The sequence below is a fragment of the Lucilia sericata genome, unplaced genomic scaffold, assembly GCF_015586225.1.
Source record: "Lucilia sericata isolate MDLA Ls3-8-SP2 unplaced genomic scaffold, ASM1558622v1 Contig000095F_arrow, whole genome shotgun sequence".
Classification (NCBI taxonomy): domain Eukaryota; kingdom Metazoa; phylum Arthropoda; class Insecta; order Diptera; family Calliphoridae; genus Lucilia; species Lucilia sericata.
In genome coordinates, this window is record NW_023994127.1 from 2601 (window position 1) to 290958 (window position 288358).

The window sequence follows — 288358 nt, forward strand, 5'->3', positions numbered from 1 at the left end:
AAATTCTAAGGCAATTTGGGATTCAGCGCAGCTCAATTCTTTAATACATTATATATTGGTCTATGGGTTTTGACTTTTATCAAATTTTGTCGGCCTGTTAAATAATTTGCAAATTTTAACTTTCTTTCAGTTATAAGTAAATAAGATTGACATTTCAAACTGTAAACGAATTGCGAAACGAATATCAAAAACGAAATGCATCCCTCTACTTTAGGCGTAACTATAGCTTACCGGTATCAGACCTCAGAAGAAAAATATAATTTTTGCAAAAAACCGCAAATACTCAAAATAGTTTAGATGGGTTTAAACATCTTCAATTTGTAAGATCACATTCTGGCAGTTAATTTTAAGATAAAATTAATTTTAACAGTTCATTACAGTTCTCTATTGCTCTTTCCAGTGCTGTATTGAAGCTTGTAATCAACATAATCATAATAATTTCATATCTGTAAGACTTTAGTTAGCATTAAAGTGGTTTTAAAGGAAACATAAGCAAATGTGGCTTGGGTTTTCCCAAGTTTTTGGTTATTCCCAGGTATAAACGCAGTAAAATAAAACTATTATAAATTTACCAGGTATTTAAAGATTTTAATATTGTAATTTTATGATGGCGTTAGAAGATTTTGACAATAACTGTTTTTGAAGACAATCTATTGACAGACAGAAATCCTTTTAGTATATAATTGACAACATTTTAAGTATTTTATTTATTTTCACTTTAACAGCCAAGCTGTACAGATCTAAGTAATTGAAATTAAATTAGAAATAAGTTTGCTAATGGGCAATTATATAGACAAAGGTTCACATACATTCGATGATAATCATGATGACAATGTACGCGTAGATCCCACAGAAGTCGCCGATTTTGCAGATCGTCTTTCATTGTCCACCAGTACAGCGAGTATAGAAGTAGCACAGGAGGCGGGGGAAAGTTTAAATTTTCATATATTCTCCTACAAACAATATATGCCCTGTAAAAAACGTCAAATCTACAAATGGGCCTCGGCTAAATTGGCCCTTACCGAGGAATTGATTAGAACGAATCAATTGCGTACCATACAACTGCAACAGTGTTCATACTTAGAACCAGATACCGACTATCTGACCGACGACGAAATGGAGGAGGTGTCCATAGATAAGCAGTTATGTTCATTGGAAAAATATCGCACTGAATTGGTTGAACTAATTGGTCGTTTGTCCATAAGCAATCGATCAAAATCACAGAAACGTAAAAAGGGTAAACGTTTCAAGCGACGAAAATTGCTATCGAAATGTAATAGTAGCAGTAGTCATACTATGAATACCGATGATTCAGAAATGTCGGATTCCTCAAAAATGGGAGTAAATCGGGATAAGATTGTAAAGAGAACGCCTTTAAAAGTTAAGAACTATTGATATTGAATAAATTAAATTTATTGCAAAAAAATCCACTAATGTAAGTCTATATTAAATATGGAAATAAATAAAAATATTTTTTAAATTTTGAATAATGTTATTTCTGAAATTATTTGCATCGTTAGTATTAGATCTGTATATTAATTTAAGAATTATTTGAATTAAATATTGAAAGAAAATCTGCTTAAAGTACAAATTTTATGTAGAAATTCCCCCAAAAAAATCAAAATCTTGGAAGAGAAATTTTTTCGATCTAGTTAATTTATAAAAAGAGACAATTTCTTAAATGGCAAATTTAGAAATTCTCAATTTAATGGAAACAATTTTGTTTTAAATTCTTTATTCAAAGAAAATATATTGATAAATTCTGAATTTGAAGAAGGTTACAGTTAGGTTGTTATGAGGATGTATACTATATCAAATCCGAAGAAATACACCTATGCCACTATACGGCTTGTTGTGAGCTCCTTTTCATGGAAAATTTTTATTAGTAAAAACATTATGTAGTGATCAATGAATTATCCGATCAGTGTTCGTAAGAGATGTTGTATGAGGAATAATATAACTCCCAAGATATTTGGATCTAATTTCGACCAAAGCAACAATGGCAGAGAAAGTGCTCTAGAGTTTTACTATTCTCTCTACACGCTCTAATTTTGTATAGCTTTACCCGTAAGCCTGCTCATTTTGGGGAGTGTTATAGAAAACCCATCTTTGTGGTTCATTATTCCAAGAGCCCTATCTTCCATATTTTTAATTCGTCCCTCGTCAGGTTAAATAGCTCGAGCTGTCATCCCTTTAAAGCCAGTACATTCGCTCTTTCGTTGTCGACTACTCCCGAGTGACCTGGTACCCATATGATGAATGTCGAGTGCTTTACGTGAACACCTGCCGTGTTTGCCTATTTCACGGTGGTCTTTTTCAACCACTGGGTGAGCTTCTGTGATGACTCACCACCGCCCCATTGTGTATCTTACACGCAGCTGGCAATTATTGTATATGGAATGTCCGGTCCAGTTTACGTCCACTTTGCTCAAGTACTTGAGCTATCTAATCTCTGACCATTGCTGAACCGTTGCTTAACTTCCGAGATGCAAAAACATCACTTTCGTTTACAAACACTCAGATAGGATGTCCTCTTTTGAGTCGGCAACAGCACCTAGTGACGTAACCGTAGATGAAGTACGAATCCATCAAATAAGCCGAAGACTTTGTTCTTTCTCAGAGAGAACATACTGTGGTAAATCTGGTAGGAATGAAGGAAAATTTAATGATATCACTTGTATAAGATACCTTTCATCCATCACCATTCAACTCTGTACACTTTCCACATTCCCACATTCATCCTGTATCATATACATACATTTAACGCCTAATTTCCAACGCTTAGTCCCACAGATACTCCTCTGTGGGTATCTGTTGTCATTCGACAACAGCACCGAACTTATTCCGAATTATAGATTTCACTGTGCATCAGTCTTTTAACCGCCACTTTCATGCAATTTTGGGTTTAAACCACAGCCACTGCGTGGAAATCGAAGGTATCTTAACCAACTGACCAGCCAGGACATGTCCTGGTTTTCTGGTTCGATCGCATGTCAAATCATTCCAAGGAAAGTCCGAGGAGTGAATTGACATTACCAGTTTATAGTCCCGGCAGACTATAGGTACTGATAGCACCTCTTTACCCTGGGTTTTCAATACACCAAGATGAGGCTTTGATATCAAGAAAACATGCCCCGGGGGCAGATACTCATATGATGTAAAGTTTAAGTTTTGAAATTTAACACTTTAATTTTTAGCAAATTTCGATCTGTAATTAAAACATTTGTGATTTATTTTGTTCCTCTTAAACACCATTTAATTGACAAAATCCTTTTTATTTTGGCAGCAAAGAAAATGTAAACGTTTGTTATTTACTCTCTTTTACCATACATTCAATATCAGCCACTGGGTCAATTCAATTTGTATCGGTCAATGACATTTCTTTCTATAGATGGATACACTTCCAAACAGGTGTATAAAAAGACGCGCACAAAAACGACTAATTAATTGAATCGTGGATGTCAACGTTTGATGGAAATTCATTAAACTTTACCAATTGATGGGGTCTTTAATTATTGATATCCCTGTAGTGTTGTTCTGTAACAAAGCAAAAGGATGTTGTTTTTCTTGTATTTTTCAATCAGGTGAAAAATGGCAAACCAATAAAGGACAGTAATAAAAAAACACAGTCACTGACACAATTGACTCATTTACAATCTGTGGGAACAATGAACTGTTTAGTAAACAATGACGATGTAACACAAATGTGTTACAAGAAAAAATCGCTGGAAAAAAGAAAACACAACTTTAGCGATGAAATCGAATCAAATGTGGGGTTATCAAAGTATGTAAAGTTAAATAGTGTTTTGTTTTGAAAAAGGAATTTAACGTCGAATATCGGATTGTATAAAAGATTGATTATTTATTGAGGAAGCAGGTAAAATTAATAAAAATTTTCGCTATTCCTAATGTTTATAGTAGATTTTGACTATTTAATTGTTCATTATGTAAATATTATACCAAAATAAATAAAATTTATAGATCCACAACTATTCTATATTAGATCTACAACATATTTTTTTGCTGACTTTCAAGTTACATCCATATCTCCTTTGTTATAAAAGATTTGATTTATAAACATTTCGGGGAGTGTACACTGCAAACGCACTCTACATAATCCACATCAAAACCAATGTTCGAATTTTTAAAAGGTTCGTGACTTTGCTAAATGAATTTGTAGTAAATCATTCACAATAGCCATAATTTAACAGAACTCTTTACGATCCACTCGAAACATTAGTAAATACATAAACCACAACTTAATCGTTGCCGGATTAAACATTTTGTGGACTTTTTTAATTTTGGTTGAAATTTGTCCATTATTTTACCTAACGTCGTATAAAGCTCTTAAATATGTTAAATATACGACTAGTATATACTAATATCTCGGCACAACTAAGTCTTAAATAAACCTTAATAATATTGTCATTTTGTGAAGATCGTATTGGATTATAAGAAAGCTTTAACCGTATACTCTCCCAGAAGAAAGGTTTACATCATATGGGTACCAGGCCACTCGGGGGTAGTCGTTAACGAAAGAGCAAATGTACTAGCTTTAAAGAGAAGGAAGCTCGAGTTAGTTAACCTGACGGACGCAAAATCATTCGACCCAACGAGGTCTGAATTAAAAAAAATGGGTGAGAGCATCTCATAAGGACTCTTAGAATAATGAAAAGGTGGGTAGAACTACAAAGATCCTATGGGGTGACCATAACGAGTACAGGACGTAAAAGATGAGCAAGTCTGAGGTTAGTATGATGATACGTATTCTGAGTGGACAAATAGAATTACGGGCACAACTATACAAAATTTGACGTGCAGATTCAGATGAATGTAGAGCATGTAGAGAGGACTGTGAAACTCTGGATAACTTTCATTGTCATTGTCAGGCTTTCGCTGAAATTAAATTCAAATACATATCTTGGGAGTGATGTTATTTCGGATATAACATCCCACAACTACGATATACGATAATACATTTAGTAAATTCTATATAAGGTTGTTTTTAATAACAAACACTTTACATTAAAAGGAGCGCGCAATAGGCCTGATAGTGACCTAGGTGTATTTCTTCGGATTTGATGTAGTATACATCCTCCTATCAACCTAACCTAAAGTGTACTTAATGTACATTTATAGTAAAAAACTTAATTATATTATTACATACTTCATTTTGATAATGAGTGTAATAAAATAATTTTCTCTTTGAATAATTAAACCAATTATGATTCTTAATTTCCTTGAATTGCATTTTTCAAACTTTTATTCTTTAATATAAATATCTGTATAAAATTTATTTTTATGCTTGCTGGTGTCCTTTTAGCAATGACGTTCCTTTTCTTTAAGCCACTGATGTTTAAGGGTTCCTGTTGATAAGAAGCAGCTTTAATTTGGAGTGTAATTTGTTAAAATATTTGAAGGCAGACTTTAAAGGGATGTGTTCATAATATAATTAAAGGGCCCTTTACACGATCACACTTTAAAAACTAAAAAACTATACAAATCCAAATTTTAAAAGACCGTAGAAAATGAAAAGGGGCTATAAGAGGTTGGGTGAACATTGTATCTACTACTGTTATATATCAGGAGTAAGTATTATAAATTTCATCTGCAACTTCCTGCAACTCTAGTAACTAGAGCATTTTTAATGACTTCGTCTATTACAAATGCTGAACTTTTCCATATATTTCAACTTCATAAAAATGCAGAACGGGACGACATATTATCAATAGTACAAAATCAAATGGAGGGGGGAAGGGTCAATTATGGACTGAACTAAATTAAATTTGACAGAAGAATTTTACCGCCTATAAAACTTGTTTATGTTGATATTTATGTTTATGCTGATATTTATCACTCAGTTAAATCCTTTTTCTTAAGTATCCTTATATAAGGGATAGGGTCAATTATGGACCAATTGTCATAAGCTTTGATACACATATTTATGTTCATATAAAACATGTTTGTGTCGAATTCCATTGCTAGACAGATATTTGAAAGCCAGTAATGAGTGTTAGAGTATTTTTTTGAAAGGAACCTAATATGGGAGGTAGGGTTAATTATGGACCAATTCTCATAAAATTTTACAGTGAAAAATCGGTTCCTATAAAAATATTTTGTGTCAAATTTCGTTGCTTTACTAGTATTTTTAACCCAATTATCAGCATTTAAGAACCATATACGGGACTAGGGTCAAATATGACCCGATGTCCGAAATACTGTACCGTAAAATTTATGGGTGCATAAAACTGACTTGTGCTAAATTTCATGGAAATTGCTTCATATTTAACGTATTTATGAGTATTTAAGGAGTTTTCTGGGGGGTCACTTGTATGTGGGCTAGGCGAAATTTTCAACCGATATTGCCCTTATTCAACCTTACCTATAAGAAACATTTGTAGAAAATTTCAGCTATTTATTTAAAGAAATAAAGGAGTTATAGATTTTTGGCCGAAATTTACCTCCGTGGATTTATAGATTTTTGGCCGAAATTTACCTCCGTGGATTGGTATAAAACAATAATAAAGTAAACAGCTGTTTCGCTTTTTTTGTATGTGTTTACATAAAAATACAACCTTGATCTAATGCGACTTGCTTGTTTTTTGAATAATTTCAAAAAATTAAGAGAGATACATATACGACTGTCAAATTTTCCATCCGTATTTTTTCTCAATGTGTAATGGTTTCATTACATATTGCGTTTAGACACTCCCATCCGAACACTTCTACACAAAATTTTGACAGATCACGATACACCGGAAGTGGTGGGTTCGATTGCCACTTGAGGCACTGGTTAAGGAACGCACAAGAGGCCCGATAGAGGCCTAGGTGTATTTCTTCGTATTTCATGTATGTATATACATCTTCCTTTCAAACTAACTAACTAAATAGTTAGTTATTATTATTATGTTGGCTGTATTTATATAAAAGTAAAAAGTCTCCAAAAAAATGGAAAAAATAATTTAAGTTAAATAAACATGATCATATCGAAAAATTGTATATATTGAAGGCGATATATAGTAATCATTGGAAACAATTGGACATCAAGTAATAGACATGTTCTTGTTGAGCTGTGTAACTTGCTTATTTAAGAAAAACTTTTGTTTTAAATAAAAATTAAGTATGATTTCATATTCCAAATCAAATTCTTTGCTTGTTCTGTAAACAAACATATTCCACTTTTATTTGTACATACATTCATATGTATAAATTATTTAAAAAAGGAATGAAATTTACAATTATGACACTCGAGTCAAATGCCACCAACATTCCTTTTATTTACAAAAATTTATGTACTTATTACAAATACAATTATCCAGCCGCACATACTCTTATTCCTATTTTCCCCATTTTTCTTGTTGTTGTTGTTTTATAAGGACACTGCTACAAACATGTGTAGTATGTGCGTAAGCGTGTTATTATGGTGATGGTGACACAAATTCTCTTTCATGTGAATACCAGTTAAAGTGGTTATCATACCATTGTAATCCATGCCATTCCTCTTAACCATCTATGTATTCAAGTATATATATTTTTCATATTTTTAAACATTACATCCACAAACACTTGGTGGATCTAATATCGAAAAGCTTCAACAGAAATGTCCTTTAAACTCATACTCATGCTCTTAAATGGAGATGTACACATGGTGGTAAATGGTACTTGTACGCGTTTATGAGTAAATTGTAAAATGTTCCAACCAAATGAATCATAATTGTCTTTTTCTATTTTTGTGTGCAAAAGATGGTACATGTGGAATTTTTTCTGTGTGATGCACTGTGGAGCTTTTAAACAATTTGTATTTAATTTTTGTAAATATAAAATAACAACTAATAGTTCATAACAATTAATAGTCCAGCATCATTATAGGCAACATAGAAAGGATCAGACACTCGACAGAAGACAGTGTAGCTGTTTCCTTCAAAATTGGGAATATGCCCATTGTGTATCACTAGAACTGCATCATTAGTCACTACATACTACCTGGGGGTCCAATCATAAGATCATGGAAGTGATCACCAAATTGCATCGTAGGCGCGAGAGGTGAGAAAATATAAATAGGTTGCGGTAGAACAAACACCTATCGCGGAGGCGGGCTTCTTTCGTCTATAGAATTATTGAAGAAGTATTATATGTTCAGAAGATCTTAATAACTATATTCATTAACCGAATCGGGAAGAAGGGGAGAGAGCTAAAAAGAGAGAGAGAGAGATTGTAGGAAAGACCGAGGAGGCCTTAAATATTAACCCGATGAAGACTGAAATCTGTTTTTACGCAAGAAAAACAAAACTTCCAGAGTATATTGAATCCTGTTCCTGGAAAAGATGATACCGATGACCTATAGAGCACTTTGGTGTAATACCTTACCGGAAATTTAAATTTAGACATCACATAGAGATAGAATCAATAAGGCACATTGGTACTGGGCGCTATGTAAGAGAACCATAGGCCCAACTCCTTCTATGGCTTTATAAAAGCGTGATCTTATATCTTATAGTTCAATAATCTGTTGAACTTCTTTGGACATTACAGGGAGTTCAGCATACATGTTGCTTGGGTATGCGTGGGGCCATGAGCACTACCTTACCGGAAATTTAAATTTAGACATCACATAGAGATAGAATCAATAAGGCACATTGGTACTGGGCGCTATGTAAGAGAACCATAGGCCCAACTCCTTCTATGGCTTTATAAAAGCGTGATCTTATATCTTATAGTTCAATAATCTGTTGAACTTCTTTGGACATTACAGGGAGTTCAGCATACATGTTGCTTGGGTATGCGTGGGGCCACGAGCACTACGTAAATCAAGGGTCTGAAAACTAATATTCCCCATTGAAACTTTAGGCGAATTGAATAGAGCGGTTACAGGACACGTTGTCATTACATACTGAACGTATTGGAAAGTTATACACAAACATAGGACGTGACCGATCGCATACCGGACACAGAATTTGTTCGGAGACATTGATTCCGAATATAATATTAAGCGGAATATTATTCCGTTCAATAACGAAATATGTAAACTGGTTTTTAATAAAATTGGTATTACAAGTAAACAAAGTCATTGTTTTTAAAATTTCCTAATATATTAGTAATATAAAAGCCCACGGTGCATTGTTGTACTAAATGCGATGGAGGTTAAATAAAATAAAAAAATAAATTAAAGGGATGTTAAATTGTTGGTCTATAGTTAAAAGAATTTGAACTGATTTCAATACATGAAAAATAAACGTTCGAATTAAAATATTTTAAAAATTTGTAATTTTTAGTGCAGTTAAAGTTTTTTTTAGGAACTGTACTGAAGTTTGAAAAAAATTGCAAAACATGCAATTTAACAAAAAACATTAAAAAACAGAGTTTAAATTACTGAAAATAAAATCGGACTGAATTTTTTTATAAATCAAATTTCCCGTAGGGAAATGAAATGTATTAAAATTAATAAATGTCTTCGAAAGTAACTAATGAACTTTTTTCGTCTAATAAAAATATCAATACCTAATTTATAATATTTACTTTTGCATAAATGGGGTTAAATCTTACTAAATTTATATATAATATGAAAATTAACCATAATTCTAAGGAAAAAATTCTAACTACGCTAATAAAATCAACCCTTTCAAATAAATTTCTGTGCACGTAGTCCAAAAGTCAATGCTACTTAAAAACATGTTTTACCCCTTTTTTATTGACTTTTATCGAAATATGTGTGATGACTTTCATAATTGTTTTCTTCTTGTTATTATAAATGTACTTAATAAATGGAAGAAAGGTGTGTTTATAAACCCACCCATTCTATACCCAAATATTCAAATTTATTATTTTTATAAAAAATATTTAAACAATCAAAATTGTTTAGTTAGCATTCTCCGGTTAGTTATTACTGCATATTTTGCTTAAGAATTTTATTCTTAGAGTGCAATGAATTTTAAAGATAAAAATTCATAATTTTTGTATTATGTGTTCCGAAATACATATGTTAGCAATTTGTTGAGAAACAAAGCGAATTTCTAAAAGAGGGGTTATATGGGGACAATGGCAACTATGGGACTATCCCTACAAATTTTGCAAGTGGGTTTTACGTTTACATTAAAGTTATTTATTTACTTATTTGTCCATTACAATACAATTACAAATTATATTCTAACCTAATTTACGGAGCAGGGTCACGATGACCATACGCCAGTTGTAGTGTAACAGACCAAATTCTCTGGTGGGAATCGAACCCACAACCCCGAGACTGACCGACTAGCACACTACCAACTAGCCTACCGGGGCACCCTTTAGGTTTAGGTAAGAAGGGTAGCCACTCAAACAAGTTAAAATGGCTGATTTCGGTGCCGTTGTGATGCCATATTGGTCATGGAGTCTTTTCCTACAAAAAACCACTCACTACTTCCAGAGTTAAACCAACCGGTTCGATTCACGAATTTTAAGATATTCTTTAGATTTATCCCGGATATATCCTCCATACAAGAAAGAACAGCAGACCCAAATAGAGTTCTCTGTTCCTGTTAAATGTCGGACAGTAACAGAGGAGATGAGATATAGTATCCTTCTCCTCATTGTGACAACTTCTACAGTAGTCATTGTACTGGAGACCCATTCTTCTGGCATGATTGCCAATAACACAGTGTCGCGTTATTATCGATAGCAGCGTTCTAATTTTCTCCCTGCTAAAGCTTAACAATAAGCTAGTCTTAGGTGCATCATATGGAGGTCAGGTTGACTTCGAAGTTAGATGGTTTCACTAAACCATCTGATCTGAGCCATTTCATATAGTATATTTTGAACAAGTGCCTTACAGTTATTAAGGGAAATACCGGTGAAGGCTTCGATTTTATTCTCTTCTACACTGAAAAAAATCCATTCCTAATATATACAAAAAATATCGTACATTGTACGAATCGTTCGTTGTTTCGCACCACGAAATTCTTTCGTAATATATACGAAATTGTACGAAATATTTTAGTATAATGCAAAACAATCTTGGAAAAATTAATTTACATAAATTGAAAAAAGTGAATTTTGAATAAATATGGTTAAATTTACGAAATATTAATATATGCAAACATTTTTGTTCATTTTAAAATAATTTTTCTAATTTTAGTTCAAAATTATTCTCCATACGAATTTTCAATTTTTTTATGAAAATAATTCGTGAATAAAATTATACTTTTTCTTAAATATTATAAAAATGTTGTAGTTTTATTTAATGATAATATAATTAATATCATTATGTTTAATTTCGCTAAAATTTAAGAAAAAAATATTACGAAAGGTTTTCGTACTTTCGTAAAAATAGAAAAGGGTTTTATTAAATAATATTTCGTATTATACACAAATAGAAGTTACGAAATTTTTTTTCGTAAAGTTGAGCATGGATTATTTTCAGTGTAGAATGTCTCGCTATCTCATTAAGAGATACCCGTTTTTTGATTGCAGCTTTGCTGTCCGTATATATACGTATATCCCCGATATTCGATAATACCTCATTCAATTTACCGCTCGTTTTATAGCAGATATCTCTGCCTGCAGAATTCTACAATAGTTAGCTAGCCTAAAGGAAGATTTGATTCCAAACCTTTCAATGTAGAAGCCTCCAACCACTCTCGGGAATCAGAATGGTGAAGCGTTTATCAAAGTGAGGTTTCGTAACGCCAACATTTAAATGCAAGGATTCGAAATGGTTTATTATTCGAGAATGCCCAATATTCCTACCACCAGACCAATATCCACATGCGCTAAGTCTAATTGCGGAATTCGGGGCTAGTTGAATCGCCATCAGGTCGGCTGGTGACCAATTCAATATACATATTTAACAGAGCCTTCGTTGACGTCGCGCTCATTGCTCCCGTTATAAGGATTGCAATGTTTCTAAGAGTGTTTGAATGTTTATACTCTAGTATAGTTTTCTGTGAAGGATTACTCCTGGCCACCCTTATATTAAAGTTATTTAAGCAGAATTTCACCGTGATACTAGTGTTTATAAGTGAATTACTGACCTTCAAGTCATTTTCTGTAGGGGACTTTGTAGGCGGGCTAAGGTCCGATCATTAGGAAAATTGGCAGTATCATTTAGATTTATTTTAAACCTAATTTTTTTTCTATTAAAGAAAACTTAAGAAGTAGCAGTTGATGAACGGAAAAGTAGAAAAAATCCTGTTCTACAAATTTCCATTTACTTTTATATAAAGGGTCAATATCTCAATCTCCGGTTATCGTTCAACCGGTAGAATTACTGCCGTAATGGGAGTCAGTTCAAGTAATCATATAGATCTGCACTTATTTGTAAAATGTTTAAAGAACATATATAAATACTGTTTGGATCAGCCATAGTTATATTTTTTTTTATTTGATTGACATTCTTTCATTAGTCACTATAATAACAAGGTCAATGGTAAAAATATTTTCTTTTATAAAAATGTGAAAAACATGATAAAACTATGATATACTAATCTCATCAATAATAAAATCTTAATTAAATGTTGAAAACACAGAAAAAATCACAAACAAAAAAACATGTGAAGATAAGGGAAAAGGGATGTTTTTAAAATTAATACTCGTACACCCACACACAACGAAAACACTGTATTTATTAAAATATGAAAAGTGGAAAAAAGAAAAACAAAATTAAAGGTTATAAATAATTATTTTTTATTGAAAGGACATAGTGACGCACGGATAAACACAACCTCACATTTTTGCTATGAAATCATCTATAGAAGGAAATTCAAACCAAATCAAAACAAAAAACATGACAAAAGCCGGCAAAAGCAAATCAATGGATAAACTACAGGTTCAAAATCAAAACAAAGCCATAAAACAACAACAAATATTACAATAAGTAAACACACGACAACAATAACTAACACAGTTATGAGTAAAAATAACAAACAAATAAATAACGAAGATGTGATAATCGAGCCGGTAACAGCAACAATCACAGAAGCAGAGAGAACAACAGAGACGAGCAACTGGTAGGATGTGACAGATTATTTTGCTAGTGATGCCGTATTATTTGTTTTTGTGTGGGAAAATCATTAAAATATTTTATATATAAGGAACTAAAGAAATATTTTTAGTAGAACTCTACGCGAATAATAAATTATCAATAACAAATAATAGAGATATAAACAATTTATTGTCAACTAATCATGCTTATTATAAAGCAATTTGTTTAAATTTGATATTCATAAACATGTATTTGATAAAAACCAATTAAATTCAAATCATTTCACGTAATTATTATTCATAACATGAATTTATATTAAAAAGGCATTTGTTTACGTATGAGCATTTAATTGAGTGTTCATTTTGAATATAAACTGAAGATTAGATTATATGTTTTTAGGTTGTGTCTCAAAACCATTTCATAGAGTATGGATTTACAAAATACATATTTGACAACTTTATTTATAAAGTGACATCTGAAAGTCCATTCTGTCAACTTTAAAATAAAGGCTTAATATCTGACATATCTTCTTTCTTCTTTGAGATATCTTCACCTAAAGCTTGAAAACCCATGGTTTTTATACCCTGTAATGTGGAGGATATTCTGCATTGTAAATCAAATTGCGTTTTTTCAAACTGAGACCAGATTCGGATTCAGCGTGACTCAATCCTTTAGAAAACTATACTTTTGTTTCTGGGTTAAAAATTTGTCGGCCTGTATAATTTATAAAAGGAAATATCCCGGGGAAAAAAGGTGCTACCAATACTTCTAGTCTGCCGGGACTATAAACTGGTGATGATCAAATGTACCCTCGGCATTTCCTCGGAATGATTTGACATGGCGTCGAACCAGTTCGTTGAGCTTTTGTGTTTTATATCCAAATTCGCGGGAAGAGAATGTTGGTTTAAGGACTGATATATCATATGTATCTGGATTCTCTCTCCGGTGCTGTTGCCATCTCAACAGATGTCACTGGGTGATGTTACAGAGCAACTTATGCTGGATTTCTATACCCGTTTGAAAATTCCTACATTCCTACATGCATTTCAAATAATGAATCTTTCATGACATCTAAGGGTGGTTACCTTCCGGCGTAAAATAGCGCAAGATTGATTTCATCTGATGTTGGGGTTCGCCCCTACTTTAGATTTTAGGCCAGTAATTGCTTTTTCCTTGTCGGGGTATCCATTGGGATTGATCTCATGTTGCCTGTCATTCCCCAACGAGGCTGCTATGGCAAGAGATTAGATAGCTCGAGTACTTCAGTGCTTGTACATTGACCGCCATAGCCATGTACAAAAATTACCACCTGATTTCTTCATAGAAGGTTTCAGGGACGCGTGGTAGAACGATCTCAAGTCTTCCCAGTGGATGAAAAAGACCACCTTGAAATAAGGTGTTTTTTTTTTGTACTTCATCGTACCAAAAATATGCAGAATTTTTGAAACCCATGATTTATTTAAATGATTCCTACATAGAGAAACAAATAATTAAAGGATGGACCATTTAGAAGGTAACAAATTTGATTTAACTTGAATTTATTCTAAATCAAAACCGAAGATGATCTACTTAAGGTAACTCCTGACTATGATCCCTGTATATTTTATGGAGTGCTTACCCAAAAGTAAACTCAACACCATCTGCCCTCTAGGCATACAAAGCTTTTTTTAACAAGTCTAACCATTTATTAAAATTTCAATTTAAATCTATCCCACAATTTTCAAAACTTTCTAAATTTAAAATTTCCTTTTTAAATAACTCGAATAAGTAGATTTACAAAATAATTAATTATTTCATTAATTCTAATCTGACATATTAGTCTTGTTAATGACAAGAATAATTTATAAAAAAACATTTCAATTTAAAGAAAAAAAAGTAACATAAGGTAAGTAATACATTTTCTTTTTAATTTGCAATTAATTTAAAGTGAAAATAGAATTTATCAATTTGATAAATAATAGTCATAAAAAATCATCAAAATAATGATAAAACAAAACTAATGGCAGCATTTTTTCTTGAACATTTCTTTGTTATACGAGGGTGGTTTAACATAGCATGCATATGTATATTCAAACATATAAAGATAACCATATGTATGTAAGTATGTAAATTTAAATGTGTATAAACAAATATATGTATGTACGTGCCTATGAGCGTGCATATCAATATATTTTAAGTGACAAGTTAGTTAATGACAGGCACAAGCCTCTCGCCAACAGTGTTGTCAGTTGGGTTAATATTGCAGCAACAACAGCAAAGACCATAACATTACTATTTGGTACTCATTACTCTTATCATATGAAATAGTTTTTGCCATCATCGTAAGAATTGTCTTACAATTTCTCTCTTTTGCCAAAATAATAAACAAATGAGCGAGAAGTAAGTGAACTTAACACATTTGTGATTTCTTTATCTAACATTTACTGCACTTAACATCAGTTAGATTCTACTTTTATTAACGGTTGAGAACAGACGTGTTTTGAACGTGGAAACGTTTAACGGTTATTAAGTTGCAAAAAAATACCAAATGTAACGGTATAAACAAATAATTAATTAAATTTTACTTATGTAAATAAATTCGGTGAAGTGATAAATTAATAAATAAAAACATAAATGTTATAAATAAAAAGCAAAAACAATTAAAATGACCTTCGACTTTTTTTATCAATAACAAAAATAGATATAAAAATAAATAATAATAGAAAAAGTTATCGATTCTATTTAAATCGTAAATAATAATGATAAAAGTGACACAGTCTGCTATAAATATTTACATACAAATACAAACACACATGAATACAATTTGTTACAAAATAATTAAAAAACAAGGTTTTTGGAAAACCCAGAAAAGTTTTTGTTATAAATTCATTAAATATAAAAATCTGAATTAAATATTTTGGAATTTTTTTACATATTATAAACCGTATTAATTTCTTCGAAATGGCATCCTTTAATCATTTTCTTCTATTCGAAATTATTGATAAAATTTGAATTATGGAAAGTTTTGATTGATTTTATTTAAATAGATTTTTATAAGATGATTCATTGTTTAGTGTCACAGGATGGCAGCTTCTTCTCCTAAATACGTTATGTGTTTACTTTTGAGATTATTTTCCAATTTTTCAAACACGTCTCGACTCGTCTGAGATAAGTATAAGTAGGTTTATACAGTGTCAATAGCAAAGGTGGAAAAGGTTAATTCTTTGGACATGGACAAATCATAGGTGTTCAATAGGTAAAGTGTTAATCCTAGAATTCTTCCCTGAGGAGCTTTGATCGCATAATAATTTGTCGCCTCATTTCATCCCATATGATATGTGTACTAGAAGGCAACATCTAAAAATATTGTAGAACATGAGTTTTTTTATTCAAACTATTTTCGTATTTCTCCAGTCGAGCGTTTTGCTTGTTCTATTGTTCCGTGAAGTCCCCCCACCGGGGCATGTTAGAGGTGTTACCAGTACCTCTATTCTGCTGGGACTATAAACTGGTGATGTCGTTTCACTCCTCGGCTAGTCCTTGGAATTATTTGACATGAGGGTCTAACCAGAGAACCAGTCAATTCAGTTGGTTGAGTTTCCTTCGGGATCTACGTAGTGGCTGTGGTTTAAACCCAAATTTGCGGGAAGGGTAAGTTGCGTTTAAAAGACTGATGCCCCACAGAGGAGTGACTGTGGGACTAAGAGTTGGAAATGAGTTAGTGTTAATTGTATATGACACAGGATGAATGTAGAATGAGTGTGTCGGATAAAGAAGAAGTGTGCAAGGTTGAATGGTGATGTCCAGCTATGTTCAGAGTAAACTCTGTTCATACCAGATTTACTACAGTGTGCAATGTGAGTAAGAACAGTCTCGGCTTATTTGATGGATTCGTACTTGGGTCTACGGGTTACGTCTCTAGGAGCTGTTGCCAACTAAACAGAGGCCATACCAACTGCGTGATTGTAAACGGAAGTGATGTTTTTGCATCTCGGAAGTTAAGCAACGGGGCAGCAATGGTCAGAGATTAGATAGCTCAAGTACTTGAGCAAAGGGCACGTTTACGGACCGGAAATTCCATATACTATGTAAATTGCCAACTGCGTGTAAGAAGCACAATGGGGCGGTGGTGAGTCGTTACAAAAGCTCATCCAGTGGTTGAAAAAGACCACCGTAAAATAGGCCAACACGGCAGGTGTTTACGTAAAACACTCGACATTAACTTGTCCCGTGATGTTTATGGAAATCTGATCATCATTGATGATATGGGATAATGTTTTGACTATTTAAGAATTTTAGAATATATGTGAATAATTTTTACAGGCAAGGCATTAAGCTGATCGGTCTATAGGACCGACTATAGGTTAAATGCTTTCCTGGCTTCGGTATCATATTTACATATGTAGGAGATTTTTCATACGTTAGGAAAAACTTTTAGAGACAAAATCGCGTTATATAATTCTATGAGCACAACAATTGACACAATGGTTTCTAATCAAGTTGTAATTGAATCATAGCTTGGAGATTTTCTTAGGTTAAGATTATATTTTATGTGTTTTTGAACTTCTTTTAAACTAATATCGATTAGTTCAGACTCTGAACAGATAACACCTCTAATATAAAGTTTTCTGTGGGACGATTCGGTTGGAATATATTATTTATATATTCAGCAAACAATATGGCCTTATCCTTTGAACTTCGTGCCAAGTGTCATCTGGTTTTCTTAATTAGCTGCCTTCTAAAGGGATTCCTCCTTGGAAGGCAGCATTAGTAAAACTTTTAATACAGTTTAAATATCTGCCTCTGCTTGCAGTTGGAGATCTGTTAAGTTGCCAATTTCTTCTACAACTAATCTTTTCGAGTAAAAATATATCATTCTGTATTCGAATTGTACGTTTTAGTTTTAAGAGCAACTTAACACTTCGAGTGATCCAAGACCGAAAAGTTTAGAGATGTAGAACGTATTTTATTTGATGAATTTACGGAAAATCTTGCCCGCAAATAATCTTCGGAAAATTTTTTCTAAGTTATAGTGTTCTATTCTATTCCTAATTAAAATGCCAGTAACACCAATTTAATCACTATACTGCTACGCTTAAACTTGCTTTAAACGTTAAATACATTTTCAGAAGGAGAACTCATATGAGGGTTTGTATCTAACCAAACCTTATAGTGTAATTTCTGGAAGATATTTAACTAACTTGTATAGAAGTGTATCACGATTACACGTACGTACGTAAAGTTTAATGAAAAAGTAAAATTAAATTCCATCTGTATGACAAAAAATAGAATAAAAGTCGTATGATTTATATTTTTTGTGTTTACACGATTCGTATAAAACAATAACAAAGTAAAATGGAAACAGCTGTTTTGAATCATTTCAAGAAATGAAGAGAGCTAAATGTCAAATTTTGCATTCGTATTTTCTCTCAATTACATATGGCGTTTAGACGATCCCATCCGTACTTCTCTTAACAAAATTTTGACAAATCATATTACTTGTGTGCTAGTGTAAAGAAGGCTTAAACAAAATTTAAAATTTGTTAAAATTAGAGATTATGAACTCACGACATTTACAAGGAGAAAAAAACCAAGAATAGGTGCTGCAGTTTATCCCTCTTCCAAATTTAATGCCCAAATATTATTATACTATTAAAAATTCATGTAAATTTGTTTGTGAATGGAAAATCGAGAAGAAGGTTACAGTTATATATGTAAGGAGACATAGCCTCTCCTACCCATCTGTCAACCTCTCCTGCACGCGGAACACCCTGCCGCTAACCAACAGGGAAATGGCGACCAATTATTAGCGGTATAACCCCAACATCTGCACAGAATAAATGCTCGCAAAATCAAGTGGTCCTCGAACTTTACTAGGAGTTGCCCGCTGGCCCGATAAGCTAGGATGGAGAAACATACCCATCAATGAAACTGGCTACCACATAGTGGATCGATATTGCCCATTTTTAATACCAAACAAACCTCATGAATAGAGCCATCAAGCTCCATCCGTATGCATTCTATGATCATCTTAATATCTAATAGGGATACAGAATATATATAGATGTATACATTTGTTAATTAAGTAAATTAAAGATTTTAATTTTGTAAGAAAAATACTGCAAAATTTTGTTGACAAAACTCTTTATAACCTTGAAAATCTCAAATAATATTTCCAAATAAAACATGACAAATCAGTTTCAAATGTATGTACTTATTATAAACAATTCTTTGGAATAGTTCCTCTTAATTGTCTGGTAATAACTAAGTAAAATAGATGTTACATTATACCAAATTTAAATGAATGCGTCATATTTGAAAATCCCATATAAAAATAAATGTATAAAAAAATATTGCTTATACGCACTATCATACCATTTGATAAAAAGCATAATAAAATCATGCGTACAAACATGGTGGCCAAACAGTCTCAATATAACGGTAAAAGCACACAGGCACACTCACACACAAACACATTTTCACACGAAATACACTCTCTAATACATCTGAATTTATTAATTGACTCTCTCGTACGCACCCAAAGATAACTTCGTAACGATAACGAACGAAATCATCCTTTTTAGTGGGTTTTGTTTGTGTGTAAGCATAAATGTGTGTGACGACTACTTGTGTATATAAAACGTAGAACTAGAAAACAGCAACAACGTCCGTCTGACTAGTAAACGTAGTTAAAGCATGTTTATCTCAATTTTTCCTCAAACAGTTTAACTTTGACTTTCGCGTATAACAGACGTTTAACTTCAGTGGAAATGAAATTAACGGTTAAATGCTGGCAATGTTTACGTTTAACAAAACATGCCTAGAAAAATAATAATTTATTGCATTAATAAAGAAATATAAAGTGTAAAAAAATGTGTAATAATTAATTACAAATACTCTCGCAAAAGCAAAAAATAAAATGCTGAAAAACTGTAAAACGGATATTAAAATTTAAACTTGTTTTAATTGTTAAGCAAAGAAGAAAAATAACGCTACTGTATAATTTTCAAAATTATAAAAGTGAATTTATAATTGTGAATGTAAATTTTGAAACAAATTGAAAAAATAATAAACACCTTTATGATTAATGTTGCCAATTACAGGTGAAAAGCTAAAAATACAAAACAACATTATTTGTATGACAAACAAACAAACAAACAAAAAAAGTATGTTATTTCCGTGTTTTTCTTTTTATTTAACTATAACAAGTGTTGTTATTTGTTAATATATTTGTGTTTAATTTATAAGAAGTCGAGAGTGCAAAAAAAAATTATTAAAAAAAAAACTTTAAATAAAACTAAATGCATGGGGATAAATCCTCTTGTTGTAAATTGGTTTGAATTAACTAAAATCTTGTTTGTGTAAAGTGCCTTTACAAGAGTGACTTTTTCTTTTTTTATTTATGATGTACCTCTCTCTTTCTGCCTGTTTTTTGTGACTGCATCTCTATGGGAACTTTATGAATGCCAGCATGCATGTACATGATTCAATACCTAGTAGTTACAGTGACTATTGTAAAGATTTTTTTTCTGGCGAATAAAGTTTTTACATTACAGTAGTACACTACATGTTTGTAGCTTTTTATATGTTGTGTCAAAGTAGTTTTGCTGTTATTTTTGTTGTTTTGTTTAGAGTTTTGTCACCTTTTTATGTTGCTGCTGTTTTGAGTGCTGAGTTGGTTTGGTTGTTGATGTTGTTGTTATTATTGTTCAGAAATGTGTGAACGAAAATTTCAAGTATGCAGTTTTTTTTTTCGTTGTTGTCTATGCGTACTTACTTATTATTCAGTATTTTTAAAAACTTGGGGGTATATTGATTCAGTCACTTCGTTTGTAACGTTCGTTTAGATCCCATAAAGCCATGGTTTCTAAATGTAGGTCCGTAGCAACATTTCATACTCCACTACCGCGAGGTAGTGGAGTATGTTAGGAGGAGTATCATAATTTCTAGATATTGACCAAAACATAGAACCAATAGGAATATAAATATATATGTATGGGGTCCGGGAGTTTCAACAAATTTCTCAGGAAGTTCGTAAAACAAAAAACGGTGAAAACCCCTGGTATAAAGTCTTTATTATATTAAGAATCCTTGTTCGTTTATCTGTTTAAGTCAGTATAGAATCTAGAGAAAAGATTTTAGGTCCATAAATATAGCGTTCATCGGTCATATTCGCTTTTTAACTGAGTGCTACAATATATCCACCTTACTAAAGCCTTTGGAATAGTTTAATCGTTTTTCCGGATTTTATGAACAGACTTCAAAAAGGACGAACGGACGGACTTTTGATACCCTGCAAAACTTATTGGATAAAATGATCCATTTAGGTATTTTTAAAACTACTCCTCTGTAAACATTATAGGAGTACATGATCCATTAAGTAGTCCTATGTAATGCAGTCGTGGATTATTACATAGAATCATGTTGCGGATCAAGTACTCCTATAATTTTAGCAAGAGGGTCGTTTTGGGATTACTCTGATGTAATGCATGGATGGATTATGTGGTCCGCACCTAGGACATCACAATGTTAAATGGAGTATGTTTTTACCATATATTTGGATCAGTTTTGAGGTGTACTATTTACACTCGTGTGAGGAGTTTGCTCAATTTACTTTATCTTTTGATTGCAAGACTATTGTGGTCTGATTTTGCAGATTTTTTATAGGAAACATCTCGATAGCCTGCCTATCTCAGAGAATTGTTGAAGATTTCGATCTCAGAGATATCTGGGGCCTTCAGAAATTTGATTTCAACAAACAGACAGACAAAAAAATATGGCTTAAACGGCTGCGATATAAATAAGGATCCTGAATATATACTATATGCAGACGAAATTTCACTTATGTATGTATTATAGTAAGGATAATATAAAACTAATAGGAGTAGTAAAAGCCAGTTTTAAACTTAAAAACCAAAAGCCAAACATTAATCAAAATAGTTACAGCCAAGTATTATTTTAAGGCTTAAATTCATTTTCAAAACATTGTTTGTGTTTTGATGTTAAGCATCTAAGATTCGTTACAGCCGATTATAAAACACTTTTACTTGTTTGCAATATGATTTCTACTATATTTTAGTATTCCATACATGTTTTGGTGTGTAACTTTTTTTTGTTGTGATACAATCTGTTTCTGTTACTAATGAATATCCATAGATTTTGTTGCATTTTCAAATGTCTACTTTGCACGAGACAAATTGCGTTTGATGTCAAAAGTTAAGTGCAAATATCTGACGAAAAAAACGTGTATAAATGTTGTACGTTTTTGCGTTAAAGTTTTTTTTTTTAAACGTTTAGCATTATCTTAAGTGGTCTGCGTATCGAAAGGAATACGCATAGTGAGGAAATATGAATATCAATGAGTTGGGGCATAGTTTGTTTGTCAAAGCCTGGGTTTTATTTGAAAAGGGTGTGTAAAATAGTTAAAATTGGAATGAAAATTTGCAAAATACTTTTATGACAGGACAGAATAGATTTTTCATTGTAAATACAATTAAAATTTATTTTATTTATATTAGTGATTAAGATGCCGAAAGCTCAGAAATAATATCAATTTTTAATTTAAACCATATTTGGGACGTTCAATTTCGGGGTCAGATTAGTTCAATCATTTAGAACAGTGTACTGAGTTGAAATCCTGTTGGCCTGATTTCTCAGATTTTCTATGGATTCTATAATATTAGCCAAAATATGTTTTATCAAAATTAAAACTTTATGTATATTATATTATTCAGAACATTTTAAATCGCGGGTACAGCTAAACGGCTCTATCTCTTAGATAATAGGCTATCGTTTCCTCTACTGACTGGACTATTGTAGAGTCTAAAGACTAGACTATATTCGAATCTTAAAACCGGACTATTGTCGAAACTAGACAATATGGTCCACTCTATAGACTGCACTGTATAGTCTACTATATAGACTAAACTATTATCTACTATACAAACTGGACTATTGGTTAGTCTACAGACAGAATTATTGTGTTGTAAACTCTTGATCCTTTTCCCTAAATCACTTAAATATGATAGTAACGATAAATCACTCATTCAGAGTCTAAATTTGTACTATTGTCGAGTCTATTGTGTAATCTATTGTCTAGTCAATTGACTGGTAAAGTCTACTCTATAGACTGGACTACAAAGTCTAGTCTATAGACTGGACTATAAAGTCTGCCTATAAACTGGACTATATGGTAAACTCTATAGACTGCACTGTACAGTCTACTCTGTAGGCTAAACTATTATATAGTGAACAGACTGGACTATTGGTTAGTCTACAGATCAGATTATTGTGTTGTAAACTCTCGAAACCTTTTCCTAAACCACTTAAAAGTGGTAGTAAAGATAAATCACTCATTTAGAGTCTAAACTTTTACTATTGTCGAGTCTATTGTGTAATCTATTGTCGAGTCAATTGACTGCTAAAGTCTACTCTATAGACTGGACTGTAAGTCTAGTACGGGTACAGCTAAACGGCTCTATCTCTTAGATAATAGGCTATCGTTTCCTCTAATGACTGGACTATTGGAGAGTCTAAAGACTAGACTATATTCGAGTCTTAAAACCGGACTATTGTCGAGTCTATTGTGTAATCTATTATAAATCACTCATTTAGAGTCTAAACTTCGTTTGATACGATTAAAATAAGAAAAATTTCCACAGATTCAGATGCAACTTAATAGTGCAAGATAATGTCGTCCTATGCAAATTTATAGTAGCTTTCCATATGTCAAACATTATAAACTTTTCAAGAAGGCCAATCCAATTTATAACGTATTGCAGTCACGAACTTAACGTTAACTATTGCTAAATCCATATTTTGAAAAATAAAAACAACTTATAAATAACCTCTTTTTACATAAAATATTAAAATAAGTTATAATAACTAACTGCTAAGTGTTATGAATTATTTAAATATTAATTCGTTTAAAGTTTTCTCATGTCGATTTAAAGGAGATAAAAATGTTAAACAGCATGTGGCCCATGAGTATGATGTTCTAAGATCTGCTGTGTTCAAATGATTCTTGTTACTTATGTTTCTCAGACACCACCAATTCATTAAATAAAATAATCACGTGCTGAAATTAAAACTTTTTTTACTTATTTAACCATGACACAAACAATTGAAAGAGGGTATAGAAGCAAAGGCTGCAATGTCCATTTTAATAATTTTTAAAATAAATAAAAATACTCCAATTATTAAAGAATTGGAAGAAGTTTGAAAGTAAATGTGTTGTAAAATATGAAGATTTATGTGTTAGCTTTAATCTATGTTTTAATGAAAATAAAGCCAAAGATGAAAACTCCATAGGAGAGCAAAGCAGCTTTAAGTAATTAACATAGATTTTGATCATATGGAATACTGTCTCAACTCAAACATACAACAAATGTCATTACTTTTTAAGTACTTGAAAAAAATAGAGATTCCTGTTTTTGCTTCTATAGCGCACAAATATTTTTTTGTGCCAAAACAATTCTATTAATTGTAAAAATTACAAAAATACATATTTGTTATTTTTCTAATTTTTGTACATTTTTTATTGATTCTAATAGATCTTTCGTACATAACAGCAAACCTCAAAAAGAACAGAAAAATGTGAACGATAAAAAACATTAAAGTGAGGAGGCGTCTAAAAATAATAAAAAAACAATTAAACAAAAATATTTATTTGAAAAGAAAAACCTCAAAGAACCTAATGATGAACCAAAAACTAGACATTTATGTTTATGACATGTGTACTTACGAGTTTTGTACTTAAACATCAGTGTTTGACACAACATACTAGAACTAGAATATTTAAAAGATAATAATAACAATAACAACAAAGATATGATTAACAACATGATGTGCGACAACAATAAAAACTATAAACCAACTAATAAATAAATGAGAAAAGTAAATACAAACAAATTAAAATAATTGACAAATAATAATTATAAACAAATAACTACAAACAAATAACATAAACGTAAACAAACAACTAATAATAATAAACAAACAGCAAAGTGACACTCACCAACAACTAGAACATTTATTCAACCGTCATTCAATTCATTCAACTTTTAGTGATTGTTCTTCTTGTTGCTTGTTGGTGTTAAAGTACAGTGAACAATAAACAGTGTAAACAACAATAACAACATTTTATGTTGAAAACAACTAAAACAAAGTACCTAAAAGAGTGAAAAAAAAAAACAATCAACAACTAACAAACCAATAAATAAATAAACAAACAAATAAATAAACAACATATTGTTGTCTAAAGACAGCAACAGCATCATTTACCTTCCAGCAACATCGACAGCAATAACATAAAACAACAACAGTCAAGATGTCAACCACATGTTGCGGATTAAAACTGTTAATTGCCATCATTGTGTTTGTCACCTATGAAAGTGGCAACAACAACTACAAACACACCTGTAATGGTAAGTTACATTAACAACAACAACATCAAGAAAACCAAAACATGTTTCTCTTTCAAATGTTTGTTACTTCTTAATATTAACTTGTTCTCAAGTAGGGAAGCTTAGTACTTTTTGTAGTACATTTCCACATAATATGGACTAGAAAAATATTTCACATGAAGTCGGAAAGTATAGTTGGACATATACAGTTATTTGATACCCTACATTAGGTACATTTTGAAGTAATTTTGCAAAGTTGGTCCTATAAAGGGGATATAGAATATATTAAAAATTCTATAAAACTAGAAGGGTATAAAAAATATATGTAAGTCGGTTACAATATAGTATTTTCTATATTAAGCTCAATATAGACAAATATGAACCGATCCTTTTAGAATTTGTGTGGCACGGTTCAGGTTTACATAGTTCTGGTCGCTAGGGTCATATGTGGTCAGATTTTCACATTTTTTATTGCATGATCTGTTAGTACCTTAAAGTTACTTTTTGCAAAGTTTGTTTACAATTTGAAGGGGCCAAAGGGGGCTATGTTAAATAATGGGCCGACTTTGAACAATTTTAATTAGAATCGTTCTTGGTTCAGTTTATTCAAATTCTGAGTCGATTATATATGGGTATTACAAACATCAGCAAAAACGCATATACTCCTCCTACTTTAGTGGGGCTGGGTATATGTACATTAGAGTGCTCCAAGCTTGTATGAAGGAAAAAAAATTTTATCCGACAGGCCGTCCCCCCCTCTGGAATTGTTCTATGGGTTGTAAAACTATGTCATGCAAAAAATTAGGCTGATAGGATAACGTTAACAGGTGCCGCAACGGCTCAGAAGTTTCCAAGTGCATTTACAAGGGGAAAAAATCGATTTTTTTCAGTTTTTGCTCAAATTTTGCAACTTAATAATAAACTTTGCACTTTATTGTAAAGGAATCGTAATGTGCACAGAATAAGCATTTCAGAAAGATATAAAACACAAAAATTGGTTGAAAATTTTTAAAGTTATTGCAAATTCCCCAGGCCATTAACGTGTCTCACAGCACATGAATTCGAAATGTGACAAAAAAATTAAAATTTTTTAGGACATATTGTAAAAAAAACATTTTGTTACTTAAAATATACTAAAAATTACTTGAATACTAGCTTTTGTCCTTATACGATAACGCAAACTTGTTCTCAGCTATGGTCAAAAAAGTTTGATTTTTTCAACGGCCGTTTCAAATCTCCAATTTCAGTATTTTTGAAACTTTGTTAAACAAATTTTAAAATTTTTAGAAGATCTCATGGGAATTTATGGACAATAGATAAGGGAATAAAACGGTAAAAAATTAGATCAATAATTCTTACAGTTTAGCTGTACCTGCGATTTGAACTCGGCGGATTTCGGGAAAATCGCATTTTTTTGTAATATATTAGAGAATACGTATTAATTTTTTACTGTTGTACATTTTAAACAAAGTATTTTCAGAGTATTATAGACCAGATAATATAAAATATATATTCCAAGTTTTATTCAAATCGGACATTCTTAACCCATAAAATGTGGAGTTCAAAGGTTAAATTTTGCTATATTTGGGAATTCTCAGTGCACCATATTAAAATATTATTTATTTGTTGGCCATATTTACCAAAAATTACTGGAATTTATCGTATAAAGTCCGATATTTAAAATAGAGTGAAAAAAAGGTAAATTAACACTTTAAGGCACTTGGGAACAATTTAACACCAAAGTTCAAAAATTTGAAAAAGCACTATCCATTTGAATAAAGCTCTATATAATTAGAGAAATAGCAGAAATATAACAAAAACGTATATATTAAGTATAAAAAATTATACTTTAACCCTTTTCGACTATGGAGTAAACTATAGGTGTACATTTTTAAAAGAAAAATTTTGTTTTTAAAACTGATAATTTATGTAGTCCATTTTTTCGGACCATTTTCGACATAATATGTCTAAAAATACAAACTTTATAGGTTCAAAAAGGGTTAATTCAGAAGTTTTTATACCTAATATATATTTTTTTGTTTTATTTATGTTATTCCTCTAATTATATAGAGCATTATTCAAATGGATAGTGTTTTTACGATTTTTTGATCTTCGGGGTTAAATTTTTCCCATGTGTTTTAAAGGGTTAATTTTACTTTTTTTCGCTGCTATTTTAAACATAAGACTTTATACTAAAAATTCAAGTCATCTTTATTAAATATGACCGACAAATACATAATATTTCGATATGGTACACTGAGAATTCCCAAATATAGCAAAATTTGACCTTTGAACTCCACATTTTATGGGTTAAGAATGTCCGAATTGAATAAAACTTGGAATATATATTTTATATTATCTGGTCTATAATACTCTGAAAATACTTTGTTTAAAATGTACAACAGTAAAAAATTAATACGTATTCTCTAATATATTACAAAAAAATGCGATTTTCCCGAAATCCGCCGAGTTCAAATCGCAGGTACAGCTAAACTGTAAGAATTATTGATCTAATTTTTTTACCGTTTTATTCCCTTATCTATTGTCCATAAATCCCCATGAGATCTTCTAAAAATTTTAAAATTTGTTTAACAAAGTTTCAAAAAAACTGAAATTGGAGATTTGAAACGGCCGTTGAAAAATTCAAACTTTTTTAACCATAGCTGAGAACAAGTTTGCGTTATCGTATAAAGACAAAAGCTAACATTCTAGTTATTATAGATATATTTTAAGTAACAAAATGTTTTTTTACAATATTTCCTAAAAAATGTTAATTTTTTTGTCACATTTCGAATTCATGTGCTGTGAGACACGTTAATGGTCTGGGGAATTTGCAATAACTCTGAAAGTTTTCAACCAATATTTATGTTTTATATCTTTCCGAAAAGCTTATTATGTGTACATTGCGATTCCATCACAATACATTGTAAAGTTTATTATTAAGTGGCAAAATTTTAGCAAAAACTGAAAAAAATCGATTTTTTCCCCTTGTAAATGCACTTGGAAACTTTAGTGCCGTTGCGGCACCTGTTAACGTTATCCTATCAGCCTAATTTTTTGTATGGCATAGTTTTACAACCCATAGAACAATTCTAGAGGGGGGGACGGGCAAAATTCGCAACTTCGTTTTTTTGGAGCACTCTAATGTACATACATATATATTTGTTTATATGAAAATATAGTAGGACTTGATCGATGATGGAAATTTAAGATTTCTGAAATATCTTTTAGGTGAAGAATTGTTCATCGGTTAGGCTTCTGTTATATGTAAACTTTTATTTTTAAAAATGTTTACTTTAAATGATTTTAAGACTTCAGAGTCGGTGAAACAGGGATTAACGTTATCCGGTTTTAGCCAAATTTGTTAAAATCAAGTGCCAAAATAACCGGACCAGCAATGAATAAACAGCAATATTAACCCTCGAATTATGGATTTTGAGTCTTAAAAATGTTTTACAGATACAATAATCTTGGTTTTTGCAAAAAAAAATCTCCTAACCACATTATGAATCTCAAACAGGGTTGGATAAGAATATTCTAATACAAATCCTTATTTATATTTAGTTGTTTATTACCATAACAATTTTTAAAAAATGCACACTGATCAATAGAAGTATACATACATATCTAAAGGATTAAGCTTTATGTTAAGATACTATCTCGAAGAAGAAAGAAGATATAAGATTTCAGTTTTCCATCTTTGAGTTTTCTTAAGTACTTGCATAGCTGCAAGTAAACAGTTGTTTCTTCGAAAGGTACAGATGCAATTGTTCATTAAAGTTTAAGAAAATGACAAAGTAACAAGCAAAGACATTTACTTATAAATTATGTTGGGTGGGAGAGTTTTTTTTCTCGATTCATAAAATGATTTAAGATAGAGTTTTAAAATAACAGACATGCAGACTGATAGACAGACAGTGCAATACAAATGTTAGTTAATGTTTAAGTACTTAAAAAAAGTTTTATGAAAGGGGTCATTAATAAATAGCATAAAATAAATACTATATGAACAAAAAATTTACAAAAAAAAAGAATAATTTTATGATTTTATCTTTGTCAGAGATAAGTACGTAGTTTTTTTTTTCTTTTCAAAATTACAAATATAGTATTTGAGTTCATCATAGTTGTTTACAGTGTCTAATAAAATGTAAATATATTTAAATGTGTTTGCATAATATTTATAAAATGAGTTAATTACAGGTGGTGTTAACGAAAAGCTTAAGGCATTTAGATTTTATAAATATACAACTTCATTCGAGTATAAAGCAACAGTGTAACCCAGCAAAATATTACATCGCATTAAGAATATCAAACTGTATAATTTGAAATAAAATGGGCACTTTCTAGATGTTAAAGAGAATTAATTTCCCTTTAATATCTTCTAACAAAAGCTTTCTTTTATACTGCTTAGGGTTATCAAATCTAGCCTAGCGATTTTTAGCTAAAATTTATGACAATCATTTCTTTCATCTTTGTATGAATTTAGCTTCGAAGTATTATTTCCCTGCCAGCAATTTTGTAGTCGACTACGAGAAAAATTCACTTCTAGTTTACTTTTACAGACTGACTATAAGCTAACTACAATGTAATGCAGAGCTGTCCCGAAATTTTGTATTTGGCAACGTAAAGAACCGACTTTTAAATACTAACTACAAGCTAACTATAATGTAATGCAGAAGTGCCTCAAAATTATCTGGAGAGAATTAATTGTATTTCAACATGTTTTCTCTTGTTTCTCTATTATTATGATTTTATTTGTTAACTTTAGTAGACTGACTATAAACGAACAACAATGTAATGCAGAAATGTTCCAAAATTTGGTATTTATTAACGTAAACAACCGACTTTTAAAGACTAGCTACAAGCTAACTATCATATAATGCGGGAGTATCCCAAAATTATCTGGAGAGCATTTTGTTTCGACATGTTTTCTCATGTTTCTTTATTATTTGGAATTTGTTTTACATTTTTGTCATTTTCTTATATACGTTGTGAAATTTGAGTCAGTAAATTGGAAAAATTAATCATAAAAGGTTAAATATTTTAAAACTCGGTCCCTAAATTCTAAATTCTGCTGATTAATACTGTAAATATAATACATTAACAGTTAACATTATACAAAACATTTTCAAATTTATTTTAGATTTGGATCAATGGGAATCATGGAAATAATGAACAAATCATTCATAATTTTATGGAAACCGGTGTTATTATTAGTTCCCCTGCAGAAAACTGATGTCTATTAATTTTAACGAACTAATATCATAACTTGTATTAAACCGAAATGTAATTTAGATAACTAGTAGTTAAATTTTAAATATATTTAATTAAAATATAATTAATTAATACAGTAGGGAATTCAAAAGAAAACTATTGCTTGACTTTTCTGCAACTAACTTTAAGTTAGTTAATAAAGAGTTACCTTTAAGCTAATTTTTTAGTAACTAACTTTAAGCTAGTTGAAAAGTCATGCAGAGTCGGACAATTGACTACTGCGTATGACATCACCATGTTAAAATAGTCAGTTGGTTCCATTAAAAATAATCCAAGAATCAACCATAACTAGTTGATGAAAAAGTCGGCTTTTAATGCATTTAAAGTTAGTTGAGTTGCTGGCAGGGTTATTATCTATATGTATATATAAAAATGAATGTGTGTTTGTTTGTATGTTTAAACGTTATAGACTACAAAACTGCTGAACCGATTTTCTTGAAATTTTCACAGCGTATTCCTGTATGTCTGGAATAGGTAATAGGCTAAATTTTAAGTGGGCGAGGTGCCACGCCCATATTAGAAAATATTAAATCCGTATATTTGAGATAATATAACAGTTAGAGTCCTCAAATTTTGTCGGAGCCACTTTAGTGTCAATATGATTATTTAGGACAAAAAGTAGGCGGACTAGCATTAGGGGGCGTGGCACCTCCCATATAAATTAAAAATAAAAATTCGTTTATCTTAGAAACAATTACAGTTAGAATCTTAAAATTTTGCACAAATAACTTTAACATCCATGTTAACATTTTGGGAAATAAATTGGCGGACTACCCATGAGGGGAGCGGCACCTCCCATATTAATTAAATGCAAAAATTCGTTTATCTGGGAAACTAATAGAACTAAATTCTTCAACTTTTGCACTAAGAACACATGAATTTAATAGAAAAATTCTTATATCTGAGAAATTATTAGATGTAGAATCTTTAAATATTACATGAAGTACTTTGACATTAATGTGAACATTTAGGGAATAATTGGCGGACTTTAAATGGGGGAATTGGCACTTCCCATATTAATTAAATACAAAAATTCATTTATCTGGGAAACTGATAGAACTATATTCTTCAAATTTTGCATAAATTACTTTAATATTCAACTGAACATTTTGGGGGAAAACGAGCGGATTTTAATATGGGGCATGGAGCCCACATATGAATTAATTAGAAAAAATCGTATATCTTAGAAACTATTAGAGCTAGAATCTTCAAATTTTACTTGAAAAACTTTGACATTCATCTGAACAATTAGAGTATAACGAGCGGACTTTCAATGGGGAACTTGACAACTCCCATATGACTTAAATATAAAATTTCGTTTATCTGGGAAACTAATAGAACTAGATTCTTCAAATTTTGCAGAAATTACTTCAATAATCATCTGACTATTTTGGAGGAAAAAGATCGGACTTTCATCTGGGGAGCTTGAAGCCCCCACATGAATGAAATAGAAAAATTGTATATCTGGAAACTACTAGAGCTAGAATCTTAAAATTTTACATAAAAAACTCTGACATTCATGTGAACATTTAGAGAATAACGGGTGAGCTTTCAATTGGGGGCTTGGCACTACATAAATTAAATACAAAATTTCGTATATCTTGGAAACTATTATATTATTCAAATTTTTCATAGATAGATAGAAATTGGCGAACTTTCAGTAATTTGCTTGGCATCTCTAATATGTAACATATTGTAAATCTTGAGAACTATTGCAGATAGAATCTTCAAAATCGTTAAGTGGGTTTTTTATTTATACTGCTTTTAGGGCAGCAAAGCAAACTGGGTATAGCTAGTTTTAATATAAAAAGTAAGACTTTGATTCAGAATAATTAATTTTAAAACTGCAAATTTATGTTTTTAATGCATACATTTACAACACTATATTTACATGTTAAAATGTCATTGCAAATTTTCTTGTAATAATTTGAAATCTTAGCCACAAAGAAATACATAGAGTGGAAACTCGAGTGTCAAAGATCTGTTGTCAGAAACCTAAACAGCAGTTACTGGTTATTTAACCCACCACTTAGGTAACTAATTATTTAAACACTAGTATAAACTAGGACCTAGGAGGAAGTCAATTGACTCTGTATTGAATTCCCAGCAGTACGGAGGACAGTCCCGAACTAGCTATTTAACCTATCGCTTAGTGTTACCCCTAGCTCCCCGACTACCCAGGTGACTATATATTTTAACATGCGCTTGTCCTAGATCGTCACTCCTGAAATTACCAAGACGCAGTCAGTGTCTACTCTCTAGATTACTTGGTGACTGTTTCCGCTTTTGCTTAAAAGAGGGACACTAAAGTGACTTTCTAACTGATGCAAAAATACATATTAATGTGTAAATTAAAACAAAATTTTGAGTTTCCATTCTATGTGGTTTTCTCTATGTTTTTAGCAAACTAGTTGTTCCATATATTCTTACTAATGTCACAGTTGCAACAATTATCTTTGACAAGAGACATTATTTTAATAAATTTAATTACAATATTTTGTTGTTAATTAATCATATGGTAAATTTATTATTCTGCTTTTTCAAAAATATTCATATTAATGTGCTTTGAACAATTTTGCTTAGTGTTTTATAGACAAAATCAAATATTAGATAGTTCATTTGTATGAAAAGAAATACATATGTATGTAATTATTTAGCCCAGTTTGAAATTACCCTATTTGCATAGAATAACTTCGGAAGTAGGCCAATTATGGATCAGACATAAAAAATCCTATAAGTTTTTAGAATTTCTTATCACTGTACCATTTCCGACTTCTTTTCGCTCTCCATTTTTCAATCACCCACGAAATGGTCAACTTTCGATATACGAAAAGGCTCGTTTTGCTGAGCTTAACGATTTCTTCCGGTATTTTAAGTAATTGAAAACATTGTTTCCTAGATAATAATGTCAATAACTTGGCGAAAATGGCCAAAGACAAAATCATGCTTCCCGAGGCAGTTATGCCTTCAGGTCATTCGTTAAAATAGTGAAAGTATGGCTTTCATAGAGGTAGCTCTACGTAAGACCAACATATTTCAAGTGTCGAAAGAAGTATTCAAGTTTTTTGTTTAAGTCTGTGACATAATTTCACTCCATTTGATCTTCATATTATTTACACCACTTATATCCGACAGAAAATAGAATACAACTCTCATATATGTATAGTCCGAATCTTCTAAGTATATTTTAGACCTAATCGACCGCTGAAAAGGAAAGGCCGAAGGTACTTATCGGTGACAGCAGGGTAGTCAACTTTATTGATTCCCTGGAGCACCATCGTAATGTTGGGTTAATCCACTATTCTAACGAAATTAAAAAAACTGTGTTCCTTAGTTCCCAAAATGTATATCCTCAAGAACATATTCATATGTAGTCGATTGTCATTCCCGTCATACGCAATGCTAGTAGATTTAGATCGAATGTTCACAATCACTACTCCTTCTATCCTCACTCATATGTAGGCGTCATCCCCTGAGTGTTGATCCGAAAAATAAATTTACCAATTATTTTCCAACTTTAACTTTTGAAGTTATCTACCAATACCATTCTGAGTGTAGATGAGAAATATTCATTTGCGACCCATCAAAATATGCACTTACACTTATGTATGTATCATCTTGGATCTAATTAAAAATTCTGAGTCGATAACCGATATTCACCTACATTTTTCCATCACATCTGGGATTCAAGATATCGTGTCCTGAAGTTTGAAAAAAAAAACAACTTTTTGCCCTTTTTGAGACGTTATAACAGCGCCAGGGCAACTTTATTTATAAAATGTTGTGTTGAAAGTCCTTTCTGTCAACTGTAAAATAAAGGCTCTCAGGGTTTCGACGTTTTGCATTTTTTTTCGGCCTGTGTAATTGGCTTAAAATTGCATACACTTCCTATATAAGTAAAAATATTACGTAAAAATGTATCTGTCGTTAATAACTCGCTTTAGATTGTCAGTAAATTTAGGAAATGCATGTTTCATATTATGACGTTTTCTGTACTGGTCTATACTTGAGTCTGAAAGATCTGAACTTTCGCCTTTATGTTTCAAGTTTGAAGCTTTATGAAGATTTAAATGTATGATAGTGGGATAGTTTTCCAAAAGTAAACATACAAATTATGAGCAACACTGTATAGAAAATTATGTTGTATGTAGATTTTTGTTGTAATATTTGAATGTCGTTCCGTCCTCGTTCCATACGTCTGTATATTTACAGACATGTGTTGACATGTTAAGGTGCAGGCGAATAAACACTGAAAATATACCGGCAAACCACCTTTTTACACATACCAAATACATCCATTCATACATAAATATACTACACTCACACAATCAATAATATTGACATTTGTTTGTGTGTGTGTGTGTTTGACCAAAAACGGAAGGAGGCGCGTTTTTAACAATTTTAGGCATTTTCTCATAAACATCGAAATGATGAGCCACAAAAACAACTACACATAGTTCTTTTGATTTTTTGTTGTTGTTTATTTTTTATTTATCTAACAAAAAAAAAAACACACTAAAAACACACCTTAAAATTGTATTTTGTTTGTTTGCCTTTTTGAGTAGGTTATACTTAGTTTTAGTTTTTAATACGGGTATGAGTTTGAAATTTGCTTTTTTTCGTTTTTTGCTTATTATTGTAACCGAAAAAAATTCATTTTTAGAAGTCATACTAACATAAATGGCTATTATGGAGATGGATATCTATATATACATTAGACCTGTACTTAAAGCATAGAATTGTCTTGCAACAACAACTGATTTCTGCAACGTTTCTTTGGCTTAGAGCATCAGTAAACTCTAAATATCTCGAAGAAGGAACAAGATACATATAAAAGTGGTTGAAGATATATTTTAAAGTTGAAAGTTTGGACCTTTAGATGACATAAAATATTTTATAAATAAAGTTGTCTTCGCGCTGTTATTATGCCCCAAAAATTGCTAAGAACTGGATTTTTTTTTAAATTTTGTACAAGATATCTCGAAAACCTGATGTTTAGGAGAATTTCTGAATCCAGATTTTCAGGGTTTTCTATAATATCAATGAGTTCAATGCTTTTTTGATCGGGCCTAATGTACATAAAAATCTACTCACACACTTGAATATGCAATCGTGCATATTATATTTTTTGGTTTTTATTTATCTACCAGGGGGTTGACCATTTGGCATGAATGACCTTCCATTAAAAGAATACATATCGACTATCCAAAAAACATTTGTGTTTACTTACTTTTATTATTTTCAATATTCTTTCACTTAATATTTTGCATTAATATAAATACACTAAACTCTAATTTTACGAGATTTAAAGTTAAATGTATATTGAAAAAGTTCCTGGTAATATTGTTTCTATTGCACTTGTAATCTTAATTTGTCTAGCTCTTTATATTCTATATTCAATATCATACACTCAAGATAGAATTGTGTAATCAGTACTCAAATCAATCCAGAGCGATGTCAAAAATACGTTTGCCCGACTATTCGACTTTTTACTACGTTTCGACTATTTATTTACAAAGTCGACTTTTCGACTTTTTTCATAGACGATAGTCGAGTTATTGACTTTTTTCGACAAAAAGTCGATGGTTTCCATTATTCGAAAGTCGATTTATAGAACCCTAGTTTTACTTAAACCAAGTACGAAATATAATAATCATTCCCGATGTGTTCTTATTTTAAGTACACAGGGCGTCAAAATTAAAAAAAGTAGAATCCAGTGACTTTTCTAATGGACTGAGCCGAGCTGAATACGATTCTGACCACAGCGCGAAGACAACTCTGACAAATCGTCTGAAAGTCCAATCTGTCCTTCAATAAAGCTTTAACCTCAGATATATGTATATTCTTCCTACTTCAATATACAACATATAATTACCACCCGTCTGGGATTTGAGATATCGTGTCCAGAAGTTTGAAAAACGCCATTTTTGGCCCTTTTTGAGATGTTATAACAGCGCCAAGACAGCTTTATTTGTAAAATAATATTTGACATATCATCTTTCTACTTCGAGATAGATATCTTCACATAAATCTTGAAAAGTCATGGTTTTGTAAAAGTATTGTTTATAACGAACAAAAACATTGGTTCCAGACCTAGCTAAGGATGTTCCAATCGACTTAAAATCACTTTCTGTTTTGATTTAACGATGTCTTTCTGTCAGTCAACTTCGACGGATAATATATCAACAACTAAAGTAGATTTTTAAACAATTAAAAAAGCATTTTTTAGGAAAAAATTTCACAATTTGACGAAATTTACGCAAAAATTCAGTTATTAATGGCGATAAAAGAGTATGAAATGTATATTGATAATTGTTTGTTCCGAATAAATATTGCTGATTTTTGTACCCTTTGTGAAAAGGGTATATGTATATAAGTTTGTCATTCCGTTTGCAATTTTCATCAATATATAATGAAGTCGATTTAGCGAAGTCCGTATTTTCTGAAGGCTCCAGATATTTACAGGATCATTATATTATGCTAAATATATTTCTATTAAAAGCTAACAAGTTGTTCTCATATAATCCAAAATGAGTTTTGAATTGAACATTCCGAAGTCAGAAGGCAATAAAATGTTTTTACAAACTCATTTTTAAAATGTACTACTGTTGAAGTGTACTTAAGAGTCGTCGCAACCGAATATAGCACACTTACTTCATTGTTTTTAGACTGCTCCCAAATATCAATTTAAAATCGTAATATTTAACGTTCATACATATTTTTGGCCGACAAATTTAATTGAATTTATTAGCATTCATCAACCAATTATGTTTTCCAAATTCATATGAGTGTGCAAACATTTAGAATTAAATAAATGTGTGCCATGAGTATTTAGACTATTTCGTAGTAAATTTTACCCCGGCTGTTGATCAAACCAGGTGTTATAGTGTCAACATACATAATTTCATTCTTAATTGTGGAGATATACATACACACGTACGCATAGATATTAATTTATTACCCCCAAAAATTTTTCAAAAAAGAAAAAAAAACATTAAGTGGCAAAACATATGCTAATCATTGACCGAATTCAGCACATTTACACTTGATAATAAAACTAAAATAAATAAATGGTATTTGAGTGTTTTATGATTCCTTCACGTCTACAATTATCTCTTGGTAAAATTCATTTATTAAAGAAATGTCATTCATTAGCATTTTCAGACATAGTTTGAAGATTAGAATAAATGGAAAATTTATGCAATCGATTAGGTAAAGTTTCAAATGCTGTCTATTTATTATGTACGTACATATGTTTTTATATTAAGGGTAATAAAGTTGTAAAAATTCTTACGCAATTTTCTTTTAATCTAATCATACATATAAATAGACAATGAAAAATGCATTGTCTTTAGTAACAGCTTAGAAAATTATTCAGTTCATACGTTTAATTACTTCCTCAACTCAATATTATACTACCCAATGATCAGCTGTTCCATTTCATCTTAATAGTAAATTGATTACTTTTCTAATGCCATATTAACATCATTGTCTGATAACTTGATATGCTGACCATTTATCAGTTTTAAATTCTATATTGTTATACATAAACGCAGATAACAGGTTTATAATCTGCAGAGATAATAAAACATGTTGTGAAAATTAATGATTAATTCTTGAGAAAATAGTAATTAAACTTTTTTCATATTCTAAACTTTTAACTAGATTAGATCTACCATCCGATTTCAAAGCGTCAGAATTAGTTGGTCAGAACATTTTGGATATTCTACAAGTAGATTTCCCTACTTTTATATTCACCATTGAAAAAAGTCGACATCGAAATATTGGTCGTAAACCCAAAAGATTACATATTCTGGCTGATCTAGCTAATACGATGAATTATAAGAGGAAATCTAGGTGTTTGAAATATTATATGTTTATGCAAGTTGTTTGTTATTGAAAATAGTCAATATAGTTTTACGATTTCACCCAGTACCCATACAAATGTTTGCCCAGAATACTGTTAGAACTGATATAAACTTAGGACTACAGAACTAAGTTCTAAGTATCCAAAAATTAGTCTGCAAAGATTGACGAAAATCAAGTTCGTAGTGCAATAAAATTCTCATAAGGCTAGTTCCATAATTGACCCTCACCCCGATAGAAAATCGTCTTTATTACCGACAAATCATATAAAACTTATGTCGTTAAGATAAAATTCGATAAAAATGATCAATTCTAAAAAATTAATCGCTTTCTCTAGTGACCCAATCCACCAAAAATCTCTTCCGAATATCATCCTGATGCTCATATTATTATCAATATACGTATGATAATGCAAGGTTAGGTTGATAGGAGGATGTATACTACATCAAATCGGAAGAAATACACCTAGGCCATTATCGGCCTTTTCATGGAAATTGTTTGTAGGTAAAAACAAAAATCTTATATAGTGATCTGAGTATTTCGGACGTATTTACTACGTGTGTGCCGTGTGTCCACTCAAAATACGTACCATCATATTAACTTCAGACTTGCTCGTTTTGTTTCGTTGAATAGTTTTGCTTTCGGTAGGTTAAATAACTACCTCGCGCTCTCTTAAGTACATTAATTCTCTGCCAAAGTATTTGGTAAAAAAAGTAAATCTCTAAAATTTCGCTCCAAAATTATATAAGGCCACCTTCCGAAATGATCTTTATATTTAGATTAGGTTGATAGGAGGATGTATACTACATTAAATCCAAAGAAATACACCTAGGCCACTATCGGGCCTGTTGGGCGCTCCTTTTCATGGAAGAATAATTTTTGTTTATAAAAAACATAGTGTTCTGGGCCTAATTCCTGAAGGAAAATTCTTATAAGAATTTTTCATATCAGTGTTCGTATGGAATGTTATTTCCGAAATAACATCATTTCCAAGATACTTGGATCTAACTTCGATTCGCCCTCGGGAGTAGTCGGCAATCCCGATGGCCTGGTACCCATGTGATGTAAACCTTACCTCTGGAAGAGTATTCAGTTAAAGCTTTCTTTCAATCCAATACGGTCTTAGATTTAACTTTATCACCTGATATGTCGATATGTGTTAAGCCCTTATGGGTAAAATATTTATTCCAATCCAATTTACTCATTCCGTTATTGCTCGGACTTCTGCCTGTAAGCTAGTGTTGTGATTAGGTAAACGGTGGTATATTTCTGTTTCTGGGTCTTCAAATATAGAACCCCAGGACAAGTTTTCCCCCAATTTAGAGCCATCCGTGTAACAACGGATTCCTACGGGTATTTGCTCTAATTCCGCTTGATTGAAACATTCTATCTGGGATCAGATAGACATACTCTGTCTATGCGATCAGGCACATCTGATGATTGTGTAGTCTTCCAATCTGTCCAGTATACATTGATGATGTGTCCTATAATCACTTATGGCCAGTTCGCCTAAAGTTATGAGCCGTTCGGCTATAAGTGCCGCCTCATATCTTAATTAGGTTTCAATGGGTGGAATATCTAGCAAGATTTCCAAAGCCTTGGTCATGACACCACTTATACCCAAGCAGCATGTACGCTGAACTCCCTGTAGTAGTTTGATATTGTACTTTTTGCTTTAAAAAAAGTTTAATTACTTGCGATATTAATTATTTTATAATGTGTTCTTTTCTGGTGCGCGGGTTTTATGAGCTTTTTTTCCAGAGCATAATTAGACGACATAAAGGTGCTTCAAAATTAGTGAAAAACAAATAAAAGATAAAGAATTTAAAATTGGTATTTTAACGTTTGCTATTTACTAATATTTTATTAGACTGCTCATACTTATTTAGTGTTCATTCACATTAACATACATTTGTCTGCACAATATCTATCTGTCTGTCTGTCTGTCGGTCTGGCCCGGTCCGTGTGTTTCTTTATTATGTATCTATTTATCTATTCGTTGTGCATTGTTTGGTGAATTCATTAAAACCAAAAAAAAGATTAACAGGATTCACTGTTCAAACATCAGGGGAAACAAAACAAAAAATGTCAATTATATAGAAATCACTCATTAAATGACATTAAACGAGTTGAAATGATAAGCTATGGGAATGGAAGGGTTGAGTAATAATAAATATTGTTTAAATGACACAAACAAAGTTATGAGTACGAGGGTCGTTGGGATATAAGTTCAGAAATTGATGATTATTTTGAATACTGATTTCGTCCTTCTATTGGTAATACATCGAAATATCGGCCGAAGACCCCAACATTGTTCTGTGTGTTTCACAAAATGTCAAAATGCTTTAACTATGCCGTTCCAGGTACAATAAGATCTAGAAGGAGGGATAAAGTGGAATGAAATTCAGTTCAGCCCAAATAAGTACTATGTATAGAAATGTCCATCCGTCCAAAAAAGAATTAAAACTCGATAGAGCCTATGAAGAGAATTTTGGAACTATATAGATGATGCACAAAATATTTTTAATAAATATAAAACTTCCCAGACAACCCGTGGAAGTATGCAAAAAACACTACGTGCTACCATGATGTCCTTTCTTTTTCCACTAACTTGCCATTAAAAACCAGCTATCAAGATATTTAATGTTGGACATAAACTGACAGACAGACAATTAGAGAGACGGACAGACAAACTGTAACTGAAACGAAAACCACACATTATCAAGCAACATTTGATGTTGTATAGCAAAATTATTGTTTGTTTAGAAGAACAATGTCATTATAGAATAATATTGAATTTTATTTAAATGAAACTTAAGTGAATATTTTCTAAATGAGCAGAATGAGTGAAATGTTTCTTTTTTCTATTTCACATAAAATACATTAGAAATGCAAAAAACTAAAAATTGTCTACAAACAATACCTAACATCATTAAGGAAAGGGTTTGGGTGTAAACAAAACAAGTTTGATGACATAAGGAAGAACTACAGAGAAAATGTTCATATTACACAGCGAGACATTAGGGAGATGTTCAGAATGTTTAATAAGGTGTTGTAAGTTGGGGTTTGGAATGATTTGTTTTGAAACGGAGGTCAACATTAAAATTGAAAATTTAACTTTTAGTTCAGTATCAAATTAATATTTATATATTATATTGAAACAGAGACAGTTGAAAATGTGCCCTTCATAATGAAGACTACTGTCCAATAATATAGTTAGCAAATATCCTTATCCCAATAGTCCAATCACTACAAAGCTCATAAAACTCGTATTAACTTGGTTAAATAACTTGTCACTTTACAATGAGAATCCTTTGATGATATATAATTACTTGACTTTAGGGTATTGCCCATAACTGATCAAAGCTATAGGTGCTTTTCCGAAAATCATTCTAACGATTATAAAGATTGTGAAAATGTTCTCTTATTGGACCTTTTTCTGAATTTTCATTTATGTTGCCAAAATCTATAATTTTTGTACATACATGGTTCTAACGGTCCATTTACAAGTACTTTGCTCAAGTACTCTAGCTATCCAATCTCTTGCCATAGAAGCCCCGTTGAGGAATGGCAGGTATCAAGAGTCAAGCTCAATCAAACCCCGGCAAGGAAAATTCAATCATTAGTTTAGAGTCAATAGACAACGTAACATCGAACCCGATTAATGTTATGACAAATACTCATATCCCTAGAGCATTCTCTCCTTCTCATCTACTAAGAAAGAGCATTAACAGAAACTTATTCCGAAAAATTTATATTTCACCGTGTATCAATCTTTTAATCAAGCACTCCTTCCCGCAAATTTGGGTTTAAACCACAGCCACTACGTGGATCCCGAAGGAACCTCAACCAACTGAACAGCCATGACAAAATCCTGTAGGCAACTTGACACCTGTAGTACCAGATTATGTGGTGTTCTGGTTCGATCCAATGTTAAATCATTCCAAGGAAAGGCGGAGGGTACATTTAATAATCACCAGTTTATAGTCCTGGCAGACTAGAGGTAGCACCTCTATTTACCGAGATTGCAATAGACCAAGATGGGGTGAATATAGACTTCTTACTTGTTTTAAATTGTATGTATGTATATTATTTTCTACAAGTTAATACATAATTACCGATTTACCCTTTGAATGTTGGTTGAAAATGCACTTTCTTAATAAATACTTGAGTAATAGGGTGTTCCGTGGACCACTTTTTTGTATAAATACCTCTTATACGATGAGTATTAATGTACTCAAAGATTGAAAATCTTCATCTCAGTACAGGATCGCATCGATTGAAAGGTATTCTTGAGATTCTTAAAAAAAAGTTGTTCCTCGGGACACTCTATTGAGTAAGCTTAAAAATCTCAGTCAGCATTTGTAATATTGTTGGGTGACTAATCATCAAACTGAGTCCTCTTCGACTACTTTCGATGGCGAAAAACTAATTAATTAGACCCGATTATCCCATTTTGTTCCTTTTCTTTCTTGTTTCTAGAAAGATCTCAGCCAGCATTTGTAAGATTGTTGGATCTTCTTCGATTACTTTTGAAGGCTAAAAATTGTTTAATAAGTTGCGCGCTTAAAAGATTAGAAAATTATCCTCACAATTGAAAAACTTAGATGAAATTCAAATTGGGGGCGTGCCACCTCCCATATAAAGTAAATAAAACAATTCAAAAACGATCAGAAGTGCCCAAAAAAGACTATTTTGGTAGAGCCGCGTCAATTTTTTCGGACAAGATTATTATTTATGATCCGAATATGAGTGTACATCGAATTTGATACAAAAAATATTGATAATGTTGACAGAGATTATAGCCTATTAACGATTCCCATATACTAATTAAGTTTGTATATTTATTTATGATTAAGCACCAACCTATTGTTTTTTTTTTTTTTTTTTTCATAGACAAAATAAAAATGTTTTATATCATATTTATAGTTTTGTTCCTGAACTTGATGTACAAGAATCAGGAGGAAAAAAGTTCATTACGGCCGCTGGACTGGTTTGATGTTTGGCATTAAAGGCTTTTATCGTTATCGTTAGATACAATAGAAATAAAAAAGAAAAATGTTAAATTTATGTATCGTTTGTGTTTATATGTAGGTTTCTTTCTAAGCAAACAGGTTGATTATAGTTCTACTTCATCATACAGGTGTGGTAAAAAAGAACTTATATTCAAATATACACATACATACATACATACATACATACATACTTACAAACATAAATAAATATTGTGGACATAGATACACATGTAAACAGTTATTAGGATACTAATTAACGGCGGCTTTTAATTAATCTTCATTAGTTTATGTTTTTTTTTTTACTTCGAGATTTTCACCATGACAAGGAAACAAATACAGAAATGGTGGTGACCTGTTGTTGTAATACGAGTATGAGAATAAGAAATTGCCACTAATTACAAGTTTTTACAAACTATTGCATCATTAAATTGTTGTTAAAGTTTTCATTTAGCAAAAGAAAACTTCAAATGACTGTTGCTTTTTGTGCGATTTGTGGAAAACCATAGAAAATTGTTAGATTTATTGCTTTTAATCTGCATGGTTTTTTTGCCATTTAATATTCGTTTTAAATTCTAACAGCCAGTCAGCATCCACATGAGTCATTTATTTAACTGTGTTGTCATGTTGTGTTTTTTACGTTTAGTTTTTCCCCAATATAGATTCTTTTTTGTTGTATCTATAAGAACAACTTTCAGCAAAAAAAGTACAAATACTCTACATTACGTTGTTATTAAATTGTCAAAAAGGAAAAGAAAAATATTTCCTATATTGCAGTGGTTTCTTTGAACAATATTTTATATTAAGGGGGCTTTTAAATGAAATCTTTATATTCAAACCCAGATATTTTAAGAGACAGCTTGATGACATATTGTCATTTGAAATATTCATGTTTTCAACATTATAGTATTCTTTTTAAGTTTACTTATACCCACATTTACTACATATTTCAATTATTTTATTATTATATTTTTTTGGGGGGAAATTCCTTTTAGTCGTCTTTTTCAATTGAATTTATCAGAATGTTTGTCTACAACTTTTACTTCTACTTTCCAAAGAGCCAAAAAGAAAAACAAAAAAAAAATTATACATCTTGACCTTTGTCAGCCAACTTGTATGCGAAAGTTCCAATAAAAAATATCGTAATACAAAAAAACCAAAAACACTTTAATGCAAATTGAACATGGAACAAGTACTAGGAGTGTTTGACTGTTTTATAGCACAAAGTAGGAGTAAGAGTAGGATGTCTTGTCCACATTGCTGTTTCTGCATTGTTAACAAATCACATATAAACTTGTCGTAATCTTATTAAAAATAAAACTAAAAGTTGTTTTGTTTTTTAGTTTACGGAAATCCTTGACTAGGGAACAATTAACTTTATGTCTCGGATTAGGTAGATATGCATATGGATAGGAAATTAGTATGTATGAATATTAATAACAAGTTAGAGTTTTATATTTTTAGATATGTTGTCGATTATAATATGAAGATCAATATGATTTTCATTAGAAGACATTTTATGAAGAATTGGCTCAATTTTGGACCAATCGAAGATTTCAAGAGAGTGTCAATTACACAGGCCAAAAAAAGTTTTCCAGATATCGTGTCATATTTCTGTAATTCAACAAGCTTTTACCAATTAAAATGTTGAAGAGTATATCAGCAACTGGTTAGTAACTATGTTGAAATCTAGAATTGTTACGACAAGTCTTGGTAACAGCGTCAAGTACAAGTAAGTGGAACGAGGCACACCACAGGGCGATGTGGTTCTTCGTTTGTAAACTCGATTCTTATTGATAAAAGTCGTTGCTTACACGGAGGATGTTATGATACTGGTACCAGGTATGTTCCCAGACGCGATTGGTGATATTATGTCAAAAGCTCTGCTGTTACTCAATAACTGGGGCACAGATAATGGTCTAGGAGTGAACCCTGGTACTATTCCCGACAAAGACCAAGATTCCAAGCTTCAACTTGCCGCGGTTAAAGGTCTGCGAAAGGTCCTTTTATCAAACAATGCTAAATTGGAATTACGCTAGACTTCAAATTATCATGGAGACTTAACATCCATCAAAGAGTCAAGAAGACAACGTTTGTCTACTACACCTGTCGTAAGATGTTTGGGATAAAATGAGGACGCAGTCCCAACATAGATGTATAAAGCTATAGTATGTCATATTCTTATATACGGATGTCTTGTATGGTGGACTTCAACGTCAGCTATACCAAATTCAAAGATCAGTATGCCTTTGAGATAACAGGTGCTCTAAGAGCTAGGTCTTCAGAAGCTCTGAATGCTATATTGCACATTCTACCTATAGATCTGCATAAAATGACCTTATCTGCTTGCAGTGCAGCGATGTTTAACGCATCCAGAATCTTTACAGATGGCTCTACAATGAACTGAGGTATTGGTTCAGGTGTCTTTTATTAAGAAGCTTCCCTTCAATGAGTACTGTCGCAGTTGCAAAGACTGGGGAAAAGAAGAAACGGTCTTCCATCTTTTCTGTGAATGTCCTGCTCTAGCCGCTAAGAGAAACAGTTTTCTTGGCAGTTACTACATACATTGGACCAATTCTAGTTTATGCTTCAATAATCTGGTGGATTGCTTTGGACAAAAAGTGTAATATCAAACTACTACAGGGAGTTCAGCGTATATGTTGCTTGGGTATAAGATGTTTACTACTTCAACCAAAGCTCTAAAAACGTTGCTAGATATTCCGCCCATTGAAACATATTTAAGATATGTGGCGGCGCTTATAGCCAAACGTCTCTTTACTTTTGGCGAACTGGCCCAAAGTGGTTATAGGGCGATATCAGGTGATAGAACTAAATCTAAAACCGCATTGGATTGTAAGAAAGATTTAACTGAATACTCTCCCAGAGGTAATGTTTACATCATATGGGTACCAGGCCACCCGGGAGTAATCGGCAACGAAAGGGCGAATGTAATAGCTTTAAAGGGAAGGGAGCTCGAGGTAGTTAACCTGACGAACGCAAAACCAATAGACAACAAAAAGAGAGTCCCATAAGGCCTCCTGGAATAATGAAACGGTGGGTAGAACCACAAAGATCCTATGGGGTGACCCTAATGAGAACAAAACGAAAAATTTCCTCAAAATAAGCAAGCCTGAAGTTAGTATGATGGTACGTATTCTGATTGGACACACGGGATTACGAACACATCTATACAAATTTGGCCGTGCGGATTTAGACGAATGTAGAGCATGTGGAGAGGACAGTGAAACTCTGGAGCACGTTCTTTGCCACTGTCAAGCATTCGTCGAAGTTAGATCCAAGTATCTTGGAAGTGATGTTATTCCGGAAATAACATTCCCGACTAACACTGTTTGGAAAATTCTTTGGAATTACGTCCAGGAAACTGAGTTTCTGAACATTTAAAAATAATATACTCAGTGAACAATTTTTTTCATGAAAAGGAGCGCAAAATAGGCCCGATAGTGGCCTAGGTGTATTTCTTCGGCTTTTATGTACTATACATCCTCCTATCAACCTAACCTACTTCATAACCAACCTTGGTGAGATATCTGGGCCTAGACTTAATGACATCGTGTCATACAATTTTTGGCCATATTTGGGAAGCTATAACGGCAGGAAGACATCAATATTTTTAAAATCTGTTATGCCATCTGAAAGTCCCATCTGTCGACTTTTAAATAAACTCAATTGGATTTCAATCTCAATTGTTCGAATATTTAAAAAAGCTCTTAACATTTTGAAGTTTGTGAAAAATGTTAATGGATTAAACAAAAAATTAAAAATTATATAAAATTCACAATCCTCAGCACTGTCCAGAATCTTTAAAATTTGTATGCAGAGAGATTTTCTCCTGCCAATTTTGAACCCGAAATAACTCCGATCGATCAGTTTTTTTTTCTTTTTTGTAAAAATTATATATTACTTATTTATAAAACTTCTGTTTATCGACTTTTTGGTGTACTTTTCCCTTTAGTATAATTGCATTTGGAAATTCCTTATATTAAAAAAAAAAACACTTAAATGCGTCAAAAAATTCATCAGACCATATTTGTATTTGTATGATTACGTTATTATTATTATTATTTTTTCCTTTCATAATCAAAACAAATAAAATCTCTTATTTGTTGTATGTATAAACGAATAAGTATCTGAGAGTAGAATTCTGATTGTTTGTAATGCATTGTAGTTTATGTTCCATTTCCGACACAATTCTTTTTCTTTTGTTCGTTTCATTGTCTGCAAAAATAAATATTTAATTTGTGCGGAAATTAAGAAGTTTCTTTTTCATATTCTTTTTTGTTTGTTTGTAATAAATGATTTGTGTTGTTTGAAATAAAAAAAAATGAAAGTTTAGTTATGGTGGAAAGTTAGAATTGACCAAAAGATTGCTGCAATTGGGGACTTAAGGGGAAAATATTAATGAACAATTGGCAAACAAGAAAAGCTCAATGATAATATAAATCAGGGCTTACCCTTATAAGAACAAATCCTTTTTGAGTTCAATATCAATTTGTAAGAATGATTTTTAATGACTTCAATTTAGTAAAATATTAAAAAATTACCATCTAACTTTTTTTGATCCAAAATTAATCTTCATTTGAAAACAAATTTACACATATTTTGTACTTTTTTATCCTAGTCGCCATGAATATTGTTTCTGTATTTAAAACTCCCTCTTTAAAAAAGAAATAGAAAATTTCATAATGTTAAAATAAACAGTTATTATTCAATATATTATTACACTCATACTTCCTCCATCTAATCCACATGTATGTATGTATTATTTACACAACTGTTAATATAAACAGTTTTGTATGGACGTGTCCTTTGGAAAGAAAAAATATTAAAATGAAATAAAAAAAAAAAAAAAACAACTTAACTATTTAAATACACTTTTTATTCACAATTGTATTTTATTATGCGAGTAAATTTAAATTTATCAAAGCTGAAATCTTTTTCTCTCTCGACACTGCTGCATAAAAGACATTCAAACTAAAATACAAAAGAATAGAATATGAGATAATGACGGTATATAATAAATAACTTTAGTACTTCCGTACAATGGGAACAACACCAACAGCAACAAAAACAACATCTCTTCCTTTTAGAAACACTTGTATTCGAACAGTGTGTATCAAAAGTATTTTGAAAATGTTATAGTTCCTTTAAAAACTAACCTGAACTTCAAACTTGGGCATGGAGGATTTTGAACTACTATTTATGGTCCTCAACTTCTCGCCCGGTCACATTTCTGTTGGGAATTTATGCGTTATAGCGAATGGCTCCCAGAACACCTACATAGGCTAGTTAAGCTATGTGTACACGGTTGTCAGATCTGGCAATATACTGACAATGAAAAAATGTTAGCAACTGGTAAATAGTCCGTTCAGACGATTGTAAGAAAATCTTACAATTTCATTGCCAGACAATAAATGTGTCTGCCAACAAAAGTTGTCAGTTCACACTGTCATGGTATGACAAAAGTTGCCAGATCCGTGGTTAGACATTGCCAGCACTGTTTTACTTTTACTACACATTTGTTTTTTCTCTTAATGCACAGTGTTGCCAATATAAATAATTTATCTGACTATGGTCTCTTTGTCAGATACATAAAATTCTCACATCTGACTATAAAAATTGTCAGGCAATTATCCTACACAGTAAAATCTGGCAATGTAATGTATTTACATGATTGTCAGATGTCTGACAACATTATTATTTTACAATATACTGATTATACTTTTTCTGACAACGTTGTAAGGGAAAAATTTTAAGCTCACACGGTTTAACATTTTCTGAACATTTTTGTGACACAAACTAGTCATATCCTTTAAAGCTATGTACACATGGTTGTCAGATTCTGTGCTAAGTCTACACGGTTGTCAGATTTAGCAATATTGTCAGAAAAATTTACAGAAAATGTCTTACAATCGTATAAACTTACAATTTATGTCTGGCAATATTGTCAGAGAAAGCATTGATATGACATTGACATGCTATCACTTAATAAACAAAATTTTCAAAAATCTGACAAACGAGTAGTTAGTTAGTTAGTCAGTTAGTTAGTTTGAAAAGAGGATGACGTTGTCAAATGTGATAGTTTAAACATGTCAGATAAAAAAACCAAAGCGTAGAAATGGAAACAAACTGCTTGCGCGCGAAAAACTGAATTCTGACAATTCTGACTAACGTGTGAACTGGCAATTTTTCGCCTGACAATATTATCATATTAAATTATTGTCAGAAAACAAACATTCTACATTGTGGTGGCATTTTTTTATTATTCCCGGCTTCAATGTCAGCACATTGCTAGGTCTGACAATATTGTAAGATCTGACAATAGTGTGTACATAGCTTTAGAGTATATGACAAGTTTGTGTCTGGTATAGCGGTCCTAGAGGATTGCGGAGTCCAGTAACATATATTTATTGCCCTTTAGTCTCTCAATAGAATTAGGACACGAGTCCCAAACACCAAGGTATTGTCCAAATCAATCTGAGCTTTGGGGTCTGTAGATTATTCCCGGGTTTAATTAGGTCCATGGGGACCTGATCTAATTTAGTAAATTGTTTTTGTTCAATATCTATTTGTAATGATAAGATATTAATGGCGAAAGGATAAACATAATGCAACCGAGACCCTTGCTGCTGATGGGCCTACAATACAACCCCTCAGATTCTTGGTCCGGAGGCCACCGTTATAAGTAGTATCTTTGAATTCGGTCACGGTACGATAACAACGGGTTTCTCATAGGGGTAATGATTACATTTTCAATTACAATAACATTTTGAGGAATATGTTCAGCAGACACTTTGAAGATGGCACCAGGCTACACACATTTCTCACACACTGTTATGTGGATGTGTTTATTGTTTTGTAAGTGTTTATGTTGGAATGTGACATAATATTAGTGGGAGTTGTATATGGCGCTACATACCAACCCAACTGGAGTGGTTAAACTTTTTTTAAAGTAAATATTCAATTATGAATTTCATCTTTTTTTATTTAATATGTTTTCCTTTTTTATCATCTTCTTCTTTTTTCTTTCTAAAATATTATTGCCAATGTAAGTGTAAATGTGGAAATGGAAAAGTGTTTTCTAACGAGGATAAATTTTAAATACGAATACGAGTTAGTATTTATGTTGTTATTTTGAGTGATGTGCGTGAAGATATTTTGTTTTTTTCCTACTTCCACAAACTCTATTTAAACTTAGTCACTACACGCAGAGAAAAAACATGGTTTTGATAACCATGTTCTAAGAGCAACATATTATGGTTAAAATTATGGTTGTAGTCTAAACATATTATCGTTATTGTAACAATTTTAAAATATCATATTATGATTATATACCGTGGAAATATTTTATCATAATATTTTTTCTATTTATCATAATATTGTTATACATGATGGATCATATTACGATCCAATGTGATCAAAATTTCGTTTAAATATGTATCGAAATCAAAATAAATTTTACTGAATTAGTAAAATTACAGTTTCTAAAAAAAAGTAAAAAAATATATATAAATAAATATATATATATATACTTACAATACTTAACACAATTCGCAAAATTCAATTTGCTTCACAAAAACATAACTACATTATTTTATACAAACTGAAATACTTATACGTTTAATGTTATAAACCAAATGAGAATTATTTCAATTCATTTTATTGTCGCGTAAAAAAACACACACGAAAAAGTAATCTGTATGAGTAAATGTGTGTGGGAAAAGTTGTTTTGTTGTTGTATCAGCAGACATATAACAACATAACATATAATGGTTATTTATAACAACATAACATACAATGGTTATATAACATAACATATAATGGTTATAAATGGTTCTTAATAACATAATATGTTTTCATTGTTATCATTATTTAGTTGTTCTAAAAATAATTATTTTCCAGTGAATCATACTCAAATTTATAATTGCCTTGAACATGAAAATGTTTACAGTAACTACAATATTGATAAAATCTAATTAAAATAACAATTACATGTTTTTGAAAACAATATATTGTTACAGTAAACATGGCGTAGTCATAGTAAAAATGTCGAACCATGTTTTTTCTCTGCGTGTATATCATTTGGTCGCAAAATGGAACATACTATGGAAGACACTTAACAAAAACTAAAATGCGGTAGTTCGTTCTTCTGATCCCTGATGACATCTTAGACAGCGGCAACAAAAACTATAAATACAGAAAATACTTATGACGACAGTATGACGCCAATAGATTGCAACTTATTTCATTCGTTATTTTTCATGCAGAAAAAAGAAAATAACAAACGAAAAAGTGGGGGTGAACGGAACCGGAAATGCTAGATTTATTTAGAACTTATACATGTATAATATGTATAGTATGTATGGGTAGAGTATATGTGTATGCTGGTCTATATATAGGAAATAAATACAAAAGCTTTAATTGAGTATTGAACCAACTAATAAATGTGAATTGTATGAAATTAATCGAAATTCTTAATTTTCCTTTTAAAAACTCAATTTTAACGAGAGTGTAATGGTAAAGTATCTTTATAGTATTCAGGGAGTTAGAAAAATTCAAAATTTGTATATTGTTATAGGATTAAGTTAATCCTATTTGATTTGTGCATTTGTTTATTTTCTACATAATTTCCTATCGAAACATTTGTGTTTAATTTCGCTTTAGAAAATTCAAATCTAAATATTGATTTTCTTTTGTATTTGAACTGATATTAATACTTTTTTGTTATTATTTATTGAAGTTCATTGATAAGCAAGTAATTAACTATTTGAATTTTTGTTATTTATTATATGTATTGACAACGTCATTATCACCGCTATCATTATTATTGATATTTTCACAGTAAACATTTGCTTTCTTCTCAAATTCGTAAAGTGCAATGAAAAGGCTACTTTGTATTTATTGTGGTTAATTTCAAAATATTTTCCACTACTTGTGGATGTGATAAAGGCAATGGAATCATTTAGTAAAATAAGAAAATGACAACTTTATGAATACCGGGCACAAGAATGTTTAAGTGCTTAACGTGGAGGCCTTGATGGCCTTATTTCCAGGTGGTCTTTTCCACCCACTGGGTAGACTTGAATCCTTCTATGAAAAAATCTGGTGGCAATTTGTGTACATGGCTTTGTCGGTTCATGCAGAAGCAATTTGTTGAAGTACTCGAGCTATCTAATCTCTTGCCATAGTAGCCCCGTTGCGGAATAACAGGCAGCATAGGATCAATTCCAATGCATACCCCGACAAGGAAAAAGCAATCACTGGTCTAAAGTCAATAGTAGGGCCCTACTATGAAATCAATCTTCCGGTAAATCGAAAGGTGATCACCCTTTAGATGTCATGAAAGATTACATTATTTAAAATACAATCCTCATCAACTAATGACCCATTCCAGTGTATTACTTAACCTCTTAAAGCCCTGTTGATTCGGCAACAGCACCAAGAGACGCATATCAGGATCCCTTTGTATGTCAGATAATGTGTCAAAGGACGTAGGAATTCGAACTCAATAATTGCAAGTTGAGTGGTGGGCCTCAACCATAAGTCGGGTAGCATTAAACAATATGCATCCTGTTGAGATGGCAACAGCAGCGAGAACTTACCTGAAGTACTAGTCTCCTGACGGGCAGAGATGTCTTTCCCGATCGTTCACCAACTTACATCAGTTCCATTCTCAGACCATGAAGAACGATCTACGAAATGACAGGCAACTAACAAGTGTCAACCTGAAAATTGTCAACCTATATTGATGCCCTTCTACGCGAAGAGTAAGAGATACTCAACGGCTTCAGGAATCCGTTCTACAGGAATCCATCTCTACAGATGTCACTGGGTGATGTGCCCAGTCACCGGAGAGATAATTCAGATATATATGTCATAGGATCTATCAGTCCTTAAACCAATATTCTCTCCCCGCGAATTTGGGTTTAAACAACAGCCACTACGTGGATCCCGAAGGAACCTCAACCAACTGACCAGCTAGAATAACTCCAGCGCACAACTGGCCACCCATATGTGGTGCTCTGGTTCAGACTAGATGTATTGTTAGCACCTCTTTTCCCCGTGATATTGCAATAACACCAAGATGGAGATTTCACCATGGTAACATGCCCACGGACGATAAATACGGAGCACAGTAAGATATTTGGCACTTTTAATTATACCCCTTATAAGCGGTCCGGTTAATTAGGGCCTAGATGAAATAATGGACCGATTTCAGCCAAAATCAATGGGACAAAAAATGACACGTATAGTAAATTTTATGAAATTATCTTCAAAATTATGACCGTTAGTTTGATTACAAGGTTTATACAGACGGGCGAAAATAGTTCAATAGTCCGTTTGCACCTTTTTTAAAGTGGGTGTAGGATCAATACTTTTGTGCCTTATAAACATCAGCAGAAATGCATGGAGGTCTTTTTGAGTTTGTGATGATGTTTGTAACACCTATAGTGGTATATAGGGTATAAATACACTTTTAAATTTTTGTTCATCAGCAGACAGTGACAATGAAATATTTAATATTTGTTTATTTTAGCAAACAATTTCTTTTATATTGTTTTTCATATTTAAATAATTACGTCAGTTCTTTTTCCATTACAATTATTTGACTTATTTATCTCTCCTTAAAAGTTTAGCCCACCAAACTGTTTTGGGAAATTCCATTCCATGGTTAAACTTTGCAAAAAAGAAAGTAGACTGTGTGTGGGTTTGTTGGACAAAATTATGAACAGTTTGCGAGCAGTAATGGTAAATTTTCGTATTTCTTTGTTTGTGTAAATTATAAAAGAGGCATCTAACGTTCTGGGAATTTGTTAATGGATATTAATTAAATTGTTTAGTGCAAACATTGTTGTTCATTGTTAAACAGTCGTCTAGCAATTTCATATTTTTCATTAGACTAAATAAAAGTGAAAATTTGATGGCTTAAAAAATGTGTAACATACATGTCATCGTGATGAACAAATTTGGACTAACTCATACTACTTAAATAAACAATCATTTTTGGGGTTAAATTTGTTTATGTTTTTCCATTAAAAGGTGTTATATTTCATTAAATTTTACACCTTTTTTTAAGGTAAAATATTTTTTTAACACATTTAAATGCTGTTTTAAATAGTTTTCGGTAAAACATTTCAAATTTTTTATTTAAATAACTTGCTGCTTGGGTATAAGTGGTGCCATAAGTACAACGTCAACCGAGGCTGATCGTAGATAGAATGTCTTGGTTAAGCGGAACATTAGAGCAAATATCCGTAAGATATCCGTTGCTACACGGATGGCTCTAAATTGGGGACAAAGTGGGCGTGGGGTTCTATATTAAAGACCCAGAAACAGAAATATGCCACCGTTTACCTTATAAGAATCTAGAATCCCGAGCAATAACGTAATGCGCAAATTGAATTAGAATAAATATGGCGCCCACAAGGCTTAACATATTAACATTTTGCGACAGCCAGAAGGAAATTAGGACGAAATCAGATGATAAAATTCTTGGATTTAACTTTATCATCTGATTTGATTTAAGAAAGCTTTAACCGAATACTCTACCAGAGGTAAGCTTCACATCATATGGATGCCAGGCCACTCGGGAGTAGTCGGCAACGAAAGAGCGAATGTAATAGCTTTAAAGGACAGGGAGCTCGAGGTAGTTAACCTGACGAACGCAAAGCTTTGGGGATAGAGGGCAGAATTAAAAATGTGTATGAGAGAAACCCATAAGTCCTCTTGTAGAGCCACAAAGATCTTATGGGGTGACCGTTACGGGAGCATGACGAGAAGCCTCCTCAAAATGAGCAAGTCTGAGTAGATGCACAGGATTACGGGCACAGCTATACAAAATTTTACGTGGGGACTCAATCGAATGTAGAGTATGTGAAGAGGACAGTGAAACTCTGGAGCACTTTCCTTACGATTAATTTCATTTCGATTAAATTCAAATATATTATTCCGAATATAACATCCCTCAGGAACACTAACCGGAATCGGATCGCATAATACATTCAACAATACAATATAAGGTTTTGTTTTTACCAACAAACATTTTCCATAAAAATCAGCGCACAACAGACCCGATAATGGTCCAGGTGTATTTCTTTAATTTTTATATTCAAAATGTTAGATTCTGGAGGTCAATGTCTGGTTATTTTAGTGATAAAGGTAAAGACTGTACTTTAAGATGACGAGTGGGATTTACACTTTTCCTGAAATACACACACTCAGCGTTTATTTTCCTATGGAATTTAATAATAATGTTAAATATTTGTCGTGCACATCCTTCGGATTGTTGACAAACTCATTTCATTTAGATAAATATCGAGTGCTAAATTATGAGGAGAGAAAATAAAAATGGATATAGTACGTGTTTTGATGATTAACCCAAATTTCGATTAAATTATCAAAATACCATGTATGTAATAGAACAAACATATACAAATATTAGCACTGCTCAAAAAAAGTGTGGATTAAAAAACAACTATTCAATTTAAGCCCCCTTCACACGAGCACACAAGTAATATGATCTGTCAAAATTTTGTGTAGAAGAGTACGGATGAGATCGTCTAAACGCAATATGTAATGAAACATCTTCATTTTTTGAAATGATTCAAAAAACAAGCTAGTCGCATTAGATCAGGGATGTATTGTTATGTACAAAAAAAGTGAAACAGCTGTTTCCATCTTACTTTGTTATTGTTATATACCAATCGTGTAAACACAAAAAATATAAATCATACGACTTTTATTCTCTTTTTTGTCATACGGATAGAATTCATTTTACTTTTTCATTAGACTTGTCGTACGTAAAGTGTATGTGTGTTAATAAAATATTTGTAGAAATAAGTTTTCTCATGTCTTAAATAGAAAAATCCCAAGATTTAAACAGCTTAAATCTACTGCAATTCCATGATTTATTGAACATTAGAAACGCCACTTTCATTTAAATTTTTATAGCGCCCTAAGATATGCTTTAGCGATATCTCGTATTTGCATGTATGTATGTGTGTGAAAGATTTAATGATTTTAAAAATACATACATATATATAATTTTGTTCTACACAAATTGATAATGCAAATAGTTAAATACGGTTAAAGCGCTTTTAGGGGCAGGACCTAGTATGAGAGATATGACCAAATATAGACCGATCGTGAAAAATTTTTTAAATAGCATTAAATGCTTTTTGCATTACAAAATAGTATTTATGAACAAAAATAGTATTTATTTATATCATTATTTGGTAATGAGTTATGCGCGTTTAAGGGATTTTCGGGAGGGTACCTTGTATGGGAGCTATGATCAATTATGGACCGATCGGAAAAAAATTTCACAACAATATTTCTGTGCATATGAGTAATATCTGTACCAAATTTTATATGGATATCTTAATTTAGTTATAAGTTAAGCGCGTTTAAGTGATTTTCGGGAGGGGACCTTATATGGGAGCTATGACCAATTATGGACCGATCGGAACAAAATTTCACAGTAATATTTCTATGCATATGAGCAATACTTATATCAAATTTTATTTGGATATCTTAATTTAGTAATGAGTTATGCGCGTTTAAGTGATTTTCGGGAGGGGACCTTGTATGGGAGCTATGTCCAATTATGGACCGATCCATAAAATTTTTCCTCTGAAAGAATTCTATTGACATAAGATTTTAATTTGTAAAATTTTGTGAAGATATCGGCATTGTGGCGGAAGTTATTAACAAAAAACCCATTTTCCGAGAATATGTACTTTTGTATGGGAGGTATATGAAATTGTGGACCGATTCTGGCAATTTTCAGTAGGGATGAAGATCTTGTGCAGAAACGAATGTATGGTGATTTCCATGGAATTATCTTGCATAGTTTTCGAGAAAACTACATCAGAATGTGTAAAAAATGCTTTTTTTTTTCCGAGGTTGTTTTAAATTTTGATTCATAACTTTTCCCGGTGTGAACCGATTTTGCCCATTTGCAATACCAAACAACTTAGGAAAATGAAGAACATTTTGGGTGAATTTGGTTAAGCTCTATTGCTTCGTTTTATCGTGAGCGTGTTTTACACAGACAGACGGACAGACGGACAGACGGACATAGCTAAATCGACTCAGAATTTGATAAGGACCCAGAATATATATACTTTGTTGGGTCTCAGATGAATAGTTCTTGGTGTTACACACGGAATGACAAAGTTATATATACCCTCTATCACCACTGATGGTGGTGGAGGGTATAAAAATATTTCGAGAACCATTTCAATGTAATTTACCAAAGATTTAACGATATTTGTTGGACCTTCCTATTGTATATAATTATGTATGAAGTCTGTGTGTGATAGTTTGATAATCATAAGCATGAATAAACATCACATTCTTTTTAATTTATATTCAGATGAACACACACGCTTCCATACTTAATTTTTTTTTTTTTTTTCTATAAACAATCATATCAAATGATTGTCAATAATAAAATAAACTTAAATATACGCGCACACACACACACATGCTGTTAATCTAAACAAAAATTTTATTATTATTAATAATAAAATCAAATCAAATAGGATAAAAACGAAGTGGGTGACAAAAGAAGATAGAAGTGGTTCATTATGAGATTTTCTATATGAATTTGATTATAGCCCCAACTCCAAAAAGTTTCTCAACTAAAGCATAAAATGGGGAAGTTAATCATTTAACTGTTTGTTAGGAAAGTTTAAGTTTGCCATTTTATTTTATTAATGATGTAACTTTATCACCCCCTTCCTCAGCACATTTAAACAATCAACAATCAAATTGGTCATTAAAGGGAAATCTTAATAACAATACCCTTTCCAAAATTTTTACCCCAATCCAATATAATAGATCCGGAATTAACTTCGAAATTTTTATTCAAATTGTTATAGTTCTCTTACTGGTTTCCCAAAATTTTAATAAAAAATATCTATTATCTCTCTTTCCAGCCTTCGAGGTCTACTTTCCCATGTCGGCCATACAATTAAATCTCCCCTTAAATGAAAAATCACAAAGTATATTCTCCAAAATACCCATAGGACAATTTCAAGTCCTGGCGGTCAGCAATAACAGTGTGGCCACCGATTATGTTTACAGTTTAGAAAATAATGATCTTTTAAATATAAATAGCATCACAGGAGAAGTATTCATACGAAATGATTATAAACCCATTCCAGATAAAGCCAAATATATATTAACCGCTCTCAGTAAGAGTACAGAAGATGTAACAAAAATATCACACATGTCCTTGGAACTAAAACCGTTGAGCGAACAGAAATATTGTGCCAATATGGAAAATATATGTTTTTGGTCTTCGGCTCATTACACCATACTGGAGGATGTTAATGTGGGCATTAAGGAGGATCAACAGAATTTCAAACCCATACAGATAGGTTCTTTAAATCCCAGAGCCGCTAAATATCTATGTCCTTATATGAATTTAACGTATAATCTTTTAAATGCCAGCGATCTATTTATATTGAAAAATAATCTATTATTTACACGGGCTCCTTTGGACTATGAGCTATTGAATTCAACGCATCAAACAAATCTTACGGTTGCTGTTAGTTGTCGCGTTGAGGTGGAAGAGAAAAAATTCAAAGAATTTCGTAAAAACATTAATATTCAGATAGTGGATCGTAATGATAATGGGCCGGAGTTGCAGAATAAGAAAATTTATAATTTCTATTTGGATAATCCGCATTTTAAGGAGGTAAGTTATGTTATTAATCTGACAATTTAAAGATCAATTGATATAAGTTTACAAGAACCACATAAGCATACCGAAAAAATTGGAAATTATGTAAACATTTTCAAAGGAACTTGGGCTATAAAAAAATAAGATAAATAAAAGCTGCTAGAATTTTTGTTTATCTAGTACGATCTACCAGATATCCTCACAAAAATCACTGAATTACGGTCGATTTAAAATCAAACCGAAAATTCTTAAAACAAGTACATTGCGGGATTACTTTGATTCCAAAATAACTTAACAAGAGCTAAAATTATTAGAACTTAATGGATCTACATATGTATCAAGTATTCTTTACTTCGTTTTTGAAAATACCTACTCAAAGTGTTATTAAACTCTCAAACATTTTATGTAAGAATCATAGCTCCGTTCAAGTTAGGTTAGGTTAAAGAAGGGAATCCTTATGTCGGCGTGATAACTTAAAAATATCTAATAAATGTGTCTTATGATTATTATATCCGGTATAACATGACACCCAATGTGTTTGTCTCTAATTGCTCTGCTTCGTCCGATTTTGTTAGATTTTATCGAAATGTTAACGAGGCGGGGCGGTATTCTCCAGCTACTTATTGCTAAGAAGTTACTATTGCAGATCTTATCAAATTTTAACGAGTACCGACATAGTACTAACTTTTAATAAAAAGAGTCCATTTTAGGATTGAAAGTTTAAAATTACTTCACGATTTTTAAACGATTTTGAGTATTTTAAGGTAAATTCTATAGACTTTTAAAGTACTTGAAAAATCCCGAACTAAGCAATTTTGTGCTTTTAAAACATATACAAATTTTGACTAGACTACTCACTAGTCTATGGATAAGTCTGTGAACTATTCTCTTGACTAGTCCATAGTCTCTTGGCTACGCTATGAACTAGTACATGGACTATTGAATAGTCTATTGAAAAATCCATGGACTAGTCCATTGACTAATCTATTGTCTAGTTTATAGATCATTCTATTGACAGTTTTTGGACTGGTTTATTGACTATTCGATTGCACAGTCTATAGACTAGTCTATTGATTACTCTATACTAGTCTATTGACAAATCTATTATCTATTGTATGGATTACTTTTTTGGACTGGTTTATTGTCTAATCTATGGACTAGACTATTGACTACTCTATGAACTAGTCTATTGACTACTCTATGGGCTAATCTATTGACAACTCTATGGACTAGTCTCTTGACTACTCTATCCATGGGCAAGTCTATTGACTGCTCTATGGACTAGTCTAAATGAATGTCTAATCTATAGACTAGTTTATTGGCTACACTATGGACTAGTTTATTTTATATTATGTGGATTATTATATTTACTAGTCGATGGACTGGTTTATTATCTAATCTATAGACTAGTCTAATGACTAGTTTATGTATTATTCTGTTCAATCTACTAGTCTATGGTCTAGTAAAAACTTAATACTCCTTTTTTGGCAAAATAAAACATCTTAAGCTTATGCCTTTATAAAAGAATTTTAAAATTTTAGATTTGGCTATAATTTTCCAACCGATGATCTTAACAATTCGAAAACATAGAACAACATACATAATTTGGTTACAAATTGTTTACCAGATCAAACTATTTGGGATAATAGCATAGATAAACGTACCATTATCAATCGCACGCACATTTCTATATCCACGAGCAATATCTCAAAGCGTTACAAACGAATTGACAAATTCAATATAATCTTCATCTTTTTAGATAGGGGATATAAAAAGAACATGATTAATTTCAATTTACTTGAACAACAAGGGAATTACATACATATCAACATTTAATAAATATTCTTCCTTCAACTATTAAAATGTTTATGTGTATTACAACATTTTGACGATTCAATTACATTCCTGTTTTTATTTTCTATTAAAAAAAAACATGTACAAACCTTAATTATCCTGACCCAATTTCTAACATTCTAAAAGCATTTTAATAAAACAGAATAATCACAAATACTTGATAATTTTTGGGCAAAATGTTTTTTAAACGCTGATAAAACTGGGAAATAAAACTAACCTAAAAATGTTAACAACCCACACGCTTATGCATTACGTACTACCTAAACATAAGTAGAACTTCTTTCAGGTTTTGGTGGGCAAAGTATTAAAGACCAGAGCTAGCTTTACAATTATCTATTTTTTACTCAAGAGTATAAAAATAGAACAATTTTCTTCTTTTTTGTTAAAAATGCTCAATGGAGTGAGGTTAAGTAGTAATGATTCCAAACTAAAGGAAAACACCGGTAGCGTGACGCGTTAACATTTATTACTGTTGTTGTTAGTGGTTTGTTGAAAAATAATTCTTAAAAAAATATTTGTTGTTGTTAGTTGACTTTATACAATTTTCTTCATAAATATAAACTATAATTTCAGCTTTTGTTGTTGGTTAAATATATATCAATGAAAATGGAAAATACATTTGGCAGACAAATGGTAGACATTCTGCCAAAAATAAACGGTAAAAAAAACTTTGCAGACAACAACCTAGACATGATATCAATAAAAAAAAACAGAAAACCAGCAAAAATACAACAAAATTATATTTGAATCAACAGACTTTGGTGCGGTGCACACATACAGATAAACTAAGTTTAAAAAAACAAAACGTATCCTTGAATTTTCATGACTTTGACAAAGAAAGAACAAAAAGTAAAGGTATAAATAAAAGTCAATAAAAACATAATCGTTATTAAAGTTCGATATTTTCCATTTCTTAATATGTTATAAACTTTTATGTTCAATGTAGAAGATTTGCTTAAGGGTTATTTACATACATACAGTGAATCAATTAAGTAATTTGCCTATGTAAAATTTTATAAATTTTAAGAAAAAATTTTATCTAAACAATTATTTTTAGCAAAATAAAGCAATTTGTTTGTTGTATTTTTTAAAGAATATCTTATATTTTAATAAAATACCATAAAAAGTAAAATCGTGATATTAATTAACGAGATTTTTGATCAAATGTGAACGTATTGTTAATTTTTAAGGTCAATAAAGTATTTTGCTTTTTTAGGTTTTTTGTTCATTTTTTTAATATTGCTGCATTATTTTATAAAATTTAATATTTTTATTTCTCCTATGTATTAGAATAACATTTTTTAGATATTTTAGCAGTGGAACGACTAAGTTTGGACATTTCTTAACCGATTTACTATCCTATATACCTATCAGAATTTCTTAATATTTGACTTAACATGAAATCTATCGTTTCTTTGATTTAATTTCGAAAATAATAAGTAATTTTGAATTGGATACATGATATATTAGAAAATCAATGGATTTGGAGCTAGAAAAAAATTTTAGTGGGGTATAAATCTATAGATTATAACAAAAATAATCTGGGTTTTTGGTCATTTTGTATTGATAAACAAAAACTACATTACGGAGACCCCATCTATTTGGGGAGTACTGTGTGAATTTCATTTAGAATTGTATAATATTGATTCTTATTCAATAAAGCTAACACTAAGTACCATCCTAGCCACTCTAAGTATGGGGATATCACCGTATACCACTATAGAACTATTACATGCTAGAATCTTGATATTCTACCTCATATTTTGAATGCATTATTTTATGAATAAAATACAGTAGGCGTAGTTGGATTTGGATAGTTATTCTTGATTTGGATTCTAACTATATATAAGTGTATGTATTAGCTGAAAAATATTGCTTTTGTGGATCTTAGGTGATGAGAACAGCCTCTATTTGTAAATATCTAAATTAAGTATTTTTCCCGTACCACACGATAATTCACTTTATATTGTTTCCAAGCAACCTAAGGTCTGTTTAGAGGTCCAAATTTAAACATAGTGTTCTTTTAAGTTCGTATATGGACTTTGGAGAAGAAAAATGAGGACTTCAATGGTTTTTGCTTGGATACACGTCGCTCTCCTTTGGCAGTTAAAGATTTTGAAAGACAACTCAGTGCGTTTTTTTTAATAATTCTTTGTGTTATTTCATCAATTTCTATATTTTATATTTTTTAATGTTTAATGATTGATTAAACATCTCATAATTGAATTTCATTGATTTATACTTGTTCTAAAAATCTAAACTAATTTTTTATATTGGAATTGCCTCATTATTTCCCTTTAAACATTTTTGACGCAAATAACTACACAGTTTCACACAATAAGGATATGATTTTTGAAAATTACAATTGAAAAATACTTAACACGTGTCCTTTTAACAATAAAACAATAAATTCCAAAATGCAATTAAAAATAATTTGAAAAACCCAACGAAATTAACTGGAAATTTCAATATGCAAAATACTTTATTGACGTGCAAATTCTGATGAAAAATAATAAAATGCAACAACAAATGCACCAAAATTTTTATTTTTATATTTTTTCCTGGTTTTCCCATTCTACATAATCTCTATTTTCAATTGGAAAACATAAATTTACTTTTTACCTATTTTTTTGAATTTTATTTATGAACAAAAAACAAAATTCTCTTAAAAAAGGTAGGCAAAAAACTTAGTTGATTCATTGTACATATATAGAAATGCATTCATTTCCTTGTCAAATAGATTCAACATTAGTTATGAAAACTTTTTTACAAAAAATTAACTTTTTGGGTTTTGGACATTAAGAAACTGGTCACAAAATTGGAATAATTGTTTAACAAATCATTCAGTATATATCTTTATTTACTAGTTATAAGTAAAGTTAGATTGCATAGGTTAGCATTAGGTAAGAAGTACATGGGAGATGTAATATCTGGAATATCTTTATTCATCTGAATCCGCCAGTAAACCTGCATGTCCCTTAAAATACGTTATAGTAAACTAGAACTTGTTCATTGGCGTTACCCAATAGAATTTTAATGGTTCTATCTACAATTATTCCAAGTGGCCGTATGGAATTTTATCGCCCATATCTTTACATAAGCGCTGGCGGTTATCCATTTACAATATCTGACAATTCCCAGCCATATCAGTTTCCAGTATGCTATCAGTTACATCTATTGTTTGTGTATACCAGTGCAATATATCCTTCCCCCACAATCATTTTACCTTGATGATCTTTCCCATCTACAGTGATGTCAAATGTATCCCGGCCTTTCCTTGGAATGATTTGACATGGGGTCGGACCAAAGAGCCATATAATATGGTATCACGGCAGCGTTTTGGACTTGTCCCAGTTATTGGAGAGGTCCCTTCGGGGTGCACTTGGTGGCTGAAATTGAGCATAAGTTCGGCGATTTTGCCGAAGGAGACAAAAGATACCATGCAGAGGAGTGACTGTGGGGCTGAGCGTAGAGAATGTATTGGTGACAAATGTATGAGATCCAGAACGAATAAATAAGAAGTGTACTGGGTTGAATGATAATGGTATCTTATACAAATGACACCTTAGAATTTCTCTTCCTTGTCAGGATGTGTTCAGGGTTTGCTTTGTTCATACCAGACTTAAAACGGTGTGTTCTCTATGGGAGTAAGAACATGTCTGTGTCTATCGATTACGTCTCTAGGTGCTGCTGCCAAATCAACAGAAAGTGATGAAGGTGATGTTTTTGCATCTCAAATGATATGTAACGAGGCCTCAATGGTCAAGAGGTTAGATTGCATGTGTAAGAAAAACACAGTTGCCGTGTTGGCTCATCTAATGGCTCACCCTGCGTTTGTCAAAGTACCACTAAAGTACCACGTAAAGCAATTCTAAAGACAAGAGTTGCGAGTGCGCCACTCGTTTCTTACATAAGTTTCGATCGGAAGAATGTGCAGCCATGTTTATAAAGTTTTGGTCGACATGTACACTGAATTGAATGTATTATGTTATGTATTACTTTTTGTCCAAAGCAGTCCACCAGATTATTAATCTAATTACGCTTTATAAAATGTGTCATAGTTGGTCTAAGACGCCATTTCCAGCTTAAAGTTCTCCTACATCCGCACACCGATATACTTTGTTACTTCTATCATCCTTGTAGTATTTCCATTTTAGTTTCCGAATAAGGATTATACCTAGGTGTTTAACTCTGTTGATCCTTGATATCGTCCTGTCCAAGAACTGAGTGTCAGAAATTTTGTACTTTTTGTGAGAAGTTGGATTGCCAGTTTAAAGACTTAATCGAAAGACTAATGACAATCTTGTGGTCTTCGTAAAAAACCCATTGGTCCTTCAAAACTAAAAATTAAGAATTATATAATTCGCTACTTAAATTATTCCAGTTGCATTATAGTATGATAAGTTCCGATATTTTAAAAGTAATTAAAAATACATAATTTAAGTATGGATCCATAAATTACACCAATCTTTGCTTTAGATCTAACAAGGTACTTGTTCTTAGAATTTCACGATATTACGTGATATAAGATGATATACAAGATTTCGAATCGAATTCGTACTTGTTTTCAAAGTTCAAAACATTCTCAATAGATTTGCATTAAGTAAGGGATTTTGATATGGTCCTAGGAAAATATTTTCAAAAGCTCTGATAGAATTTTTTAATTAACACAATGCAGAATTGAAAATGGAGGTTTCACAAATGGCAAAACATGATTTTTACATAACTCGATGAGTTCTTGAATTCAAATCTATGTATATTCCTAACCCTTTGCTTGTTATTGAATAAATGTGGTTGTTCAGCAGACTTAAACTAAAAGGGCACGATAAAGTTTAATAAACTACAAAAACGAGGTGATTAATTATACAAAAAAAGGCCTAATGTACTTGGGATTTGTAGTTGGATATTAGGGATTTACAGTTGTCTAATATTTGGCCAGTCTTCCATAACACATTGCTTATATACAAACAAATGCAGACACACATATGTTTAAGTAAATACTAGATTTTTTCATAATTTTTTTCTACAGTCTAATATTTTTATGCACAAGCACGTAATTAAATAAAATATTTCAATATTAAGTTAACGTTCATATTAAAATTTCATCACATTTCCTTTTAATTACTTAAACGTTCAGTAAATTACTTGTTGTTAAGACATTCCTATGAGAAAAGAATTTAACCCAGTTAATTATTACTGACGTAGTTATGTACTATGTATTTAAAAAATTAAACAACACATGTCAATATAAACAAAATCTACAACATGTAAACTTAAAATAAAATTGACCTTGTAGTTAGTACGTGCGTATAGTTGAATGGTCAATGGTCAACAGGCGCAGCGTAATATCCTTTACGGGAATAAAAGTATTCCTTGAGGACTTTATGACATTTTCTTTTAAATAAAACCCTAAAATTGGTTAAGTATTTAATTATATGTACATGGTCTCTGGCAATGTGTAGTTTTTTTTAGAAAAAAGAGGTGTAATTTAATTAACTAAATACAAACAATATTTTGTTAACCTAGTTAAATAGTATTACTCTCTTTTAGAATGACACCATTGGCGAGAAAATAATCTTTGTAGACAAAGACTCTATGGAAACGAATGCTCATCAAACTTATAAAATTTTGGACGATACAAATGATTTGGTGCGACCACTGTGTAATGCCTACGAAGCTGATCACACGGGAAAAAGGAGTTCTATAATAAGTTGTCGTAAGTTAATTAATTTAAATTTTATAAGTTTTAAAGCTTTTAAAACATTACATCCTGAGGATTCATAAAAATATTTTTAAGGACAGTTTCGAACTAGAAAATTTCGAAAATAATTTAGGTTAGGTTAATAAGAGGATTTACATATACACATCAAATCCGAAAAAAATACGCCTGTTGTGTGATGTTTAGAAACATAGTTTCCTCGACGCAATTCCTAAGAATTACTCACAAAATATTTGGATATAATTTCACGAAAGCCTGACAATGTCAAAGAAAGTGCTCCAGATTTTCACTGTCCTCGTAATCCTGTGTGTCCACTCAGAAAGACCTTATAGGATTATAGGTTAAGTCAGGTTAACTACCTCGAGCTCCCTTCCTTTTAAAGTGACCTGGTACCCATATGATGAAACCTTACTTCTGGGAGAGTATTCGGTTAGAGCTATCTTAAAATCCAATACGGTCTTAAATTTAACTTTATCACCAGATATGACCCTAATTGCCTTCTGGCTGACGGTAAATATGTTTATTATAAACCAATTTACGCATTCCGTTATTGCTCCGACTTCTGCCTGGAAGCTAGTGTTGTGATTAGGTAAACGGGGTTTCTGGGTCATCAATATAGAACCAAGGCAAACTTTGTCCCCCAATTTAGTGACATCAGTGTATCAACGGATTCCTACGGATATTTGCTCTAATGTTCTGCTTGACTGTGACATTCTATCAAAGTTTCCTACATGTTCTGTGTCTGGGATGCGATTGGGCACGTCCGATGATTGTGTCCAGCATACATTGATGACAGGCCTATAACAGCTATTGTCCAGTTTGCCTAAAGTTATGAGCCGTTCTGCTGTAAGTGCCGCCTCATATTTTATATATGTATGTTTCAATGGGTGGAATATCTAGCAACTTTCCACAGCCATTTTAATTTCCGGTCAAGGATTACACTTAAGTACTTAACTCTGTTTGTCACCGGTATCTTCTTGCCCAGGAAACAGGGTTTAATATACTTGGAAATTTGTATCTTTCTTGTGAAAAGGTAGATTTCCATCTTCGCCGGGTGAATATTGAGCCATCTCGGTTGAACCAAAGACGTATTCCGAGTCACTTCAACTCTTCTACACAAGTAATTCGGATTAAACGTTATTAAAGGCCCATTCAATATCAATGCATACCGCCAGTTTGCTATCGAAGGATTCACCTATATAGGTAGTCGACAACTTCATTTAACGCGATTTCTACCGATCGTCCCTTTACATAAGCATTCTACTTATATTTGAGGCCTTTAATTTAAAGAGTTTTTTAAAATATATCGTGAAAATTACAATTTAAATTCGAATATTATTCGATAGTTTTTGATCCAATTAAATATTTTAAAAGAATAACTACATAACAAATTAATTCGATTTTCAGAAATTGTTTTTGCTCGAAATGGAATTCTCAGCCAACCATCGTACTGTTTTATATTAGAAGCCACCGATAAGACAATTGATATCCATGTCCCTAACACTGTAAGTATTACTTTTAGAGAAACTGAAAATCAAAATAAATTCAACTATTTTTTTCACAAGGCCAAAGCCCATATTTGCATTAAGTCCGATCCTAGTAAAATACACGAAGCAGATCGACCCAAAGCTTTAGCGTTGAGATCACGGCACCATCGTAAATCTAATGTAATGAATTCTGAAGAATCTATATTGAATTCAGATGGTTTTGGTCGTACCATCACACGCAGTATACTCAGTACTTATCCTAAAGATGCGTATGTTTATCGTACGGCCCAACCAATGTATCGGGTAACTCAACCTAAAGACTTTTTGGAATTGATGAAGATGCCCGAACTGAAATACACCATAGTAGAGGATCGTAGTAAAGCTTTCGCCATAACATCGGTGGCTGGTATTATTTATGTTAAGAATACAACAGCTTTGGAAAATGCTCCCGAAATTGTGTATTTGTAAGTTTTATTTTGTAAATAAATGTTAACTCCAACCTACTAATAACATGTTTTATTTTAGCCTCAATGTTTCCTGGCATGATACCCATCAGCGTTCGTTTGTGATAAATGTTCATTTGGTAAATGGTCGTCCCGACAACACCACCTGTGAACACAAAGTCAAATCTAGATCACAGACTTGTGCTCAAATCAAATACGCCTCTCAATGTGTTAGATTTTGTGGTCTTGCCACTAATGGGAGTAGCTGTGTTTGGCGTGGTTCTAGTGCTGGATTCTTTGGTCGTAACTATAAATCTTGTGTGCCAAATCCAGAATTCTGTCCCGATAATATCTGTGATCCCTTGGAAGAACTTAATACTGCTGCTTGCCCCCAAGATTGTACACCTAGCAATAAGATTATGGGACCTCACTCAACAAATGAAAATCGTCGAGGCATACTCTCGGCCTCGGGTACTTGTACATGTGAGGACAATGGCAAATGTTCTTGTGCACCTTTAGATGATGAAGAACCCAAGCCGAAACGTAAGCGAAAGAATGATACCAGATCGGAAAACTCAGCTGACAAGCTAGAGAGCCCAATTTATAATCTAAACGCGCAGAAAACTGATAAAGGTCCTCTTGGAGAAATGCTAAATTTAGCGGGCTGGGAATGTGATAATACATGTGTGATAGTAGCCATTACTTGCCCCATGATTTTCATAACACTAATCATATGTTTGATTCTAACCAAGAGAAGTTTCAACAAACGGTCCTTCAGTAAAGAGAGTGTTACTAATAAGAAAAAAGATCATTTATCAGAATGTGATGTTAAGAATGGAGATTTGCCTCTAATGCAATTGGATAATAGTTTTAAATTTGATAGTTCCATTGCCGATAGCAAGTGGGAGTTCCCACGTGAATCATTGGTCTTAGATTGTGTTCTAGGCGAAGGTGAATTTGGCAAAGTAATGAAAGGTTATGCCACCGATATAGCCCAACGTCCAGGTGTTACTACGGTGGCGGTTAAAATGCTTAAGAAGGGCGCCAATTCTGTTGAATACATGGCTTTGGTGTCCGAATTCCAGCTGTTGCAAGAAGTTTCCCATCCAAATGTTATAAAACTATTGGGAGCTTGTACTAAAGGTGATGCTCCCATGATAATTATTGAATATGCTCGCTATGGTTCATTACGCAGTTATTTACGTTTGAGTCGTAAAATCGAAAGTGCCGGCTGTGAGTTTGCCGATGGCGTGGAGCCAGTTACAGTGCGTAATATTTTGTCGTTTATTTTGCAAATATGTAAAGGAATGATGTACTTAACGGAAATTAAGGTAAGATTTTCAATTTTTCACTAGTTTCCTTAACAAAAAGTCGAATTTATATTTAAAATTTGCATGAATTTTTCCTTATTTCCGTGGTTTCATTATATAGTTTTTAAATTCGAATATAATTTCGAAATTGAGTTTGGAATTTTGTTCTTAAAGCTAATAAATAAATTTTTTTGGTTCTAATGTTGTAGTTGGTTCATCGTGATTTGGCCGCCCGCAATGTGCTTTTGGCTGAAGGTAAAATATGTAAAATATCTGATTTTGGTCTAACACGTGATGTCTACGAGGATGATGCTTACTTGAAAAGATCTAGAGATAGAGTACCTGTTAAATGGATGGCTCCCGAATCTTTGGCAGACCATGTTTATACCACTAAATCAGATGTTTGGGCATTTGGTGTTCTATGTTGGGAATTGATCACTCTGGGAGCATCACCTTATCCCGGTATACCACCACAAAATCTGTATCATTTACTTAAAAATGGTTATCGTATGGAAAAGCCTGAAAATTGTTCAGATGAAATGTAAGTTTGAAAACACTGAAAGAAAAATTATTTATAAAACTAAACTTTGTAATTTTCTCAATAGCTATAATATTGTTAAATCCTGCTGGACAGATGAGCCAAATGCCAGACCCTCATTCAAGTACTTGGCTTCAGAGTTTGAAAAACTATTGGGTAATAATGCCAAATATATAGAATTGGAAACAAATGCCTTCTCCAATCCCAACTACTGTCTCGAAGAGGAGGTAACCAAAGAGGCCTCTAATATAGAGGAAACCGATTTAAGTAAACCCACTAATTTACAATGGGGTGAACCAGAGCCCTTGGATCATCTATGGAGACCACCCAAAATAAGTTATGATTTACAAGATTGCTGTAATAGTCGTGATACTACAACATTCTCTAGCAGTTTTCAGCCACCACCCGGTTATGATATGCCAAGACCTCTCTTGGAAACTCATACAACCGAACAACGTTTACGTTATGAAAATGATCTCAGATTTCCACTCAACATACGTAAAACATCTATGGCCGAGCCCATGAATAATATACAGGCTTCGTATACATTGCCGGTTAAACGCGGACGGTCATATATGGATATGACTAATAAAACATTGCTATGCGATAATTTAGATAATGATGATTTCGAAAAGCATATTTCTAAAACAATTTCATTTCGTTTTTCCAGTCTTTTGAATCTAAACGAACAGGAAGATAGTATGGCTTAGATGTTGAACAAAAAAAAGAATTCTTTGCGAAAAGAAAACTTAAAATATTCTCGAGTAAGAGATAATTTCTTGTCACTTTATCTTTTTTAGGGAAATTATATAGTTTTGAGTCAAATATATCGTTTTAGTTTAACTTTTCGATATACCAAAGTTACTGGCTTTAAAATAGTTTTCCATAAATGAAATCTCTTAATTAAATATATAGACTATTCTTTGATATACAGCCCTATTCTGCATTTCAATCCGAATCGCAATTTTCTCCGTTTTGGCAACTTTAATATTCTACTTTGATAACAACTTGAAAAACGTAGCAACGATCGCCATACAGATTACACATCGAAATTCAGAATATGGGTTATCTTTTGTCTCGACGTTACATAGATAAAACTTAATTGTGCCAAATTTTTTTCTATAAATAAAATTTTATTTTTTTATAGACATACATACTTACTTATCTATGAGATATAGAAAAGAGTTTTCCTATACCACGAACATCTTTGACATCGGGAAATCTTTGAAATTTTAAAACGATTTGTCTCAATTTCTATAATTTTGGCATAAAATCTTGCATTTCAATACTTGAAAGGTATTTGAAAAAACATCTAAAATAAAACAAAAACAAAGTAAAAATTTTAAGTTTTTTTGTTTAAATTTGAGATTGATATATAAAAATGATAAATTTTAAATCAAAACAATACTTGAGGGGTGTAGAAACAAATGATCTTATCCAAAGACTTTAGCTACAATTTGCCAGCAAACTTTTGGCTAAATTTGTTTCAAACTTGTTTCAGTTATTCTTCTAATTCCATTATATTAAGGGAGTAGGAAAACTAAAATATAAATATCTTTGGAAATAAAGTTTTATCATATTCATTTCGAAAATTACAGAAATGGAGATTGCTGCCTTTGTTTCTACACCACTTACTTAGTTAAATAATTAGCAAAATGCCACATTTCAAATTCGAATGAATTTCCATGAAAATTTTTTAATTTAGTTTTTTAAAGACTGTTATTATTTAATATATTTTAGTTTTTATATACTTTACTTTTAAAAAAATATTATGTTGAAACTGTTGATTAGTATTAGTTTATTGTTATTGTTTAAATTTAATTCTTTTGCACACATAAAACATAAAATACTCTTTGCCCATGAAAGAAAATATTCTAATTTAAGAAAAATAATTAATAAAATTTGTCAAAAATAAAACATATTAATAAGAATGAAGAAATTAAATAAATTATGAATGTAAATTGTATTTTTTTTTTTTTTAATTAATATTTATAAAATTTTATAAACAAATTAAATTTTTTAATTTTTTTACTTTTATATTTTAGCAAAATGATTAAATATCTTTTGCAAATTCAAGCTTGCCAAAAACAAATGTTTTACTTTCCATAGATTTAAGTTAAACTTTGTAAATATATTTATTTATAGATTTAATAAAATATACACAACTATTAAATATGTATTTACGCTTAAATAAAATAATTATGTACATACATATAAATGCTGTTGATTTTTAAATTTTATTAAATACTTATTTTCCAGAAATTTCAAAAGATCTTGCTTTTAAGAAGGGTGAATGTCACATGTAAATTAATTTTTTTCAGAAAAAAACACCAAAATTGTTTTCAAATGCGTATTTATTTGTTCCATGTTAAAATGAAAAAAGAAACGACACATAAAATTCATAAAATATTAAAAGTAAATAATACCACTTTACAAGTAAAAGCAAATAATGAAAAAAAATATATATACTTTAAAAACTCGAACAACTTTTTGATCAGAATGGCGGCTAAAGCTCTAACAATCACTGCTTCTTAATCATCTGGAACGGCTAAATTTAAATTAGCTTTACCCGATACAGAACCAATAAACATTTCTTCGTCACCACGCAGAGACAAGCCCTCACTGCCGTCGCATACCTTGCGTTCACGTATCATACCGCAACGTTCCCAACGTGAACCTTGACAATTTTTGCAACTAACTTTGGGTAATTTAAAGACAGACACCGTACGATTACCACAATCTTTGCACTGGAAGAAACGCTTCTCTGCATCGACCACCTTCAGAGGATGACGTTCAGCTTTACAACGTTCCGAGGCAGATAATGCAGTATATTTGCAGATTTTACAAATTACCGCTTTGCAGGGCATTTTATAAGTATTTAACATTTTCTCCTCCAAGGCCTCCTTCTTTTCCAATTTACTAAAGTATTTATCCTGTTCCTCACGCTCACGCATATCCACCAGGTTGGTGTGCGATGAAGAGGCATCCATAATACGTTGTATACGTGTTTTACGCTCTTGTTCTCTATGTTCTTCTTCGAGTTTTTGTTTCTTAGATTCATGTGACATAAACTGTTCATTGAGGTCATCTATGGCGCGTCGTTTGCCATCGCGTGTTCCTCTTGTAGAGTTGGGATTCACTTTTTCTATGGGTTTTTTCTTTAGAACTTCTAATGCCTTCATTTTCGCCAGCTGAGCTCTTCTATCGCCAACATTAACTTCTATGCAAAAATTATCTTTGGACAATTGTGGTGATTTCGAGGTGCTGGCAAAGGAAAACTCACGATTTTTAAATTTGTCTGGTATCGCTGAAATTGTTGGCGTAGAAATGGAAGGGGCTGCTAATTTTGAATTCGAACAGGGAGTGGAAGTTTGCGAGTTGGCAAATATAGATTCTCTAGTTTTTTGTGCTTGAGGTGTCGTGGGTGTCGGTGAGTTGTTTCCGTCCAAACTTGTAGAATGTTTTTCAGATTCTGCCTGCAGAATCTTTAATCTTTCCAAGTCCTTCATACGCTGCTTGGCTGAAGCTTCAACATTGCCTGCTATTTTTGAAACTGGACCTTCTCGGGATGCATAAGGAACTGTAGCTGCTTGTTGTGCCCTGGATTTAGAGGCATGATTAACACTACCAGCAAAGGGTGATACGGCATACTCCGATAGAGAACTTATTCTAGAATTGTCTTTTTGTGTTAATTTTGCACTTTTTCTTGCCGGCACTGCCGAAAAAGATTGGCCACCATAAAAAACTTCACTTTTACCAAGTACCTTATTGCGCAATTCATTTAAACCTCTACCAGCATTAGCTGATTGCAACTCGGAACGTTTTGACATTTTACCAAACTCTTGTTTCATGTGAAATATACAGCAATCACATTCACTGAGATTGATTATGGCATTGCATATTTCTCCGTTGCGTTTAGTCGCTTTGCAGTTACCCATATCTTTTGACTGGCCCAGTACCATCACCTTCTGGGCGGTGTCTATTGAAAGGCAAGCAACATCTTTACTCTCAGCTCGTTTTTCAAATATGCTGGGATTCAATACGGCAATACACATGCCCTGCGCTGTTTTCCATAGTTCTTTATGAGCGCCTCTAAAGAGAAACAATGACACAGTCTTAATTTCACCTCTCAAGTCGGACAAACGCCAAATAGAATAGGGTTGATCTTTCTTACTCATCTGGACGGGACTTTTGTGCACAAGAACACCGGCTATAACCCAATCCTTAGAAAGATCTCCTCTTTCAGTATGAAATGCTATAGCAGAGAATGCCACTGATTTGCGACCACTCATACGTTCTGTAAGCAAAGTACTAGAAATCAGAGGATTTATAATACGCATACCGAAAACAGGATCAGTGTAAACAGAACTGGTACCTCCGTTAGTGGGCAAAGAGCGCCTGTCCTTATTTTCACCAACATGTACAGCAGCCTTTGTTTCCGGCATTTTCTTAAAAGAGTCACTTATAAGAGATTGTCGCTTAGTAGGATGATGTGGATTTTTAATATGCATAGACAAAGATTTAGCGCTTTCAGCGGCATCATTACTTTTATCTTCCTTCAGAAATTTGTCGATTTCATAGTCAGCTTTTGATTCTTTTGCTGCTTGCTTTTGTTGTTTCAGTTTTTTGTTTATATCACAGCCATATTCATTGTACTTACGTTCTAAGAAATTCTTTATTTCTTCATCATCGGATGAATCTAATTCCTCCGTTTTACTAGCCACCTGTTTTTCTATTTGCTTTGCGAGTTTCTTGTCCACTTCATAGCCGAAAGCTTCTGCGAAAGTACTATCTTCTTTTAATTGAGGTCGTGGTTTCTCTACTGCTTTGGCAGGCAATACATTTTCCTGTTCAGCCTTTTTTTCCTCTTCTTCAGCTTCGGCCAGAATTTTTTCGAGAGCCATAATTTCGGCATCATCATCAATAGATTCGTCATGGTTACTTTTCTCTTGAGGAGTCATTTTTTTCACAATGCTTCTTTAAACCTTCATTAAACTATGTGAATTTGTGTCCAGAAAACGAAATCAACAACAGAAAATGAAATAAATAAAAATTTTTGGCGCTATTTTTTATTAGTGTTGATCCCAAAGACCAGTGCCGACAAATATTAACGGCGCCGGCGGGTGACACTAAAAATGTCGTCGGCGGCTTAAAATCGACTGTAAGCCGGCTAAGTTTTCGGTTATTTTTAAATTTTCAATGATTTTAAATAATTGAAAGTGAAATCCGAGAGATTTTCAAAGCAAATATTTAAAAAATAGGGATTGTCTACCACAGTAGAAAATTTTTATATTCGTAATACTATTTAATTGATTTCTCTCGTTTAACTCATTTTCACAAGACTTATTTTTTTTCTTTGTGTTACATATTTTTACAATAAATTTTGTATGACATTACAATAAATTTGGTATTTACATGCATAAAAATCAATCATTCATCTAACAATTGTTTAAAGATATTAAAAAATCACTATTATTTAAATTAAATCATATTTTAAATATACTCGTAATTGGTGTAGGGTCCATATAATATGGGTCATGCATTTTATTTGACCAATTTTTTCGTTAAACATAATCATTAGTTAACAAAATGTTTTGGCAATTAAAAGTTCACGTTAATAATTTTATATTTTAAAAATATTTCAATACAAAATTTTTGACATTCTCATATTTTCCGATCATTGTCGTTAAATTATTCTAATGTCGTTAAAAAGTTAGAGAATTGAAAATTTGTTAATGCAACCGATATTTGTCGTTATATTACGATATCTGTAGGTAAAATTAAAACATGTATTACAGAATTGCGGTACTGAGGTTTTTTAAAAACTGATTTCAATATAGATACAGACAAACAGACGGATATGGATAAATCAACTGAGATATCTATAAAGACTTTATAGAGTCGGAAAATTATATTGTAGAAATTACAAACGATATGACAAACTTATATATAACCTTCTCACGAAGGTGAAGACTATAAAAACAACAAATTTTATTTTTAGATCTGAAAATTAATATTTCTAGAAGAAAAACACACACCTCTAGAAGAAAATCTCTTAACAATAAATTTATAATTTATTTTATATATTTTTATTTACAGTGATAATAACGTTTGAGTAAATTGTGATATATAATAAAAGTTATTCACCATTCACCTGCAAATCTATGTTATTCAAATTCATGATCTAAATCCAAGAATACCTTGCTATGAAAATTCTGTTCTATTAGTTTTTTATATATTTCCCATCTTTTTGATATTTTCCACTGTGTTTCGTTCATAAAATACAACTCTACTTTGATTAGTTTTAAAATTTTTAAATTTTGACATTTACATTTAGGCGCCATTGTTGCTTCACACTAGCTGTACTCTTTTAACTTGCATGAATAACGTTATTTTCCATTTTTTTTCTTATTTTGCTTTATTTATATTTTTCGTTTCCATTTCATTTTGATATTGCATTTCATCGGCTTTTTATCTTGTTGTTCAATGGTGCTAACGCTAGGTTATCGAAAATCGCTAAATATGTATTCAAAAATAATTATATAAATTTCAAAATTTTTGTAAGGCTTAAAAGGGTGAAGTCGATATCGAATCTGATTATTTTTCCTTACTTGTACTTATTGTTAACTACGAGAGGAAAATTTGACAGCCCCATCCAGCAAAAATAACCAAACCATTCAAAGGTACAATCCGATAAATATCGTATGAATGTCAAATTTTTTATACTTAGTTTGACATTCGTACATTTTAAGTCAATATACCATAGACTTCTATCAAAAATTTACAAACAGTTTGCCAGAACCATTCAGTCTATAATCTAAAGACTATAATCTAAATTGTAAGAAAATACAAAAATTAACAGGATTTAGTATCGTACAGTTACATTTTCTATGTTCTATTTGTTAAAATAGCGTTTTCCCCGATAAACTTATAAAACACACAATTAAAAAAAAAATCGCTAAACTATCATTACTGTTCGTGATATGCAGGCAAATATTTTCCGATATGTCAGATTGGGCGAACAAAAAGTCGGAAAATATTTAACCAAAGTAATTTTACAAAATACACGGCGTGGGAAAAAGTAAAAGTAACAAGATTATAAACTAAACAATTTGATGAAAATTCAAAAGAAATATCAAAAAAGTGTTTTTGTTTAACAAGTTTTGGAGAAAAGAAAATCTGTAGACCAGCGACAAAGAAGAAATAAAGAAAACCCCACAAAAGAAATTTGTTGCAATTTTTTTTCTTGTGGACCCCATTGAAGCAGCAGCAATAAGTGTGTGTAATAAAGAAAGGAAGAAAAAATAAAACAACGGCACAAACTCCAGAAAAAAAGTAAAGGTCAGTTTGAACAAAGTAAAAAATAAATTTTACAAAAATTTAAAGATTTTTCTAAATATGTTTAAGGATACATAAGTTCCACTGCTACAATTGTAATCCTTTAATTATATATTTGGATTCAAGGGCGACTCCGGTTTTTGTGATACGAAATTTTAACTTTTACCTTACAGGCAAAGGGATTTTGCTTATTTACTTGTATAATTCTATTAAAAGCATATTTTATTTAAAAAATGTGATTCTTAGAACAGAGATTCAATATTACACGTGCTTTTTTTGTTTAACTCAGCTGCTTTGCCCTTGTTATTTTGTTAATAACAATATGGGAAGCATGTTCGTGTGTATTTGCACATGCTTTACATGGAGAGAGTAGGTTATCAAATTGATTAGCATTTGTTTTAAATAAACAATACCTATTGATTGATGTATTTAAAAATCACTATTATTAGTGCTAATAAGGAAAAATATTTAATGTTACAGAAATAAAATTAATAACATATACAAATAGGTATCTACATGGTTAGATTCATGGGCATAATATTAGAATGTAACAACGTCTACAAAAATATTATTGTAATACTTTAGTGTTAGATAAATATATAACCGAATTTGGTCTATATAACCTTGGTTATTGGAAATATTGGTATTGAATTTGAAACTAGACAGAGCAAGGTACATGGACTTGTCTTCCTTAGTTTACTGGCCAACAATGGTTCCTATTCTGGGATAGACGCGATTTTTATAGGGCTGTGCAACTAATGGTTTCTCATCCTTGTTAAGGTAGAGGAGGCTTGTAATAATTCATCGCTCTAATAGTGGCCCTAGTAGGGTGTGTATCGAATGGTTATTCATCCTTATTAAGGTAGGGAAGGCTTGTTGTAATAATTAATCTCTCTATTAGTGGCCCAAGGTTCGCTCTTGATCATATACCTTGTATTTAGTGTCCGTTCTTGAGCTGGACCATTTTAAAGAAAATATGCTACGGGAAACACGATTTTGCGTGTACTTTATTAAAGGTGATTGCCAAAATATTTTGAGCATAATAAACCTTTTTTAGATACTTTTTAAAATTTTAAAAGTTTAAAAAAAATTGTAAACAATATATATATTTTTGAATTTGGTCCATATTTTAGGAATCATAAAACAAAGGAATATAATATTGAAATAAAATGTGATGATTTTTCCAGCTTTTGTAAAAAATTATAAATTGGACCGAAAGTTATATTAGGAAAAACTACTAAGTCTCAAATAATAATTTCTCAACCGATATTGTTACTATACTTATGGATAAAATAACACAGACCGAAATTTTTTTAAGCCAGAGACTAAAGTATTCTTTTTTAAAGGAATGAGGAGAGCTGAATCCAGATTCAGAAGTTATCTATAACATCTGGGATTAGTGATATGTTTTCTAAAGTTTGAAAAAACACTATTTTTGGCCTTTTTTGAGACGTAACAGCGCCAACAACCTTATGTATAAAATGTTGTATGTCATCTGAAAGTCTATTCTGTCAGCTTAAAAATAAAGTCAATGTTTTCGTACATTTCGCCTTCATATATTTTTCACAACTTTTCTAATTACAATACTTTTTGAATTCTTGAAAAATCTTCTGAAATTGCTGGGATATCGTTCGTTGAAGTAGACGTACGGATATACATCTGTAAATCGATTCAGAAAGAGATTTAGAGTCGATTGGAACACCCTCAGATAATTGTGAATATAATATTTTTGTTTATTATAAACAATATGTATTTACAAAGCATAATATCGTTCGCACTATGTTGTTGTTGTAACAGTTAAAACTATACAATAATCTAGTTGGGGGGTTCTGCATCAATGTCCAGGCCTAAAAATTGGGCTACTTCAACTTTATGCGTCCATAAATCCATTGGACAGAGTGAAGTAGGGTTGGCTGAGCAGTTGAATATGTGGTGGGTGTCATGAGGACACTGACCACATGCAGGACATTCGTTGGGGACGGCACGGTCTATACGTGACCAGTAGGCATTGAGCCTGTTGCTCCATCCCGATCATAGTTGTGCCAGAACTACTCTTGTTTTCCGCGGCAGGTTTTCTTCCGTGTCTGCTATGGGCGGTGGGCGACCTCCAAGTACGACATTCATGCGGTATCCTGCGACCGCGGAATTTATGGCGTCTCTATGAATGTCGTTCAAAGCTGCCGAATACGAGGACTGATCCAGTCGATCCCGCACATATCTGCATATGTTTTCTTCGTATATACGAAGATCCTTCCTGACATGCCTCGGGGAGTATCCAATTATATGATGTTAAAATTGGGATGACTTCTTCGATGACATTCCAGGAGGAACTGTTTAGTCAACATGACATTGTGTTCCTTGACTGGAAGGACCTTCGTTTCCTCGTGCAGGTGATGTTCCGAGGTAATTTGTAGGCAGCCCGTTACAGTCCTTAGGGCGTCATTTTGGCAGCTTTGAATATTTCTCCACTGGGTATCACTTAGCGAAGGTGACCACTCTCGTTCGCACTATAATAGTGTAAGGTGTAGGTACCATGAATATACCGAAAACCAAGAGTTTTCAAGCTTTAGGTAAAGATATGTCGAAGGATAATGAATATACATATCGGATAGCCTTTATTTTAAAGTTGAAAGAATGGACTTTCATACATACACAATATCTCAAATCAGGACACAATATCTCAAATCCCAGGTATGGTAATGAAAATCTGAATCGAATTCATCGCTGCTCATTCCTTTAGTTTAATTTGGTGCCCAGGTTTTCGATTTTTTTTTTCAAATTTTGTCATCCTGTGTTATTAAGAGATATTAGCAGTAACAGAGTTTTGAAATACATAGTCACTATTTTTTTAATATAGTTATTAGTATATTTTAAAAATTATTTTTTATTTATATTGGATTTTACCTTGATTCCGATTTATTTAAACAATTTATTCATGAAAAACTAAAAGAGGCTTTATTTGGGATTTAGGGTCAAATATAGACCGACCCTCACGAAATTATGAGGAGAATTTTATTTATATATATTTATTTTATTTTTATATACAGAATTTCGTCTAATGGTTATAAGTCAAGTATGGACGTTAAAGGCATTTTCTAAAGTAGAGTTTGTATGGTTGCTTGGGTCAGTTGAGGACCGATTTTTACAAAAATCGGCAGTGTTATTTATGCTTATATACTACTACTAAAAAGCCCAAATCGGAAGGTCCGGTTGCATCAGGGACAGATTAAATATTAGACCTATTTTAATAGGCTTCATCCTTAAGCTCATATTTGCATTGCACTTTCGAAATACAATGTATTTAAGAAACAAATTCAAAATTTTTCCAATTACACAATAAGCCCCTTTGGCTTACTATTAGGCTAAGTGTAGATTCTTATGTAAGTGCGCTTTACACCAATGTATACTAGCAAGATTCTCTTTGATCTCGAAAATCAATCTTTTTTTAAAAGAAAACTTCCGCCAGATTTAAAACTGGTAATTTTTAAGGAAAATATCAGATTTATTTCAAACAATCTAAAGTGAAGCAAAAACTACTAATACAATATAAGGAACACTCATGCTACAAACTCCACTATCATCATTAGCATAACTGTGACAGTACTTCTTCTGTAATGATATTTTCAGTCAAAATCGCTACGATTTTGGAAATTCTTTAGAAACTCTTGTTCTCAGTATTATTATTTGATAATCAACTCATTTCAGTTTATTTATTTATTTATTTGAGTGTTGATCGTGGTACACCTATTTTCCAAATAGATATTTATGTTGTAATTTTACTAAAATCTGCTTCCATTGCAATCCTGCAATCCTTTTTCGAAAGGATGATGTATGTACATAAATGCATACTTAGCAGGATGTGTATAAAAATCAATTGCGATTCTCATTGTTTATGTTTATTTTTGATACATTCGGTTTTACGTTTTGTTTATTTTGATTTTCAATATTTGCCTACTATCATACCTTTTAGCTTTTGCTCTTTTCCTATGGCATTTCTTGCCAATTTTTGACAATTTTCCACTAGTTTTGTTGCAAAAATGATGTTATTTTTACGCTCTCATTGTTTATAATTTGGTTGTGATTCCATTTATACAATTCACGTCATTTCTCAGATATATTTTTATGTCATGCTCTTTTACTGCTATTGCAGCAGCAGTTGCTGCTGCTACTACTACTATTACATACTATACTATTGGTTGTCAGTTTGTCTGTCCGTCCGTGCGTCTGACTATATGTCTTCTATCTGCTGTTGGTGTTATTGTTGTTGTTTTGCTGAGTTGACCCACTCATATGATTTGTATGAATTTTCTTTATATTTTCATTTATTATTACGGTTGAAAGTCGAACGCAATAAACTAAAAATAATAATAAAAAGACAAGAATACAAAAGACAACAACTGCAAAAAATACAACAAAACATCTATTCCAATTTTCTTTTTTTTTGTTGCTGTTGCTCGCACACACTCACTCGCTCACAGATTGATTATATCTACTGATGACATTTATTTTTTGTTTTCCTTTACAAGTGAAAATTTTTTATTTAAATTTTCTCAATAAACGCAAGAAAAACTCGGAAATCCGTAAAAGAAAACTTTACAAATAAATCTTTGTGCAATTCTGTAAAGTACTTGTAGTGGCAAAATAATAATCATAATTGCATATTTGCTGCATTTACATAAATATTAAGAATATACTACATAACATTAGAGTGCCAATAAAAATGTGTGAATAAAGTGAAAAATTAGGAAAAAAAATAAGAAATAAATAATAAAAACACAATAAGCAAATGAAATTTAATTACCAGTGGGCGTAGTACTTTGTAATTAATAAAATATTATTGCATTCAGATTATATGCATTATTGTTTATTTCAAAAATAAAAAAAGAAGTCAGTCAATATGACTAACTGAAGTTACGAGCATATGGATTTGATGTTAGAAAACGAAAATTGACTTTTTCCCTTGTTTGATAATCTTTATTGACTTGTGACCCCATTTAAATGCTTATTATTTGCCGTTTGTATGTTGAATGTTCCTTAGAGTCTTCCTCAAAGTATTGCCGGTTTGTATTTCTGTTATAATATTGCACATAATTACACATCTAAATAATTACAGAAATAAAACTATAACCTTATTTTTATTAATAACTCCATTTATTCATTATAATACATACTTATGCTTTATTATTATTATTATTGTTCATTATTATCAAATCAATAACTCTCAAATTAACAAGAAAAAATCCTCTATTGATTTTACTATTCTTTTCAACTTTTCGAAAATTGTATAAGATTATTTCCGTTTCTTCATAGTTACAACAAACTCAGTTTTAAGACAAAAAAAGTTATTTTTTACAATATATTGTTAGCATTTAACATAAATTTTGTTAATAAGAAAATAATTGATGTCATTTCCCAACAGTTCGACAAAGAGTTAATGCCTCCGAAAAAGACGATAATTTCAACTGACCTGTAACAACCTGATTGGCTCTAATACGTATTTCGTTACAAATGTACTCTTTGTAAACGAGGGTGTAGACAATCTCACTTTAATGTCCCCTTTATAACATAGATGAGAGGCAGTCGTCACTTTACTGTCCCCAAGTTCACTGTCATGCTGTCTGATTGTCTCTTTTCTATGGAGTGATGATTGACTACCTACTACGAAAGTCAACTGGATAGTTGGTGGCTAGGGGTAACCCTAAGTAGAATAATAAATAGCTAGTTGGTGGCTAGGGGTAACCCTAAGTAGAAGGATAAATAGCTAGTTTGGGATGGTCTCTCCGAACTACTGGGATGAAGCTTATTTTACTTGTTACATAATTATATATTATTTATTAAATTTTTACTATTATTATTATGATGAATCAATTCACTTTATAAGTGATAACCTACAATAAGGATTTGAATTCTGAATATGTATGTGGAGCTTTATTGTTGCTAATATTTATACCAATGTGCTGAAAAAAACTTGATTCTATGTTAATCTTGAACCTTCTGGTGTTAAAGTTCTCAATAGACTTATGATCAGAAATACTTTTGCTAAAATGGCGTTATTGACTCTTATTTGTGCGATATAAACCACACTTCGGATCATATTATCTTCAATAATACATCCTGTAGCCGCAAGAAATCACAGGAAATCATTTTCAACCAGATATCTCACTCAAGTTTGGATATGAAGAGGTTGTCAAGGAAACTGTTTTTCTTAGCCGCTAGAGTATGGTATTAGCGGAGATTTCCTTTCTTCTGGTCCGTAGTATTCGCTTTCGTAAATAACACTATACTGCGTAAATTCTCTCGAATTTTACAACAATTTATCGCCAACCTGTCGAATTATTTTATTATAATTTGTCATTAATTGAGTTGCCATTTTGGTCTCAGTTTCATCTTACTTTGAATTCTTATTACAGTGATAACAATATCTTGTCTGGCATAATTTTTCCAAAAAAGTTACGAATTGTTTTTTTTTTTTTTTTTTTTTTTTTGTAAATTTTATGATTTTGTAAATACTTAACGTATCGTCATCTTCCTTGTCTCATAAGTATTCTTGCCAGTAACTAGCGTTATGGTTTGTTTCTTAATACCATAACTAATCATCAAACAATAAAATCTTTCTGCTTACGAGCTTTTTTCTTATACATTCCTTAAAAGCTTTTATCTCCAGCATCCTGAATATATACAAGAATACCTTTGCCTTCTGTCAGGTTGAAAAGTGTCTTTTAACCTTTTCTAAACCTTAAAATCGGGAATCCTTTTGCTTTAGTCTTACTATTCATACTTTAATAATTAGATTAAAATATGTATTAAGTGTTGTAGTCTGGTAAACCTTAGGTCGTGGCTTCGATTCCCACCTGAGACACAGTTTTAGTTACATTATATGCAGTAGTTCCTGAGTTTATCGATTACAAACAAACATTACTCCATATAGTTAAAATAAAAAATAAGTAGATGTAGATAAACTAATCATAAATTTATAATCCATTTTTATGTTTTCTTCTCACTTTAGTGCTGCAACAATAAAGACATGAGTGCATCAAATAAATTTCTATCTGCGGAAAATGGTTTGCGCCATGATAAAGTTGCTATTCTAGATGCGGGTTCTCAATACGGAAAGGTATTCCTTACTTTATAATAAACATTTATTGGGAATAATTAAATAAAACTAATCTTTTGCATCGCAGGTTATTGATCGTAAAGTACGTGAACTATTGGTCGAATCAGATATTTTACCATTAGAAACACCGGCTGCAACTTTACGCACGACTGGTTATCGTGGCATTATCATATCCGGTGGACCCAATTCCGTCTATGCCGATGATGCTCCCAATTATGATCCTGATATTTTCAAATTAAAAATACCTGTTTTGGGTATTTGTTATGGCATGCAAATGATTAATAAAGAATTTGGCGGTACTGTTCAAAGGAAAAATGTACGTGAAGATGGTCAGACTACAATTGAAGTCGAGACATCATGTCCACTGTTCAAGTAAGTGTCAAATGGAACGAAAGAGCGAATATTTTTCTTTAATCCTATTTTACGAAGGAAAAGAAAGCATTTATTTTTAAAAGCTTTAATAACTGCCGATACAATCCTTCAACATTAACAAAAACTATGAACACTCCAATATTGTTAAGTTTATCAAATTGGACTACACGTGGTTTAACAAGTTTCCTCTTTGAAAATATGTAATTTAGGGGATTTAAAAAAAAATACATTTAATGATTATTCATAATTTTACAGCCGTTTGAATCGCACCCAAACTGTGCTTTTAACCCACGGCGACAGTGTGGAACGCATTGGTGATAAGTTAAAAGTTGCTGGACGTTCGTCTAGCAATATTATAACTGCCATTTATAACGAAAGCTTGCGGATATATGGTGTACAATTTCATCCAGAGGTGGATCTAACCGTTTGCGGCAAACAAATGTTGCAAAATTTTCTATTCGATATTTGTGGTTTGACGCCCAACTTTACCATGGGCAGTCGTAAAGAGGAATGTGTTAAATACATAAAGGATAAAGTTGGCAACAATAAAGTGTTGGTAGGTTTAACCTAAATGTAAAAAAAAAACACTTAAAATTAGTAATAAATAATTATTTGCTTTTATATTTAGTTACTTGTTAGTGGTGGTGTTGATTCGTCTGTGTGTGCTGCCTTATTGCGTCATGCTTTACATCCCAGCCAAATTATAGCCGTGCATGTGGACAATGGTTTCATGCGCAAGGATGAAAGTGAAAAGGTGGAAAAATCTTTACGCGATATTGGCATTGATTTAATTGTACGCAAGGAAGCCTATACGTTCCTAAAGGGAACTACCCAAATCAAAAGACCCGGACAATTCTCTATTGTGGAAACGCCCATGCTTTGTCAGACCATAAATCCCGAAGAGAAACGTAAAATTATTGGTGACATTTTCGTAAAGATTACAAATGATGTTGTAGCCGAATTGAAACTAAAGCCCGAAGAAGTTATGTTGGCCCAGGGTACCTTAAGGCCAGATTTAATTGAGTCTGCTTCAAGTTCGGTCAGCAAGAAAGCCGACACTATTAAAACACATCATAATGATACAGATCTTATAAGGTATGTACTTAAACTAACTGACGTTCAAGTATTTTTCTATAACAAACAGATTTTGAAATCTTGCAGAGAGCTTCGCAATGCTGGTCGTGTAGTTGAACCTTTAAGTGATTTCCACAAGGATGAAGTTAGAGAATTAGGCAATGATTTGGGTTTACCAGCTGAATTGGTAGAAAGACAACCATTCCCTGGTCCAGGTCTAGCCATACGTATATTATGTGCTGAAGAGCCTTTCATTGAAAAGGATTATTCGGAAACACAAGTAAGTAAACTCTACGCTTAAAAATAAAATAGAGTTTTAATAAAACTTTAAATTTTTCAGGTTATTGCCCGTGTTATAGTCGATTACAAGAATAAATTGGAAAAGAATCATGCATTAATAAATCGTGTAACTGGCGCCACCACAGAAACTGAACAAAGAGAACTTATGCGAATTTCTTCAAATTCCCAAATACAAGCCACTGTGCTGCCCATACGTTCTGTTGGTGTACAGGGTAATTAATTGTTATTATTTATGGTTTTGTTTTAAGATTTTAAAGTTTTATTTTTTAAATGTAATTAAAGGTGATGCCCGTACCTATAGTTATGTAGTTGGTCTCTCTAGTTCCCATGAACCCAATTGGGATGATATGTTATTCTTAGCCAAATTAATACCTCGTATTTTACATAATGTCAATCGTATTTGTTATGTCTTTGGCGAACCGGTTCAATATCAAATCACCGATATCACTCACACCACCCTTAATAATTATGTTATTAAACAACTGAGACAGGCCGATGCTATCGCTAATGAAGTAAGTTATTGACTTTAATTTTTTGTATTTCGAATTCCCTAACAAAAACTTATCTGTTACAGGTTATAATGCAAGCTGGACTTTATCGTAAAATTTCACAAATGCCTGTTGTTCTAATACCTGTACACTTTGATAGAGATCCCACAAATCGTACACCCTCATGCAGTCGATCGATTGTTTTGAGACCATTCTTAACTAGTGACTTTATGACTGGAGTGCCGGCTATTCCAGGTTCCGAACAATTACCAATTTCCGTAAGTTTTAAACATAAGATATAACTTACAAGTCTTTGCTTTAATATGAATTTATTTCCCCTCTTTTAAGGTGCTACACAATATGGTGCAACAAATTTCCAAATTAGATGGAATCTCAAGAGTCCTTTATGATTTAACATCAAAACCACCGGGTACAACAGAATGGGAATGATTAAATCAAATGCGTTTGCTCTATACCCTCGCTGCAGCTACAGCCGTTGCCGCTACCACCGCCACAACAATTTCAACAATACAACAACAACAGCAACAACATCAAATGTTGACAACATAAATACAACAAAAACAATAATTTAATTAAAGAAATACAATCCAATTTAATTTGAAAACAGAAAAACGAAATAATGTTGTAGAAAATTAATGGAACAAACCACTAAACAACATGATCGATCAAATGTTTTATTTTGTTTTAAAATATTTGATAATAACATGAAACAACAACAACTACACAAACAGCCATTAACAATTATAACTACAATTAATAAACTTTTCATTTGAATATAAATAAGTTTTTATTATAAAAAGTAAAATAAAATCAGATTCAATAATAAAAACAAAAGGATTTTTATAATTACTCAATGGATATTCAAATACAATTCCTGGCAGTATTGCATGTCAAATTAAAAGTTCGAATGAATTCCAATTTTCATACAATTCGTTTGACATGTAGAAATAACAGTGAATCAGAAATCATGCACTAACTTATAATGTATGTACAGTTTTTATGTTTTTCAATTGAATAAGTCAATAGACATTTATTTTTTAAATAATAAAAACGTTTAAAAATAACACGAAAAAACGAGGATAAATGATTTTAAATCCATTTATAAAAGTCGTCTTTTAAAGCTTAATATTATTAATATAAATTTCCTTAACATATTTATATATAATTTGTTTCTACAAAAAAAAAATATTAGTTAATGTTGGCAAATTTAAAATAAAACTAAAAACGTCCATTAACAAATATGTTTAAAATTTTGTTGTAATTGTAGTTTTTCTTTCATTATTTTCTGTCCGCTTATTTTCTTTTTGTATTTTAAACTTTTTGTAAAATAAAATTTATAATATTAACTAAATAAAAAAAGTCTGCAAAAATATTATAAACAATATTTATAAAAAAATCTATAAAATCCATACACACACAGACACTAAAAACAAAAACAAAAATTAAATTTTAAATAAATTAACACAGGAAATTAAAAATAATAATTAAAAAAAAAAAAAAAAAATAAAAAAAAAACTATTATATACCTAAATGTAAAATTAACAAAATTAAATTGTTATAAAACGTCATAAAGTTTATTATATAAATAAAAAAATATATAAAAAAAACAAAATAAATACATTTACGATAAAATATATATTTAAAATATATATAGAACATAAATATATATATATATAAATAAACACATACATACATCTAAATATTTGAAATATTATTAATAAATAATTGAAAATAAATAAAAAAAATAATTGATGACAATGAAAATGATGATTCGAGGCATGATAAAAAAGTAATAATTATGAGAGTATGATAGATGTGCTGCATTTTTAAAAAAAATATTGAACATAAAAAATATATATATTTAAAGCCTATAACAAAACATATTTTTAAAAATAATAAATGAGAAACTAATTAACAAAACTCATCCATTAGTTTAATATTTTTTGAAAATCATTCCTATTCTGCATTTCAATTCGAATCGAAATTTTTTCCATTTGGCAACTTTGGTATTCTGCATTTCGACTCACCCACAATTTTAACTCTGATCTATCAGACTCAGCACGATCAGACTCATTCAGCACGACCGTGCACAAATGATGCGGCTCTGGACTTATGCAAAGCTATTGATACGGTCGATCATTCCGTGCTGATAAATGACATCTCGAACTCCACTCTACCCAAAGATGTCAAACGCTGGATTGGCAGTTATATCTGTGGCAGACAAACATTTTGTTGAGTTCATAGGCGGGAAGTCCAACTACCGCAAGATAGTGGGCGTGCCACAAGGAGGAGTACTATCGTCTATACTCTTCAACATTTATTTTTCCTCGCTTCCCGAACCACCTCAAGGTGTTTCGATGAAGTCGTATGCAGATAACTCAACATCTAAGTCAAATGCAGACGTACTCCTATGGTTCAGAACCCGAAAATTTTAGGAGTAGTCTTCTACAGCCTCCTTCTCTTTGCACGCCACCTACATCGACCATAAAGTGAAATCCCGAATTAAATCCTAAAAGCACTCGCTGGCACCTGCTGGGGCATGGATAAGGAGACAATCACGGCGACGTATAAGCAATTGGTCGCTCTCTCCTTAATTACGCTGCCCTAATATGGACCCCTTATTTCAGTGACACTCAATGGCGAGTATTGCAGACAACCATCCCACCGGAACGACTCGGAGTTCAACGAACAACGACTAAAGATTGTCAACCCAGCCACACCGACTTTACACGTATCGCTAATACAACAACCACAACAACCATCAAATTTTGATGAAAAAACCAAATTCTTTTGCTCATGGCTGGAGTTAAACTAAATTTAAGACAATGGTATTGCTCTAACAAACCATCAGTTATGTGCACCGTTTGCAACGAGTGGGTCCACTTCAGAAAAGATGCCAACCGTAACCGCAACGGTTTAAATGATTTTGGCGAGTGGAGAGGATAGGATAGTTCGTTGCCCCATGCTACATCAATAGGCTACATAATTCCTAAACGTTCTCAACATCGATACAATCAAGTTCGTTCGTTCGATAAACACAAACAATTTGGTTAGAATCTCCAACTCCCGACAGCATCAAACCCAAAAGCTGCTCATAAGCCTGAAATGATGATATATGTAAATGCATTTCAATTGTAATGAAATCCATAATGAGATCGTAGATATAACTAGATTCAGGCAGCAGCGATCCAAGAAACGAAACTGATGTCCAGCTACCAATAACATCGCTGTAATAATTACAACATTCTACGCCGGGATCAGGTAAGAGCGGAGGTTTAGATACAACCTAAATTCCTAAATCGATCCAAGGGATTGCGATTTAGTCAAGTGCTACCGTAATTGAACTGTCCAACGTATTCATTCCGCCAATTAACAGCGTACCAGCAGGCTGTCAGAAATTAAATTCATCTTGAAAGCCGATAGCCATGTCGAGACTTTAATGCACATCACGAACGTTAGCATTCGAATCTCTAGGATGATCAGAAGGGTATTTCACTTGCGGATTGAAGACATCCAAATAAACCTCCATCGGAACTAGATATCATCTAACATTCTGATGGATGAAAGAAACAAAGATTAGAAGATTCGTAACAAGGTTTCAGGATTGAATCATGTAAATTCTCAACCTTTCTGCTGTAATACTGGGTCCGAGAACATTTATAATATGTCACAAAAACTTAAGATATCTTCTCTCAACAGTGTTGTCTACTTTGGATGCAGCGGTGTTGAAATTGACAACAATTACCAAGCATCTATTTACCTGGTCATCGACTATCCCACACTACCGCTCACGTCGGAGTTGATGAGGCACTAAGAAGGGGGAAATACATTTTAGTAGGTTGTGATGTTAACTTACACCATGTAGCATAGAGTAGAACTAACCAATATATAGATTTCCTTAATATAAAAGACTTGATCACTTTTAATTTATGTAAAGATGCCCACTTTTTTCAATTGGATTTGGGAAGAATACATGACTATATGTTCAGAGGGTCTTATATATTTTAGATAAAAATTTCTTGATCGAAACGTCAGTTCGCAGAATAGTTTGTATGAGTCTTGTTAGCTCTCGAGATACCATGATACATATTCATTTTTCCCGAGATTCTGAATCTCCATAGTTAATCTTATTCTGAAATGTTATCGCCTTAGGCTGAGGCCAAAGTGTTTTGAACCATATATACCGATAATCAGAAAATAAGTACTCTTCCAAAACTCTCCAATCCTGAATCTTATAAGATTCTATTCTATTTAACCTAATTCTTACGTTTACCCCTAAGTGGAGGGTTAAAGACTAGCAATTTTAGCATGAGCTTGTTCTAGAAGAATGTCAATCATCATCGATGTATTACAAAGAGACAGCCGGAAAACTAGTGTAATGAACCGTTTGGTTTAAGTTTTTTAAGTAACTACTCTCTAGACAATTCCGGGACAGTAAGTGACCAATATATTCGATCTTGTTTACGAAAGGGACACTAAAGTGACGAATGTCATTACTCTAGTATGCAAAGATGTAGAGGAGCTAGGTAAGATTGAGCATATAATATGACATTGTCCTAGAATACAGAATCTCAAGTTGAAATGGCTGGAAAATAGGTTCCATGACGAACTGGTGGAAGTTGCTGAACTCAATCCTCACAGTCTACTTGGTTTTTCAGTAATTTCTCCGACTGTGTTTTAAAAGGTGATTCATATTCTCTTTCACTTCCTTCTTTAGAAAATTGATTTGATAAAACTTCTAGGTTGAAACACCCTTGGAAGCGATCTACTTACATTCCTCTCTCCTCTCTATTTATGTTCTTTTTGTTTTTCTAGTGTTTTAGTTCTCTATTTCTGGATCTTCACTTTCTACGAAGGGAATTACAACGACAATAAGGTCGTCTTCGAGTGGAGTTGCACCTTTTTATGGTGCATAACACTTCTTAACCTAAACTTAAACATACGAAGATTAATTTTAATTTATTTGCTGATCTAAAAGTTGTAAACTGGGTTTAGTTTTCTTCAAAAATGTTTGTTAATTTCTAAAGTAGTTGGTACTTTTGTTAACCATTCACTATTAACGAGTTTTTAAATTAAACATACCCTTCCTATACCGTTATATCATATGTAAAATATGTCCTCTATGTACTACAAATAAACAATTTTCTGTACTAAAATGTGTTTTCAGTAAACAAGACAAAGTAATGTTATTTTACCTTTCAATCATAGTGAATTTGTTGATTCAGCTGAAAAAGTCCAATTATTTAAAATAAAGCCAAATGGATTTGGGAGATCCATCGTTGAAGCCAATTAAAGTCTTGGGTTCAGGCTCATTTGGGCGTGTATTTCTCTGCAAGTATCGTAATACTCAAATGGTGTGTGTAAAACGTATTATTGTGCAAAATCCTAAACAAGAAATGAAAATGATCATGGAGGAGGTAAATGATACAAATATAAAATCCCAGTGTTAAAAGAAATAAAACAGTTTTGTTAATTTTTTTGCAGGTCTATATCATATCTCAAGTACGTCATCCAAATATTATTCAGTTTATTGGTTCTTTTGTTCATGCCGGAACGGTTAATATAATTATGGAATATGCTCCAAATGGTACGCTCCAAGATATTATAAATCAAGCGCGACCAGTGGGACTCTCTAATGCCAACATTCTGCGTTATTTTTGTGACATTCTAATGGGATTGGAGTATTTGCACATACGACATGTTTTCCATCGTGATCTAAAGCCTGCTAATCTACTGGTCGATATAAATGATCATATCAAAATTGCCGACTTTGGAATTTCTCTAATACACACACCGAATAAAGCGAGTGGCAATGCAGCTGGTACTGCATTTTATTCGGCACCTGAAGTTTTGCGTGGTGATAAATACGATTACAAATCGGATATTTGGTCATTGGGATGTATCCTTTATGAAATGTGTGTGGGTCATAGTCCATTCTCTCAGGCCAATAATTTAGAAGATTTGATGTATCTGATTAAAGTTTTAACGCGCCAAAAGCTAAATTGCAGTTATATAAGAAATAAATATGGTCCCTTATGGGCGAGTCTATGTGAACAGATGATTATGATTAATATACAACAACGAATCTCCCTACCCGATATTCTGTGTATGGATCCGGCTCTAACTTTACCTTATTATAATAAATATTTTGATTATAAGTATTGATTGAATTCGGATTGGATTAGGTTAACATTTATTATCTTTAATTGAGGTTAAGAAGACTCGTGTTATTTGATGTTAATTTGTCATTTCATGTAATTTTGATATCTAATGTTCTTTAGTTAAAATACGGATGTATGTTTAAATAAACTTAATGATTTTTTTTAAAGGCAGATAGCTTAAAACTAGGCTCGAAATCTTCCCGATAAACGTTAACTGAACGTTGAGATAAGCGACCCTAAAAGATTGTTTTAATTTAGAGATTCAACATCAATCTTCAACTATGGTATTCTGCATTTCGATACACTTCGTAATGCAAAATACAATCGTAAATTATTGAAACGAAGTGGAGTTGCTTCTTCTTTTTCTTACGATTCTACTACGTATAATTGATTTTCGGAAGAGGACCTTATGTTGGGTGCTGGCGCACTGCAATGTACATGCGGATTAGGTTCGAACCTTAACATGAATGATAAGGGAATTGATAGTCTTAATCTTATATATCTCAATTTTAGACCACCCATCTGTCATTATCATAAGTTTATTTTCGTGAGAATGCGTAACATCATCAACCAATCCTGGATTAGTTTGCAAAATATCAATGGCCTTATGGCCAACACTTGATGTGAGGGCTACCAAGACACTTAAAGGACTGGATAGGCACATTCTAAGGATTTTGGCAGGGATATTGATTGGCATTGCTCAATTAGTGCCCTTGTCAGAAAGTAGGACAGTAATATACTGAACTATTGCAGGAAATGCGAAAATGCCGATGAACTAAAGGCGATTGAGCATATAATTTGCCACTGTCCTAGAATCTCAGGTCAAAATGGCTGGAATTAATTAATTAAAGTGCGGGACTCAGCCCTCGCAGTCAAATAGGTTTTATCAGGGGAATTAGTTTTTTCTTCGACTAGGTTTTATAGGGAGACTTAGATTCTCTCACAATTCTTTCTTAGGGAATCGATTCGGCAAAACTTCCAGGTTGAAACCCCTTGGGAATGACCTGTTTGTTATTCCTCTCTCCTTTCTACTTATTTTAATTTGGTTACCTTCCAGTGATTTGTTTCCATATCTTTGGATCTTCACACACTACGAAGGGAATGATTGGTGCATTATCCTTCTTAACCTAAAACTATTAACAATAAATCTATTTTCCGGGAGTTCGACAATTTTTTATGGGGGCTATATGAAATTTTGAACCGTTTTCACAGAAATTATCTTAGGATTTGTTTGAGCAATCTAATGCATAAATGTTCGTTTGAAAAACATCCAGTTAAATTATTCAAGTTATACTTACTACAAAGAACTGAATCATAAATAAGAAAACAATCATTTTTTTTCATTTAAATGAATTTAATATTGAATCACATCATCCGAACTATTTATATAATAAATATGCGTGTATTAAGTAATAATAGATCATCAACATCATCTTGCGTAATCGTAAATAATCGTATTTGTGAACGACGTAGTATTAAATAGCAAATTGAAAATATTACATTTTTTTCTTAATTATTTCACTCGCTTATTGTCCTGGCAACTACATATTAAAATTTTGAAATAAATTAACTATATTTGGTGTTTCGCTTTTTTTAATTTTTCACTGAATTAAATTCATCATTTTTTTTTTCTTTATTAAATAAAAATTTTAATTAAGTATATATGGTATATCGTGTAATGAGTGTTTCGCCATCTGTTTTATGTTTTGTTTTTTCTTTCCTCTTAATTGTTGCATTTTTTACAATAATTAACAATAAGAAATGGTATATCATTTAAAAATACAATATCGTAAATATATATAAATATGTGTATCGAATTTCGATCTTTGTTTTTTAAACATAAATTGAAACAACAATATTACAAAATAATTGTATATTCATTCATTCATCCATTCAACTATTCAGTGTTACTTCAAGTAAATTGAACCAGTGAACAAAATGACTAAATTATTTATAGACCTAAAATTAAACTGGCGGGAAAAGCAAGACAAACAAAAAAAGTCATCATAAATTAGGAAAAAATCAGACATGCAGTGTTGGATTTTAGATTTAGTTGCCAGAAATTTCCTTCATGCGGTTGAGGGCACTACCGGCTCTGAACCATTCAATTTGTTGTTCGTTCATGGTGTGATTCAACTTGATCTTTTCAACCTTGTCGCCGTTCTTGATTTCACAATCGACTTGTTTGCCAGGTGCCAAGTTGGCAAGACCCAACAACGAGATTTTGCTAGTGGGTTGAACCTAAAATTATACCAAAAACACGTGTACCAATTGTTATTTACCAATCCAAATACATAATGGGAAAGTCTGTATTTACCTTATCGTAATCGGCAGGGTTGGCGAAGGTCAAAGGCAATAGACCTTGTTTCTTCAAGTTGGTTTCGTGGATACGGGCAAAGGATTTGACAATGATGGCACGGCCACCCAAGTGACGGGGTTCCAAGGCGGCATGTTCGCGAGATGAACCCTCACCGTAGTTGTCATCACCAACGGCAACCCATCTAATGTTGTTGGCCTTGTAGTCACGGGCAACGTCGGGTACACCACCCCATTCACCGGTACGTTGGTTCTTGATCTTGTTCATTTCATTGTTTTCGTAGTTGGTAGCACCAATGAACATGTTGTTGGAGATATTGTCCAAATGGCCACGGTATTTCAACCAGGGACCAGCGGCAGAAATGTGATCAGTGGTACACTTACCCTTGACCTTGATGAGGACAGTCAAATCGGTATAATCTTTGCCGTCCCACTTGTCGAAGGGAGACAACAATTGCAAACGTTGACTCTTGGGATCGACATCAACCTTAACGTTCTCACCGTTCTACAATCAGAAATAGGACACTATTATAGAATATATTGATTTCCACATTTGCGTTATTCACTACTTACAGCTGGAGGAGCATCATAGGTGTCCATGCCGGGGTCGAAGCCCTTGGAGGGTAATTCATCACCGTAGGGAGAATCCAATTTGAATTTCTTGCCATCAGCACCAGTCAATTCATCGGTAAGAGGGTTGAAATCCAAGCGACCAGCAATGGAAAGAGCTGTTACCAATTCAGGGCTACAAAAGAGCATTTAGTTATTTATAATCATATAAAAACATTTTTTAGAGGCATTGAAAACTTTTAATATAATGTATTCGTTTCTCACCTAGTAACGAAGGCATGAGTGGCAGGGTTGGCATCATTACGGCCGGTAAAGTTACGGTTGTAGGAGGTGACAATGGTGTTCTTGTCGCCCTTCTTGATGTCCTTACGATCCCATTGACCAATGCAGGGACCACAGGCGTTAGCCAAGACGGTACCACCGAATTTGCTGAAAACTTCAGAGATGCCGTCACGTTCAATGGTGGCACGGATCTGTTCAGAACCGGGAGTTACATTGAAGGGAATCTTGGATTTGAGACCATGTTTCATGGCGTTCTTGGCAATGCTGGCGCAACGACCCATATCTTCGTAGGAAGAGTTGGTGCAGGAACCGATCAAACCGACCTTAATGTCCAAAGGATAACCGTTCTTCTTGGAGTTTTCACCCAACTTGCTGATGGGATGGGCCAAATCGGGAGTGAAGGGACCGTTGACATGGGGTTCCAAAGTGTTCAAGTCAATTTCGATGACATCATCGTATTGGCAATTGTTGTCGGCTGACAAGATCTTAGATTGGAATTTCTTGGCTTCATCAGCGATGCCGGAGCGACCAGTGGATTTCAAGTAAGCAGCCATACGTTCATTGAAGGGGAACACTGAAGTGGTGGCGCCAATTTCAGCACCCATGTTGCAAATAGTAGCCATACCAGTGCAAGAAATCGAGTCTACACCGTTGCCGTGGTATTCAATGATGGCACCTGTACCACCCTTGACGGTCAAGATGTCAGCTACCTTCAAGATAACATCCTTGGGGGAAGTCCAACCGCTAATCTTGCCAGTCAATTTGACACCAATAACCTTGGGACACTTCAATTCCCAGGGGATGTTGGCCATTACATCAACGGCATCAGCACCACCGACACCAATGCACAAACCGCCAAGACCACCACCGTTGGGAGTGTGGGAATCAGTACCGATCATCAACAAACCGGGGAAGGCATAGTTTTCCAAAATGATTTGATGGATAATACCACTGCCTGGCTTCCAGAAACCCAAACCGTATTTGGCGCAAGCACTGGCCAAGAATTTGTAGACTTCGCTGTTCAAGTCCTTGGCGCGAGCCAAATCCTTAACACCACCAACTTGAGCTTCGATCAAGTGATCGCAGTGCACGGTGGAGGGCACAGCTACCTTCTTCAAGCCGGAGGAAATGAATTGCAAAAGAGCCATTTGAGCGGTGGCATCTTGCATAGCAACGCGATCGGGGCGCAAACGCAAGTAAGAGGTGCCACGAACGATTTCTTGGTTTTTGGGATCATCCAAGTGAGAGTACAAAATCTTCTCGGACAAGGTCAAAGGACGGTTCAAACGATCCTTGACAACATCCAAAGTTTTGGCCAACTTGTCATAAGGCAAAAATACATCGGAATCGAATTTGGACAAAGCTACTTTAGAAGCGGTATAGCAGGAAGCATGGAATTGACGAGCTTGTACATCAAAACCATATTGTCCGGCTTTGCGAACCTAAAACAACAACAGCATAAAGACAAAATATAGAAACAAATGAAAACGTATCAATTTAAATTGCTAAACAGCGACAGAGAATGGAAGATAAGAGTGATTGACAAACTTGTTAATTACGCTAATAAGCTAACAACAAATACATAATTTAATCAAGCCGTTATAGCTTCTTTACAAAATCTTCTGCCAGTTCACTCACACTTTCATTCATTCAGGCACACATGACCTTGTTTTTTTTTTTTTTTTTTTTTTTTGCTTAAAGCGGTATTAATTTTAGAATGCCGTGGTAGTCTGTGACAACTTTATATCAATGTGCATAAATATATGTATGTTTAAGTCTTATCAGTTCTGGAAAAACACTAACAACACTATGTACTGATGGTGAAATTCTAAAGGTAAATATTTGTTAAAAAAAATTTGTTTAAAAAAAAAACAACTAATATACATATTAAGTCACATGGCTGTTGGACTGTGACTATATTTGTCTGGCAGTGGAAATTGTTTTTGCTATGTTTTAAAAAAAAAAACCTTTAAGTAGATGTGATTGTCATTGAACCTTAAAAATACTGGTATTGCCGATTGTGTTTCTACGTCATTTTTTTGATTTAAGGAAGCTAATTTATGATGCCAGATAATTGATAACAATCAATATATATTTTTCGAATATGTAAGAGAAATGTATTTCATTGGGGTATTTCTACCGAATAATGGTATCATGGGTTTCTGGTTTTATTTTGCAATCGTAATAAATTGTAATTGACTCTGACTTTGCTATTAACTAACATTCGATTGACTTATTTGAATAATTTTTAATAGACTAGTCTGTAGACTTTAAAAAAGACTAGACCATAGACCAATTAATAGATTTCTCCATATGTGATTTGCCCTAAGTTGGATTTTAAATAGCATAATCTATTAACTACCTTTCTTTTAGTTTTTATAATTTTTAAAAGTTTTAGTTTTTGATCTTATCAGATATTGAGTATTTGATTCAATTTCAGAAACTGTCATAGAGTCCACACATAATTATAAGAAAAACAATCAAAATTTAGGTCGTCATTCAATTGAGAAGTGTTTAAATTGAGTAAAATTTAAAAAATAACAAAACATCTGTAGTAGAAAGAAATTGAATTTATTATATCCAGATATACATACATATATGAATGTATACATATGTATGTATGCATTGTTTATACATACATATATACTAAATAAAAAATATATAACTTATAAGTTGTTCTCCCAATTGCGAATTTTATTTTTTATTTATTTAGCCTTCAAATAATCTGGGGGAATTTGTTGCGCACCTTAAAAATACTACACCAAATAATTGGAAGATAAGCAAACATATGAATGGGTTTTTAACTGTATAATCAGTTTTTTTAAATACTTTTTTGCGGTCCTGAAAATTTTAAGTTACGATAACTTTCAAATATATTTGCAATATAATTTTTTTAATGAAATAGAAATGCAATAACTTATTACATAATGTGTCTGTAAATAAATATTATTAGAACACAACTAATAAACAAATTTATGTTTTAAATTGTTTAAATATTGTTGTTGTTTATTATTACATTTGAATTACACTCATGAAAAATGTTCAGTAATATACAATTTTTATTTTGTTAAATAGTGAATATACATACATACGTCCAATTTACAATCGGTGTTGTACAATTGTATAGTAGTGTGTTGTAATTTTTTTTATTATTTTCGTTGGTTTTGTTTCAAAAAATTTTATTTGATTTTTTTTATGACATACAACGATACAATATCGATTGTGAATTGAACAATAGGGTTTGGTGAAATTTGCAACCTAATGAAGAAGCCGAATCCAAAGAAATCTTTATTTTTTTAGTCCAAAACCGAAACTTCTACTCAGCCATTTTGATAAATATCAATTCTGTAGAACCCTATTTGTTGCCCTAACACGTACATATATCTTATATTCCATTGATTTTTTTTAAACAAAATTATGTTTTAAATTTTAAATAAATCTATAGCATTCATAATTTTTCATGAGTGTAAGTTTTCTCGCTTAAATTACTAGTAATACAATTTCTACTTGAAAGAAAATTAGCTGCTTCTGTCTATCAATTGATAACAAAGTTATCACATGCTTTCATTTTTACGTATTAGAATTTATTGTAACAAATTTCATTATATGTGCGAAATGTTTGTTTGTTTTAATTGCTTCAATTATATTTGCATGAGAATTAACACTAGAGTAAGCGGGCATTTTACTTGACCTTTGTATTTAGCAATTGATTCATGTATAATGATGTGAGATAAGAAATTAATAAAAAAAAATTAAACAGTTTGTCAAATTTTAGGAAGTACATATTTACAAAAATTGGAAATTAACCTACTATTGAACTAATTATGTACCCATCATTTAAACCTAACGGACATTTAAAAATACATATAATGAAACTTAGATATGTATATATTTCTATCAACGTAGTTTAATTTTTATTATCTTGTTTTGAAAAATGTGCATAAAGTGATTAACTGGTTGTTATATACTTTTTATAAATGTTTATAGTCTTATGACTGAATTTTTATACCCTGCATCACTATAGTGGGGTGGTTATTAGCGTTTGTGATGGACCTATTCTGAGCCGATTTGCACGAACACGTGCAAAGATGAATACTATTGAAAATGGTTAAAATTGGTTCATTATTTCACTCTGGTCCACATATGAAGCCTGTTTCAGAAAATGTGTTTTTCGTTAATATATGCCTTAAATATCTATATCGGCACCAAGGTATAATTCAAAATAAATTCTTAATTTTGAAAAATAAATCATATTTAATATCCGTGGCGTATGCTTCGGCACAGTGAAATAACTCCCCATATAGAAAATGAAATAGCTCCATTTCCTCCAAAAATTAGCTTTAAAAATAAAATAACTCCTTAAGTGTAAAATGAAATAATTCCCAACAATTGGGAGTTTGGGCCTTCTAAAAATTTAATCCCAAAAATAGCTCCCAATGAAACAAAATAGCTCCGAATGAAACAAAGCCCAAAATATATGAAATAATTCAAAAGCCGAAGAATTTATTTGTGTAAAATAACTTCCAATGAAATAATTCCTACTGAAGTGAAAAAACTCCCAACTCCTTAAGAAAGTGTGGTGGACAGCCGGCCTTCGGCCGGGCGCAAGGGTTTTAAACTCTGGAGTATTTCGAAAACCGGCTTCGCTAAATTAAGCCTTTTTTTCATAAATGGACTATTTGTATTCCATGTAACTTATATCACTATGCTCATGGACATTAGTGGCCATAGAATTATGATACATTAAAAAGTATCACAATGTTCATAATCATAATGACATAAAATACATGATGTGCAAAGACAGGTTAAAATGAGCGAAGCCGGTGTTGGAAATACCCCAGAGTTTAAAATCCTTGCTGGCGGCCGAAGGCCGGTTGTCCAAGACACTTATTTAAGAAAATCCAAACCGCATTATTCACCAAACTTAGAAAAATGAAATTAATCACAATAAGAATGAAATAACTCCAAACAAGAATTAAATAACTTCCAATTTCAACAAAATGTGCAAAAATGAAATTACTCCCAATACCTATGAAATAACTCCTAATTTTTCAACCAATTGAAATAATTCCCAACTAAAAATTTTATTGGGAGTTGTTTCATAAAAAATAAAATAAATTCCAATAAATTGGGAGTAATTTCATATGAAATAAGTCCCTATTCGTATGGAAAATGTTTTGAGTGTTATTTCATTTTACCCGTTGGAAGATATTTCGTTTGGGAGTTATTTCACTGTACCATAGGCTTCGCCACTCCCGACTACACTTTCTTATTTCTTTTAAAATAATTTTTTTCTAAAATCAAGTGTAATGATTATCCCATAAGGTGTATAATTGAATATGTTTGTAAATATTATGTTAATTCCGAATGAAAATTATTAAAAGTGGTTTCGCTTTACTTTTGCTGAAGAAACAAAATATATATAATATCTATAAATAGTTCGACTTCCAATCGGAATGGAATTCTTTATCAGGACTGATTCATAAATTAATGATATTGTTTACAATAATTGATCCGTTCAAGTATCAAAAACAGACAAGATTTCGTGTATAATTTAGAGCCGAGGACACCTAACATTTGTAACGCTTTCTTTGCTGATTTTGAGTTTATACTACATAGTGCTCAAATCAGAAAAATTGGATATTTGCAGAATGATGCAATTTTTAACTATAAAAACTAAATTTTGATTTATTTATTAAGTATAGACAAGGGTAAAGAGCAAATAAAGAGAAAAAAATTAAAAGAAATACCTATTCAATTACATACAAAAAGTGTTCATTAACATATTAATAAAAAGTTAATAAAAAATAATTTTAATATTCTAAACATTATGTTTTAAAAGTTCTAAATTTAGATTTCGTTAATACCTATACAAAAAAAATTAAAGATACAGCAACAAAATCAATAAATAACAAGTTTATTTTGTTCAGTGTGATCAAAGTTCAATGCTCGCTCTATTATTCACAGCAATAACAACAAAACTCTTCGAATCTCATGCCGAAAAGAACCTTAAATCAACTCTGATATTAATAACTTACTTAATATTACAACCAAGTAAACAACATAATTATCATTAATAACATCATTAGCAATTATCAAAATACAGTAAACAATCAAGTGCCGGTAATCAAATTGTTTTCTTTTGTAAAATGAATGCAGAATTTTTAAAACAAGTGTTGCTAAGAGTTAAATTTAAAGAAATTCGCCATTATAAATATATGTATAATTAAATAAAATCACTTTCGTTTAATTAGATATTTTAAAAATACTATATTTTGGCAACCGAAAGAATCCAAACAAATAAATGACTGCATTAAAAATAACAAAAACAAAATTTATACATAACAAAATAAATGCTGATAAAGTTCCAATGATTAAACGCAATATAGGAATTTTGTCATGTTGTTGTTTCGGGAATTTTGCAAGGGGTCTTACCTATAACAACATGATTTATTATTTTATTTATTTGCTGCTATTATCATTTTTTTATTATTCTCCAGACGCGATATTTATAAAACGCATAACCAACATTAATCCTAATCAGATAACAAAATCTTAAGGCTCTAAATTCTAAAACTCAAAACTTGCACCGCCACCCCCAATATATAAACAGCAGTAGCCTATAAAGATGTAAAAGAAGCAGAAACAAAACGAAAAGTCTATTGTCTTTGCATTAATGGACGACCGAATATTTGGTTAGGTAACAGTCATTTGAGGTTAGAATCGTTTTTATGCAAACACAAATTTTCCTTTTGGCCATTTTATTGCACAACCGGACTGAAATTGTTTTCCAAAAATCAAAATATTTTCTTTTGGTCATTTGTTGTCAATATTAACTTTATGTTATTTATTAAACCAAATATAGATTTATGACAAAAATACCAACAAATTAAAAAAAAATTGCACATAATTATCACGGCACACACTTTGGATAAAACAAAAATTTGCTAATTTTATCAATGCGTTTTTATTTAAACACATTCCACATGAGAAAAGGCCAACTTACCTGCGATTGTAATAATCTGATAGTGGCCATTATGTTCCAAAACACTTGTTTAAAAATTCCTCTAAATTTATTATTTCTTTATATAAACCGACTTGGTGCACAAACGAATCTTCAGCCTTCTCAGCTGGAAGATTTCAATTCTGACTGACGACTAACGGGAAGAGAATCTGTTCTCAATGAAAAATTATTTTGTGACACTTGATTTTTTTTCATTTTTTCATTTATTTGACATTTGTTTTGTTTAATTTTCGTATGCGAGCAAAATAACAGAGCAAAGTGTTACCAGATCAATTAATTTTATAATACAGTGGAATGTTCGAGCAACGTGGTTTTGCGGTTAAATGTTGTTTGTAAAATGTTAACAGTGTGGTGGATTAATATTAAAGGGAATTGTTTTTAATGTTTGAAATAAGTTTATAAATAAGTTTCCTTATTAAAATAAGAAATCCTTTCGAAAAGGTGAAGAAGTAACGTAAGGTATTTAGACCTATATCAGTAATAATATCTTATCGGTATTATGGATTATGGATAACAGTTGGCAGAACTAACATTTTTAACGATAACAAGGATTTAGCAGCATTGGATCCGAAACTTTATTCAGATTTTATCCTTCACACATCAGGTTTTCCAGATATCCACCTTTATTTATAAAATTTGTTATACCTATCATCTGAAAGTCCAATCTGTCGAGTTTAAAATAATGATTTTAAATCTGTTATATTTTGTTTCTTATTCGAGATATGTATCTTAACCTAAAGTTAAGTAATTCGTAAATTTACAAAATCTGAATTTTTACTTCATTTTCTACTAAATTTAGTAGAAATAGGTAATATTTCGATTACGTCCACCAATTTTTTTCAAATTGTATTATGTTTACAACCTTTAACCCTGCTGTAACTTTTAAATAAAGAAACATAGAGGACTAAAAAAATACAAAATTTCGTTAATACCAACTTCTTCATCTGCATATATGTATATATATATATATATATATATATATATATATATATATATATAGAAAGATAAATCGATAGATAGATAGATAGATAGATAGATGGATAGATAGATAGATAGATAGATAGATAAATAGATAGATAGATAGATAGATAGATAGATAGATAGATATAGATAGATAGATAGATAGATAGATAGATAGATAGATAGATAGATAGATAGATAGATAGTTAGATTAAAATATGGAAAATTTTAAAATTGCTGTTATTTAATATTAATTCAATAAAATTTCAAATATTTTTTTTCAAATGCATAAATAATATAAGTGATTCTATATATAACATAATGTATCATGGTGTAAACCACAGTTTTTATCATGAAATTTATAAATAAATTGCTTGTACTTTAATTATGTGTCTTTTTAAGATTTTCTTTATGTCTTTTTGTCTTTTAAGATTAGTTTTAATTAAAACATTGACAAGTAACAACATGAAATTAATTAATATTATTTTCCAAATATTTCCAATCATTGTTATTGCATGTGGTAAGAATAATCCTTCGAAATAAAAAAGCGAGTAAAAAACAGCAGGGACCAAATGTTGAAAATTCATTATACGATTTAAATAAAATCGGAATTTCAATATAAAAAATATTTCATAAACAATATACATGAAATCTGTACTTATCATTTAACTTATAGCCGTATCTCCTTACTTTAAGAATATTTACATATAAAAATTAATCTCGAAATGTAAATAACTACATATATCTTGTATCTCTTTCAGCAAATAAATCATTCAAACATTGTTTTGATGTTTTAGATAACTATAATGAGAATCAAATCAAAAATATTTATAATTTTACTCTTGAAAAAGTGGCAAATACTTCCCCAGCTAATAAGATATTTGAATGTTACCTAAAGGAAACCCGACAAAAAGAAGTTAAAACAATTGATGAAAACTACTTCGATATCTTATTAAAATGCAATGAATACAAAAAACAACAATTATCTAATTTGGAATTGCACCATATTGAGGAGCTTAAAAAAATGGGTTTACCTTTGTATTTGGAACAACATGTACGAAGTCGCATAAATGCTGGAGGAGGAATGGGACATGAACAAGTGAGGGAAATTTTGAAATACATTGAAAATGATTTGACTGAAAAGATTGAACTGAGTGATCAATATACACAATATAGAAGTTTTGTACATGCCAAATTGACATCATTTGGAAAATCTGGCAAAAAATCAACTGCTACACATGCTTCAATCGTATTTACCGTTTTAATAGCTTTTTTAATTAAACAATTTTAAAACTTTATTTATTAAATTGGGTATAACAAAGAAATACTCTTTGAACTCGCCTGCAGAAAGAGAATAATATAATGTACATGTCAGGATGCACTTATTACATCATGGTACATGTATTTGAGCATTTAAAATTTTCACCAGACATACAGAGTTTTATAAAAATTCATATAATTTTATTTGTTTGAATTTTCAATACAAAAAAATGTAATTTTGCTTCTAAATTAAATTCTACCACAACAAAAAATAAATGTCAATAATAAATAAAAAATAAAATTTTCAGTTTGCTCAAAATAAACGGAATTTTAAAGAAAAAATTTCGTAAAAGTATTTTAAAAAATTTTACTTTTTCTGCGGTCGGATGAGATTTTGCGTAGAACCCGCTATTAATTCGAAAACTATTAACTAACCTCTTTTTTAGAGGACAATCATCTAAGTTGATTTTTAACATTTTTTTTCTCAGATCTCAGCTTTTTCGTTAATTTTAGGTTGATAGCGAAAACTAATTACATATGTTTTCTTTTAAAATAAAATCGAAAATTTATAATTTTATCGTTTACAAATTTGTAAATAAAATCTCAGAAAAATTTTAAAATATTATATTTTGGGGTCTGGGTGTGTTATAATAAGGGAAAGCTACTGACTGGTACTACATGGTGAATCCAGTGTGATCCTTATCAATGATACTCCAAGTCGACTCACAAAACTTCACGTGGTGGTCCCTGGGCGATGTTATTGACACCCGTTAAGCATTGTCGAATTGTGAGAGGCGACTGCAGCGTCTGTTCTCCTAGCTGGAGCGGCTGGCGTTCTTATATTAAGCGGTTCGCTATATAAACTGTTATCTACTTAGTCAGTCTGTACATAGGCTGAAGGAAACTGTAATTGCCGCTTCATATTCCGAAGCCTTGGGAAATGCTGCTAGTACTTGTCAAGAGGGTGAGCTAATGGAATGGAATATGGTGAAGTCACTGTTTATGGAACTCTAATTCTCGGAGGAATCATCAACGCAAGGAGTGGATCTGTGATAAAACCTGGCAGGCAATCGAACAAAGGAAGAATATAAATTTGAACTTAATAGAGCTCGTAGTGCAAAATTACATGTGGGTTATCCATATGTGAGTCGCACATGGATAACCCACATATCGTCTCTACATGTCCCACCATAGTTGAGATCGCGGATTCAATTGGCAGTCTTAAGAGGAACAAATCTCCAGTATTGACGGAATTTCTGCTGAGCTTTTGAAGTCCGAACCATATACGAGCGCCGGGATAATACTGCCAATCATTCGGTCATTCTGGGAGAACGAGAATTTGGACAATGAGCTGACAGAGGGTCAATAGATGACATTTCATCATTATGTCATCTATTCTCATTTCCAAATTTGATCGCTTTATATTAACCATAAATAATAGTTTCCTTAACATTGTCACAACTAAGAACTGCCCCTCCCTTGTATACTAGCGTCTGTTCCTCTCGTTGGCGCGGTTAGTATACAACACCACTTTCTACATCTTTATAAGGATGTAGAGTATGCGTCCGTTGCCCCTCACTGGGCACTTGTCTGTCGTAATAAAGAGTGTCAGTCCACAATCTTCTAAAATCCAACAACGTATGTCCTCATACTGATTATTCTTTTATGCCTGGCTGCATAAAATGTCTGAAAATAAAGCATGCCCTGCGTGTCTGGTAAAAGGATTAATAATCTCCGTAGACCCTACTACTACAGCGTCGATTAGATGTTGTAGTATAATGCCCCCTAAAACGCCAGATTCAGCTAAATGACCGACTAATCCGGGAGGCAGTCGAAACCCAAGCTCGATACAGAGTAGATATCTTAAAGGAACTTAAGGTCCTAAGGGGATACTATCCTGTAGAAGTTCTTTCTTGTACTGTTAATGCAGTACGGATTATAGACATATCATGTAAGGAAATAGCCAAATATTACCTTAATTGGTTGATCTTTTTTTTGAAATCGGTCCAGTACACAAACAGTTAACAATAAACCCAATATATTTTGAAATTAATGGATATTTTTGGAAAAAAACGACGCATATTTTTGAATATTCAGTTCATAGAACTCGTATTTTTAGTTATATCAGTATTGTAGTAAATGAGCGATATGTAAAAACTGAAGAGATATTACTGTAAAGTAATAAATATATTATTAACCTTTCCATGCCCACACCAGAAACTGTAAAACATACCGCGTACAATTTGTGGGATTTAGGGATAACGGTTATTTATTAAAACCATTTAAAATAACCACAACTGTTACTGTTAATATTGAGTCTCACACACGGTATGCGGGTATAGAAAGGTTAAAGGCAGTTTCAAATGTTATCAGGGAATTAATATGTATGTATGTTTGTATATAAATTTGTTGCTGATATTTTAATTTCGCGACTCTAATACTCAGTTTCATTAACATCTTTGACAAGTAAAAACATGGAGAGAAGGGCCGATCAAATTAAAATTATTATTTTATTATTTTCCATTTTTGTGACGACATCTGGTAAAAGAATACATTTTTAAAACCGACATTAAAATAAAAATTTAATTATTTACAATTTCTTCTTCTTTCTTTTAGCAAACAATTTCGATCATTGTTTTGATATTTTAGACAAATACTCTAAGAATCAAATCAAAAATATCTATAGTTTTGATGTTGAAAAAGTGGCAAACACTTCCCCAGCTAATGAAATATTTGAATGTTATCTAAAGGAAACACGAGAAAGTAGCGTTAAAACAAATGCTGAAAAATATTTCGATGTATTTAGAAAATGTAATGAATACAAAAAACAACAATTGCTATATATAGAATTACACCACATTGAGGAGCTTACTAAAATGGGTTTACCTTTATATTTGGAACAACGAGCTGTACGTCGCATTGAAGGTGGAGAAGGAAATGCAAGTGAAATTTTAAAATTAATTCAGAATGATTTGTGTACTAAGATTGAGATGAGTGATCAATATACGGAATACAGGAGTTTGGTACGTGTCAAACTGGAAACGGTTGAGAAATCTGGCAAAAATTCAATTGCCATACATTCTTCAATCGTATTTATTGTTTTAATACATTATTTATTTAATGTATTTTAAAATTTTTGAATTAACAATTAAAATATGCAACTACAGTGTACAACTCAGAAATGTTCAGTTAAGCCCCATTGTCCCTGGCAATGAGTCATTTTATAAAGGCGATATTTTCCTACTTAAAGTAATATTTGATTAAGATCAAAAATTGTGATTATCTCTACCTCGTATATAAAAATTATATGTTTATTGATGGTTAAAATAGGTTTTCCCATAAATATTGAAAATTGATCGTTATATTGATATAATGGCGGATTGACTTAAACAAATTTGATTTATAGCTTTTAGTATTCAAATAATTTATACTGTAAAATTAGATTTAAGAAATAAAATTAAATTTTTACTCTTGAAAAGGCCGAATTTTATTGCTGTGTTTGTTCATAATAAGTATATAATATACATATATAAAGCCAAAAACTACAATTTTCGACTCACATGGATATGTGTTTATTCCCAGTTTTAGTTCTTTTAGCGTAGTTTTAAAATATATCCATATATCGGAATTTCCAAAAGGATATAGTTTAATCTTTAGGACCTAAATCGGATATATAGTGCAAGTCAATCGTAAATCTTTTCATATAAAAATATGTAGATTAGATTTTTATTCTGTAAATATGTATTCATTTATTTGCCGGTTTATCGGCCCAATACACTTTATCGATAACTTTGAAACCCAATTTTTCGAACATAGAACGAGAAGGTACATTTTCAAATACCACTGGAGCTGTTACTTCAATATCTTTTTCAGCTAATAATTTGGACATATAACGTACAGCCAAGTTGCCAAAACCTTTGCGTTTATGTGTATCCATAACCTGCAACAGACCAAGAGCACCCAAGGGAAGTCTATAATAAATAAGTATATAAATAATATATTAAAACGATTTTTAATTAGTAATTTTTATTTATTTACATTAAACACCAGGCCACCAAATTGTTATCTTCGAATAGACCAACTGAGTCGTTTAGTCGTATTAGTAACTTGACAAACTCAATGGAACCAGGACCTCGGTGCGGCCATATGCTGTTTATTTGTTCAGCATGGCATAATTCTAGGGCCTTAAATTGTATATTACTGGGAGGACTGCAAATGAAAGTTAAATAAAATTAGTTCAAAATGTAAAAACATATAAAGTATTGCAGAGTGATTTTAATATATAATAAACATATTAGTGTTATTAGATTAGAGTTAGTTACGATTAAGTGATTTTCGGAAGGAGAATTTATATGGAACTTATGTCCAATGTGATCCGATCCGGAAACAACAAATTTGTGTTAAATTTTGTCTTGATATGGTTGATTATTGATTAATTATGTTTAATTGATTTTTGGAAGTGTACCTTATATGGGGGCTATAGTCAGTTCTATTAGATTTATATATGCAACCTTTTGTGGTAGTATCGATGTTCTAGAGAGAGAGAGTTATAAACAATCAGGCCTATTCTGAATGAAGGAGAACAAATTCCCGGGAAATACTTGTTTATAATTGGCCTTAACAAATCAATTTTCTGGGAGTTATGGACAAAGGAAAATACTTGTGACGAAATTTTTTGAAATAGCTGCTATAGTTCCAAAAAACCAATTAAGAACTAGCATTTTAATGGGTTACTTCGAAATGTTGCTCGTATATCCGTTATTTATGGACGGATTACATTTTGGATAAACCAAAACCGCTCTAAAGCTTAGAATTAGAATTAGTTCCGAGAATGATAAATTCGAACGGGAATCATTGATTAAAGAACTGGTTTCTGAACCGTTCCAGTGACTACATCATAATGCTTCCTCAGAACCGGTTCAGAAGAAGACAATTAATTAAAAATCATTGGTCTCAGCGCTAAAAGAGAACGAGCACAGACTGTAATCTAGAACTAGTTGGGTAACTGGTATAATTTTTAGTAGATGTTCCAAAAAAACTTATAAAATTACTTATTTCTGAAAAATTCTTTAAACAAATGAATTTCTTAAAAAATAACACGAATTGGTAGCACTGTTTTCACGCAACATTTAAGAGATACATTCAAGGCACACATTCAAGAGATACATATAAACTTAAAATTTTAAAGATACAAAATATTTCTCTTTTCCTACACACACACACACAGATTCGCTACAATGACAATTTGTTCTTTCTATTCATTAATAATAAATTTTGATTACTTTTGTTCATAACACTTACTCGATTGTAAATTGTTTAGCCTGATCTTTCGATATATGATACCAACAAGTACCACAAGGTTTACAGTCTGCCTTATCTAAACCAGAGTCAATAAAATGTTGTTCTACAGTTGGCACCAAATAATCTTGATATCCAGCTAAGAGGTAAGATTCCGATGAATCCAAACAATTTAAAGCAGTTAACAAACGTTCATTATTATCTCCACATGTATTAAAAAATACTTGATATAAAAACTGCAAAAATTTATAAGTACAATTAATGAGTGAGTACGCATTATTTGATATCTGATAGATTAACTGAATTTGTAAATATTTTTACCTTGGCAACAAATGTACCATCTGCCTCCCAATCGCCGTTAAGCGAGTAAATGTTTAGCTCCAATTCTGGTTCTTTATTTTTCCAGTTGATTAGAGTTTGTATTAAATTATAACAAGAAGCTCGATCTTTACGCTTTACATATAAATCGCGCAAGTTTGTCCATTTGTTGACGGGTATTTCTATTAATTTGTTTTTCATATCGGCGGCACCAAAACTTAATGTCTATTGCGAACAAAGACTCTAGTCACACTGACACTATCCGGCTCTGGTTTATAATTATATTTTATTCTGTTTATGAGGGTTGGCCGCGTGTAAACTATAAAAACAACAGACTTTTTACTCACTATTTGGAAGAATATCTCTTATTTTTAGTATTTAAGTTTCAAAGAGAAGTTTTTTTAATAATTTTTTATTTAAACATATTTTAGAAGTTTATATTGTACAATTCACTCATGGCCAGACTTGATGACGATAATACATCATATTCTTATCTTCGCCTTTGTTACATTTTACTACAAAGAACAATAGTTTATTTATACCCTACATTACTATAGAGGGTAGGGCACCACAGTCCAATGGATACCTCAATTATAAATGATTGAAATCAGGCCCAGATTTCTTGTAGTATGCAAGCAATCCTGATTATATAAATGTTAAGTATATTTGACCTTTTTCCGCATATGTATATGGTTCCCTTCAGAAAATAACTTTGACATTCATTATGTACTCGAAGCGAGCAAGCAATCTCAGACAGGTGAAGAACATAGCTTACCATAAAATTACGGCTCGGAGCCTTTTGTAATTTCTTCTGAGGCAAGGAGAGTCCGATCCCCCAATGAGTGGAATACTAAAGTAAAGTCAAGAAGAAAATGAGCTCCCCCTTTTTCAAAATACTGTCAAAGCTAAGCCAGAAAACCATAGTCCCGAAATATTTCATAAGACCAATTCTAACCTACGCCTCTTTGGACAAAAAGTGGCTTTAAGCCATCCATGGCATGGTGATCTGCATTGAAATCGAAATGTATTATAACACTAGCTTGCAGATGGAAGCCCTATTACCGATAGAAGGCGTTATCAGATGAGAAGGTAAAGTTTTAGACAGTGTTAGAGTGTAAAAAAGGCGTGAAAAACTTTTCTTTCGCTAGAAAGCTTTGTATTAGCTCCGGTATTATTGGTGATGAGAGAGAGAGGGAACGGCAACAAGGGAAAAGGGCACGAACGAACGAAGTAACGAACGAACGAAACTAACGAACGAACGAACGAACGAACTAACGAACGAACGAACGACGAAACGAACGAACGAACGAACGAACGAACGAACGAATAACGAACGAACGAAACAACGAACGAAAACGAACGAACGAACGAACGAACGGAACGAAACGAACGAACGAACGAACGAACTAACGAACGAACGAACAACGAACGAACGAACGAACGACGAACGAACGACGAACGAACGAACGAACGAACGAACGAACGAAACGAACGAACGAACGAACAAACGAAACGAACGAACGAACGAACGAACGAACGAACGAACGAACGACGAACGAACGACGAACGAACGAACGAAACGAACGAACAACGAACGAACGAACGAACGAACGAACGAAACGAACGAACGAACGAACGAAACGAACTAACAACGAACGAACGAACGAAACGAACTAACGAACTAACGAACGAACGAACGACGAACGAACTAAACAACTAACTGAACTAACGAACGAACGAACGAACGAAACGAACGAACGAACGAACGAACGAACGAACTAACGAACGAACGAACAAACGAACGAAACGAACGAACGAACGAACGAACGAACTAACGAACGAACGAACGACGAACGAACGAACGGACGAACGAACGAACGAACGAACGAACGAACGAACGAAACGAACGAAAACGAGCGAGAGGAACGACGAACGAAAACGAACGAAACGAACAACGAACGAACGAAACGAAGAACGAACGAACAACGAACGAACGAACGAACGAACGAACGAACGAAGAACGAACGAACGAACGAACGAACGAACGAAACGAACGAACGAACGAACGAACGAACGAACGAAACGAACGAACGAACGAACGAACGAACGAACGAACGAACGAAACGAACGAACGAACGAACGAAAACGAACGAACGAACAACGAACGAACGAACGAACGAACGAACGAACGAAACGAACGAACGAACGAACGAACGAACGAACGAACGAAACGAACGAACGAACGAACGAACGAACGAACGAACGAACGAACGAACGAACGAACGAACGAACGAACGAAGAACGAACGAACGAACAACGAACGAACGAACGAACGAACAAAGAACGAACGAACGAACGAACGAACGAACGAACGAACGAACGAACGAACGAACGAACGAACGAACGAAACGAACTAACGAACGAACGAAAGAACGAACGAACGAAACGAACGAACGAAAACGAACGAACGAACGAACGAACGACGAACGAATAACGAACGAACTAACGAACGAACGAACGAACGAAAGAACTAACTAACGACTAACAAGAACGAACTAACGAACTAACGAACGAACGAACTAACAACGAACTAACTAACTAACAACTAACTAACTAACTAACTAACTAACTACTAACTAACTAACTAACTAACTAACTAAACTAACTAACTAACTAACTAACTAACTAACTAACGAAACTAACGAACTAACTAACTAACTAACTAACTAACTAACTACTAACTAACTAACTACTAACTAACTAACTAATAACTAACTAACTAATTAACTAATAACTAACATTAAAAGGTCTGCCCTCGTTAACCATAGAGCAATAATAGATAATTGTGTAGTGTATGGTATCATTAGGTCGGGCAATCCCTCTTTTAGTGAAATCGTTGTATATGACTACAAAAACGTGTTACAAAAAGTTCACTTTGCGTATACTCTTAAATTTCAGTTTTGTTGTGCTAAGTAACAGTGTTGCCGCAGTGAGAAAATATTATAACTTTTATGCAAATTAAAAAAAAAAAAAATAAATAAAAAATATGTACCACTTTATATTTCAAGTCGCTCGATTTCCATTACATATCGTATTAGCTATACATATTTTGAACATCATAAACATAATTTTTCCTATTGGAAAAACTCAATTAGAGTCAATACTAATCTTTAATGATTGAAAAGTAAATAAGAAATCTTCGTAGCTATAAATCTATTTATTTGTTTAAAAACTAAAAAAAACTAAAATATGTGCCCTATCTTAAAAATGCCGATATTTCTTAATTGTGCGTTGGCAACACCGAATGAGATTCTTAAGTTAAATAAAAAATACTATAAAGTGCAATTAGTCATTAAATTTAAACTGAACAAGTACGTTTGAAAATCGGATGCGTGAAAGTTGCGAATATTTTTTTGCTTATTAATTGAAATAAATTTTTTGAAATACATTTTAAAAATGATAGATCTTTTTGAGTTAAAAAATCTCAGTGAATTAGAAAATTTAAGAGACTTATACCGCCGTGATTGGCCAAACTATTGTGTGGGTTATTATTGTTTGGATAATTTTTTAAAATGGAAAAAGAAAGATGCACAATTAAAAAATCTCAGAATCTTTACGTCAACTAAAGAAGAAGGTCTTTACGTGATTATAGATCGTTATCAGTTGTTCTTGGGTTCTTTGAATAAAGACAATTGTGATAATTTAACGGAGGCTTTAAAGAGCTTAGATTGGTCGAAAGGCTTTAAAGTGAGTTCATTTTTAGAATGTCACAGACCGGCAGTATTGAATACAGTGGAAAGTAAAAAACTTCATTTAGAATATGATAGTTTGACCATAATGTATTATCTGCCAAATGCAGAGGCTAAAATGTTGGATGTAAGGTAAAATTTCTTTATTAAAAATTTTGATTATAAAAAGTGCTTTATTTGCAACCATTTTTTTACTTAAATTAAAAAATAAACTTTTTATTGTATCCTATCCGTTTCCAGTTGCCCGAAAGGTTTTATTATAAAACCTCTTACTTCTTCTAAAGATGCTGAGCTGATTAATTCCTTGTGGCCCAATCGTCATGAAGGTTCTTTATTTTTAATTAAACGTTTAATTGATTGGAATATAAATATGGGTATTTATGTTGAAGCTACAAATGAACTGGTTGCCTGGTGTTTGAGGTAATCACTTTTTTAAATTAAAATTAATTAAATTAAAACTAATAATTACATTTTTCTTCTAGACTGCAAGGAGGTTTCCTGGGAGCTTTACAAGTTAAAGAAGAATACAAACGTTTAGGCTTGGGAGCCGCAGTAACACGTGCCACTTCCCGACGCATAGCCGAAGATGGAGATGATGTTATGGCTTTGGTTAATAAGGATAATATACCATCGCGTCGTACTTTCGAAAAGTTAAATTTCAAAGTAACCGAACAGTGTTATTGGCTGAAGACATTTCCCTCTTTAGAAAATTATAATTGGCCTGAAGATGAATGAGTTCGATATTTATAAGAATTTTCAAATCTTAAAAGATAAAACTGCCGGGAAAAATACTTATTTAGTGTTGGTATTATGATAGCCTATGTCTGGTGATGTATATTATATATCGTTAATAAAATTCGTATATATTTTTAACTTTTTTAAAGAAAATAAAATGAAAATTCTGTAAAAAGTTTACATAAATTATTGTTACTTCTCTAGAAAAATGATTTTTTTTTAATTGCCCACTGTAGGGGTATTTAATGCGTGATAGTAAAAAAACTTTGTATATATTTGAGAAGCTTATAGGAATATACAAATTTTTTTTTCACGCTTATGTATTAGGTTCTCTTTGCGGATCATATAAATATTGTATATAGTCCTGAATAAACTGTTTACTAAAAAAGAAAAATATATGAACATTTTTCGAAGAAAACATCAAAAATTCGGTTATTTTTTTCATGATCAAACTTTGGATGTATGTAATTTTTTAAACAAATGAGTCGGGCGAGGCCGACCATATAATACCCTGTTACATAAATAAAATGTGATTTAGTTGTCATAAATAAAGAATTTAAGTTGAATTGTACCTTGCCTCAGATATACTTAAGCCATTTATTGTTGATTAAAATTGCGGACATTTAAGGGTCAAATGAGACCCTATAATTATAAAATTTATGAGGGTCATCAAGGCTAGTATTGAACTTGGTTTTGCAGCTTTTTGTCGAGATACGAGTATATTAAACATAATTATGAACTTTAAAGCCCTATTCGGCGGGTGCAGTTGTATGGGGACTAGGTGAAATAATGAACCGATTTTAACGATTTTCAATAGGCTTCGTCTCCGGTACCATAGATAATCATGTGCCAAATTTCAATGAATTATCTGCAAAATTGCGACCTGTAGTTTGATTACAAGGTTTACAAACAATATTCGGGGGTTCAGTTGTATGGGGGCTGGGTGAAATAATGGACCGATGTTGAATTATCTTTCTAATATGTCTATTATTTTCGATGTGAAATCGATTTTTTGTAATATTAGACAACTAAAAATTTAATTTGAATTTAGATGAGATACATATTAACCTCAACTCTCTGAATTTGGATTTTTAAAATCCCTTGATTTGTTTAAAAGTTATCAAAGAAAATAGTTAAATGTCATTAAATATTTATATCAATTTTTCTTGAAACTACTTTTTTCGATTATGCCAATCCTGTAGGGCGATATATTCTGACTCCTTATAGATGGAGTAGTCGGGGGTTTAATGCAGTAACTCAGGATTGAAAAAATTAATTTGATGTTCTGAAAAGTAAACCGCAAAAAGTAACCGCAAAAGTAAACCTTATTTAAAATAATTATATTAAATTTTATGAAATTTTGGGGGCACATAAAATAAATTTTTAAAATGTTATAAATTCATAAAATATTTTTATATAATATATATATATATATATATATATATATATATATTTCAGTTTTTTATGTTATTTTTGTATTTCTTTAAAAAAAAAAACTTGGGAAAAAGTAGTGTGGGGAAAAATGTAGGGAAAATAAGAAGTAGGTGTAGGGAAAAAAGGGATTTTTTCTCATAAGCGTAGGGATTTCTGAAAAAAAACTCCTGGCATCACTGGTTAAAAGCATCAGCACAAACCCAATATACCCTCCCCATTAAGTGGTGTGGGGTACAAAAATAACTAAACCCAAATATATCATGATCTAAAAGAGATATTCTACATATGAACTTTGAGGGGCTACCCATTGCCCCCCCTTCCGCCTACAAACCCGACAAAAACACCCAGCTCCAAACATTTTTTTTGTTATTTCCAACAGTCCCCGAGATACCATACTACATAGTACATACATACATACATATGTATGTAAGTATATTGGCTGCCACCTCCATTACCATCACTACACAGCATAAGCACTAATTTTTGCAGTTACATTCTCTTTTCGTACATAAGATAATTATGAAATAAATTTAAAAATTAAATCTACTGGTAAAAAGTCGAGTGGCAAATAAACAAGTTTTAGTAATTATTGAAGCGTTTAACTGTTAACATCTAAATTTGCTCAATTCCATTAAAAAAAAATTAAAAATGACGATATTACAAATTTTAAATGATGTTAATGATCTTAAATATTTACGCGATTTATATCGCAAACATATACCAAAAACTGCACACGGTTATTATACGTTAACGAATTTTATAAAATGGTTTGAATTAAATCCCAGCATTGATCATGTCAAAGTTTATGTGCTGGACAATTAAAGGGGAAAGTGGTTTCTTTATTGTATTGGTGAGTGTTATTTGGGGTGTTAAAAACAATTTTGTTTAATTTTTCATATTGTTTATAGGATAGTTATCAATTGTTTATTAACACTTTACAATACAATGTTGACGAGGTGTCTATGGCTTTAAAATCGTGGGACTGGAGTCGTAAATATAAAATTTTTGCTCTGCCAGCTATTTTATTTCCTGTTGTTGAAAAAACATTGAAAGAGCTGAATATGAATATTAGAATGACTACTCTTAAGATATATCAAAGAGATCAAAGTTTTATGGCTACTAAAGAGATTGAGTAAGTATTTCTCTTTATATATTTATTAAAGTAGGTAAATTATTTACTTTATAAGTGAGAAAATATAGTCGATTAAGATCGACTTTATGATACCCTTTACTGATTTGAATAAATTTTGAAAACATAACCTCTCTCAAAGCAATGGCCAATTTATATCCGATCGTCAAAAATGTCGCTTTAATTTTATTTATAGAAAGTAAATCACTTACTTTCTGTAAATCAGAATAATTTACTAAGTCCGTATGTGTGTCTGCTATAAAATTTATAACACAGGTCGAAATTTAGAAAACAAATTGATAAAATTCATGATTTGTTTTTTGGTTCAAAGACGGGTTCAAAGACGGGACTTTGACGCTGAATATTGCTCGAAAGCCTATAAATGTGTTAATTAATTACAGAATCTAGACTTCATATTTGAGAATCATATGGTCGGGTATCTCCGATATAATTCAGATATTTGCTAATTGTGTATTACTATAGTTTGATATTATATTAAAACAATTATTTGCAGTATTCCAAAAACATTAGAGCTTCGACCCTTATCTGTCACAGATGCTAACCTGATTAATGATACGTGGTACTCACGACAAAATGGTTCTCTTGAATTCTTACAATCTCTGATAAAATACAACATCAATTTGGGTCTATATAGAAAAGATACAGATGAGTTGGTGGCTTGGTGTACCAGGTATAATAGAACTTATTGATACTAAACTCTGATAGAATTATAATATATTAAATTTAAATATTCAGATGTCAATGTGGTTTTCTGGGCACTCTTCACGTGAAGGACGACTACCGCGGACAAGGTTTAGCCACCGTATTAATTGAAACATTTTCACAAAAAATCATTGAATGTGGAGAAGATGTACGCACATTAATAAACAGGGCAACCAAAAATATGCTCTAAAAAAAGTGTTTTATGCGCATAAAAAATGCACTTAAAAACTAAAAATATGCTTTAAAAATATACAAAATATGCACTTAAAACTTCTAATTTTCAAAATGAAATCCCCGTTTTTTACCATATTTGAGACCTCATAAAAAAGCGGGCAGACACCTTCATCTGAATGTCCAATCTGTCGACTTAAAAATAAAGGTTTAAAGCTTGGAACAACCATAAAATTACAAAAACTCAATTTTGCCTTTATTCTATGCCAAACGTATTTGTCTCAATTTGTTCAACCTTTATCTTAAAGTCGACAGATTGGACTTTCGGACCACACAACGGATTTTATAAATGAAGGTGTCTTCTCGCATTTATAAGGTCTTAAATATGGCCAAAAACATGAAGAATTGGATTCAAATTAAGCGATGCTCAATAATTCAGAAAAGTAAACTTAGGTCTCTGGGTTTCGACTTTTTTAAAATTTTGTTGGCCTGTGTAATTTTCTAGGAAATGATATATAAGCTTAATTGTTTTGCTTTACATTAAATTGATTTATTTTTGTATATTTGAAAAACAATGAGGGGCGATCATTACGAAAATTGGCAGTTTCGTATAAGTTTAAATACGAAACTAAGTTGTGCCGATTTTTGTAGAGATCCTGAAACATTTAACATAATTATGAGCTCGAGGGCCCTATTTGGGGGAAAGTGATTCTGAGCCGATTTTTGGGTGTTACAAACACCAGCTAGAATGCTAGAATTAAAAACATTTTATTTAAACTTTTATTTTCTAAATAAAATTTTCTAAAAAAAATCTAATAAAAAAATTAAAAACATTTTCTATTTATTAATTTATCCAAAAAAAAGAATTTGAATCTTTATTTAAAAATTTTAAAAAATATGAAAAAATTAGATGAAAAGAACGAATATGCAATAAAAATATGCGATTATGAGTAAAATATGCGGAAATATGCTGTAAAATGCTAAATATGCAAAAATATGCTGTAAAGAACAAAATATGCAAAAATATGCTCTAACAAACCGATGCCAAAATTCATTAAATTTTCTGAAATGGATAAATAGCTAACTCAAGTCTCCACACGACGCGCAGCAAAAAATATGATATTGCATATTTTTGGTTGCCCTGTTAATAAATGATAATAACTTGGCGTCGCAAAAACTTTTCGGAAAATTAGGTTTCAAATATCAGGAGGATGTATTTATTATGTATAATTAGTCATGATTTAGAAATAAATTGTTGTTAGAAAATTATAATAAATAATATTTTTAAAAACGTAACCTCTGTTCGAGATCCTCAATGAAATTGTGAAAGTAAATTAGAAACAGCCGAGCGGCTCTTACTTTAAGTGAATTGGCCAAAGCTGGTTACAGGACACGTCATCAATGTATACTGGGCATAAGTATTAGATAGATATATTACTACAGATATCCGATCGCATACTGGAAACTAACTAACAGTACGTTCTATGACGGAATGTGCTGAATTAAGTATGGCGCCAACAGGTAGGTAATTGTTTAATTATCGTCCGACCTTTTTATAATTCGGTAGAGAAATTTTGGTTCTCTTTGAATATATTTATGTAAAACTCCATCACTAGGAACGTTGAAGTCATTTTCTGAAATGGGCCTTACATTGTGGTATGATTTTCTCAGAAATTTGCGGTATAAATTGTGGGTACAGAAAACTATCATTTTAAGATTGTTTAATTTCTATTACCTGACCAATATTGTCTAATTTCAATATCAAACAAAACTTATTCAATAGTAACGCTCTCCCATATTCCCTTAACCTCACATAATTCGATTTAAATACGGGGATTATTTGCATGGGGTTAATCTGACCGATATTGTGTAATTTCAATATCAAATAATACTTTTTCAATAGTAACGCTCTCCCGTATTCCCTTTACCTCACACAAATCGAGTTAAATTCATAATAAGTAAAATATTTAAAACTAAAAGATGAGCATTTAATTTATCTTTATTCAATTAATAATTTTACATTTTCTATTATCATTATTACGTTTTTTTTTTAACATTATTTCTAAATAAGTTTTCACCTTCCCCGCTGATGTATACTTACTGTAGCTGTGTAAATAAATGAATAAAAATAAATAAAATTAATATGAAATATATTTTTACTTTACCTCAAATATCGTTGCCCGTTCATTAAAAATGATGTCCTGTAAAATTTTAAGAAAGCTATATGCTTCAACGATAAATCGCCTTTTATTTGTATGCAATACATTTGCGCACGATGGGCCAGAATTTTTATTTTATTTTTTTCTGGTCAAAAGTATATTACAAAACCCTTGGACTTAGCCGTCTTATGTATTTGGTTTACACTTCGTTAAGGAATATTTTTCCATGACTTTAATGAACTGAATATATTAATTAAACAGTTGGAATCTAATTACGAAATCATATCGCTGATTGCGTAGCTTAATTCAATATTTTCCATTAAATGAAAAATATTTTAAAAAATATCAACAAAAACCGCTTTTCAATTACAAACATTTGAAAATATAATTACTGGACTCGCCATCTTGCATATCTAAATTTCAGATTTGTATGTTTTTGACTTTCTTGTCACAATAACTTAGACCAAATGGCCCATCGTGCGATGTCAGCATTACAAGTATTCGTTTTAAGGATATGAAAACTTTTTTTGACAATTGAAATTCATTTATTTGCCGGTTTATCGACCCAATACACTTTATCGATAACTTTGAAACCCAGTTTATCAAACATGGAACAAGATGGCACATTATCAAAAACCACTGTAGCTGCCACTTCAATATCATTGTCAGCCAAAAATTTTGACAAATAACGAACTGCCAAATTACCGAGACCTCTGCGTTTGTGAGTGTCCAAAATACGCAGCAGACCAAGAGAACCTAATGGGCGTCTGAAATAAATAAATAATGAGATATTAAATTAAAAATCACATGTTTAATAATATATTTTATTAATAATTTACATTAAACACCATCCCACTAAGTTGTCATCTTCGAATATGCCAACAGATTCATTATGACGTATTAGGGTGGTAATCATTTCAACTGAATATGGTAATCTATGGGACCACATGTTGTTTATTTGTTCTACATGACATTCTTCTAGGGGCTTAAGTACTATATTGTTGGGAGGACTGCAAAGAAATTATTTAGTAAAAATAAATTAAAAATATTTGTTTTATAAAAAAGTAAAAATATATATTTTGCGTATCTTCTATCAATATAAAAATGAATGTGTTTTTGTTTGTATGTTTATATGTTTGAACGTTATACACTACTAAACGGCTATACCGATTTTCTTCAATTGCTAGCATTAGGGGGCGTGGCACCTTCCATATAAATTAAATACAAAATTTCGTTTATCTTGGAAACTATTACAGTTAGAATAGCACGAATAACTTTAACACCCATTTAAACATTTTGGGTAATAAATTGGCGGACTACCCACATTAATTAAATACAAAAATTCGTTTATCTGGGAAACTAATGGAACTAAATTCTTCAAATTTTGCACGAAGAACTTAAATACTCATCTGAACATTTTGGAGGAAAAAAAAGCGGACTTTCATCTGGTCATGAAGCCCCCATATGAATTAAATAGAAAAATTCGTATATCTGAGAAACTATTAGAGCTAGAATCTTCAAATTTTACTTGAAGAATTTTGACATTCATCTGAACATTTAGATTATAACGGTCGGACTTTCAATGGGGAACTTGGCACCTCCCATATGAATTAAATATACAATTTCGTTTATCTGGGAAACTAATAGAACTTGATTCTTACAATTTTGCACAAATAACTTTAATATTCATCTCAATATTTTGGAGGAAAAAGTGCGGACTTTCATCTGGGGAGCATGATGCCCCCACATGAATCAAATAGAAAAATTCGTATATCTGAGAAACTATTAGAGCTAGAATCTTCAAATTTTACACGAAGAATTTTGACATTCCTGTAAACATTTAGAGAATAACGGGCGCACTTTCAATGGGTGGCTTGGCGCCACATAAATTAATTAAATAAAAAATGTCGTGTATCTTGGAAACTATTATATTATTCGAATTTCTCATAGACTGGCGAACTTGCAATAATTTGCTTGACATCTCTCATATGTATCATATCTCATATGTATAATATTGCTTTTATGGTAGCAAAGCACACTGGGTATAGCCAGTAGGTAATAAAAAAGTATAAGGTTGTAATAATAAATTAGGTTATACCTTTACTCATCTGCAGGTTCACAGGAAGGGGAGGAAAAGGGGGAAAGGAAGGGGAAGCGAAGGGGGAGGAAGGAGAAGAAGAACGAACGAACCGAACGAACGAAACGAACGAACGAACGAACGAAACGAAAGAACTAACGAAACGAACGAACGAACGAACGAAAACGAACGAACGAACGAACGAACAACGAACGAACAACGAACGAACGAACGAACGAACGAAACAACGAACGAACGACGAACGAACGAACGAACTAACGAACGAAACGAACGAACGAACGAACGAACGAACGAACGAACAAGAACGAACGAACGAACGAAACGAACGAACGAACGAACGAACGAACGAACGAACGAACGAACGAACGAACGAACGAACGAACGAACGAACGAACGAACGAACGAACGAAACGAACGAACGAAGAACGAAAACGAACGAACGAACGAAACGAACAACGAACGAACGAACGAACGAACGACGAACGAACGAACGAACGAACGAACGAACGAACGAACGAACGAACGAACGAACGAACGAACGAACGAACGCACGAAGAACGAACGAACGAACGAACGACGAACGAACGCAACGAACGAACGAACTAACGAACTAACGAACGAACGAACGAACGAACGAACGACCGAACTAACGAACTAACTAACGAACGAAACGAAACGAAACGAAACGCACTAACTAACGTAACGAACGAACTGAACGAACGAACGAAGAACTAACCGAACGAACGAACGAACTAACGAACGAAACGAACGCAACGAACGAACTAAACTAACTAACGAACGAACTAACTAACTAACTAACTAACTAACTAACTAACTAACTAATAACGAACTAACTAACTAACTAACCTAACTAACTAACCTAACGAACACCTAACTAACTAACTAAACTAACTAACTAACTAACTACCTAACTAACTCACTAACTCACTAACTAACTAACTAACTAACTAACGAACCAACTAACTAACTGTTCTAACTGGACTGTTTCGTAATATAATTTAAGAAGGTGCAGCAAGTCCCATTGACCCCTATTGCTTAAAGCGTGTCCAAAATTTAAATATTGCAATGGAATTCTTTTTTTATTAGTTTGGAAAGCTTACTAAGTACAAACTACGATTCTGCCATAAAACTATAATGGAACCAGTCGTTTCGAAAAGGACCTAAGTTTCTCAATATAAAGTTTCCACTAGAAACAAAAATACATATATGTACCTACTTGGTGTTAAAAAAATCTTTCCGCTAAAAAATGAAATATAGGAGTTGATAAATAATAATAGTAATTTTCGTAAACATACAGTTATTATTAGATACAGTTTTTGGACTTATGCCTTTTTCAAACAGAGTTTGTTATAACTTTTATAATTTAAAATAAATGAAAAGGCATCAAAACGGGAAATTCTAAAAGATGTGACCTCTGCTCTTATCAAAATGACTGTGTAAATAGCTTATTTTCCTTGTAAACACGTTTCTTACGTTGACCTCACTGGGACATAGCTTAGATTAAAGGTTATCGATTTTTTTAAAGGTGGCACAAACACTGTATAAGTAGATATGTCATTGCCGTCATTATCAACAATTTGGTCAAAATTCGAAATATTTTCATTAGCTTGGGGACCACCCTAATATACATAAACATTTGTTACTGTCAACTGCTATTTACCAGCGAATAACGACGTATTTAGACTTTATAATAAATTTTTATTTAAAAAAAAAAATAAATTTTAAAATCATCATAATTTTTAAAATCAAAATTTTCAATATTCAATTTAATGCGAAGAAATATTAAATAAAAGAGAAACAAACTTTGTTCTATTTCGTCAATGTATTATTTTTAAAACAAACCAAAATGGTTTTTTTCGATTTAACATAAATTTTCCTATTGTATGAGTGTTTGTCCTTGCACTTTGATGACTTTGAGTAATTTTTTGAATATACATATTACACATTTACCTAAAAAGTGCCATAACTCAAATAATATCGTTTTGATAAAATCATTAAATAACTTTAAAACGTTTAAGGGGACTTTACAACTGAAACCTGATGAAAATAGTAGAGAATTTAAGTTTTCTCATCTGGACTTAAATAAAATTGTTAATTATTAATTATATGTGAAAACATGAGTTTTGATGTTTCACAAAATCACTCTCACACTGTAGACATTTTTGCGCATATTTTTTAGTGCTCAGTTCAAAAACCCCGAATTTTGAGTTATACTAGTCTTGTAGCAAATGTGCTATATGTATGTATATGACACCTACAATAGTATTTATGTGTGTGATATATATTTAGCTAAACTGGAATACGACTAAACAAAACATTGATTACAATAACAAAATTTCGCTATATTTTCTTGCCAATTTCTTTTTTGTTAATTTATGTTTATTATTACTCACTCGATTTGAAATTGTTTAGCCTGCTCTTTGGGTATATGATACCAAAAGGTACTGGTAGGATTATAGTCTGCCTCATCAAAACCACAGTCTTTTAAATATTGCTTTACTACAGGTACCAGGAAGTCTTGATATCCCGATAAGACATAATATTCCGAGGGATCCAGACATTTTAAAGCTTTTAATACTTGTTGTACATTATCAGAGCATGTATTGAAAAATATTTGATTTAGAAACTGCAAAAGTAATAAAAAATAAGTACAACAAAAACAACAATACGATATTGATTAGATCATTTAATGTATATATACATATATAGATATGTATAGAGTATAATATATGTACCTTAGCAATAAATGTACCATCTGCTTCCCAATCGCCATTAAGTGAATATATAGTCAATTCCAATTCTGGTTCCTTGTTCTTCCAGCTGATAAAAGATTGTAACAGATTGTAACAAGCAGCACGATCTTTACGTTTTGTATACAAATCACGTAATACTGGCCATTTATTTGCAGGTATTTCCACTAATTTATTCAACATCTCTACGTCACACGATTTAAGGTCTAGTACGAACAAAGATTCTTGTCAGACTGACACTTTCGATTTTTTTTTGTTTAATAATAGATTTTTTATGGAGGGTGAAAGGCACGTGAGAAACATATAGCGCTGAAAGTCTTGTCCACGTTTGTTTACTCACATCATAGTACCATTAGTTCTCTTTTTGAAAAACGTTTCCAATAGTACGTACAAGAAGAAAAAGCTTTTTGTTTTCAAAATATTAAACATTTGATTATATTAGATACTGAATTTTGTGTATAAGGGTGTAAATAAACTTGGCAAAATTTTTGTTTGGGATTTCGGTACAATTTTCCAAAAAGAAAAGCTTGTTTGTGTGTATATTTTTCTTCGTCATATGCTTTTATTTATAAGAAGATGATTTTAGGGCATTTTTTGTTGGGGAAGAAAAAGCACAGCTATTTACCATTATGAGCCTAAATTTTCCATACAAATTGATTTTTTTGTTTGTTTGTATTTTCTTAATTTCATCCCTCTAACTCATTCCGTCAAGACTATATCGTGCTTTTTAACAAAACAGACTGACGCATAAGACATGCGTTATTGATTGGGGATTTGGAAACAAGTGAAAGTTAGAAAATTTAAATTTCGAAAAAATCATTAATTGATACATAAGTATTGGCATAGAGTTTGTTTGTGTTTTTATGATTTGTTACAATTGGTAGGAAATGTTATTGTATTGTGTTCGTTTATTATTAAAAACACGCAACGAGGAAGCAAAAATAAAAACAAGTATAAACGTCTTGTCAGGCAAGGTCGACCATATGATACTCTTATACCAGGCAAAATTATTACATTTTAGGTTTTAATGTACTAAACTAATTTTCCGCTAACTATAATCAATAGAATATAGTATATAGACTAGACTATGGACTAGACTATAGACTAGACTATAGACTAGACTATAGACTAGACTATAGACTAGACTATAGACTAGACTATAGACTAGACTATAGATAGGACTATAGACTAGACTATAGACTAGACTATAGACTAGACTATAGACTATAGACTAGACTATAGACTAGACTATAGACTAGACTATAGACTAGACTATAGACTAGACTATAGACTAGACTATAGACTAGACTATAGACTAGACTATAGACTAGACTATAGACTAGACTATAGACTAGACTATAGACTAGACTATAGACTAGACTATAGACTAGACTATAGACTAGACTATAGACTAGATAGACTAGACTATAGACTAGACTATAGACTAGACTATAGACTAGACTATAGACTAGACTATAGACTAGACTATAGACTAGACTATAGACTAGACTATAGACTAGACTATAGACTAGACTATAGACTAGACTATAGACTAGACTATAGACTAGACTATAGACTAGACTATAGACTAGACTATAGACTAGACTATAGACTAGACTATAGACTAGACTATAGACTAGACTATAGACTAGACTATAGACTAGACTATAGACTAGACTATAGACTAGACTATAGACTAGACTATAGACTAGACTATAGACTAGACTATAGACTAGACTATAGACTAGACTATAGACTAGACTATAGACTAGACTATAGACTAGACTATAGACTAGACTATAGACTAGACTATAGACTAGACTATAGACTAGACTATAGACTAGACTATAGACTAGACTATAGACTAGACTATAGACTAGACTATAGACTAGACTATAGACTAGACTATAGACTAGACTATAGACTAGACTATAGACTAGACTATAGACTAGACTATAGACTAGACTATAGACTAGACTATAGACTAGACTATAGACTAGACTATAGACTAGACTATAGACTAGACTATAGACTAGACTATAGACTAGACTATAGACTAGACTATAGACTAGACTATAGACTAGACTATAGACTAGACTATAGACTAGACTAGAGACTAGACTATAGACTAGACTATAGACTAGACTATAGACTAGACTATAGACTAGACTATAGACTAGACTATAGACTAGACTATAGACTAGACTATAGACTAGACTATAGACTAGACTATAGACTAGACTGTAGACTAGACTATAGACTAGACTATAGACTAGACTATAGACTAGACTAGACTATAGACTAGACTATAGACTAGACTAGACTAGACTATAGACTAGACTATAGACTAGACTATAGACTAGACTATAGACTAGACTATAGACTAGACTATAGACTAGACTATAGACTAGACTATAGACTAGACTATAGACTAGACTATAGACTAGACTATAGACTAGACTATAGACTAGACTATAGACTAGACTATAGATTAGACTATAGACTAGACTATAGACTAGACTAGACTACATTATTTTATAGGTCTATACAACCAATATTTCAAAGTGTGATAAATGTAATAACAAAGTCAAAAAACTGAATCGGTCCTCCAAGATTTAATACCAAAGTGTTGACAATAGACCACTTAATAAAATAACCCATTAGTCTCGATTATAAAAAATACTATAGAAAACACTATAGCATGGCTATTGTCGATAGTAACAACTATATTATAGGAAAAACTATAGTTTGACTTATTTCGTATTGTTAGAAATAATTTCAATAACAATTTTAATTACTCTGATAGTTTCTATAAAGATCGGTTCATTATATACATATGTACATGTTAGCCCTTTCGAAACAAGTATATATAATCATATGGACCGTCATAGACCCTTACAACTTCCAGTCATAGGTGGAGTCCTTGTCCCCAAACATGTAAAATTTTATGACATTTAGACAAGCCGATTAGAAAAAAATTATTATTTAAAAAAAATAACAATTTTGCCCCACTGTGCATATCACATAAGCATATTCATGTTTTATGTAATTTAAATAATTACAAACATTTTACTACTGGAAACATCAAAAAGGAAGGGTTAACCTTTAATGTCAATTGCAATAACTTAATTATATTCACACAACGTACCTTGTTCACAGGACGCCATTGTTGCCCAAAATACTTTTCCAATTTTAATAACACGCCACACAACTATTGTTAAAAAGGCGGTAATTGATATTGATTGCTATTGATTAATTATATACATATAAACGTACATATTTACTAACATTTAAACACAGCCAAAATCTGTAATTTGTTTAATTAAATTAATTCACTTTAGAAAATTACCAATATTAAAACTAACTGTTTATACATACACTTGTACTTTTGATGGGGTGGTTGTAACGCACCCACTTGGTTAAAGTTATAATTTTATTGTGAAGAACTCACATAAACGAATTTTTCTTGCGATGTTTCTTAAACGTGGCTTTATCTAGAATGCTTTTTAGGAAATGAATGAAAGAAAATGTTGAACATAAAATGAAATGACATTGCAAATGAATGAATGAATGAATGAATGAATGTTGCGTAGTATTATGTCATGTATTTTGTGTAAACTAGTGTATTTTGTAAATACTTTATAATCAATATTTTTACTGACAATACATCTCTACAGTTGTGAAACCGTTTGAAATATACAGTTACAATTCAAATTTAAAACAAAGAAGGTTTTGAAAAAGTTTTAAACTAATGTGAATACATACATACTTACTAACATAAATAAACACTTACATAGGTATGTATGTATATATGTATGTCCTGTACGGTATTGCCAGATAATATTTCTGTACCCACCACCAAAAAGATTGGGTTATATTGATTTTATCATTTCGTTTGTAGCTCATTTAAAAAATATAAATTCCCATTGCGGAGTCTATGTGGCAAGCAAATACTTCTAGCATTGTCAATATTCCTAAACTAAAAATTGAAAACTTAAATTTGATGGACAATTTAAAATATTCCCCACAACTTCCTGGTGGTGGTTATAAAAAAGGAAATAACTTTATTAATAAAGTATAAAATAATAAACACAACTTTTCTTAAACAGTTGGTAACGCATGGGTTACTAGTGTTTTGCAAACAGCGCCATCTATATCTCATTTTCGAATCCAAACATACGGTTTGTGAATTAGCTAATATGCACACATTCAGCCATGCCACATTATTTAAATTTAAATTAACCGCCATGATTGTCTTGTTCAAAATTTTCCGGGAATTTTTAGTTTAAAGGTTTTTTTTTTAATTTTATTTTTATTAGGGATAGAAAAAGGGGAAAACTGTTAAAACAGATTTTCTTAATTATCTTACACAATATTATTATTACAAGAAAAATTTTAAATGCACTTGTATCTATGTACTCTTAAAATGAGCAGATGGGTGTCTGACTGGTACTTTTTTGAAATTCGTACTTTTAAGGGGTGAAAATGTGTAACATAGGTGATTTTAGTAACTTTTTTATTCCACTTCTGGTACTTTTTCTTTCTTCAAATGATACTCTCCAAAACATATGATTACTAAACATAGACAGACGGTCCTTATTAAAAAAGATACTTTAGGATCAGTGTTGCCACAACAAAATTTTTTTCTAACCAAAATTCGAATAAAAAATAACCAAATTAAGAAAAAAGTAAACAAAATTATTTTTATTTGTTTCATATTTACATTTGGACATTAAAATAACAAATTCATTTTCTGAAGTGGAACTTGTAACTATGTTAAATTTCGTCGCTAAACTGGTATAATGAAGACAGTTATGAGTGTTAAAGTAATTTCCTGTAGGGGATCTTATATGAGACGTATGGTCAATTATGGACCAATTCTCATAAAATCTGACAGAGATATTTTAGTTCCTTTAAAACTTGATTATGTTGAATTTTGTTGCTATATTGCAGTACATTATGAGCTTTAAAGTCATTTTCTGAGGAGAATTTTCCAATAAATTCCAATAAAACTTTTTTATATTGAATTTCATCGCTATACATGCATTTTAAAGCAATATAGTAATTTTTTGAATAGGGCATAATATGGGGGCTAGGTGAAATCGTTGACCGATATTTCGCATTTTCAATACCAAGCAAACTGGGTTAACTAAAAATATTTTGGCAAAATATTTCAGTTTTCTATCTTGTTTTTTTTCGTCTCTATCGTGTTTTTAACAATAAATATGTATATGTCTCTTCGCGGATTCGTTAACAAATGTAATTAATATTTATTTTAAAAAATAACTGAGTTTTTAACGCGTTTTAGCGCTATTCAAAAATACTCCACATTTGACTTTTTGGAAAACAATTTTAAATTAAAAAATTCTTCCCATTTTATGTACAGATTTTTAGATTTCGTTCGAAATTTGGGTTTAAGGGGTATATTTGACCAAATTAAAATACCATGTAGCGGATGTTAGCATTACATTCATAACTTCAGCAATATTTGTAAACGTAATCTATCCACATTATCCGACAAATTGACAAAAATTTAGAATTTAAGGCGGTAAAATAAAAACAAGTAAAAAATGTAAATAAAGAACTAAAAGTCATGGTGAGATATTTAGTAGAAGTCAAAGGTCATGAGTAACAAATCCTTGCATATATCGCGATTATTATTCGTCGTATGAGTTGAGATGTTATTACAAGTTTTGTAGATAATACAATTTCATTTTCCTTAGCTGTGTTATTTAAAAATATCAGTTGATTAATACTTTAAAGATATTGTGATACTATTCTTGCATCAATTAGCAGAAAATTCTTTATTAAATCATTTATTTTAGAATTTAATTAGCACAGTATCTGTTTATGCAAAATTTTAAATAGGTATAGAAGTTGCAATTATACTTTAAATTTTTAATTTAATTTGGAGGACATAATCTACTAAGTACGTAGACTATTCCCACCAAATTCCATAAAAATCGAAATGCGAAATACAGCCTACTTCGTTTTTTCATATAAGTACCGCGAGTTCTTTACATAAAAAGTTCCAATAGAATTATTAACGGAAGGACGGACGAGTTTGAATCAAAAATTGATTCATTCCATTATTCACGGTATTAGATTGGCTAGTGTAAATAAAATAATATTACGGTGTTGTTATGATTTAAATCAACTCATTTAATATGTGGAAAACGCATAGGTACTTTTGCTAAATCCTAAACCAATTAAGATATCGAAAAATACCTTTGTGCACATCATTATAACCAGTAGATGTACAAATTACAGTAATAAAAAAATTTCGAATAGTAAAAAAAAAAATCCACATATGTATTACCAAAATTCAAAACAGGGACGATATGTATATTTTCATAGTTGGTTTAAAACTAGAGATAAAATAAGTTTTTTTTTTTAATTTTATTTTTAGAATAAAAGCAAACAGCATTTAGTTCAATTGTTTGCAAAAAATAACCAAAACGAAAAAATAATTCACATGTACACATGCAAAATAAAAATAACCAATTTTGGTTAATAATAACCAAAGTGGCAACACTGTTTAGGATAGAACTTTTTAGAACATTTTATACCCACCACCAAAAAAGATGGGGAGTATAGTCTGGGCTATAGTCTGGGCTATAGACAATACTATAGTCTGGACTATAGACAATACTATAGTCTGGACTATAGATAATACTATAGCCTGGACTATAGACAATACTATAGTCTGGACTAGACAATACTATAGTCTGGACTATAGACAATACTATAGTCTGGACTATAGACAATACTATAGTCTGGACTATAGACAATACTATAGTCTGGGTTATACAATACTATAGTTTGAACTATAGACAATGCTATAGTCTGAACTATTTACTATAGTCTAGTTGTTATTGTTTACATGTTAAGAATGTTATTTGTTTACATTTCTTATGTCATTTTTGACATTAGTGTGATTCTAGTACAAAAACAAAATACATGTTGTTTTTGTATTGTTGTAGCGATGCAGTCACCTTTCTAAGTGTACCCTGGTCTGGACTATAGACAATACTACAGTCTGGACTATAGACAATACTACAGTCTGGACTATAGACAATACTATAGTCTGGACTATGGACAAGACAAGACTATAGTTTGGACCGTATCTTAGGTGTGCTATAAACATGACTATAGTCTAAACTTTAGTCTGGTCTAGAGACAAGGCTATGGTCTGGAATATTGACAAGATTATAGTCTAGATTTTAGAGAATACCATAGTTGAGATTATAGTCTGGATCATAGTCTAGCCTATAGTCTTGACTATTTAAACGACGTATAATCTCGCAGCTATAGAAACGACTATTAATCTCAGCTTAATATTTATTAAATGACTGGAACCACAGGAATTAAACGAGTTTTAATTGATTAATGTTGACATAAAATTTATACTTGAAGCACTCTAGAGTTGTATGGATGAAGAGGTAAAACAAAAGATTTATTTATTATTTTATATGCGTTTGATGCGTTTAGCTGAAACAATGAATTCAAGTGTTTGATTTTTTGCTTTGATTTTCAAAGGGTTGTTTTAATATTCATTATTTTTTCTCTTTACGTTTTGCTTTTTGTAATAAAACGCACTTTTTACATTTTCCTTTAAAATAATCGTTTATTACAAAAGCTTTATATTTACAATTTTTGGATTATGTATTGGGTATTTTTATAATGTGAACGCAATTATGTTAATTAAGTGAAACTTGTTTAGAAAAGAGATTTAGTATAAAAAGTACATAAATTATATGAAGTTAAGTACTCTATTAAATTATGATTTCAAGCCCCCATTGGGAACCTTTTCCGAAAATACTATAATGCTTATAAATCTCATGTTTGATTCATCCAAAGTAGTTGGTTGTCTTATTTGTTCGAATCTATTCGCTGTTTTACTCTGAGTCAGTTGCGGTTCTTATTTGTATACTTATAGTACTAAAGTATTTTATTTTATTTTAGCTTCACATTGTTAAACTATATTTTGTTTTAATAATTGCTCTGTTATCTGAGTACTTTCTGATAGACAAGAGCACATCTAAATAATTTAAAACGTAAATTCATTCCAAAAGAAAAGAAAATGAAAAGCTTTATCTTGATTTTAATACTTTCACTAGTTATGAGGGGTTTTTCAGGTAAAACACATATTTTATAAAAGTGATAATGTCAACCTATAAAAATTTAAACCAATTGGGTCTTGGGTTTCAATTAATCGGATATGTAAGCACACATTTTAAAAATGTTCGACTTATTATTTAATTTCAGCCAATGATCCACAGCATTGCTTTGATGTTTTGGAAATTACACAAAAATCCGAAATAAAAAAGTTCTCTGAAATGTCTTTCATAGAAACCGCAAACACAGTTTTGACCGCCGATATATTCAGTTGTTTCTTAGAAGAATCGCGTAACAGTAAAGGCGAAAAAAGTGAAACTGAAAAACACTACGACATTTACAAAAAATGTAATGAATTTGAACAGAATAATAATCAACCGATTGGTAGTCGGCAATTTAATGAATTAACTAAATTGGGTTTGTCGCAGGCTCTGGACAATTATATAAAAAATAGAATCAAATCAAAAGAAATGAAGAATAGGGAAGGCATCTTATATATCGCAGAAGAAATGGAGAAAAGCATTGAAAAAAGTTTGGAATTTAAAAATTACAAAAAGTTCATTTTACAACAACTTGAAGGTCCCAAAATAAAACATATTAGTAATGATGAAAGGAGTGGAGAAAGTAATCGAAATTCTGGCCAGAAATCGTATTATATGGATATTTCCTATATTTTGCTCTTCCAATATATATGTTTATTATCTATTTTAATGTTTTTGTAGAATTTGGAGTCTAATAATATGTATATTGTATTATATGTAATAAATAATTAATAATAAATTTATGTCTTAATAAAATCATAACATGGGTATAAGGGACCTGATAGAGGACTTAAGATTATCAAACAATGTATGTATTTTTGACTAATTTCATTCCTATATTAATGTTTTTAGTTCAAAATTTAACCTTAGATGAGTCTAAGATAAAATTTGGAGCAGTCGCGGATCCACGGGGGATACATCTGATTACGCACCTGTTGTGAAGCGATTTTCACCTAACTTTACAGTAACTGTGCACGTAAAATTGTTCTATGGTAAATTTTATTACAATTTCTGCATATTTAACTTATACTTGGGTATTCCGACAGGATATTTGTATGGGAGTTATAGGGTTAGGTAGATAGGAGAATGCATCTATATTAAATCCAAAGAAATACACCTTGGCTACTATCGGGTCTATTGTGCGCTTATTTTCATGGAAAATCTTTGTTGGTAAAAACATAAACCTTATAGTTATAGTATTCAATGAATGTATTATTGTCCGATTTTCAGAAACTCAGTTTCCTCGAATTTTCCTATCAGTGTTCGGGTGGGATGTTATATCTCGAATAATATCATTACCAAGATATTTGGATCTAATTTCAGCGAAAAAGACAAAGAAAGTGCTCTCTATATGCTCTACCTTGGTCGAAATTTTGGTCTTCCTAGGAGAGGAGGATGAAAACCAAAACCATACTATATTTGCCACCCGTTTTGCTCTCGATACAACCATAAATGATGTTGATTACCATATTAAGAGTAATCTGGGCATGGAATTGTATAATGATGTCCAAATCTTTAAGATAACTACCCGTAATAGAGTATAATTTAAGATCATTGTTCCTGAGAGCATTTTTGACCGATTTTTCCTTCAGAAGTAATAATCCTTAACGATGTACAAGATATTGTTAAAACTAAATTTAAAAATATATTTATCACTTGTTCGTACATTCCATCCGCGTCAAGTTTCCACATATACGAACTTCATTCCACAGCAATAAAGCTCGTTGCAAATCTATACAAGCCTGGTGATATGAGTCTGTCCACTCAGAATATGTACCATCATACTAACTTCAGACTTGCTCATTTTGAAGAGGCTTCTCTTACTGCTCTCGTTAGGGTCACCCTATAGCATCCATATAGTTCTACCCACCGTTTCATTATTCCAAAACGCCTTATGGGATTCTCTCATCCATATTTTTTATTAAGTTCACGTTGCTTCGAATGGTTTTGTGTTCGTTGGGTTAACTACCTCGAGCTTCCTTCCCTTTAAAGCCCTGTAAAACTTACCTCTAGAAGAGTATTCAGTTAAAGCTTTCTTACAATCCAATACGGTCTCAGATTTTACTTTATCAACGTAATTTCGTCCTAATTGTATTGATGTCTTCGATGTTAATGTATGCCCCAGTGTTTGCTATTGAATGATTCATTATATGAAGTAAAGGGCATCTTCTTTCCTTCTTGCGATTATTATGTATTATATATTTGAATCTATTTCGGTTTTTGATTCTGAGTCAATTGTGGTTGATATAAATAGTATAAAAGTACTATGCGATAGTTTAAATTATAATTTGATATGTTTCATTTTAATAATTGTTCAGTTAGTTATCTGTGTACTCTCTCAGTGATCACACCATCTATATCTAATAATTCTAATTTAATTAACAAAATGAAAAGTTTAATTTTGTTGTCAATACTTTCACGAACCCTTTCAATGGTATTAGGTAAAATATAATATTTAAGAAAAGTGATTTATTCTATGATAAATTCTAATAATTTTCAATTTTTTTTATACTTTTAGCCGATGATCCCCAATCTTGTTTTCATATTTTGGAAACTACCCCAAAATCAGAAATAAAAAAGTACTCTGAAATGTCATTCATAGAAACAACAAATACAGCTTTGACGGCCGATATGTTCAGTTGCTTCTTAGAGAAATCACGTTACAATGGCGGCGAAAAAAGTAACACTGAAAAGTCTTATGACATTTATAAAAAATGTATTGAATATGCAAAATTTACTAGTACACCCATCGCTATACAGCAATTAAATGAATTAATTAAATTGGGTTTGCAACCAGTTTACGCCAATTATCTACGTGATGGCATTAAAACATATGAAATTAAACATATTGAGGAAAGTCTTTCCTATATTGCAGACAAAATGGTGATAAGTATTGAAAAAAGTTCGGAGTTTAAAAATTATAAAAAGTTAATTTTACAAAAACTTGAGGTAGAGAAAAGAGTCAAAGTGGAGCATGTTGGTTATGTTCAAGACGCCAAAGGAATAAATAATGATGAACAGAATTTGGTAAAAGTTCTAGCATTTAGTAAAAATTCTGGCCAGAGTTTGCAATTTATAAAGATTTCCTATAATATCCTCTTCAAATATTTAGGTTTATTAATTTTATTAATGTTTTTGTAGAATTTTGATTCTAATAAAATGTTTACAATAATTAAACATCTTTAGACGCTCCTCATTTAACCCTAGTCGTTATATAAAGATCCCTTCAGATTTAAATTTAGCATTCAAAATTGGCTTTAAAATACTTACTAGTAGGGAGGAAATTCGATATGAATAAGTTTTTTCTGAGGATCGGTCCATAATTGTTTCTAGCTAGTAGAGCCCTGCATGAGTGACTTAAATAATAAATTAAAACATTTGATTTTTTTCAAACACTGTGTTTGACTCACTCATTGTTTTATGAATGAAATGAATAGTATATTTGAAAATAAGGAATGTTAGTCAATACTCAATTCAAACGAAACAAGTAATGAGAGTGTTTATGTGATTCAATTCAAGTAGTATACAGTGAGTGAATCGAGTGAAAGCAAAACAATTTTTAAGTTCGACAAATTAACAGATTTTTTGAATATTACTTCGAATTTTCGAACTTAATTTCGAATAGTCGAAGATAATATAGTAGCGTCATCAACTGTACTTAACACTGCCAAATTTCAGCCAATTTGGTCCACGGAAACTGGTTTTATCAGCTTTAAATTTTTTTCGAACATGAGTTCGAATTTTCGAAAATTTTTTTTTTAGTTTTTTGGACTCAAAGAATAATTTAAAAGCATAAAAAATTTTTCGAACATAACTTCGAATTTTCGAACTTAATTTCGAATATTCGAACATAATATTATCTTGTCATCAATTGTACTCAAGACTACCAAATTTCAGCGAATTCGGGCCACAGGAACTAGTTTTAACAGCATTCAAAATTTTCACCATTTATTCAAGAAAAAGTTTGAATCGATTCATTCGATTCAAACAATCTATTTTGTATTGTTTTAACATAAACAAATTGTTTACTCGCTCGATTTGAATGTAGTTGCACATTCACTTGATAGTACTCACAACGTTCGAGTATAACAAAACTTTGTAAATACTATTCTAAACAAACAATGAGTTGAGTGCAAAGCAATGAGTCACTCATTGTGTGTAGCAAATAGAGTTACTCATGCAGGGCTCTACTAGCTACCATATAATTCTTCTTAAAAAAATGTATTTTTAGAAATTTAAATTCTGGAGAGTTTGATTCAAGAGGTTCAAGAGCAATTTTTGGAAAATTAACCTGATGCTCATGATATTTCGAAATGGTCGGTCCAAAATCACCTATGTCTGTCAATATATTATGAATTTTTTAGTATTCGGCATAAAACTCTTTTATATGTAGAACAATTTTTAATAAATTTCAAAAAAATATATACATGGTTGTGGTTTTCATTATTAAGAGCTATTTTTTTAATTGATTTATTATAAATTTATTCACTGTTGAGGTTTTCATTATCAAGGTCCGTTTATAAATATCACAATAAAATTAATTTAAGTAAATTTATATTTAGTACATTAGTAAAGTGTTAAACAAATAAAAATTACTCTAAATCTCTTTTTTGAACAGCTTTATTATCGATTCCAATGGATTCTTATGCATACATTTCCCAAAAATAAAATAATAAAAATATTAACATGATTTAATGCATTAGACTGGAAATACCATCATCATCATCCCTTAAGGAGCATAACAATAAAAATACATTTTCGTAAATAAATTCTAAGCTAAACGAAAAACACCTAAAAAAGAGAACTAGACAAAATTTGAACGGTTAGAAGAATTAACCCTTTTTTCTATAACTTGGGCAAAGAAGGAAAAAAGTGCATTTTTTTAAACTGACATAAATAACTAGGACTCACACTTTTATTACATATTTGTGCTGTTCGGTTAAATACAGTCATGTGTACTCAAGATATGTACGGGAACGTAAAGTAACAATTTAGCAGCAAATGAATTTTTAGCTCAAAGCAATCATTTTACTGCATTAGGGAATACTCGTACCCAAAATAGTACCATGTTATAAAAAACGTATCATCGATATGATATATATGTACGGCACAAGACTGAGTGTCTAAAAGACAGGTCAGGATAAACTTTTACAGTATTTTTTCGTATATACAGTAACTAACATAACTAGACACACTTGAGATATAATAAATTTATGTATATTGAACCATATTTGAGAAATAATGAAGATTATTTCATTGTATTCCATTTGGAGGAATTCCAGTTGGAGGAATTCCAGTGTAGTAGTTGATGAAATTAAAAGGTCACTCTCAATTACCCGAAAACTTTAGCTTAGGTTGATAGGAGGATGTATACTACATCAATTCCGTAGTACAATAGGTCCCTATCGGGCGTAGTAAAAACAAAACCTTATATAGTTAGTATTCACTGAATGTATTATCGTCCGATGTTCAGAAACACAGTTTCTTGGACAATAGTAATTCCAAAGAATTTTCTAATCAGTGTTTGTGAGGATTTGGATCTAATTTTCAAGATATTTGAATCTATTTTCGATAAAAGCCTGACAATGGCAAAGAAAGTGATTTAGAGTTTCAATATCCTCTCTACATGCTCTACATTCGTCTGAATCCGCACGTCCAATTTTGTATAGCTGTGCCTTAATTCTGTGTGTCAACTTATAATACGTACCATCTTATTAACCTCAGACTTGCTCATTTTGAGGAGGCTTCTCGTTAGGGTTCCCCATAGGATCTTAATGGTTCTAAACACCGTTTCATTATTCCAATAGGCCTTATGCGATTCTCTTACTCATAATTATAACTCAGCCCTCGTTTTGCGTTCGTAAAGGGAGCAGAGCTTCCCTTTAAATGTAAACCCTACCTCTAGGAGAGTATAAACGAATACAATATGGCCATTTTATAAAGCGTAAAGTTAAATCTATTGACTTCTAACTGTCGCTAAATATGTAAAGCCCTGTTGATGCCATATTTATTCTAAATCAATTTACACATTTTCTTATTGCTTGGACTTCCGCCTGGAAGCTAGCTTTGTAATTTGCTAAGGTTATGTTTAACAGGTGGCTGCATCGGAATTACTGCCTTATTTAGGTCTAATAATGATCCCTTTGTAAAATAATTCTATAAGAAGAAGAGAAGAATAGGGATAGTAGAACGAGAGATAAAGGAAATTTGTAATTTACACCCATTTTGACATGTTCAGAAATGCAGTTAATCGTTCTAATTGAACATTTGACATATCTGATAAATCATTCAAATAAGTTTACCCTAAGGTTCGAAAACGGGCCGTTTCCAGAACTCGAAAATGTCAGAGAAGATGGACTACAACTTCTACAGAAGACATTATGCGCCTATCTTGGTTGCCAAATTTGGAGTGACCAGTTACGACCGATATCATTTTACCTTTCTGAGGTCTTTGAAGACTAAGAAGATAAGCGGTTCAATGTGGATCCGTGTTGGTTCACATCGTTCTATTGATCGAGCATGTATGTTCACTCGACCAACGAATTTGAGCTTTAGATTGACAAATTTCCATAATGTGCATTTTTATAACACTTTATGGAACATCACAGAACTGGGTCACGTCCAGTTCAATTAGCATGGTTCCAAATTTTGCAAAAATATCAGAAATATTATTGCCATATGTAGTCCTACGTCCTTTGAACCAAATAAGAGTAATTTTCGAATGTCTCGCGTTTCGTTCAGAGACGTCCGGCATTCATGGACAAGTTGTGATGTAGAGAAAACACCAATCAGGGACTTAATAGCAGCTTGACTGTCAGTATAATTCTATCCTAGAATCGTTATTGAGTCTAAATGAGATTTTAGTCCCAAATTCTTTATTGAAGATGCCTCCACCAACTTCATTCGTTGTCTTGGATCTGTCTGTATATACACGGAAGCAATTTGTAGACAGAAGGAGGGATTCTAGAGACTCCGAAGAGATGTGATATTGGAACTTAATCGGAAGAGACGTTCCGTGATGCAGTAACCGACGGCATGTAGGAGTTGCTGTATAAAATCAAAGATCTTCGCATACCGCTGGAACAAGTGTTCCATTTGCCAGTCAAACTTAATATGACAGCAGTGCACATTGCTATTTGTTTGCCTAGGATATCCACTGGAGACCAGTTAAGCATAGCAAACAACGCCTTTTTGGGAGTTCTTCTCATAGCACCTTTTCAAGATGATGTATGAGGCCTTTTCAATCGCGTGCCACAATACGGCTACCCCTTACAGCATTATTGGCTTGACGATAGTCTCAAATAGTCAATTAATACTTTTAGGGTTTATATCCCAGTGCGTGCCAATGGTCTCTCTGTACACATAACGAGCCGTTATGGCCTTTGGTGTTCTGGAGAATACATTCATACTCCAAAATAACTTTTTATCTACGATAAAGCACGCTATCCGAAAGGGTTAGTACCACGCCATTAAGCTATGGAAGAGGAAAGGTAGGGATCTTGTATTTTGAATAACACAAGTTCGTTTTTACGCTGAGACCACATTCAGCGCTCCATGAGCTAATGATCTCTAAGGCTTGTTCCAGTTTTTTATACATAGTTCCAAGGTGATTTAAAGTTACCGCAACACCATCAGCGTAGGCAATAGGGTGATCGATTATTCGACATTTTCCAAAAACCGGTTTTCGAATAGTTCGAATAGTTGAGATTTCAAAAAAACCGGTTGATATTTTTCAAATTCAGAAAAAACCGGTTAACCGGTTTTTCATAATAAATAAAAAAGTATATGTTAATTTGAAGAAATTAATGTTTATGTTTAAATTTGATTAATAAAACATGGCCCGAAATGATTTTTAACAGTTTAAAAGATTATAACTTTAGATCTATCTAGTCGTCTGATTTACATTATTTCTTTAATATAAAAAAAAAATTAGGAAAAAGGTGGACACTTCTTTTAAACATAAGGTACTATGTAATCCTAGCTTATTCTTAAGCCCTTTTAGGAAATTTTCATAGGCATTCCAACAATTCCATAATATTTCAGCCGTAAATTAATTATTGTAATTGGAATATAATCTTAAGATTAATAAAATTTTATTAAACAGTTATCAATTTTACAAATAAAATTTTTTAATTAATTAGGAAAATCAAAAAAGTTTAACCAATGGTGCTTTAGAAAAATATATCCTAGTTCTTGGACTCGAATATTTTTAAAATTTAAACGGGCTGTATTATTTACTTCAAAATTTCATTTAAATAATCTTTGAATACAAAGCAAATAAAAGTATTCGAAACCGGTTTTTAAAAAGTGAAAAAACCGGGTTATTCGATATTCGAAAAATCAACATTTAGAAAAAACCGACACTGGTAAAGCAGAAAAAACCGGTAATAAACCGGTTGAAAAATCGAGTCGATCACCCTAGTAGGCAACCGTTTTAAAGCCAAGAGAGTCTAGTTTTACTAGAAGGAAGCCAAGTTCCATAATAGCGGAGATAGTACCCCACGATTTTTAGAGATCTGTGTGTCTCCTAACGAAGATACAATGATCATATTTGAGAGTAAACTCTATACAAAACCCACAATAGACCTCTAAAGCTTCAAGAGAGATTGACAGATAGAAGTAGATTTTACGTTATTAAAGGCACCTTCTATGTCAACAAAAGTTCACAAGGCAAAGTTACCATATCGCATGGATTTACCCTTTTGAAAGGTAGAGAGAATGTACATATTTATCAATCGATGTCCTTATTTAGATATGGATTATCTATTCCAAGGTCTTAAGAAGAAAAGTTGCAAGACTGATTGATCTATAGTCTTTAGCTTTAGTGAGAAATACTGTATCTGTCCGATTTTCAGAAACTCAGTTTTCTTCATATTTGAGACTTTAAATTGATCTCTAAGAATTCAATGGGTCGTGTCATTGGGAAAACTATATAGCATTCTCAGATCAAAATCCAGGCTAAATTTGCTCTGTATATGGCGAAAAAGTGTGTTATCTTCAAAATTTCTGTTAAGATATCTCAAAATCCTAATGGGATGGTAAAATTCGAAGTTCTACAAATAAAATTTCGAATTCTGCGCAATTTAAAGCAGTTTTAAATTCTGTAGAACTCGGTTCATAATTGATCTAAGCCCCCGATGTTTATTTTAATATCGTTATACAACTCAGCATAGTTGTAATAAATGAGTAAAGCGTTGTAACAAATTAAGAAAGCATTGATCCATAAAGACCTAAGTCCATCTTTGGATCTGCATTTCGAATTTACCACACGTTATTTCTGTCAATGGTCTCACTGTGCGTAGGTATGAGTTATTGATCAAAGGCTTATAAATTAGGATAAATTTGAAAAACTGACTCCTTTTTAAAAGTGTAAGTTAAAATATGTTAAAATAACTTTTCTTGTTACGTACTGTAATATTTAAAAGCACACGTATTAAAGTTAACCACTTACAATTTTCCAATTTTTTTTTCTACTACAAAGTTAAATCAAGTTTAACGCCTAAATGGATGTTTAACTGCGTTAAAAGTAAAGTGCATATTTTTACAGAAAATAAAAAATTAACAAAAAAAGGACTAAAACCAAAATAAATCGAACAGCCGTGCTTTTACAATAACAATTATTCTGCTTTCCATTTTCATCTTTATTTCAAACGACAATTGTACTTGCAGGATTGCTAAAAATTACCATAAAGATGAAGGATTCAGAGTGTAATATTTAACTAAGTAAAACTGTAAAGTTTATATAATTGTTCTAATATGTAGTACAGTTTACAAGTATTAAATTCCTTTTGCTTAATTTTAAATATACATACATATGTATGTGTGTACATTCCTATATAATCCTATAATCCAGTTAATATATCAAGCACAAACATTTAAGCAATTTTCTAAATGTAACTTTTCTTTATAGAGATCAAATATTTAAGTTAATATTTCCTGATTGTATCGCCAATTATTAAAACAATTGTAGTGGGTAAGTAGGACACAAATTATGCAAGACCAAATTTACAATGTCGTAAGCTTTTTTTGTTTTCTTTGTTTAATCATACAAAAACATCAAATGTACAAAACAACAACCATCGAACAAACATCAATATGAAGCATTAATTTTTATTAGCTTCCGTATCTACTAAATAAAGAAAATAACAAAATGAAATAAAAACATAATTTTCAAAATGAAGTTTGTTTTTTTTTAATCATAAAGAGAAGAAGGATTTCAATTGTAAATGGGCCTACGAAAAGTAGAAGCAGTAGCATCCAACTAAAAACATTAAATGTACGAGCTGGCGCCATAGTAAATTTTATCAAAAGTAGTTGTTGTTAAAAACGAGCATCATACGAAAAATATGATGGCAGTCAGTTACTTACAACGCAACGCCATTCGATTTCATTACACACAAGCAGATATACGCTGGAAAATGGAGTTAATATGTTTGTAAAACAACATAAAAACAATGTCAATGTCATATTGTAGTGTTCCAGATTTATATTTTTGGGTTCGATTAATCGGTTAGTTGGTTGAACATCTGGTGAAAGCTGGAATCTTTCGCAACCGACTTCTTTTTGAAGAGCCCTTACCATTACTGTAAATGATTTTTTCACTTCTCTATGATCAATGATTTTTGTTCGGGCTTGTCAACCTCGGAACTAGTTCTTGGGAAGAGAACGTATTAACTTATTTAATAATAGTTCTTTTTTCAGTGATTTTTGAAGAATTATTATACATATTGGCACAGTTTTATTAAGAGATCTTATCTCGAAATCATTTAGCTCCTATTTTAGACACTTTATAAAATGAAAGGACTTAGAAATGACATTTCTTTGACATACAAGTACGTCTGCTAAAATTATCCAAAATTTGGTTACCAATTCCTGAGGAGCAAGCGGTGCTACTCAGACATATGGAGGACTTGGCTCTATCCTCTAAGGAGTAAACTGATACAGTAATATCTGATAACAGTCAAATATTTTTCGTTCTACCAACAAAGTTAAGACAAGACAAAGAGACTCATGCGGGACGAACACGTATTCGCCATGTCACGATGGAGGAGACGACAAGGGCATTTTAAAGAAACGTTTAATATAACGGCCAATAAAAGGAGAAAAAAGTAAGGAACGAGATGAGGAAAACTGTTATGAACAGAGTTAACTCGAACAAGGAAGGAAAATTGAATGGTATCACTTGTATAAGATACCATACATCCATCGCCATTGAACACTTCTCATTCATCTGACACGCTTATTGAGAAAAACATCCAACACACTCACTCTAGGTATACAGGTGGGGTAAGGTCACATACCCCTACATCCTACATCTGCTTATTCATTTCCAATTCTTAGTCCCAAAATCACTCGTCTGTGGGGTATATGTTGTCACAGCGCAGCACCGAATTTATCCCGAATTGTGGATTTTACCGTGTATCTGCTATTTAACAAACAAGAAAATATTTGCTTGGGTTTAAACCACAGCCAACACATGCACCCCGAAGGGTCCTCCTCAATAACCGGGACAAGACAAAGTCCGAAACTCTGCCCTGTGGGCTATCGATTCCCGTGTTATTAGATGATGTGGTTCTTCGGTTCTATCTCAGCCAAATCATTCCAAGTAAAGGCATCTGATCAGCACCAGGCAGCACCTCTTTTTCCCGGAAATTGCATCAACACTAAGAAGGTAACTTGCCTTCGGGGTAGCAAGACAAGGCAGTATGTATCAAAGTTCGTGGTACACTTGAAGTTTCTTCGCTCTGAAATAGCAGGTGGATGTCGGCGATGATCCGGTCAACACTTAAGAGAGTAGAAGATTAAGGAACATACTTATCCAGGGAGACCGGTGGTTTTAAGGGAAGAGGATCAGATATTCAGAGTAACAAGTCCAAGAGATTAGTTGTGTTTTTTTAAAGAGTCACTAAATTTAATACCAGGCCGCTTAGAAGAAAGACAAGTTATCTGGAGGTAAGTAGCATTTACCCCTTTTGTTAATGAAATATCACGAGACTGCACCTAGAGGGCCACTAAACTTTAAGTTGGGCAGAGTAGGGGGTTATGGAATGTATACACCTGATGTTGGGGAAAGATAAGTGAGGCTGTTGCTACAATGGGAAGATGCTTAAATCTTTTGAATGAGGCCCACTAAACTTAAAGCCTGGCCACTTCTTATTATCTGGAGGTTAATAGCATTTCCCTCATTTGTTATGGAATATATCAACCTGTTGTTGGGGAAATATCAGTGAGGCTGCAGCTCTAATGGGAAGATCTTTAGATAAACAAGTACAAGATGCTAGGTGCTTTGACCGATTGCCACTAAACATAAAGCCGGGCCACTTAGAGTAAGGACAAGTTATTATTTGTTGACGAAAGTTCAGGGAGGCTGCTTCTTTAAAGAGAAGAGGAACAGATCTTCAGAGTTACAACTCCAAGTATTCCCCTAAATTTTAAGCCGGGTTGCTAAGAGTTGGTACAAGATATTTGGAGGTAAGAAGTAAGAAGAGGCTGCAGCTCTAAAGGAATGCGGATCAGATCTTCAGAGTATCAAGTCCAAGACACTAGGTATTTTGAAATAGGGCCATTAAATTTAAAGCTGGGCTGCCCACGGTAAGGAAAAGTTATCTGATGGAAATCTGAATGTTTAGAGTGCAGTACCCGAATTCCGAATTTTCGATTCCGATAATTCCGAAAGATTATGTATTCTCAAAATACCCTTGGAGATGATTGTACATATATTTATCAATGATAGCACCAACAATGGGTTTTGACGATAGTTTCCACATATTTTTACTTGAAAGTCGGCCACGACCAGGTATTGAGACAACTCTTTTTTCAGGATCCGTTCATAGCGCTGCTTTCTTTAATTTTGGTTTGTTTTGGACAAAATTTTAATACTTATTTCACACAAGCTCAAGATTTTTTTGTTGATATTACCATATTGACATCTGATCTCCAAGGTATTGTCCATTATAAATTTTTTAATATCCATTAAAATAGATAAGAATAAATGCAATAAGAAATACAGACGAAATGTTTTATATTCTTAAAGCCACTGTAATGCCCGTAGTCTCGAGTTTTTTCCCGAAATCATTAATAATTTATTCTAAGGTAACTAAATTTTCAGAATTTGATTAACAAAACATTGTAGACATTTTAATTGCATACTTTACACATATGATTCGAATAATCAAAATCACTAAGTTGCAGTAGTGTTTAATATTAAATGGTTCAAATAGACTTTATTAGGAAAGGATGGATGCCAGGGAAATGTAAAAACATTACAAAACTAAATATATAAAAAATGCGAGCTTAGCACAAAACTAAACAAAAGAGAACAAAAACAAAATATAAAATAGCTGAATAACCAGCATCATTATAAACAGGCACTCCAATCTCCATAGTAATGAAAGACACTAGTACACAGGATGAACGAGAAGAAGAGCAACCACCAGTATAAGCAGAGGAAAAACTCACAATTCTTTTTTAAAAAGACTATGGAGTGAAAAACAACCTAGTTTTTTTCAAAGTTTTCTCTACTAAAAGTTTTAATGTACTTTTTATATGTATTGTGTGTATGTGCTAAAAATATGCGTTGGTGGTTGTATAAAATATCAGCAAATCTGCCATACACCCAACCACTTTACTAGAATAGGAATCCCCATTCCTCCAACCCCCCCCAAAACTAAAGTATATATGTATGTATGTGAGCCAGTCTATACTGTAAATAAATAGTGTGATGTAGTGCATACACATAGTGGGCTTAAAAATGTTCGGATACGAAAGAAACATGGTATGCGTTCTTCACTTCAACTAATGGTACAACATTTTGTCTCCCTTGTGTATTTTATTTTTCTAGTATTTGTATTTTTTGGTTTCTAGGAAAAGTTCAAAATCTGTCAGGATGGAAACAACAACAACAACAACAATGATAAGCAAGAACTGAACATAAACATAAAATTGCGTGAATTTTGAAAACAACTCAAACTATGTCGTGTAGGCGCCATAGGCACATTTATTTTGTTGTTTTAGTTTTTTTTGAACTTAAAAAATAGAAAAATAAACTACAGTGATATAAGGATACATACATATGTACGTAGATATCCTTATTAATACTTGCACATAAATATTTATATGTTTGGTTGTAGGAATGTATGTATGAGTATGAATGCGTAACGCACAAAACTTTTACAAAAACACACATTAACATCAACATTAGGGTATCTTTTTTAATATTTTTAGAATTGCATGTAGGACATTAATACGATTTTTCCAATTCGAAAAGCAAAAATGAAGGTGACAAACACTCTGCTATGGAACGATGCAATCTAATCATGATCGATGTTTCTTCTATGGAATGGTTTGCGGCGGGTTCTTTAAATTATAATTTTTGTTTGAAATTGTCACTCTTGGTAATACTTTTAGGGAAGCTTTCACCGGTAAGCTTTATACCCTCCCCACTGTAGTGATGTGGGGTATAAAAAATTTACGTATATGTGATTTAAGACTTCCAGATGATTTAAGACACCGAAAGTCTTTGAATTCGTTCTTCCAATTTTTTATAGCTGTGCCCGTAAAGCTATAAGTCCAATAAATATACATAACATAATATAAACCAGGGACTTACCCCTTGGCTGTAAGTTTTGCTTCGTATGTGCGCGATGGGTGTTATTGGTATAGCTATCAGGAAGTGCCTTAATTATCCTTTAATGATGGAATATGTAAATTAAATTAAATACATAAATCTAATGCATATGTTTGACATAAAATTAGTAACAACCGTGGAAAAACATCGGACGTCAATATCAAAATATTTTATAAGAAAAATACCCTAATACACAGAGACTTACTGGAAATATACAGTTAGTGAGTATGACTCCCACTCATTTTCCCTTTTTGAAACAAATTGCAAACTTATAAAAATACACTCGAAACTTGTAACAATTGTCGTGGTTTTGTATAAATTTGTTCATATATGTACATACATTAGTACATACATAAGTATGTGAATAACACAGATCTTAGTAAAAGTTAAGCATCAGTTTGGCGCCAAAATGCCATTTTCAAATGAAAGAAAATGCCTATTGACTATAATCAATTTAGAAAATATCATTTTTTTATTGCAAGAAGTTAAGATACACATGTCTTACTTAATATTGTTCACTGACCTACTTAAGGGATTTGAGGTCAGAAGTTAAAAGATATAGATTTAAATGCATATCATTAAATAAAAGTTTTTTTGAAAATAAAATATTAATTCATATGCATACATTTAATAGCGGTGGAATTTATAATTTTGTCATTTAAAATAATTTTCATTGTAACCAACACATATACTATATATAATCATATACTCTTTTACAGAAAAAATCTAAAAAGTTTTATACCAAAAGTTTTTTTTTGTAAATGTAGAAATTACTATCCAAGTAATAGTTACTCTGCAGTTCTGGGCGATACATAGTTTAATTTTTCGAAGTTAGTTAGTTAGTTAGTTAGTTAGTTAGTTAGTTAGTTAGTTAGTTAGTTAGTTAGTTAGTTAGTTAGTTAGTTAGTTAGTTAGTTAGTTAGTTAGTTAGTTAGTTAGTTAGTTAGTTAGTTAGTTAGTTAGTTAGTTAGTTAGTTAGTTAGTTAGTTAGTTAGTTAGTTAGTTAGTTAGTTAGTTAGTTAGTTAGTAGTTAGTTAGTTAGTTAGTTAGTTAGTTAGTTAGTTAGTTAGTTAGTTAGTTAGTTAGTTAGTTAGTTAGTTAGTTAGTTAGTTAGTTAGTTAGTTAGTTAGTTAGTTAGTTAGTTAGTTAGTTAGTTAGTTAGTTAGTTAGTTAGTTAGTTAGTTAGTTAGTTAGTTAGTTAGTTAGTTAGTTAGTTAGTTAGTTAGTTAGTTAGTTAGTTAGTTAGTTAGTTAGTTAGTTAGTTAGTTAGTTAGTTAGTTAGTTAGTTAGTTAGTAGTTAGTTAGTTAGTTAGTTAGTTAGTTAGTAGTTAGTTAGTTAGTTAGTTAGTTAGTTAGTTAGTTAGTTAGTTAGTTAGTTAGTTAGTTAGTTAGTTAGTTAGTTAGTTAGTTAGTTAGTTAGTTAGTTAGTTAGTTAGTTAGTTAGTTAGTTAGTTAGTTAGTTAGTTAGTTAGTTAGTTAGTTAGTTAGTTAGTTAGTTAGTTAGTTAGTTAGTTAGTTAGTAGTTAGTTAGTTAGTTAGTTAGTTAGTTAGTTAGTTAGTTAGTTAGTTAGTTAGTTAGTAGTTAGTTAGTTAGTTAGTTAGTTAGTAGTTAGTTAGTTAGTTAGTTAGTTAGTTAGTTAGTTAGTTAGTTAGTTAGTTAGTTAGTAGTTAGTTAGTTAGTTAGTTAGTTAGTTAGTTAGTTAGTTAGTTAGTTAGTTAGTTAGTTAGTTAGTTAGTTAGTTAGTTAGTTAGTTAGTTAGTTAGTTAGTTAGTTAGTTAGTTAGTTAGTTAGTTAGTTAGTTAGTTAGTTAGTTAGTTAGTTAGTTAGTTAGTTAGTTAGTTAGTTAGTTAGTTAGTTAGTTAGTTAGTTAGTTAGTTAGTTAGTTAGTTAGTTAGTTAGTTAGTTAGTTAGTTAGTTAGTTAGTTAGTAGTTAGTTAGTTAGTTAGTTAGTTAGTTAGTTAGTAGTTAGTTAGTTAGTTAGTTAGTAGTTAGTTAGTTAGTTAGTTAGTTAGTTAGTTAGTTAGTTAGTTAGTTAGTTAGTTAGTTAGTTAGTTAGTTAGTTAGTTAGTTAGTTAGTTAGTTAGTTAGTTAGTTAGTTAGTTAGTTAGTTAGTTAGTTAGTTAGTTAGTTAGTTAGTTAGTTAGTTAGTTAGTTAGTTAGTTAGTTAGTTAGTTAGTTATTTAGTTAGTTAGTTAGTTAGTTAGTTAGTTAGTTAGTAGTTAGTTAGTTAGTTAGTTAGTTAGTTAGTTAGTTAGTTAGTTAGTTAGTAGTTAGTTAGTTAGTTAGTTAGTTAGTTAGTTAGTTAGTAGTTAGTTAGTTAGTTAGTTAGTTAGTTAGTTAGTTAGTTAGTTAGTTAGTTAGTTAGTTAGTTAGTTAGTTAGTTAGTTAGTTAGTTAGTTAGTTAGTTAGTTAGTTAGTTAGTTAGTTAGTTAGTTAGTTAGTTAGTTAGTTAGTTAGTTAGTTAGTTAGTAGTTAGTTAGTTAGTTAGTTAGTTAGTTTTTTTTTTTTTTTTTTTTTTTTTTTTTATTTATTTATTTATTTATTTATTCATTAATTTTTCGTATTACAATTACAATTAAATTAAATAAAATAAAGGACCCACGAAGCCATTAACAGGCTTTTCTGTAGGTCAAAGACATATTCAATTATAGATTCGTAACATTTAAATATTCTTATTGCGAACTTAGGTAAAATTTTTTAATTTCATTCTTTTTTTTAGTTTTATAGTTTATATCTAATATATTGGTTGGTATGTTGTTGAGAATTTTTGGCAGTTGGACATCAAGTTTTGCTTTTCCATAATTGTTTTTAAACTTAGTTATTGTGAATCTTCCTTCCGTACGAAGTCTAGTGTTGTACTTGTGACTAATTTTCTTCAGATATCTGTTTTCATTATGGAAGTTATTTATAAGTGTTGTTTCATAAATACTTCTAACATTAAGAATATTGAGCTGTTTGGCGATATTGTTTTTATGAGATAAGCGAGAATTGTTATAATTGGCATGCGTAATGTTTGTGTTGCTGTTGTTAATGTGTGTGATAGTATTGTTGTTTAGGCCGGTAATGTTGATGTTTGATCTGGTATTGTTGTTGCTTGAGTTGATGTTTCTAGTTGTGTTTGTGTTACTACTTAAGATGTTGTAGTTGTTGTTTGGGCTGATGATGTAATTTTCATTAATGTTGTTTGTGCCATTGTTATTATTTCTGATAGTGCTGTTGTTTATACGCGCAATGCCGCTGCCGCTGGCGTTGTTGACTGAGATATTAGAATTTGTATGGTTATTGATGTTGGGAATGTTAAACATGTTGTTAGTGTTGTAGGTTGTGTTGGTATTGTTGTTTATGCCAGAGTTGTTGTTTGAGCTGACGGTAGTGTTATTTACTCTTCTATTGATGTTTGTGTTGGAGAAATTGCTGTCTCGGTTGTTGCTCGAGTTGTTATATGAGTTTATGTTGATGTAGTTTGTAATGACGTTATTGAATAGGTTGTTTGAGTTCGTATTATTGATTAAACTTGTTACGTTGCCTGATCCAGTAATGTTGTGGTTTAAAGTGATAATATTGTTGTTCATCCTGGAGTTGTTGTCTGTGCAGTTGTTAGACGTGATATTGTTGTTTATGTTGATGTTGTAAGGCGAATTATTAGATTTATGCAAGTTATCCCGAAGTATTTTGAGAACTCTGTTTTGTGTGTTTTGGAGCATACTGCAATACGATGAGCTTCCCCAAGCTGTGATACCATGTCTGATATACGATTCCGCCAATGAAAAATAGGCTTGTCGCAATACACTATAAGTTGCAGAATTACTTAGGTGATATAACATTACTGCAGATTTTCTTAATTTCTTTTGAATATCTTCTATATGTTCACGCCATTTGAAATTATGATCTATAATTACGCCTAGGTATTTGAATGTATTAACTAATTCAATTTGAGATGAGCACTGATCGATATTATTGGGAGTTTGATTGTGTATACAGTACATATCATGAAATTTTATTTGTATTTTCTGGTATCTAATGTGACGTGGTTTAATGTGCATGATCTTGGTTTTATTTGCATTGATAATTAATCCGTTGTCATGACACCATCTTGTAGCAATATTTAGTTCATTTTGCATTATATTTGTTGCTTCAGTAATGTTTCTGTTTGCAACAATAATGGCAGTGTCATCTGCATAAGCAAATGTACAACTGTTTTTCAGTATGCTTATTAAATCATTTGCATATAGGAGATACAATATAGGACCTAATTTTGAGCCTTGTGGGACTCCATGGGCTATGTCTGTTTCGCAACTCACGTTGTCACCAATTTTTACTCTGAATTTTCTTTGATTTAGATATGCTTCGAAGAGATTCAAGCAGCTACCTCTTATTCCGTACCTTTCTAATGTACGTAAAATCTTTTTGTGGTCTAAGGTGTCGAATGCTTTACTAAAATCCACAAATAGTACTAAGCAATGCTGGTTTTCACTTAGACATGTATTAATATGATTTGAGAAATCACCTAGCAGTTTATTAATACTTTTGTTTTTTTGAAATCCATATTGGTTGTTGTTAATTATTTTGAATCGATCTATAAAATCCGTTAATCTTCTAACCATTACTTCCTCCATAATTTTTTCTGTAACTGGAAGAATTGATATGGGCCTGTAGTTATTGTAATCGTTTTTTATACCGTTTTTATATATTGGCCGTACTATAGATGTTTTGAATATCTCAGGAACGTTAGATTGAATTAAAATCATGTTTATTATTTTGGTAATAATAGGAGTTAGGGCAACCGAATTGTTTTTAATATCGCGTGGTCTTATATCATCTATACCTGGACTTTTGTTCCCCTTAAGTGATCTTAATATATTATAAATTTCTAGTTCATTAGTATATTCGATATATATTGAATTTGTAATAGTTTTTTCTTCATAAATCAAAGTTTTTTTATTGCAAGTATGGATAATGTTTTGGACGTTTTGTTTTAAATTTATTGCGAAGTTGTTTAAGATATCTTCAATGTTTTCGTTATTGAAATTACGCATAATTGTTTCATCCAGATTTATTATTTTTTTGCCATTTAATTCATTTATTAATTGCCACGTTATTCTCATATTATTTCTATTTTCCATAAATTTTTTTCTATAATAATTATTTTTAGTATGATAAATTTTTTTGTTCAGATAATTTCTATATTTTTTATATTCTTGTTCATATGTTTTATTATTTCTATTGTTCAACCATTTTCTGTAAAGTTTATCCCGCGTTTCGCAACATAATATTATTTCATGATTTATCCACATATTTGTTTTTCTTATTTTTTCACTTTTTGCTACTATTGTAGATTTCGCATATATATCACTGAGTTTATTATTAAATATATTAAACAAGTCATTTACATTATCAATGTTGCTTATTAAATTACACCAATTTGTTTCATTAATTAATCTATCTACTTTTTTATTATTTAATAATGTTCTTTTACTTAAAAAGTTTGGGTCTCCCTGGGGAGCCGCAAAACAGGTAGGCGATCTCTGATTGTTTGTATTATTGTTTTCCTCTTTGTTATCTTTTACACAACACAGAATACTGTAATGATCAGCAATTGTTGTAGTAATTACAGCAGTATAACCACCCAGCGGTAAAAATATGCATTATGTACTCGCTTATCTAAGTGATATTTCGTGGCAGTCAGTGGTGATGCTTTCACTTATTCTTTCACTTAGATTTAACATAAAAGTGTCCTAGGCTACCTCATCGATGTGCTCTCGCTTAGAATGTAAGCCACAATATCATTAAGACAAATTAAAATTTCACTTACATAATGTGTGGAGTTCTAAGCGAAGTTAATGAGACGCCTATAAACGCTTGCAAATAAGAATGTAATGTATGTAGATTACAATCCTATTTGCATCTGTAAGTTAAAGTACCATGTTTTCCGATTTTGTTATAGAAAAAATATATACTTTTTATATTTATTTTAAAATTATGCAAGTTTATTTAAAAATGATCATCAAATAATAAACATGTATTATAGTTAATTCAATAAAAATATAATTAAACAATTTTAACGAAGATAAATGAAATGAATCTTAATTTTCTTTTGAAACTTTCGGTCATCTTCCTTTAGAGATCCTGTAAATAATCAAGAGGAAATTGTGTATTTAAACTAGAATATATGAAGTAAATTTACCCTAATTTTTAAGTCCGTTTCTGCCATTTGGATCACCACAATTATTTTAGATTTTTACAATAAAATAACTTTTTTAACAAAACACAACTTCACTTACAAAAGATGAACTTTAAACTGAAACAAAAATATTATTCTTTTCATGTAGTATACATACACAAGAAAAATAAAACGGTACTTTAGTTCTGTTTTTTTTTTTTTTTAAGATATAAAAACAAAAAACAACATGAAAAAGGCAGCTAACTCTCTGCTTAAATCGCAATCTATGTTATAATTAAAGTGCATGATATGTTGGATTACGCATACATTGCACTGTAAGTACTTAGATTGCTCGCTTAGAACGTCATACTGATGTCATCGAATATTATCTAAGTACTTTGTTTCATTTACCGCTGGGCAGTTGACTTGTTTTTATTGTCTCTGAGAAAGCAATGATCAATGCATGTACGTGTGTTTGTTAGTGCATCATCTCTCGTACTCACATTTATTACACTCTCTAGTCCATTAGACATCATCATATCAACATATTTTTTTGTTGTTACATTGTTATTTAAAATGTTGATATTTATGTCTCCTACGATTACAATTTCTTGTCTTTTCTTTACACTGTTTATAATATCGTCGAGCTCAGAAATAAATGTATTTACATTGGATGATGGTGGACGGTAAATAGAGAGAAGTGTGAGGGGTGTATTGTTTACAATTATTTCAATGTTTAGCAATTCAAAAGAGTTTACATTTGTGTTGTTGGTAGTAAACGTTAAATTATCTTTGATATAAACAGCTATACAGTGTTGCCAACATTGGTCAAGCAAAACGCGCGCAAAAAAATTAAAAAGGGGTAAAAAAGCGTAATTTTCTAACTGAAAATGGGTAAAAAAGCACTAACGTTTTTTAGTCAAATATTGTTTATTTTAATAAAAATTGCACATTATTTCGCTCATTTCCTACAAGACTCCAAAATTCGTTTTTTAGAACATTGACTACAAAACAAAACATGCGTCATACTAAAGTCTTTCATCTGTGTGAGTTAGATTTTTAGTAACGTATACGTTCTTATAAGAACTAAAACTAATGTTTGACGAATATTAGATAAATAAGATGAGAAATTTTCAAATTCCTTGATTTGTTTAAAAGTTTTTTAAAAATAGTAAAATGTCATTAAACATTCAAACTGACAGGCACACTACCAACTGGCGAACCGATGTAACCACACCCAAATTGTAAAATTGTACAAAACTTATGAAATATATTTTTTTTGCAAAATCTATATATATTATTTTTAAGTTTTTTGAGTTCTGGAAAAATTTTTAATTTCACTGATAGTGAATAACATAACTTATTTTAACGTATTTTGAATATTTTGTTTTTTGTTTTTGAAGAATATTTGCTTTTAAAACTTAACACAAATAAAAAAAACTTTAGAGCACCCGTGTAAAAAAATATAAAACAGTTTTTAAGAAAAATTTAGTCCTTAGTGTAAACTATTAAACTGATCGTATTCTAATAAACAACAAAAAGTGGTACAAATAGAAAGATCAAAGAATGATCCCTCAGTTTTCTTAACATTATAGAGAAAATGTTTAATATTAATTAAATAAATTACCTCCTGAAATTCACAATTATTTTAAAATATTTTAACAAGTAAGAGTGTTATATTCGGCTGTGCCGAATCTTATATACCCACCATCAAATCTTATGACGTAAAAGGAATGCTTCTCTGTAAACATCAGGGAGATAATGCTTAATTCAATTATGTACGTGATCTTCGAATTAACAAAATATTCATTTTTAAAAACAAAATATATATATATCAAAGGTAGTGTCAATTATGAACTGTTTGTCATAAAATTTGGTAGAAAGACTTCGTATAACACTTATTCGTTTCGAATTTCATTGCTGATCTCGAATTTTTAATTCAGACATAAGCGTAAAAGTTATTATCTAAAGGGGAACTTATATGGGGTTGGGACAATTATATATCGATACCCATAAAATTTTGTACATAGATTTTGTTTTGTTGGTCAGTTATATCGTCATAAAATTCGAAATAAAGAATTATAATAAAAATCTTTTTATTGCGAGTACAACGATGAAGTAATCATGGAGGCTTTATGTATTAGGGATAGGTTCAATTGTGTAAAAAAATTGTATAAAAATTATTTTTTGTCAATTTTCATCGCTGTACTCATATTTTTAAGGGGACCTTAATAGGGGGTAGGGTAGGTTACCGAAAAATCCGAATTAAATTCGGTAGGAAGATTACGTTTGTATAAAAGTTGTTTATTTCGAATTTCTCCGCTATACTCGTATTTTTAAGTCAGTAAAGAGCGTTAAAATCAATTTTTGAAGGTGACCATATGTGGGGGTAGGGTCAATTATGGTCCGATTGCCGTAAAATTTGCTAGAGAGATTTTGGCTTATATAAAACATATTTATGTCGAATATTTTTAAGTCGGTAATGAGTATTAATGTCATTTGGTAGAGAAATTTTGATGCATATAAAAGTTACTTATGTTGAATTTCAACGCTGCACTCATAGGGAGACCTTATTTGGGGGTAAGGTCAGTTATGGACCAATTCCCATAAAATTTGGTAGAGACATTTTGCATTATATAAAACTTATTTATGCCGAATTTCATCGCTATACTCGTATTTTTAAGTCAGTAATGACCGTTTAAATCATTTTCTGAAGGAGACCTTATATGGGGGGTAGGCTCAATTATAGACCTATTTCTATAAAATTTAGTAGAGATTTTGGCTTATATAAAACTTACTTATGTTGAATTTCATCGCTATACTCGTATGGGGGGTAGGGTCAATTTTGGACCGATTCCCATAAAATTTGGTACAGAGATTTTGACGCATATAAAACTTATTTATGCCAAATTTTATCGCTATACTCGTATGTTTAAAACAGTTGTGACTGTTAAAGCTGTTTTTCGGGGGGTCACTTGTATGGGGGATATGCGAAATTGCGGACCCATATTGCCCATTTGCCATACCAAACAAACCTTACCTATAAGAAATATTTGTGGAAAAATTTAACTCGCTTGCTCTTTCCGATCTAACCCTATCGTGCTTTCAACAGACAGACGGACAGATGAACAGACGGATGGACATGGTTAGATCGGCTTAGAATTTAATAAGGACCCAAAATATATATACTTTTGTGGGTCTACGACCAATATTTCGATGTGTTACAAACGGAGTGACAAAATCAACTCATCTTTTTTGATGGTGGGTATAAAAAGCACTAAATGCACTGTCATAAAATTAGAAAGCACCACTGTAGTGCCTTTTTGAAAAAAGGCACCATGAGCAAAATTTTCCGCGTTTGGCACACCAAAAGGCACCGCAAATAGTGCTAAAAGCACTAAGTTGGCAACACTGCAGCTATACCTCCGCCTTTACAATCTCTATTTACGAAAAGAGAGTTGAAGCCTTTTATATTATAAAAATTTGTTTCAATATCGTTAATATTTGTTTCGACAAGAACAATAATTTGTAGTTCATTTAATATGTTATGCATTGTAGCGATGAACGAATTGAAATTTTTGCGAATTGATCTTATGTTCATATGTAGGATTTTTAAGGGATAACTTAAATATTTTTTATCAATTTGGTTTATATGATTGAGTTTTTCTTGTATAAAGTTCATTTTATTGTTTTTATATTTTTTTGCATGGGAGAAAGTTTAACGACTTTACCAGGTCTAGGCCAATATGAGTATGATTAAAAGTTTAAGAACATTAACAGGTTTCAATATCATCGGTGTTTTTAATAAGAATTGCTGGTGTATTTTCCGATTTTCTAACATATATTGATCCACTTTTTGACCACACGTATTTCCAGTTGCTTTCTTTAGCTTTAGTTTTTGCAAGCCAAAGCAATTTTCGGTTTAGGGCAGTAAGGCAGTCGTTGATATAGATATAACTATTGTTATCATTAATGTTTATAATTTTGCCATCAATTCTATGGCGTTTAATTTTTCCCATAAACTCCCTCTTTTTGATGTGGGTTGTGAATTCAACAATTATTTTATCTTGAATATGTTTCAGACGATAAGCATCGCTGATATCATATTCGCTGATGTTCACATTTATTGATTCAGCTATTGTTTTAACTACATCGTACTCATTAATTTTTTTATCATGTATATTTTTTATTTCAATTTTTTTACTAATAATTTGTTGTTCTAATTGGTTGATTTTAATATCCCTTTGTTTCATCTCATTTTTGTTTTCCTTGATTTCTTCTCTCATCTCTCCCATTTGAGTTACAAGATTAGAAAGAGTTAAAGTGATCTGCGACAAGGCAGCTTTTATCTCTTCTTTATAAGAGACATCTGATTGGGAGACATTAATCGCTAATTGTTCAACCGATGTTTTGAGCTCTTTAATATTGTTTTTAACATCGTTGATTTCTGACTTGACTTCGTTAACCTCTACTTTAACCTCAGCTTTAATTGTGCAGATGCTAGATTGCAATTCGTTTAATGAGATGGAGTCTTTAAACCTTTTTGTATGCTCATTATTATTGTCATCATTTTCTCTTTGTTGTTTTTGCTGAGATTTGTCCTGGTACAATACTACTTCATATGAATTATTGATTGTAGATTTGTTTCGGGGCTTGCATATATGACATCTCCAGCTCATTTTACGCTCTCCGTTCATACTAGAGTATGTGGTTTCGGAGAGGGGACAGCAGGGGTTGAAGTGAAAGTTGTTATTGCAATTGTAACATTTTACATAGTTACTCGGCAGTGGCTCAGAGCACTGTTTGCAAGTGTATATCATTATTGGCAAAGAGACCATTATTCGCGTTCTTTAGTGTATTTTTCTTTTAAGAGAGTACTTTTTATTTGTAATAAAATGATTTAGGTTTTGTTAAAAGAATATAATATTTCACTAATAGCACGATAATAATTTATTAAAAATTATATTCACTATATAATGCAAAATAAACTATATGCACTTGTTTTTATTAAAATTGATTTTATGGCAGGTTTTCACTCGAATTAAACAGCTGTTTTGAGAGCACGTAATAAACACGTCCGTATAAGTCCGCAACTGAACTAGAACTTAGTTAGTTAGTTAGTTAGTTAGTTAGTTAGTTAGTTAGTTAGTTAGTTAGTTAGTCAGTTAGTTAGTTAGTTAGTTAGTTAGTTAATTAGTTAGTTAGTAGTTAGTTAGTTAGTTAGTTAGTTAGTTAGTTAGTTAGTTAGTTAGTTAGTTAGTTAGTTAGTTAGTTAGTTAGTTAGTTAGTTAGTTAGTTAGTTAGTTAGTTAGTTAGTTAGTTAGTTAGTTAGTTAGTTAGTTAGTTAGTTAGTTAGTTAGTTAGTTAGTTAGTTAGTTAGTTAGTTAGTTAGTTAGTTAGTTAGTTAGTTAGTTAGTTAGTTAGTTAGTTAGTTAGTTAGTTAGTTAGTTAGTTAGTTAGTTAGTTAGTTAGTTAGTTAGTTAGTTAGTTAGTTAGTTAGTTAGTTAGTTAGTTAGTTAGTTAGTTAGTTAGTTAGTTAGTTAGTTAGTTAGTTAGTTAGTTAGTTAGTTAGTTAGTTAGTTAGTAGTTAGTTAGTTAGTTAGTTAGTTAGTTAGTTAGTTAGTTAGTTAGTTAGTTAGTTAGTTAGTTAGTTAGTTAGTTAGTTAGTTAGTTAGTTAGTTAGTTAGTTAGTTAGTTAGTTAGTTAGTTAGTTAGTTAGTTAGTTAGTTAGTTAGTTAGTTAGTTAGTTAGTTAGTTAGTTAGTTAGTTAGTTAGTTAGTTAGTTAGTTAGTTAGTTAGTTAGTTAGTTAGTTAGTTAGTTAGTTAGTTAGTTAGTTAGTTAGTTAGTTAGTTAGTTAGTTAGTTAGTTAGTTAGTTAGTTAGTTAGTTAGTTAGTTAGTTAGTTAGTTAGTTAGTTAGTTAGTTAGTTAGTTAGTTAGTTAGTTAGTTAGTAGTTAGTTAGTTAGTTAGTTAGTTAGTTAGTTAGTTACTTACTTACTTACTTATAGTCTAGACCGTTAGTTCTAGGTCGACCGGAGACCACTCGAAGGTAATTAAGTGACAGATAATTATGGAATTGTATAATCTATAATTGATTACATCTTTAAAGTTTTAAGTAACGATTGCAATTTTCCACTTTAGAGAGTAGAAACGTTTCATCAAAAAGTATGTATATTCGAGTTAACTGAGTTTATGGACAAATGGGAAAACATTATTTTTAAAAGGGTTATTTTTACTCCTTGCAGAACTTCAGGGATATGTACTTGAGTACATATATACATTGTATTCTTATATATACACATATATTCCCTTATATAAACTTAATCTGGCTCAATCTTGTTACCGTTCCAACTACTATTCAATGTATATGCCTGCTGTTTGCAAGCCTTTCCTTTCCACAACCACTTTAATTTTCATATATTTGTGGAGTTTTTAGTTGTGCGTTTTTATTTAATGCAAGATTATTTATATTAAAAGCACACGTACATAAAACTGGAAACGGAAGTTATACCCCAAAGTTCTCCCCTTTCGTTCTAACGGTTTTTTAATTCTACATATCTGTAAAGTTATGTGTACACAAAAATATTTTCATTGAAATACTATTTAAACATTTCTACAACATATACCATGGTAATGGGAGATATTTGTACCAAAATATCAATCGACTCAAAATCAGTTTCTGGTCTTTAATGAGGCCAGAATATGTGATATAATTTCTAGTTAAAATGCAAGAGTAATTGATACACATACATATTTAAAAGTAGTTAAAAATTTTTAGTGACATCATATTGAAAGGATATTGAAATTAGTTTATTTTAGGATAATTCCAAAAATATGTTAATATTTTTCATTTGCGATAAATTTTTACTTTTCTAATAATATAAATTTATTATTTACTGTAGATGATGTAAGATCATATGAATAAATTTAAAATATGTACTTTAATTTTATTTAAATTTTAAATCACAAATTTGAATTGAGATACAAAGTTTGACTTTAAAAGGATATGTATGTAATTCGTACTTTACGTGCTTTTAAGAAAAAGTATTAAAAAGGGCATGTAAGTGTGTAAATAAAGGAGAAAACCTAGGCTTATACATACATATGTATGTATGTACATATATACATAAGTATGTATAATCCTTAAAAAGGAAAAAAACAAATGACTTGATACTGCGTTTTACTTTTCTTTTTTTTTTTTTGTTTTGTCACGCATAGTGAGTCATGTCCCATAAATCTAAAACAAAATTACATTATTTTAACATTTGTCAAAAAGCAAAAAAAAAAAAAAAAAATAAATAAAATAACACGTTACAAGAAAAAAGTGTGAAAAACAAATGACTGACAACATTGCAATGCATGTAATATGTATTTACATACATATGTGTGTGTTTTTCACATTCTAACCGTTTTAGACAATATTTTCCTAAATGGTACATATTGCACTCTGACAATATATGAAAATTTTTAACATATGTACATACATATCAAGTAATTTATATAATTTATCTGCTGGCCGAATCGGTCCAAATCCCAATAGTATCTAGATCCAGCGAAAATCTGCCACATCTGAAAGACCTAAACGTCAGCAGTCGGAGCAACTTCTCTTGCAAACCTCACATCAGAACTACATACATTGAGACTCGCATAGTCAACTGGCCTTACAGCGAAAAAGGGTAGAGTCATTCCAGTTCTAAAACCTGGAAAATATGCGACGGAAGGACAATCATATAGGACACTGTTCCTTCAATCGCCCGTCGCAAACTGCACTGACACGATTCTCTTCCTCCAGCTATCATACCATTTCCTCAAAATGCACAGCATATACAGCCATTACCAATAAGATCACACAAGGCTTAAATCTGCAGATGCCTTGTAAAAGGACGGTTCTAGTGACACTTGACCTGTCGAATATCTTCGATACTTTCAGTCATGGGACACTTTTCGAGGATATTTTGCAATCCACAATGCCCAACAATAAGAAGAGATGGATCGTGAATTATCAGTTGTTCAAACCTCGTAGAGTTAAACAAGGCATATCTCATAACTACAACAGAAGTGGATATAATATCTCATGTGCACGGAGGGGAAAAGAAATATAAACGCCTGGTACCAAATTGACACCAAACTGTTTATAATTTTTCAATACCATCCGTTGTCAAAGTATATACATACGTACGACAACACTATGTAATGTTGACAACATTGCAACAATACGTTGTCGAAATCTAAATTTTATACACATCCGTTGTCTAAATGTTAACAAACGTGGTAAGCTCACTATTGACAAACAATCCGTTACCAATAGTGAGCTTACCACGTTTGTTAACATTTAGACAGCGGATGTGTATAAAATTTAGATTTCGACAACGAATTGTTGCAATGTTGACAACGTTGCATTGTCAACATTACATAGTGTTGTCGTACGTATGTATGTATATACTTTGACAACGGATGTTATTGAAAAATTATAAACTCTTTGGTGTCAATTTGGTACCAATTTCCTACTCCCTCTGTGTGGACAACTGTACAATTACGGCGACGGACCATAACATTGAATGGTTATCTTGATGAAATACATCAGTTCTTTATTGCGCAATTATCACCTGCGAAGTCGTCAGAAACACAGAAACACTCATTCCGGTTGAAGAAAGTAAATTGAAGCCTTGACGTTGTGGTCGATGGAACCCTAATTTCTACCTCAACATCACTCAAAAATCTTGGAAGTCACTGCCTATTTACTTCCTTAGCTTAGATACATTTAAAGCTGCCAAAATACTACTCTAAGGACTGTAACGGACTGTTTATAAATTACATCAGAGGAAACGAAAGTCATCCCAGTAAAGGAACATAACGTCATGTTAACTTAACAGTTCCTTTTGGTGTGCCACTGGAGGAGTCATCACGAGGCATGTCAGGAAGGATATTCGTATATACGAGGAGAAAATACATAAGTAGTTGTGTGTGTGATCCACTAGATCAGACCTCGTATTCGACAGCTTTGAACGATATACATACATAGAGAACAATTAATTGCGCGGTCATAGGATAACGCATGCATATTGTACTTTGAGGTCTGCTTAGCCAACCCTAATTCACTCTGCCTAATGGATTTATGGACACATCCTGTTAAGGTAGCACACATCTTGTTAATGTAGCTAAGTACACCCACCCTCCAACTAGATTATTGTACAGTTTTATGGAAGTTTTGAAAGTGTATTGGAATACCAGTTCATATATACAAAACTATGCTGCTGAAACCAGGTTACATATAACCATGTAACAGCTAGGGCGAAGGTAGTCAAAATCTCCTACTTATATAGAAAGACCGTCATAGTCCTTAATGAGGAATTGTTATCGCCATTTCGGCAGAAGTAAGACAAAGAATACAAGGGATTTATTAGCATCAAACTACACGTCTACCAGGGTGATAACAAACTCAACCCCAAACCACATAGCATGGATGAGTTCTCCTAATCCAGACGAATGAATGGATACAAAATCAAGCAAAAGATTGATTGTAGATCTATTAGATAGTCCGAGTGAAGTCGGGGACAAGCTTCTGAACACAAATTCAGAAGAAGACCACGCTAAAGGTAATCCAAGTGAAACTTTACTCCAGCTACAGAAAAGTATATTTTGCGAATACAAAAATGTATAGCATTCATGTGATTTGTATAGTTGAAAAAGTCTGAGCCCTCTATTAAAATACATATAAATATTAAGTAAAAACTAAATCCCAACTGAAAAAAACCATTACCTCAAACACATAATATATTTTTAACTATTTCGTAAATATTTCTCTAAAAATAAGTATTGTATATAGTGGAAAGTACAACTTCATAGTACATAAGCTAAAAGTCCTAATATAGTAACCTCCCAATAATATCCCTTTTATAGGGAATATACACACATACGCACGAATTCACAACATGCAAGATATTATGAATTCTCTTTCTTTTGCTTTTTATATATTCTAAATAGTATATGTTAGATGTAAAAACCGGGACCGTGAAAATAGAAAACGAAAGTTAGAAAAACATAATGTCGTTTCCTTGAAGACATTGAAAATGTAAACGTACTTACTATAGTATAAGTTCTATATTATAAAAAAAACTTTCACTTTCAACATTTTTATTTTACTGCTAAAAACACACACTTGTAAATACATTCTCATATATAAATAAATATAAACACACAACCATACAAATTGCATGTTTGTACAAATGGTGACGGTTGAGGTTAAACAACTTTTGGTAAAAGGGACGGGTGGAAAGTGTTGCAACAATATTTTATACTAAGTAAAGATAACATCTTTAAGATATACAATAAAAACAAAAAATCTTCAAGAAAATACAACAAGAAGGTCTAGAGGAAGTGGAAATTATAGAAGAAGTAAAAGGACTTGGAATTGTGCACACAAAAATGTACTCATACTAACACACATTTAACGTTTGAAAGAAAACAATGACGTTTGTTGCGCAGCTGCATAAAAACATTAATATATCCTTCAGCTTGATGCTTTGCCAAGGACATTTAAGCCATTAAACTATGAGAAAAAGCTTTGTGTGTGTGTGTGTTGTAACCATAACAACAACAATTTGTAAATGTTATAAAAAAGAGAACGGTTAAGTAGTATTTAATTTCGGTAAATATTCTTAGCAAGAGAAGAACATTTTATACACTCAATTGCAATTTCGCAGTAATCGTTGGAGAAAAGCTTTTCACTTTAAGCAAGAAATACCAATAGAGAGAAATATTACCCGCATACATGGCGAAATATACTGGCAGAGAGGCAGAGTGAATGTGTTTTAGTGCCGCTATTTTCTTAACCCTTCCTTTCCCTTTTGGTCGCATCAGTACATTGCATTGTCATTAATATGCCGCTAAATTTACAACCATTGCGCAAGTCAGAAAATTGCGTAATTTGAAATGCGCTCTACCTCTCTCTCTGGTATACACTTTTTGTTTTTAAAAGCTTTATTTTGCAACGTAACCTAACACTTTCACTTTTTCTTATGACGCACTGTGTGTAAAATCTCATTATCGTTGTAATTCAGAATATGTTTACGTCTTTGTTTATTACGCGCCAAGCCTTAAAATTCTCAAACACTTGTAATATTATTCCGTTTCCATTTTACACTCTTTTTAAGAAAAATATACTTACGTTCTTACATACTTACATATACATATACATACATATGTACATATGTTTTTAGTTGTAAGAATGTTTGTGTGTTAAGTTTCTCTTTTCATTCCATTTCATTATATTTTATACGATTTATTTGTATACGCTCTTGTATTTCCTTGTGTATTTATGGACTTCCGGTTTTCGATTTTATGTTTTGTTTTTATTTTTATCGCTGAGTGTTTACAAATTGTGGATAATGTTGCCGCTTGGGTAAAAAAGTTGTGTTATAGTCGATTTTTTTTCAAATTCTCTGAAAAGTTATATCCTTATATACAGTATATTTATTGGTCAATTCCCCCGACTATTTCTTGAAATGATTACTTTGTACGAGGAGCATAGGGCCACAACAAAATTCTCAAATCTAGATCTCTAATAGCATGCTCTTTATTTCATTCCAATTCATTACGCTTTTTATAATGCTGCCCTTTCCACGTTTGCGATGGTCGATCTCTTCTACAGCTGCCCTTTGGATTCCAGTTTATGGACTCTTCTTTATAATGTGACCTATCCAGCTCCACTTCTGCTTCATAATATTCACATCAATTGGTGTTTGGTCTCTTAGCGCCTATAGTCTGTCATTTAGTTCAAACGGCCGGTTTGTTATTTGAATGTATTCGCATAGTTTTCTACAACCTTTCTGGCACCTTGGATATGTTTCTATGATAGTTTTCCACAATGTATCAATGTCTTCTGATATGAAATTACCCAATGCCTGTGAGAAGAATCTATCATGTCTTTAAACTACCACGTAATAAGGTCTAAATGTCTTTTCAAATACATTCGAATTTATATGGATTCTAGGACATAATAGCAGGGCATGAAGGCTCTAGGCAAAATAAAATTTCCAATGAATGCTTAATTAACGATTAGTACTTCGACGGAACTTCACAAAGGATGTTTTAATATATCGAACATGACCGATGAATGGACAAGAGAAGAAGAAAAGGAACACTGATGATCCACTACTAACCAGAAAATCTGCATCTGTTTTAAAGGACCTTGACACACCCTAGATCGTGGATATAGAAAATTGATACAATGTCATTCCATGATCTATACTTAACCAAAGTTGAATTACTAACGAACCTAATTAAATTTATTAGAATGTTCACAGAAAAAAATATGCACATTTTTTTTCTTAACAATCGTTTGCTTAAATTTAATTTCGATTTTTATAAAAATTTTTATTTGGTTTTATAACGAATTTGTTTGATTTTCACACAGAAGGAAAATATTTTCTAACAAACACTTTATTGAAATAAATTTAATTTTCAGTAAATATTTTTACTGGTTCAATAAATGTTTTTGTTTGAGTTTTATTTATATGTCAGCATATGGAATACAACAATAAAACTAGTTTTGGAATGTACTAAAATGAATTGATATAATTCTTACATGGTTTATAACATTTAATGTATAAGTGTTTCAGTTTTCACAGTACAAATAATAGTTTCTAGAATGTGAAATAAATTTGTTGTAAGTATATAAGTACTTTTTTCTACAAATTTTAATTTTATAGAATTAGTAAAATTTTTGTTAAAATTCAATATATATTTTTTAACAAAATTTTTATAGATTCAATAAGGAATTTTGTGTATTATTATTGCCAAAATACAATAAATAATTTATCTGTTTCAGAAAAAATAATTGCTTGAATTTCAGTACAAATACAAATAATTTGCGTTATTGTTTAAGTAAAATAATTGTTTGGAAATGTTGCGAATATTTATTAATGTTTTTCGTAAATAGTATATTATTTTAATAAGAAAAATCCTGAAATTTTTTCAATAAAGAATTTACGAATTTGAGTACTTGATTTTACGAATTTCGTGATAGGTCCAATTTTAGTTAAAAAAATACTTGGCTTTATGAATTTTTTGTTTGATTTTGAATTTCATTTTTTTCTGTGTTGGTTCTCTTAGGCAGCAGCGAATTTCCAAGATTTCCTAAATTAGGGATTGATTATTTTAAGGTTATCACAGATAGCCAAGAATATACTCAGTATACATTAAAGTCTTGTAGTAGACTCATGTCGCTCAAATTTATATTGGTCAAAAGGATTTGCCCTATTGTTCTCAAAGTTGCAGTTGGCAATACTTGGGGGTTGGATGAAGAACGATACAATAACAACAATTGTTGAGTACTGGCATCGAGATATATCTAATTTAAAAATATTCAAAACTATAAAACTGGAGTAGTCATTCATACCTTACCATCAGTCGAAAACTCTCTCTATTTCACGAAAAATCTTTGTATAATTAAGAAGAACATGTATATGTATAACAGGTTCATTGGATCAATGTTTGCAATGGCATCAATGAATGATTTGGGACACAGGATGGAATCTGACACCGAAAACATGAGTAGTTGTTGTCATAACTATGGTCAAAATAGACTTAATATCTACTGGTCCTCAAAGGTCATGCCACCGCCATGTTTTCCCATTCATAGGATAGAGAGTAAACTGTAAAGAATCCGATTTAAAAGTTTCTGCTCATTTAATTTAATCTGGCAATATTTTGCAACAACAAAAAAGCTGATGTAAAATTTCTACGAACCGCAAAGGAAAAACTTTTACAAAAAAAGCATAAAAATCATAGTAGTGATGATGATGCATACTCACGCACTTTTTAGAGTATAGTAGGAGTATTTTCCACACTTACACATATGTACATTCGAATTCCATCTCGCTATCTCACATTTCGTATTCATATTACAACTCAAAAGCTCTTTTTAATGCTCTGCAAAGCTTTCTCTACGAGAAAAATTATCGCAAGGAAGTGTGAGTAAGTGTAAGTGTATGTATTTTAACGCAGCTGTAATGCAAGAATCAAGGACGTTTAAGAACGCACTTTTTTCGGCCATTGCCAGAAGAATTTGGATATATGTATGTATAAGATAGAGTAGTAGTGGTGGTTCATCAAGAAGTCGGGGAGGCCAAACAAAAAATAAAGAAATGCAAAACACATTGCTGCTCTCATGCCAAGAGGGTTGTTAAAAGTTGTTAAGGCAACAACAATACCGACAGACACAAAGACTGAGTGTATGACTGACGGACGGTCGAACTTGTTTTGAAAAGTTGCTTGCAAAAGTTTTCTTTTAATCATGGTTGGAGACGCAGATGAAGATTGTAGAATTTAATGGGTCGGTTGCGTTTTCTGTATATGTATGTTGCGTGAGTCAGTTGATAAAATTTTCAATGTTAATGATGGCGTTAGGTATGGTGTCGGGAGGAGGGGGGTTCTGTCGACGTTGATATACAAGTGAATGCAAGACTTAAATATAGTATAATAAATGTGTGTGTGCGTTTAAGGTGTTGTTGTTGTTGTTGCTGTTGAGGCTCTACAATCTGTTTTTGTATGTTGATGTAGTTTTTTTATTTCTTCCTGTTCCCTTTCAACCGTACTATAGCCCCACTAATTCCCTAGAAAACCATCGCATTTCCCTTTAACATGAATGGGTACGAATGTACTTTGTACATAAATTTTATACTTCTAAGTATAAAAATATGCCTTTTTTCCTGCTTCTTGTGTGCGTGCACTCTACCTTCTCACATCCAAAGTGTATGGAACTAGAAGCAGTCTTCTTTCCTTTGCTGTTTTTTGTTGCTGCTGCTGCTAGTGATTCTTGTTGCTAGTACATATTACTGCTGTTTCCTTTGTGCGTTTTTTGTTTGTATTAATTTTATTTTTGCAATTTTTGTGTGTTTTGTTGTCAAAAAATCTTGTTGTGTATGGTTGTTACTGTTTTTACACTCCCTTTGGGCATAGTGTATTGTGGATGGGTGGTTTGGGTGGCTAGCAAGAGGACTCGTTGTAATAGAAGCAACATTGAATGGCATAATGGCAGCTGGCTGTTATTGTTGGTTTGGATGGTTGTTGACTGGTTGTTAACTTTGCTTTTTGTTTGGTTTTTACTTTGTTGAATGTTGCACAGCCATAAAAATTTTGTAGTTTTTCCAAACAAAAAAATTCATTTTTGTTTTTGCGCATTGCGTAGTGCGTCTGTATGTATGAAATGAAAATTACATAGAAATACATAAATACTTACACTAAGGCAGAACTCTAAAGTTGTTATTAATTTTACGATTTCTACATCTATTTATAGTTATAATTAGCGTATTTGTATTAAATTAAAACTGAAGAATTGACACTGCATTTGGTTCCTTTGCTTCATAAGATATAGAATTGCTCTGAGCTCCAGAGATGGATTCGTCCTTTTTGACGGAAAGTGCATTCCAAAGTAAAATGTTAACGTTAACATAACAGGAGGAACTAATTTGACTAAAATAATGTTTCCTCGTGTATATGGTGTTTCGAGATAATGTCGATGTAGTCTGAGATGGCCTTAAGGATGGCAAAATTAACTCTTCCTCAAATAAGAAACAGGACTTATGGCAGGTACTGCAAGAATATGTAAATATTTAATATAAATTTCTAGGGCTATGATTTCTATATCTCTTCTCTCTTCTACATTCTCTAAAAACACAAGATTAAACAAAACTCCCAGTTTTTTCAGACGCATGATTTCCTTGCCTACTTTATCACATTGCTGCCTTATATTTTCGGTATCTGAAAAGCACTCAATTAACTCTAATCAATATCAATACAATCCGATTAAGTTAACTATTAGTTTGAACTTCGTTATTTTATCAGTTTCTCAAAAGTTAACGTTTTAAAAAGTTTAAATCCTTTTTCGACTCTGCACAAAATGCTGCACACACTCAAACTGCTGCCATCAATCTAAATTTAGCATGAGTTTTTCATGTTTCAGTTCTTACTTTTTCCAAATATTGTCAAGTTGGTGGGTTAGAGAGTGGGTGGTGGTGGGTAGTGAATGCGTGTGTTTCTAGTTTTGCAATTTGGTATGAGAGTTATTTTTGAAAAAAGGAATTTAATTTGTTTTATCAGTTGGGGGTAGTGTGGAGTGTAGTTTGTTGTAGTGGTAGTTGTAATAGAAACAAGCATATCATCATTATCAACAACTACAACAACGTCATTATTATGAACACACAAACTTATACACATATTTATGTGTTTATGTATATATGTTCTATGTATTACATACTAGTTGGTAAATAGGTTGCTGTTTATAATTTTGTTAAAGTTTTCATTTCGTTTTCCCAACTTTTTTTTCCATTTTTTTTTGCAACGAAATTGGTTTTTTAGGTTTAAATGTCAAAAGTGAAAAACAAAAATTGAAAAATAAACGAAAAAATCGAAGATGAAGTAAATTGTTGAAGACATTTTCTATTGCTGCTCAATAGAGTTTATTAAGGGAACATTATTATTTTAAATAAATAAATAATTGTGAATGGAAGTAGCATTTTCAATGAACATTACTTAAAGTTTATCAAACTAGAATTCTTGGAATAATTTAAAAGTAAGAAGAAATCTGTCAGAAACATTATTGGTCTAAATATTGGAAATATATTTTAAACTGTAAAGGCCTTTGCTATTTTTATAAGGAAATTTGTTTTATAAAAGTTTGGTAATGAGGAATGGTTTATACATCTTTTTTTATAACATCCTAGTTGGAATGAGTATTCCAGTTCAGACTTTGGAGTTTAGTCATGTCTGGTACATTTCTTCCGCAACATTTCGGGCAGTGGTCTTTTAACAGTATTCTGTTCTAAGAGATCGCATTCTCTTACAAGCCTAGACCATAGACTAGACTATAGTCTAGTCTATAGACTAGACTATAGACTAGACTATAGACTAGACTATAGACTAGACTATAGACTAGACTATAGACTAGACTATAGACTAGACTATAGACTAGACTATAGACTAGACTATAGACTAGACTATAGACTAGACCATAGACTAGACTATAGACTAGACTATAGACTAGACTATAGACTAGGCTATAGACTAGACTATAGACTAGACTATAGACTAGACTATAGACTAGACTATAGACTAGACTATAGACTAGACTGTAGACTAGACTATAGACTAGACTATAGACTAGACTATAGACTAGACTATAGACTAGACTATAGACTAGACTATAGACTAGACTATAGACTAGACTATAGACTAGACTATAGACTAGACTATAGACTAGACTATAGACTAGACTATAGACTAGACTATAGACTAGACTATAGACTAGACTATAGACTAGACTATAGACTAGACTATAGACTAGACTATAGACTAGACTATAGACTAGACTATAGACTAGACTATAGACTAGACTATAGACTAGACTATAGACTAGACTATAGACTAGACTATAGACTAGACTATAGACTAGACTATAGACTAGACTATAGACTAGACTATAGACTAGACTATAGACTAGACTATATACTAGACTATAGACTAGACTATAGACTAGACTAGACTATAGACTAGACTATAGACTAGACTATAGACTAGACTATAGACTAGACTATAGACTAGACTATAGACTAGACTATAGACTATAGACTAGACTATAGACTAGACTATAGACTAGACTATAGACTAGACTATAGACTAGACTATAGACTAGACTATAGACTAGACTATAGACTAGACTATAGACTAGACTATAGACTAGTAGACTATAGACTAGACTATAGACTAGACTATAGACTAGACTATAGACTAGACTATAGACTAGACTATAGACTAGACTATAGACTAGACTATAGACTAGACTATAGACTAGACTATAGACTAGACTGTAGACTAGACTATAGACTAGACTATAGACTAGACTATAGACTAGACTATAGGCTAGACTATAGACTAGACTATAGGCTAGACTATAGACTAGACTATAGACTATACTATAGACTAGACTATAGACTAGACTATAGACTAGACTATAGACTAGACTATAGACTAGACTGTAGACTAGACTATAGACTAGACTATAGACTAGACTATAGACTAGACTATAGACTAGACTATAGACTAGACTGTAGACTAGACTATAGACTAGACTATAGGCTAGATTATATAATTTATAGACTAGTTTATAGACTAGACTATAGATTAGACTATATACTAGACTATAGATTAGGCAAGATGTACTAGACCAGCGGTTCCCACCGGTTTTTACTTCGCGGACCCCTTGAGGAACTTATTTAATTTCGCGGACCTCCATACATATTTTGATATCTTATTGTTCTAAATAATTGTTCGTCCGAAAATTGACCTAGTCCATAAATCAAATAAATGTAGAGATGTCATATCTATAAAATATTCCCGATAGGTTTTTAATTGCATGGTTTTGAAGATAGAAAGACTTCTTTGTTGAAATGTTAACATGATGTTTAATTTAATGACCGTGAGATCTTTCATGTTCATTTTTCTTGAAGGTAGCGAAAAGGTTTCTTTATCAAATATTGTCGACATGTGCTTAAGGAGTCACGTTTCAAAAATTTATTGCGATTGCAGAGTGGTAAAGTGAGCTAAGTTTTCGGGAAAATAATATAAGAAATTTGGACTTCTTCCATGTTGGTGCGGAATGCGTTATCCGCATAATATATGACATGAACTCTTTTACTGCATATGTATTTACGCGAAACGCTATGAATTTTCTGATGTTAATTTAATAATATTGGTCGATAAAATCAAGTTAAAATCTTTGTATCACATCGGAAGGGAATATTTATATTTAAAATTAACGTATTGAAGGTGCATAAAGAGTCATCTCAGTTTTTGAAATGTGGCCTAGTTAGTTAGTTAGTTTGAAAGGAGGATGTATATACATCAAATCCGAAGAAATACACCTAGGCCTCTATCGGGCCTGTTGTGCGCTCCTTAACCAGTGCCTCAGGTGGGAATCGAACCCACCACCTCCGGTCTACCAGACTAGAACACTAACCACTAACCTACCGGAGGCCACAAATGTGGCCTAACTTCATACTCCGGAATACCAGTATCCCTTATTTAATTGTGAGACAGATCATTATCCGTCTGAAATAAAAAAAACATTGTTTCACTACATATACAGGAAATAAAAATTACATATCAGGCAATACCTTACTTTATAAAAGTGACACAATAAATTTGCAGGGCCTAGCTTCTTCCTGATAAACAACCGAAAAAATTAAATTCAAAAAGTCACCAAAAAATCTGGGATTATTGCATAAAAGCAAAATATTGTTTATTCATGGCTTTTTTCGTTTGTCTTCGCGGACCCCCTAGGATTTTACTAAGGACCACTAGGGGTCCACGGACCCCCATTTGGGAACCGTTGTACTAGACTACGCACTGATTTATCATTTATGAATAGAACTGAACATATCGTGGGAGTGTCATAGTATTTTGCAATAACAAAAGTACTGAAAAAGGTACCCTACATAGTACTAAATATTCCATGCCTAGATTACGTCATTGTGATCCTTTTTGTGGTCAGTTAAATGATGATCCCGTTTTCCACAAGTTGGATCCATCAACTTTTTAATTACTCAAATTATACATATCTTTCATCTCGGAGGAATACTTTATGATCGTATTGATCGTTCTTAAGTATTAATTACTTTTCTAACAGAAATATTGTGTAATTTCTATTTAAATTCAAAATCCTTTATATAATCTATAATTTTTCTTCCAATAGAAAATTTACCAGAGTTCAATACTTTTAATTTTACATATTTTTTATTTATTCTTAAGCATAGTACAGTGGACGTCCAATAGTACGTATACTCTTTATTACGAATATCCAATAATACGAATGGCAAAATTGTTGCATTGTCTACTCTATAGTACGAATATAGTCACAATTTTTCTGTTCGATAGTACGAATAACGCATTTTTTATAGGAATTTTGGTTTTATTTACGTATGAATGAAGTTTTTATTACGTTTTTATTTTATTATTTCGGTATCATTCACCTTAAGCTCAGTAATTTTGAAGTTTTTTTGTATTTATTACAAGTGTTTTGTATTTTTAAAAATCCTATACACACAATTTTCTGCATGTATATTTACAAATCAACAATTATTTAGTGTTATTAATTTATTTTATTGGAATTTTGATGACCCAAGAGAAGAAATTAAATTGGATGATAACGCCAATGAGGAAAGTATTTTATTAGTTCCCGACAATAACTCTGCTGAGAACAATATTGAAGCCTCAAAAGCGCTGTTATTGAAAAAGCCGTAAGAATCATTTTACAATGTAATAAACATCGATGTTAAATGATGGATTTTTTAATAAGTAAAATGATATTTATATACATATGTATGTATGAACTGTTAATTTTGAAAGTATGAGTTTAAGGATAACTATTCTAATTTTTAAGAGAAAAATATAAATTAGAGAATTGTGGTATATTCCATTCAAGTTTCTAAAAAAAAATTTAACTTAATCTGAACAATTTTAGAACACATATGTAAATTGCAAATTATCTTTGGCACACATCTTTTTAAAAACATTAAAATTTAAAACCTTCTACATATATCTCATTTCAACCATTGGACTCACGATACTTTCAAAATTAAATATGACCATTTTATGCCTGTTTATGTACAAGAAATTTATTTAAAATAATATACATTTATTATATTTTGTTCCGTTATGTAATTTTTCATGAAAAATAAAACAAAAATAAATAAAATCCAATATTTTATGTGTATTATTTGAATTTAAACATACAAAATGTGTTGTTCAATAATACGAATTTTTCGGTATTACGAAAGGGCCTGACACTATATAATTCGTACTAGTGGACGTCCACTGTACTTCAATTAAAAGTTTTCTCAATGTTGACAACTTAAAGGTGTCTTTATGTATTTCAAACTGTAACTGAAATCTCTAATTAATTTCGATATTATTTTCATGTACACTGTGCGTATGTGTGTATGTATGTCAGTGGGTTGGAATGAAATGAATGAATTGGTAAAATGCTTCACTAAATACAACATCCCATCTAATCTGCAACATAAAGTTGAAAGCATTTCACAGTGACAGAATTATAATTTGACACTGTTTCCATAGCTGCAGAAGCATAAGAAGTATGGCTGCGTAAATGGGGCGATACAATTTAAGGGGGCCTCGAATTATTTTTCTCTATAATAAAAAATATATATACATACATAAGTCATACATAAATTAATTAAATTACAAAGATTCGTTCTAAGTACGAATATTTAGTGACAACGCATCTGAAAGAGGCGAAAGTAACAAACAAAAATAAACATTAAGGATTTTAATATTTTCCAAATCCACCACCATCTTTTACCAAACCTCCTTCATCAAGACACAACTAGAGTTTTACTTATTTAGAGATACAAAATGTGTTGTGTTTCTCTCATTCATTACCCTAATTAATTAATATCGTCGTATTGTACTCGTAAAAGTGTGTGCGATTGTTTTCACTGAAATAGTTTCATTGAAGTTATACAAATACCTACACAATTATTTTACAAATAGAAAAATACATTCATACAAACAATGCTTTTTTGACATAGCTGGCAAGAACTTGAAAGTGTAGTTAAATTTTACTATAACTACCAACCACCAAGCACTATATCCAATACCACTACATTTATAACCACAATCTTTTGCAATTCTAGAGCTTTTTCAAGTAATATACTATTTAAAAATCTCTTTAATCTGTTCTTATGTACTAAATTTGATATTACCACTATTATGTTGGTATATGATGAAATATCAGCAAAACAAAAAATTGACTCTGATAATGAAATGTTATATATTTTTAAGTTTTCTGGTAACCTAATACATTGGGCCTGCTTAAGGTATGGAATATCTCTGATCACGGGTCAGTTAACAATTACATATTAATTATTCTCTTTTAAATTTTGTACTGATTGGTTCATAATTGAGTCAGGTCAAAATGTGAAATGGAAATGAGGTTTCATATAGTTCATATTTTCGAATTATTGACTTTCGGTTTTATTGTATCGGTTAACCAGTTTTTTATGGACGATATTTTATAGATGATGATAGATAGATAGATAGATAGATAGATAGATAGATAGATAGATAGATAGATAGATAGATAGATATAGATAGATAGATAGATAGATAGATAGATAGATAGATAGAGATAGATAGATAGATAGATAGATAGATAGCTCGCTCGCTATAGCTCGCTCGATCCTCGCTCGCTCGCTCGCTCGATCGCTCTCTCGCTCGCTCGCTCGCTCGCTCTCGCTCGCTACTCGCTCGCTCGCTCGCTCGCTCGCTCGCGCTCGCTCCTCGCTCGCTCGCTCGCTAGCTCGCTCGCTCGCTCGCTCGCCTCGCTCCTCGCTCGCTCGCTGCTCGCTCGCTCGCTCGCTCGCTCGCTCGCTCGCTCTCCTCGCTCGCTCGCTCGCTCGCTCGCTCGCTCGCTCGCTCGCTCGCTCGCTCGCTCGCTCGCTCGCTCGCTCGCTCGCTCGCTCGCTCGCTCGCTCCTCGCTCGCTCGCTCGCTCGCTCGCTCGCTCGCTCGCTCGCTCGCTCGCTCGCTCGCTCGCTCTCTCGCTCGCTCGCTCGCTCGCTCCGCTCGCTCGCTCGCTCGCTCGCTCGCTCGCTCGCTCGCTCGCTCGCTCGCTCGCTCGCTCGCTCGCTCGCTCGCTCGCTCGCTCGCTCGCTCGCTCGCTCGCTCGCTCGCTCGCTCGCTCGCCGCCGCCCCCTTTTCCTTCTCTCCCTCGGCTCCGCCTCCCTACCAAGTCCCTTTCCGAAATGACTTGAATGTCAAAATTTGGAAACAAAGTAATATTCAAGATAAATACTATATTATGAACAATAAATCACATTTAATATTCATACTGATGTAGGGTATCTTATGATCGTCCACGCCCTACTATACTTTATTACTTGTAAATGTTTCACATGTGAATTATTTTAAATAAATTGCGAATTTGTACTGAGTCCATATTTCTCATCGTATTTTTTATTACTGTGGTCACATAAGTAATTCACAATTTATTTGTAGTTTTGCTGGGTAATTTACTTTGTCTGATTGATGCAAAAATATCATGAGTTTATTTAAAAAATTGCTTTTATGACAAAATTTTAACTATTATATACAGTGGTTTCCCGATTTGAATCGATCGATTGGATATTTGCGGTTTTCTTAAAATCGATTTCGACAAACATACACACAGGTAGACCACAACTAGCGTTCATTAAAACTTATAAAATTACTACGAGGAATAACATTAAAATTTAGATTTAATACTTTCTAAAATTGTCCGTGTATTTTTGAATTTTTTAAAACTAAACATTTTAAATATATTTATATCTAGCTATACCCAGTGTGCTTCGCTACCCTCATCGTAATGGAATAAAATTAATATTATTGGAAATGTATATACATATCTGCGATATCAAAAAGTCCCCTTTTATAGATTTTCATACTGGCTTCTAGGTTCAATATTGAAAATCTATGAAAGTCTTCTTTCAAAAAGCACCCTATAAGTTTGATTTTATGATTCTATTCTCAATATTACAGGAAATTCAAAAAATGTTGTTAAAGAACGAAAAAGTACCAGACAGTGCCTTTTTATAGATTTCCAATAAATAAGGATGATGCATGTTTAATTTTCAATCAGAAATTCCTCTCATACAGATTTTTATATAATCAGGAAGCTGCGTGTTTTTAAAGTTCAATATTGGAATATTTTAAAAACTTAAAAAGTACCAGTTCAAAAACGAAAAAGTACCAAAAGACCTCTTTCATTTAATTTCATGTTCCTAAGTTCAATATTATAGAAAATTCAAAAAGTACCAGTTAAAGAACGAAAAAGTACCAGAAAATACTCCATTTTAAATTTTTATTTACCCTGATTGTCTTTTGAGTTATAGAAAACTCAAAAAGTACCAAAAGGTCCCCTTTTATATGTTCTCATTTACTCCGTGTTATACATGCCTAATTTCATGTTTCTAGGTTCAATATTATAGAAAATTCAAAAAGTACCTTTTGATGAATGAAAAAATACCTAAAAGTCCCCTTTTATAGGTTCTCACTTACTCCGAGCTCTACATGCTTAATTTCATGCTTCTAGGTTCAATATTATAGAAATTTCAAAAAGTACCTTTTGAAGAACGAACAAGTATCATTACTTCTCACTTAATTAGGGCTCTATATGCTTAATTTTAAATTTCTAGGTTTAATTTTAAAGAAATCTTAAAAAGTACCTGTGAATAAAAAACTCAAAAAATACCAGTTGGAGAATGAAAAAGTACCAAAAATATCACTTTTTGTGTTTCTATATATCAAAATGTTATTTAAATTGAATAAAATAAAATTTCCCGTTTTTACCCTTTCTTGGTACTTTTTCCTCTCCATTAACGAAATAAAATGTCTATTTCAAAAAGTTGTAACATCGTAGTGGGAGCCCGTTATTATATATTCATCATATGTATAAGTTAATAAACAAAAAAATGTTTTATGAAAAATGTACCAAAAATATGTACAATTTTCATAAAAATATCCAAAAAGTACCAAATTCATATTTTTGTTTTTTCGTTAAGTTATGAAGGAGTCAAAAATATTTGTTGAATGTTTACCGGTTTGAAATTTACATGGGGTGTAAAAAAGTACCAAAATGGAGTTTATTCCCTAAAGGGGCCGAATTTGAAAAAAGTACCAGACACCTGTCAGCTTATTTTTTAAATGTTTTCTAGTTTAGGAGATATGAGGTTACCGAATTTACCAGTTTTTACCCTTTTTTACCTCTTAAACATTCGAATTTTCAAAAATCCCGTCTTAGTGGCTCTTTAGCTTCAACCGTTTAGGCTGTGTGATGATGAATCAGTCAGTCAGTAACGTTAGAATGTTATATATATAGATATATACTTAAGAACATCACAATGAGTGACTAATTATTGTGGTCATAAAATGTGTGGTATTATTAAATAAAATCAAATAATAAAGTATAGTCTTGGTCAAGGACAATATGATACCCTACTCCGATATTCGCTTGATTATTAACATTTTGTAAGTTCCATCGAGCTTTAAAAATGCCCATTATTTGAGTTGAATTTTATCTTATAACCTTTAATTTAAGATTTATTTTAATTTTATTGATGTTCGGAAGTGGACTCACGTATGTATTTATTCTTTTTTAAAATTGGCAAATGGACTGATGAATAAAACTTAATAAGTAGTATACTTTAGCATGTGTTACAATATTTATAATAAACGTTTAATAAATATCATGATTATTTAATTAATTATAACAGTTCCATTTTATATTTCAACCAATACATAACTTGTAACTGAACAGCAATATGAATAACATAATACAATTTTTATTTGTTTTAATTTTAATATTTCAAGCAGTATTTGGATTAACAGGTTAGTTTATAATCACTTTATTATATAGAGCCAAATATACAAAATTTTATCTTTCCAGTTAAAAATGCACAGCATTGCTTCGATGTTCTAGATAAATTGCCTAAAAAAGAAATTGAACATATTTACTATATGAATTTCAAAGATGTGGCTCATACCCATCCGGCTACTGACATCCTAAGTTGTTATCTACGAGAATCACATCACGGAGATAAAACTCCAACTGAACAATATTTTGATGTCTACAAAAAATGTGATGAATTTAGAGGAAAAAACTTTGAACCCTTTGGCTATCATGAATTACAAGAATTGGTGTCATTAGGTCTTCCCTACAACTTGGAAAAATATTTACTTATAAAAATGAAAACGGGTAATAAAAAGGAGCTAGAACAAGGTATACTTTATGTACAGGATGTCATGAGTAAAGACATTGAACTCAGTCGTTACTATAAAGACTATAAATATTATATTTTGATAAAATATAAACCAAAGCGTGAGCCAACTCAAGCGGATTCAAAGTCAATTTTTGTGGATTTGGAAGATAGATTGTACTATATTTTACGAAATATATGGGGATGAAGTTGTAGAAGTGTGAATAAAATGTGTGAAAGAAATATTAAATGCAAAGATATATCACATATTTGCAAGTGATTCTAATGAATATTATTACCTAATACTTAATGTTCTGGGGCCGGAATTAATAACATATCTATGATGTGAATCCGAGTAAATTGTACGTTTAATAAAAATAATAGTTAGTTAGTTATTTAGTTAGTTAGTTAGTTAGTTAGTTAGTTAGTTAGTTAGTTAGTAGTTAGTTAGTTAGTTAGTTAGTTAGTTAGTTAGTTAGTTAGTTAGTTAGTTAGTTAGTTAGTTAGTTAGTAGTAGTTAGTAGTTAGTTAGTTAGTTAGTTAGTTAGTTTAGTTAGTTAGTTAGTTAGTTAGTTAGTTAGTTAGTTAGTTAGTTAGTTAGTTAGTTAGTTAGTTAGTAGTAGTTAGTTAGTTAGTTAGTTAGTTAGTTAGTTAGTTAGTTAGTTAGTTAGTAGTTAGTAGTTAGTTAGTTAGTTAGTTAGTTAGTTAGTTAGTTAGTTAGTTAGTTAGTTAGTTAGTTAGTTAGTTAGTTAGTTAGTTAGTTAGTAGTTAGTTGTTAGTTAGTTAGTTAGTAGTTAGTTAGTTAGTTAGTTAGTTAGTTAGTTAGTTAGTAGTTAGTTAGTTAGTTAGTTAGTTAGTTAGTTAGTTAGTTAGTAGTTAGTTAGTAGTTAGTTAGTTTAGTTAGTTAGTTAGTTAGTTAGTTAGTAGTTAGTTAGTAGTTAGTTAGTTAGTTAGTTAGTAGTTAGTTAGTTAGTTAGTTAGTTAGTTAGTTAGTTAGTTAGTTAGTTAGTTAGTAGTTAGTTAGTTAGTTAGTTAGTTAGTTAGTTAGTTAGTTAGTTAGTTAGTTAGTAGTTAGTTAGTTAGTTAGTTAGTTAGTTAGTTAGTTAGTTAGTTAGTTAGTTAGTTAGTTAGTTAGTTAGTTAGTTAGTTAGTTAGTTAGTTAGTTAGTTAGTTAGTTAGTTAGTTAGTTAGTTAGTTAGTTAGTTAGTAGTTAGTTAGTTAGTTAGTTAGTTTAGTTAGTTAGTTAGTTAGTTAGTTAGTTAGTTAGTTAGTTAGTTAGTTAGTAGTTAGTTAGTTAGTTAGTGTTAGTTAGTTAGTTAGTTAGTTAGTTAGTTAGTTAGTTAGTTAGTTAGTTAGTTAGTTAGTTAGTTAGTTAGTTAGTTAGTTAGTTAGTTAGTTAGTTAGTTAGTTAGTTAGTTAGTTAGTAGTTAGTTAGTTAGTAGTGTAGTTAGTTAGTTAGTTAGTTAGTTAGTTAGTTATTTACTTCCTTAATTCCTTAGTTAGTTTGAATAAATATACATTAGTACATCAAATGTGAAGAAATACAATAAGGTATATCGGACCTGTTGTGCGCTTCAGGAGTTTGCATTTATTATACCCCAAATCACAAAATGTGGATACTTACGTATGTAGTATATGTTTGTATATTTTTGTATATCAACTAATTATTTTATTACAACTTCATTTATATTCACAAAAATTAATCCTTAATATTCATGTTGTTTCGACACAACTTCTCTAAACACATAAAGCTCAACATCCCTGTTTTCAATTTCTTGACAAACGGGAAAAGACGGACCATTTGAGCGTGTGCTCAATGCAGAAAAACAACAACGAAAATTGTCAAGATAACGAAAAACACACTATTGACCTGATTTTGTTTATCACTCGACACATCTGAATGATTCGGAAAAAATGGAAAATATCTCATTTAGACGAAATAAGGAATAACAGTAATGTAAGGGGAAGTATGTGTGTCATTAGTACAGAACACACACACTCATCTACAAGGACATTATAATAGTTGGGGCAGTAGTTGTTATAGTGGTAGTAAAAACCGGTTGGCATGACACGACTTATTCAAATGTGAATGTATTCGGTATGGATCCTAGCATTATATTTTGAAAATTATGCACACATTTACTGGATAGTTGATGAATGAATGAATGTTCGTCTACACATTTATTGAAATACATATAAACAAACACATACATCTACATATAAAATTACGAATTACTTGAATTTCCTGTAAATATTTCTTTAAATACAGATAAACAGCATTAAAAGCTACAGAAACAGTAGCAGAAATAATAAAAATAATACACACACACTTTCATACAGAATAGGACTGACACACTCATTGGTGGAAAACTTCTATACAAATACTTACAAACTTACGAACAATATACAACATTAACCACTTGAATTTTATCATAATATTTCGGTTCGTTTTCTATTTTGCAGTGTTTCCTATACCCTACAGCACAGTTACAGCATTTATTTCCAAAATTTGCAATATCTCAAAATATTAGGACAGAAATCGGTGGGTGGAATTTCCTATTTCCTGTAATACCGGAAACTTTTGTACGCAGCCTTAACGCAATTTTTTTAGTAGTAATCGGTTTAAGTTTTCAACTACTCCACGCACTCTGTTGATATAATTTTCTAGTCATCCTGTTGATCTAATTTATATCAGAGATGTCGAACTAAGTATGCCTGTTAGTGAGCAAGTGGTCCTGATCACTAAAAGGCGCGAAAGTATTCGACCGATTCTGTTGTTATTTGATAATCATTCAAGATTATGGTTTTAGATCCCGTATCAACAGATTTTATTGTAACAACTGGTAACAAAACTTTGACTTGTTCCAAGAAATAGTAAATAAAATAATTTTAACATAAGCTAGTACTGTCTAGAGTTCTTGAATATCAGAATAAATACATCGTGCAGAAGTTCAAAGCAACTTACAACTAATGTTATACGAGTCAGATCAATCAAGATGAAGATTTATCAGATTCAAAACAGTCATGTTTGAAGTTCACAAACACATGCTTTGGGTCAGCACTGGACCTATTACGATCATTAGTTTGGTTGGTTGGTTATCGTAGTAGTTCACTGCGCTCGAACAGCCAAGCAGAGACGAAGGGAATCCGTTTCGTCAGATGTAGTATTGTATAGTATTAGATAAAGTGTTCCTGATCACTAAAAGGAAGCGAAAGTATTCTGCCGATTATGTTGTCATTTGATAGTCATTCAAGGTTATGGTTTCAGATCCCGGAGTGCTTAATCATTAGTTTTTTAGACGACTTAGTTAGTTTTTTTCCTCTTGTATTCCGGTATTAGTAACAGATTTGATTCTAGTAACAAAACTTTGACTTGCTCCAAGAATTAGTAAATGACTCCTTGTTCTATTTTTTCTTTAATTGGTCCTCAACCTTGGTATCCGATAACGTATCCGTGTTCGTTATCCTCACAGTCTGAAAGGCATCCAAATTCTTATTATGGTAATCTACTTCCATCTTAAAATGTGGATGGGCTATTAAAGCCTTGTGTTAGAAAGTACAAAACCCAGTAGTCATCCCAAAGACACACACTAAGTAATCACATTACGCCAAGAGGCAAATACTCTATCATCATCATTTCGATTGTAGTGAACAAAAACTACTAAGATGTGTAGTATACAATGTAATCGAACTTGATCTACTAATTTCGTTGTACTTGTTTATTTCATTACTTTGCGTTGCTGCGTTACAATGTCCTAATTTTTCCTTTATTTTCATATTTTTGTTGCTGTTGTTGTTATTCTTGTACTTTTGTTTTCATTTCACTTTAAAGCATCATTATGACTTTATTTTTCCACAATTTTCCCTTTAGCCCATATTATTTTCGTTGTTTTGTTGTTGTTGTTGTCGTTATCGCTGCTTTTGTTGTCGCCGTAGTTGTCCCTTATGATGTCTATTTGTGTTTTTTAAGGTTTTTCAAAATTCCAAAAAAGCAACAAAAGTTAAAATAAAAAAGTTTTTATTTTACTTTCACTACAATAAATTCGACATTGTGTGGTTTTAGTTGGGTTTCTTTGTTTTTGTAACAAAATATTTCGTTATGTTTCGTCATCTAAGTATTTGTTGTTCTCAAACTGTCCCTTTAACCCTTATTTTTATCCTTATATATTTTTTGGGGTTTTTGCTATAATTTGGATTTAGTTAATACTCGTATCTGGGTTATTAATATGTTTTTTAAAAACTTTTTTCTAGGTTTTCTTTATAATTTTTTTTTATCCCAACTAATGTTAATTACACACATCATTTTTAAGCTTTTTTTTGCTATTGTTTGATAGGTTTTTTGTTTATATGAAAATGTAGTTTGTTGTTTTTTTAATGACATACATTTTTTAAAGGTTTTTCCATATTTATTTATCAAAGATATGACATTGACATTAGGATGTTTGTATTCTCTTACCTTAGATCCTTTAACAGTATCATGAGTTACTGCATACAATTTTAGGGTGTGTGTAGAGTTGGATGCTAGGTATAGCAGATAACTAAGGTTAAAGGGGTTTATATGTATAATTGTTTAGTTTTATATTTATATTAAAAGTCAGAAAAAAGTCTTCAACTTTTTTCGAAATTTCATCAAATTAGAAAAATAATTGTTTAACTTTGAAATAATTTTAATACCTAACTTACCTTTAACTTAAGCTATTTATTATATTTTTGGCTTTTTAGGTTTTGTCTTGCGTCCTTAAAAATCAGAATAAATACATCGTGCAGAAGTTTAAAGCAACTAACTACTATCAGATTCAAAACAGTCATATGTGAAGTTCACAAACACATGCTTTGGGTCAGCAATGTACCTATTACGATCATTAGTTTGGTTGGTTGGTTATCGCAGTAGTTCACTGCGCTCGGACAGCCAAGCAGAGACGAATGGAACGAACGGGACAACTCTACTAGTCAGATGTAGTATTGTGTAGTATTAGATCCAGCCTCTAAGGAGGTCATTGAGTTTTGACTCAGATATCTCAACAATGTTGGATATATAGAAATTGCCAAGGAAACTGTTTTACTAGTTAGAACAGGACATTCGCAGAGAAGATGGAAGACCGTGTCTTCTTTTTCCCTGTCTTTGAAAACAGCGACATTATTAATTAAAGAGGAGCCCAAGCCGATTTGCATGTCTGCCTAGCAACCAATTTCCAGTTATTACTGCTACCCTATATACCCCGTTTATTTCGGGTTATAAGTTGTCTTGTGGGACACAATATCTTGACCCCTCTACATGTGCCTAGATTATTCCATCTTTTTTCAGCCTTTTGAAGAAAGAACCTAAGGGACTGCTTTGGATAAAATCTAATGGAGTTGATACTGAAACGGCGTTGGAGCAAATCCCAAGCCCATCTGCCTGTTTATTTCCATAATAGTCTCTATGCGCAGGGACTCAAAAAAGGTTAATTACAGTCAGGCGAACCAGCCTTGACAGATCTTTCTTGCATTGTCTAATAGGTTTGCTGACCCAAATATTCACATTCATTATTCATCAGGAGGAGTGGATGTTAAAACGACAAGTCGAAATGTTTATGTAAAATACCAAATATGTTTTTTGAGAAGGTCGGTAATAGCTACCAAGGGTTCTACAGACTCTACTTCGCGATTTATAAGCGAATTTAACTTACTAGTTGTTCGTAGAAAATAAATTTATATTTCCTAAATACCAACATCTAAATTTATAAAGTGCTAAATGTAAATAACTTGTTTTTCTCCAATATAAACTCCTTAAATTCCCAGTAAACTCCTTCAAAACGATAATGTTTATTTTTTCAAAAATGTTATTGCACTCAGTTGTCTTTAAGCAATTTCCTAAGATTAAAGTACACACATACCCACTTACAATTTATCACATGCCACAATTGTTCTTGTTCCAATTTAATTGAAACATCTACACTTAAGACCCTCTCCTATAAACAAATCCCCCGTTACCAGCCCAAAAAAGGTAAATAAATACAAAAATGAAAATATTTGAATGAAGAATAGAGTGGCAGTGGATTGGAGTGGGAAACAAACGTAAAAACAAATAAAAATGACAAAGGTATGGAATGCATTTCCAATAAAGCCATATTCTGACCACGTATAAATCAAAATTCGAAAAATTTTTATCACAATAAAAACTCACCCCCAAGTCCCAAAAATCGTACATACTCTCACAAATAGTGTACGTGTACTTGTAACGAAATACATACATAAATACATACAGAAATCTATTTTGCCTGATTCGATTTTTTACGTTTATTCCTGCAGCATCAGCAAAACAAAAACAAGAAGAACTACAGTTACAACAAGGTAACAACAACAGTAACAAACAAAAACAAGTAATAGAGATGATAAGGAACGGTAAGGAAAACTTATTTGTAAGGGAATTTTTAGTTGTATTGATGTTGTATTAGAGAAATACACATTCACACAATAACATACAAATATATTCTACACACTCCGCAATGCTATACGCACTCCACTGCACACGTATCCAAACACACATACACATAAATTCTATACTCCATAGAAACATTTACGCATACACTTTTATCCTAAAGACAGGAAAGGTGCGTACAATCATTTTATTGATTTATATGCCAAAGCTATTACAACTGACGTTACCACCTTAACAGAGAATATAACCAAAATATAAAATACATACACACAAACAAACAAACTAACAGCATCAGGAGCAACAACAACGAAAAACAAGTTAAATCCTCCAACCCATCTGAACTGTCGCATTTTTTTTTTTTTTTCCTTTTGCAGAAACCCAATTCATGCTCTATGATACAAGTTGTTTTTGGTAATACACCCGAAAAATCTGTTAAGGAAAATGAGGATCTCGGTGATCGTGGGAGTCCGTTAATGTCTTTGTTTTATTATTCTTATTAAATCCACTTGTGCAGCGAATAAGAATATGAACGCTGTCTAGGTCTTTGCTAACCGCATCCTAAGCAGAATACGGAAAACATTTTAGCCTGAAACAATATTGAACTAAAGATTATTGGAGAAATCCGAAAGAGAAAACGGCGATGGATTGGGCTCGGTGACATTAGGTTAGGCTATCCACCCTAAGGCTCTACTCCACTGAAAACTGTTAAGGTCCATTATCCTTCCTTCAATAAGAATATAATATAAAATAATGGTCTGAATCTTCATTGTACCCTCCAACCGAAAAAACGGCTAAACCCTAATAAAATATATTTCCTAGCCATTTCTCCCTGAGATTAATCGTCTCAAGCGCCCCCGCAACTTCGCATATTCTGCAGAAGTTCGGCATAGTCATGTCAAGGTTCGAATTTTGTATTTCAACATTCTACAACTAAGCACAACAATGCACTAAGTGCAGCTTGACTATCGAAATATTTAAATTAAAACTACAGACCTAGAACTACATATACACTCGAATCAGTTTCGCAGCTTTCCAGATTTCATCTTGGAAGACATAATGGTAATGGTACCTTCCATAGGGGCATTGCTATGTATATCCGCAATGAAGTTGTGTACCAGTACCGAATTTAACTGTCTCTAAGTTCAAAATCAGGAGATACTATTTGCACTTCGGGTTTCTTTATAGAAGTCCAAACACGGGTAGGAATACTACCATATGAAGCTTGCACGCCCTTTCCGATTTCATACTGAAGATTGAGAGTTGTCCGAACATCAGAATTGAAGTTGCTGGTAATTTTAATGTTTACAACTCTTCATGGCTTCGCCACTCAAGTCACACAACTCGATAAGCCCAATATGTTGAACTACCCCCCTGCACAACCATCTTGCGCAATTAGTGAATGAACCAAAACATAGCGCAATTAGTGAATGAACCAAAACATATCTCATGTGTTAAAGATCATCAACATAATAGCCTAGATACTTTTCTCACTTCACACCTTTACAAGTATGAAGTGGATGTTCTTGCACCTCTCGGAAATTCGGATAACTAATATTTCCACCTCATTTTCGCTCCCTGAACTTCGCAACTTTCCACAACCAGCTACAAAACGTTAAATTTTTATCTACAAAAAGGCTCGTTGAACTGAGCTCAACAAATTCTTTCGACAATTCAATTGGAAATTTTGTTTCGTATTCGTATAATGGTTGAAAATATAATTATGCTGGAAATGAAAACCTTCATTCTTTAACAAAAATCGTTGATTAGACCTAGGCTAAAGTCTTGGTTTAATCAGATCCAGAGACGAAGCTTTCAGAATTTGGTGAAATAACCAAAACGCCCAAACTGACACGCTGCGCAAAAAGGCGAGGTTTTCGTGTGACAGAGTGGTTAGACGCGAAAAAGCTCTACACGATCTGCGCCTTCGTACTAAGGTTCATGCTGTCTCTAGAGGCCCCCCAGGGCATGTTTCCTTGATGAAAAACTCCATCTTGATGTATTGCTATCCCGGGGTATAGAGGTGCTACCAATACCTCTAGTCTGCCGGGACTATAAATTGCTGATGATAAAATTTGTTGAGGTTGAGGTTCCTTTGGAATCCACGTAAGTGCTGTAGTTTATACCCAAATTCGCGGGGAGAGAATGTTGGTTTAACGAATAATATATCCAAATGCCAAATATGTCTGGATTCTCTCTCCGGTGCTGTTGCCATCTCAACAGTTGTCACTGGTTGATGTGAACCCGTTGAGTATCTCTTACTCTTCGCGTAGTAGGGTGCCAGTATATATTTTCAGGTTGACACTTGGAGTTGCCTGTCATTCCGTAGATCGTTCTTTATGGTCTGAGAATTGAACTGATGTAATTGGTGAACAATTACAATTGATTTTGTAGACCTTTTACTTCAGGGAAGTTCTCGGAGCTGTTGCCATCTCAACAGGATTCATATTGTTTCATGCTACGCGACTTATGGTTGAGGTTCACCACTGAGACGTATTTGGTTGTCTGAAATATCCAGCCAATAAATCAGGATCCCTCTGTATGTCAGATAATGTGACAAAGAATGTAGAAATTTTCAAAGACAATTCGAACCAAATAATTGCCCCGACAAGTTGAGTGGTGAACCTCAACCATAAGACGCGTAGCATGAAACAATATGAATCCTGTTGAGAATCAACAGAGATATCTCAGTAGTGTGGTTGCGGGCTTAAAAGGTTAAGGAATGCACTGGAATGGGTCATTAGTTAATGGTGATTGCATTTTAAATAATGCAATCTTTCATGACATCATAAGGGTGGTAACCTCCGGTATACCGGAAGATTGATTTCACCTGATGTTGGGGTCGCCCCTTCTATTGACTTAAGACCAGAGATTGCTTTTTCCTTGCATTGGTATTAATCCCATGCTACCTACTATGGCAAGAGATTAGATAGCTCGAGATCTTCAGCAAAGTGCTTGTACATGGACCGGCTCAGCCATGTACAAAAATTGCCATCTGAGTTCTTCATAGGAGGATTCAGAGGCGCCTGGTAGACCGTCTCTAGTCTACCCAGTGGATGAAAAAGACCACCGTGAAATAAGGCCGTCAAGTCAGGTGTTCACGTTAAGCACTCGACATTCGTGTTTCTAGAGACAACAAAGCATTTCGATCGTTCGTAAAAAGTGTAAAGGATAGTGCTGGTTCTTCAATTCCGACACTTTTCAGAAACGACCAAAGGTTCACCGACCCGGATGATAAAACTAACCCTTTAGCTGAGTTATTCACAAGCACATCATTAACTATGTTTATTATTTTGTACCGATAGCGTGCCGCGGCCCGCCGTTAAAATTGTTTTAGCAGATCTCAGCATAAATAAGGACCTGATGGAGGATACTAGCATCGAAGAACACTGTACGGGTTGTTATAGATGGGATCTCATCAAACGATTAATTCAGGGGTACCGAAATCCTATTTCCTATCTACTTTTTTGCTGACGGCAGCAACATCTGTCATTTAATTATAGGCCAAGCCTTCTAGGGATTGGGACAATGAGGCGCAATATGAATGAGTCGCTCAATAACGACTTGAAAAAATCTCTGAATGTTGTCCTTTTAACACAAAAACGCATGGCAGATAATGCTGTTTCATCTATATGGGTGGTTTAAAGATTCAGGAATATGATACTCTTGATGTTCTGTGCATGAAAATACAGGGAGATGTCCGCTGGACTAAACACATTTTTCAAGTGTCGAAAGAAGTGTCTCGGATTTTTGAAACGGTATGAAACGTACTTCACTCCATCAGATCTTTTTACTATTTACACCACTTATATCCGACCGAAAATGGAATACAACTTTCTTATATGGGGCGGAGCTTAAAAGTCTATTTTGAAGCTACTCGACCGCTTTTCAATATGAACAATTTGAAATCTAACACTACTCCCTTTATCCTCCCTCTTACAACCTTCTTCCTAGTTACAGCACAATTCACTGCATGACTAGGGTTCATCCCCTGAGGGCTGGGCCAAGAAAAAAGATTAGAAACTTATATATTTTTAAAATATATCGTTTCGCAATACATAGTAAAAAACATTATTTTCAATGATAATTTTCAATCGATTTAGTTCCACAAAAACATTTTGTGAGTGTAAGGAATGTATTTTTGTTTGTATGTATTTTCCATGTTTATGCTTTTCTATGCATAAATGTTTGTATGTATGTATGTATGTATGTGTGTATCTATGTGAATGAGTATTATTGTATGTGTATATGTATCTTATCTCCATTGCTGCTGTTGTTGTTATTTGTGTTGTAACGAGAATGTTGTTGAATTAAAAGTGAAATGGAATGGTTGTGAAGTTTTGAGTGTGGCGCGTGTTATGTTCTTGATGCTTCATGCTGTATCCTTAAATAAGGATGATGGTGTTGCTGCTGCTTGCTGCCTACAACGACGATGATGATGATGATGGTACACTTGCACTTGCTATTTATGTTGTACGAATGTTTAATGCTTTTTTCCTACTCAATGCTCCTCTGTTCGGTTTAGTTCACATCTTTTCTATTTTATGTTGTACTGTGATGTGTATTGCTGTTGTGCCTCTATGGTTCGTCTCCTGGTAGTTAAGTAATAGTAGTTGAATGTTTATATGCGAGTGTGTGCGTGTGTGTGTTATGTAGCATGCTGCAGATGTCTTGTCTCTGCCTACGTACAACATTTCAACCATAGTTGAAAATGGCAATTTTCTCTAGTGGTTGGAGAGGAGTCCCTGTTACAAAAACAAAACAATAATAAATTTGTAGTGTGAGTTAACAACTGCCTGGTTGAGTTGCTCGTGTTGTTAACAGTGGAACTGGCATGGGAAGGATAATGGGGGTTGGAGGAGGATGTTTTGTGTGTAAGTAAGTGTAGCCCTAGCAATGAGCTATGGAAGTGCGTGCAAGCAATTTTTTCCTTAATACTATCATGCTGGATAATTTTTATGAATCTTTGTATGTTGTATAGTTTTTTCTTTTTTGCTGATTTGGTATTAGTTTGAAATTAAACTTGAGATAAGAGAGCCTAAAAGTATATTATAGAGAACAAAAAATGAGCTTTCAAAATCAATACGTTTTCATTTTAATATAGCATAACGATTCAAGAAATAAATTTTGCAAAAAAAGTGATGCTTTAATTTTAAAATGATGGCACAACTTTAAAGAAACTTAAATAAAATAAATAGACAAAAAAGCTATATTACTATAGAGCATGACTTCACTAGGATCCAATGTCGCTGTGTAAAGACTGTAAGAGAATAAAAAAAAAATAACCGGAAATAAGTAAATAAGAGATAGTAGTATACATAAAAAAAGGTCAGAAATTTTAGATTAGTAGCAAATAGATGAAGTGTCCTGTTAAACGGATCCATCAGAATAAACGTAGAAACAACCGACAGTTAAATAGTTCATAGGTAATTCCTTTTATAGGAGTTTGGAAGGACATTATAGGAGTTTGGAAGGAAATTTACAATATTCGATTGATTCACTTGTCACCGGTAGCCAGTTGAGCAGAATAAACAAGTTCTTATTTGAAGTTGTTCTTACAGCACCAGTTATCAGAAGCATAATAGCACGCCTCCTTTCGGAGTGCCTGTAAAGTCCAATACATAGCAAGGGAGCTTTAAGCCGATTCGACCTTTATGTACGCATATTTAGAGGATGAGAGGAGGGATTTGTCAATCAATATCCTAATATGTAAATCGATTATACTCTCCAAGGTTTTGAGCAAAACTGAAGCTAGTCTAATAGGTCTAAAGAGCTTTGTGTGTGATATCTTATCCCCCTTTGGGATAAATATCACATTACATTTGTCCCATTGTTCGGGAATAGGGGAACAAGACACACAGACTTATTTAGACTTATATTAAATAAACGTTTAATAGGAAAAATACATAATTTTTCTAGTATAGTTATTGGTATCTTTCAGATCACCCCTTGGGAATAGAAAGATCACAAAGTTGTGCAGATCTCCTAATCTTTTAATAAATATAATTTATGTTAGACTCTAGTGTATATAACTTAGTCAATTTGATGGGAATCAAAAAATAATATTTTATGTAAACCCAGGATTGTGGAAGACTCTGATCGAGGTCGAATCCTAAAATTTACTTCGTAAATCATGTTTCCTATTCAGTGGTTCATTCCTCTTCCCCAAGTCCCCATTTTATTTATTTTCGCATACCTGCACTTGATTTGAAAAGTCTTTGTCTGGCATAAACTTAACTCCAAACTTGCTGTATTCTGTATATCTTATTTTTGTATGTAAAAGTTATCTCTAAGTTGAGTCGAAGTAGGAATCGATTTAATATAGAGGACAAATAATGTGAGGAATCGACAGTACCTAAAGAAATACATTATCTCTTTAAAGAATCCGTTGTTACACGGATGCCTCTAAATTGGGAAACAAAGCAGGTCTGGGGTTGCATATTGAAGTCCCAGAAACAGAAATATATCACCGTTTACCAGCATTAACGGAATGTATAAATTGGATTAGAATAAATAAGGAGCCCAAAGCCCTTAGTATATTTACCGACAGCCAGAAGGCAATTAGGGCGATATCAGATGATAGAATTAAATCTGTATTATGAGAAAGCTTTAACTGAATACTCTCCCAGAGGGAAGGTTTACATCATATGGATACCAACCCACTCGGGAGTAGTCGGCAACGAAAGGGCGAATGTAATAGCTTTAAAGGGACGGGAGCTCGAGGTAGTTAACCTGACAAACGCAATAACATTCGACGCAACAAAATTTAAGAGAAACCCATAAGGCCTCTTCGAATAATGAAACGGTGGGTAGAACCACAAAGATCCTAAATAGAACAAGATGAGAAATACCCTCAAAATGAGCAAGTCTGACGTTAGTATGACGGTACATATTATGAGTGGACACACAGGATTAAGAGCACATCTATACAAAATTGGACGTGCGGATTCAGACGCACGCGCTTTTTTTGGCACAGTCAGGTATTCATCGAAGTTAAATCCTAGTATCTTGGAAGTGATGTTATTCTGTAAATAACATTATTGACTAACACTAATTGAAAAATTCTTAGGAATTACGTCCAGGAAACTGAGTTTCTGAAAAATAATACATTCAGCGAGCAATTTTTTTCATGAAAAGGAGCGCTCAACAGGTCCGATAGTGGCCTAGGTGTATTTCTTCGGATTTGATGTAATATACATCCTTCTATCCACCTAACTTAAACTAAAGATTTATATTATCTCTTCAAAGAATTATCTCTAGAAATTTCCATCTAGTTCCCAGAATACGTTTTAAAACTAATTAAAAAATAATAATAAGGTTTTACCATATAAAAGCAATATCAAGTTTTTTAACATGTAGAGTATAAAACTTATTAAATTCCACAAAACTTTCTCCAACAACATTTATTTCCAAATAAACATCTTAAAAATTTAATAGAGTTCAAAAGAATTAGTTTTACAAAAAAATTATTGTGCCAATTTTACTAATTAGCATCGGTTTTTGAACACTACAAACAATAATATAAATGTGTGCACTAATACTTACCTATATATATGTATATACATACAAACAGATTCATTTATGAGCGCCTTCCTTTAAACCCCCAATTACTTAAATTCATTATACACTTGTCATTTCCCATGGATACCAACACTAGTTAAATTCAACTACCCACCTATAAATCCAAACAATAATGCATACACATACATACATACACACTTACTTACGCACACATCAATACGGGAACGTGTATGTAAGTGCCTTCCTAGAGAATTTTCGTCATCTATGAAAGCAACACCCAATCTGGGTATACACAACCTTAGTAGATGGGTGTTTATAGGCGCATAAAATACTTTTACTCATATCCCTGCAGTTTGTGGTACCAGTACCGAACTAAGAATTTTATCTAACTTTTAAATCTAACTACATTTCTCTTCGATCACAAGGGGATAATAAATTCCTCAATATATATATATATATATATTACTACAGGTGCATAGAATAACTATTTTCTGAGGTAAGTGTTTACTCTTTAGATTACTGGGGGACACTAAAGAGACGATTAACTTTCCCTTTGAATTACAGTGCATAAATGTTAAATGATCTAAAATATATAAATTCGTATCAAACAAGTTCTACAAAAAGGATCATATTAACACCATATAAAACTACAGGGATTTAATTTTTCCCAATTGTGCGTACGTATGTGTGTATGTATGAGTTTATTTTTTTAAGAAAAAAATATTTATAAATGAATTTTAATTACTACGCAAGTCCTGAAATGATTTTTTAATTAATTTTGAAATAAAAACGACACGAAATATCTGAAATACTTACTTACAGCAACAGTAATAAGAAAATTACAAATATTCATACACTTTTTATAGCTGAAGGCGCTCACTCAAGTTGGCAGCCTGAATGCGTTATTGTAGTTGTGATAGATTGATTTTTTTGATCTAAATAAAAAATATTTTAAATAGTCCTGTCACAGTATAACAACCCTAATTCCTTATCCTGTTTGAAATTAACAAAACAAAAGCAATGTGAAATTATAATGAAAATATGAACTGAAATGATTGCAATTATACTTTGATGTTCATCATCAAAAACAGTATGAAACTCAACTGCGACTTTGACTGTTAAAAGACAAAAAAAGTATCCCATATCTGGATGTACTAGTTGTATATAGACATTTATTTGTAGGTTTGGTACTTGGTAGAGTTGGAGTTTTATGAAGCATGATGTCATGTCATGCACATTACATTACACTCTGCCACTGCCATTAGAAACATACATACATATATACATACGAGGGCAATTTGAAGAATTCGGTGCAATTCAAAGATAGTCGGATAGTCGGAGTTTTCAGGCAATTTTATTTACTACATATTTTATTTACACGTTATTTATTTACTACATATTATACACGAAAGAAGTATTAATGTGGGTGCGAAGTTCAAAAAGTTACCGATTCCTCTACTACGGAGGTGGGCACTTTGGCCTCCAAGGCATAAAGGTGAAAGAGAAGATTATTTTAAAAGAGAGCAACCTCAGCCGAAAGAAGTTATAATGTCGGAACTAGAATCAGTAATGGGTCACTTTCCCTTAAACAAAACATTATACTAGAAATGTTCAGGGGCAATGGTGATTTGCTAGCAAATCATGTTCCATTGTCATTCTGAATTCGTGAGCAAAATATCACTACGGATTTGTGTACTTTTGATTCTGTAGCTGACAATGCAAACGCCATTAGACAAAATGTAGATACGAAGTAGAAGGATATACACAAATGGGGTAAACTCAGCCTTTTAATACGGTTTTGACTTTGAATCCTCAGAAGATAACAAGACCATCATTCCTACTTTCAATGAGGGTGAAATAGAGTGAATGGTGAAGAGATGAATATCGACCAACAAAAATCTGCTATCTGGAGTTACTCTAGGTTTTCTCCTCTAATGATTTAAAAGATCATATTGGTTCAATCCCAAGACACTTCGAAGTATATACTAGATTTTTTCTTAGACTCTGGGTCAAAGATATTCTGAGATAATAAAACCATCATTCCTATTTCCAATAATGGTGAAATAGAGTGAATGGAGAAGAGATGAATATCGACCAACAAAAAACTGCTATCTGGAGTATAGAGGAGGAAAAAGTACTTTACAAAATCATATTGGTTCAAAATCAAGACACTTCGCAGTATATATTAGATTTTTTCTTAGCCTCTGAGAGATCCAGATCTCTCAAGGATCTGACAACTGAGAACTAACCCAAAAAAGGGCTTCAAATATAAGGAAAAAGCTAGTATACTCGAAGGAGTCTCTATTCAGAACCATAGGAGTGAGGGAAGCAAGCTATTGAAAAGACGAGCACGAAGGAAGAGGAGTCTAAAAAGAAGCATTTACTGAAGCGGAAGAAGCAACTAATATAGGAACTGCCTTGTACAAAGAAATTAACATAATTCCAATACAGGGAGATCAGCGCACATGTCTCTGTGGTGTAAGAAGTGCTATGAACACTACTTCGACAAAATATTTAGAAACATTGCTGGACATTTCTCCGATAGTAATCTACATATATAAAATACGAGACTGCACTCACAGTCGAGAGCTCTTTTCTTTAGGAGAATTGACCAAAACGGTTACAGAACATATTGGAAACAAACAAAAGACGTACATGATAGCATACCGGAAACAACAATTTCGGGAACTTAAATATTAGTCCAAAATTGGAGATCTTAGCAAAGCGAAACCCATATTCACAGGCTTACTGGTACATCAATATTGAATTGAACGAACGGTTCACGACGAATGTATAGCGTTCGGAGAGGACAGTGAAATGTTGGATATCTTGAGAGTGATGTTATTCCAGATATTATGCGGGGTACACACATCTATGATATATGTCCATTTTAGACTCCACAAAATTTGATAGAATAATTTATATGTAAGAATAAATTGCTGGGCCTAATAAAGGGCCGATCTTCTTAAAATTTGATAGATTGAGGTATGTGCAGCCAATCATCGAAAACAGGTAGGTACCGCTACAGACCTAACAGGATAAAATACGCATCAAAACTGTATTTCTTATGTTGGGTTTGTCGGACAAATTAATAAAAGTTTGTTTGATACACTTTTCTTAGCCGACCCTCTTATAGTTATAAACATAAATTCTCTCACATTTGAAGCATACATATCTATGTGCATGTGTATGTAACTATATCCTTGTTTATGAATAAAATAAAATTAGAATAGAAATACAAACACTGAGATGAGTTTATGAAATTCAGGCCAAAAAATACTGAATTACAAAATTGTATTTTGAATGATGTGATGAGAAGTAAAAAAGACAAGCATAACAAATGGTCTTGAAATCAGATTGTTGATAATGAAACAAATACATACAACAACAATAATAAATAATAATATTTTGACAAACACAATTGTAGCTACTAAACTCATGCTTAGAAAATCACCTCGAGACTTTCATATAAATTATGTTGCTTATTTGTATACAAAAAAGTTCTAATAATCAACAGAAATTGTATTTTGGTTTCCTGTGACGACGTTGACGTCGCCGTGCCGTTGATATCACTGCTAATTAATGTTTTGCAATCGCTCTAACACACATTCAAAACTTTCATTAACGTTATGCAATCCAAAAAAAACAAAAGGATTCGTATTGAAGACCAAACAATAAAAAGTTAGGTAAAATAAAATGGCAAAGTGTGCTATTAAAAAATGAGATAACTACATAAATAAAATTCTATAAAATATATTTGTATTGATTAGGGTCATCAGTTGATTCTTCACAAAGCAGTAGTCTTATTTTATATACATATGTATGTGTGTATATGTTTTTATACCCTGCACATAGAGGTATATTGATTTCCAATATGATCTGCTCACGTCCGTCGTCTAAATGTATGTTAATGACTGATAGTGCCTAAACGAGAGGATCCAGAGGACTGAATTTCCACAAGTACTCTCTATTGATGCGCAAGTTCGCTTTATGTATGTACAGTAGATTATGGTAAATATAGAGCCACAGCTCACATATAAGGATTCCTTCTTGACTATAGCATTCATAAATGTTTTAAAAAGCTCAAATTTCATGACGAAAGGTTCATAACTAATCCTATACCCCTATATAACCCCTCTTACAAAAAAGCTGTTTGCTGTCAATAAAGTGTTCAAAAATTATTATGACAAAAATTGGACAAAATTTTTTTCTAAGAATACGTCACTCTTTCAAATTCTGTAAAGCTCGATCCATAATTGATCGTTTATTTCGAAATTATTCATATCGATATATAATATGAATTCCGTAATAAATATTGAAAGAATGAGATGTTCACTATAATTCCTTCCAACAACTGTATTATGTACATCTGTATGTATTTGCAGTTATTGAAGGGTCCATTTCGAAAAGATTTTTTCAAGCATTAAATAAACAGTTTATAAAATATTACTGGTGAAAGCACAAAAACATTCAAATAATACATATGGGCATTTCAATGGTATCGTATGTAACAAATTAAAAAAAAGGAGTTAAAGAAAGTATAGTCCGACATGGATGAACATGAAAACTTATTTAGAAACATTTTTTATAATGTTAGTGTTTTTAAGAGAAGGACTTTCTAAAAGGACTTTGTATAGCGTCTAGAGTCAAAAATCTGCTGTAACATTTTGGCTTGGTAAAATAACGGACCTATTTCAAACTTTTTCAGTAGCTTTCGTTGGAATTTTTAATTTGTACTAAATTAAAAATGTGAAAGTTGGAAGGGTCCTTACGTTTACACTTTTATTGAAATGCCCATATTAAGCTAGAAACAAGCAAAAAATAAAAGTTTTCTGCAAAAACAAAAAAAAAGTTAAATTTTAAATTGTATACAGCACAAATATGTGTAGGGTTAAAAAAATTCACAGCCTAAAAATATGCTTTAAAAAATAATATGAAATATATTTACTTCTCTGCAAACATGTATGCAAACAAATCATACATGTAGTTAGTTAGTTAGTTAGTTAGTTAGTTTGAAAGGAGGATGTATATACATCAAATCCGAAGAAATACACCTAGGCCTCTATCGGGCCTGTTGTGCGCTCCTTAACCAGTGCCTCAGGTGGGAATCGAACCCACCACCTCCGGTCTACCAGACTAGAACACTAACCACTAACCTACCGGAGGCCACAATCATACATGTAAGTATGTTTTTTGTTTTAGTGCGATGTTTTCTTCTTCTATGATTTTTTATCAAAGTTGTTTTTGTTAAATTTAATATTGTTGTAGTTGTTGTTGTAATGTTTGCATGTGTTAAAACCTTTCATCATTCTTTTAACTACAATAAATTTACGAAAAAGGACAAAATAAGAAATGAAGAAGATAAACAAAAACAAACGAAAGGAAAGTACTTTATTTTTCTATGAAAAAAGTAAAGAAAATAGGAAAACAAATCCATATGTTATTCTATTTTCTTTTCTTTTTTCCTTTCCTTTTTTGAGGTAGGAAATACTTAATTTTCTGTTATGCATTCTGTTACGTTACGAAGTGGGGCAAAACTTCAGTTTTTTTTTCAGGTTTTATAAAAACCTGCTAGTTTTGTATTTTAAGAATACTTTATTATTCCACAAAATGGGAAAAATACACATCTCATTCTTACACACATACAAACGTGCAAATATTCTTACGGATGTAGAATAAAAAAGGCAAAAACTGTTATATCGTACTTTATAAACACACATGTTACTCACACTATAGCAAATTAATTTTATATCCATTCCGGTAAATTTACAAGCAGACAAAGCATTCCTTGGAAATAGTCGAAATATTTGGTTGTTTTGAACTTATAAATTCAGAATGGAAGTTAATGGTTACTTAAGTGTTCCTATGCACCGTCTACTGACGGAATGCGTAAATTGTATAAGAATAAATGTGGCGCAAACAGGGGTTTACATATTTACCGACAACCAGATGGCAATTAGGGCCATAGCTGACCCTAACGAGAGTCAGAGGCCTCCTCAGAATGATGGTACGTGTTCTGAGTGGAAACACAGAACGAATGTAGAGCATGTAGAGAGTATTATTATGTATTATCAGGTTTTCGTAGAAATTATATCCAAATATCTTGGAAGCGACATTATTTCGGATATAACATACGTCATAAACACTGATTGGAAAGTTCGGTCCAGGAAATTGAGATGATAATACCTTCATTGATCACTATATAAGGGTTTGCAAAAGCCAACAAACATTTTCCATTAAAAGAAGTGCACAGCAGGCCCGATCGCGGCATAGGTGTATTTTTTCCAATGTATAACCTATATATATTACGAAGAAAAAGAAAAACATCCTCATCATAATTAAAAAAAACGGGACTGTTATCTCAAACTAATGGGTCCTTATACTCTCACCCACACACCTCTAAGTAAAATATATGAATGTGTACAAATGCTTTTAACTTTTCTTCAACTCCTATTTTTACCTATGCCTGAAAAGTTTAGCAAATGTTTGGAAAACTGTAAATGTACAAGTGTGTAAATTTATTTTTATTTCTATTGAATGAACAGAAAAGAGAAAAAGAAAAATAAATGCGTATGTATGCAGTGAAAAGCAAAAGCAAATTTACAAAAAAAATAATTTTTTTTCTTTTAATTTTTTTACGATTCCTAAAAAGTGCGTGTGCAATACTAGTATAGAAGAAAATAGTTGAAATAAATTGAAAATCCCTAAAGCTTATACAGTATAGTAGTAGGAAGATGTAAGGAGGGTTTTCATAGAAATGCCCTCCAAATAAAATATTAAGGAAAACACTTAATTTTTTGCTTTGCTGTGATAAGACTTATGCTTTAGTTGTAAGTGATAGTACACATACTTTTTTTAAAAAAAAAAGTGAATGAAAGTCAATTTTATTTTTATTATATCTTCAGCAGAATGGCACGTATGTATGTACATATTTCAGGTTTTAGTGGAATAATATGTTTTCCCATCCAAGATATATTGCGCATTCGGTAATTGCATTATCAGCATGTGATATGAACCCAAAAGCCCTTTTTGCCGAATAATTTCTAAATGTTCCAATCCATGTGGTTAATATGTACTTGGATATTGTTACCAAAATATGTACAATTATCGCTGAAATACCATTACCGGCTAGTAACAGGAAAAATAGTAGGGGGTAATGTGCACTGTTTCACATAGAATTTCCAAAATTCGTTTCTTAAAACATAAATAAAAGGCTTAACATGTGTTTAAGTAAAAAAATATTACCCAAAAACTACTTTATTTATAGCCGGTCAAAGGTCACACAAAAATGTAAAATTTCTCTAAATAGTAAAATGAAAACTAATGTTTCCTTTAAATTTGAATAGTTGTATTGGTCTATACATACACAAATGTATGTATAAAATAAATGGAGTTTTCTCATTCCTAGTTCTACAGAGCGTATGAGTAATATTTTGTAACCAAATGTCAGGGACTATCACCTCATCAATGTACTTAGCAAATGCTGCGACAGTAAAGATAACGCACAAAATGATATATATATATGTACTCAAATACACATTTTCAAATACATATGGACATGTATACATATATGGACATTGCCCAATACCATCACATATGACGATTCTAGACTAATGTCCTTCTTTGTAACTAAACAGAAAATTCTTTTTTGAGTATACTAACTAACTAACTAACTAACTAACTAACTAACTAACTAACTAACTAACTAACTAACTAACTAACTAACTAACTAACTAACTAACTAACTAACTAACTAACTAACTAACTACTAACTAACTAACTAACTAACTAACTACTAACTAACTAACTAACTACTAACTAACTAACTAACTAACTAACTAACTACTAACTAACTAACTAACTAACTAACTAACTAACTAACTAACTAACTAACTAACTAACTAACTAACTAACTAACTAACTAACTAACTAACTAACTAACTAACTAACTAACTAACTAACTACTAACTAACTAACTAACTAACTAACTAACTAACTAACTAACTAACTAACTAACTAACTAACTAACTAACTAACTAACTAACTAACTAACTAACTAACTAACTAACTAACTAACTAACTAACTAACTAACTAACTAACTAACTAACTAACTAACTAACTAACTAACTAACTAACTAACTAACTAACTAACTAACTAACTAACTAACTAACTAACTAACTAACTAACTAACTAACTACTAACTAACTAACTAACTAACTAACTAACTAACTAACTAACTAACTAACTAACTAACTAACTACTAACTAACTAACTAACTAACTAACTAACTAACTAACTACTAACTAACTAACTAACTAACTAACTAACTAACTAACTAACTAACTAACTAACTAACTAACTAACTAACTAACTAACTAACTAACTAACTAACTAACTAACTAACTAACTAACTAACTAACTAACTAACTAACTAACTAACTAACTAACTAACTAACTAACTAACTACTACTAACTAACTAACTAACTAACTACTAACTAACTAACTAACTAACTAACTAACTAACTAACTAACTAACTAACTAACTAACTAACTACTAACTAACTAACTAACTAACTAACTAACTAACTAACTAACTAACTAACTAACTAACTAACTACTAACTAACTAACTAACTAACTACTAACTAACTAACTAACTAACTAACTAACTAACTAACTAACTAACTAACTAACTAACTAACTAACTAACTAACTACTAACTAACTAACTAACTAACTAACTAACTAACTAACTAACTAACTAACTAACTAACTAACTAACTAACTAACTAACTAACTAACTAACTAACTACTAACTAACTAACTAACTAACTAACTAACTACTAACTAACTAACTAACTAACTAACTAACTAACTAACTAACTAACTAACTACTAACTAACTAACTAACTAACTAACTAACTAACTAACTAACTACTAACTAACTAACTAACTAACTAACTAACTACTAACTAACTAACTAACTAACTAACTAACTAACTAACTAACTAACTAACTAACTAACTAACTAACTAACTAACTAACTAACTAACTAACTAACTAACTAACTAACTAACTAACTAACTAACTAACTACTAACTAACTAACCAACTAACTAACTAACTAACTAACTAACTAATTTAGAACGCTCAAAAAGTAAGAGTTAATCAAATACATTTTTAATTTGAAATATCAATATGATATGAAAATGATTTCGGACATATGGTCATCACGAAGCGCATTCTGAGCGTCCGTCCACATTTTCGAGATATATCACGAATATTACAAACAATAATCGCAATCATGTGTCATACATATTTTCAAACATTGATTATAGTGCGATCTCAGGACCTGCTTTTGATCTCGTTTGATCACAAATTGAGCTCCTCTTTAATTTTTGAATAAACAAGATCCGATGATGCCTCGAGCATAGAAATGATTACTAACGTATCTGATTATATGCACAACATTACTAGACTACTTAAAAGTAATGCAGAATTTATTGAAATCTAAGGTGTAAGTACAAGTCATTAACTGGAAATTATGCAGAGAGATAATAGACATTATTATCTCAAAATATGTTAGTTACTTAGTATCAACTTTTCATCATCGATGTGGATTTACGCACGTGAGTTTTAAATATAAAGATTTTGTATTTATGAACATTGCTCTCTGCTACACAGTTATCTATGAAAGTTGGAATGGGTCGAGTAAAAGACCAAAAGTTATATGGCAAACATTGTAAAAGATCTAGTCTGTTGGAGTATGCTTTTGCAATCATTTTGTTTTAGTTGAGTTGAGGTAACACAAAAAAATTCTACTTTAAAATAAACATAACACACTCCCATATCTATTCATATCCATTCATAAATGGCTAGAGGAAGTATATTTTGTGAATGAAATGGAACTGTGTGCTGAACTGACATAAACTAAGCTCAACTCTATTCAACGACGCAACATAACTGACTGACTGCAATCCATTTAGCCAAAAGGGAAAATATTGTCGTTTAATATTATTTAGTTCTTGTTGTTTCTGTAAAACAATAAAAAGTATAAAAAAACATTTTCTCATCATATATGAGGTTTGAATTATCGTGATTCGTGACACGGCATGTAAAATGCGAATTGTTTGCTTTTTTTTAGACACCAATAGTATTTTTGCAATTTGCATACACTCTACCAGATAAAAGTAATATATTTGGAATATCGGGTTCTTTTTAAAACCCTTAATATTAAAATATAAATCGTTGGATTCAAGGGCAGCCGATTCTTACCGAAGCTATTAATATTTGGGCCACCATATAGAAGTTGAGTGCTTCACGTGAACACCTGCCAAACGGTCTATTTCACGGCTGTCCTGCGGCTCACCGGTTCCTGTTGTTCCAGCTAAGAAAGATTCTGTGATATATATAGCAAATATCGACACACAACAGATCCCCTAAGTCATGCGAACGATTAGCTTTGTTATAAATGATATCAAAATCCGAAGCCTATAAGGCCCAACATTGACATCGATTTAAGGCAACTATAAAGTGGCTAAATCAGCGATCAAGAAATTATATTTATTAACATTTTTGAAAATTATTATAATGATTAAAATCGAAGTGATTGTGCCTATAATTCGACCAAACCAATAGAAATCAATTCCAATTTATTTTAAATTCTTCATATTCGCAATTTCATTTGTGTCGTCGATTTCAATGGTTACAATGTAAATTTTGATTTCTTTGCGAGAAAGAATAAAATAAAAACAAATTAATGGAAATGTGTTTTTATGCATTTCTAACAACATTTATGACCCTCATCATCGTCACAGTCATCATCTTTATGAATTTTTATATGAAAGTGTGTGAGTTTGCATTCATCCAAACATACATCAGTAAGTACACAGAAAGAAAAATCACATATTAAATTCTGAATATTTACATCAAGTACGAATCAAGCCATTTTGGATTAATTCAATCTTTTATATTCGCAAATAGTTAAGTCTTATTTCTATCTTAAATCAAGTATAAGTAAATTGTAAGATCGCTGTAACACAAAAATGCTTAGCTGAGGTTTTTCGTACTTAACGCATCCGTACAAGAAACATGTATTTTATACTTGATTTAAAGAAAACCGTACATCTGTTCCGGCTCCGGATTGATTTAAATAAGGACTAATCAATTTTTTGAGTGTAAATATGGGTGTACGTATACAAATTAATGTTTTTATGTCTGTGGTATGTATTTTGTACATAAAATGTATGAGTCTTGTTGTGCAATTTGAAAATCGATAAATTGCAATTAATTTAATGGTCACAACACAAACGACATCTAAGAAATTTGAAATCATAAATCACAGCATCAATTGTGGTTAAAGTAAGAGAGGCAAGTTGGTTATTTCGATTTTGTCCTTTCGTTTTTTTTTCTCTCTCCTAATGCGTGTTTTCCTTTGCCAATACAACAATTTAAAATGTTTGTGGTTAGAAGAGGCTTTAAACTGTTGTGATATTTATGAAAAGGAAAATATTATATGAGTTACAGTTTGCAGGACACCAGATATTAATTTTCTAACATCAGTAAAATAACTCATATAAATTTTTAATCAATATGCCCTAGTAGGTACTAACGCTAGTTACATAGTTAATTACACTTGTCTGCCATGAGATCCACACAGTCTATATCCATTTTTCATTTCTGTCTGTCAAGTCTAGTTTCCGAAATATTAAAATTTTTGCATTAACCCTTGTTTCACCGACCTCACTTTAATTGCAAAGAAATTCTATAAAAATCCATAAAATTTATTTTGTTAAATGTAGTTCACTTAAGGATAAACAAGTTTCTAAAAAATAATTACCGAGGATCAGCATATGTATGTATATAACTCTAGAGTTTATTCGTCTCAATATAAATAAGTATATACATAGTTTATTTCTTCGGATTTGATGTACCTATACATATACATAGTATCAAGATACTTATTAAATTCTAACCCGATTTAGCCATATCCGTCAGTCTGTTGAAATGGCAATAGGGAACACACGGGAAGAGCTAGAAATTTCGTACATATATTCTGTATTAAAAATAAGCAATATCGGTCCAAGATTTCAGCTAGCTCCTAGCACAAGTTATGTATGGCAGACATCGGACCACAATTGACCGTAGCCTTATAGGTCTCTTTCTGAAAATTATATCAACGCTCATAGCTGGCGTAATTATACCAGTATAGCGACGAAATTTCGTTTCTAAGAAACGTGTTCATGCCACGTCTCTAAATTTGGTTATGACCGGTCCTCTAATGACCCTACTCCCCATATACTATCACCTCAAAAATTCCGATCATAATTGACCACACCCTCATACAAGGCCCCTAGCTCCCACAAACATCAGACCTAAGCCTGTATGTTGGACCGCCTTTCAAAACTAACTTTATTTTACAACATACGCTTTGATGGTGGGTATATCTGATTCGGCATAACCGAGTATAACTCTCTTACTTCTATTAATTGAGGGGTGCAAAAAATAAGCTCCATTGTGATATTTGATTAAAATTGTTGAGAGATTCCGATCAATTAATGTGCCTCATACTACACTACTTTAGTGGGAAGGGTATATTGGATTTGTGCTGATGTTTTTATACCTACCATCAAAAAAGATGAGGGATATATTGATTTTGTCGTTCCGTTTGTAACAAAAGTATATATATTCCCCTTATTAAATTCTAAGACGATCTAGCCATGTCCGTCTGTCTGTTGAAATCACGATCACGAACCACACTAGATAGTTGAAATTTTGCATATATATTCTCTATTGCTAAGGTTTCTTTGGTATTTAAAACGGGCAATATCGGTCCACCCCATACAAGTGGACCTCCAAAAAACAGCTTTAACGGGCATAACTGCTTTAGAAGTACGAGAATAGCGATGAAATAAGTTTCATATGAGCCAAAATCTTTCTACCAAATTTTTTGAGGATCGGTCCATAATTGAGCCTACCCCCCATATAAGGTCCCCTTTAGAAAATGACTTTAACACTCATTACTGGCCCAAAAATGCGAGTATAGCGATGAAATTCGGTATAAGTAAGTTTCTTACGAACCAAAATCGCTCTACCTTTTTGGTTTAAGATCGGCCCATAAATGACCCTACCACCCATATAGGGGACCTTAAATGACTGAATGAAAATGGCTTTAACGCTCATTACTGTCTAAAAAATACGAATATTGCAATAAAATTATACACAATTAAGTTCCTCGCGAGCCAAAATCTCTTTACCAACTTTTATGTGGATAGGTCCATAATTGACCCTACTCCCCCTATTGGATCCACTTCAGGAAATGGCTTTAACGCTCATTACTGTCTTAAAAACACGAGCCAAAACATCTGTACCAATTTTTTTTGGATCGGCTCATAAATGACCCTTCCACCATATAAGGTCCCCCTCTGCAAATGACTATAATGCTCATTACTGGCTTAAAAATATGAATGTAGTGACGAAATTTGACACACATAAGTTTAATGCGAGCCAAAATCTCTCCACCAAATTTAGGGATGGGTCCATAATTTACCCTACCACTCATACAAGGTCCTCTTCAGAAAATTACTTTAACGCTCATTACTGCCATAAAAATGCGAGTACAGCGATGATATTCAATGTAAACAAGTTTTATATGAAGCGAAATCGGTCTACAAAAGGTTATGAGGATAGGTCAACAATTGACCATACCCCTCATATAAGATCCTCTTTAGAAAATGTGATGAAGAAAATTCAGAAAATTACTAGTACAGCGATGAAAATCGACATAAAAAAGTTTATACTTAAGAACAAATTCTTCATTCCGAATTTAATAAGGACTGATCTATAACTGACCCTAGCCCTTATAAAAGGTTCCCTTCAGGAAAGAGTTTTGGTTATTAAATTACGAAATTTAGCATAAAAAGTTCTATACAAACGAAATCTATGTACAAAATATTATGAGTATCGGTTCATAATTGACGCATATAAATGTTTTCTTCAGAAAATTACTCATACGCTCACGGTTTAAAAATTCAACTAAAATATTTGGTTTTTAAAAATGAATAAGGGGATTCATGAAACACGTGTGCAAACTTGCACATTTGCACAAATGGCTATCTGCATTATTTAGAAGAAAAAAATTTGTTTAAAATGATCAGTTCAAATATGCGATCAAATGTATCAGTGTTGTGAAAGTAAAATCCCACACAATTTGTGACAAATTCAATGTAAAATTGAAAATACACAGATTGCACAGTTTGCGAGGCTTTTGAACGTTTATATGAAAACCCCTAATATTTTGTTAGTTCAATGGAGCTCGGTCCATAATTGAGTTAAGCCATATTCCAAATATCTCCCTGATGTTTACGGCATACGGTTTGATGGTGGGTATATTAGATTCAGCACAGCCGAATATAACACTCTTACTTGCTTCATATTGCGAAGTGCGAACGCAGCGACCGTAGGGCCTATTCAGACAAACATTTATGCCAGATTACATTTATTTACTAAAAGTCTGAACTAAACAGAAAGTTTTGTGTATTTAAAAAAATCCATTATTACGTAACATTTGCCATCAATACTTCAAGTTTATAAATAAGCAATAAAAATGCGTAAAAATTAATATTATATACAGGTTACTATGCGTAAGATCTTTTTGTCTGTGACAAATGATTATTAAAAAAAAGTATCACTCGAAATTGATTAATGATCTTGGAAGTAAAAATAAAATTTACTATACATTTAAATCTTCAAAATAACAAATAATGTTGGAATGTAGGCCCACACCGATTGCAGAAAAGCAGACACCTTATAATTTTTAATAATAATTTTGATGGGTTGAGTAATCTTTAGCTTTTAGAATTATGTATATATACTAATACTAATTTCTTTAGAATGAAATAATATAAAAAAAGACATATAGTTTTAATAATTAATTGGTTGCGATAAAATTCTTTGAATTCAAGTTTTCACTAAAAGTAGATTGTATTACAAATTTATGATTTCAAATTAATTATTGTCACTTTTAAATCTAAAACAAATTATGTATGTAGTTTAGGATAGGGCATAGAAATGCGTTTTTAAGTGACAAAAATTGTATATACATTTTGTTGTTTATTACGTTGACAGACACACGCAGTATTTTATCTTTTAAAATTTATCTTCTGCTTTGAATTTACATAAAAATTCATTTGCACCTTCTTTATATTACATGCAAACATTCAGTCAGTCACATATGAACTGTAAAAACTTATTAACATAAATATTAGTTTCATTACCTATTGTAATATTCATTTAAACTCAATGAGTGGGGTTTTTGCTGAAGAGTAGATTTTACTTGTGGATGGACAATGTTAGTTTGATTTCATAATTATCACCACCACTATTCAACATAGGAGGGAGTACTAATATGATTTCGCTATTCGGTTAATTTGTGTATAAGAAATATTTGGCATTGATTACAAAATACTTGAGGCTTTAAATGAACACACCTACATTGAGCTACTTATACGGTGGCAGTTAAAAGGAAGATAATTTTATTGTAGTTAATGGATGTAGATCAGTTTTGTCCAACCTTAAAAAATTATATAATTATTTTAGTGAATGTGGATTGAACATTAAGACATTAACCCTGGAAAAATGGAATTTCTACCACTTATTCTAGAGAATGTACATTATTTATCAATCCTTTGAACATTTTCCTCCAAAAGGTGAGTTATTGACGATTCACCATTGCCCCTTTATGACTTGCAAAGAAGACTCAGTAAATGACCAATGACCCGTTATAGATTGCAATGGTCGGAGGCTGAGATAGCCACTGTCGTTTCGGCAACAGCACCTAGAAACGGATTTAGTAGACCGCCAATAAGCCAAAAAAAACCCTTCCTTACAAACATGGACACACTGTGGTAAGCCATGTATGCATAGAGCACCAAAACCACTACTTGCACCTCGATGGGATTTCTCTAATAACAAGCACAGAACAAAGGTCCGAACAATATCCAGATGGCCACAAGTTACATTTAAACTAGTTATATTAGATGCTCTGGTCAAACCTCGAATCAAAAGATTCCGGCAGAATAGAAGTACTGGTATTTACCAAGATTGTAATAACACCAGGTTCAAGGTAACAGGTAGGGATCGTTATTCGAATAGAAGTCTAATTGGTTTACGTTAATACTTTTGGATTTGCCTCATTTCAAGGTAGTAATTTTAAAACCCCCGTATGAGCTTAGTAGGCTTCTCATCAAAGCCCCTTTGTGGCAATTTCTGTACATGCTTCTGCCGGTCTCAAGCTATCCAATCTCTGACCATTTCTACTTCGCAGATGAGATGGATTGTGTTGATTAGGCAACAGCACCTAGAGACGTAATCGGTAGACCGAAATAAAATCCATCACATAGGCCGAGGATTTTTTCTTACTCACAGAACACACCCTGAACGTACCCATCAAGGAATGAAAATTTAATGGTTTCACTTGTATAAGATACCTTTCATCCACCATCATACGGGTGGGTAAGGTTCTCATACCCCTACATCCACCCCTATATCATATACACTTGACACTTATTTCCAACACTTAGTCCCACAGTCGCTCCTCTGCGGCGTATTTGTTGTCTCGGCATAAGTGTATCAGTCTTTTAACCAACATTCTCTTCCCGAGCGTTTAAGATTAAACCACAGCCACCACGTATACTCCGATGGTACCTCTCCTATAGCCGGGACAAGACAATTCCGAAACTCTGTCCTGTGGGCAGGCTATAAGGATCCTTGATACGCCACAGGTCAAATCATTCCAAGGAAAGGTCGATGATACATTTGACTCCAACAGTTTATAGTTCCAGCAGACTAGAGGAATAACACAAAGATGGGGGAAGATCATTACGTAACATGCTCCAGGGAGATAGCTGCCTTGACGGATTTATTTCACGGTGGTCTTTTTCATCCACTGAGTAGACTTGAGAACGGTCCACCACGCGCCCCCGAATGACTTCAATGAAGAACACTCAGATGGTAATTTTTGTACATGGCTGTGCTGGTCCATGTACGAGTACTTTGCTGAAGTACTCGAGCTATCTAATCTCTTGCCACGTTGCGACAGGTGGAGAAGTGCCGGTCGAATCAGAAAAGAGAGGTAACGAAAACCAAACAGATGCACCCGATAAATCCATAATATCGATGTAACACCGAGAACTAGTCTCCTGTTGGGTAAAGAAGTGTCTACATAGTTGCAAAGAAACCTTAGTGATCAAACTGTATTTCGAGTGTTAAATAATACTTATGTTATCGAGGGCCCAAGTTTCGACATCGTATAAAAATTACAACTATTTTTTATTTTTCTAAAAAATAAATCAGGTATTTATGATTAACTTGTAACGTGTCGTACAATTTTAGCAAGACAATATAATAAATATGACTTGCATGTACTACATAATTATAACTACCACACAAACTTACACGTTCATACACTTTTGATAACAAAAAACATTCTGACAAACTAATGTAAGTATTCGAATACTTCACAACATATTCGAGCATAAATCATTTTCTGTTGCTGATTGTTCTTGTAAAAATACGTTAAATGTCATACGAGGTACTAGTTGTATTGTTGTCATAAGATACATTTTATGTACAGTTGTGGATTTACCTATTGTTGTTGTTGTAATGTACTTATAATACCACTACATACATTTAGAAGTTACACCAACGCATTATTTTTATTGTTGGTATTTGTTATTAAGTTTTTTATTTGTATTTATTATGTGTATTACAAATAATAAATGTATAATAGTAGGGTGGTACCATTTATGGAAGCATTTGAATATTGAATTGTAATTTATTAAATTTTAATTTTATGAAATTATCTTCTTTAAAAACATGTACCATTTTATGTTTCTTATATATACGGAATATATTTTTTAGGACTACCCTAATGTACAATTGTTGTAATTTGTACATTCATACTTACATACGAGTGGATATCCACGTGAATTTATGTATAGTATATACATATAGTTATTACAATTATGGGAAAAATTATAGAAACAAACTGGAATTTGTCAGCAGTTTTTGTCAAAAACTTTAGTACCTCAAACTTTAAAATATGACATATCGACTATGGAACAACACTAAGATCAAACCCTTGAATATTTCCAATAAAACCGATCATATTTGTTAGTGACGCATCTCTGAGACAGTCCAGATCATGGAAAAGAGCTCTACCAAGATAGAGTAGTCTGTGCTCTTGTAAGGCTGGGCAGTCACACAGAAGGTATTGTACCGATTCCTCTTCTTGATTAGGGTCAGCAAGTGAGTGATTGAAACAAGGCTTCAATGTATGTATAGTCGAATTTTCGATATTCAGTTCCCGAATAGTTCTCGCGGCTGTATCGATCGATGATATATATCTCTCCTTGTAAGACCGTGCAGGTGTCAGGTAGTCGAACAGACAACAGAGGATGTTCGCGGCCCAATCATTCATTGTCGGTATTCTGGTCTTAAATGACCTATTAAATAATATGTAACCCGTTTTACGCTCCGTGATTGGCCTGCCAATCTTTTGTAGGATGGTGCCGTGACCAATGCGATCTTGCTTCAGTCCTATCGACTGTTTAAGTCGTAGAGTAGATTTAGCAGAAATGCCTTCTATATATATCAAGGGGAGTTATGTTTTGCATCGTCTCTATACTAGCCAGACGGCAAGACATGTGAATCTTTGTACCTTGTTTAGAATAGACAGGTGAGTCTTGGTATTCATCGCTCTCCACCAAACAAGGGCCCCGTAGGTCAAAATAGGTCTTATAACCGCGGTGGTTTAAGACCTCATCTTTTCTTCATTCAACTCTTACGTTTCCACATGAGCTTAGAGTCTAAAACTACGACAATATATTTGGCTTCGCATGACGTATTGAAACGAAATCAAAAAATTCTTGAATTTTTTACCTCCAGGTGAAAAGAACCAATTGGGTCTTGGGAGGTTTGATTTGTGACAATTGTGACAAGGGCACACCACAAGGTGGTATCATCTCTCCACTCCTGTGGAATCTTGTCGTAAATAAAATCCTTCTCCGACTCATTAGGATGGGCTTCAAGGTAGTCGCATATGCTGACGACGTTGGGCTTCTTATTCAAGTGAAATTTCTTCCCAACGTCGTCAGCATATGCGACTACCTTGAAGCCCATCCTAATGAGTCGGAGAAGGATTTTATTTACGACAAGATTCCACAGGAGTGGAGAGATGATACCACCTTGTGGTGTGCCCCTTGTCACAAATTTCCTTGTCTTGCTAATACCCTTATTAGTGTTAATGAACCCACTCTTAAGCATGTTTCTGTCCAATTTTTTATCCGCTGATCAACACTTAGGACACCCAATTCATCGATTATTGCGGATATGTTCATGTTGTTAAACGCGCCCTCTATGTCCAAGAAAGATGCCATAACATACTCTTTTATGTCAACTGCCCTCTCTATAGTTCCGGCAACATCATGCAAGGTTGTCTCCACCGACCTCTCTTTAAGATATGCGTGTTGTACCCCACAATTGTTCCTGACAAGGATATCGACCAATCTTTCCAGTGTTTTCAATAAAAACGATGACAGACTGATCGGTCTATAGTCTTAGGCGGTTCTAAGGTTCACTTTTCCAGCTTTGGGGATAAAGTGTGTCTCCATAAGCAGTTCTGGAGTTGAAGATTTGGAGAGACAGGCAGAAGAACATGACTTAACCGACTCTGCTATCTATAAGGATTCAGAAAAAATATACTTTATATTATAGAAATTACAAACTTGGTGTTATTGCAATCCAAGGAAAAGAGCTGATACCAAAACCTCTAGTCTGCCAGGACTATAAACTGGTGGTGTCTAGGAATGATTTTACCTGATTTTAAATCTGGTAGCACGGAAACCGGTAGTGTGTGATATGGTGACGAATAATTTAGAAAACTGACTCTATTAAAACTGTGCACTCTTAATTACAACTCTAATTAATCTATTTTATGGATAATATTTATTTGTAATAAAATTTTCAAAACATTTTGAATATCTACTGCTATTTTTCAATGCAACACTGTAATATATTTGCAATATTTTTCATACCACAGTATTATCGTATGTACATACATTGCTTCGTTCCAGTTGTTGACATTTTTGTTAATGTTTCATTTCAAGATTGGGTCAACAAATATTCTGATTATGATTATTGCACATACGCGTACTTACACGTTTTTTCATATTTTATACTTTTTTTTTTTGATTGCGTGCTTTTAATCTACTGATAAGAAGGTGAGGATTTTTCATAAGGCTGATAAGCTTTTTATTAAAACCTCTAACCAAAAGTCAACACCAAGGGACTTACTACACAAAACAGCAAAATAACAATTGGAATTGTATGACATTTTTTGTTTTTGTTATTAACGGCAATTTATTAAAGTTACAACTAAAATATTATTCACTGATATGAATTGTTGTAGAATCATTTGAATAAAATTTACATGCTTAGAAATTTTCACAAAAGACCTTAGTAGTTTGATAAATAGAAAGGAAATAATAATATTTTTAGAACAAGTCGACTTATGCATTTCCATGATATTTTAAGGAACATAAAATTTTTTATTTTAATTAAAAATAATATAATATTTTTATGGTATTTCTTTGTGTTAAAACATTACGTTTTTAACAAAACCTTAAGTTTAATAAAAGAACCTTATGGAGAAGTTTCTGAGAAACTATATACAACACAAAAGACTCTGCTAGACTTGGCAAAATTCATGCTAAAGGCCAATCTAATCCGTCCTATATTAAAAGGAAGGACACTTAGTCAAAATCATCGACAGAATCTCTTGATATGTTGCCGAATACCCATTTCCTGTGCGGCAAAGATGCTGTCATGGAAATCGGAAATCAATAATAATTAATAGTACAGGGTCGTTTTATTCCCAAAGCTGTTTTAAGATGTCGTGAGAATTCGAAAGACTTTCGTTCAATTCGTCTTTAATCTTTTCATCTCAAAGCGCTGGAAAGACTCATTGACTTACACATTAACAACGACTAGATAGCTCATCGCGGCAGACAACAAACAAGCTTACCTGGAAGGACGATCTACAGAGACATCTCTACATGAGATTGTCATAGTTATAGAAGGGAGCCTTATAAAAAATATAAGGTGCCTTTATTAACGTAAATACTTCTGCAATTCAACAAGCTTGAAATCTAGAATATTTACGGCAATTTTTCGTAACTGCGTGATTCTTGTATGAAGAATGTTCCTAGACATGATTAGCGAAATTATGTCTAATGATCTGGTGGTATTCCATATCTAAGCCACAGACAGTGGAGTAAGCCCAAGCAAGACAAAACTGGTACAGCAAAGGCCAAGATTCCAAGCTACAACTTGCCGCGGTTAAAGAGCTGCGAAATCCCCTTATCAAGCAATGCCAAATATCTAGGAATTATCCTAGACTCCAAATTATCATGGAAGCTTAACAGAGTCAAGAAGACAACAGTCGCCTGGGGACTTAGTCCCAACATAGTCAAATGGATGTATACAGAGATTGTATGTCATATTCTAATATACGGATCTCTTGTATGGTGGACTTCAACTAAGAAGCAATTTGTAGATCAGCTATGCAAAATTCAGAGATCAACATGCATATATATAACAGGTGCTCTAATAAATTATTGTCTATCCCTGTCGTAAGATGTTTGGGATGAAATGGGGACTTAGTCCCAACATAGTCAAATGGATGTACATATATACGGATCTCTTGTATGGTGGACTTCAACTAAGAAGCAATTTGTAGATCAGCTATACAAAATTCAGAGATCAGCAGGCAAATATATAATAGGTGCTCTTATAAGTTATTGTGGTCTTCTTTAAGTGCAGCCGAAATAGGCGGGATATATCAAGGTTGATTGATAGCAGTAATAACAGAGGACACTGGGTGCTAGGGAGAGATGCAAGTCAGCTAGGGGTCCCCTTCAATGAGTGCTGTCACAGCTGCAAAGACAGAGAAAAGAAAGAAGCGGTCTACCAGAGAGAAACAGCTTTCTTGGCACTTACTTCATATCCAACCTTGGTGAGATATCTGGGTCCAAGCTTAATGACATCCTAAGATTTCTCACGGCTACAGGCTGGATCTAATAATATACCCTATAACATCTGACGAGTGGAGTGGTCCAGCCAAAACGGAGTATCTTCAACTCTACTTGAATGCTCGCGTGCAGTGAACCAGCAACCAATCACATGGGGAAATTAAAATCCTCGAGATTTATAAATTTCTTAAGTAGTCTGTGAAGTAAAATAATGCGGGAACTTTAACACTAGATGTTAGTCCCAAAACCTTAACCCTTTTAACACTTCTATTCCAAATATATAATTACTTGGTCGGAAACAATTTGATAGTTATGTATGTTCTTTTGTAATGCAGAGTATAGTACATTGTTAAATACTACAAACAATAATACTACATTGTAGGAGGTATCACCATAAAGTGTCAGTGCAATTTGTTTTTAGAAACCCGTGGCATTTCTATAATTCTTATTGGTACTGTCCACCGTTCCATTATTTCAAGCGGACGTTTAGAGTACTCATACTTGTGTCGAACGATTTTGCATTTGTCAGGTTAACTCTCTCAATCATTCCTTCCTTAAGAACTTATACGGTCTTAGATTTAAGCTTATCATCCTGAGATCACTCTAATTTCCTTCTGGCTGTCGGCAAATATGTTAACCTGTGTTGGCTCCGTATTAAGTCCAAATTAATTTTGCACATTCCTTGATAGCTCAGGTTTCCGCATGTAATCTAGTGTTGTGGTAGGTATACGCTAGTATTTCTAGGTTTCCATTATATCGATTGATCGTTCTGCAATAGATTTTCTGGCTTCGTCTTCCTCAATCGTAGGATTTTGATTTAAAAATATTGGGTTTTCATTCAAGTTTTAGGCCTGTCTAGGTCTGTCTGTTGAAAATACGGTAGGTCCTTAAAGCTAGATGACTGATATTCTATTAGTGAGTGATGTAATCTGACATAAACTAGTTTTTTATGAATCAAAACCTCATAAGGATCGGTCCATTATTAACACCGTACATTACACTCTTTTGAAAATCTGGCGGGTGCTCATATTAACATCGATATACATATGACAAGGTTTTGATGTTGGGGATATAAGATTCAGTATAGTTTAATATAACACAATTACTTCTTGGGTTTCTTCTCAATGTTCAGCTTCTGGAGAAATCTTGTTTACTTTGCCTCAGAGATTTGAAAGCTCGGTTTTAAATTCCAATTGATTTCATAAATTACGATACCATATACTTGGTACAATGTTTGCTGGGTAAGTGAGAACTGATTAAGTGTGTGTAAAAGTATTGCATCACCATTATGGTGAATTTTTATATGAGCTTTGTTCATATAGTTGTTGTTGCTGCTTTTATTTTAAAAACAAGAACTGACTATTATTTGCACGCTTACTTTGTTGCCACCGTTGGAACAACAGAGGGAACTTGCAGGAGGAGAAAAACTTGTTTTGTGCGTGTATGGTAGAGAGAGTATCTGTGATGGCTGTTTTTATATTTGTTCTTTGATGGGCTGTTGCTATTGTTGTTCTGTTCTTTTTTTGTTGTTTTTTTAATGTTAGAGAATTCATTTTGAATGTTTTTATGCGTTGGCAGTTGTACTTGTTCGTTGTGCGTTTTATACTTAATGTTTTTATATCGCAAAAAAAAACTTAATTTGTTGTTGTGTTAAATGTATGAATTTATTGATGTTGCTGCTGCTGATTTTTTTGTTTTTTTTCATGTTGCTAGTGTGCCTCTCCACTTAAATTTGTTGTTGCGTGTGGGTATTGGAGTTGTATTTGTTTTTTAGATTTTTTTCCATTCTAGTGAATTTTATTGTTGTTGTAGGTTTTGAATCTAAACACTAGTACATACTTACATACAACTAAATAATGTGTGAATTTGTTTTGTTGTTGTATTATGATGGCAGTTTTGGTTGTTTACTTCTTTGAACTTTTTTCCCTCTTCATATTGCTGTTGTTGTTGATGTTATATTGATTGTTGTTCTATTGTTATTTGTGGTATAATGATGATTGTATTAATCGGTGCAATAACCTAAAAGAATTAGAATTTGAAAAACATAGAAAAATATAAATTAATTGTTTTTATTTTAGTGTTGCGAATTGATGTTATTACGCAGTTAGTTTGTTAGAGATTTTTACACTTTTTTATGAATGGAGAATCTTATAGAACATTTTAAATGAATAGAGATTTTGTCCACAAGTTTTCTGTAAATGAAAATTATTAAAAATCTTAGTAATAAAAATATGTTGCAACAAGTTTAAAGAGTTTATTGGAACTAACTAGCCATATATGTATGTAGTATATGGCTGGTTAGGTCAGGCTATTTAGGCAGTCGACGAGAGAGTCGACACACTTGGGTCCATATATTGGTATCCTGAAGCTGATCTCACCTCGACATGCCGATGGGACATTAAGTGTCTATGTTCAGTACGTAGTCAAACCAACTTGAGGCAAGAGCAAAGGATACTATCCCATTTTTTATCCCTCCTGGATAGATCCACTGTCATGATAGCAGAGCGAGACAGTGACAAAGTAAGTGTTCAATCGTCTCATCCTCATCACGACAACTTCTACAGAAGTCGTTGTATGGAATTTTAAGTTTTCTCACATATGCTCTTGGTGCAAATCTGCACATCCCACCACTACACATCTTCATAAAGTTTAAGGCGCGCAAATCTGCACTTCGCCTACCGAAAATAACAAGTTTAAAAGCTGGCAACCTGGTGGGACACATGAGCACATTTATGACTGATCCATATTTATGGATTCCTGACTGTGGTTCAACAGTTTTGATACCACCGAGAGCCTTTCAGGTTCTTATACCGAACAGGGGTCAATGGACAAACCTAAATTGGTGGCAGGAACATGCTGATCAAGTATGGTTTACAGATGGTTCCAAACAGATAAATGGCAATAATAGAGCGAGAATCTATGGCCCAAATTTCCAAAAGGCCATCCCTATGTGTAATTACCCCTCAATCTTTTAGGCAGAGTTGTATGCAATTATCATTTGCATTAGAGAATGTCTGAGAAGAAAACTGAGAGGATTATAGATATTTGTGATGTCGAATAGTCAGGCGGCCCTATCACATGAAATCAGATCGGGTGTTGTACTTGACTGTTTGACATCTCTAAAACATCTCTAAATGAACTGGGTAAACATAATAAACTAGAAACTATGTTGGGTACCTGGCCATGAAGAACACTCTGGCAATGAAAGAGCAGAAAACAGGGGGCACGGCGCCCATTTATTGGACCAGAACCATTCTTTGGTATCCCCAAAGGATACATTAGGGAAAAATACCATTCATATGTTGAATCAAAATTTCTCCGCCACTGGGAGTCAATATCAGGACTCAGACAGGCAAAAAGCTTCATAATGCTAATGAAAGGTACATCCCAAACGTTACTGTCACTTAACAAGAGTGACCTAAGACTGCTAACGGGACTTTATACCGGACACTGTGGACTTAGATACCACCAGCACATTCTTGGTAACAATGTGACGAGGCTATGCAGATTCTGCGAATGGCATAATGAAACCACTGAACATGTACTTTGTGACTGTCAGCCATTATGGTCTCTTAGAGTGAGTATTTTGGGAGGCACTTTTCTTTCGCCTAATGAAATATTCAATATCTCAGCATCGTTGATATGTAGGCTAGCACCTACTTTCTCTAGTGCATCCGCAGTACTATTGCCTGGAACATTAGCATGTTTCGGTACCAAGAGAAGTTCTAGATTCGAATGGTTCGCATTCTCGTTGAGAGACGTCCGACATTCGCGAACCAGTCTGGATATCGCACAGACTCCGTTACAGATACGGATATTCCTATTGAAGAGATACGAATATTCCTATTGAATATCCTATAGTACTTCATCCAGTTTGTCGATCTTTTTACGGATAGGCGGAACCTCCGATGTACGAACTTCAATTTCAAAGTCGGAATTCAGGAGGTCGTCTTCGTCAACTGTAGCGACGTCGTCCACTTCGTCTACGTCTTTGAATTTTATATTCAACCTTTTGTGAATTTCTTAGGGATTCCTTCTCGGTAATTGAACCAGAAGCCTCACTAAAGTTCTCATTATAAGAATTATATAGGTTGAATTATATAGGTTGATATAATAAGTTAATGATTTTAAAAGAGCATCAGCCAAACAATAAAGGTGACATTTTTGGTTTTATTTCAAAGAAATTGCAATTTTATCCCAATGGTACAATTATTTAACAGAATATTCTAGATAATATATAATTTTATTTTCTTTTGAAGGAAACTTTAATTGTAAACAAAATTACCTTATAAACTTGTGACTCTCATTAAAGCAAAATTTATAAATTAGTGCAGAATTAAATTTCATTGTACCTAAACAAAAATAACATTTCCGTAACCTCTTAAAAACATTCACACACGTACCTATAAATTAAACCCAACAGGTAGCAACCGTCCAACTATACATTTTTATAACCTACACCGCTATAGTGGGGAAGATATTATGCCTTTGCTTTTGGTTAGATTCAAACCTTATATTCAAACAAATAAAGTCACTACTTTAAAATACCACAGAGAAATTTGACATAATGAATCATGAACGAGTCCACTGTTTCACATAGCTCCCATTAGAGAAAATTAATTTCTAAATTTCTATTTTATTAAATACCACTCATGAAATCTTTAAAAGTTTAATCAATACAAAAAATGGAAACGAAGAAATCATGGTACCTAATTTCCATGATCCGTAATTGGCTACTGCTCCTATATAAGGTCCACTTCCGGGAACATTTTACTACATAATAGTGTAGGTTATTTAGTAGTCGTGCTTGACCTGCTTGTTTGTACTTGTTTTTTATTTTCATTGTATTTCTTGATGTATTTCTCGAATCAATTTTTCTCACACGCACCTAATTCCAAATACATACTACATATTTACTTGATTCTTTATGTACTAAGATTCTTAAGATTTAGCTGCTGCTTCTTGTTGGAGCATAAGTTGTTGTTCTAGTTACCAAAAAATGGTTGGTTACCAAAACAACTACGAATACAACAGCAACGAAAAACGACAACGCACGGATGACAAGTCATATGAATAAAAGAAAACAAAATAAATTACATTCAGTTCAGTTTCTTTGCAGCAACAACTAAATTAGCTTTAATACCAAAGACTTTAGGCCTTAAAGAACAAAAATAGAAACAAAACAAAAAAACTAAATAATAATATGCGTCGCCATTAAGAAAATAAAAACAAAACATGTACACACAGTCATCCATTCTACCAGTCATTTCGCCAGTCACCATTCATCCGTATTGACGTCCATTTTATTCTTTATTTTATGTTTTGCTTCCTTATACACACATTCAGCTAAATACTTTAAAATAATGTATTCATTTAATAAATTATATAATTTAATAAATACAGAAAAGGAATCAGAAAATAAAGATTAACATTATAGGATTATTAAACTTTTTCGAATAATATGTGTAGCCAATCAACAGATGAATTTTGTCCTGTTGAAGTTATATCTATCGTTTGTCCTTCATATTTCCTAGATTGTTTTAATGTTCCCAATGTCAAGAGAAAAATTAACACAAACTTTATAAAAGTACCCTGAGGAATGAAAAATCTACTCTGAAGGGGCTTCAGGAAACATCAGCTTTTAAATGCAGTTTCCGACACTTAATCCTCCAATGAGAACTATAGACCACCAAAAACAGTTATCAGGGGCACAAAGGGGGAAGTTGAAGAAGATACTCCAGAATATCATATTGAGCCATTCTCAGAATATTCCGAGGGGCCGAAGAAGAGTCTTTTTAAACCTCATCCGATGATGTGAAAACCGAAAATATATCAGAGAATAAGAAAAAGTCATACCTGTTCTCTAATATATTGTTAAAACCATACCTCACTTGAAGGTTACTTCAATCCAGAATCCTTTCGAAGAAAAGTATGGCCAAGTCAGCTATTTAGAAGAAGAGCATTTCAACTAATACTGCCCCGAATAAGTTTGAAAAGAAGTCTTCAATGCGAAAGAGGAGGCCATTTTATGGTAAACAAAATATGTATATGTATGCAGTAGATCATCAGTGGATCTATTTAACAATAAAATAGTCGATCAATCGAGATCGTGAACATCGAGCGTAAGCATCGAATTCATCGAGGTTGTCATCATTATGAAACTGACATCAATATGAAGAACTTAATGGAAAGTTCCCATTCTCCTAGGATGGAGCTAAGCTTGCATTAGTTAAGAAGAGAAATCCTCCGGAGCAACTTGACAAGAAGCCGAAGTGCTTTACTTTACGGTATCTTACACGCCGGTGGCAATTTTCGTACATGGTTCTGCCAGTCTGCTGAGGAACTGGTAGCACCTCTTTTCCCCGGGATTGCAATAATACCAAGATAGGGGAAGATTTATAAAATTAACATGCTCCCGGAGGCATTCTACTTGACAGTTTGCGCATAGTGAACTACCACGTTAACCAAAGTGCATACTGGAAATTCTTGGAAATGGAAGACGGAAAGAGGACTCTTAGTTCTTAATATAGATCCCAATACCTATCCAAATTAAAACCAGTCCTTGTAGCAGAAGTTCTAAACGGGTGTTCGCTCTAATTATCCATTTTATCATGATGATGTTTTTGTATAATCGTCCAATATACCTTTGGTAAATTGAAGGTATAAGGGTCTACAAATTGTTTAAAATATTAACGGTGTTGGACAGACATACTCATGGAAATTGGAAATAGTGTTAACTGCTCGCTGTTCAAAAATACCTTTTACATTTACTGGCAATAATACGCCAGATTTAGTGGGATGTGTAAGGAAGTCAAAGAGTTAGTGAAATATATTCATTCATTGTTGGACTAGAAGATATAGATAGCTGTGACCTAACTAATTTTTGTTTTGTTTAAATGCTTGTTTACTATTATTAACTGCTTCTTATTCTGCTTCGACATCAACTTCTTTATTCTTAGCTTCAGTTTCTAATTCTAAAACCATTCTTTTATTCTATTGTTTTGTGTAAATTTATTTGTATGAATTTCGAATGTGAACAATCACTGGCAACAACCAGCAGCATGTACATAAGTAGTAAAGGCAGTTAAAAGTGTTGATGTTGAATTTCATAGTAGTTGCTTAGGTTATTGTTGTTTTTGTAGTTCCCGTCTTATAATGCTCTTCCACTTCTATTTCTAATTTGTTATGATGTTGTTGTAGTTTTGCCTATTCTTAAATAAATACGTAAGTATTTATGAATATACAAAAATATGAATGTATGTGTTTGTATACATTTTTTTATTGGCAGCAACAATAGCTGCTGCTTGTGCTGGTGCCTGCTTTTTGCTGATGTTGTTGTAATTTTTGTATATTTCACCTTGAAAAGTTCATTCACGTGAAGTCGTAACAAAAACGCATGTTCATATAAAAACACTAACAACGGGCAAGAAAAAAAAAACAACTAAAAAAAAACTCGACGCACAACAAACTCTTCACACACGAACCCCTTTAGCCCCTAAACACCCGTCCCAACTTGCTAATATATGCCCACCATTGTTTTGTTTGTCATAGAATAGAACTAGCAAAGTATAATACACACACATATACTCATTCATTCACGCATACTCACACAAATAACAACAATATTCATCAACAACAATAATAGCAAGAGCAGCAGCAGCAATAGACGATAACAACAAAAGCAACATCGTCATCAACAACAATACGAAAAAAATATAGCATTAGACAAGTCATTCTAATATCATTCGCATTCGCTTGCTCACAATCATATGAACAGTGGGCGACAATTTCTTTTTTCTTCGCTGTTAAAACTTTGCTTTTTATATATTTATTGGTCTATAATCGACCCAAGCGCCTTTATAGAAACTTTGCAAAAATCGTTGGTGTGATATATCATATGATATAACATAATGCCTTATTCGGAATCGGAATCATTTCACATAATATATGTACATAGTTTATATGATAAGTGCCTTAATTATCAAATAATACCATTCCCCCAAATCACTGTTGCCCAGTGTAGTATTTTTGTATGCGTAAGTGAATGTGTGAATATTTTGGCGTGTATGAGTATTTTAGCATTTGAATTTAGGAACCATCAAAAAATATGCATGAAATAGAAAAATAACAATATAAAAACACCACTCATACATAAACACAATATAATTAAAAATCAACATGTTTTTTTATAAACATTAGTTGGCACATGCAGAAATAAAAAATAGAAAAAAAAAAAAAACGCCCGAACGCGTTCTGCCAGAAATTGCGTGAGGGTAAAGTAGAGAAAAACAAGAACAGCAATTATAGAGATTAGAAGAAATAAAAATACAATATAAATTGTTGTACGAATATGTTTTTTTTACCTTTAATTACCTTTAATTATAAACAATGCAAAAATATGATTCCGTAATGAGCGAACCCGCTCGTGTATTCATAAAACCATCTTTATGTACAATCTAATTATATTTTATATTGATTTTACAAATTTCAGCTAAGGTTTATAACCGGATCCTGTTGTAACAAAAGCAATCCCGGGATTTCAAAACATTCAATAATCTCTTTATAAAAGTAATAATTAGTTCGAGGTGGAAATAGACATTTTAAAACTAATTAACAACATTTCATCGGTTCTTAATCGGACCCAATAGGCGCTATGTAGAAGAACCGTAGGAGAACCATCAAATGTATGTAAGGTGTCATGATCACTGCGATAATCCAATTGAAACATTCACTATATAATATACAAGGAGTCATTCACAGCCAATCAGCTGTATACTGAACTCATTGGGCGGTTATACACAAACAGCAGATGTGGCCGAATTCATAAAGAAAATAGAAATTGTCTTGAACTGTATGAAATTGATGCCAAATAGGAGATCGTGTTCTAGCGTAATCAAAACAAGGAAACTGTCAATATGAAAACCATTCATATTTTCCGAGTTGTAGAAGATAGTTTAGTTGGTTATCGTCCTAGATTATACGAGCAAACGGTAAAGTAGAGTCGGGAGGACGCCGTCTAACACCACATGTCAAATGTAACGTAGTGTATTTTAATATTGCATTAAATCCAGCCTGTAGCAGAGATATATCTCAATAGGTCACTCGACACAGATAGTTCGCAATGGTTGGGTTTACTGTGTCTTCTTAGAAACTTATGCTTCTTGACAGCTATGAAGGGTATTCGTAGAAGAGCATAGAGACAGTTTCCTCTTTTATTCTTATTCTTATCATTGCAACTGCTACAGAATTCGATAAATTAAAAGCCAAGCCGTCTTGCATGTCTGTCTCGCATTCAGTGTCCATTTATTACTATAAGTTGCTTATTGCACATCTCATTGAATGAAGGCCACAATAACTCTACAGGTGTCTAGATTATACCATCTATTTTCAGCCCTTTGAAGAAAGAACCTGAAAATACTGCTTTTGAAAAATTTCAATGGCGTTGGCGATAGTCAAAGTAGATACCCTTCTGGTTAGCTCATTTGTCTGTTCATTTCCATACTAGACCCTATGGGCAGGCACCCAAATTAGGGGAAATGTCAGGTAATGGCGACCTAGCGATGAAGGATTTTTCTGACAAATATGGAAATGTTAGCGGCTATCAACAATAATGTCTATATTGTTACGTATATTGAAGTTATATAGTGCTCTACAGACTGTCATTATCGGAAATATTTCAGTTTAAAAAACATTACAGTTGTTGGGAAGACAATATTCCAGCTTTATTGCTGCACATACCAGAACCAACATTGCAGTTCATAAATCCTGGTGTTGTATTCTTACGCAAAGTTACCCATTCACCATTCATTCCTGGAAGAAATTCTGACTTTGAAAACTCTATAAAAGTCCGTGTGGGACTTTTATATTTGGTTGGTTCAAGATTTGGATCATGTCCATATGTTCTTGATCTTCAACATCCGAATGAGTTAAGCAGGCAGATATAGCCATTATATGACGATCTATTGGCAGTGTGTGAAATATGATGTTCACAGCTTCCGAAGGACTAGTTATTACATTGCATGCTGATCTCTAAACGTTGTATAGTTAGGAATTTTGCAGTTCTTTAACTGCGACAGGTTGAAGCTGGGAATCCTGGTCTTTATTGTGTAATATTAGCAGTTGCAGTTCTATCTTACTTGGACTTACTTCGAGACCTCTAGCTGTGTCCCAGTTATTAAGTAGCATCAACGTTGGGTATGATGTCACTAAACACGTCAGGCAACATTCCTGATACCAGTATCACAAGATCGTCTGCGTAAGTAACAGCTATTATGCCCCGATGTTGTCTGCCTAGTTTCACTTGTTTGAATTTAACGCTGTTAACAAGACTCTCCGTAACTATTCCACATTTCAACATTAACATTCTGCGACATCAAGCTTAGTAAGAGATTGTTAAATTGCAGAAGTAGTTACGCTATTGGCAGCACCTTCTGTGTCTAAGTAGGCTCCCATAGAACACCGTTGAAATTAGAGAGATCTTTCTATAATTTAGTCCTTTAAATTAGGCGTATTGGCATTTTGAAGCTGTGATGTACCATCAATGTGAGTCGATTGGTCTTGAGTTGAAATGATGAAAGGTTAAATGGATGCAAGTCAACCGCATTCTCATGAATTCTTTTGCCAGCTTTGTAAATGAAAAGAGAGAAATGGAGAGAGAGACAAGCGTGAATATTCTATGAAGCTAGGAGATGATATATTCGTTCGACAGACAACAGAGTCCTACTTTTACTAGCAATTTCCATAACAGCATTCCGACCAAATATCAACCTTCCTTTTAATATACTTGGGTTAGATTAGGGAGTCTAGCAGAGTCTTTTATGTTGTCTATAAATTCGCAAAATCATCTCAATGAGATTCTTTTTGCGACTGCTTTGGCTTTTATTTATCACGATTTACTCGGAACAACAATTCAAACATTTTGGTTCCATTTTGGTTTTCTTAGTTTCGTTGTATATGATCAGGCATATACGACTAGTTATAACGATTAGTTATATATAATTTAAAGGTAAAAATAGGAAATAAAGACGTTCTGCTGATTTATAAAAGAGTAATGTAAAATTATGAAGTGATCATAAGGAAGTCAGATGTTGGAATTTTTTTTGTATCAAGAATTTAATTAGATTTATTGGAACATACATACATATGTATGTAAGTACTTCTATTGTGTTAATCTAGAAAGTTTATTAATCGGATTAAATCAATTATTTCGGCAATATATTTAACGCACTCTAAAACTGATTTCATATAAAGTTGTTGAAAATTTTTTCTTAATTTCTTGTGACATAATTCAAAATCATACAATTAAATCAAATACATTATTAAATATACATACATATATTTCATTTGCACCTAAGAACAACAAAAAATTAGAAAAATAAGTTTTAATATTTTTTTTTTTTATTTCTTAAATTTTTATGATCATGATTGGTTGAGTTTTTCGTCTTTATTGTTATTGTATTTTTCTATTCCATAGCGATTGAATAAACAAGTTTGTGTAAATGTGTTTGCGCCTGCACGAGTATGTGGTTTTTTGCAAGCAAAATAAAAAAACTTTGTCAAGCTTTAGAAAAAATAACAAAATTTTGTTCTAAAAGTAATAAAAAATGATCCACAACAATAATACAATAGAGAAAAAAATACATACAATTCGCGGAATATTAACGTGCGCATTTTTTTCGTATCGTTTATTTGTCGACTAGAGTCAATGAACTCTTTAGTGTTGAATACGACAACAAGAACAACATTAGAAAAAAAAAACAGATTAAATAAACTCACACAGATACTAAAATTCATACATCATACGTAGAGTGTGAGTGCAATGACTGCTGGCAAACACTTAAAAAAAAAACAAACATTCATTTTAGAAAACCCAACAACATTTTCTAATTCTACACTTTACTGGCATTCATTTCTTTCTACAACAATATTTTGGCGAATTATGTGGGGGTATTTTATTGTACAACAATTCAAATGGACAGACGAAAATCTATCTTATCGCATTTAAATATAAATATTCTAAACAAATTATTCCCGACAACAACATCAAAATAGGTGGCCTATTTTTTCAAACTGTGGACTTGTGCAAAAAGTGTGCAGATAAAATATTGTCATTAAAATTCGCACTATTTTCATGTACAGTTTTCTAGATAGTTAAACGTACAAAATTTCAGATTAATTGAAATGAAAAATCTGGGTTTAATTTTGACAATCGCAAAATCCGAAGTTTGAAAATAGATAAAGCTGATTTTGTTTGCTAAAAATACTTTAATTTTATCCTAGTTCCAATACAATACAAAATTTAAAAAATATCCTCTGATCAAATAAAATAATCAATACAAATCATCCTTAAAAATGGTACATTCAGGATATTGTTTAACTATTCTTGTCGTAGATCTAAATTCTCAACAAATTCGCATCAAAATATAGAAATCACTTCTTTTTAGAATGAATAAGCCCGAAGTTAATATGATGGCATGTATTTTAAATGGACACATAGCATTACATTAAATCCAAATAGCTTGGAAGCGATACAATTACGGATGTGACATCCCTCAAGAATACTACTTGCGAAATTCTTAGGAATTATGTCCAGGAATCTGAGTTTTTTCAAACATTTATAAAATACTATCGGTGTTGCCAATATTTTTAAACTATCTAGACTATAGACTAGAATATATCCTATACTATATACTAGACTATAGACTTTACTATAGACTAGACTAAAGACTAGACTAAAGACTAGACTATAGACTATACTATAGACTATACTACAGACTAGACTATAGACTAGACTATAGACTAGACTATAGACTAGACTATAGACTAGACTATAGACTAGACTATAGACTAGGCTATAGACTAGACTATAGACTAGGATATAGACTAGACTATAGACTAGAGTAGAGTAGAGTAGAGTAGAGTAGAGTAGAGTAGAGTAGAGTAGAGTAGGGTAGAGTAGAGTAGACTAGACTCGACTAAACTAGACTAGACTACACTAGACCAGACTATAGACTAGATTACACTATAGTATTGTTTGTAATACAAACGAAGTGTACCCAATAATGGGCAAACCCCCCCGCGAAGTAATACCAATTGGCAGTCCGCGGGGACGGGGGACGTAAGGGGGTGTGGTTTAGTACGTAGACGCCTAGGCGAGTCGTGCATGTTTTCCAATACGGGTTGGATACATCTTTTGAAGATTCCACACCTCCGGCGCATCAAAAAAAAAAAAAAAAAAAAAAAAAAAACTATAGACTAGACTATAGGCTAGGCTATCGACTAGACTATAGACTAGAATATAGACTAGACTATAGACTAGACTATAGACTAGACTATAGACTAGACTATAGACTAGACTATAGACTAGACTATAGACTAGACTATAGACTAGACTATAGACTAGACTATAGACTAGACTATAGACTAGACTATAGACTAGACTAGACTATAGACTAGACTATAGACTAGACTATAGACTAGACTATAGACTAGACTATAGACTAGACTATAGACTAGACTATAGACTCGACTAGAGACTAGACTATAGACTAGACTATAGACTAGACTATAGACTAGACTAGAGACTAGACTATAGACTAGACTATAGACTAGACTATAGACTAGACTAGAGACTAGACTAGAGACTAGACTATAGACTAGACTATAGACTAGACTATAGACTTGACTATAGACTAGACTATAGACTAGACTATAGACTAGACTATAGACTAGACTATAGACTAGACTATAGACTAGACTATAGAATAGACTATAGAATAGACTATAGACTAGACTATAGACTAGAATATACTATAGACTAGACTATAGACTAGGCTATCGACTAGACTATAGACTAGAATATAGACTAGAAGATTTAACGTAGCCATTAGAGAAAGGACATCTAGAACAGACAAGATCAAACATATAACATACACTGACGACAAGCCATTTCGGCCTCAAGCGACTAACAATCAAGATCCATCTAAGAAGCGATGGATTTATCAAGGCAAAACAATGACAATGACTTAACACAAAACAGAACTGGACAATCATTGCCATTTTAATTTGGATTCTTAATACGAACTTTTTTATACGATAACTTATAATACTGACTGTATTTATGTCTAGAATTAACAAATCTTTCATTGCTCTTCAGACATGATCATAAATTTCAATATTTTATTTTTAATACGTTGACATAAACCAGTGGAAAAATCGCTCAACAAAAAAAAGCATAAAAATTTTCCTGAAAACTGTGTTATAATTTCGTCATCTCTTTTATTTAATTTATGATCAATAAAAAACAACTTTTCATTTTCATATATTTTTAAAGAACTAGAAAAAGAAACACTTTTAATTTTAAATTGCTTTTTTTTTCTAAAGAACTAATCTTGTCCACTCTTTCTTTTTTATTCTTTGCTAAATTACCTTTCTATAAAAACTATTTTTAACTGGTTTTTAAATTTTTTTGCCAAAAATAAAACGCAAAACTTAATAAAAATAAAAGTAAAAATTTTATTTTGTTTTCATATCAAAATTTAAAAAAAAAAAAAAAAAAAAAAAAAAAAAACAAACACAAAAAAAACAGGAACATGGAGCCAATTATAAATCCAATTAAAATTTTTTATTTTGTTTAAAATTCTGCCTAGTATGAAAACCTTTACCAAGGTCAACAAATTGTTGGTCAGAAAAACTATAGTCTTTTTTATAATGTTCACTTTCATTAGAGAAAATTTGTGTTAGTTTTGCAGTTAGTGAGTTTGAAAACAAACAAATTAATTTGTAATTAGCCTGCCATTTAAATAATTTAAAAACACAACAACAACTATTTAGTTTAAAATTTTTGAAAATTAATTTTCATTTTTTTGTGCTTTTGTGAAGAAAACTTAATTATTATGTCACTGATATTTTGACAGCTCAAGTTCAGTGTGAGGAAATTTTGATTGATTGTTTCAAAAGTTTTGCATAGTTGGCACCAACTTTTCAAAAACCAAAAAAATGTCAAATTGTTTGAAAGAAATTTATAAATATTTTGATTTTCATATGTCAAAAGGGAAATTAATGTTCTTTAGCAAATACTAAAAAGTTTTCCTTAAGTTTTACCACGCCCAAAAATAGTAGTCATGCCCTTTTCACAAGTACTGCATTGCTCTAAAAATAATTTAGATTATTTTATTAGTAAAAAATCTGAAATAAAGAACAGAACAGAAATATTAACAATCCAAACTAAATAACAATTATCACTAGATAAGAAAAATTCCCCCTTCTCTTTTATACGCCACATAAAAAGTTCTTAAAATCCGCCAGACAATCAATCGAAAAAATTAAAAAACTATTATTTGTTGACTACCACAACTTGTTTTCCATTTAATCGTGCAAAATTTTTCAAAAAAAAAATTAAGTTATTAGTCACTTTTTTTTGTTGTATTCAAACACACAAATAAATCAAACTATTTAAATTTTTGGCAAAACTTTTAGTTTCATATTTAAAAGTGTTTTAGATAGACAAAAAACCAACAACAATTCTTTTAAAAGTGCCTGTATTTATTTGAACAGGCTCTCCCCCTACCGAAAATAGGCTACAAAAAGAGTAAAAATAAAAAAACTATTTTTTGCGCTTTTTTTGCAAAAAAAAAATTAAAAACTACTGTGAAGTTCAAGGTATAATCAACTTAAAAATAAAAATAGTTTTACTATCACAAAAAAACAAAAACACAATAGAAAAAAAGTTTTCACACCATGTCGACACTATCAGAACTATGTATCGCGTACGTAACGTACAAATTTAATCGCACATACGTACGTATACGTAATAATAACAAACACAAACTCATTCGCATATTTACTGAGGCGCGATCGTTGATACATACAATGAAATTCATAAACAATATTCGCATTTCAAAAACAATAATCTTTCTTTACTTCCCTTCTACCTCTCACTAAGCACATTCAAACAACAAAATAGAATAGAAACTAGAAGAAAAAATAACAACAATATTCTAACGATCTTCAGTAAGAGCGAAACAGAAGGAAACAAAAGCTTTTTTTATAGTTCTCTTTACCATAAACCAACAACAATTAGTTGTTGTAAACGTTTGCGGGAACGCGTGTGAAACAAGTTTGTATGTGTAAAACCTGCCATAAAAAATCATAAACAAGTGCGTACGCTATCGGCGCAGTGCTTGTCTGCAGTAGCTGTTGTAGTTGTTTCTGTTTTTGTCGACGCGAAAAGCTTTATTTGCAACTTGCGTTAGCCAGAAAAAAGCTCATAATAATAAACAAGTTATAAATTTTATGTATGTATATAAATATTAAAGCATTATACATATGTTATTCTCTCTTTTGAAATGATCGTTGATCTCAAAAGAGAAAGAGAACATGTTTAAAGTGAAAAAAAAACGAAAAAATTGTAATTTGTTTCATTATTAATATTAAAAAGAATTGAACTGAAATTAATTAATTTTAAAATTCTAATTATTTGTTATGCCAAATCACAACAACAATTTGGCACTGATCAAAATTAGCCATAAACCGAAAGTCCCAAACCCTAAAATTCATTCATTCATAATCATTAGTCTTAAGGAAAACTTAAGGAATGTAATTGAACATTGTTCAATCCAGCAAAATAGAAGCTTTTAAAAGTCTCACCACCGCTCCTTTGTGTTTCTTACACGCCGGTGTTAATTTTTGTACTTTGTTCTGCACTCAAAGAGATCAACATCTGACACACTCACTCTAACCCCTACATTCAACCCCAATCACATACACTTAACACCAACTTATTTCTAACGCTTAGTCCCACAGTCACTTTTCTGTGGGATGTAAGCCGGTCCATGTACAAGCACTCGAGCTCAAGTACTCCTACTGCATTCCTGGACCTCTTCAAGTTGCTCAACAACACTAATGAGATGGCTCTGTTTTTTCGGCAACAGCACCTAGGGATGTAAATTTTCGATGCTTAGTCCCACAGTCACTACACTGTGGGATGAATGTCGAAGTGCTTTACGTGAACACCTGCCGTGTTAGCCTTCTTTCACGGTGGTCTCTTTCAACCACTGGGTGAGCTTCTTTAACAACTCACCACCGCCCCATTGTGCATTCTACATGCAAGCCGATCCATGTACAAGCGCTTTTCTCAAGTACTGGAGCTATCCAATTTCTTGTCATAGTAGCTTCATTGAGGATTGACAGTATTATGAGTCAAGCTCATTCTAAAACGACAAAGGAAAAGGCAATCACTGGTTAGAACCGATAGAAAAGGAAGATCCAACATAAGGTGAAAACACCTTATTGATGCTATGAGGAATGCCATGTCCCTATAAACATTATCATCATCGAAAGTCTCATCCTAGTGCATTCTTGGACCTTTTAAAGTCGCTCAACCACACTACTAAGATGGCTCTGTTGTTTCGGCAACAGCACCTAGGGACGTAATAAGTGGTTCGAAAACACAGATCTATATTTAAATTAGCCAGACTTATTTGAGTGACCACAAGGACCTACTGTGATAAGCAGAGCATGTTTAGAGTAAACTCCAACACATTCAACCATAAAGGAAAATCGACGATAAATTAAACATTAAAGTATAAACAACTCCGCCAACGTCCCAACTAACTCCTCCGTTACTTCAACCGTCATTCCGACATCTCCGTAGATTCATCTTAGAATTCCTGTCATGCATCAGATACAAGTATCCAACCCAATCTTTGCATTATATGCTCAAATCCAACGTTTTATTAATCCGCAGCCTTGCCCTGTGGTTTGTACCGCTCCTGGAAACTTGCATACACCAAGATGGGGTATTTTGTTAAGGAAACATGCCCCGGGGTCCCAAAATATAGACTTTCCGTACATAAATCTTTTAACAAACATTCTCTTCCGTATTTGGGTTGTAACCCCAGCACCCGAAGGCACCTCTCCGATAACCGGGACAATATAAACTTCGAAATTCTGCCCTGTGGGCTACTGGTTCCCGTAGTATCAAATTATATGGCTCTCTTGTTCGACCCTTGGTAAAATCATTTCAAAGAAAGCCTAACGAACCAATGGACACCACCAGCCCGGCAGCCTAAAAGTACTAGTAGCACCTCTTTTCCCCCGGATTGCAATCACACTAAGATGAGAGAAAATGATCAAGAGCATGTAAAGGGGCAATCAATAAATATCTGTCCAGGGCATCAAGTACCAAAGTTTTTTTTTTTTGTTAAATAGCAAAGCGTTTTGAATATTCTACATGTGATAGTTGTGAAGCTCTTAAGTTTCATTTTTTCATAGACCATGTTTGATATCGCCAAGGCGATTCGGCGATTGGTCATTCGTTAATGGTTATTGAGTAAGAAAATTAGGAGAATAACTAAACATATGTAGTAAATAATTTTAAAGCCGGTTTCTAATCCGGAAAAGTCGGGTAAGCACATTTGCACTCACCTAAAAAGTAAGTACTTAGACTTTGCTCCAATATTACTTGCCTACTTACCCGGTAAGTAAAGATTTTTTTGGGAACCTTCATAGCCTGCAATACATTTCAACTCTCTATCACTTCATGTATACTATATTTAAGAATATAACCTTTTATAAAATAAACATTTATTTAAGTACTAGCTATACCCAGTGTGCTTCGCTACCATCATCGTAATTGAATAAAATAAATATTATAATAAATATACTTGTTTCTAGGTTCAATATTTAAAATCTATGAAAGTCCCCTTTTAATAAGCACCCTATAGGTTTTATTATATGATTCTAGTGTCAATATTACAGAAAATTAAAAAAAGCAGTTGAAGAACGAAAAAGTACCAGACAATGAATTTTTATAGATTTTCATTTAATCCGGATAATGCATGTTTAATTTTCTACCAGAATTTCCTCTCATACAGATTTTTATACAATCAGGAAGCTGCGTATCCAATTTTATATTTTTAGGTTCAATATTGTAGAAAATTTGAAAAGTATTAGTAAAATAACAAAAAACTACAAGAAAGTCTCCTTCTTAAATTTTCGTTCAATCAGGACACTGAGTGTTTAATTTTATTTTTATATATGCAATATTTTAGAAAACTCAAAAAGTACCAGTTGAAGTACGAAAAAGTACCAAAAGACCTCTTTTATTAACTTTCATATTAATAAGTTCAATATTATAGAAAATTCAAAAAGTACCAGTTAAAGAAAGAAAAAGTACCAGAAAATACTCCATTTTAAATTTTCATTCAATCAAGTCCCTGGCTGCTTAGTTTTATGTGTCTAGGATCATTAAAATAGAAAACTCAAAAAGTACCATTTGAAGAACGAGAAAGTACCAAAAGGTTCCATTTTATATGTTCTCATTTACTCCGGGGTCTACATACTTAATTTCATGTTCCTAATTTCAATAATAATGTATCGAAAAGTCCCCTTTTATCATTTACTGCTGGATCTACATGCTTAATTTTATGTTTCTAGGTTCATTATTATAGAAAATTCAAAAAGTACCTTTTAATAAACGGAAAAGTACTAAAAATTAACCTTTTCTAGATTCTCATTACATGCGGGCTTCACATGCTTACTTTCATGTTTCTAGGATCAATATTATAAAAAACCTTTTGAAGAACGAAAAAGTACTAAAAAGTTCCCTTTTATATGTTCTCACTTATTTCGGGCTCTACATGCTTAATTTCATGTTTTTAGATTCAATACTATAGAAAATTCAAAAAGTACCAAAAAGTCTCCTTTTATATGTTCTCACTTACACCGGGCTCCACATGATTGATTTCATGTTTCTAGGATCAATATTATAAAAAACACAAAAAGTACCTTTTGAAGAACGAAAAAGTACCAAAGAGTCCCCTTTTATATGTTCTCACTTACTCCAGGCTCCACATGCTTGATTTCATGATTCTAGGATCAATATTATAAAAACACAAAAAGTACCTTTTGAAGAACGAAAAAGTACCAAAGTACCTTTTTTATGTTCTCACTTCCTCCGGGCTCCACGTGCTTAATTACTTTTTTCTAGGTTCGATTTAATAGAAAACTCAAAAAACTACCAGTCGAAGTACGATAAAGTACCAAACTCCGGGCTATACATGCTTAATTTCATGTTTCTAGGTTTAATTTTAAAGAAAGTTCAAAAAAGTACCTGTGTAGAACGAAAAAGTACTGAAAAATCCATTTATTATTAATTTCATGTTTCGATTTCAATATCATAGAAAATCAAAAAGTACCAGCTGGAGAATGAAAAAGCACCAAAAAATATCTCTTGGTACCGGTGTTCCAAATAACACCCCATTAGCATATTTAGTGTTTCAAAATCTAAAAATTTTATATAAATTGGATAAATGTGTTTGAATAAAATAAAATTTCGCGCTTTTACCCCTTTTGGTACTTTTTTTTCTCTCCATTAACGAAATAAAAATTATTTTCCAAAAAGTTGCAACATAGTATTGGGAGCCCGTTATTATGTATTCATATGTATAAGTTAATAAACCAAAAACAATGTTCTGTGAAAAGTACCAAAAATAGGTACAATTTTCACTCCTTAAACGTCCGAATATCCAAAAAGTACTAAATTCATATTTTTATTTTTTCGTCAAGTTATAAAGGAGTCAAAAATATTTTTTGAATGTTCCCTGTTTTAAAAGATACATGGGGTGCAAAAAAAGTACCAAAATATAGTTTTTACCCGTTTATTCCCTAAAGGGGTCGAATTTGAAAAAAGTACCAGACACTTGTCTGCTTATTTTTTAATGAACGACGATAAGCTTTAAACTGTTTTTGTATCTTTTATAGTTTAGGAGATATGAGGTTACCGAATTTACTCGTTTTTACCCTTTTTTTACCCCTTAAACATTCGAATTTCTAAAAATCCCGTCTTAGTGCGATGATGAATCAGTCAGTCAGTAACGTTAGAATTTTATATATGTATATAGATGATTACAGTCTTTAAATTGTAATATACATAACTATCCATTGATTACTACATATTAATAAATATTTACAATTTAAAGTAAATTTACATGCAACCAACAATACCAATCAAACTAACCTTGAAAACAAAAACCCAGAACTTATAAATTTGAATTTTAATGAATAACAGCCTCGCTGCATGTTTCTTTTCATTGTAGTCATAAAGAACAGACCCAATTTGAACACTTTAGTGAAATATTATAGCAGTGTACACGTGAATGTTTACAATTAACAATTTTATACATTTGTAAATCGTACAAATTTTACAAGCCCAAAAAGTGGGCATTGAAATAAATGTTGAAATCGTTATCTTCTAAAAACTTTAGATTAGTATTTTATTATGACTCATATGTCTCTCATCTAAATTTCATTAAACCTTGATAGTGACTTATACTTACTGAACAACTTACTCTTGACTTACTTTGACTCCCTATTCGTAATGACTTATTTAACTACTTATTTGTAAGCGAGCTTAGTAAGTACTTGCCTCAAAGGGATTTAATTCATATTGAGGTGTTTATGCATATCTTAAGGAACAATTTAAATGGTATACTAATTGAATCAGCACAGTGGGATCACGCACAACAACAAGTAAATGATTAACAAATTAATTAATTGTTTACTTTGTTAAATTATTGTGCATAATATTTCTTAAATCAATCAAATAATAAAATCGATACTGTTATTATAAAATTAAGCTTAAAATTTTTTATTGATTCTTCTTAAGGGCTCTCACTAATAGTGTAAAAATATTATGTCTGGTTTTTAAGTTTCCAAAAAAGGTTAACAATTATTATATTTGGTATACAAAACTTGCCTGCAATCAGGAAATAAACACAATTTAAAGTGTTTCAATGACGACCCTCCAATTATAAGTATCTGTAACTTGTACTTAAGTTGAATAAACGAACTCGTTATATGTATTTATGTGTAAATGTATATATTTTAATACAACAATAACGTTGTAAAAGTTTCTAATCTAATATTACAATATTATACTGTAATATTGATGATAAAGTTGCTAGTAGTTTAGAAAGGCGCACAGTGGTAAGCGGGAGTCAATTAGAGGAACGATTTTAAGAAAGAGAACGGAATACAGTTTTTATTACATCAAAGTAACAAGCGGTTAGTAATAAGATCTGTCTATTTAAGAAAATAAACATGAACCTTATTGCCTCCAAATGGAAGCGCACATATTCCACATCCCCTCCAAACTTAATTAAATTACAAACGGAAAGGGGATTAGTTGTTTGTTTAACATGGTTTACGTTCAAACTGTCAATGATGCCTCTATAGGATAGTAGTAGTCTCTCATTTCGTAGGTCGGGAGTTCGATTAACACCAGGTACTCTAGTAAAGGAGCTCATGGGTGGCTTAGGATTGTTTTTTCGATTCTGATGTAACATACACCCTCCTTTCCATCTAACAAACTCAATAACTAACAGTTGCTAGTATATACTAATGTTGTCTAAGTTCCAGTCTATGACAGTTATATGCCTCAATATTTCATTAAGTCTAGATCCAAATAATTCATCAAGGTGGAAGCTTATATGTACAGACAACAAAATTTCTTATATTGTATAATATTTTGGAATTTTAACAAGCTAAGAAGACTTCGTTATCACTGTGTTGCTGTAGACCAAAATTTATACACTCATACATATTCACATTAAACAACTTCAAAAAAAAAAAAAAAAAAACTACAACACCAATAATGTCATGTTTTAAGCCCTTTTTATACGTGTAATGAAAAAAAGACAACAATAAAATAAAAAAATTTAATTTTATATTTTTCTTCATCTATTTTATTATTAATTCTTTTCTATTGTTGGTGTTGTTTTCTATTTATCAAGGTCAACTAAACGTCGAATTTCGTGTTATTATTGTTGTTGTTTTTTACTTGACTGCGTTCCCTCAAAATTGTACGCACTTGTACATACAGACCGATAAAGGCACCATAGTGCGTTCAGATACCCAATAAACATTTTAATTGAAATTTCAGAAATTTTTTACTTATCCGTCACAATAAAACTATGTATAAATTCTTAAATATAGTTTTCCATTCTGCAAATAAATTGCGTTTTAAAACAAATTTATTTAGTTGGATTTATGTTTATTGGGTACTTTAAATATTTGTAGCTACAACTATTTTTGTGTATAATTTTTTGCTATTTGTCTGTCTGTATGTATACACTTCCATGTATTAATAAACGAACGCATTTTGTTGATAATATTATTTATTTTTTTTCTTTTTCATTTTATTTGAGATCTATTGCTTTATTCAAGTTTCAACGACTTCAAACATTCAAGTATGTTTGAAGGGCTTTAAAACAGTTCGGTTGTTTAATTTTCAATTTGATTTTTATGAAGGTCACCTTTGTAGGCCTATAACAACAAATTTCATGTTTTATTGTTGTATATAATATTTTCTATATAAAAAAACTACCTTACATATGTACATACATACATAAATTCAAAGTAAATTGTATGTAATTTGTAGTTTTCATTGTAAATTTTATGAAAATAATAAATAAATACAATTATTTTAATGATAATGGTATACAGGGAAATCTAACTAGAAATGGCAATTTTAATGCATGTACTTATTGGAAATTTGAAGAAATATACTCAGTATACAAGTAGTTAAAAGGGTTAATTCCTACTTGATTGGAACGTTCGTACTCTTAGTGGAGAGAGAAAGTCGATCCTTATTGTAGTTGCATCACAGTAATACATGGGAGGGTTCACTTTAAACCCTTTTATTGTGCGGCACAATAGATTACGCGAGGCCATTCTTCTCAAAATTATAAATCATGAAACTTTAGAGACCTTGTACAACTGCAGAATAAATAAATTTAGAAAATAGTTTTTTTTTTTTTTTTTACTTTCATTAAAGTTATAGAGTTCAGTGTAAAGTTCTAGAAGGCCCTGAAAGAACTGGGCTGTAGTGCTCGAAATGTAGACAATATCTTCAATAGAGATAAAATTCTCTAACAGATATTTTGTGTTGAATTGGAGCCTGACGATAGAAAATCAAAACGAAATTCATCCAGCATTCACTCTGCGATACTAATTGAATAGTAAATAACAGTTGAGGAACCTATAAAACGAATGTGGAAATTATCAAGAATTCTGACACGCGATGAACTGCATATTACGAACTGTATGCATTATATGCGGATATATATATATATATACATATATAAGTGGTCTCAATAGAAAATGCGGAAACTGTGGTGGCGATTCAAAATATCGGGCTTGCCCAGTTTATAAAGCATGAGAGATAATAAAGTTTAAGAGGCGAAAGTTGAACCAGTAAATCTGAACCACTTTTACTATCCGCTAAAACCCACTCCAAATAAAAATACCTTTTTAACTGAGACTAATTTAAAGAAGAAAAATACAAACCTAGAGGTTCAAATGCAGTGCTGAATCTTATCGTATGAAGTCTGATAAAAAAAAAACAATCTAGTGTCCCCCAAAATACGGTAGGTTTAGAAAATTTAATAAGTACACTTACACAGAATATGACCTCTCTTAACCCAAATAGTTCAGTTTGCTAATTTTTTCGACTAATTTCCGTTTGACTGAGGAAAAGTTTGAAGAGTTTTTTAATACCCTCGGATATCGCTCATAAGCATATATGTATACTGTGGTTCCATATTAATGAATATCAAAAGACCGACGGGTACACAGAACTTTAGCTTATATTCCCCGGTCAGCAAAATTATTGGCCTTCTGATCCTGAAAAGATTCCTGATCTAATAGATTTTGCTCTATTACAGTAGAAATATCGTACGAATTATTTTCTGATCATTCTTTCGTGATACTTAACTATTACGATCAATATTCATCGTGTCGAAAAGAAGCTTCACTCTTCAATACCGATTGGTTGAATACTTAGCATGCATATCCACATTTATCTTAACCTATAAGGAAGATATAAAATAATCGTGTTAGTGACTTTACGTCTCTAATCTTTTCAGCCTTGGATAACTCTAAGCGACAGATTCCTCCTATAGAATAGTACATAGTCTACTAGTCCCTAGACTAAATTTAATAGTCAATAGACTAGTCATTAGAATAGCCCACAGTCTAGACCTTGGAGTAATTAATAGATAAGTCTATAGAGTTGTTAATAAACTTGCCAATAAAATAGTTCACAGACTGGGCATAGATTAGACAATAAACTACTCAATATACTAGACTAGTCCACTGATTGGCCAATAGACTAGTCCATAGACTAGCCAATAGGCAAAAGACTAGTTCATAGGTGACTTGTCTACTCCTTAGTTTAGATAGTTAAGTAGTTAATATATAAAAAATACCATATTGTTCACCTCAGATCAAAAGAAACCCAGCAAAAACTCGGCAATGACTTTCAGTTGTAACTACTTACTTATTAACATACTTTTCAATGACACTACATATCATCCTGATTACATATATGTAAGTAGTCAAATAACGTCTTATCAATAATGTGTTATGTAAATACTTTCTAATTCATGTAATGGTAATGCAACTTTTAGCTGGGAATTCGATTAATGTTATATTCGCAGTCAATCAAGAAAAATATAACCCATCGATAAGTTTTATTTTTTTGGCAGAACTTTAATAGAAAGCTACACTCATATCCATGAAAAACACGCCTATCATTTGGATGCCTATATCTTGTCTGGAAGACAAGAAGACTGCACTACAAAATAAATTTGTATCCTAGCTTGGTTTTTCATTAAATTCAAGTCAATAAACTAATATTAATCATTGTACCAGGAACGATTTAGAATTGCTATTCAGTAACTTTTGATATCAAGCAAGGATTTTAAATACATATAGTTACAGACACGGGAACTGCATACACATTTGCTAAAAACCTAGTAAAAGCCTTCAAAATAAGATTGATATTTGTTAAAAATCATTAAACTTTAGGTGAAAGCTAAAGCAACCAAGAAACCTATTCATTCAATATTTAACGATATCTCGTATAATAACGAATATATAAATGCAAATAATAAAATTGTAATTAACATGTTTAGTTTTATTTATTCTTCAGGTTTTTTTTGTAAAACAGTTGTCCAAACAATGCGTAACGCAATATTTTTAGTACATTGTATTTCTCCACGTTAATTAACAACAACAAAAACTAAAATTTAAAATAACAACAAGCAAGAGTGTTATATTCGGCTGTGCCGAATCTCATATACCCACCATCAAACCGTATGCCGTAAAAGGGTGATATTTGGAATATGGCTTAAGTCAATTATGGACCGAGCTCTTTTGAACTAACAAAATATTAATTTTTAAAAAACAAATATTTTTTTTTTCAATTCTTAAACCGTCAGCGTCAATTATGAACCGATACTCATAAAATTTTGTACATAGCTATACTCGTATTTTAAATAAGAAACACTCGTATTTTATTAACCAAAACACTTTCTTGAAGGAAACCTTTTGTGAATTACAGACACATTCCGCATGAAATTCGGAGCGAATTTTATAACCGTACTTCATAACTCATATTTTTAAGCCAGTAATGATCGTCTAAGTAATTTTCTGAAGGAGACCTTATATGGGCGGTGGAGAGATTTTGGCACGCATTAAACTTATGTGCGTCAATTTTCGTCACATTCATATTTTTAAGCCAGTAATGAGCATTGTAGTTATTTGCAGAGGGGGACCTTATATGGGGGAAGGGTCATTTATGGGCCGATCCAAAAAAAAATGGTACGGAGGTTTTGGCTCGTAAGAACCTTACGTGTGTAGCATTTCATCGCTTTACTCGTATTTTTAAGACAGTAATGAGCGTTTAAGCTATTTCCTGAAGTGGACCCAATAGGGGGAGAATAGGGCCAATTATGGACCTATCCACATAAAAGTTATTAAGAAGATTTTGGCTCGCGAGGAACATAATTGTTGAAAATTTTATTGCTATATTCGTATTTTTTAGCCAGTAATTTTCAGGAGGGGACCTTATATGGGGGGTAGTGTCAATTATGGACCGATCCTCAAAAAAATTGGTAGAGAGATTTTGGTTCGTAAGAAACATACTTATACCGAATTTCATCGCTATACTTGCATTTTGGAACCAGTAATGAGTGTTAAAGTACACACAGAAAACAGATCGATGGGAAATCGGTTACCATGATAAATATTTAGTTAAACTAATTAAAATTGTATCACTGTTATTGAAAAACTGTATACTTAACTGATTTTCTATATTCAGTATTAAAAAACAATAATACTAATGGAATTGTGGTTTTAACAATTTCTAAATCAATAATTTGAACTGAATTGTATTGGTTATTAAATTCATTTGGCAATTCAGTAAATGCAGCCGACTTTTATTTAGGATTAAAACGTAAGAACATCAAATATTAGTCGCTACAACCGAAAAACAGTAGAAAGTAAAAAATATTGAGCACTGCAACCAATTATCAATTGAAATAATTATTTAAAATTTAATTTCGGTTAAAGGAACCCAATTCGATGTTCACAACCGATTAATTGGTAATTATAGTTGACGTATACAAAAATAAATAAAATAAAACGAATTTATAATATAAAAAAAACCTAATTACATTTGAGGATAAATTAATGCAGAAATTTGGATAAAAAAGGTAATGTTTGGTGTATTTTATATCTTATAATCTATTTTGTGTTATTTTTCTATAATTTTTAATAATTTTACAGCAGCGAAAAGGCGTAGAAAGATAGTGTTCCTTTGAAAATGTTGAGCAGAATCAAGAGCATAATCCCTGTTTATTACAATGAAAATCTCAAAGCAAAAGGGGAGAAGTTATTTTATATTTATACGTTTTGTAAGTTTATACATATTTATATTTTATTGTAAATACTTTACACAAAATAAATATATTTTCAAATACACATAATCCACAAATTGTTTTTCTATAAATAATATTTCAGTTGCTAATACCAATAATTTCAATCCAGATTACCGAATAATAATTAAAAATTGTTGTGTACACCATATATTCAGTAATACTAACCGAATTATACAATAATTACAATCGAATTTTGGGGTAGTTGTTAGAACCGACTGAATTCGATTGGAAACAAATTCGGTTATCACAACGAATCTGTTTTCTCTGTGTAATTTTCAGAAGGGGACCTTATATGGGGGTAGGGTCATTTATGGGCCGATCCTCAAAAAATTTGGTAGAAAGATTTTGGCTCATATGAAACTTATTTATGTCGAATTTTTTCGCTATACTTGTACTTCTAAAGCAGTTATGCCCGTTAAAGCTGTTTTTTGGAGGTCCACTTGTATGGGGGCTATCCGAAAAAGTGGACCGATATTGCCCATTTTCAATACCAAACAAACCTTAACAATAGAGAATATTTGTGCAAAATTTCAACTGTCTAGCTCCTCTCGTGTGGTCCCTATCGTGATTTCAACAGACAGACGGACGGACGGACATGGCTAGATCGTCTTAGAATTTAATAAGGACCCGGAATATATATACTTTTATGGGTCTATGACTAATATTTCGATGTGTTACAAACGGAATGACAAAATCAATATACCCCCCATCTTTTTTGATGGTGGGTATAAAAAACTTAAATGGAAGTACCTAGTTTTTTTTTTAATTTTTCTTAACAAACTAATACTAAACTAAACTGAAATAATAAAAACTCAAATGAATTATTAACAAATTTTTTTAAATTTGATTTATAACTGCAAAAAAAACTGCCTAAAATTATGACTCTATACAAATAAAAAAATAAAATAATATTAAATCCAACAAAACGCATTATAAAAAACTCACATCTACAATAGAAAACAACAAAAGCGAATAAAAATAATAAAATAAAAAATAGAAGAAAACTAGAAATAAGTAAGACTCATAAAAAATCAACGACAACGCACTGATTAATTTCGATGCGTATGGCCCTGAACATAACCTTGAATACATCGTCGTTTTCATGTGCCTATGACTTTTGTTAAGAGTCGTCTAGTTAATATATTTCTATTATATTTTTCTAATAGACGCTACGATTGGTATTTCAATTGTGGAGATTGTTTTTGAAGTACATACATTTTATATTAGAATCTAACTTGAGATTAGTTACTTAAATGGGTGTAATTTTCTTTTTAGGGATATGTACATTAATTTCACTTTAACTAATAATGGATAATTTCAAAATGTAGAATTCTAAGTAAAATAAAATTCTTAGACTGTAGTCAAATTCGAATTCTAAATGTCCATGGAAACTTCCTAGATCCGAATAGCCTTTTACTCCGGATAAATTTAATCGATGACCTGAATTATGTTAACTTTAAGAACTTTGATTGATAGCATATTTTGCCATAAACCTGTGACTTTAGAAAACTTGAAGGAGATCAAGTTCAAGATCAACAATGCTAGATCAATTATTTGCTAACAATTTACCCTTGGTGAGAAGCCATCAACCATTGCACAAGCTCTGAGGGAATATATATCAAAAATGTATATCGTTTTGAACATAAAGGTTTAAGGGTTTTAGAAAATCTAAGGGAAAGGTGGTGCCCCTCCATTTATTGATTGGGATAAAGTCCGTTATATAGCGGAGTTCTCAAAGACTATTTGGCTTAATGTGATACCTTCCAAAAGTATACACCTCCCTTATTTGAGTGGTATTCTTTTAAGAAGATTTGATGGATTCTCGATACAGACAAGCTCACAAAAGAGGTTTGTAGCAAGATATTTAAGTCTGCGCTCTTGCATAGCATGTTAAACTTAAGTAATCCCTATGATCTGACATGCTTCCAATCATACAGTCCCCATTAAGAATGCCTATAAGAGTCAAGGCGGTCAAGGCCATTTTCGTGGAAGTGGTAATAGAGAATCACACGAGTTCTGATTGATTTTTTTGTCGCCCATTCTTGGATCGCGTTCAATACCACGGCTTAACGAATATTCTTTTGTGAAACAGTTTGTCCATGGATGATTTGCATTCATTGCCAATTTCCATTATTTCAAATCAAGTCTAGACCGTTGTCTAAGTTAGGGCTAAGTTAAGTGGTGAATGCAATTGAGAAAATTTTAGATGCTTACCCTTAGGCACCTTTGACTCTCTAGGTCGGGTTGTCTCAACTTTAGTTGCCACAGGTTTTGACAATGGTTTCGGTGTTTCGCATAATAACCTTCCCAATGCCACACTGATCGGTCTTTGTCTAACTGATCTCCTGAACAGCATTTTGTACTTTTTTTTAATTTCCGTATGTGACGACTGCACCTCAGTGTTTTATCTCTGGCGCCGGATGTCTAGCACCCACCAGTCTTTTTCGTTAAACGTTCCGTCCAAGGCCTCCCTTTACAGGATCATAGAAACTTGATTGAGATTTGCCGAAATCAGCGGCTTAGAGAGTGGCATGGGAAACTCCTCTTCAGCCTCGTAATGGTTTGATCCTTGCATATAGGGGAGGTAGTCGGATCCATCGTCCAAATCTAAATTGTTCTGACTAATCAGTCCTATAGCCTCCGTCTGAGTGCCCATGTTACTATTGTTGCTATAAAAACGAATTTTTTACAAGATTTATATCCCACATCAGTAAACATGTTTAAATATGACTGTATCGCCAGACATTGTCTATTATGTTGCTTTTTAGGACTTTCTGATATTGATATGACGATATGTATATGGATTGGTTACATAGAAAAATCAGAAGGTTTTGATGTTTTGGACATAGTAGTGATATCCTTTAGAATAAACACCTTTTCAGGTATCGAAAAATTAAAGTTTATCGATTATTTAAAGCAGTATAGGAAATATATACATCGAATTTTTATTAAAATTTGACACAATTGGACCGATGAACCAAAGATTATTAATTATTTGGCTGCGTACAGATCAAGCTGAAATTGCATATCAATTCAGATTCAATTCGGAAAGTTTATATCTGAGCCTGGGTGCTTAAATCCCCAAAGGCAACGTAATGACACAATCGGAAGCCACTGAGTGCCACTGATGCTACTGCTACCTCGACTAACCCAACATCCAGACTTTATAAGTTGGTTCTAAACAGTTTACGCTTGAAGATTAAATCCGAAACCCCCTTGAGAGCCCAATAATGATGTGTTATTGGATTTTGAATATCCTAAAAAGGGAGATCTAAGGAGAAATAGTAGAGTAAGGTAAGGAAGCAGATTAGTAAGCTACAAATACTCTCTTCGATATATTAGCAACACGCATGAGATGCAGTGTTCCTGACTTTCAGGGAAGATGGCTTAAAGCACAGACATGCCGAATATTACTTTTGTGGAGGTCAGATCCACAGGAATAGAGACTATACAGAACCACAGCAGGCATGTAAACATCATTAAAATCATTTCATATAACAGCAGTAGATCAATTAAGATTAAAAACTTTGACCAATGAAATGCGCAATTCTGAAGATGCCTCATTAAGATCAAAGAGGCTCGTAAGGCCATTAGCAAAATATCAAACAGAGTTCACAATTTCCTCTATTCGAGGATTAGCGGTAGCACAATAGTATGGAAATCATTTAATGGAAAATAACGTGAATCGAGCCATAAATAGGTTCCGAATGAAAAATGACAAAAGTAAAAATGTCTGCCTCTGATACTATACCTACAAAAATTACTATTAATTCTTATTCATTTGGCGAGTGATTTCTTAAGTGTTTAAATTGTTTTCCTTTGTACAGTGTCCCACTAGTCGTTATTAATCCACAATAGTTGTGCTCTTAACTTGTTTAAAATATACCGGTATGAATAGTTTAAATTTTGATATTTTATTCATACAAACCATTTGCATGTATCGGTGTGTTCGGCTACCAAAAGTTAAAACCCTATAAAATTGTTTATGTGTGTCTGAATTTTGAATACGAATTCACAGAAAATTAACGCACAAAACGACAACAAAAAAAAATAAGTAAATAAAAAATGCGTTAAGCAAAACGCTTTTAATCTCTAATAGTATGCAGCCAGTTTTTTTCACATTTTTGTATTTTAAATTTATTTCAGGTAGAGATAACAACAATTATTTTGTACATATGATATCGGTTTGTATGAGTGTTGGTTTATGGGCCCAAATGTTTGTAGCTTTGAACAGCAACTAAAAACTTTAGACTTTGCAATATAACGCATAATTGTGCGTTTTTTTTGTATGGAGCTTTTAAAAACGTTTGTAGACAAAAAACGTTTTTAACCAACAAAATATGGTTTTAAATTTTTATTGTTGTTGTTATGAGATCAGCATTTTGTTAACAGTTTTTCATTGTTGTTAATGTTTGTTTAAGTTTTTTAAGTGTTGGCTACAAAAAGCAAAAAATAATACAACTAATATTATTATTATTTTTAATAATAATAAGAGAAATAGCAATAGAAATAATAATGATAATAATGCGTAAGGTCGCATTAGTATGCGTACAGTAACCGGTAATTATATACAGCTGTGGACAGAGAAATAGTTGTGTGCATTTCACATTTTACTAAAAGACAAGGAGCATTAAATTACAGGGGAAAACTTTTCCTGATAGATCGTAAAATGCCAAAAAAATAATTAAGTCAAAAATATTAGTTAGTTAGTTAGTTAGTTAGTTAGTTAGTTAGTTAGTTAGTTAGTTAGTTAGTTAGTTAGTTAGTTAGTTAGTTAGTTAGTTAGTTAGTTAGTTAGTTAGTTAGTTAGGTTAGTTAGTAGTTAGTTAGTTAGTTAGTTAGTTAGTTAGTTAGTTAGTTAGTTAGTTAGTTAGTTAGTTAGTTAGTTAGTTAGTTAGTTAGTTAGTTAGTAGTTAGTTAGTTAGTTAGTTAGTTAGTTAGTTAGTTAGTTAGTAGTTAGTTAGTTAGTTAGTTAGTTAGTTAGTTAGTTAGTTAGTTAGTAGTTAGTTAGTTAGTTAGTTAGTTAGTTAGTTAGTTAGTTAGTTAGTTAGTTAGTTAGTTAGTTAGTTAGTTAGTTAGTTAGTAGTTAGTTAGTTAGTTAGTTAGTTAGTTAGTTAGTTAGTTAGTTAGTTAGTTAGTTAGTTAGTTAGTTAGTTAGTTAGTTAGTTAGTTAGTTAGTTAGTTAGTTAGTTAGTTAGTTAGTTAGTTAGTTAGTTAGTTAGTTAGTTAGTTAGTTAGTTAGTTAGTTAGTTAGTTAGTTAGTTAGTTAGTTAGTTAGTTAGTTAGTTAGTTCGTTAGTTAGTTAGTTAGTTAGTTAGTTAGTTAGTTAGTTAGTTAGTTAGTTAGTTAGTTAGTTAGTTAGTTAGTTAGTTAGTTAGTTAGTTAGTTAGTTAGTTAGTTAGTTAGTTAGTTAGTTAGTTAGTTAGTAGTTAGTTAGTTAGTTAGTTAGTTAGTTAGTTAGTTAGTTAGTTAGTTAGTTAGTTAGTTAGTTAGTTAGTTAGTTAGTTAGTTAGTTAGTTAGTTAGTTAGTTAGTTAGTTAGTTAGTTAGTTAGTTAGTTAGTTAGTTAGTTAGTTAGTTAGTTAGTTAGTTAGTTAGTTAGTTAGTTAGTTAGTTAGTTAGTTAGTTAGTTAGTTAGTAGTTAGTTAGTTAGTTAGTTAGTTAGTTAGTTAGTTAGTTAGTTAGTTAGTTAGTTAGTTAGTTCGTGTGTTAGTTAGTTAGTTAGTTAGTTAGTTAGTTAGTTAGTAAGTTAGTTAGTTAGTTAGTAGTTATTTATTTCTTTATTTATTTATTTTGTTAGGTTAGTTCGTTAGGTATATTAGTTCGTTAGTTAGTTAGTTAGTTAGTTAGTGAGTTAGTTAGTTAGTTAGTTAGTTAGTTAGTTAGTATAGTTAGTTAGTTATTTAGTTAGTTAGTTAGTTAGTTAGTTAGTTAGTTTAGTTAGTAGTTAGTTAGTCGTTAGTTTTAGTTAGTTAGTTAGTAGTTAGTTAGTAGTTAGTTAGTTAGTTAGTTAGTTAGTTAGTTAAGACACACCTATTTTTCTGTCCACAAGTGTGAATATTGCTGCGTGTATTTTAAATGACGCTGCAGAAGGTAAACATTCAACTCGTATAGACTTAAATACAGCTTGGTTTCTTTTAATTTCAGACTCAATATTTCTTTTTTCAAATTTAATTAGATTTTTTTAAAAAATCATAAACTCAACTATTAAACTTCCGTATTTCATAATTAGTATAATAAACTTTTAAATTAATAATAAATACATAGTATGTATTTCCCTTTCCCTTTTAAAATGAAACCATATTTTTCAAAAGAAAACCTAAAAGCGGCAACTCTTTTATATAGACTAATTTCAGTCGATTGACTGCCTGCATTCTCTTTATTGTTTAACCAAAAAAAAAAAACTGTCAAAACAATTGAAAAAAAAACTTCTCTTAAATGCGCTACAATGACCCAAATTGAAGCTGCAAACCTCTTGCACAATATACTATAAACGAAAACTTAACGAACATTTTGTGTCTGAACTTAACGAAACATTTTGTAGAGTTCTTTTCTGGTATGTTGAAATCTGTTTATTCACTGAGAGTGATCGAATGTTTGATTGCATGCATGTGTGTGCATTATTTCTCTGTGTGACTTTTGTTGTTGTTTTGTGGGCTTTGTTGGGTGTGTGTCTGAAATAATCTGATATTTTTTATATTTAAATCTTTACAAAAATGTACATATTTCAATATTCTGTCAAAACAAAGCACTACTTTGTCGACCATAAATTTATAATAAAAATAAAAAAAAATCTGTATTTTAATTTAAAAGTAAAATCATAAAAGATTTAATAAAGAAATACACTTCTGCTCAAGCGCCTGTTCCTGGTATGCGGTTTTTAACAAATAGACTTGTATTTTCTGAAAATTGTATTGATCTAATAGCGAAAGTAAAAACAATAAATTAAATTTGCTATTAAAAACTCTACAATTTTGAACAAAATTTCATTGCTAATTTATTAGCCAGTGTAAATTAGAAGCTTTTAGTTTCATGTGGAGACGCCTATCCCGGTGGGTACCAAGATATGTAACGTGATCAGACTGCGGAATGTTCACATTGTTTAGTGTCACAGGAGGGCAGCTTTATCTCCTAAGTGAAAACGTTATGTATTTCCTTTTAAGTTCATTTACTTAGATTCTCCAATTTTTTAACCACATCTCCACATGTCACATGTCTGAGGGATGACAATCATTGGTCGTTGTTCGTTGAACTCCGAGTCGTTCCGGTGCGAAAAACCGATTGTCGTGGAAACGAAACCTACCACGTCGTACTAGAGTGGTATTGGCAAAACTTAGATCGGGATGGTGTACCCGTTTAAACTGGTCGAGAATAAACCACACCATTCAAGATCACTGTCCTGCGTGTAGCACAGGCCCACACAATGTTCAACACCATTTCAACTGCAGGTCAAATCCAACTCAGCTTGAACCTGAATACCTTTGGGCTCAGACGATAAATTTTTAACTATAAATGCGTGTAATTTCAGCAACAACGTCTGAGGTTTATAGATGCTACATATAAGTCCGTAATTTCATCAGTACCTATGGAATAAAATTACCAAGTATTTTTACTCCAAGGCCAGCTATGCACTGACAGATACCTATTTGTTAAAATTAAGGGCATAAGAATGGCAGAGGCATCAGCAAAATTAGAAATGGTTAATTCGTTGGACACAGGCATATCAGAGGTGTACAATGGAAAAAGTATTCGTCCTAGAACACTTCCCTGAGCAGCATCAGCTTTGATCGCATAATCACTTGAAATATAATCACCGCATTTTATCCTAAATGATCGATGTGATAGATAAGACTCTAGTATTTTATGTGTAATAGAAGGCAATATGCATTTAATCTTATGTATAAGACCTTTGTGCCAGACAACGTCAAAAGCCTGGCAATATATTACCGAATGATACTTTTTTAGTTCTAATGATGTTCGTATCTCTCCAGTTAAACGGTTTACTTGTCCTATTGTCAAGTATTACTCAATGAAACCGAATTGATGATCTGAGACTATTTAAGAATGTTATAATTTTCCTTAGAAAAACTTTCTCAAATAGTTTTGACAATCATAGACGGTGTAATTGAATCGTAACCTGGATATTTCCATAGGTTAAGATTATATTTTATGATTTTAGAACCTCTTCCAAACTAATGTTTATTAGCTCAGAGTCTGTTTCTGTGTGAACAGGTAACAATCCTAATACAAAACTATTTATGTGGGATTCGGTTGGAATACATTACTTAAATATTCAGCTTTATGGCTTTGTCCTTTGGACTTCGCGCCCAAGTGCCATTAGATTTTCTTAAAGGACTTTGACCCTCTACCGGTGCTCCGCGGTGGCTTGATATTTCTAGGGAGAAATTTGTGTGCTTGGTTAAACTTTTTAATATAGATTCGATTTCAGCGATCCTCTTCCGAATTAAGATCTTTTTTTAATGTTTTGCTTGCAATGTATAGCCTCAGCTTAGCAGCAGGAGATCTCTTAAGTTGCCAATATCTTCTATATCTTCTCTTTTCGAGAAGAAGTACATCGATTTCTGCATTAGAAATAAACATTTGGGTTTTTGGCACTTAGAGTGATCTACGATTAGAGACAGATTTATTTATCTGTAGGTTAAGATCAGTGTGGATAATGACATCTTATGTATTTTTATACTTCAACCAATCATTCTTGGCTTCTGTACGAGACGATGGATATTGACCGTAATAGTTAAAAAAAACTACAGTGAAAACTTCAAGAAGATCGGTCTTGTGATAATAAAATGTCAACAATAAAAATTAAGTACTTCCATATAATATTATTTGTAATTCATTACTATGTAATGTAGATGATATGTAGTAGTCATTGAAAAGTATGTTGCTAAGTAAGTACAAGTCATTATCATGTTTTTGCTGGGTAATAGAAAGTCATGTAAGCCTACAGTAGATTCAATTAATTTTATTTGTAAACGTTTTTATTAAATGCATTCATCATATTCAGTTGAAAACAGTTCTATATTTCTTCCTCAATAATTATTTAAGTGTGCAATTAATTTAACATCAATTGATAAATAATTTCGTAATATAAAATACATACATACATATTTAACAAATACATAACAATTATCTATAATTATTATTATTTTTACAATTGTAACAAAAACAACAACAGAAAACCTCAAATGAAAATACATTTTTCGTACAACAATAACCACATATAGAACACTCCAACCACACTCCTCTTCACTACCAAAACCAACGAACCAATTTTCTAATCAGTCCAGAGAATAACAAAAAATTATGCTGCTGCCAGCATATTTTTGTCAGTTTTTCACTATTTATTTTGTTTTTAATGCCAGAACAAAAATTTATAGAAAAAACAAGAAAACAATAAAAATAACATAAACATTAGTGCGTGAGTTAAATTTACAAAATAAACTGAATATTGTTGTCAAAATACGAGTAATAGAGACAAAATAGAAATAAAAAACAATAATTATAGCTAAAATTATTTGAAACAATTCTTGCAGAGAATCATCATCATATACATTAGACAATTAGACAAAACAAGTCAATTTAGGAAAAATAAAAAAAAAAATAAAAATGAAAGTGACAAATTATTCATGTATGTCTGTCTGTCCGCACGTCCGCCTGTTTGATTCTAATAAATGTTGTGTAGAATTTTTTAAATAATTATTTAAAAATATATCCAAACGCATATATGTGTGAACATACATACATATGTACATACATACATGCATACATTTTCATACAGTAAATACTTATGAATATAAAAATATTTTAATGTTTTTTCTATATGCTTATTTCTTTGAATAATATTTATGCGTATTACGCACTGTAGCATGCAAAATTTTGTATGTTAACACGACTTTATTTTATACCCTACATTATAAAAAACAAGTATACGATTTTATTATACATCCTAGCTATTTATTTCATACAATACATGGTAATGAGAGGTCCTTACTAACTTCATTTCGATTTAAGTTATCACCTTTGCAACTGTTTTTATGGAAGCTTAACATAACATTGGTTCACGATTGCTTCTAGAACCAGTTCTTTAATGATTTATGCTCGTAATTATAAACTTAAGAACTAAGTCCTAGTTACCTAATCCCAACAGTGATGAAGTAAAACTGATGCTGGCGGTGGTGAACGACATGATATTCAAGCTATAGAGCACAGAAAAACGCTATCTAGGGCACACAGAAGGAAGTTGAAATCAATTTCAGCACCCGCCAAAGGGTATATCGGAATACTTTTTAACCTCTTCTGACCAAAAACCATTCGATTTCCCGAGGAGTTGTACAATTAAATAATAAACCCAATAGAAAAAGAGCTCTCCGTCTTCCAATACATAGCCAAACCTGGGATTAAGGAGACTAAACCAAGCCAGCTATCAAGAAGTCGACTATTTCTGCCAAATCAACCAAATAAGAAGCCCAACGTGGACATTTAAAGAAGAAAATATCTGACGTCATATGCCAAAGTTTCCAGGAAAAGACCAGGATAAAGAAGGCCATCACTTCAGCCAAATCAATAAGAATAAGAAGTCTTACGCTAGGAAACGAGACACTTAATGAAGAATTGAATAACACTGGATTCAGTTCTGGAAAAAGCTAAAAAAAGTAGGTAAATATATAAAGAAGCATATTCGCAAAACCTGCATAAGTCCACTTTACTAGTCCCATTTGCTTGTAAAAGCTCTAAATAAACATTGTCCTTTTAAAGAGTATGTATAAAAGCCATTAGACTACTTCCTTCCAGTCCAGTCTTGGTTGTCTTCGTATAAGACCTTAGAACATCTCCGGGAATTTATTTAAGTTTATTCTTTAGTAATGATATAGGGGTAGTCGTACTCCTTTGCAGTGTCTATATACCCAATCCAGCCTTATTGTAAACAGTTTCATGAGCTAAGTCAAAGGAATTCCACATAACTACTATGAATTAGGTGGTGACGTCATGAATGCTGTAGCTACCAGAGGTACTCCTCAAGGTGGAGTTCTTTTACCAATGTTATGGATTCTTGTCCTAAACGAGATATTAATAGATCTAAAAAGAGTTGGTGTCGGCACAATCGCTTACGCAGATGATGTTGTATTAATAATAATGGGAAAATTTCAAAACACGCTGTCAGAGGGCACTCTTTACTAATAAGAGAGACTTTAATTGTTAATATTAATACGCTATCAAGCATCCCACATCTGTTGGGATAAAGAGATTATCTTAATTTTTACACCTAATGATAACTGGGAGACAGTAAACCAGGATGGTATTAAACATATGGCTCTCAAAAAGAAAATGTACAGGTAGCTTTTTTGTGAAAAGTTAGGTATAAAACATAGTCTCAGACTGAATGAATGCAGCATATTTCAAGCTGAGTACTTCGCAGTGGCCGAAGCAGCAAGGATTATATCTATGGGACCAATATTTAGCACCGATATCACGATCTACATAGATAGTCAGGCTACTATAAAGGCACTATGCAATAGTAATATTAGATCCAAGGTAGTCAGCCGTTGTCTCAGAGAGCTACATGTTCTCAAGGAACAACACGCGTTGAATCTGTGCTGGGTACCGGGTCGCAATACTATACTTGAGAATTAAATTTCAGACGAATTAGCACGAGCAGGGGCAGATATGGACTTAAACACAGCATGTACTAATGTTTATCCTTCGCTTGACTCCGTTTATGGAATTATAAGGTATAAATTCAAAATTGAATTGGATACACGAATACATCAGGGTATATTCAAACGAAGGCTCTATGGAGCCCAGAAGACAAAAGGACATTGAAAAATTTCTAGAATTAGAAAAATACGAGCTAAGAATGTATGTAGGTACAATCTCTGTCAATGCGTTGCTTTATCGCTGTATCGATTTCATTGTTTTGAATCTTATTTCTTTCAGAACCTTGAAGAGTTAAGGAGAGGAAATCCAATGAAAATGTTGAAGTATATTAAACTTACAAAGCTATATCAAAGGAAACCGAATGAGCTATATAGATAATTGAGGAATTGGAACCGGACAATAGTACTTCTTTGAGGGCTCACTTTGGATCAACTGTTGGTCTTGTGAATACACACATACTTGTGTAGTCCTCCTTCAAACGAAACTTAACCAAGAATGCATCTTATGACATAGTAATGTTCTCTGTACTTTATCGGATATGTCTGTCAGTCTGACTGCTCGGTCTGCTTCTCTACAACAGGTGTATGGTCAACGTCACGCTGTTCGGTAAATTAGGTTACAATTGTATTGTAATGAACAAATATTTGAAATTCTCATGGAGATATCTCACTGAAGTTCAAAGTCGTAATAAAATTGCACTTTCAATGTTGGACCTGTTTTATAGAGGATATTTATGTGGTAGTTTCGAAGATTTATAGAGTCTTATTGATTCCCTAGCAACAACAACCACATAGTATGATAGTAATTCCACTTTTGGTTTACTTCTCAATGCGTCCGTATTGCCAAGTGAGGCTTTTTTGTGCGGACATTTTTTAAGAAGATTATATATAGTATTGAAGCTAGTTAGGCCTTTATGCTTTCAATAACAATTTAATATTTGATATACTACACCAACTACACCATACCTTGTTAGTACTAATTGTAACCCGTTACAAACGAGCTAAAAAAACCAAATTTTCCTTATGTACATAAATATGTATTCACCTGTACTAGTGAACAGCAAAAAGTGAGGAGACAGAACTTGAACTGAAATTCATTGATATTTAAATGCAAAAATTGCGTATGAATGTATAATTCTATGTACATTAGACTGACTCAAGAAAGTGTTACAACTAACCCTCACAAATATACCTTTACGTACAATCATAAAACTAAATAATTTAAATTTTGAGGGAGTTAACAAAAAAATACTTTTATCTTTCTTTACACAGTGAGTCGGTCTAATGTAGATATTTATAGAAATTCATATTTTTGCGTAGTGTATTCATGTTTAGAATTTATTTATGTTCAAAATGAATAAAATAAAATATAGATAAATATGTATGTAAAAAGTTATATAATTAGTTAGAAAGGCGTTTTTTTTAATAAAATGTATAAATAGAAAAATTTAGTTTGCATTATGTAATTTAACAAAAGAAGAAATCTGGTTCAATAAGGATAGTTCAGGACTTACAAAAATCAAATTTTACACTTGTAGAACTACCTTATGTTAATGCAGTTGGATTGATTGATGACGACTCAAAATTTATATAAATTTCGTAATCAAAAAGTTAAAGAATTTTTAGGATAACTTTTTTAAAATATAAAATAATTGTAAAATTGAAGAAAACAAAAAAATTGATTGTTCGTAAATTATATTTTTGCAAAAGAAAAGGCATTAAAACATTTGTATTTAGACTCCATGTCGTATTATTAATTATTTTGCAATAAATAAGAATTACTCATGCGTCTGGCGAAAAAAACAAAAATTTCAATAAAAACTGCATAAATTTATTAACCCCTATTTAGCAAAAATGTCTTATATTGATAATCCTACAAAAGCAACAACAATAAAATAAAAACATCAAGCAATTTAAATCAATTTATGACAATTTATCAAAAGACCAAAATCTATAAACTCACAAATAAACAAGAAGTTTCAACCAATAACTGCACAGTAGATTTCTTTTTATTTCAATCGAAGACATTTTGGCAAACACTAACACACATACTGTAACACATTTACACATACAATCCCTTCAAACATTTAAAAGAGAAAACTATTGCGCATCACCCCAGACGCCACGTCAGAAACACTTCTGGACGATTGTCAGACGAGAACGCACATTTTACAAAAACAAAATACATTGATTTCGAATTTTCGTCTTCTAGAAATATACTTTTAAGTTACTTTCGGATGATAGTTAGAAGAGTGCATCCATTTTGCTTAAACAAAAAACCATGCCTGTTGAATTTTTTTCATCTGGAAGTATACGTTTTAGTGACTTCTGTATGAGAGTTGGGTGAGAACACACATTTTACAATAACAAAATACATTGTTTCCTAATTTGATTTGTATGTTTATGTCACTTCTGGAAGACAGTTTGAAGAGTGTTCACATTAATGTTGTATTTTATTCATCTGGAAGTGTGGATTGTAGTCACTTCTGTACAATTGTCAGACGAGAGCACACATTTTACAAAAACAAAATACATTGATTTCTAGTTTTCGCCGTCTGGAAGTATACTTTTAGGTTACTTCCTGATGATAGTAAGAAGAGTACAAAAACAAAAAAATATAAATACTCCATTTTTTAGCGTGAAAAAAAAAATAAAAATAAATAATGCAGAAATTTTGCTAAGTTCAGTGATGTTTTGTGTTTTGTTCAGTCATGTTCAGTTTTAATTATTCATCGTAAAACTTAAATGAGTTATTTAATGTTCATAGAAAAATAGTGTAATTAAAATATTGTGAATCGTAAGTAATAAAAAACAATATGACAGTGTTGTGTTAAAAATCAACTGTTAATAAACATTTAAGAAGGTTTTCTTAATTGGCGAAGTGTATTAAATATATACCAAAAAGTATAAGGAAGGATTATATAAATAAAATTAAAAAGTAAGTTAAATACCATTTTAGGAATATGTTAACAACTCTAAACGGCTTCCATTTCCATTATTTTTAAAAAAGTCTAATATGTTTAATTAAAAATGTTTAGGAGGTATAAGCATTTAAAGACTTTTTCAAGTTGTACATTTCGGCTTTCATTTGATGAACATTGCATTTTTAACATATTTAGATTTATTTGAGTTAAATCTTAACTTTCAATATTTTTAAAACTATTTGCGCGTTTAGGTCTGGAATCATTATATTGAAATTAATACTACTGTTTTATACATAAATTATTTTTTGACTTGGGTCACTCGACACGAAATTGCCCATATAAGATATTTAATATTGAAATCAGATAGTTTTAAACCCACCTTTTTTAAATAAATACAATTTTATTAATTTTCATATAGCTTTGGATTTAAAATAGTATTGCAATATTAGTGTCAAAAGCAATATCCCGCTTAGGGTCGTTAAGGTGTTTCTATCGTTGGTGACTGTAAATAATTTAAAAAATAATCCATGACTTAGTAATTTCAGATCTTTATAGACGGTTTAATTCCAAGTTATTGAAAAAATGTTCATGAAAGGTAATGTTTTTATTGATTCAAAACAATAAATAAATAAATTAATTAATTTTTAATTATTTTATTTTTTAGAAAGCAGTAGCTAATATTGTACACCTATTAAAATACTTCTAACCGAATTAAAATATAAAAAATGGATCTGGTAAGTTATATATGTCTTATTTCATCACGTGGTTCCATTAAAAATGTCGATTATTTGCAGAAAATGTAAAAAATGGATCTGACCGTTTAAACTTTGGTGGTAAATGTATTGGACATGAGAGAATCCTATTTTTATTGCTTCCTAAAGTATAACTGGTAATTTCAATAAATACAAAAGTATGTATATTCAATATTAATTATAAGATTATTTTGGTTTATTTCGTTGAAGGATTAATGCGTTCCATAATATAACTCTTACAATTTGATGGATTAATCATAAAATTGATGAAGAACTACAAAAATATTTAAGAGTCCAACGTTTTACAATTTTTGGAAGTATACCAGTCAGCAGTTGGAATATTAATACAGATTCCCTGAAAATTATCTTATTATAAGGTAATAATTCTAAATTTTTGATACATATGTACATTAGACCGACTCACTCTGTATGGAAAGCAAAAACGTGTTTTCGTTACCCCTCCCAAAATTTACCTTGCTATGTTTTATGATGATTCCCAAAATATTTTAAGTGACCGCTGGACCAAATTAAAAAAGGTATTTTGGAATTATTTTTTTTTAAATTTTTGTTTGTTTTGAAACAAAATATCCAATACGGGGTATCGTTTAAAAGGTATTTTAAAGTCGCGTCCAATGATGTATTAATCATAAATAACCGTTTGCTTATAATTGTCATATTCCAAAATATTTAAAATTGTTAAGTTTTTACTAAGAAAAATTAAATATATGCACAATTTTGCAAATTTTGCGCACCACTAGACTTGGCTTCAAAAAACCTTTCAAATGATACCACATACTGTATATATTGTTTAAGAAATGCTGTATAATTTAAAACAAAATAACTAAAAAGGGACTTTTTTGTAACCGGTTCAGCTCACGAACGGCCATCGATAGACTAGAAATATTTTGGGAACCATTATAAAACATAACAAAGATTTTTTGAAGCTGGATAAAATATTGAATTTAACATGAAGAATCGTGTTCCCATACGATATTTTCTTTAAAACTGTCCAGCTCACGAATGGACAACACTTAACCGAAAATATTTTGGGTAACATCATATACAGCGAATATTATGAGGGGGTAACTCAAGCACCATTTTTTGTGAGTCGGTCTAATGTACATATATTACTTTTTTTAGATTAGTTGTTAAATCAATTATATTTTCTACTATTTTAATTTCAATTAATTCAATAAAAACTATAAAATTTCATTTTATTTAGATTTATTTTTATAGATTTTATTTTGGTGAGTATACAAATAGAAGAAGAGAAAACTCATCTTCTAGAAGACGAGAATACTCATCTTCTAGAAGAAGAGAATACTCATCTTCAAGAAGAAGAGAATACTCTTCTTCTAGAAGAAGAGAAAACTCATCTTCTAGAAGAAGAGAAAACTCATCTTCTAGAAGATAAGATAGGAACACTTCTAGAGGATACTAGGTAGTCACTTCAAGAAGTGACTTCCTAGTCACATCTAGAAGAGTCTTTGGCAATACCTTACTTCCAAGAGTCATCTAGAAGTTTCTTCTGCGGGTCTTCCAGAAGTATCTTCCAAGTTACTATTAGACGTTCCCCAGCTCGGCATCAGTTCTTCCCGACTGGTGACAAGAATTCTTATACTTCCGCAACATCGCTGGCGAGCTTTTAGCACGTTTGGAAGTTTCACACGGGTAACTTCCGCAATAGAAAATGTTTGTAGGGATTGTATTAATATATGTATCACAACAACAAAAAGCAAAACAATAACAGCAATAACAAACATCAAAAAGCGAATACGAATGCGAAAACGAAAAATATATTTATGGATTTTTATGGTACTTAACTAAGTCCAATGGTTAAATAAATTGTTTCCACAGGAATACATTCACCACAAAATAGCAGGAGCAGCACAAATACTGCTATACACACATTATACATCTACATTTCTGGCAACAAAAACAACAACAATAATATCACTTAAACCATAATAAAATAACAACAACCAAAGTTAAGAATAAAAAACTGTATTGAAGATAAAAACAAAATCTAAAAGTGAAAGGAATTGAAGTGAAGAAGAAATATGTGTGTCAACTTGACTTCAAAAATGACAATCATAACAACAACAAATACATATAGCAGGCAGAGCCTCCATAACTACAACCAAAAACATTGTCATAAAAATGTATATAAATATTAATGGGGTAACTTGCTTTTAGTTTAACTTTTTTCGAATTTTAAGGACATACATACATATTCTTTGAACCACCACATATGGATCTCCCATTACAGCGAATCGGAAATCTCTCCAGGTATTTTCCTAACTTTCATTGATCTGTAAAAAGATTACCGTTCTGCTTGGCCAAGACCGAAAGTATTGTTTTCACCGGGCTTACGAGAGATGAGATCCACTCTGTCACTATTGGCAGTACTACTTGGGAACCATGTATCACTTTGAGTTGGTGATACATGATTAGCGTCTTTTCCGAAATGTAGACGATCTTCCACCGAAAAGCTACTTTACGTCATCTTGCCTTTAATGCCTTTGCCTTCCGAATATTAGACGACACCACAGTAGTGTTATACTCCCCGCCAGAGGACATAGGCATCTCCACAAGCTTCTGTATGAAGAAAGTGTTTCCGAAGGTGTCCTCTGACATTCCCAGAAGCTCGTTCATATATCACATCTTAAAAATCTGTTACTTATGAAACTTTTGTGTAGCACTGTGTCGGAGGTCATCTTCCAAACTTCGGCAATCCTTCCAAACTTTCGCAGTCCCTTAATGTCGTAGCGTAGGCAACTCATCCACGGTAGCATGATGATGAAGTCTTTTCCGGCATGTAGATTACCTTCCGAAAGGCTACTTTGCCTCCTCGTGAGTAGATGTCTTTGCCAAAGGACAGAGTTATCTCTACAAACTTCTGAATGAAGGAAGTTTTTTCGAAGGAGTCCTCTGACATTCCCAGAAGCTCGTTCATATCACATTCCTTCACAATTTGTTCCTTATGTTCCACTATCCTACTTAAAGGTTAGTCAATGGCAAACCTCCGTTTAGCACTGTGTCGGAGGTCACCTTCCAAACTTCTACAAGTCTTCCAAACTTTCGCAGTCCCTTAATAGCGTAGACAACTCCTCCACGGCAGTTTGCCGAAGAAGTTTGGCATTTTTTTCTTCAAAGGACAAGACCCAAACCTCCGTTCGGGGGTCACCTTTCAAACTTCGGCAATCCCACTAATCTTTCGCAGTCCCTTAATATGGTAGCGTGGCAACTCCATCACGGCTGCTTGCCTACTTTTCCGACTTGTATACATATGTCCTCCCGAACACTACAGACATCACAGTAGTGTTATGCTCCCCTTCAGAGGACAGAGTTATCTCTACAAACTTCCGAATGAAGGAAGTTACTCCGAAGGAGTTCATTGACATTCCCAGAAACTCGTTCATATCACAGTCCTTCAAAATCTGGCTCTTATGCTTCACTATCCCATCTTGAACATTAGTCAGTATTCAGTCCTTCAAAATCTGTCTCTTATGCTTCACAATCCCATCTTGAACGTTAGTCAGTGTCAAACCTCCATCTAGTCCCTTAATGTCGTAGCGTAGTCAACTGCCCCACGAAGATTGGCGTCTTTTCCGCCATATAGATGACCTTCTTTCAGAGGACAGAGCCATCTCCACAAGCTTCTTAATGACGAAAGTTTCCAAAGGAGTCCTCCGACATTCTAAGAAGCTCATTCATATCACATTCCTTCGAAATCTGTTCCTTATGTTTTAGATCCCATAATGCATGTCTGTCACTTCCAAACATTCGCAGTCAAGTAATGTCGTAGCTTAGGCAACACCTCCATGGTAACGTGCTGAATAAGATTAGCGTCTTTTCGGCCTCGTCAGTAGATGCATTTGCTTTCCGACTTCCAGTGGTTGTCACCCGTCAAAGGACAGAGCCTCCTCCGCAGGCTTCTTAATGACGGAAGTTTCCAAAGGAAGTCCTTCTACATTCCCAGAAGCTCGTTCATATCACAGTCATTCAAAATCTATCTCTTTTGCTACATCATCCAATCGTGAACATTAGTCTGTGTCAAACCTCCGCCTAAGACTGTGTCGGAGGTAACCTTCTAAACTTTCGCAGTTCCCTATTGTCGTATTGTTCATCTATTTTACTGTTTCTTAATTTTTATCCTTAGTTCTGTTTTGTTTATTATCTTTTCGACCAAATTTTCGTTCCCGCAATTATGCTCGTTCGTTCGGACCATAAAGACTGAAGTCTTTCAATGTTATCTTCCCTTCCCAGTCTTTAGCCCAGATCATACTTCATCTTCTATGATATATCACAAAAAATCGAAATTCTATAAACTTATACAACCCTACTAATAGAAGAAACATGATAAAACCTAAATAAGAAATAAAAACAATTGTTGTAAAAAATAAAAAAAGTTGTGGGTTTCTTGGTTCACACACTCGCACTTTAACAAATATACATAGGCAGTTACACATATTTACAATTTTATGTTCTTTTTGTTTTCTAAAGGATAATTTTTACGAGTTTTGTTGTATTGGTTTATATTTATGTACCTACAGTTGAGTTCAAATTAATAGACATAATGGTTAACATTGAATGATTATACCATTCTTCACGTATGATTAAGTTGGTATAAAGGGCTCATAAAAACCTTTAGTCTTACAGCAGAACCAATGGAGCATTTGACTAAATTAACATTTTTCATTACATTCCTCTTCTATTATTTCACCCACAACTGTATGTTTGTGATAGTTTGGAGTTTTTTTATTTGTGAATTCATTTTTATCTTTTTAGGTTTATAGTGGTTTCTTTGTTGTTGTTGCTTTTGGTTGTTTTTTGTAAAACTTTGCAATTTGTGCAAAATGTTTTAGAGCCGAAACAAAAATAGAAAGTGAAAGTCAATTTTTGTTCTAGGAGACTATTGGCGCCAACTGACAAATCTTCAAGTCAATAAAAATTTGTCATTCGCCTCTTATGGAGCAGCAAAACAAAACTATTAATGAACACTTTTTCTGACAAACATTAAAGAAGAAAAGAGTTGATAAACTTTTACAGATAATATTCTGTGAATGTAGTTCAGATTAAAATTTCTTTTTCTTAAATTAAGATTTTACAATTTATTTAATGGCAAAAAGCACCATTTTATAACCAGAAATCCGAATTGTATTTCCAAATTCCACATACCATTTGATTCGATTGAAAAAGAGTAACCGATTTTCCTGATTAACTTCTGGTTTATAGCAATTTTTGCAATTTTTTAATTTTCTTGGTCTTTTTCACTTTTTTCTAAACGCACATAAATTTCAAAATATAATGAGGGAAGGGGGGAAAAATAGTGCACAGTGGCGTCTTTTATAGGCTCTAAACAGTCATAATAAAAATGGTCTATATATGAATGTGCTTTTGTCTATGTATGTCAGTTTGTGTGTAATATTTTCTTATTATCAAATGCTTTATAAATTTTATTTTCCTTAATACACACACACTCAGATACAAACATTCAAAAACCAACAAATACACACATACAATCGAATATATCCTTTTTAAAAATAGGTCTAGAAGTTTAAACAAATAAACAAACGAACAACACATGTCAATAATTTTTGATTTCATTTTGTTAATGTAGTGCAATAAATGTTGATACGAGGTCAGCATATAAAGTTTATTATGTTGAATATTTTTTAACAAAATTACCTTACGATTAAATATTTTCCAAATTTTGCTTTACAATAGAAACACTTAATAAGCCTTTGAATAAGATGATTCCAATAGGCACCTTCTAAAGTTATGGAAAGTATGGTAAACTACCATCTAGTTAGGTATTTACTTAACGACCTTCAGTTTGACTTTCGTAGCGGCACTTCTACAGGAGACTTCCTAGCTTTCCTCTTGGAAATGTGATGCAATTCTATTCGCCATAAGGGCGAAAGTAAAGTGGTGGCTCTAGCTATCGATAGGGTGTGGCCTGCTGAGCTTTTATCAAACCTAACTGCTTTTGGTGTCGGTAATTCCTTCTCTGGATTTGTATCGAGCTTTTTCAGGGATCGCTCTATACTAGTTGTTATAGAATCGAGTTCAATATAAGTTCTGGGATACTCTAAGTCTCAGTTCTTTCTTCTACTCTATTCCTTATCTTTCTAAATGACCTTCTATGTCAAACTTCCAACGCTATCTACTCTATTCATTCAATTATAGGCCAAATTCGTTGGAGATTGGGGCAATGAGGCAAAATATCTCTTAATAAAGATCTCTGAATGGGGTCGTGTTAACAGAGCAAGGTAGATAATGTTATTCCATCTATATTTATGTGTGGTGTAAATATTAAGAAGTCAAAAGCTCTTGATGTTCTGGGCATGATAATACAGTGTGATGTTCGTTGGACTAAACACATGTTTCAAGTGTCGAAAGAAGCATTCACGTGTTTCAGTTTTCTTAAACGGTACTCTTTATATCAGACTTAAAACGGAATGTATGGGGCTACTCGACCGCATACAGGAGAGGCCGAAGGGTAGCCGGTGACAGTAGGGTAGCCAACTCTACTGATTCACTGGAGCACCGTCGCAATGGGTGGTGCGTTTCACTATTCTACGGATACTACATTGAAATGTTTGGAGTACACTCTAAAAAATGCATGTAAATTTACTGTTTAGAAGTATGTAAGTTTTTAAGGAAAATTACAGAAAATGTGTAAAATTAAGCAAAATATGTTTATGGAAACTAATTACACACTTTTGCCAGTAAAAATAAATACAAATTGTTGTATTATATATTTTTGTCAACATGTTTATAATATAATAAACTTTTTAAATTTAAAATTACATGACAAAGTATAAGTTACATGATTTGTGCTTAAAAATATTTTTTTAAAAAAAATGTTTAAATGTACATATTTTTAAAGGAATAAAAAATTTGTCAAAATTTTATTTTTTGAAATATAGAAAGCTGCCGAAAAGACACATTACTTTTAGATTTTATTATTGAGAAATAAATTAAATTAATGTTCGAATAGAAGTGACCGCGAAATAAGTTTTTCGAAAATGAACGTAAGACATATACAAAAGCAATATATTGCATTTGAGCTCATACATATGCAGATGTCATAATGAAATGTACAGATCTTATGCTGAATAATTTTGGTCTATAAAGGTCCCTCTAAAAATTTGGGAAAAATGTTTTAGAATGGGTGTTGTCATTGAAATAATAGGTGGTCAATAAAAATACATATTACGTTCCTTTTTAAATCAAGATGCTATTGTCCAACAACAAATAGGGAATAATTTGCAAAAATTTATCAATTAAGGCTTTCGTAAGTATAAATTTGTATTTAAATATATGGACAATTTCGTGTCAAGTGACCCAACTTTTAAAATCGATGTTTTCCGATTGAAGAAATAGCTATCTAAAGTCCTATGGACAATTTTTGCTAGGGCCAATACGTGAAATTTACACTCATTTGAAAAAAACCCTGTATGACCAAAATATCCAACTCTAAACCATTCTAATCCAATAGTACTAACCTTGGTGCATATATCATCTAAATCGAGTTTATAAATTGGGTCACTTGACATGAAATTGCACATATATTAAAAATAAATAATAAAAAATTATAACCACCTACAGAATTGTCCAAAGAAAAGAGAAGACCCGAAATTCAAGAAAAAATAGTTGTTGAAGACTATGTGGAACTAATAGAACTGTTAAATCAATAAACGTTTATGCATTATATTCGCAATTCTTTAAATTAATAAATAAATACAAAACTATTAAAAATAAAAGTAAAGGTGCTAAATTTTTTATGTATTTATATATACATATTTACCATGTAGTATTAAACAATATAGTTTTAAATTTACATATAGAATTTGTTTTTTTAGACACAAAGTGTTTAAATTTAAACAGAACTGAAATGTTGCTAAACATTTTAAACACATAAATAGGTAAAAATAAAAAATTTGTTTCAATTATTTTTACATACAATGGGTCTGTTCAATAACTAAAAGTTGTTACTAATTGTTACTAATTTTCACAAAAATATTTCAAATTTGTATTGAAATACAAAAACAATTTATGGTAATTTGTAACAATTATTTGTTATTGAACATACATAATGTGTTTAAAATTTTTGAATATTTTTCAACATGTATTTTTACACTTATTATACTAGGAGTCTGGTTACCTACAATAAATAGTGTAAATTTAAACAAAAATTTATAAGAGTGTACACAATCCATTTAGGTAATCCAAAAACTACTCGCCTGTAAACATTAGTGAAAGCAGATGTTCGCCAAGGAATAGTTTTAGTACCAACACTTTTTGACAGCCCTTTTAATCGGTGCCTACCCAAGTTGGATCCTCAACGTTATCAATAGTGGCTCCTGATGCTGTGGTCTTTGGCGTTTTAGTGTCCTTTTCGAGGCTTGTTGTAACAGCCTGGTCGATACCTATTACAAATAAAGTTCCCTCAGGTTCTCAGTGCCCTCCCTCCGTCCCACGAAGGAGGGATACTTTCCACCAAGTTCTTTAGGATTCTAACACATTCGTGAGATGACAACCTCATCAAAATTACGCCCATTTTGAACTCACAGCTCACGCTCTCTATTGGTTATTTGCCGTTTGAAGCTATTGCATGATCAACTATCTTATTGTTGACAGGTTTTCTATTTTACTCTGTTGGTCTATTGGAATTTTGCCTGTCGGATTACCGGCATCGTAAACTGCCGTAAGATGGCGGCTCTTTTCCTTTTCCACGGTTTATCTTCTCCTTCCTCGTTTTTCAGGGATTCTTTTGAGGTACGCTTACCTTCGAGGTTGATTTCGCCGACGTGGTCGTCTTCGGAATATCTGTCTTGGCGTTGTCACCTTTACTAGTAGGATTCTGACTTGAGGTTGCTTTAAGAGAAGTTTGGCTTGGCTTCGACTGTTTATTACAAGAAGGTGAGCTCTTTTTCTTCTTAGGTTTATTATTAGTTGTCAACTCCTCGGGATACTGATCCTCTCTGCCTCAGATCTTGTGAGAGAGTCCGATTTTTCCTTTGGAGTCATGGGATTGACTAAATATGATTTCCTGAATCATCTTTTCCAAATTCCTCCTTTGTGCTCCATAAAGTATTTTCTTAGTAATATGTAGTTTAGTTTTGCTATCACTCGCCTCTTTCACCATTTGCTCTACTTCATCTACTTTCACCCCTATGTTTTTGCCAATGGCATGCTATACACTTAACGCATTGCCGTCACGAAGGCCTCCGCAGTAGTCTTTTGCTCACGATTGCAGGATGACGACGACACGTGACTCGCGAGTAGATCAACACTTGCCGCCGGTACTGGGTTATTTAGGCCCTGCAGCGTAGCTTTTACCTGTTTATCTAAAGCTGGGAGAGGACAAATTGTCCATCACCACCCCCTATCCGCCACTCGGGGACGCGCTCTGTAGAAAAAACGGGAAAACTCCTCCAAGAATGACTTTTATAATATAAATAAATATAATATTTATATTATACAAAATTATTTACATTTCAATGACTTCTAGATACCGTCTGCATTACTTTTAAGTACTCTTATAATCACTTACATATAATCAAGAACAAGAGTCCCGGGTTCTGTGTGAGCAATATTTTTTTGCGTAAAACAAAACAACTTTTTAACTCCCGTATTTGTAAACGAACATGATAGGTATTTGTTTCCAATATCACTACCGTGTAAAAATAATGAGTTAAATGCTAATGAATAAGTAGTGAGAAACGGCTTTTTTAACTAATTACTTTTCAATGTAAATTTTTGCTGGGAACGTTGTCACTTAAGAGAGAAAATTGCCCTCCCGTGACACTAAACAATGTGATTATCCCACAGTCTGGGTCACGTTAAATATCTTGGATTTCTTTTTGACACAGGTCTTACTTGGAGTGGAGCTAGAAGCCAAGCGGGTACATGTAAAACTTAAAGCTTCTACACTGGCTTATCAATCAGCATTCGCAACCAAGCCTTGACTGCAAAGGAGTCATGTATATGGGGAATGGCAAGCAATGCCAGTATAAATTTTATATAGAGGTCCCAATACAAAATTTTCAGAATCAAGACGGGACTTCATTGTATATAAGAAATGAGAACTTTCACAAAGGCTTAGATATACTCCTAGTCAAGGACGAATTTAGAAAAGCTAGTGAAGCGTATCGGTGACATGAGAATGTATCTCATCCAAATCCTCTTTCAGGATTGTTATGATTTGAGAAAAATTTTAAATCTACGTTTCTCTTTCTCAAATCTTAAATAAGACATAAGTAGATCATGATAAATGCCTCCGAGCGTCGTCCAATAGTCGTTGTGTAGCACTCAGATTCTCATATATGCAAACCGAAATTTTTAAGCAACAAATAATTTCGTAAGACGAGAAAGAGGTGATGAAGATTTGTGACTGAATTGCGTTAGAAAATAGTATATATAATAATTTTTAAGAAATTTTTGTGTCAGCTCTCGTATATATGTTTAAGTGTTTGTGTTTAACTTTGTATGGTTGGTTATTTGCTTTTGTGTTGATTTCCTTTATTTTTATAAATATTGGTAAATATATCTATGTATTTTATTGTGTGTATCTGTAAGTGCGTGTACGTATATCTATGGAGGATACCAGGCAGTTGAGCAGTAAGTGTTTTTTTTTTTTTTTCTTATTTGTTATGCGTTTGTGTATTTGTTGAGCCGTTTTCTTGTGTTTTTGTCACATTTCATATGATTGTTTTTTTGTTGTTGCTTCATATTTTGGTTCCCTTTGATTTCGTTTATTTAATTTCTTAAACGTCATCAAAAGACGCCACTTGGCCATTAAACTGATAAGTTTTGTTTGTTGCCTGTTTTTTCCATTTTTTTTATTTTTACTCTCATCATCTTCTTAGTACATACAATATTAATGTTAAAATGACGCCACTACTTTGAAGTTCTCTAGTTATTACTACAATTCCCATTTTTTACAATCAATTTCTTTAATAAAAATTGAACCCCCCGAAATGAGAACAAACACCCTTGTTCTCCTTCCTTTGGAGATGACATGCAATTTAGTGTCACTTTTTAGTGAATTTAATAAAAAATAGAAGACAAAACCAGAGCAGGGAGGGTATTGACTAATATTTGTTATGTAGGCTTCGAAATAAAGTCATAAAAATATCTTTTACTTATTTTTTAACTTTATTGTGTTGCCAACAAATAAAATAATTTATTTCGAAAGTAACGACTATTATTTTTTTATTACAGTTTAAATTTCCTTTTTAGCAAATGACTGGGTTGTTTTGACTAAATTTTAACTATCATATTTTAAATGAAAATGTTTTAAAATTTTTAAGTTTTATATTGAGGGGAAGAAATTAAGGAGCTTTCTTGAAAATAAGATTGGCAAATTTTAAAAAAATAATGATTTGGTTAAATGTTCTAATATTATTAAGAATTTTTATAAATAATAAATTATTTGGATGTTATTATTTATAATCTATATTTATAATAGCTTGGTATTAATATTTTGCACCATTTTCTTTATCGCCATTTTTTAAATTCAACTTTGTTTAACGTAACTAAAAGCACACGCCTCCAAATGAGACACAAAAACAACAAACGCTACATAAAAAATGAATGCAATAACAAAATAAGAACATGCACACTAGGGTGGCTCAAAACAATATGAACGCAAATCGAAATCAAATCCAACTCGAAATAAACCAAGATAAGAAAAAAATTCAGTAATCTTCTAAAAGTAATATAACATATAAATTGGAATAATCATCACTTCCATACAAATTACAGCCACCCTAATAAACACGCATTATTGATGTTTTTTGCACAGCCAATGTGCAAGTGTATTAGTATCAAATAAACAAAAATACTAAAAAAATCATTTTAATGAGTCAACAAAAACAAATGCTTGTACTTTTTTCCCAAATGGCAAATAACAACAACTTTAAACTTGTTTAACCTGTAATATACCCATTTTTCACATGGTTGTAAGTAAGATTTTATGAGATTTTTTCCCAAGATTCATTTTTGCTTTGTAAGAACAAAACAAAAACCCACCATTTTCTAATACAGAAATTTTGTTAAAGAACAAAAACTAATTAACTAATTATTATTACAGCAACATAACTTGGAGCTGGATACGGCTAGTAATAGGTACTACTAGTGTGTAATTAAGAATAAATTATTCTTGTAATGCTTGTCAGTGCAAAAAAAAACTTAAACTACGGATTATGAAACATCAAATTATATCATAAATCGAAAATGATTAATGAATTCTGTAAATGTGTAAAAATATATTTCTTTAGATGTTTACAGTTTATATTCAGCGTTCTTACAAGTTGCTAAAGCAAAATCTTTATTTTACTACAAAACTTAAAATTATAAATTGATTTCATGGGCTAAAAGTCTAATTTTTTAAACCGATTTCCAAAATGTTAATGCAAATGTTAAGCTCTTTGATAGAAAATCGTTTTATTGTTTATTTATCACCGTTATTCTAAATTGTATTATCATATCGACGCCTACAGTATCTAATACGATAAACTCCAGTCATTTTTGTTAAATATAACCGACAAATAAATAATATCTCAAAATGGCACACTGACAGTTCACAAATATTGCAAAATTTTACCTTTGACCTCGACAATTTATGGGTTAAGATTTTAATAAAAACTTCGGAGATAAATTTTACATTATGTGGACTATAATACTCTGAATACACTTTATTTAAAACTAGCTATACCCAGTGTGCTTTGCTACCCTAAAAGCAATATAAATAAAAAACCCACTTAACGATTTTGAAGATTCTAACTACAAAAATTTTGCAGATATATAAAATGCCACGCTAATTATTGCAATTTCGCTAATTTTTCCAAACGTTAATTAAATTTTAATGTAAAATTTAAATTTTGTATTAAATTCATATGGGAGGTCCCAAGCCCCCATTAAAAGTCCGCCCGTTATTCTGTAAATGTTCACATGAATGTCAAAGTTCTTCATGTAAAATTTAAAGATTCTAACCCTTATAGTTTCTTAGATATACGAATTTTTCTATTTAATTCATATGGGGCCTCCAAGACCCCCCCTTAAAAGTCCGCCCTTTTTCTCCAAAATGTTCAGATAAATAATAAAGTTCTTCGTGCAAAATTTGAAGAATGTAGTTCTATTAGTTTCCCAGATAAATGAAACTTTGTATGTAATTCACACGGGAGGTGCCAAGCCCCCCATTGAAAGTCCGCTTTTTTTTTCAATGTTCAGATAAATATTAAAGTTCTTCGTTGCGAAATTTGAAGAATTTAGTTCTATTAGTTTCCTAGATAAAATAATTTTTGTCTTTAATTTTAATTCATATGGGAAGTGCCGCTCCCTTCATTGGTAGTCCGCCATTTTATTACCCAAAATGTTTACATGAATGTTAAAGTTCTTTGTGCAAAATTTTAAAATTCTAACTGGTACAGTTTCCAAGATAAATGAATTTTTGTATTTAATTTATATCGGTGGTGCCACGCCCCCCTGCTGCTTAATAATATAATTATATTTCTGAAGGGGACCTTATATGGGGGTAGGGTCAATAATAGACCGATCAACATAAAATTCGCTTCATAAACAACGAATTTGTGAATGTTTGCAGCTCTTTACACAATATTCCGGGGGGTACATTTGTATGGGGGCTATGTGAAATCGTTGACCGATTTTGCCCATTTTCAATACCAAACATTTCTGATTAATAAGAAATATTTTGGAGAAATTTCATCTCAATATATCTTTTTTTGTGGAAGCTATCGTGCCAACAACAGACAGACAGACGGACATAGCTTGATCCAGAATATATATACTTTATGGGGTCTGTGAACAATATTTCGAATGACAAAATCAATATACCCCCCCTTTTTTTTAATGGTGGGTATAAAAAGATAAAAAAAAATCACAAAGCCGAAAATAAAGTACTTTTATATCAGATTAAAATAGAGTCATTACCAAAGTACTTTAAAGTACAGACGGTAAGTATTAGTGAATAAAAAGTAAGTGGTTATGTAAGTACAACCCATTACCGAGTTTTTTCTAGGAACTTCTAAACTTCTAGTTTTACTGAATTAGCATGTAAAGTCACAATTTCTATGTAAGATTTTTATACCCTACACCACTTTAGTGGGGAGGGTATATTGGATTTGTGCTGATGTTTGTAACATACAAAAATATTCGTCCTAGACCCACCTTAAAGTATACCAATCGGCTTAGAATCGTTTTCTGAGTCGATTAAGCTATGTCCGTCCGTCCGTCCGTCCGTCTGGCAGGCTGGCTGGCTGGCTGGCTGGCTGTCCATGTAAACCTTGTGCGCAAGGTACAGGTCGCAATTTTCAAGATAATTGGATGAAATTTGGCACGCACGTTTTATTTGACCCAAGGACGAAGCCTATTGAAAATGGTTGAAATCGGTCCATTATTTCACCTAGCCCCCATAGAACAGAACCCTCCGAAAAGGGCTTTTGAGCTCATAATTTTGTTAAATTTACAGATATATCGATAAAATGCGGCACAACTAAGCTTTATAGAAGTCTGGATGACCCTGCCAAATTTCATAAAGATCGGGCCCCATTTGACCCTAGCTCCCATACAAAGTCCCCTTCAGAAAATTACTTGAATGTCCCAAATTAACTTATAAACACAAATATCGCGATGAAATTTAGCACAATAAAATATTATGTAAATATATTCACAAAATTTTATCGGGCTTGGTCCATATTTGCCCCTAGCCCCCATATAAAGCCTCTTTCAGAAAATTAGATTTTCATCCATAAATTGCTTAAATGTATCGGAACAAGGGAATATTGAAGATAAATGCTTTATTATGAAAAATAAATCACATTTAATATTCATAACTGGTGTAGGGTATCATATGGTCGGCCACGCCCGACTATACTTTCTTACTTGTTTAATTTGAATTTTAATGTTCCTAATTTGAATTAATGTTTAAATAATATCTAGTTAAGGGATATCATAAAACTGCGCTCTGTAATAAGCATAATTGCATAAAATGCTTGACATATGATTATATTTAGGTTTGTCAATCACGTGTTTTTTAACATTTTTGGAAATTATTAAAACTATTTAATTAATATGGTACAAAAGTGTCTTACATGTAAATTCTTAAAAAATATATTTTGTACTAATTCAGCAGTCTTTAAGATACAACAAAGTTTAATTAATTAAAAAACTCTCATATCCATAAATTCGCCACACAAAATATGAGTAAAAATAAAAACCAAAAATGGCATGATTAATGAAATCATAAACGTTCAAATAGTTAGGACATGGTATAAATATTATTACATTTATTTGTAAAAACTACGCCTAGAAAATATTCCCAAACAAAAGTAAGAAACTAAATAAAAAGAACAAAAATACATGATTTTTTGCTATTAAAAATACCCGCCATTTAATATTTATAATATTACCAAAAATAAAATAAAAAACAGCAACAACATTAATGTAATCAAAAATAATTAGCATTTAATTACCAATAAAATTAATACAACAACAGCAGCAGGAAAAACATACGGTAGCAAAATAAAAGCTACAACACTCCCGTTGCACAGGTTCCAAACCCGTAAAAGGAAGAATACAAATGAAATGAATGAAAGAAAGGCTCACCTAAAATAAAAATGAAATTATAAGAATATGAATTCGAATGAGTAGTGGTGTATGAGTGGGTAAGTATGTAGTAGTATTTTAAATAGTTAATATATTTATTTAACAATAAAAAAAGGAAAAAATTACATAAAAATCACATTTTTACGCTCGAGGTGGTCTTTGTGGCCGTACTGGAAGTGGAAGTTATCCAAATATATTTTGAATTCTCTTTGAAGGTGGCTGGGGGAGGGGGAGAGATGATGTCGTAAGTATGGAAAATTAAATTTATGCACACATCGTAAATTAACATTAAATTGCAATAAAATGTATTATTTTTTCTACACTTTTTCCGTTCTTTGGTTATTATTATTTCATTTTTTTTGTAACCGTCTTTAGAATTTAGGTTAAAAAATTCTTAATCATGTATTTGTGACCTGAATAAGTATTATGGCTAAAAAAAGGTTGGGGGTGGAGTGTGTTTGTTCTAATGTATTTTCAAATACAAATATGAAAAATACATACATATTTCTGTTTGCTAGTGGTCACACTCAAGAACATTTGTTCTAGCTAGTTCAATCATTTGTCCCTTTCCACTTTAGCAGTCGTTGTATTCCATGTCCGTTAACATGTCATACTTTTGTTGTTTGACTTGACATTTATGCTTGTATTTGTTTGATTTATGTTCACAGACACATATTAACACATGCATAATATTCACATATGTAAGTTTGCGTTTTCAAAAGTCCTTTCAAATTTAGCAAATTACAGTGGTCAAGGAGAGACTTGAAATATATGAAATATATAAAATAACAATATAAATAAAATGCATATGTACACAGAAAAAAATATGCACAATTTTTTTCTTAACAATCGTTTGCTTAAATTTAATTTCGATTTTTATAAATATTTTTATTTGGGTTTATAACGAATTTGTTTGATGTTCACACAGAAGGAAAATATTTTCTAACAAACACTTTATTGAAATAAATCTAACTTTCAGTAAATATTTTTACTGATTCAATAAATGTTTTTGTTTGAGTTTTATTTTTATGTCAGCATATGGAATACAACAATAAAACCAGTTTTGGAATATACTAAAATGAATTGATATAATTCTTATTTGGTTTATAACATTTAATGTATAAGTGTTTCAGTTTTCACAGTACAAAATAATAGTTTCTAGAATTAGAAACGTTTTCTTAAAAATGTTGTAAGTATATATGTAATTTTTTTTACTACTTTTAGTTTCAAATATTTTTTGTAAAATTTTTGTTAAAATTTAGTATATATTTTTTAACAAAATTTTTATAGATTCAATAAAAAATTTTCTTATTATTATTGCCAAAATACAATAAATAATTTAACTGTTTCAGATAACATATTTGCTTGAATTTCAGTACAAATACTAATAACTTGTGTTATTGTTTCAGTAAAATAATTGTTTGGAAATGTTGCGATTATTTATTAATGTTTTTCGTAAATAGTGTATTATTTTAATAAGAAAAATCCTGAAATTTTTTCAATAAAGAATTTACGAATTTGAGTACTTGATTTTACGAATTTCGTGATAGGTCCTATTTTAGTAAAAAAAATTCTTGGCTTTATGAATTTTTTGTTTGATTTTGAATTCCATTTTTTTCTGTGTACTTTATAATTTTTCAGGTTTCCATATATACGATTCTTTGCATTTACTTGATATTTGAGATGTTATGCCAGCAATTTAAAATTCATCCACTTTTTTCAAACGTCCAAAATTTGAGAATTCTAGTATTAATGGATATAGGAATGTTTGTATTTAATATATGTGGGCGGTGCCGCGCCCCTATTGTAAGTTCATCTGTTTTTCAACTTTTTAATTTTATGAAAGTCCATTTTCCTCCAAATGTTCAAATGGATGTCAATGTCCTTCGTGCAAAATTTAAAGATTCTCGTACCAATATTTTTCTAGATAATTTGCTAGTCTGCCCATTTTATCCCCAAATATCAATGTCGAACACAAGTACGATTGCTCAGAAACTTAAATAATTAGGGGGTATCTTATTCATCAAATGTTCTCTTATATTTGAAGGACTTTTCGAACAAGAATTATTATTACAAGATCTAAAAAACCTAATTCCTAATGTTTAATTCCCGTTGACTTAAGAACCAGATAATTGTTGTCTACATGGAATTCTCGGATTGTTTTAAAATTATTTATATAGCAGTTGTAGAAATAGGAGGTTAAGATAGGTTAGGTTTAATGAATGGTTCGCTATTTAGTGAGAGCCATTTGGCCCATTGTGACGCCCTTTAAATTTAGTATTTATCAGTAATTAAGCCAGACTTTGTTTCGTTGAAAACATCCATCCGCTACTTCTAACAAGTCTGACTTCTAACAAGTCTTACTTGATTTATTAATGGCACTTCCTTGAATTAGCCCATATCATGAATATCTTTACTGACATATGAAGATAAATATATCTCAGTCTGGGCTCTTCTAGAGCGGGACTATGCTACGATCTGACATACGTATGTCAAAGTATTACTATAAGAAGCCTCAACGAATTTATGTTAAGGGCCAAGAGATTCATGGCCAGTGTAAACTGAGATAGTGTCGTCCGAAGGAGATCTGTTGTCTTAGATTTGGTGTACCTATTTTTGGTAAGATGATGCAATGACCGATGCGTTCATGTTTCAGTGTGCTTGACTCTCTGAGTCTGACTTTAACAGTCCATTTTTTTTTTTGGCTAAAGTAGAGGCCCTAAGGTAAAAAGGAATAAAATCTGTGATCTCTTTTATTTCCCACCAAAAAATTTATTTTTCTGATGAAAATAGAGTCCATAGCGCCTTTCTCTTTCGACTCGCAGCATTACTTTTATTTGATTGCTTAGAGTCCAAGTTTGCTCCAAGTATTTCTTCACTTGAATACTTCAAAACTGTATCATCCAGTCGAGTTGGTTGAAATTTTCAGATTTTATATTTTCTGGTGAAAATAAGCAATTCAGTTTTTGTTAGATTGAACCCTAGATCGTTAAATACCAATAATAACATAGGCCGACAATTTTTTAACCCAAAGAGCAAACATTCTAAAGGATTAAACTGCGTTGTATTCGAATCTCAAAATTTCTACATTACATTTATCTTGGCGGCACTTACAGCCGAACTGGCCAAACGCGGTTATAGGACACGTCATCAATGTATACTGAACACATTGGAAGGCTACACACAATTATCGAACGTGTCTGATCGCATACTAGACACAGAGTATGTTGAAAACTTTGATCCCTGATATTATGTCTTAGTTTTGCGGAATTTTAAAATAAATACCCGGAACATTAGTACACGAGAGTAGTCGGCATCAAAAGGGCGAATGGCCTCTTGGAATAATGAAACGGTGGGTAGACCCGCAAGGATCCTATAGAGTGAATCTAATGAGAGCAAGACGAGAAATCTTCTCAAAATGAGCAAGTCAAAGGTTAATGTGATGGTACGTATTCTGAGTGAATACACAGGATTCAGACCAAAGTAAAACATTCGTCGATCCAAATATCTTGGGAGGGATATTATTCCGGATATAACATTCCTCACGAATACTGATTGAAAAATTCTTATGAACATTGAATGATAACACTCAATGAACACCATGTTTAATTACCAACAAACATTTTTCTTCCATGAAAAGGAGCTCACAATAGGCCCTATAGTGGCCTAGGTGTATTTAGCCTATCTCGGTGCATTTTATCAAACTTTAGTATACGACATCTCAAAATGGATGAAATTTTATGTCAGATTCGGATTTAGCCTTTATAAAAGTAGAACTTTGTCTCAGGGTTTTGACTTTTTCAAAATTTTGTCGGCCCATGTTATAGTTGTCGAAGAGAAGATATTACTGAGCTTAAACAGGATTTTTTAAAGATTAATCATCAATTTAATAATCATATTTTGGACCACTGAAACGCATTTTTATTTAATTCAAACAGAACAATAATTATTGGGTTAATGACCATATTATTGTTAATAACTGTTAAAAGATTTAAATTCATAATATTCACATGAAAAATAAAAGAAAACACACACACATTTCCCCTTGACCATCCCACTGTTACATGAAAAACAAAAAGGGCGCGTTATTCCTTTTTTTTTTGTACCACGTGTTGAGTTGAAATTCGCTGTTGTTTAATGTCGAAAATTTTGTGTGTTTTTTGATTTATTATTAAAATAGTTTTCATATTAAATATTCTATTTGTATTCAGTATTAGTAGAACTAAATATCTAAAGTATATTAAAAGTTATTTAAATAATGACCGACTAAATAACTCATATGGACATTAATGAAAACTACATATGCGTGTATAACAAAAACAAAAAAAATTAAATGAATTAAATAGAAAATGCAAATTACAATAATATTTTGATTAAAAAATTACAAAAAAAAAAATAAAAACAAATACTCCTACACACCTCAAATGATTTATGTTTAATTAAATGAATTTAATTACAAAATAAATTGTAATTAAACTATAATAAAGTAAACTTTTTTAAATAATTTCATTTTATTATAACAAAGTTTTAAAATACATAATTGTATTTTATTTCATCTTAATTAAGGAGAAGGTTAAAATATATACCTATTTGTGGCTATAAAATGCATTTTAATTTAAAAAAATTTGTATTTAAAATTTCAATACTACCTTTCCCTTAAAAAATTTTACTTTTTTAAATAATAATAACTACATACTTTTCCTATTGTTTAATAATTATTTTAAAGTTAAATTTAAAACAAAAACAAGTAAGAAATTATAGTCGGGCGTGGCCGACCATATGTTACCCTACACCAATTACGAATATTACATGTGATTAATTTCAATAATGAAGCATTTCTGTTAATCTTATATAGGTTCCAAATAATGTCTGTTCATGTACGGTTGTATGCTGACTAGGAGCTAAAAGGCCCAAATCATAAGTTCCGGTTATATAGGGGCTAGGGAAAAACTTGGGCCGATCTCTATAAAATTTATTGTTGGGACTCATTTTTGCCAAATTTCATCGTGACACTAGTGTTTATAAGTGAATTGTGGACATTCAAGTCAATTTCTGAGGGGGACTTTGTATGGGGGCTAGGGTCAAATAATGTCCGATCTTTACGAAAATCACTAGAATTATTAAGACATATATAAAACTAAATTTTTCCAATTTTTGTAGAGATGATTATGAGGTCAAAAGCCCTATTCGGGGGTCCGGTTGTATGGGGGCTAGGTGAAAAAATGGACCGATTTCAACCATTTTCAATAGCCAAGAGAAGTGGATGTTCCAAATTTCATCAAATTATCTCAAAAATTGCGACCTGTAGAGTGCGCACAGGAAGTGATTCTGAGCCGATTGGTATACTTTAAGGTGGGTGTAGGACCAATATTTTTAATAATAATAATACCCTCCCCACTATATTGGTGTAGGGTATAACAACGATTTTTAATTTGCTTTTAAATGCTGTAAATGTTAGAAATGTATTTTTTGAACCTGTCCTTGAAAATTTGTCATTCTATATACAACAAAGATTTCTTAAATCATTTTTATATTTTATATGTAACTTGTTTTACAACATCGTAATTAAATTAATTTAAATACTTAGTAATAAAATACAATCTAATATACAAATAAAAAAAAATATACTAATTAATATTAAAAGGCCTTGTTGTAATCTGGCAAGATTTACTAAAACGGTTGTTGAATTTTTCAGTTTGTTTCTTTTTTTCACTTCATTTTAATTATTTAATATTTTTGTCTAATTTTATTATTCAGTCTAAAATGTAATAAATTCTAGAAAAAAAAACAAAACAAAAAACAGAAATATCTATATATAAACGAACAGTTGATAGAAACAAGTTTATTTTGTAAGAAAATTTTTACACAAAATTTAATAAAATTGAACAAAAATCTATCTCTTAAATTTATTATAGCAAACAACAAAAAAAAATATATGAAAAATATTTAAATAAAATTAATGAGATGTCAAATAAAAGGGCGCATAATCTTGACGATGATGCTCTTTTGTCTTCCGTTGACTTTAAAAAGATCATTTAGTCTTAAATAGATTTTTTGTTAGATGGTGCCAATAATTTACAAGCATATTTATTAATTAGAATACTTTTATTTTTTAAGCACCCTACATTGATTAGTTTACAGTATTGTCTAGTCTATAACCCTCTACAGTTAGTTTACAATATAGGTTTGGTTAATAGGAGGATTTATCTACATCAAATCCGAAGATATACATGGGTCACTATTGGACCTGTTGTGCGCTCCTTTTCTTGGAAAATGTTTGTTGGTAAAAACAAAAACCTTATATAGTATTCGTCCAATGTTCCTAAGAATTCTTAAGAATTTTCCAATCAGAGTTCGTGAGAGAGATATCCAGAATTACATCTGTAATAAGATATTTGGATCAAATTTCGACGAAAGCGTGACAATAAGGTGCTCCAAAGTTTCACTGTCCTCACAAAATGCTCTGCATTCATCTGAATCTGCACGTCCAATTTTGTCTAGCTGTGCCCATAATCCTGTGTGACCACTTAGATTACGTAAAATCAAATTAACTTCAGACTTGCTCTTTTTGAGAAGACTTTTCGCCCTGCTCTCGTTAGGGTCACCCCATAGGATGTTTGGGGTTTTACCCACCGTTCCATTATTCCAAGATTACCTATGGATTTTCTCATCCATATTTTTAATTCAGTCCTCTTTGCGTCAAATGATTTTGGGTTCTTCAGGTTAACTTTCTCGAGCTCCCTTCCCTTTAAATCTAGTTCATTCGCTCTTTCGTTGCCGACTACACCCGAATGGCCTGGTACCCATATAATGAAAATCTTGCTTCTGGGAGAGTATTCGGTTAGAACTATCTTACAATCCAATACGGTCTTACATTTAATTTTACCCCCTGAAGTCGCTCTAATTGCCTTATGGGTGGCAGTAAATATGATTATTTATTCTAATACAATTTACGCATTCCGTTATTGCTCGGACTTCTGCCTGGAAGCTAGCGTTGCACAGTAGTATAGGAAAAAAAAAAAGAGGGAAATAATGCGGTAACTTCTAAACGGTTAATCCGATTTTAATGAAATTTGGTATGCACAAAGAGGAGGTGTTGTCGAGTTTAGGTTTTGAATTTGGACCTTATAGGCCAACCAGGGGCCCGGCGGGGGGTCCTCAAATTAGGACACCTCGGCTATGTTAAATTTTTAAAACGATCCTATTTCTTCATTTGAGTTCCGATTTCCCAATTTTCCAAATATTCCCAATTTTCGCCAAGGAAAACTCAACATCTTTTAGAGAATTTACCTAGTACTATTATTTTCATTAATATATGTAACAAATTTAAGAGTTAACCTTATGGATGAAAATAATAGTGTTAGGTAAATTTTCTAAAAGATGTTGAGTTTTCCCTAATTAATTTGTCACTTAAAAAACATTAGGTAGGCATGGAAAGGTAATTTTGTCTATTTTTAAAAACTGTATATAATTATTGAAAATTAAAAAATTCGCGGAATACTTTTTTTAAAAAAAATTAAAAAATGTTTTTTATTCAGTTTTTGCGAAGATACAAATTTTTCAAATTGCAATAAAAATTTTATTTATGAATATTTTTTGATGAAATTTTCAAGTTAGGTTGATTTTTTTACTCAAAATCCAAAATTAAATAAAAATTTCGAATTTTCTTATTAAAAATCCCGGAATTCCCAAAAAAGTTTTAAAAAATCCCAAAAATGGAATTTTTTGGTTTTTTGCCTATTATATCCATACCAGGGGCGGGGTTATCGAAACCCGTTACAAAATGATTAAGAACATATTGGGTCATATAAAACAGGTCACTATAATTTGATATCGACTATGCGATTTGAGAATTTTTGCTCAAAAATTGAATTTTCCATAAAAAATAGGGTTTTTTTGGATGGACCTGGTCCCCTCTGTATCAAAAATTTTTAGGTTTTGTTTCATTTATCGTATTTTATGTAAAGTCAGCTTTCCAAAAAGTATAAATTCTATATACATCTTCTTAGAAACTTTTTAGATAACTTAAAAAGAAAAAGATACTTTTTTTCCAAAAAAATGGCAAAAAAATCGCCTTTTTTAATTTTTGGACCCGCTATTATCAAAAAACTAAAGTAAGGACGGTAAAAATTTTAAAATTTTAATTTTCAAATACGAATATCTCCTAAACTATAAGAGATAATTTACTGCTACTGCTTTTATAGTGCTCGATGAGGAGATTCTATATACGAATTTTTTTTTTAAATCGGAACTCAAATGAAGAAATAGGATCGTTTTAAAAATTTAACATAGCCGAGGTGTCCTAATTTGAGGACCCCCCGCCGGGCCCCTGGTTGGCCTATAAGGTCCAAATTCAAAACCTAAACTCGACAACACCTCCTCTTTGTGCATACCAAATTTCATTAAAATCGGATTAACCGTTTAGAAGTTACCGAATTATTTCCCTCTTTTTTTTCCTATACCACTGTGCGTTGTGATTAGTTTCACGATGGTATATTTCTGTTTCTGGGTCTTCAATATAGAAGCCCAGGCCCACTTTGTCCCCCAATATAGAGCCATTAGTGTAGCAACGGATTCATACAATGTTCCGCTTGACCAAGAAAATCTATCTGGGATCAGTGTTCTAATGTGTCTAGTTATGAGCCGTTCGGCTGTAAGTGCCGCCTCATATCTTGTATATGTATGTTCCAATTGGTGAAATATCTAGTACTCATGGCACCATTTATACCCAAGCAGCATGCACGGTGAACTACCTGTAGTAGTTGTATATAAAGTCCACCAAGTCCCATTTCATGCCTATGGTTTACCTGCACAGTGCCCAGCACCGATGTATCTTTTTGTACCTATCCTCTATGTGGTGTTACCATTTCAATTTCCGGTAATGTATTACACCTAAGTTCTTAACTCTGTCAGTCACCGGTATCTTCTTGCCCAGGAAACAGTGTTCAATATGTTTAGAAATATGTGTCTTTCTTGTGAAAAGACAGATGAAAAGACATTGAGGCCCCACAATTGAGCCCAGCTCAAGGCCGTATTCAGAGGCCCTTTAGCTCTTCTACACAAGTAATTGGATCCTTTTCCCTTAGAAGTTTTACGACATCGTCTTCACAGCAGTCAGGTTTAAGAGTAAAGAGGACAAATTTACACTTTGTGGTGTATCGAGAATAACCTTTTTCCTGTTAGTTATATATGTATATCATACATCTCGTAGCTTATCCATCTGTTCCTTAGCATGTAGTTGATCCAGTAACGGAGCTCCCCGGTCAACAAAAACTGGTCTAAGGATTGGATAAGAGTATCAATGTGTACGTTATTGAAGGCGCCCGCCAATATATACAAATTCTCTTCATTGTAGTTAATATAAACAGACGCGGTTTCCACCGATCGTCCAGCATGCTGCTTATATTTGAGGTGTTTGTCTGGTAGATAGCTTTTAACCAGGCTATCGACTATATGTTCGAAGATTTTAAGTAGGTAGTATATTACTATTATAGTTTAGACTGTAGTCAAATGTTGATTTATAACTTCAGACTATAGTTTACACAGTCTGATTCATAGATTTAACTATAGTCATAGTTTATAGTATAAACTATAGTCCCTATAATATAATTTACACCACAATCTATAAAATTTTTAGTACAGTCTTGTTTCCAGTCCAGTCTTGTGACTAAATTATCTATAAATCCACAATAATTTAGTCTAGTCTATTATTCAGAAAATAGTGAAGCCTACAGTGTAGTTTATAGTCTATTCTATTGCCTAGTCTATCAATGTTGTTAAGTCTTCAGTTTAGACTAAGTCTAGTCTATAGCTTACTCTATTAGTTAGGGTATAATCTAGTCTACAGTTTAGAATGTAGTTTAGATGTCATTGGAGGCAAGCATTACCCACACTCGCTTATTAATAATTCGAAAAGTTATTAAAGGTCGAAGGCAAAACGTGTGCTGTTGCTATAGCTTCACGAAAAAGATATAGGTAAGTGGATACAATTGAAAGTCATTACAAAGTTTTTGATGGAATATAGTTCTTACAGCAATAGAATTTCGTTTAAACTATCCCAGCAAAAGCTAATAAATATTATATATCAATGGAAATTGTATTATTAAAAAAAACATACATTTTAAACAAATTAAAAATCTTACTGGGAAAAGTAATGACATTGTACATGGTTTTGAATTCAGTACTCAAGCTTAAGCAATTTTCGTAAGTGTATGGGAGCTACTATTAATTATCGACCGATCATCATAATATTTTATAAAGACATTTTTATATACATATGTATAAGTTTTTCGTATATAATTTTATCTGAATACCAAAGTTAACAGGTTAAAGAAAGGACATTGATGATGAATATTCATATGCATTACAAACATCAGCACAAACACATTAAAGCCTCCCCACTATTGGGATGTAGGGTAAGAAAAAGCTTCAAAAATATTAAAATAGAATTCAAGAAATCATCAAACCAACCAACTAAACCGAAAAAAACACGCATGTCTTAGAAGTTCTATGCTGAATACAAAATATTGAAAAAAGAACAAAATTATTCAAAATGACTTCATGCGTTTGTATGCGTATGAATAAATATGTATTTTTGTTGCTGCTGCTATTAATGTTGAAGTTTTTTTTTATACAAAGCAAAAAAATGCGTGAGTTGATTACCTCATCGCTAAAGTGAATAAGTTGTTGTTTTTGTTTTTCTATATTTTTCTAACAAACCAAAACTAACAAACAAACATCAGTTGTATTAACGATAATGATGATGATGTTGATCATTATCATCATCAACAACATCTAGCATTAATTCAATTCAAGCATTTTCTGTACGAGAACACATACATATACGCACTTATACAAATATAAAACAACGAGCGTTTTAATGAAACGCACTGTTCGAAATTCGAAAAAAAAACTGCGTGCGGTTTTACTGAATATATTTACTATGAGTTGGATGGATGGAAGGGCAGCACAACATTTTGCTGATCGCCAGCACAAACAACAACAACAGCAGCAACCATCATTATCGCCATCAACCGTCTGAAACAAGAACAATGTTTTTGTTGCTTTTGTTATATTTGTCTATTTTGGAAGCTTTTTTCTTCAATTTCTTGGGAATTGTAAAGAAAAAAAAAAAACAACAACACTTAAGTCTTTTTTTTCTATTAAAGCAAAATTATATTATTTTATGCATTTGCCTAAGTGTGTGTGTAATTCTCAATACATATATATTTATTTCAATTTCTGTCATTCTCTTCTAATGTTTGTCTATGTGTGCTTTTTTTTCTAATGTTTTTGAAAAGCTACGCATGTTTTTATGTATTTCTTAAGATTTTGTTGTTTTTGCTTTTCATTATTTTATATACATACTAGAAAAGTGATCTAGAAGAGGAGTGAAGTGGAGGGTACTACATCAACAGAACTGGTATGACAACATTTTAATTAATGATCGCTCTTAGAGGAATCGTAAAAAAGAGGCATAAAACGAAATACGCATACAAAACTAGAATAAGCTGGATAAAGATAGAACATTTTTAAAAAGTGATCAAATGTAAAATTGTGTATCGTAGGTCATACGCATCGTTCGCAATAGCGAGAGGCGGACGGATGAGCTTTTAATAGATGACGATCAATGATAATGGCATGAATTGAAAATAAAATTTATTAGCATTATTAGAATTTCTTAAATGAATATTTGTTATTAAGTTATTTTAAATGCGTTTTAGAATTATTTAAGAAAAATATGCATTAATACAATTTGCGATTTATGGGTTTTTACTGATCACTAAGCAGTCTTGGACTGACACTTCAGAATAAATCGGATTAATTTTCACCTAGTAGACATCAGGTTGACTGATCACTCAATAGTCTTCGAACGGCGAAAATATGCATTTAATCAATCACAATGTATGGTTTTTACTCTATAAAGCCGACTGAAACGTTGAAAACTTTAGACCGGATGTTCTTATGGAGATATTCTGTTCGATCTCTTAAGTAACATTTGGGTTAATTTATCTACAGTAGCCTTCAGGTTGACAAATCAGTCAATAGTCTATGCACGAAGGTATTCGGCCCCAATAATTTTACCTTGATTTTAATTGATCATTCAACATTCTTTGTAGAGTGTTTTTCCTAACGATTGTTCTGTCAGTATTATTTAATCAGAATGCTTACTCAGTTGTATTAAGACTAAAAGCCCTTGAGGGGTATTAGATATGTTTATCAAATATTTCATCTGTGATCTGTTAACAAAATGGCGAAGTATTGCGAATGAGGTCTCTACTATATACCAACTCACTATTAAATATCTAAAAATTTTCATGCGGACGAACAGAAGAGAATATTGATCGTCTTGTTGGTCGATCTCCTCTTGATGTAAACTATTTATTCAGTAT

At 31.9% G+C, this 288358-nt stretch overlaps 14 protein-coding genes and 1 long non-coding RNA gene across 20 annotated transcripts; 10 read left to right on the plus strand and 5 right to left on the minus strand.

Annotated features, from left to right (window-relative positions):
* Window positions 1-765: 765 nt before the first annotated feature.
* On the plus strand, window positions 766-1395 carry LOC119599889. The gene has a single exon (XM_037949816.1). The coding sequence runs from the start codon at window positions 778-780 to the stop codon at window positions 1393-1395; it is 618 nt and encodes a 205-aa protein (XP_037805744.1). The 5' UTR covers window positions 766-777.
* A 14052-nt stretch (window positions 1396-15447) lies between these two features.
* On the plus strand, window positions 15448-72401 carry LOC119599882. 2 transcript variants are annotated; one of them, XM_037949809.1, is made up of 9 exons: window positions 15448-15523; window positions 24487-25359; window positions 58451-59214; window positions 66604-66769; window positions 68180-68277; window positions 68338-68723; window positions 68785-70033; window positions 70222-70553; window positions 70618-72401. In XM_037949809.1, exons 2-9 carry the CDS (start codon window positions 25263-25265, stop codon window positions 71258-71260), a joined length of 3735 nt encoding a protein of 1244 aa, XP_037805737.1. In that variant the 5' UTR covers window positions 15448-15523; window positions 24487-25262; the 3' UTR covers window positions 71261-72401. The 2 variants fall into 2 exon arrangements, with proteins under 2 accessions (XP_037805737.1, XP_037805738.1); XM_037949810.1 differs by lacking the exon at window positions 15448-15523 and adding an exon at window positions 19994-20037.
* Window positions 72402-72875: 474 nt separating this feature from the next.
* On the minus strand, window positions 72876-75646 carry LOC119599884 (protein MCM10 homolog). The gene has a single exon (XM_037949811.1). The coding sequence runs from the start codon at window positions 75509-75511 to the stop codon at window positions 73082-73084; it is 2430 nt and encodes an 809-aa protein (XP_037805739.1). The 5' UTR covers window positions 75512-75646; the 3' UTR covers window positions 72876-73081.
* A 1846-nt stretch (window positions 75647-77492) lies between these two features.
* LOC119599876 (GMP synthase [glutamine-hydrolyzing]) lies at window positions 77493-88004 on the plus strand. 2 transcript variants are annotated; one of them, XM_037949799.1, is made up of 10 exons: window positions 77493-77891; window positions 84895-85002; window positions 85070-85374; window positions 85630-85930; window positions 86003-86469; window positions 86536-86728; window positions 86789-86960; window positions 87031-87260; window positions 87323-87514; window positions 87585-88004. In XM_037949799.1, exons 2-10 carry the CDS (start codon window positions 84913-84915, stop codon window positions 87684-87686), a joined length of 2052 nt encoding a protein of 683 aa, XP_037805727.1. In that variant the 5' UTR covers window positions 77493-77891; window positions 84895-84912; the 3' UTR covers window positions 87687-88004. The 2 variants fall into 2 exon arrangements, with proteins under 2 accessions (XP_037805727.1, XP_037805726.1); XM_037949798.1 differs by lacking the exon at window positions 77493-77891 and adding an exon at window positions 82351-82948.
* A 1274-nt stretch (window positions 88005-89278) lies between these two features.
* LOC119599878 lies at window positions 89279-92249 on the minus strand. Its single transcript, XR_005231102.1, has 3 exons — window positions 91140-92249; window positions 90884-91067; window positions 89279-90810 (listed from the first exon to the last, which is right to left on the minus strand). It is a non-coding gene; the product is annotated as an uncharacterized LOC119599878 (long non-coding RNA).
* A 126-nt stretch (window positions 92250-92375) lies between these two features.
* On the plus strand, window positions 92376-93589 carry LOC119599877 (serine/threonine-protein kinase Nek5). The gene is made up of 2 exons (XM_037949800.1): window positions 92376-92674; window positions 92742-93589. The coding sequence occupies exons 1-2, from the start codon at window positions 92516-92518 to the stop codon at window positions 93420-93422; spliced, it is 840 nt and encodes a 279-aa protein (XP_037805728.1). The 5' UTR covers window positions 92376-92515; the 3' UTR covers window positions 93423-93589.
* Window positions 93590-94751: 1162 nt separating this feature from the next.
* Window positions 94752-103901, minus strand: LOC119599896 (probable aconitate hydratase, mitochondrial). The gene is made up of 5 exons (XM_037949826.1): window positions 103593-103901; window positions 96569-98028; window positions 96308-96479; window positions 95736-96239; window positions 94752-95659 (listed from the first exon to the last, which is right to left on the minus strand). The coding sequence occupies exons 1-5, from the start codon at window positions 103620-103622 to the stop codon at window positions 95468-95470; spliced, it is 2358 nt and encodes a 785-aa protein (XP_037805754.1). The 5' UTR covers window positions 103623-103901; the 3' UTR covers window positions 94752-95467.
* A 1109-nt stretch (window positions 103902-105010) lies between these two features.
* LOC119599897 lies at window positions 105011-106343 on the plus strand. Its single transcript, XM_037949827.1, has 2 exons — window positions 105011-105090; window positions 105332-106343. Exons 1-2 carry the CDS (start codon window positions 105036-105038, stop codon window positions 105859-105861), a joined length of 585 nt encoding a protein of 194 aa, XP_037805755.1. The 5' UTR covers window positions 105011-105035; the 3' UTR covers window positions 105862-106343.
* Window positions 106344-108251: 1908 nt separating this feature from the next.
* On the plus strand, window positions 108252-109315 carry LOC119599893. Its single transcript, XM_037949820.1, has 2 exons — window positions 108252-108371; window positions 108447-109315. Exons 1-2 carry the CDS (start codon window positions 108305-108307, stop codon window positions 108959-108961), a joined length of 582 nt encoding a protein of 193 aa, XP_037805748.1. The 5' UTR covers window positions 108252-108304; the 3' UTR covers window positions 108962-109315.
* Window positions 109316-109553: 238 nt separating this feature from the next.
* On the minus strand, window positions 109554-111750 carry LOC119599892. The gene is made up of 4 exons (XM_037949819.1): window positions 111450-111750; window positions 111132-111364; window positions 109869-110039; window positions 109554-109801 (listed from the first exon to the last, which is right to left on the minus strand). Exons 1-4 carry the CDS (start codon window positions 111645-111647, stop codon window positions 109576-109578), a joined length of 828 nt encoding a protein of 275 aa, XP_037805747.1. The 5' UTR covers window positions 111648-111750; the 3' UTR covers window positions 109554-109575.
* A 3058-nt stretch (window positions 111751-114808) lies between these two features.
* Window positions 114809-120659, plus strand: LOC119599875. The gene is given in 9 exon segments (XM_037949797.1): window positions 114809-115327; window positions 115436-115615; window positions 115678-115927; window positions 118010-118182; window positions 118184-118214; window positions 118273-118496; window positions 119008-119184; window positions 119250-119384; window positions 120543-120659. Coding segments are annotated over 9 exon segments (1674 nt in total). The 5' UTR covers window positions 114809-114902; the 3' UTR covers window positions 120622-120659.
* Window positions 120660-121612: 953 nt separating this feature from the next.
* LOC119599895 lies at window positions 121613-129994 on the minus strand. 4 transcript variants are annotated; one of them, XM_037949823.1, is made up of 7 exons: window positions 129794-129994; window positions 129704-129722; window positions 129564-129626; window positions 126401-126621; window positions 126059-126291; window positions 122386-122556; window positions 121613-122313 (listed from the first exon to the last, which is right to left on the minus strand). In XM_037949823.1, exons 3-7 carry the CDS (start codon window positions 129580-129582, stop codon window positions 122088-122090), a joined length of 870 nt encoding a protein of 289 aa, XP_037805751.1. In that variant the 5' UTR covers window positions 129583-129626; window positions 129704-129722; window positions 129794-129994; the 3' UTR covers window positions 121613-122087. The 4 variants fall into 4 exon arrangements, with proteins under 4 accessions (XP_037805751.1, XP_037805750.1, XP_037805749.1 ...); XM_037949822.1 differs by having other exon boundaries at window positions 129692-129722; window positions 129794-129940; XM_037949821.1 differs by having other exon boundaries at window positions 129564-129722; window positions 129794-129962.
* A 4372-nt stretch (window positions 129995-134366) lies between these two features.
* LOC119599886 lies at window positions 134367-135318 on the plus strand. Its single transcript, XM_037949814.1, has 2 exons — window positions 134367-134553; window positions 134684-135318. Exons 1-2 carry the CDS (start codon window positions 134499-134501, stop codon window positions 135253-135255), a joined length of 627 nt encoding a protein of 208 aa, XP_037805742.1. The 5' UTR covers window positions 134367-134498; the 3' UTR covers window positions 135256-135318.
* Window positions 135319-136875: 1557 nt separating this feature from the next.
* LOC119599885 lies at window positions 136876-138000 on the plus strand. The gene is made up of 2 exons (XM_037949812.1): window positions 136876-137015; window positions 137093-138000. The coding sequence occupies exons 1-2, from the start codon at window positions 136961-136963 to the stop codon at window positions 137713-137715; spliced, it is 678 nt and encodes a 225-aa protein (XP_037805740.1). The 5' UTR covers window positions 136876-136960; the 3' UTR covers window positions 137716-138000.
* A 42682-nt stretch (window positions 138001-180682) lies between these two features.
* LOC119599887 lies at window positions 180683-181424 on the plus strand. Its single transcript, XM_037949815.1, has 2 exons — window positions 180683-180800; window positions 180859-181424. Exons 1-2 carry the CDS (start codon window positions 180734-180736, stop codon window positions 181374-181376), a joined length of 585 nt encoding a protein of 194 aa, XP_037805743.1. The 5' UTR covers window positions 180683-180733; the 3' UTR covers window positions 181377-181424.
* The last annotated feature ends 106934 nt before the right edge of the window (window positions 181425-288358 follow it).

Coding starts and splice junctions, on each gene's coding strand:
- LOC119599895 (XM_037949823.1), bottom strand. Junction 126,292..126,400: donor ATGGTACATTTATTGCTAAG/GTACATATATTA, acceptor TTACTTTTGCAG/TTTCTAAATCAAATATTTTT. Junction 122,314..122,385: donor TTAGTGGGATGGTGTTTAAT/GTAAATTATTAA, acceptor TATTTATTTCAG/ACGCCCATTAGGTTCTCTTG.
- LOC119599876 (XM_037949798.1), top strand. CDS start 82,916: ATGTTCCTTAGAGTCTTCCTCAAAGTATTGCCG. Junction 86,729..86,788: donor AGGATTATTCGGAAACACAA/GTAAGTAAACTC, acceptor TAAATTTTTCAG/GTTATTGCCCGTGTTATAGT. Junction 86,961..87,030: donor ACGTTCTGTTGGTGTACAGG/GTAATTAATTGT, acceptor ATGTAATTAAAG/GTGATGCCCGTACCTATAGT.
- LOC119599882 (XM_037949809.1), top strand. CDS start 25,263: ATGTCAACCACATGTTGCGGATTAAAACTGTTAATTGCCATCATTGTG. Junction 68,724..68,784: donor GCTCCCGAAATTGTGTATTT/GTAAGTTTTATT, acceptor GTTTTATTTTAG/CCTCAATGTTTCCTGGCATG. Junction 70,554..70,617: donor GAAAATTGTTCAGATGAAAT/GTAAGTTTGAAA, acceptor TTTTCTCAATAG/CTATAATATTGTTAAATCCT.
- LOC119599897 (XM_037949827.1), top strand. CDS start 105,036: ATGAAATTAATTAATATTATTTTCCAAATATTTCCAATCATTGTTATT. Junction 105,091..105,331: donor AATCATTGTTATTGCATGTG/GTAAGAATAATC, acceptor TATCTCTTTCAG/CAAATAAATCATTCAAACAT.
- LOC119599885 (XM_037949812.1), top strand. CDS start 136,961: ATGAAAAGTTTAATTTTGTTGTCAATACTTTCACGAACCCTTTCAATG. Junction 137,016..137,092: donor AACCCTTTCAATGGTATTAG/GTAAAATATAAT, acceptor TTATACTTTTAG/CCGATGATCCCCAATCTTGT.
- LOC119599886 (XM_037949814.1), top strand. CDS start 134,499: ATGAAAAGCTTTATCTTGATTTTAATACTTTCACTAGTTATGAGGGGT. Junction 134,554..134,683: donor AGTTATGAGGGGTTTTTCAG/GTAAAACACATA, acceptor ATTTAATTTCAG/CCAATGATCCACAGCATTGC.
- LOC119599889 (XM_037949816.1), top strand. CDS start 778: ATGGGCAATTATATAGACAAAGGTTCACATACATTCGATGATAATCAT.
- LOC119599892 (XM_037949819.1), bottom strand. CDS start 111,647: ATGAAAAACAAATTAATAGAAATACCCGTCAACAAATGGACAAACTTG. Junction 111,365..111,449: donor ATGGTACATTTGTTGCCAAG/GTAAAAATATTT, acceptor AAATTTTTGCAG/TTTTTATATCAAGTATTTTT. Junction 110,040..111,131: donor GCTAAACAATTTACAATCGA/GTAAGTGTTATG, acceptor TTTCATTTGCAG/TCCTCCCAGTAATATACAAT.
- LOC119599884 (XM_037949811.1), bottom strand. CDS start 75,511: ATGACTCCTCAAGAGAAAAGTAACCATGACGAATCTATTGATGATGAT.
- LOC119599896 (XM_037949826.1), bottom strand. CDS start 103,622: ATGGCCACTATCAGATTATTACAATCGCAG. Junction 98,029..103,592: donor TCAGATTATTACAATCGCAG/GTAAGTTGGCCT, acceptor TTGTTGTTTTAG/GTTCGCAAAGCCGGACAATA. Junction 95,660..95,735: donor ACCCTGCCGATTACGATAAG/GTAAATACAGAC, acceptor GTATAATTTTAG/GTTCAACCCACTAGCAAAAT.
- LOC119599877 (XM_037949800.1), top strand. CDS start 92,516: ATGGATTTGGGAGATCCATCGTTGAAGCCAATTAAAGTCTTGGGTTCA. Junction 92,675..92,741: donor TGAAAATGATCATGGAGGAG/GTAAATGATACA, acceptor ATTTTTTTGCAG/GTCTATATCATATCTCAAGT.
- LOC119599887 (XM_037949815.1), top strand. CDS start 180,734: ATGAATAACATAATACAATTTTTATTTGTTTTAATTTTAATATTTCAA. Junction 180,801..180,858: donor AGCAGTATTTGGATTAACAG/GTTAGTTTATAA, acceptor TTATCTTTCCAG/TTAAAAATGCACAGCATTGC.
- LOC119599893 (XM_037949820.1), top strand. CDS start 108,305: ATGGAGAGAAGGGCCGATCAAATTAAAATTATTATTTTATTATTTTCC. Junction 108,372..108,446: donor CATTTTTGTGACGACATCTG/GTAAAAGAATAC, acceptor TCTTTCTTTTAG/CAAACAATTTCGATCATTGT.